The sequence below is a fragment of the Enhydra lutris genome, unplaced genomic scaffold (assembly GCF_002288905.1).
Source record: "Enhydra lutris kenyoni isolate GAN:26980312 unplaced genomic scaffold, ASM228890v2 scaffoldscaffold17, whole genome shotgun sequence".
NCBI lineage: Eukaryota > Metazoa > Chordata > Mammalia > Carnivora > Mustelidae > Enhydra > Enhydra lutris.
The window spans coordinates 11,446,155-11,730,867 of NW_019154101.1; the positions used below are offsets into that span (position 1 = coordinate 11,446,155).

Sequence of the window (284,713 nt, forward strand, 5' to 3'; positions counted from 1 at the left end):
AAATAAAAAGGCAATACCAAAGACAGAATCTAAGTGATGGCGGTTGGCGGTTCTGAGAGAGGGAGAAGCAGCCATACAGGAGCCAGGCAGATGTGCTAAGAGACCTAAAGCATCCCTTGAACTTGCAGGAAATCTTACCTTCCTGTGGTTGCAGAACCAGAGGCGGTATGTACTGTGCCTTCCTTAAATTGATATCTCCTTGACTGAAGAGAGTATTGTAGCTTTAATGTTCTTATTTATCGGTCCATAAATCTGGGAAATGATGATTGACTGTATGGAATGGCCAAAAAGTTCTATTCCCCAAGCTTTTCCCAGGTTCAGCCTCTCTTTCCATCCTTCTCTTACTTTTCTCTCAACAACAAAAAACAAAAACCAACAACAAACTATGTAAATGACTTTTGTAACTTTTCAGTGGTGGTGTTGGTCACAGTACTGTTCTAGACTCTGGGGAAATAGAAACTTCTTTTGGCCTGGACTGGGTAGACAAAATTGGATCCACCTCTAGAAAAGAATAAGATACCCATCCACTTATCTCCCAGAGTCATAATCCTAAAAATGCCTATTTTCACCCAGGTCTTGGGGGTGGTGGAAATGTACTGTTACTACTTTGAGAAGGAAAAGAAGGACCTGAGTACATTACTCTTGGTGTACTTGACCTCACGCAGGAATTGCTGGGGGAGGCTGCAAGGAAGCAGATCGGGATTCAGCATCTGGCCAAAGATTCTGAGTTTCTCTCCAGCCCCCAAGAGATGGTGGCTCCTGATCCAGACACCACACTTTGAGTAGTGAGATCCCAGAGGTGATGTTTGTCCAACAAGACATTGGGGGTGGGGAAGATTTTCCTAAGAGCATGGAGCGGTCAGCACCATAACCTGACCTTCAGCCTTGTCAACCAGTGGTGGCCTTGGAAGAGTGAAGAAATTCAAAGCACAGGATGAGCTTTAACTGCTTCTGACTTTGGCAGCTGATATTAAGCTTTTAGAAAATGCCCTTCTGCCTTTTAATTTTTTTTAAAAGATCTTATTTATTTATTTTAGAGTGAGAGAGAGACAGACAGCATGATGACCAGGGGAGGGGCAGAGGGAGAAGGAGCAGCAGACTGCCCACAGAGCAGGGAGCCTGACAAGGAAGGGGCTCAATCCCTGGACTCTGGGATCATGACCTGAGCTGAAGCCAGACATTTAACCAACTGAGCCACCTAGGTGCCCCCACCCTTCTGCCATTTATTCCCACCTTTGTACATGGGACATGAGACCGTGCTGCATGGCGCTGAGATCCTGTGTGGACACCAGGGTGGGTACGGTGGTGTAGGTCACAGACATCACAGAAAGTGCAGGGGAGAGGTCATCAGCAATTATGACATTGAAGGATAAGGGCTCTGGAACCAGACTGGGGTTCAGATCCCACTTGACAGCAGTGTGAAGGACAAATTTCCTAAGTTCTCTGTACCTTAGTTTCTTCAACTATAAAATGAGGATTATGGTCTTGACCTCACAGGGTTATTGTAAAGATTTAAATGAGCTAGAACAGGTCTCTAGAACAAGCACCAGCATTTAGAAAACAGCCCGTGGTACTACCGTGGCCCCTGAAGCCACCATACACCTCTCCTGCCTCTTTATCCCAACGTTGTCAGCAAACTGACCTTGTATAGCTTCTCCCTCCCACCGGGCTAGCCTCTGAGAGCAAAGCCCTTGTCTTGTTCCCCACCGGGATCCCCTTCAGCACCTTATGCAATTCTTTAAGTTATTGCTGAATGAATCATTTAAAACTGTTCTCTGTCAGGAAAAGATTAAGATCCATTTGCTGAAATAGCCTTACCCCATCTCTAAAGCCAGGCTTTAGCTGGTATGGCAGCAAAGCCTTTCCACTAAGCCCTCTGGAAGTCCTCAGCTTGATTTATTTTTGGATTTGTGTCTCCAGAATTTGTCAAAATAGCTTTCCCCACATAAGGGAAATGATTCCTACCCCCAGATCCTCGAGCCAATCTGAGCCATCCCTGTGGCCCCTTCTGGCACCACATTCTTGCAACGTGTGGAGGAGGAAACATTGAAAAGCACATCTGTTTGAGTGGCAGAGTCTACTTCTTTGGCTTCGTGGCCTCAGAGCCTCATTTCCTCTAGAGTAGGTTACTACTCTAGGTCAATACCAGAATAGGAATTTTCCAGGCACATTCTTTTACCTATAAGAGAGAAACAAAATGCAGGAGAAGAAAACTTGTTATGGTCTCACTCTAAGGTTGGCTTGGTCTGGTTTTAGAAATTGGATCCTCTCTTGTTCTTCCAAATGGGTAAGATTCATGATCCCTGACTACATCCCAAACCACAGATGCACGTTTGAGGCAAAGTTTGTGGACAGACACATGTGAGTTTTTGTGTGACCTCTGGTGGAGCACTTTACCTCTGGAACTTGATTTCCTTATTTGTCAAGTGAAGATTAGAACCAGGCCCCGTTAGCCCTCAATTTCCAAATCTAGGTCATTCTGAGAAGATTCCTTCAGTTGCCAAATTTCCGCTTATCGTGCTGTTCTCGAAGTCTGCCACTAGGGGCCACTGTGAATACAGTTTAGCCTTGCAGCTGCTTCAGGAGGAGAGGCCTACCATTGCGTCTCAGGACGTTACTAACCGGGGCCTGCCAACCCTGGATGGGGAAAACCAGCAACTAACTATTCAGACTGCAAGGGGCCCGAACTGAGATGTCAGCCTGGCAGTAAGTATGTCCTTTGGTACATGCCGACCAACACTCGTTCCTGTCTAGATGGCAGGATAGGTCGAGGCCTTGCGACTGCAGAGCCTGGTTCTGTAGCATGCCTCAGTATAAAGAGGCACTTTCCGTTTAGCTGCTTAATAGTCTGCTTTACAACTGTATTTATTCCTCCAGTAACTAATCTTGGAGCGCCGATTTGACACCCAGCAATAGAAAATATTTTTTACAGAATCAGAAAGTCAACAGAAGGAAGCTTACCATGAAAAGTTCTTGTTGTCCTTGTTCTGTGCTCCATGGAAACTTCTTGTTTGTATTTTTCTCTTAATCCCCCACCTCAGTCTCTAAGGTCAGCCTTCGTATGCCCATTTGCAGATGAGTAACCCAGAAACCGAAAGTAAGTAGCACAAAGCCTTGTACGGACTGAATGAATGAATACAATATCTGGTCCAGAGTGAATGAATGAATATAGTATCTGGTCCGGGGTTGCATGGCTAGTAAAAGGCCAGGGCTAGGACTTGAGCTTGGGAACTCCTGATCCCAAGTGCAGCCCTCTTATTTCCACTTTTAGCATATGGGGGAGGACAATGACATACACAAAAAGAATGATCTGGTGGTGGGGCAGGGCTTAGAACTTGAATCTCTTGCCTTGCAGGTGGCCTGTCCAATCTGACCATTGCATCCTAGGGTGTCCCCAGGTGGAGGTGGCTGGGGGAAGCTCTAGGCTTAGCATCTCAGAGCTCCCTCCCAGCAGCCTGAACCAGGCCTATGGAGGCACAGCAGGAGGGAAGCAGGGAGAGAATGACTCTAACCAGTGTGTTTATTGGATCATAACTGTATTAGCCTCACAACTCAGCAAATCTCCCAGAAATCACTTTCCTCTCCATGAGGATCTAGCCGCAGCTCCATTAAAAGCTGCTGGCCCACGTGTACCTGTGAGGAAGCTCTTGTAGAGCAGAAGCAGCGGGGAAGGAGGGAGAAGCAATATTTCTACTTCCTCATTACACTGACAGGGAAAATGGCTATTTCACATTCACTGTAGAGGAAAAACCCCCGAAGGAAAGGGAATCCGAGGTTCACGGTTGTCTTGTCGGCAACATTCGGCTCAGAGAAAATGTTCTCTTTGCGCCTCCCTTTTTGAAAGCACTTGTGATGCTGTTTAAGATAAAACAAGAGTCGGGAAGGAACTTGTGTTTGGGGAACATACCAGGTGCCAGATGCTTTCCACATATTATTCCATTGAAGCTCTCCAAAGGCCTGTGAACAAGGCATCATAATGCCCCATTCACAGAAGCATCCATTCCATGGGTGAAGGCCTCACTCAGTGGGCTGGGCCTCTGCAGGGCTGAGCTTCAAGCTGGGGGTCAGCTCTCTCCCTCCGCCCTACCCTAACCTCCCGTAGGTTCGGTTTCTACATTTGCCCCCTCCTCCTTCCCCTCAAAAAAAACATGGAAACTAGTTTTCAAACCAAGTCACTGCACACCCATGGCAGCTTCCTTCGCCCAGCCTCTGTCTGTAGACTGAGGACTAGCCCCCCACTCTGGTCTCAAAACTTCAATGATTTGATGACGGTATTTTTCTTCCCTGGTCGCTCTCAGCACATTCTCATCTAATTATTAGAGGGAATGGTAGTATGGGTATTATTTCCACGCAGAAAAGTAATGGGGGGGGGTCAAGGTCACAGCGTGAATGGAGAATCAGGCAGTCCGCCTCCAGCCCCTCAGACATGCATGCACGCAGCCTCCGAGGCCGAGGCCATCAGCAGCAGCTCTGGGAGCCTGACACCTGAGCCTCACCCTGGCTCCTGATAGAATTATCAGAGAACTGGGGAACACATACTTCCCGTAATCAGGGCAACTTTTCTTAGCCAGGGCTGGAGGGAAGCAAGATGTGAAGTGTGTCTGATGAGCTCCTCTTCCAGGGCAGGGCCCAGAGTTAATAAAACCCAGGCAAATCACAGCAGGCAGCTGGAGATGCAAGCAGACGAGCTCTAGGGGCAGGGCTGCAGGGACGTGAGCTGCCACACAAAGCCAGTCTTGTGGCATTTCGTGTACGTTTCAGTTTTCTTCAGCGGCCAAGCAGGCAAACACAGGCAGCTTGGCATGAAAATTAATTTAGGCCTTAAAAAAAAGTGTTTGATTCTCAGTGGCTCTTTAGGCCGCCCCACTCCAGGCGCAGCCAGGGGAGACACTAAGGAAGAGTGGTGACAGAATCTGAGGGATGGGGCAACCCCGCAGCCCTGAGCCCGTCAGCTTGAAGTAGGGAGGGGCAGAGAGTGCCGTGGCTGAGGCAGGCCCTCACAGCAACCGGGACAGGGGACAACGGTGGGGGAGGGAGGTTTCTGGGAGTAGAATCCATCAAGGCCACCCAGGTACAAATCCAGCTCTTCTGTCCCTCATCCGGGCATGAACATGCCACTCTGGAACGTGACAGGTGTGTTGGTTAGAGGTTGGGACTTCAGGGAGGGACAAAGTTTGCTTTTAAGTTCATGAAGAAATGTGAGGACTCACCCTCCATTTCCCAAGATGCTCAAACAAGAGGAAATGGGCTTAGATCAAGTGGAGAGAGGGTCCAGGAGGCTGGGGAGCAGACTGGCTGACTGGCAGTAATGTATTCAAATACAATTAAGTCCAGTGAAAACAAAGAGGGAGGCTGAGGCCCCGGAAAAGCCAGGCTGTGGAGGACCAAGACCCAGGGCTTGCAAGGCACACCCCTTGCTAGTGGGGAGAGGAGAAAAAAAAATCCACCTAAGAAAAGAGTTTTGGAAGTTCCGTGGAAGGAGAAACTCTGTCAGGTTGGGAGAATCCACTTTAACTTCTCAAAAGTGCTAGGACCTGAAAGATGGGGAGGATTTGGGCATGGCAGAGAGGAAGTGGCAGGAGGAAAGGCTAAGGGTAGCCTAGTGCAGCTGGTTCTGGTTTGGCATAAAAGCCCGATGGTGGGTATGGGGAGGAATCCCCTTGGCTTTTATTCTGGAAGGCCCAGAGATGGCACATCTGTGTTTACCGATCAACAGAAAGTCAAGGAGGCCCATCTCTTCCTGAAGGAGCCAAGGTGAGAGAAGATTCTCGAGACTGATTCTTTTTTTTTTTTTTTAAGATTTTATTTATTTATTTGACAGAGATCACAAGTGGGCAGAGAGGCAGGCACGGGGGGAGAGAGAGGAAGGGAAGCAGGCTCCCCGCTGAGCAGAGAGCCCGATGTGGGGCTCAATCCCAGGACCCTGGGACCATGACCTGAGCCGAAGGCAGAGGCTTTAACCCACTGAGCCACCCAGGCGCCCCCCAAGACTGATTCTAATCAGAGCTCCTGTTAGTTTTTCTTTCTAGTTACTGCCTTTTGGTAGGACAACCTTGGGCCAATCTCTTCTCTCGAGGACTCAGTTTCCAGACCTATAAAGTCTAAGTCGAGTTATCTTCAAAGGCAGCAGCATGGAGCTTTCTAATATCATCACTAACAATACTGAGCTAAATACTGGATTTAACTATTTGGGGAGGGTGACAGACTATGATGTCTATGCTGGACAAAGTGAGAAGTGAGTCAAGGCCCCAAACACAGATCAAGTGTAACTGGTGAGGGGCTAGGGGCCTGGGCCATGATGGCAGTGGCTGAAGCTCCTGGTCAAGCCCTGAACGAGGCCTGGAAGGATGCCACATGGCGTTGGTTAAAGACAGGGCTTTGGACCCACACAGTCCTGGGGCTGCATCCTGTTATCACTTGCCTGTGTGAACTTGGGCAAGTTAAGGTACTGAACTACTTCAGGCCTCAGTTTCCTTGTCTGTAAAATGGAGCAGATGATGCCCATTATTCTGCAGGTTTCTAGAACATTAATCCCAAGCGCGTGCTCCAATTCCACCGCACACCCTCTGAGGAGACGGGCTGTCCCTCATCGCTCTATCCCTGGTGATGAACTAGTGTGGCTAGTTTGCACCAGCTGCTTGGCACAGAGGAGTAATTGCCAAGAGAGACAACGGCATCTCGGAGTTAGGATTAAATGCGTGACATGTTTAATTCTCCCGGCTACGCCTATTCTATGGCGGGTTCTCCGTAAAAAACAAATACGTAAAAATCCCTTCCCAGCTCTGTAGTACCGGCCAAGGGGCCCAGAGATTCTTGGTCTGACAGTCGTCACACAGTTCAATGACCGAAGTCATTTTAGATGCTTAATATGTGTCTGCTGGACAGAAGAAGGCTAGAGGAGATGTGTGTGGTGGGGAAGACTGCCCCCCCGTTTGGGACTGGTAGGTGGAGGCCGAGGGTCCTCCTGAATGAGCCGATGTTTCAGAGGGAAGGGGTGGATTTTTTTCATTGAGTCATTTGACAAGCTGAGCACCTGCGACACTGTCACAGGCACTGTCTTAGGGGTGGGAATGCAACACTGAACAAGGCAAGGTCCTTGCCTGCATAAAATTTACATCCTAGTGGGACACAGACAAGGAAAATGGTATAAGGGACAGTAAAGTGGGTCGGGGGAGGAGAGTAATGAGGTGCTGTGTTGGGTGGTGTGGTCAGGAAAGGTTCCATACAGAGGGGGCATTTGGGCAGAGACCCAAGGGACTGGGCTGAGGGAACAGCAGGTTCAAAGGCCCTGAGATAGGAGATGCAGGGCCAATGAGAAGAAGGTCGGTGTGGCTGAGATGGGGTCGGTGAGGAGAAGAGAACAATGAGAGGAAGTCAAAGAGGTCACAGGGAGGGGAGGGGACTGAGCCCATAGGCAGTAAGTCCTCTTACCAAAGAGTGAGATGGGAACCAGGGAAGGATCTCTAGCAGAGCCGAGCCGTAACCTGACTTTGGTCTCAAGTGGATCCCATGCTGCTGGGAACATTCCAGTAGCTAGGCTGTGTGGGGTGGTAGGCTCTCCTGACTTGGAAAAGCCTGAGTGGCTGGAAGGAAGAAGAGAGCAGAAGAAGGGAGAGAGGAAGCTAGTGCTCACTGGGCCACCACAGATGCTAGGACAGGGAGAGGTAGAGGGGCAGATCCGAAGGCAAGAAAGGCTGCTGGGTGGACAGCAGAAGTGCCCTGGGGCTTCTCTCTGCCCTGATGACAGCTGGACCCAGCTAGCTGGTGCTATGATCTGGGGAGAAGCGGAAGGGAGAGACAGTGTGGGTTTCTGGTTGGGATGGTAGGCGCCTGGCTGGAAGACTGCCACCCTCAGGGAAGAATGGGGGCTGGAGGTATAGAGAGCTGTGGCTTCTTCCTCTGCCCCAACAGAGCATGGCTTCTCCCCACAACTTCTCAGGCAGGTCCTCGCTGTTCGTGGGTTCCTGACCTTGCTGTTTTTGGTGGCATTTCTTGTCAGGGGAAGAGTTCAGGTGACCTTGAGTCCATCATTCTCCCTCTCTAAGCTTCTTAGTTAAAGAAGGGGTTTAACTCGATGGTCTCCAACCAAGCCCCTTCTAGCATTTCTATTAATGGATGGAATCAGACACTACCATCTCTCCCACCTCCTTACTGCCATGGTGGTTTCAGGTTTCTGTCATGCCCTCTATCTTTCCTCTTCTCCCCAGGGCTGCCATGTACAGTAGTGGGGGGTATTCACTGCACAAGGACACACAGCCAAGGGAGTAAGTGGAGGCTCAAAGCCCGCCCACACTCTGCTCAATGAGCCATGTGCCCTGTTTAGCTCAGGGTTTCATTTACCCAGAGTAAAGAACACATCTTTCTAGTTTGCTCTAAGTTGCAGGATGGACAGCCCTCACTGCCCTGTCCCACGCAGAGCCCTTCTTCTGCTCTTCGGTGTCCCTTTCCGCCTACCATCACGAGTCTGACCCAGGGCAGATCTGAGGGCAGCATTCACACGAAGTGTCTTGAGAAGGGTGGGCAGCAGCTGGCTCCTCTCTGAGGCTCTCTGCCTCCTAAACCCCGTGGTGCTTTTCCTCTTCTTATCAATGCTGCGAGTTGCCTCTCAAAATTGCTCTGCCATCATTAACACCGCGGATTAGGTCAGACGAGAGCATGTTTGCAGTTTTGGATGGCAAAGGCAAAGCGCTGATGCTGATTATTCCAGATCTTCTGGGCATGGCCCATTCCGTGCTCATAGTTCTTAATCAGAGGGACGAGCACTGGTTATGTGGCCGGGGTGGGGGTGGAGGGGGTGGGCGGAGCAGGGCCATGGTCAGTTCTAATCTGGCTGCCGGGCCCAGACAACACGTCTGCAGCACTTGCTGGCCTGGCGGCCAGCTTGCCTGAGCATGACAGGTGACCTCAGCAACTTGGCATTAGCTGATGCCTCAAAGAAGAAATGACCCATCCGATGGCATGCCTCTGGCTGCTTTTGAACCATCAGCGATTCATCTGAGCAAGGAGTGTGAGCATTTGGCCTTGGGCCTGATCAGCAAGCTTTGCGTTCTGGGGTTCACTCTGTTGGCCCTGTAGCTGGGTGGGGAGGTCTTCCAGACACCAGCCGTTCTTCGGTGTCCCCTTCAGAAAAGCTCCTGCGCCTGGAGGAGGCCTTGCATCGTGGCCCCTCACCCCTGGCCTTGCGTTCTACCACCTCCCCCTTTACCCTGTCCTCCAGCCACACTGCCATAAAACAGCAATCGTCAGCCACTGAGCCAACGACTGACCAAAAAATTGGGGCATAAACACCCCTGATCTGTCACCCCTCTGGCGGACTAAGTTTGAGGCATGTTCTACCTAGTCTGCCAGAGCTCCTCAGTGGGGATGAGCCCTAGGCGCCCAGGGATCACCGGCTTGGTAAACCACCCATATTGCCTGCTTACCTGTAGTCTCACCTCTGTACTCTCCCCCCAGGTGTTTCCTTCTTTTCCCAAAAACACCACTCACACTTCAGTCTTTCTCTCAGGGTTTGCTTCTGGGGGAACCAAACATACTTCACCTTCCATGACCTACTCAAGATCACCTTTATTAGAGAGAGAGCGCTTGCTTACAGAGGGAAGGGGTGCAGAGTGAGAGGCAAAGAATCTTAAGCAGGCTCCCTGGCCAGGACGGAGTCTGACTCAGGGCTCAGTCTCACGACCCTGAGATCATGACCCAAGCTGAAATCAAGAGTCAGAGGCTGGGGTCCCTGGCTGGCTCAGTTATTAAGCATCTGCCTTTGGCTCAGATCATGATCTCAGGGTCCTAGGATCGAGCCCCGCATCATGCTCCCTGCTCGGCCGGAAGCCTGCTTCTCCCTCTTTTACTCCCCCTGCTTGTGTTCCCTCTCTCTCTGGGTGTCTCTCTGTGTCTCTGTCAAATAAATAAATAAAATCTTTAAAAAACAAAAAAAGAGTCAGATGCTTAACTGACTGAGCCCCCTGGGGAATCCCCAGACCACCTCTTTTTGCAGTTTCCCCTGACCGTCCCTTGTTCCCACTCCTGAGGCAGAACTGTTGGCCACTCTTTTCCATTCCCAGGGCCTTTATAACTCCTTCAACAACACCCCTCATGATGTATTGTGGCTTAAATGTCTGCAAGTCCTGGGACCCCTACTAGCCTGCAGACTCTTTAGGGACAAAGTCTTTCTTGCCTCTATATTCTTGGAGCCTAGGACACCCCCTGGCACAGAACAGGTACCCGAAACAATGTTTTGCCAAAACCCAGCAGTGGAAATGCAATGACTGAGAGGGAATGGAGAGAAACAGACAAGTAGAGAATCCTTTGAGAAAGAGCCCCTGGGGCTGCTCTCCCTGGTGCTGTCACATTGCAAGGTAACATGATAGAACTTCAGTCTCACTACTCACCTAATGGACAACCTTTAGTGGCTCCCTATGGTTGGGAGTAGGTCCCTGATTTCGTAGACGGTTTTTAAGACCATCAGCTGGCCCCATCCCAAGAGGCAGTCAAACTTGGGTTCCAACGACCAGGGTTCAAATTCTCACTCTACCAGTTCCCAGCTGGAGGTTCATGGGCAAGTTCCTTAGCCTCCCTGGCCACTAGCTTTCTTATTTATTAAATACAGATAGTAATGCCTCACACCTGTAATTATTTTTTGAGAATTTAAAGTCATATATGGTCATTGTGAGATATACTAAAACCACTGAACTGTATACTTTAAAATGGTGAATTGTATGGTATGGGAATAATATCTTAAAAAAACAAAATTAAGCATGGAATCTAGGAAGGGTAGGCTCTTTGAAAATTGAATGGTGGTTATCAAGAAGTTTCCCAAGTGGCCCTGGCAGTGGGCCAGGCACACAGTAGGTCTTCAGTAAGTACGGCTGGAATGAACAGATAACATATTCCACAAGTATGTCTGGAAAATCGTCTAGGAGAGGGTGTGGGTGGTGGGAGGGTGGAGGGCATAGAAATTCCAAGCCCAGAATTGCATCTCTCAGGAAAGGAGGCGGGAATTAATCTCTGGGGAGATAGGGCCACAGGCTCAAACCAAGAGTGGGGCCTTTGGACCCAGGGCTGCCCCTCTGCCCCCTTGGTGTCAGTCCCGGGTGGCAGAAGGAGTCCAGTTCTACCCAAGCGGTGGGTAAACGGGAAACACTTAACCTAGGCTAAGGAATATGCTTTTATATTCATCTTTGACTCTGGCTGTTTCTCATGTTCTAAGAATTGACTTCAGCCAGCGGCTGAAGGCATGGACCAGAGGGCGTGGCTTTTCCGGGTCCAGCCACAGGCTCTCGGCCGCAGGGCAGGGGGGGTTGGTAAAAGGTGCTCCATCTCAGCAAAGCTTGCAGGGGGACTGAGGAGGGGCTGCGGGGGATTTTCTGGAGACGAGTTTATGCGTGCAGCCCCCGGGGAGACGCCACGGCACCGCGACCCCCGACCCCCGGGTCTGGAAGGGCCTTGCTGAGGCAGGGTGGGGCCTGTCCCGCCTTGAGGCCATGAAGGACTTGGTTGGGAGTTGGGGGTACCTGAGAGGTGCCTCTACTGTCCCCTTGCTCCCAGGGGAGGGATCAGAGCCCGGCACACAGCAGGCGCCTACTCGGTGCTGGTTGGATAGGAGCCCAGGTTAATCCGGCCACCCTCTCAGTCTGGTGGAGGAAGCTTCTAGACCCCAGGGGCTGGCTCAGCTGTGTGGTCACGACTGGCCGGGGATGGGGAGGGAGCTGACGTGTGGCTTATGTGGCTGGCTCCGGGTGGCCAGGCTCCGCGGGAGCCAGAGGAGTATGGAGGAGCGCCCGTGCACAGACCCTGCCTAGGCCTAACGGCCCTCCCCGGGAAACCGAGGAGGCCCCTCGGGCCATTGGGGTGGTCCCCACACCCCTCCAGAAGAGATGTGATTCTTTTTATAGGCTGACACCTGCCACCCCCACGCTCGGTTGGGCGCACCCTCAGCAAAGAGCACCCCCAAACCTCTTGGGGGGTGATGTATCTTTTGCGCACATCGCTCCCACCTAGCCCCGCACTGACCCTTCTCAGACAGACACCCCCTGGTTCTCAAACCGCCCCTCTCTCTTCCGGTCGGAAACCCCTGAGGTGCCGGGGGTGGGCGCAGAGGGAGCCGCTCACCGCCCGGACCGTCTCTGGATGTCACCACCCCCCAGGCTCCCAGCATCTGGAGCCGTATCCCCACGCCCGCCACGCGCGCACACACGCGCACACACACGCACACACAGAGACTCACGCTCACACAGACACACTCACACCCGTGCGCAGACCCCGCCCGCGGCCCCGCCCCGGCCCCTGCGGGCGCCCCCTCCGGCTCTCGCGGACCCGGCACGCAGCCCGCCCCAGCTGGCGGGAGGCGGCGGCTTCGGGCAGATTTGATTTTCCCGCAGCCCGGGCGCCCCGAAGCCCGAGACCGAGCCCAAGCCGAGGAGGTGGCGCTCGCACCGGGTCCCCGGCCCCGCTGCCGCCCGCGCCGAGCTCCAGGGAGAGGCGGCGCAGCCTCGGCGCTCCGGGCTCCGCGCTGCCGGCGTCCGGCCACCCCCGCCCGCGCCGGATCCGGCCCCCCACGCCCCTCTTACCTCTTCCCTCTCCCTCACGCCTTCGGTCCCCACCCGAAGCTGCACGCCGCTCTCCCCATACCCTTCCCCACGACTCCGCGCGCGTCCCTCCCGGTGTCCTCTCCCCGCGCCCCTCCGCCTCTCTCCGCTGCGCCCCAGCTCCCTGGGCACCTGGCCCCTCTCTGCCGGCCCCCCAGCCTCCTCGTCGCGTCACCCGCACCCCCTCCTCTATCCGCGGCCCCCGCTCCCTCCGCCCCCCCTTCCCTCTCTCACTTCCCACGCCCCCTCTTCGCGCTCCTCTCTCCTCCCGTTGCCGCCCAGCACCGGCTCCGGAGTTGGGGGAGAGCCCAGGGTTTCAGTCGCTTTGGAGGAGGCGTGAATCGCGCAGGGATTGACTAATTGGGGGTGGGGGGCGCGGTGGGCGATGGAGCAGCCCGAGGACATGGCGTCGCTGAGCGAGTTCGACTCCTTGGCGGGCAGCATCCCGGCCACCAAGGTGGAGATCACCGTGTCCTGCAGGTGAGCCGCCCGCTGGCCGGGTCCCCCTGCCCCGCCCCTGGACCCGGAGCCCCGCGGCCCTCGCCGCGCCGACCCTCTACCCTCGCGCGCCCCCTTTCAGAGTGTCCTTGCCTCCAGGACCCCCCCTTGCCTGTCCAGCGGGAGCCCCTGCCCAGCCATGGGTGGTGACGGCGGAATGGGAAGGCAGGCTTGGGGTCGTATCGCAGAAAGTTTGGACTCCAGGCGGCTGCGGAGAGGAGAAATACAGACACAGGAACAAGGGTCCAGACGCCAGAGGAAGGAGAAGGTGGTAGTGAAAGGCTATCCCAGGCTATTTCTGATCAACTCCTCCCCAAATGGAGAAGTGAGTGATTTGCCCCATCCTTCCCAGGCATAACCAGCCTCTGCCTTTTGTGCTGTTCTCTCCTCTCTTCTCCCTGCTCGTTTGCCCCAACACCCTCCTCTCCTCCCCGCCCACCCAGTGTCCTAGACCCCAAGATTTAAAGCTTTTCTTCACCTCCAACAGCAAAACTGACTCGTGGAAAGGGATCAGATTGATTCATTCATACTGAGCTGTGGATAACTGATAATAACTTCAAGGGGCATCATTAAAAAACAACAACAACAATAACTTAGGTACAAAATCTTAAGCGAAAGGATTACAGCACTGAGTGTGGAATTTGAGAGTCCAGTAGGGGAGGGGAGGTGTGTTTTTGTGGGCTACCACCCCCAAATCCTCAGTTATGTTACAGACTTTGGGGGCATCTCCCCCTGTTTCTCCTATCTTAGGGGAAGGTTGCCCCAAGCAGTAAGTGGGTACTAGTGGAGAAGGGGGGTTTTTCTCTAGTTCAGTCATGGCCTTGGGCTGGCCTATGGTCACTACCTGGCTGGGACTGTGAGGCGTACTGTGGCCCAGGCATAGCCCCCTTGACATTCCCCTGGAGATGCCATTCCTCCCTCCTCAGGTGACCAACAGCATTTCCCTAGTCCTGGCTGTATGCTTGTTCCAAATCGCCCACCTCATTTTTGCCCAGGTCCCTCTCTGGTCAGACCCTCCACTCACCCTCACAGCCTCCCAACCCTCTTTTCCAAAGTTGTGGCACTGCTGTGTGTGTGTGTGTGTGTGTGTGTGTGTGTGTGTGTGTGTGTGTGTTGGGGGGGGGCGTAAACCGAGCCAGAGGTACTGGGCTGATGTCTGAGAAAGGGAGGGACTGAGGGGATTTGAGGGTGAGTGGGAGTGAGGGCTGGTGAGGTGGACCACAGCCCCCCGACCCCCACCCATGCTGGGCCCTTCCTGGGTCTTCTGTGATAGCTCCCGCATGTCTCCGCCGTGGTCCTGCACATCCCTATCAGAATTATCACCCGACACCATTTGCATCTTGCCATTGTGCTGCTGGGAGATTCCTGATGGCCCCTTAGCTCTCATCTCACCTCCTCAGCCATCAACAGTTGCCAGGGCCTGCCTTCCCTCCCCTGTGAAGCACACATCCGATGCTCCCTCCTAGCTTGTCAGGCTCCTGTCAGAGCTGTCCTCTGGATCCTTGTCACCACAGAGCTCTGAGCAGCTGATTCCCCATCCTGATTTCACCCCCCCCCTTCATCTCCACCAGTTCATGTCCCCCCCATCCTGAAAACCCTAGCCTCATGCCCCACACTTCCAGCCATCTTTCTCACCCATGAGACACCCAGCCCGAATCACATAGTCTTCTGTGTTCTCTGGGTCCTGAGTCCTCAGCCGGGGGTCAGGGGTGTTACTCACAGACCGAGTGCTCAGCCTCTGAAGGTGGTATAGACTTCATCCCTCCTCCCCCAAAACAACTGTACAAAATAAGCATTTGAGGCAGGGATCCCTACCCTGGCTCTGACCCACAAACCCTCCACTGTAGTGGAGAGGAGACAAGGCGGAGAGTGCATGGTGCAGTGGCTTCGGGGTCCGACACCTTGAAATGGATGCTGCTTTACCCTTTGCAACAAACTTTTAGTCTCCATCGCCCCCATTTGACAAGGGCACACAATGAACCTGCATTTGAGAAATCTTACTTGCTGAGGGAGCTCCCGTGCTTAGAAGAGTGGTTGGCATGTATTCTCAACAAATACTTTTGGAGGAATCAACTTCCAGGAATCGAGGGTCAAGAAGCACACAGCACACTGCTTTGCACTAGCTTGGCATGTGGTAGGTGCTCAGTAAGTGGTTACGATGATTCCTGTAAGGCAGTAGTGCTTGGTCCCTCCTGTTTGCTCTCTGAAAGTGGAGGTGTCCAAAGGACTCAAACCTTTTGCTCAAGAAGTACCTATGGATGCCTGCGAGTGCCTGGGGAAAGTGGTTTGGGATCAAGCCCGGGATCTCTTCCCTCTCAAGAGACGTGACCCATCAGCCTGAGGAGGGCCTGCCTGGGGGGTTCTCCTGAAAGCCACAGGGGTGGGAAGTGGGTTCTGGGAGGAAGAATGTGGAGGCAGGAGTCACCTGGAATAGAGGGGAGACAAGAAAACAGTTTGCATGAGCTTGAGTTTGTAAATCCATCTCTTTGCCTCAATAAGGCCCAACTACCTGGGTTCTAGAAGAGAGAGAGAATAAGAGAGAGAAAGAGAGAGAAGGAAAAGGGGGAGGGGGCGAAGCGGAGCATGGGGAGGAGAGAGGGCTGCGCAGAATGGCTTTCTTCAGCATATTCTACACTCCATGGTCATAAGTCTTCCTCCACTGTATCCCATGATCCTGACAGGGTCCCAGGAGAGGAGGCTAAGGGGTGCCCTGCCCTGGGCATCCAAGTGACACATGCAGGTTGGGCAGGAAATAGTAAGGCAGGGGCGCCTGGGTGGTTCAGTGGGTTAAAGCCGCTGCCTTTGGCTCAGGTCATGATCTCAGGGTCCTGGGATCGAGCCCCGAATCGGGCTCTTTGCTCAGTGGGGAGCCTGCTTCCCTTCCTCTCTCTCTGCCTGCCTCTCTGCCTGCTTGTGATCTCTGTCTGTCAAATAAATAAATAAAATCTTAAAAAAAAATAGTAAGGCAGGCAGAGGGGTTGGTGGGGTGACAACTCCAGGGGGCTCTAGAATGGGCAGCTGCGGTTGAGGAGGCCCAACATTTCAGGTAACTGGAAACTAGCATTTCTGGGAGCCGGTTACCATCCTGCTGTGCTCTGCTTCTTAGGAAGGTCCCTGCCACCCCCTGCAGCCCCAGGAGGCTATCTCTGCACTTGCCTCGGAGAAGACCCAACCCCCTGCCATGCCTAGCCTACAGCACTCCCAGCTGAGCCCAGCTGCCTGGTAGAGGGGCACGTCTGAGCCCCAGCACAGCCAAACCTCTGCTAAAAGCATGTGACACTGTGGGATGGGACATATTTGTGTCCCTGCTTTGGGTAGAGTATTTCTTGGGCTGAAGATCTATGTAGTCCACTCCCAAACAGTGGTTGTTAGCAACTTTGGTAGATTCAGGGTCAAATATTGTAAAGCTTCTGGTGGTTAGCTCAATGGTTAGGAACGTGGGCTGTGGGGTCTGTCTACCTGGGTTCAAATCCCAGCCCTGTCCTTGAGACATTGCATAAATGACTTCATCTGTGTTTCAGTTTCCTCATCTATAAGAGCTGCGCACTAATTCTTTTCTTTTTTTTAAGATTATTTATTTATTTAACAGAGAGAGAGAGAGAGAGAGAGAGAGAGAGATCACAAGCGGGCAGAAAGGCGGGGGTGGGGGGGGGGGGAAGCAGGCTCCCTGCCGAGCAGAGAGCCCGATGCGGGGCTCGATCCCAGGACCTGAGATCATGACCCGAGCAGAAGGCAGATGCGCACTAATTCTTATCACAGCTATGAGGGTGAAGTGGATTCATCCACCAGTGGTAATTTGCCTATTATTTGACACCTGAAAGTAAATTAAAAAAAAAAAAATCTGTCTTTCTAGCTGGGTCCCAAGGTTTGTGTGGGTCCTGGAGATCTGATCCATCGAGAGATTCTTATTTGCCCCTCCCCCCAGCTTTATTGAGATATATTTGACATATTGTGCACATTTAGATTTTCTGAGGGGTTTTTTGGGAATGAGTAGGATAGACGGTTTGTGGAACCACATACCAGCAGACATTGTAGAAAATGTGAGCCTCAAGCTTCTCCTCCCTCTGGCCCTCTGTTCCAGACCTCTCCTGACTCTTAGCCTCCCCGCCAGACCCAGTCAGAAGTCAAGCTATCCAGTGTCCCATTCCCCAAAGTCCTCACTGTTTTTCAGGTCTCTCTATGTAGGGATCTGGACCAGCAGAGTGTGGCTTAGAAAGAGTGATTTGCATTTTTTATGTAACAGGAAACCTTTGCACTTCCACGGGGTACTGCTGGAAGAAGGGGTGCATAGTTTCACATGGTGGGGCTCCTGAGACCCATCGGGAGGTCGAGGAGGGGAGGGTCCAGAGGTGGGCAGTTGCTGGGCCCTGCTGGGATCCCTCAAGCAGCTGCCCTGTCCCTGCCCGTGGGCGGGGCTGGTGGGCAGCTGTCATCTCTGCCCCCAAGATATTTTCAGCTGTCTGTTCAGGTTGGCGGTTTGCTGCCCTGGGGCCTGAGAGGCAGCCTAGCTCAGGAGCTGTGCCCTGGGCCTCTCAGAAGGGGGTGTGAATGGGCTCTGAAAGCTTTCTTCTGACAGGCTTGGGGAGGGTGGCTTTGGGGAAGAAAGAGCATGGGCACTGCGTGACAGCTGTCAAAGCCAGAGCTAGGAAAAAAAAGGCCCATCCAGCCACTGAATATTCCACGGCCCTCCTTAGTTGAACCGGGGGAATGGAAACAGTGGGCTTTATTGAGTGCTCACTACATGCTAGGCGCTTTACATCTGTATTAGGCTGAACCATATGCAGTTGCCTATATTCAGCTGTTTTTGACCTACTTGATTAGCAATTTGGTTCAAACTGAGATTATGATGTTAATTTCCAATTGCCACGTAATACATTACCACAAAGCTAGCAGCTTAAAGCAACAGCCGTTTATAATCTCACGGCTTCAGTAGGTCAGAAGCATATCTGGCCTTTCTGCTCAGGGTCCCCCTAGGCTGAAAGCAAGCTGTCTGCAGGGGCTGTGATCCCATTCTGAGGCTCAGGGTCCAAGCCAAGCTCATTTAGATGGTTGGCAGAATCCAATTCCTCACAGCTGTGAGATGGAAGTCCTGTTTTCTTGCTTGTGGTTGGATCGGGAAGGTTCTCAGCTCTTAGAGGCCGCCTTCAGGTTCTAGCCATGTGGGCCTCTCAAAACATGGCAGCTTCCTTCTTGAGCCATTAGGAGAGGCTCCCCAGTCTGCCATGACAGGATCCTTTCTAAGTAACAGTAATCACAGGAGTGAGTGTCCACCCTATTACCAGGTCCCACCCACACTCAAGGGGAGGGGATTATGCAGATTTGTATGGGGGTGGGAGGGTAGAACTCTTGGGCACCATCTTAGATTTCTGCTTTCCTGCAGTTACTATATCTTTTTAACCTGACCACAATCGACAATCAACAATCGCATAAGGTAGGGAGTGGTATTTTTCCTTTTTTGCTGATTAGGAAACCAGAGCTCAGAGAGGTTAAGGGACCTGCCCAAAGTTACAGTTAGCATATTTTGGAGAAAGGGCCCCAAATCCAGTTTCCTCAGACTTCAAAGTCTTGAGGGCTTCTTGAGGTTGGGGGTTGGGGTCTCCATGAGGGTCATGGTACGGGCCTGGGTACCAAGGATAGTAGTTGTCACCAAAGAGTTGGTGTTCTCTCTCCAGGGATGGGAGAGGACTTCCTTACTCAGTGATGGCCTCTGGCTCTGGGTGGCAAATCCAGAACTGGAGAAATCCCCAGGGAGCAGAGACCAGAGAGTCATGGGAGGGCAGCCAGCTTTCATATAGCTTACCATCCCTTCTCTCCCAGCTCACAATTCTCCCTGCTTAGACCCAAGGCCATTGGTAGAGATGACCTACCATTGGGAAGAGAGGGTGGGGTGGAGGTAAGGGGAATAAGACTGGAAAGCTTTGGAGCACAGAGGAGTCAGGTTCAGCTAGGAATGCTTTGGCTATAGATATCAGAAATAGTGGCTTGAACCCAAAATATATTTATTTTTCTCAGATCACAGTGAGTTTGGTGGTAGATTGTCTTGGTGAGTTTGTCAGCTCACTTTGCTGTCCAGGACCCAGCTAGCTATATTTCTACTCTGCCATCAGCCCAAATGGTGGACATCTTTCTTACAAAATGGCTGCCTCTGTTCCAGGCATCACAACCACATCCAAAGATAGGAAGCAAGGAGTGTGACTGGGTGGCTCAGTGGATTAAGTGTCTGCTTTTGGTTCAGGTCATGATCCTAGGGTCTTGGCATTGAGTCCTGCTTTGGGCTCCCTGCTCAGTGGGTGTGGGGAGTCTGCTTCTCCCTCTTTTGCCCCCTACACATGTTCTCTCTCTCTCTAGATAAATAAATAAATAAAATCTTTAAAAAACCCAAAAAACCAAGAATAACAACAAAGGTAGGAAGCAAGACAGAGGGCCAAAGCCCTCTCTTTGACAAGTTCTTTTTATCTGAAACATGCCCTCCCTCCCAAAATCTCTCACCACATTTGCCCTTCTATTTCAGTGGCTGAAGCCAGGTCTCATGTCCACCTAGACTAACATATTCGTTAGCAAGGGCTGCCATAACAAAACACCATAGAATGAGTCGATTAAACAACAGAAATTTATTTCCCACTGTTCTCAAGGACAGAAGGCTGAGACCAAGGTGTCAGCATAGTTAGGCTCTGAAGAGACTATCTTCCTGGCTTCAGATAGCCACCTTCTCACTGTGCTATTCCATGACAGAGAAAGAAAGCGCTAAGCTCTCTGGTGTCTTTCCTTGTAAGGGCACTAATCCCATCACGAGGGCCTCACCCTCCTGAGCTTAAATTATCCTAATCACCTTCCAAAGGCCACGTCTCCAAATACTGTGACATTGGGGATTAGAGTTTCAATATATAAATTTTAGGAGGTACACAATTCAGTGGATAGCATCGAGGGACAGGAACCTACCCTCTAGGACTTTGAGTGTTTTCACCAGACACTTGAACCGATGTAGATTCTGTTAGTGGGAAGAGAGTGAGGCATGCTTGCAGGGTGGACAGCCATGGCCTCTGCCACAGGAGAATTTCAAAGGGATCCACAGGCTACCTGAGCTCCCTGGGGGTATGAGGGGCCTAGAGTTTGGTGTCTCTAAGGACTGGCTCTTCAGATTTTTCTGTGGTCAGTTGACAGCCCATGTTAGGTGACCAGGGACTTATTTTCCAAACATAGCTTGGCTGGATCCCTGACTACCTCTCTTCCTGTTTCCTGGGCAAGAAAAAAACCACTAAAAACTTAGTGTGATAATTTGGCAAACATTCATGAACAAAGTATTGCAGGGTACCTCTGTTCTCTACTATTACTCACTTCTGATGACCTAGCACAGTGCCTAAAGGTCCCAGTAGGAGAGCTCTATGCCTTTGGACATTGAAGAATCCTGGGCAGGACACTGAAAGTCAATGCGATTCCTGGCTTATCCTCTCTAAAATCTTGGCCAGGTCATTATTTCTTCTGCCTCAGTCTCGATCTGTAAAATGGGGGGAAATATTGGTCCTGTCCACATTCTATAAGGTTGTTATGAAGACAGAAGAGATTATATTTGTCGAAGTTTTATATAAACTGGAGTGTGCTAAATAAAATTAATAATGACAATAGGTACCAATAACTGAACGCTACTGATACATTCATTCCTTCAGTAGTTAACACTGATCCTTATTTGCTATTGAGAGTCTTCACAGTTTGAAGTGCCGAGGATGTGGTGGTGAACAGGACACACAGACCACCTCAGAGAACTCACAATGGTGTGGTGGGGTAATATAACAAATACATACTTTTAAAAAAATTAAGTCAATAATGTCCGATGGGGACAGGTGCTCTGCAAGTAAGTTTGGGTTGATGGGGACACTTTAGACAGGACAAGCAGGTGACATTGAGCTGAGATCCAAAGGATGAGAAAGCCAGCTGGGGGAGGATCTGGAGGGAAGGAGATTCAGATAGGGAGAACTGCAAATGCAAAGGCCCTGTAGCAGAAAAGGCCTTGGTAATGCTCGCAAAACTGCAGGGAGGCTACTGTGGCTGGAGTAGTGTGAGACAGCGAAGGGAAGGAGAATGAGGTTCGAGAGGAAACGGGGGGCTGGGGGAGCGGTGCGGTGGGGGTGTATGGGTCACAGCCTTGTGACCCATGCTAAGGAGTCTGATGTCCTAACAGCATTTCGGGGTTTGGGTTGTTAAACAGGAGTAATGCAATCTGACTCATTTTCTTTCTTTCTTTTTTAAAGATTTATTTATTTATTTGATAGAGAGAGAGTGGTGGGGAAGGGGCAGAGGGAGAATGAGGGAGGGTCCCAAGCAGACTCCATGCTGGGCTCCATCCCAAGACCCCGAGATCATGACCTGAGCTGAAACCAAGAGTCGGATACTTAACCAACTGTGCCACTCAGGCGCCCTGATCTGATTCATTTTCTAAAAAACTTTCTCTGGTTGCTGTGAAGAGAATGGCTGTTGGCGGGTAGGCTAGGGTGGGGAGAGGCTGTTGAAGACTGTTGCTAGGCCGGAAGCCACCGCAGCACCCAAGGGAGAGACAATGGTGATGGTGGTGTGGGGGAGAGTGGACAGATTTGGAATGTGTTTTTGAAGGAAAAACCGTTAAGACTTGATGGATAGGACAGGAGGGGGCATAAGGGCGAGAGGAATCCGACAGACTTCCTGCATTTCTGTTTTAAGCTATTGCTTTCACAATGGCGGAAGGCAGGGACATGACCCCATGGACAGATGAGGAAACTGAGGTTCAGTAGCTTGTCAAGGGTCACAGCGCTACCATGTGGCCATGCGGGGGGACTTAGCGTGGATGCCTCTGAGGCCAGGGCTCATGCTCTCTTCCTTCGGCCACGTGGCATGGGAGGGATGATTGTTGCAGTAATTAATAATAATAATAATAATGCAAATAGCCTCAGGAAGGAGAGCTCTTGAAACCATGTGCAAATTGCTTTTTAGACCTTGGTGAGGTGGCTTGGCAGGGAGACAGAGCTTGCGGGTGAGGAGCAGGATCTGAAAGGGGAGATGGGCGAGTGCCAGGGGCTGGGCGCCAACATCCCTTTCCTCCCCAGCTCCCTCCTTTTCGTGGATGGCTTCTGCATGTCTGAGTGGAGAGCAGGGCAGGAGGGGATGGTCAGCCCTCCAGTTCCTCTCTGCAGCCGTTCCCTTTGGGAGCAGCCCTGATGAGGCGGGGCGCTGGACATGGGAGAGTAAGAATGTGAAGGGGCGCTGCTGGTCGGAATGGGAGTTTTGGGAGAGCCTGGGTTTGGAAATGCAGACACTTCCCATGGGCACCTCTAGATGGGTTTGGGCTTCAGAGTTCAATCTCCGCATGTCCCCCCACAAGTTGGATGGTACTGTGTGCATCTTTCAGCCCCAGCTTCCTGGCCTCTAGAATGAGGTGATGCCTACCTCCTGTCATCGATACATAGGGTAAATGGGGTGTCAAGGATTAAATACCCAACAAAAGACTTGGTGTAGACCGTATCTGTGATGAATGTCCCCTGCTCCCATGCTCTTTGCCTGCCTGTGGTGTCGGCAGGGCAGAGTGTTTGAGGTTGAACTGCTCTGTGGGCAGGGCTGTGTCTCCCCCCTCAGACTGGGGCTCCCTGAGGACAGGGCTGTGTCTTCCCCCTCAGAGTGGGGGTCCCTAAAGGCTGGGCTCTGTCTCCCGCCTCAGACTGCAGCTCCCTGAGGACACAGCCATATCTTCTCCAGTCTCTGACTGGAGAGTCCCAGCCTTTACTCCCTACTCTTGTAAGCCTCCCAGATGGGAGTGCGGGACTCTCAGGCTCCCTCCTTTAGCACCAACAAAGAAGTCTTATTATAACCTTTCCCTTTGCTGGGGCCCTGGAGACTTCTGACCTCAGCCCCCAGTGCATGGTTGTTTTCTTGCTGCCACTGAATTGAAAAATGATTCCTTGGGGGAAAGCAAGAAGGAAAGGGGCCCTAGGCTCCGTTTCCTGGCCTTGATTTAAGGAACAAAAGAAGCTAAGCTCCAGGCTGCTGTGCGGACAGCTGAAGGGTTTTATGCTCTTTTGGGGAAAAAATACATTTGCCTGTTGGAAAAAATTTCTCTTTGAGCTCTCCAAAGACAGAAAGTGGAGAAAAAGCACTTAGGTCTGATGTGTCTGTGCCCTGTGGTTGGGGCCCTGCTTCGGGCCAGAAGACCTGGTTTCCTTCCCCTCGGCTTCTTACTGGTGTGTGTCTGTGGGAAATTCACCCACTGTCTCTCGGCCCGGGAGTCCTCAGTGTGTTGGGGTGAGGGTCACGGAAGAACTTTCTGGTGCTGCGTGGGTGTACATTGTTGCAGTGGGGGAAACTGAGGTCCTCAAGACGGCTGCCATCAGAAGCATGATGTGTTTGGGTGTGTGTGGGATGAAGGTGGGTGTGTATGGTGGAGAAGTTAGTTGAAACCTGACTTCCAGGGCCTCATCCAGACCTGCAAAACTGGACCCTGGGCGTGGGGCCCAACCAAGAATCTGCCTTTTTACAAGGAGGGACAGGGGCGAGTCCCAGGAAGTGAGGCTCCTGAGGGGGGAATTCATCATCTCAAGGCCACGAGAATAGGCTCAGTGGGCCACGGGGCTTCAGGTGGGACAGGCACTGGGGTGAGGCACAGAGAGGGGCAAGTGTGAAGTAAGGGACCAGAGAGGAGTGTAGGATGCAGGGACTTAGGCAAAGGGGCAGAAGGGCCTCAAAGCTTATCAGGGGAGAGGACAGGAGACCAAGGAGGGGCCTGAGGCTGAGGTGAGCAGGGTTGCTGTTGGCCAGTGGGGTGATTCAGCACAGACTCGCAGTGGGGTGCTGGGGGCATATGCATTTGTGGGGGGAGCTTCTTTGGACAGGTGAGGGCAGAGGTGGCTTGTGTTGCCCATCCCTGTGTGTCCTTTCTCACCAAGGGAACCTGAGCACCCTCCATGAGGGAGACTGCCCTGCTCAGCACCAGGCCAGGGATGACCAGTCCTCTGAATAGCCCCACTTTGCGCAGATGCTCCAGAGCAGTCCTGATGAGAGGAACTGTGTTAGTCTGTGTTTTCCGACAGGGAAACTGAGGCACAAGGAACCCGAGTCATTTGGCCAGAGTCAGGATGTAAACCCAGGCACTTAGCCATCAGGCTGTATAGCTAACAGAAAGTATAGGGGCCATCCCTGAATGCGATCGGACACCACACAGGTGGAGAGACAAGAGACTCCCTCTGCCCTGTGGCCATTCCTTTGGTCTTCCTTCATCCATCCCATCGGCCAGCCCACTGGCCCCGCCCCCGCCCAGCTCTGAGTCAGGTGCAGGGCTGGCCCGCAGCAGAGGTCCCTAGCATGGAGGAGCACCCAGCCTCATTTTGCAGCCCAGGGTGTGCTGAGCAGGGACGTGGGGTCCTACCAGTCAGGGGGTTGTGCACTACAGGCCAAAGAGAACTCAGGCTAGGGGAGGAGAGATGGTTGTTGATCAGGGCCTGTTCAGGGCAGGCAGAATGGAGGAGGATAGATTGGAATGAGTCTGGAAGGATGATGAGGATCATCTCAGCAGGGCGGAGGGACTGGGGTCTTCGGCCTCCTCAGAGGCCGTGGCGAGCTAACCCAAGCCGCAGGACCCAGTGAGAGGCCTGAGGCCATGGGGCAGGGAGCCACTGAAGCTACGTGGCTCGTTCTATTTCTCATTCCAGATGTGTCCCTCTCGCCCGGCTGGGAGGGTGGGCAGAGCCAGGGAAATCCCCGCATGCTTCTTTTTGAAGCTAGGACCCCTTCTCTCCTTTTCCCTCTGTCTCTCTGTCAATCGTCTTCTGTTTCTCTGTCTCTCTCTCTCTCACACGTACACACACACAGAGTTTGAAATCCAGGGTCTCACTAGCCTGAACGTGACAAAACCTGAGTTCCAGAGCCAGACCCTGGAGAAGTCAGAGACTCTCTCTGAGTCTCATATTCCTCTTTTTTTTTTTTTTAATTTTATTTATTTATTCGACAGACAGAAATCACAAGTAGGCAGAGAGGCAGGCAGAGAGAGAGGGGGAGGCAGGCTCCCTGCCAAGCAGAGAGCCTGATGCGGGGCTTGATCCCAGGACCCTGAGATCATGACCCAAGCCGAAGGCAGAGGCTTAACCCACTGAGCCACCCAGGCGCCCCTCATATTCCTTTAAAAAAAAAATTATTTTATTTTATTTTTGTCAGAGAGAGCACAAGCAGGGGGAGGGGCAGGCAGAGGGAGAAGCAGGCCCCCAGCTGAGCGGGGAGCCTGATGTAGGACTCGATCGCAGGACCCTGGGATCATGACCCGAGCCGAAGGCAGCCGCTTAACTGACGGAGCCTCCCAGGTGTCCCAAGTCTCACATTCCTGATTTATAAAAGAATTGGAAAAAGTGACCTCGGAGGTCCCTTCCAGCTTGAGTGTTCTAAGCTTTTGAGCAATTATAGAATTTCATTATAGAATACAAAGATAAACCCCTGCACTCTCTTTAATAAATTCCCAGCCCCCCTTCTTTATTACTTCCAGCTCCTCACCCTGCCTCAGGTTTCACTAGAATAGAGGTTCCTCTTTGGGGTGAAGGCATTTTGTCCTTTACTGAAATCAAGACAGGCACTTCTGTCCCCTAACTTAGCATCCTGCAGGAGGAGGACGCGTCAGCCCTCTTCGGTGTGACTGAGCATGTGTGAAAGTGGTATCTTACCTGTCCCTGTGCCCCCATACCCACCCCTTCAGCCACCTTGCCTGTCATTTCATCTCTTGCTCCCTGCAGGGGCCTGGGAGTTTTATCAGATGGTTTCCAAAGTGACAGCTGGCTGGGAGCAAGTCTGGTGCAGGAGCGGTGGAGACCAGCAGAGGGGGTGTGTGTCTTGGGGTCACGGAGGGCTAGCTGGGGGTGGCTGCCTTTTGGGAAGAGACCCCTGAAAGAAGAAAGTGGAACAGAGGTTGGGGATCTCGGGATCCCCCCTCTCAGAGACACCGCTGGGAATCTTGGGGACTGAAGCTGGGGTGATTCGTAAACACAATCGGGGTCTCCCCAGCAGCAGGTGGCGATTGCATCTGTCTGTCCATCAGCTGGTCTTTGGCTCCCACCTCAGGATGGGGGGCAGGAATTGACTGTGGGGACAAACTGCCCTATAGGCTGTCACTCTTGATGGCTCTGGTGCGGGAGCCAGGATAAGGACTCCTTATAGATCTTTCTGGCTCTACCTCTGTTTGTTCCCTGCCATTCCCTGGGCCTTAGTCTCCCCCTTCTCTGGGGAGAAGATGAAACAGATGATCCAGAGCATTCCATCCAGCTCTGACAGTTGGAGTTTGGCAGTCAGGGAGACACACAGACTAGTGAGAATTGTTTCTTCTTTCTGAGAAAGGGGTTCAAATTCATGTGGAGTGGAGGGAGGAGGAAGAAGACCCTTGGGAACCTCTGGGCAGAGCTTACTCGTAGGACGGAGTCAGGAACTCGCACAGGTGGGAGGGCTCATAGGAAGTCCCCTTTAGGGCTGGAGTGGTGCATGAGTCAACAAGGGTCTTTGATGAGCAGGTCTCCCTCTGGGCCTCTGGAGCTCGGTCCTTCTGGAAGATTGCCGAACAAGCGAATGGAGGATGCCTGGCAGCTGCCCGGGGTCGGGGGTGGGGAGAGCAACAAGAAACTGGTTATTATTCCCCAGCTCCTGCCCCCGGGGGTGGATAAACTTCCTGGTATTTGCAGCTGGCTTGCTGGAAAGAGCCCTCTGGAGAGAAGCGGCATAGGAGGAAACCCTGGGTGTGTCCAGGAACTAGAAGGGCTGAGGAGATAGGATAGGGAGTCCACAATCTTTAGGACTGGCTCTATGGTACGATGAAGAAACAGACGTTCAGAGAAGTGGAGTCACTTCCCAGCCTGAAACTGAGTTTCCAGTGGGCTGTGTTGCTTCGTGACAGCAGCATGTCACTGTGGAATGGAAGACACCAGAGGTGCAGGACCTAGCCCTGCCTGATCCCTCTGTGCCTCCACTTCCACATCTGTAAGATGGGATGATGCCTGCCCCGTACTGACCTTGCAGGACTGTGTGAGAATTGGGAGATAGTACTTGCAGAATGCTTAGCTACGTGCTTGACCCGTCCCTGGGGTTCAAGAGCAGGGCCTGTGATTACATGGAAGCAGAGCAGGAGCAGCGGGCCCCCTCTTCAACACCTCTCAGTCCCTCAACGTATCCATCATCCTGCTGCCGTGCTTCCAAGTCTGATGATCAGGACCACGTGTTAGCTTCCGGCCTTGGCCTTGACCACGGAAGGACCCCGTTCCAATAAGTCTGCATCCTGTGGGAGGTTTCACTGGTTCATCTACCAACATAGGTGACAGATGCAATAAACTGGCTCTACCTAGAGCCCACAGGGAATTATGGGACACTAAGTGGCTAAGTTTTGTTTGCTTGTTTTACCTTTTTTTTTTTTTTTTTTTGAGAAGTAGAGATGTCTTATGGGGGGAGAATTTCTAGAACAGGTTAAGCCATTGGGCAGATGGAGATGTGGCTCAAGAGTAAGGTCCTGGGTACCTGTGGGGTACCCAGAGTGCATGGCATGGGTTGGGGGGTAGGAGTGGACAGCCACACTCCTCAGGAAGCAGGGCTGAGGGGCCTCCACAGCCCCCTCTGTGCCTGCTTTAATGAGCACCCAAGAGATGTGTGCCCAAGGAACCTTCTCTTCCTGTTTTGCCTGCGGCCAGGCCTGAGGCCGTCTCTGGGTCTCACCCCAGGCCTGACTCCCCTGAGACCTTTCTCTCCTCTGGCTGTGCTAACTCTTCCTCTCTCCCCCTCTTTTAGGAATCTCTTGGACAAAGACATGTTTTCCAAGTCCGACCCACGTAAGTCCTGCTCTGACACTAGTAACAGTAACAACAACAGCAATGACATGGTGACGGATGGTAGTGACACACTTGAGCCCTTCCTGAGCTTTAATGAGGCACTAGGCCCCTTTCTGGGCCCATCTAGGCTGTTTATTGTCTCACTGATACTGTCTGGAGAAGGAGAACTGGGGCTCTGACCCTTCCCAGGCCGCAGGAACCTGTGAAAATTCAGCCCAACCAGGGGGGTTGGTGGGGGTCAGGGTGCCTGGGGGCCAGAAGTTCTCAGTCCCAAAACGCAGTATATTTCAGAGCCCCAACTGACTGTGGTCTGAGGGGTTGACGAGCACTGATTTTCGAGTCCAGGGATCTAGCCCTGAGCAATGCCATTCAACTCTCTGACCTTTGACGGGTCGTTGGCCTCCTCAGAGCCTCAGTTTGCCCATCTGTGGAATGGGGCTGATGACAGTAATAGGCTTCATGAGGTTGCCTTGGGCTCTGAAAGGATGACTGATTCGGGTTTCAGATGCTCTCTCCCACCACGTCTCTGCAACTCAGTCCTCCACGTGCCCTCTATCATGTTCTGGCCTAGATGTGAATGACCCTCAACGCCCTCCACGAGGGTCCTTCGAGAGGAGGGTCCCCTTCTATATTCTAGGCCCCCTTCTCCAAGCTGACCCCCCCCCCCAACTCCAGACTCAACAGTGCTGCCCAGGCCAGAGTCTCCTGAAGTGCCCTTCCCCTCCAGAGATATCCCCATCTAGAGCACCCACCTTCCTCTTGGCCTGGGGTTTTAACCCTCTTTTTCTCCTCTCCCCACAGTATGTGTTATGTATACTCAAGGGATGGAGAACAAGCAGTGGCGGGAGGTAGGTGGTCCTTTCCCCATCCCAGACACATCGCCTGTCCCTCGTTGTCTGTTTGTCTGACTCTGGAGACATCCCACCTGATGTGTTTTGAAATGCAGCATTTAGGCCCTTGGGAAGGGTAGTAAGGCGGGAAGAACATGCAGTTTTATCCCTGCTATTGTAGGAAGAAGCATGGTGGAGGGGAAATTTCCTGCCCTCTGTAAGCCAGGCTGAGGGAGAGATATGCTCTTGCCTCAGGGAGCCCCAGTCTGAGGAGGGGGTTACACAGCTGTGCCCTCAGCAAACCCCAGTCTGAAGGGGGGACACAGCCCTGCCCTCAGGGAGCCCCAGTCTGAGTGGGAGACAAAGGGAGTCCAGACCCAACAAAAAAGACCTCCTCTGGTGGCCTAAGACTGGATATAGCAGCTGGTGCCCCGTCTCATCTACCCTGGCCTTCATTTGGTTTCCAACCAACGTGAGCATTCAGTTAGGAGATTGCCTTGCCTGGAAAGCTTCAGTGACTCCTCTCCGTTTTGAATCAAGTCCCAGCTCCTTAGCGGGGCTTCCAAGCTCTGCCAAGAGCCTAGGGAGTCCCTCCCAGATGACACGACCAGAATGAGAATAGCCAGTAAAGCTTCAGTAACCCAGGGGCGCCTGGGTGGCTCAGTGGGTTAAAGCCTCTGCCTTCGGCTCGGGTCATGATCTCAGGGTCCTGGGATCGAGCCCCGCATCAGGGAGCCTGATTCCTCCTCTCTCTGCCTGCCTCTCTGCCTACTTGTAATCTCTGTCAAATAAATAAATAAAATCTTAAAAAAAAAAAAGAATGTTTAAAAAAAAAAAAGCTTCAGTAACCCAGACTTTAGTAACCTCATCTTCCTTGTCGGTGGCTTGGCCAGAGCATCACCTATCCTTACCCCATCACCACCCCTTACCCCCAGGTGTGGCAGGAGCAAGTGGCCAAAGGAGGTGAATTTTATCCATAAAATGTATGGGAAATATTTCCACAGGGGCCGGGCTAAAGTTTACTTTTTTCGCCTTCTCCAAGACTCTGAGCCAATTAAAGCGGAAACCAGATTGCTGAGGAAACATTTAGCCTACTTAAGTGAACTAATTACTTTTGAGGCCTTTTGGCCAAGCTTCATAGAAAGCAGCAGCGTGTTAATGTCAGAGTGATTCATTCAGGAAAGTCTGGAAGGGCCTCTTCAGAAGACACTGCTCTGTTGGCCATTAATGACATTCAGTAATGTCATAATTGTCCCCATTCGGGTCAGGGTCCCTGACTGTCCCCGAGACGTCATCACCACCTGCACCATTGGGGCAGAGTGGACGAAAGGCAGGAGGCCTCGCTGCTGGCTCTAGCCCTTTCTGGAGGTGGAATCTGGAGCAAGTTGCCTACTCTCACTATACCTCAGTTTCCCCATATGTAATATGGGGATAACACTGCCCTGGTACTCCTGTGGCCAGGGCGAAACAAGGTGATGGATGGAAGGTGGCTGCTGTGTAGTCATTGCTCGGTAAATCGCATTGCTTGCATCATCCAGAACGTTTGGGGCCTCCCAGTCACTCCCTCAATGGGTTGATATTTGCAACAGTAAGCACTGATGTGTCCCAGGCAACATACCAGGTGCAGTGGGGAAAGAAGGAGGTAGTCAGAAGAACAGAGCTTCACCAAAAATGTGAGCTGGCCCTGGAGTTTGCCACCTGGAAGGGGAGAGTCACCTGTGTGAATAAATCCTAACAGAGGAAACAGGGAGCAGAGAAGTATCAGTGAGAGTAAGAGGGGGGTTCACGGGCGAGAACGTTCTGGCCAGCGTGCCATATTTAGCCAAAGCACTTTGATAGCTTGTTGGACTATCACAAATCACATGTGATGGAACGCAAGACAGGGAAGCTGGGGGTCCAGCAGCACAGCTGGTGGCAGAAGAGACAGCATGGAGGGGGGATCCAAAAGGAGCAGGTCAGTCCAGCGCCTGGGTAGCTGGGTGAAGTAATAAGGGGCTATTTATGAAGGAGAGCTCAGGGTTTAGGGAAGCCATGAGGGGTGACAAATCACCAGGCTGGCAACAGTAGAAAGCCATTACTACTCCAGGCCTGAGGAGGTCCATGGAGGCCGAGGTTTCTAGAATCCCAGGGGGACCTCCCAAGATGAGCCCGGGCAACCTCACTCTCTTTCCACCTTCTGCTGTCCTGCCGGTGCCTCCTCCTGGTATAAACCCCACTGGGAGCCCCAGCGGAGGGTATCCCTCCTGGGCACAGGGCAGGGTGGACAAGCCAGTGGATCCAGAGGGACAAAGAGGGACAGTCCAGAAGGAACAGTAAGCAGATGATCGAGGTGGGGCAACAGAGAGGAAGAGGCCACCGAGGGAGCTGGCGGCTGTCAGGCTGAGGACAACTGGGACCATGGGGTCAGAATGTCAGAGCAGGAGGGTCCCAGCCCCATGGACAGCCAATGTCACGCACAGCCTTCAGGGGTGACGGTGGCTGAGCTCAGGCTTCCAGCTCTTTCTGGAGAAGGGAAGATGCACTCAGACATATTGGGGCCCTGTTTCTTTGCCTGATTCTCTCTATGACCCACAGAGGACAGTATCAGGAATGGAAAATTTAAAGCAAAATCCGGAATCCATCTCTGGAACTACCCCTGGGGGGTAGCAGTCTTTTGCTCGTAAACAGGAACCTGCTCCCACCTGTTAGTTCATTGCAAAACGTCTGTTAGCAGAACCTTGGCCGAGAGGTAATCAGCCTGTGACCAGGAGGAGTCAAGTGGGGGCACAGCAGTTTCTGCAGGCAAGGTCCAGACCCCAGGGTTTGCACAGGTTGCGGGGGGATGAAAGCTCTTCTCTCAGCCCCTGGCTGCGGGGTTTCAGCTGATTTTAACTGTTTGGGTCATTTTAAATGCCTTCTGAGAGAGCTCCAGCTAACAGCACCTAAATCTGTCAATGCATTTTATGAAAATTGACTCAAGATGTAATTTTAGCCCAGGAAATTGAGCACTATTTGCATCAGGGTTGGCCAGGGCCTTCTGCATGTCCCAGGGAAGACAGGATGACCAGATAGGAAGGGTCCTAGAAACCTTCTCACAGGGAGGAGGGCTGTAATGGGGAGCGTCTCTCCGTTCCCCATTTGAAAAATGTGTGGGCAGGTGATCCCTGCCCCTGCCTGGCCAGACAGCTGTCCTGGTCGGGGGTGCCCCTTGGAAACGAGGAGATGGATATTACAGAATCTTAGGGTGTCCCGCTGCTGGACCCACACTGCTTGTGGGGATTGTCACCAGTGACCACGCCCACACATCCCTGCCAGAGCACTATTTTTTTTTTAAGTTTTTTAAAAAAATTATTTATTTATTTGACTGAGAGAGAGAGAGCTCACGAGTAGGCAGAGAGGCAGGCAGAGAGAGAGGGGGAAGCAGGCTCCCCGCTGAGCAGAGAGCCTGATGCAGGGCTCGATCCCAGGACCCTGAGATCATGACCTGAGCTGAAGGCAGAGGCTTAACCCGCTGAGCCGCCCAGGCACCCCCAGAGCACTATTTTTGAGCAACCTCAGTTCCTGGAACATTCAACACCCGCTGGGAAGGATGGTTCATCTCTAAATGTCAACAAGAATGTGTGGATACCTACTGTGTGCCACCATAGAATGCCAGGGATGCAAAGGGGGACCACATGCAACCAGAGGAACTCCCTCTGGGTTCAGGAAGGTACCAATTAGGGAACAGCAATAAGAATACTAATAGCAGAGGTGTCTGAGTTAAAGTGTCTAACTTCAGCTCAGGTCATGATCTCGGGGTCCTGGGGTTGATCACCGGGGTCAAGCTCTTGTTTGGCCCACACTCAGCAGGAAGACTGCTTCTCTCTTTTCCTCTGCCCCTCGCCCTGCTCATGTTCTCTCTCTCTCTCAAATAAATAAATAAAATCTTAAAAAAAAAAAAAAAAAAAAGGAATGCTAGTAGCAGACACTGCTTTAACAGTGATGTTCTGGGCACGGATTCTAAGTATTTACATGTAGTCACTAATTAAATGCATTAATTAGTGCATTAAATGCACTAATTAAATATCATGCAGAAGGTATTATTACTATTATTATTATTGGCCCCATTTCACAGAGGAGGAAATTGAAGCAGAGAGAATTTAAATGTGAAAGGAACTTCTGGAACATTGATGCTGTAGGATCTCTAATAGTTATATATAAAGGGCAAAATTTTACTAATCCCAAATTCGACCCTCCCTAGGTGCACAGAGCAAGCTGATTTTCTCTTCTGTGTGTTATTTTTCTCAATATCAGAGGACAGCTCACACAGCCCTGTTAGTCCACTTTTGGGCAGATTTATTTGTTTATTTATAAAGATTTTATTTATTTGAGAGAGAGCGGGGGTAATGGCAAATTGAGGGGGTATTGGCAAGGAGCAGGGTGGACAGAGGCAGAGGGAGAAACACGGTCCCTGCTAAGCAGGGAGTGTGATGCGGGGTCTCAATCCCAGGACCCTGAGATCGTGACCTGAGCTGGAAGTAGATGCTTCACCAACTGAGCCACCCAGGCACCCCAACTTTGGGGCAGATTTAGAAGGTGACCATTTCCATCAGTCCTTCCTCTATCACTCTCTCTTGTCCCTTTACCTGTCGGGTTACATGCCCTGGAACCCGGGTCCACACGTCAGTGTTCTCCCCAGAGCTGGACCCACTTCCTTGTCCAAACTGCTGTCCAGACAAGATTCCCCCAGCTCAGACTTCATGATTGGATTTTTGACCCTCGGTGTGAGATTTTGTGTTTATCTTCGTTACATAGTAGACTTGTCATTTGGTAGGTTCCGTCTATTGTTTGGCTGTGAAGATTGTGTTGAATTACGATCATGCATTCGGCATCTTGGTTCTGCCTCCTAGACCCCGGTTGGCTGTGGTTGCCATCCACGCGAATGATAAGGGATTGCGTGGGATGGAGTGTTGTGGTCCCCCACTGGAGCCCTTGTCCCAAATGGACCTCATTTCTCTAGTTGGTCTTGGAGGTATGCTGTTCAGCCACCGAGGAGCTACATGATCTGGTTATCATCTATCCTGCGTTTCTCGATCTGTTCTCTAAGCGCTTCCTTGATAACCGTCCTTTGCCTTCTCAGATGAGGGTCTGAACTTGACGTCTAGAACACAGCATTCCCATCCTAGCTCTGAGATTTACTATGGGACATGGGTGAGGTCTTTATCTTCTCTGAGTCTCAGCTTACTCATCTGTAAAATGGGACTCAGAGTCCTCCTTAGGAGACCAGCTAAAATAACGCTTCTGAAAATACCAGAAGTGCTAATGGCAATGTGCTATTACCCAGCTTGAGCACCCAAGTGCTCAGTCACAGTGGGAACAGCCGTATGTGGAGACCCTGTGGACTTTACCAAACCCGAGTCCCCTTCTCAGTCTGGGGCTCCAGGACCCAATTGGCTCTAAGGAGTGAGGGCTTCCAGGAAAAGGGAAACATCTCATCCTTGTGTGGGAGGGGTCATTCCTCAGGAGGGGCTCTTCCAGGAAATGCTGGACCGAGGGAGGCCTTTGTCACTGTGCTGTGTCCAAATAGCATGGCTGTGTGGCACGTTGGCACGGTGGGGGACCCCCACTTCCTGTCCCTCTAGTGCTTTTGTCCCAGGGTGTCTCTTCATAGTCTGCCCACAACACCCTGCGTCTCTGTGTGGTGGCCTGTCTGGCTCTTGCCCCCTTCCAAACCCCTGTCTTCCTCCCTGGCTCTGGCCTTGAATTTCACCCCCATGCTCACCCCCAGCAGCCAGCATTTTTTCTGCTTCTCCTGAACAGAAAAGGGCCTTTTCATGGTTCCAGTGGCTTTCAAAATCACAGCTCGGCCATTCAGCAGTTTCCCAAGCCTGGAAGACAAACATCAGCTTCTTAGCTTGGTGTCCAAACCTCTCCCACTTGGGCTACCCCAAAATTGGCTGTATGGAGGAACTGGCATGGAGTGAGCCCCTGCAGGTGCGCTCTTGGCTTGTCCCTAAGGCTGCAGCCTCTGTGAGGAGCTGCGATGGGTCCATGTCACAGCTGGGAAACTGAAGCCAGGAAGGTTGAAGTGGCTTGTCCACGGCCACGCTATGAATTGGCTCAGGATTGGGATTCACATCTGTGTGGAAGCCACCTAAGCCTGGATGGCTGTCCAGAGCTGCCAGCCCTTTTGGGGGTACCAGCTCTGCTTCCACACAACCTTGACCCTGGAGCCCACATAACCATGGAAGCCGGACTCAGGCTGACTTCTGCCGTGTGCACCCGCTGGCTAAGTTGAACCATATGGATTTGCAGTTTGAAAATTTGGGGAAAAAATTGGCAATTTCATGTCATCTGATGGTCAGGTTAGGCTCTCATCTAATATTAGCAAGTGGCCCCTAGTGACCTGCTTGTCCTTATCAGCAAAGTGAGGTCCCAGGGCCTGCTTGTTGCCTTAAGGCACACTGGAGGCCAGCCGATGAGAGCTGATGTTCCGGCACCAGGGAGGGTCAGGCAGCCTCCGCTGGCAGGAGAGCCCTGGGGTGTCAGAAGCCCAGGCCCACTCCCAAGGCATGAGGTCTCTGCAGGTTCTCACACCGTGTTTGTACAAGTGCTTACAGGCTTGTAAGGCACTTCGGCCATATGTGTGTCTCTCCATACCTTCCTGTTGACAGTGAAAAATGATTGGTAACCTCCTTCTGTGAAAAGGGTTCTCCAGTGCCAGGGAGATAATGTATTGGAGATGACATCTCCTAGTTTGGGCTTTCAAATGTGACAGACTCCCTAGGATGGATGAAACTCATTAATTTTTTTTTTTTACTTTATTTTATTTCTTTAAAAGATTTTTCACTTATTTATTAGAGAGGGAGAGAGAGAGCGCGCGAGCAGAGGGAGGCGTGGAGGGAGGGGCAGAGGATGAAGCAGACTCCAGTTGAGCAGGGACGGGCTCGTCCCTGCAGGACTCGATCCCAGGACCCTGGGATCATGACCTGAGTCAAAGGCAGACCCTTCACTGACTGAGTCACCCAGGCACCCCAAAATTAACTTTAAATAATATATTATATACAATAGAACAAAAGCCAAGCTGTTGGACTCCAGGCTTTTCCCACCTCACAGTGTGTCCCCTGCCTTCTTCCCTGGCTCTGTCCCTCCTCTTGCACCCAGACATTCAGAGTCTGGCCTGCTTCCACCCTCATGCTGTTCCTCTAGAGGAAATGCCTTTCTCCGACTCTGAGCCACCTTCGGCCCTCTCTGAGCACCCTCAGGCAACCCTATCCCAGCAGCCAAGACGGTGGCCCAATAACTCTGATGGTTTAAGGTACTCAAAGAATCAGCCAAGATGGTTGAAAAATCTGCCATGTTACAGCAGAATTCCTTTAGAATGTTCCTGGTGTGTGCCTAACATCACATCTCCCACTTGTTCCCGATCCTTAGAACGGCTTTTATCTCCAGACCTCAGAGAGGTGACGGAACTTGGCCCAGGTGACAAGGCTAGGAAACCAGGGTTCTCTCCCTATTGAATCACAGAGGAGGGGTGGTGTCGTGGGCAGTTCCTGGGTTTGGGTCAGGACCTTGGTCTTAGAACTGTGTGACCTTGAACTAGGCGCTTATCTTTTTGGATCCTCTGTTTCTCACCTGTAAAATGGGCAACTAGCAATACTTACTGGCTGGATTTTGTAAGTGTTAGAGAGAACATAGGATAAGGTGGAGGAAACAGGTAGGCAGTTGGTAAGAGGTAGCTATTGTTCATAGTACCCTTGATGGGCTGTGGGTGCGGGGCAACGTAGCACCTCCGTCCCAGGTAACCCCTTCTATATATAGATAGCAACAGGGAGTCAAAGAGGCAAAGTAACTTGAATAAGGGACTGTGATATCCTCCAGGGTACAAAGCTGTAGCAGCAAGGTCCCTGCCCTCAGAGAACTTATGGGGAGCTGGGGAGACCAGACACAGATATGGAAGGAACTAAAAGCCTTGTTTTCTTCATTCTGGTGAGAGTGTTGTAGCAGATCCTCTCAAAGGCCCCAAGTTCCAGAAGGTAGCTAGGCCAGGAGCCACCCAAGCAGTTTAGATGTGAATTCTCAGCTCTTCACAGTTGGGAGAGGGCCGGGAGGGCCTGAAGGGCTTCCAAGGGTAGGTGGCACCAGACTTGGGAATTGAAGGATAGTGGGGAGAAGAAAGAGCATTCTGGGAACGGGGCTTGCCATGAGCGAAGCCTGGTGGTGGAAACGTCCTGTGTGTCTGGGAGCTGGCGGTGACTCAGTCTGGCTATGGCCCGGGCTGTGTTGGAGGGAGGGGAGAGATGAGCTGATGAAGGGAAGGCCGCGCCCCATTGGGAACCCTCCTGGGAATACAAGGCCTTCGATTTAATCACAGTTTCCAAAGAGTCAGCAGTCAGTGAGCAAGCATTTATTGTACACCTACCATATGCCACCCACTGATTCAGACATATAGTGGAGAATAAGACAGGCAGAGTCCCTACTCTGGAGAGGCTTATTTAATCAGCAAAGAAGTTGGATAATTTCAGGTATTGTTTGATAAGTGCCATGACAAAGATAAAAAACAGCATAATGAGATAGAGAGTGACCAGGGTGGAGGGGACTGCTTTTGTTAGGGGGTCGAGGGAGTCACTTCTGAGGGACAGGTGACTCTAATTGAGTCCTGAGTGTTACCATGCCTGTGTCTGGGAGGGGGTATTCCAGGCAGGAGGTACAGCAGGTGCAAAGGCCCTGAGGTGGGAGCAAGCTCAGTGCACTCAAAGGACAAAAAGAAATTCTGTATAATTTGAGTGCTGTGAACAATGAAGACAGTGGGCAAATCCTCTAGGGTTTCATAGGCCATGTAGGAGTTCAAACACTGCTCTGAGTGTTGTGGGAAACTATCTGAGGGTTTTGAGCAGGGTAGGGATGCAGCCCCATTTATGTTTTGGAAAGACAACTCTGGCCACCATGTGCAGAGCAGATTGCAGGCAAAAGAACAGAAACAGGAAGACAAATTGCAGTCTTGTGGAGCTCCTGGTATAAGACAGCAGTGGGCAAGGGCAGTGGGGATCATTTGTTCAATGGTCAAGAGTTTAGATGTGAAATGAACTCACCCTCTGCCACCATACTCTGAGCCCAGTTTGGGATCCCTGATGACCAACCTAGGACCTGGCCCCAGCCACACCACACAGATCTCTATCAAAAGATTTCCCTGTCAAAAGGAACAAATGGATCATTATCACTGTTTTATAATGGATCATTATTACTGTTAAACTTCAAAGCAGGAGACAAGCCTCACTAGGAGGTGGGTGCCAAGGCAAGCATGGGACTGGCTTTCTGGATTCTCCCATTTTTGGAGAGAGGGGTCTGCCTCTTCAGGGAAAGGTCCCACTTGAGCCTGAGGACCCATGCAGCAGCCTCTCGTGGCCTTTGCTCTTGTCCTGCAGCTGGATTTCCAGGGCCCTCCCTTACAGTCAGCAGGAGCAGGCAGCCTGGGACCGAGGCCTGACTTTGGGGACCAGACGGGTCACAGGCACCTGCTCATAATCTTAGGGTTAGGGCTTTAGAATCTGCTTTGGCACAGCCAGGTGCTGTCACTGTGCCCCTTGAAATCTTGACTCTGTCACTTCCCTTAAACTCTCTGAGCTGTAGTTTCTTTTTCCTTCTGTGTAAATGGGATCCTGACGCCTACTCCCTGGGGTGTGGTGGGAACTTGAGGACAGAATCGCTCAGCACAGTGCCTGGCTGTGCTTGACACTTGGAAATATTATTATGCAATCCTGTCAAAGCTGGGAAGAGGCTGTACCCCCTGTCCTGCTTCTCCCTCCGTAGCAGGGATGACGTTTCCTAGCGCTGGTATGGTCTCTACATCAGCAGTACCCTATGACTCCCCTTAGCCCTCACCACACCCCAGATGAGTAAGCAGAGGCACAGAGGAGTCCCCGCTTGGCCCAGCGCCTCAGTTAGAGAGTGTGGAGCTGAAGTGTGCTATGGTCTTCTGAGTCCGCCCGTCTGGCCAGGCTGCTATCGGAGTGGACTTTTCTAGATCCGGGGTTGGGTGTGGTGTGTCAGGGCCGACTGTGAACTTGTGAGTGGCTCCTACCACCCCTCCCCCCAGCCAACCAGAGCAGTTCTGTGAGTTCTGTGTAATACATTCGACAGGAGCCCAAGATTTCATCTGAAGGAAGGAGTTTGCTTTTCTGGTAAACCCTGAGGATCTCGAGTAGGTTGTTTGGCAGCTGATAAGTCTCTTTTCTCTTCAGTGTGGACGTCCAGGTGCCCATCCTTTACACCTGTGGCGGAGCCGCTGAGAGCATGGGTTCCAAAGTTAAGGTGACTGGGTCTGAATCCGGGCCACCACCTCCTCGGCTGGGGCTCTTGGGCAAGTGCCTCAGCTCACAGCCTGCTGTGAGGAGTAAAGGAGCTAATTTTGGTAAAGCGCCTGGCAGGAAACAATGCGCAACAGTGACTCCATAGAAGGAGGCCCTAAGCGAGAAACCAGGGCTTCACCTGGGGGAAACAACCATTGGGGGTATCCCTTCAGACACCGTCATGCCATTCCGCAGGAGCGACAGACATTTTGGAGTGCCCTGGAGGACCAGTGCCTCTAGGGCAGGGCTCACTCGGGGCCTTCCCAGCACAGGTGCCGCTGGACCCTGGCTCAGCCGCCCAGGCAAGATCAGGGCACAGGCTGGTGGAGTGTTTTGCCAGCTACTTGGCAGCTAGGCTCATTGGTAAAAGGGCCATTCCCCAGGAGCTGGGACATTTTAACAGATTATCTGGAACAATGGCTAATTAGGAACTAAGCCTTTTGTCAGGAAGTCTTTCATTATAAGCTTGGCTGCGGCTGCTGATGTCTGGGGCCAGAGAGGGAAAATTCTCTGTCCAGGCCTGAGCAGGGAGAAGGCCTTTGGAGCCTCCGTTCTCCTTACTCACCTCTGCCCTTCCTCACCTGGAGGCCTTAACGCAACAGGAAGTGGTCTGGAAGGTACCAGGCCACAGAAGTCATGGTTCACTCTGCTTGGCTTTAGGCCAGCCCCTTCCTCTCTCTCTGGGCCTGCTTTTCCTCACTCTCCAAGGAGAGGGTGGCTACAGACTCCTGCGCCCGCCTCTCCGTGAGGGAACCTCAGAGAACTTTCCAGACCCCAGACCATGCAGGCCTGGCCTGGAACTAGGTCCTCTGTGCTCCTCCTTGAAACCTGGGTCCTCCTTCCTGGTGCCCAGACCTCAGGCCATTCTCCAACCTCAGGCATCCAGTTGGACCCCTATTCCCAGCACCCAGCTCGCTGCCTTTTCCAGTTTCTATTTGAGTCAGATAGCTTTCTGGCCTCTAATTTTAATCCCAGTGAACATGATTCATGAGGGGCCAGGGCTGGGCTCTCTAGCAGGGCTTTTAGAATCCCCAATTAAGGAGCCATCAATTATATATGAAAATTATAGGGGAGCTCCGGCTGGGGAAGGGTGGGCAGCTTTGAGGTGGAGAGCAGTCTGTCAGCGCTGGCCTCCTTCTGTCCCAGGAGGCATAGCCACTGGGGGCTTTGCAGCTGGGGGGAGGTCTCTGCAGCTTCATCCAGCTGTAATTTGTAAAAAGGCCAGAACTGCTTAAATCTGGGGCCATGAACGTCGTTCAGGTTGCAGAGCAACCCACTCATTACTGAGGTAGGGGACCTCGGTGAACACCATGGGAAGCCACGACTCCGTCACTCCTGGGAGCCCTGGTCCTCCATCCCCACCACTGGGTGCCTCTGGGAGGTCCTGCTGGCCTCCTGGAGCTCCGTTCTCTCCTCTATCAAATGGGGATGACAGTAATAACATCTCCATGGGGTCACTGGTAGGGGGGCTGAATGAGATCACGGGTGTGGAAGGTGTTTTGAAGATGAGGAGTCACTATAAGAAGAGGTAGGAGGAGGATTTAATGGAAGGAAGACCTGAGAGAAACCTGACAGAGGGGGTGACAGGCTTCTGGGAGAAACGGGGACCACTCTGGGTGGGAACTGACCTGACCTGGGCTCCCATCACGGCCCTTTTCCTAATTAGCCATGTGACATGTGTCAAAGCACGGTCCCCCCCACCCCTCTTTTCTGCCTCTCTCTTCTCATTGCTTGAGATGATTTGATTCCTTCCAGCTCCAGAATCTTCAGGTTCTAGGTCAACTTGTCAATCAGTAAATCTTTATGGAAATCATAGGAGGGGCCAGGAGTGCCTGTGTGGTCTGTAGGGATTGGAAATGTGGGTGGGGGTGAGCAAAGGAATAGGTCAGAGGCACTCACCTGTGCCCTGTGACCTAAAGCACCCCCCAACAGGAAGAGTCAGCAAAGTGGAAGAGAGAGTTAGCATTGAAGAAGCTCAGAGGTTTGGCTGCAGGTAAGAAAAGAACAAGAATAAAGATTGAATAGGACATAGTCCAAGCCTCATTCACAGTACTGACCTCCTACTGGTTAGTGACTACATCGACTCCTTACTGATTTGGAACCAGACCAGAGAGTCTGGGTTCCAATCCTGTTTCTCCCACCCACCAGCTATAGGACTTTGGGCAAGTCACTCCAGCTCTCTGAGCCTTATCTTAGTTAACTTATCTGTAAAATGGGGATAACAGCCCTGTTTCATAAAGCTGTTATGAAGATTGAATGAGGAAAAAATGTGGAAAACACTTAGCACCTGGCTGTCTTTAGGGCTACATGAGGATTATTCTCAGTATTGAAGATCAGTAGCAGACATTCTGGGTCACGCTCCATGCACGTTCCCTTCTGTCCTTGCCCTGGAGAGGGAATGATTTGCTCTGTCTTAGCAGTTGGGGAAATGCACCCTCTTAGCTATTCTAGGTAGCCTCCTGTAAATAATTAGCAACAGAACCCTGGCCAGTGGGGGGTCCTAAACCCATGCCTAGCTACCCCTCTACTCTACCCTGGCTCTGGGCCCCAGAGCCCTCCAGCTGTGGGCATTTGCAGGGAGTTACCGGAGGCTTGTGTGGAAGGAGGGGTCCAGACTTTACAAATCTAGAAGCAACAGAGAAAGCTTCTTTCTAGGCCGCTTTGCTTTGTGCCTCCTAGCCCAGTAGTTCGTGTGTCTGAGCAGGGACTGAGAGGGTCAAGGGCTCTCTTCCCCTCCCTACCCTCACTAAGCAGCTTCCTCGCCCAAGGGGTCTTTCTGCTTCACCTTTCCTGCCAGTGGCAAGGAGTGAATTTTCTTCTCCAGGCCTGGGTCTCTAAGCAAGCATTACACATTCTACTACCTTTTCTTTTCCCCCCTAACAAAGGCCTTGGGCTTTGCTGGACCCAAGCTTGTGGGAAGCCCATGGGCAGGGCAGAGCCTAGATCTTAACGGAGTAGCTGTTTGGTAAGAGCAAAGGGACAGCCCTGCATTTTCCTCTCAGCCTTGCCTGTGTGTGGAAGATGTCTGGAGAGAAACCACTCAGAGCTGGGGTCTTTTGAGCATGGAGGATGAGCAGAGTGTCAGCAGTTCCTGCCGGGAGTCTCTTAGAGATAAGGCTGAGTTCAGCGACCCAGGAAAGACACTCTTCCTGGGTGCCTGGGCCAGGGTTTGGGGTACAGGAAGGACCAGAGTGTAGAATCACTAATTTAGACTTCGTTTTAGGCCCCGGGCTGCCTTCTAAGTACGCTACATAAATCAGATCACGTAAGCCTTCAACAGCCCTGTAAGGTATGGATAAATTGTAGTTCCCATTTTACAAAAGAGCAAACTGAAATACAGTGGGGGAAAGGGATTTCTCCTGTCACATGGCCAATGAGTACTGCAAAACCAGATTTGAACCCAGGAAGCTGGGCCCCAGACTCTGTTCTCTGTGCTTCACTATTTACTGCTTTCTGGGGGAAAACCTAAGATGTGTCTTCAAAGCTAGAATCATAGGTTCTTAAAGGTTTCTGTAGGCATGCTTTCCCTTGGAGAAACTGAAGGAAACCAGAGCTCCTTCCCCCGGAAAATGCAGACACGTACAGACAGACATTTCATTTGATTTCGGGGAGCCACAGACCCACTTAGAGCTGATTAAAGGCGTCAAACCTTGACTCTAATCAGGTAGGTGGCCACTTTCTATAAAGCCAAGGATGCTGGTGTGGGGACCCCTGGTCCTGGAGAGCTCCCACGGGCACCCTTAGGGTGGGACAGCTGTGCTGAGACCCGGCGTCCCAGAAGGTGGTCGTGGGACAGCGGGTGTCTTGGCTGCACAAGCGGGGGTCATGCACTTTATTGGTGACAAGAGCATTCCACGGTGTTTCAGCAGAAGGAGGGGGGTGGGGACTGTTCTTGGTTTATGTTCACTTGAGTTGGCAATTGTATGTGTTAGGAACATGTTTGGTGAGAGAGAAAATAGATCAGTCAGGGCCCCAGCAGGAGAGCAAGTTTCCTCAGTTGGTTTAACTGAGGAGATTTGATGGGTTTCTTTCGAAGGTATGGGTCAGGTGGAGGGAATCTGCAGGAGGTCGCCCCCAACCCAGGGCCCAGCATCAGCAAGTAGCTGCTCTCACTCAGGGCTCGAAGGGGCAGTGAGAGGAGACAGTGCTCTTGTCTGTGAGTGAGAGGCGGACCATCGTTCTGGGAGAAGAAGCAGCACCTGCCAGAACCCAGGGGCCAAGGCTGGGCCAGAGTGGGAAGAAATACCCTACCTTCTCTCTCTACCCGTCTCCCATCTGCTGGTGCCTCCCGTTGGCCAAACCCAACCTGGAACCCGCAGGGCAAGGGAACCAGGATAATGAGGTTCAAAAGGGAAATCGGGTCCCCTGGAGTGTAGAGCAGGACAGAGAAGGAGCTGGGTGGGCTGGGGGCAGCCGTGGGAGACCCTATGGCACAGAGAATAAGCTTCCAGATCCATCCAGGCCTTACTGCCAGCCCTGTGCCTCACTGCAGCTCAAGAGGCCCATGTCTTGACAGAGGATCCCCCCAGTCCTGGCCTCCTAGTTGGATGTGGAATGGGGAGACCTTAGGGTCTCAGGCAGGGAGACCTGCCTGAACCAGGTTTTCCATCCCAGCCCGGCAGCAGCCCTTGTCCGGAGGGCGGTTTGGCAGGACCGCTGCCCAGCCGGCCCCATAGATCTCAACTTCTGTGTGTAGCAGAGCCCCGGGGAGCCATCTAATTTAGTCTTCAAAGAAGTTTCAAGTCTGCTTTCCCTTTGAGGGTCTCCCTGGAACTGATGATATGTAATTAATGCTGTTTAATTGATATTCTTGGGGCTTAGTCATAGAGGTTTTAGGAGCCCTCGGGAGCATCTTTTGTGATACGTTAGGAGCTTTTCCCACTGGGTTTTGTTGCCAGGAACAAGACATGGGCTTTGGAGAGGGTGAATGTCCTGATTTCCAGGTTTCGCACTCATCTGTACTTTCTCTTTTTTTCTCCCCTCCTGGGAGGCTGTTCCAGGCCTTGAGGTCAGGGAAGTCCCCCTCACCTTTATTTCTGATTGCTCAGCCCTTTCCCCAGTTTCACACCAAGCCCTCACTAGTCTGCACTTACCCCATAAGCAACAGTTCTTAAAGGCTGTCCGTATCAGAATCTCTTGGTAAAACAAAGATTTCAGGGTTTCTCTCCAATGTTGCTGATCAGAAAATCCCTGTGCCCACTGGTGTTGGGTGGCCTACGCCCCAGACCGTGAGCAGTACCATTCTCAGAGCCTGGAGTGTGGACGGAGGAGTTCAGAATGGACCAGAGGGAGGGACAGGCACTTCCAGGGTGCTGGAAGAGCGTTCAGCACTGGTTCAGCTCCGATTATTATGGGCGCAAATGGTTAATCCCCTCTCCCCTTTGCCCCCAAGCCCTATTTGCCACACATCATTCAGACTATATGCTTCCCACTGCTCCGTGCTAACACCTCATCTGTCCAAGTCCCTTCAGGCTTGGAAACTAATTCTATGTGGAATGAAATACAACCAAATTGATTTTTTTTAAAGACATCAGTTAGGTTGTTTCCTATTGTCATTAATAGGGGTATAAAACTGGAACTGACAGAGACCTATCGGCTTCTTGGATTTTCAGAATCCAAGCTTTTTGTCTTTTGTCTTTGTTCCCTTTGTGATTAGCCCAAGTAATGAAGGCTATAAAACATCTTTGGTAAGTCCCTCCTTGATTGTAGATTTCACCGTTGTTTGTGCCTGGCATATGTGAATTACCTTTGCCTGTTGGAAATTCATCACTGCCCAGCCTGGCTCAATGGCTCCCTCTCCTCTCTAGGAGATCTTGGGGGCCTTTGCAGTCCCACTCCAAGTCCTGTTTCCAGGGGAACTCCATTTTCTTCTCTGGCAGAGATCAATCTCTAGGGAATTCCCCTCTATTGAAGCTTCAAGTGCCATTTTAAAAGCGGCGCTGTCATCTTCCCTAATGGGTGTTTTCCTTGGAGTCTCTGCTGAGAGTCGGGTGGGAAAGAGGCAGCACAAATGCTTTCTCCTTCTGGGCTGGGGTGTATCTAAAATTCAGCCAGAGGGATTGTTTAACATATTTCAGGGAGCCATACACTGAAGAGGAGGTAGAGCCCTTTCTTAAAGGAGGATTTTCTCACACCTGGGTGTTTACCCAGAATACTCTGCAAGAAAGCCATTAGGAGAAATTTTCCTTTTGTCTGAAGACTAGAGGTATTAAGAATGAGAGCAGAAGAGGAAAATGCAGGAATTCTCTTGGAACAAGAGATGGATTATACATTGTAAGATTGTCACTGAATTTAGGGGCTATGCCAGGAACCCAGTCTTATTTGACTCAATATCTACCCCATTGCATGTACACAGTGGGGCTTTTATAAATACTTGTGAAGTAAATCTCATCTTTATTTGATTTTCATAGTGCTTGAGAACATTAGATGAAGTAAAAATATAATGCGCTTTGGATTACACATACCTGCATTTAGGTCCCCCCTCTGCCTAGCTGTGTGACCTTGGGCAAGTGACTTAACCTCTCTGATTCTGTTTCCTCACTTGGAAAATGGGTAGTTACTCACAGGGATGGGGTGGGGTGGGGGTGGCGATGTGAGAATCAAATGAGATAATGATCCACTTGATCTAGTGAGCATTCAGAAGGGGTTCAGTAAATGTTAGTGTTCTTCCTCCATCAGTGGTTCTCAACTCGAACTGTGCGTTAGAATCACCTGGGAAACTGAGAAAACAGTTGTTCAGGCCCCACCCAGGGAGACTGGGTTTCATTGGTCTGTGGCGGCATTTTGAGCCTAGGTATTTTTAAAAAGCTCCTGTTAAAGGATACATCTTCTCTAAAGGTAAAATGAACACATGGTAAAGATTTGTTTAACTTGTTAATTAAATGAAGGAACTAGTAAGATGTTACAGCTGGTTCAGATGACTCAACACACATTCTATCGACCCTTGAACAACACAAGTTTGACTGGCACAGGTCCACTGATACACAGATTTTTTTCAGTAAATAATTTTTTTTCATTTCAATAAATTTCTTCTTCTTTATGACTTTCTTAATAACATTCTTTTTTCTGGCTTACTTTATTATAAGAATACAGTATGTAATACATATAACATACAAAATATATATATATTTTTTCAAAATATTTCTTAATCAACTTCTTGTTGTCTGCAAGGCTTCTGGTCAACAGTAGGCTGGCTGTTAAGTTTTGGGGGAGTCGAAAGTTATAGCTGGATTTTCGACAGGGTGTGGAGGTCCACTCCCCTAACCCCTGCATTGTTGCAGGTCAGCTGTATACAGGCAATCAGGAATGCTGAAATTAATTTAAAAATAGATGCAAAATTGGTCAGTATCAACAGGACAATAATCAAATAATTGCATTCTACTGAGCCAAATGTATTTACATTTATACGGATAAGAATCATTTGCATTATGATGTGCTTTCTGCAATTTTCTGTTACAGAATAGCTCAATAATCATGAGGGGTGCAGATCTCGGTGAAGTCAGATGCCTGGACCAGTCTGTGAAATAGGACACCCAGTAATCTGTCTTTGTGTCAACATCTTTCACATTTCTCCCGGGAGGCTTCTGGTGTGTAGCTGGGGAAGACCCTGTTGTAGATGTTTGTCTATGGCTCTCTTGTGACACTGTGTTACGGTTATTGTTTATGAGTTGTCTCACCAATGACAGAGAAGTCCTTAAGTAAAGGATTCACGTTCTCTTTATATTCGTAGCTCAGCACCAGCTCTTTGTCTGGCCTATAGTAAGTGCTGAAAAACTGTTCGTTGAATCGGTAATTGAGTTGGATGATACCTCTAAGAAGTAAGCAGGACACGTAGTGTTCTCCCATCTTCTGATGAGGAAATGGAAGCTTTCTTCAATCAAGTCCCACAATTAGCTTGTGATAAGCTTGCGACTCAAACCCGCTCTTCCCTTTCCTCATTCAACCTTACTTCATTCAATGGTTTCTGAGTCCCCAGTGCATACCAGGCACTGAGAGTAGTGACCAGCCTTTGCCCTCTCGAGGGACCTCACGGGGAGCACCTGGGGCATGGAAGGCATGGGCCAGAATGCCTAGGTTGTGACTTGCCCTCAGCAATGATTAGTTGTGGAACCCTAGACAGATAACTTAGCTTTTCTGTGCTTTTGTTTTCCTATCTGTAAAATGGGGGAGCCTACCATAAAAGGACGAAATAAGGTAAATACGGTGCAAAATGTGTCACGTGGTTCCTCATACTTATAAGCACTGGTGACTATGAGAATGGGAGTCTGTTAAACAGTGGCTGGTCCTGGGCTGCAAAAATGAGGGGAACTTGGATCCTTGGCTGTTCGAGAAGCTCTAGTGGGGTGGGAAGAGCCTCAGTAGGTTGTTGTCAGGGGACATAGTAAGTGCAGCCATAGGGACACCTGGTGCATTATGGGAGCATAGGGGAGGGGTTGGGAGTTGTAGAGCAGGAGCTCCCGGGGGGCTGGGTCTTCAAGCATTAGCAGTGTTCTCACTTAGGGGGCCCTCTAGGAGGCTGCGGCAGGGGTTGAGTTCAGAAAATGGGGAGCCCTGGCCGAGGTCACAGGGGAGGAAGTGGGTATGGGGGAAAGGAGAGAGGCTCGGTTGGTGAAATTGACAGGGAGTAAAGGCAAGATGATGCCAGATGGAGTGCTCAGATGACCCCACACGTCCTTGGGTGGGAGGTTCTCTTTGCAGCTTTCTAACTTAAATCAGGGTACAAATGAGTGCTGGGCTAAGTCCCAGAGAAGAAGATCTTGCCTACCGCACAGGAGAGGGACCTGTGTACTGGCATTTTTCTGAGCTGCAGAGCCCCATTAAGGGGGACTAATACTCGGGATTAATTTTTTATTTTGGCAATTACCACCCACATTGAAAAAAACATGTTTATGTATTCAGAAATATTCACAACTTATTTAAAATATTTATCATGCACCTGTCTTATTCACTTTGTAGGGTTGGTATCATGCCTTCACTTCATGGAACACAGAGCACACTGCTTTTAAACTTGATCTTTTAGCCCTGTGTCCCCTTTTTTTAAACAAAATATCACCAGAAATGTCCAGTGTATTGAATAGATGTAAGGAAAAAAAAAAACAACAACAGATGTAAGAGAGAGCTGTTTTGATGGGCCTGATGGCCAGGAAACATGTCCCTACTGCCCTCCTCCGTAGTGCAGGGAGACCTCGAGGAGCTCAGAGCCCTGTGGACCACAGTCGAACCCGAGGGTTGTCAAAGGGAGGTCAAAGGGATATTTGGGAGTGAGGCCTATAATCGGTCTTTTATCAAACCCTCCAAGTGATTCTGGTGCCCAGACCTGGGAGTGACTTGCCTTAAGTCATTTGGGGAGTTTAAGGGGATTCAACTATTGAGCGCCTACTGTGTGTAAAATTCTAGAGTGTCTGCTGCAGGGGATGTGGAGAAAGTTAAGTTCATGTATTAGGTATCTGTTGCTGTGTAACAAATTAGCCCAGAGCTGAGCAACTTAAACAACAGGGTCATAAATCTGGGTGTGGCTTTGTGGGATCCTCTACCTCAGGGTCTTCTATAAAACTGCGGTCAAGGTGTTGGCCAGGGTCTCAGTTGTCTTGAGCTTCTGCTAGGGCAGCGTCCGCTTCCAAGTTCCCTTGGTAGTTTTGGAAAGATTCAGTTTCTTACAGGCAGGTTGGCTGACAGCCTGGCTTCTCACTGGGTGTTGGCCCAAGGCTGCCCTCAGTTCCTTGCCACACAGACCTCTCCATAGTGCAGCTGGCTTCCTCGAAGTGAGCAAGCAAAAGAGAGTGAGAGAGTGTCCCCAAGACAGAAGTCATGGTAGTTTATAACGTATTTTGGGCAGTGGCTTGTGCTCTATTCTATTCATTAGTAGTGAGTTGTGAAGTCCAGCCCACCTTCAAGGGGAAGGGAGTGCGCATGGGCGGGAGGTGGGGATCTTAAAAGCTCCTACAATCCCTTCTTCCTCCCTTTCATTTATAATGGTGACATCAAATAATTAGTCACCTAACTGTGGAATCAGAGAAGGATGGTGGTCGTAGGGGTGAGCCCAAGTTCAGCAGTGGTTCAGAGGGAAGTAAACCTCTCTGGGTGGAAGAATCAGGAAGGCTTTCTGGAGGAGGCAGCATTAACAGGATTTTGAAGAAATGGAGGACATGCCCCTGGCAGAAAAGGGAAAGCCGAAGTGAAGGGCCTGCTCAGGTATTCGGGTATCAAAACCTTGCAACTTGGGTGGAGCCTAGATGGAGGTCGGGAGAAGAAAGCCGAGGTTGGAGTTGGAGCCATATCGGGGATGGTTTCCGTTGTTAGATGGAAGAGCTCTTGCCCTGACTGGGGATAGGGGATGGGGGCCAGAAGGCAAGGCTTCCCATTCCTACTGGGGCCAAGGCTGAGGAACTTGGAGCCCCGTGCTCTCACCTGCCCCACAGCCTGGTCCTGAGGTCCACACCCTATTTTCTCTTGCAGTTCGGACGCACTGAAGTCATCGACAATACACTCAACCCTGACTTTGTGCGCAAATTCATTGTGGATTACTTCTTTGAGGAGAAGCAGAACCTCCGTTTTGATCTGTAAGTGGCAGCTGGTGCTGAGGATGGGTCTGTAGGGGCGGGGGGACCATAGATGGGTGGGAGGGGCTCTAGGACCTGAGATTGGTAGTAGTTTCTCTTACCAAGGAAGGGGATGGGTGCCGTGACATTAGAGGGATCTCAGGTTTGGTCTGGGACGAAAACAATTAGCTCAAGTTCAGACCCACCCTCATCAGGAGACGGAAAAGAGGTGGGAAGAGAGAACAGAGGCTCCCCACCATTTGTATCCCTTAAGTGTGGGAGGACCCTGAGCAAGCCACCTGACTCTGGGGATTAGATCTTGGGGGCTTCCCGGGAGCCTTTTTCTCCCCAGGTGATGGGAACTTCCCCATTGACCTCTCCCTCTGTTGGAGCTTATTCTGGGAGAGGGGTGCCCTCTGGTCTCCCCTCCTGCAGAGGTAACCTGACTTGATGGGGCCTCGGGCATGTGCATGTGTTCCACAAAGGTGCAGACCACCCTTCTGCTGAGGTTAAAGACGATGATGGGATTTCAGTCTGGTGAGCGGGTGTGGGGAGCCTTGTTTCGTTGTTTTTCCTAGGCATGAGGATGGTTAGAAAGGACTGTATCCCAGAGGACTGTGGACAGAGTGGGCCAAAAGGGGGTTGGGAGCTTGCAGGAGCAGAGGGAAAAAAAATGCAGTGGAAGGACATGACTTTGGAGGGACTGAGGGAGGACTTACAGCGCATCATAGAGAAGACACCATTTGGGGACATTTTGGAGAGAGAAAGTGCTAGAGCAGGGGTAGAGTAAAAAGGACTGCCCCTCAGTGGGAGGCTTTGGGGCCTGGATAGCCAGTGGGGTTGGGCAGGGGAGGGGGATGCTGGAAAAGGGGCTGCAGGAGCGGCTCCAGGTCAAGGGAGGGGCCCAGGTGCAGATGGAAGAGGGGAAAGTGTTCATGCCTCCCTCATTCTTGAGTGAGGAGGCCCCAGGTCAAGCCGGGCAGGCCTGGGCAGGGTGAAACCATCAGGAGGTTCAAAGGCAAGGTATTGAGCTCCAAGGGCACCTCGCCTTAGCTGGGAAGATGGGAGAATGGGCTTTGAAGGGCAAGGCGGCTCAGCCACCTGACAACCAGCCAGGGTTGCCAAGCAAGTTTATTTTAGTTTTTCAGTCTTTAATGAGGCATAACACATATATAGTGAAGTACACAAATCTTTAGAGTCTATCCCATGATGCATTTTGTATCTGTTTACCCTCATGTAACCATCAGCCAGATCAAGAGACAGAATATGGCCAGTACCCTGCAAGGCTCCCATGTGGGCCTCCCAGTCGTTACTCCCAGAAATATCCTACCTTCTCAGAGCCTGTGTTTGGGGATATGGGGGTCTTGACTCAGATCAGGGACCCCAGAAGTTCTGGACAGGATGCCCCAGCCGTCTTTACTATCTCTGTGTGTTCCCTGCAGTTATGACGTTGACTCGAAGAGCCCGGATTTATCCAAACATGTGAGTTCTGCCAGTGACTGCCCAGAGATTCAGAAACTCTCTTCAGTGCCAGAGTCTGGGTCAGCCTCGAGCTTCCCTGGGACACAGACCCATATGTCTGATGCTGCTTCTGGTTATCTCAGAGTCTGCCTACTTCTCGGCACGGGGTGATGGGGGAGGTGGGGTGGCTGTGGGTAGAGTGGGTGACACTGGCTTTTTTTTTTTTTTTTTTTTTGGTACCCTGGGCATGCAGGATTTCCTGGGCCAGGCCTTCTGCACCCTCGGAGAGATCGTGGGGTCCCCTGGGAGCCGCCTGGAGAAGCCCCTCACGTAAGTGTAGAGGGGAGTGGGGCCTGTTTGGGTTGCTTCCCTGGGGATGGGCCAAACTCCCGCCCACCCTTACTTAGCTCAGGGTAGGGGCGCAGCAAGCCGCCACTCATGCAGGGTGATTAGGAATAAGGAGACCCTGGAGACCTTGCAGGGCCGTTAACCCAGTGAACTTGGAGGGACCCAGGTTCAGTTATTAGAGCCCCATATTCCTGGGACGACGTGAGACACTATCTAGTCCACTCGTACTTCCCACCCTTGCCAATGTAAAGGGAAGAAATTGATGCCCAGAGAGGGAAAAGTGACTTGCTCAGGGGCACACAGCTAGGAAATAGGAGAGCTGGGATTTGAATTCAGGGGTTCTCCTCACATAGCATATCCCTCAGATTATTCACCTTTTACTGTAGGCCAGAGGTGGGTAGGGTGAGGTCCTCCTCATCTTACCCTGCCCTGAAAATCTGCATTATAGGGCTGTAAGTGCTTTTAGGGGAAAGCTATTCTTCTAGGAAGGCTCTGGGATGAGGAATCCCAAGGCTTCTTCTGGTGGAAGCTGCAGGCGGCTGTAGGGACCAACCAAGGCTGGCTGGGTAACGGGACTGCCCTCTCTTGTCCCTATTTCTCAGGAAGCCCTAGGGGCAGAACCCAGACAAAAGGAGCCTGCAGACTGGGACAGGTGTCCGGGCCACATGGCAGGATGGGCAGGAAGGGGAGAGCAGGCTGGGCTGGGTATCAACTCCCTGCTGGCTTCTGCTAAATTCGAACTGGGTGCTATCCCCTCGCTGTGACCAAGAAGCGCAGAATGCATTATGGTCAGGAATGGGGGTCTCTCTCCCAGCCCCTGGTCTCTGACTCCCACTAACTGTATGTTAACTTCAGGGCCCCTGGAGAGGCTTCTCTGTCCCTGAAAAGGTCTCCTTCTCTGGGTTCACAGAGAATAGTGATATATGCTATCATTTATTGAGAATAGGGAAAACACCCAGGTTTGGAGGGCTCTGATGTTTATAGAATTTGGGGTTCCCAGAGTGAGTGTGTGTGTCTGCCCATCTTGGCTCCCAGATGTGGGTCAAAAGACCGCTTGTCATTCCGGTCTGTTTCTTCCCTGCTGTCACCCAGCCCACCCATGGTGGACAGGCACACCTGCTAAGTGAATTGAGGAAGACCTCCACAGGAGACAGCTGTGGAGGCAAGCCTTGGGGGGGCCAGCAGGATCTTGGAGATGATGGATTGGTGAAGGAGGGGGATCTGTTTCCCATACTGAAAATGTCATGTGTCTGTCTCTCGTCTCCCTGCTAGACCCACACACAACACCTCCCTTTCCCTGGGTCATCTCTTCAGGACTAGACTGACATCAGCTTCTCTGATCTCTCGTGATTCTCTCAGCAGTCTCCCCATTTCACAGTCTAGAGGTAAAGCTGTGGTCCTCAAAGCGTACAGGCTTCAGCTGCCCCCCCCCTTAGTCTGTGGGGCTGCCTGAGAACTTACATTTCTAACACATTCTCTGGGGATGCTGACGGTGCTGGGCCCCAGATCACACTTTGAGGACCCCAAGGTAGAGTCACCCAGCACCTCACAGCAAGGTTTGGGAGGAACACCTCTCCTTCCTCTGGCCTGCAGCTCTTGGTCCTGTTTGATGCGGAACAGATACCTGTCTCCAAGAATTCTGATGCCAAGTGCTATGGCCTCTCAGGACTGGGGGCTTGACTCATGACATGCTCTCTCTGCCTCTCTCTCTACAGGATAGGAGCATTCAGCCTGAATTCCAGGACAGGCAAACCCATGCCAGCTGTGTCCAATGGGTAGGTCAGCAGACATCCTTGGCTCTGGAGTCCTCAGACATCCAGCCGGCTCTGCAGAGGGGGCCTCAGTGTCCAGGCCTGGGCCCTGTTCCCACCACTGTGCCTTCAGCCCCGGTCAGGCAGGGTGGGGATGGGGGGTTGGGGAGAGAGAGAGAGAGTGTGCACTGAGTGTGCACAAGTGCCACTCTGCAGCCGGCCCCTCCCACACCCGGCTGCAGCTCTAGCATCCCCAGCCGCAGTGGCTCATGGGACTTCTGGGAGCAGGGTGGGGAGCAGAGGTAGGGGCTGCTTCCAGTGGCCAGCAGGAGCTGGGCACTTGCCCTGCCTCTATCCCTGTCCTGGTTTTTTCCGCCTCCTACCTCTTGCCCTTTTCCCCTCCCTCAGTCCCTCCCTTCTGTTTAGCTTCTTACCCCACTTCCCCTCCATTGCTTCCACTGCTGGATGTCAGCCTCCTTTCAGAATAGATTCTGCTAAATCCTTACTTTCTGTATTTGCTCCCTGTCACTGGTGCGCCTGCCTTGCTTGCTCCCCTGGCCTCCGCCCCAACCATCTGTTTTTGGCGGGCTTCATGCAACTACATGCAACAAAGACACACCACTCCCCCGCCCTGGTACTCCTTCCCGCTCCCTCTCTCCTGGTTGGAGGGAGGATCCTCATCAGAGGGTGTGGGGTGGGGCAGGATAGGGAATATCTGCCCCCCTCCGGGTGGGGGGCCAGCCTGGAGGGGCTTCACACCATTGAGTATTTTGGCTGAGTAAGCAAAACTCCCCTCTCCTTGCTGAGAGCTCCTAGGAGCCAGGGTCCCAGCCGCTGGACTGGCTGCTGGGGCCGCTGGATATGGGAAAGGGGCCTCTGGGGGCCCTGGGTGCTCACAGCCCAGGAAGGGTGTGGATGCTTATTTCATGGAGAGTTATGGAAGCAGCAGTTGGAGATGGAGCAGGAGTCTGGGAGAGAAGCAGCGAGGGAGGGCCGGAAAGGCAATGGGGGAGCAAAAGGAAGGCCCTAGGCAGGTGGGAGCGGATTGGGTCTGGAGGGGAGGGAAGGGAAGATGGGAAATCAAAGAAGGGCCCAGGGCCCAGAGGCAGAGGGAGGAACAGATGGAGAAACACTGGCGGAGGAGGATGGTGTGAGGATTGTCTCTCTGGTCAAACAAATCATGTCTTTATACCCGGGAGGGCCAGACCAGAGCAGGGGCACTCTGCTCACCGGCCCTTGTCTAAGAGGACAAGCTGGCAGGCCTATGGCAGGGGACCCTACTCTACTCACATGATGTGGAGAGATCTGGGCTGTCTCAGCCTCAGGGACCAGCGCCCCTGCCTCCTGTACTTGAGAGCCTCTCCCTCCAGAAGCTGGCACTGGGGAGAGCTCCATCAGTGGTTCTCAAAGTGTGTTCTGCAGACAGCAGGCTGGGAGCCTCAAGGCTGGCCTGAGGTGTGGGGCTGGATTTTAGCAGCTTGGGGAGATTGTGAAGGAAAGGAGGCAGGGAGCGAAATGGTGCTCCTTGGGAGCCTTTTTTGGTGCCATGCGCTGCGTGTGCACATTCTTACTCATGGAGCCTACAAACATACTCATTCTCTGGGCAAGGAACCCGGAAGTTGGAGAGGTACCATCATGAGTCCAAAGTTAAACAGCTACTGGACAGCATGACATTTTTTCCCCTCCTTCCCAGTGGCCCCTGGCCACACCGGAGACCCACAACCCCGGGTTTGTCCCAAACACTGGAGTGGAATGGGCTGGTGCCTAGGAGAGGGGGCCCTCCTGACCCAGGGGGGAGGTGGTCCAGGTTCCCTGGGGGAAGCCCCAGCTTGGGAACTCTACCTCTTGGTGGGGATTCTCTGGGTGGGCCAACTTCATGTCATGGTTGCCCACCTCACTGAGGAGCTGCATGAATGGCCATGGGATCTCTCTTCCCGAGAGACCCCAGCCAAGATGTTCAAGGGGAGGTAGCCATGGGAGAGAGCCTGGACAAGCTACCACTGGGAGGATACCAGCCCTTCTGCTTAACTCCCTCTTGCTGCTTGCTCTCCCACCCATGATCAGTCAGAGTGGCTCAGAGCTGAAAGGTTCCAGGACTCTGGGGGTCAGCTGGGTGCAGGGTGGGGTGGCTGGCCCACGAGGTCTTTTGCCCACAGAAGTGGTCTTTGGATGGAAAGTTTGAGAACCACTGGTCTGGAAGCCTCCGGGTGAGTCTGGATGCTTTTCCGCTTCTAGGACTTTCATTGCAGGCACTATACTTCGTGGTGGGCTCTTGGGGGAGCAGGGGGCGGGGCAGTTCCAGGCCTGGGGGCCCTGGCCCAGGAAGCAAGTGCCCTAGGCTACACTGCCACAAGAATTTCAGGAGACTCTGTCTTCTCAGGGGCTCTGGGCAGATCTGCTGGTTGGGGAAGGGGGAGGCTGAGGAGGGCCCATTCAGGGAGTGTTCAGGCTTTGTCTGTCTTTGTCTGGCTCTCCATTCTTTCATCTTCTCCTCTCCCAGTGGGGTCCCAGGGAAGAAATGTGGCACCATCATCCTGTCCGCTGAGGAGCTGAGCAACTGTAGGGTGAGTGGCAGAGGGACTCAGGACCGGGTCTGGTGGGGGTGGGGGTGGAGCCGTGGCAGAGGGCAGGCTGCGCTCCCTGTGACCCCAGGGCCACATGTGTCCTTCGAGGGATCTGGGGAAGTCAGGGCTCCCCAGTTTTACCTGGCTGTCCAAGAATTCTGTAACATCTGAGCTAGAAGTTTGTCTCCTCCTTTTATAGCTGAGCCGACTGAGGCCCAGAAGGGATGGAACTCACCCACAATTAGTGGCAGAGCCAGCTGGGGCCCTGGTCCCTGGCCTTCTAGGCTGGGGCGCCTCCATTCCTCGTCATGGTCCTCTCTCCCTGAACCAAGACTGCTTTGGCTCCAGCCCTGGCAGCAGAGGGCTTTTTCAGTCGTGAGCCTGGGCGCTTGGCAGTTAGCTGTCATGTTTCGCTTTTAGCTCTGGAGTAGGGTGACACCCTGCTTGGGATTGAGGGAGTGAGGACGCGTGGTTGGGGTGTGCGTGTTGCGAAGCCAGAGGCTGCAATCCCACGCAGCCCCTGGTTTTGCTCCTTCTGTGGGACTGTGGAGAAGAGGGAGATGGGGACAGCGGAAGGGGCAGCTGAGCACACCCAGGAGGGGCTTGGGGGACCGGATGGCTAATAGTAACGATGAAACACAGTAACGATGATAGTTGTTATTTGTCAAGGGGTGGGTGTTTTGTGTAAGTTGTCACTATTCCCGACAACAATCCCAAGAGGTAGGTACTGTTGTTATTCCCATTGTATGAATAAGGAAATTGAGGCTCAGAGAAGCTAAACCATCTGTTCAAAGACAGTAAGTGGTAGAGTCACGATTCTAATCCGGGTCAACCCAATTCTAAAACGGAGGCTTATTCCCAGCCTTGCATGCCTCTCTGGTTGATTAGGAAACTCAGGTGGGAATGGGTGTGTCCTCGGGAGAGAAGGACGAGGTAGCCAGAGCCTGGGTAACCTGGGAACCCAAATTCATCTTGGGCTCAGGTAAGAGGGCCTAGGAGGGAGGAGGAGAAACAAGATTTTCTGACCTTCCAGGGAAGTTAGTACAACTATGGTTATTTGTTAACCGTAAATATTTGCCATATTAGAAAATAAAATCAATAAATTAAAAAATATATATTAACTCATTTAAAAATCACAACAGTTTAACCCATTATAGGATAACATAAATAACAACTTTTTTGAAAAATAACTGTATTTTCCAAAACAAAAGTCATTTAGTGAGAAGAGTGGCCTTGTTTTGGACTTTTTGTAAATCTCTTTAATGTCAGGCTGAACAGAAGAGGGCTGGAGTGTCATATATGTTTCTGTAGTCAATCTGTTGTGATATCAGTGTTAGGTAACTTCTAAAAAATTCCATGTCTTACTGATATTATTACAAAAATAGCTTTGGCCTCACAGACCACCCCTTGAGGGTCCCTGGTCCATACTTCGAGAACTGTTACTGTGGGTATATAAATTGTTAGCCAAGATTAATTGAGCAATTATGCTGAGTGGTTTATATGGTTGACTGATTTATCTGTATTATTATAATATGTGATATAAGACTGTAGGTCTTACTGTATGAGATATTATCATATCTGGTATATTACAGTTTTTATTTTTTGGAGAGGTTAAATGACCTGCCCAAGGTCACTTAGTCACTGGGTAGAAGAGATGTGAACCCATGCAGTCTGGTCCTAGAGTCAGGGTCTTTAACTGCCAGGTGGTGGGGTCCCCAACTCTGCTTTCGGGGGCTTCCGGTGGGAAAGTAAGATGCAGAATCGCAGTATAGTGATGACCACATCAGCTTATACCCAAGTGCTCATTCTTCTGGCTTCTCTGGCTGTTTATTTTGGTGGATCTGGGAACTTGATGGCAGAGCCACACCGGTCCTGATGCCTGGCCCCAGCCGAGGGCTTGGTGTGCGGGTAGACATTCACAGGGATCTCTCAGGAATCTGCAACTGAATGAATGACCAAATGGTTAGCACCAGCTGATGGTGGAAACTCTTACAAGGGTGTATGCTGACCATCTGGAAGTTACTGGGGTTGAGACAAGGAAGAGGAAACCCAGCTGACATATAGTAGAGCTATTTAAGCTCCCTGAGCCTCAGTTTCTCCACCTGTATGTTGGGGCTGATGGGGTGCCTGCCGTGAGGATTGAAAGGGTTCGTGGAGGAGGCTGGGCCTAACAGGTGTCTGCGGAAAGATGGAATCTGAATTCCTTGAAGCCTAACTTGGGTTTGCCCCCAACTTCTAGCTCAGCCCGTGACTTCCTCCCTAGTTTCTAATTAAATCAGGTAATAGAAGTGAAAGTGCTTTGGGAATTCTGAAGCTCCAGACCATGCTGGGTGCTGTCCTCGGTCTGGTTTTCTGGGATTGGCAAAACAGCCCGTGTTTAGTATTTATTAGGTGTCTCCCCCTTCCTCCTCCTTCCCCTCCCCCCACTTCATCCAGGGGTGGTAGCTGGTTTCCTCGTCTAAGCCGTTCCAAGGCAAGGAGGTGGGGGGTGGGCTCCCTTCCTTCCTCTTGAGATTGTCAGCTCCTTTTCTTTTGGGGTGCCTTTGGCTGCGTTCTGTCTTTCCCTAGAATACTTGCAAGGAAAAGAGACTAATTCCCAGCATCTGGCTGAATGAAAATAATTACATCTGAACCGCTTCGCTTCTGTGCTCCAGCCCGGCATTCAGTGGGAGGATCAAAGGAAGAGGGTGGAGTCTGAGGGGTGGGTTGTTCCCCCCCCATCCTTACCAGAGCAGGGCTTTCTGCTCAAGTGAATGCGTTCTGCCTAAGTAGACAAACCCTCTCTCCATCCGCAGGGACCGCGTGGGTGGTTGGGGACGAGCGAAGGACCGGAGTGGACTCCGGTGGGTCACCCGCACGCTTCGATAGGTTATAGAAAAAGCCTTGCTCATCGAGATTTTTTAATACCGAGAAAGTTGCAACAATCAGAATTTGATCCCAAATACTATTCAGTGATACTTGATGTGGATGATGATGAGCTTCAGCTCTTGAAGGGCCTCTGAGTCACCAAAGATTTAATTACGTTCCATACGGTCATTGTTCCCTGTCACGCTGACCGACACTTGCATAGTCCACACAGTTGACCTGAGCTCCTGGTGTTCGCAGTCTGTTTGATCCTCAACCATGGGGCGGGGAGGTGGGGAGAGGTGAGGGATCCCAGCCCACAGATATAGAGGGTATGTGTATCTCATTGAGATACACAGAGTATTGTATCTCATTCACTGGCACATCGAAGTGCCAGCCTCAGAGGTCTGAGCTGTGGCCTCCTAATTCTCAGGGAGTACTTCCCTCACCCACGGTGAAGCTGTAAGCTTTACAGTATATGGAATAGCCATGGGCTCTGTGATCTTTGTGGAGCCAGGAGCCTTCAGCAGGTGTGGTGAGTGGCTGGGCTTCTAGAGAGTTCCTGGCCAGATAGCGATCTTCAGGGCCTTCCAGTCAGGTCCCTGTACACACTGGCAAGAGAGCAGCTCGCCTCTCACAAGCCAGGGAAGTCAAAGCTTTTCACCAGTAACTGCCCCTAGCCACCCCCCTTCAGAGATCACCAGCCTGCTCATGTGTTCATTTATTTGTTTTGGCAAATAGGTCTTGGCTCAGTTCTTGCCCTCCCAGCCGGCCAGAGTTTCTAATTTTAGTGTGAGAGACAGAAATGCCAACCAGCAATCACAGTACAGCAGGGGTCCTTAACTTCATCAGACCCATTGCTTTTTTTTTTTTTTTTTAATAGCAAGTATTTTATAGCACTCTTTACTGTCCTGAAGGGAAATCCATGGATAATACCACATAATAGGGCCAAATACATACAGGTGAAGGAATAAGCCCTTGCAGCTGCCTAGAAGAATATGGGTCCAGGCAAAGAGAACAGCTTGTGCAAAGGCCCTGGGGCAAGGAGATAGTGATGAGTGACACTAGAGAGGGGAGAGAGTAGGTGGGAATGGGGTCCAGATAGTGCAGGAGCTTGTAGTGGGCCTGCTTAGCAGTTTTGAGTCTTGATAAAGTCAGGACTCTCGCTGTTCTCAGGACAGACATCAGGGAGAGCCCAGTGTCTCCATGGGGCCGAGGGAAGAGTCCTGGGAGGAAGGGAGAAAGATAAGGAGAAAGAGGCAGGTTAAAGCGGGGCAAACTGGTGAAGCTTTTCTGAGACTCAGAAGTATGCAGGTTGATATTTGGGAGAGATGTGTGTTGTGGCTAGCAGAGATGGAAGTGTCCTGTGTAATCCACAACCAGCAGCCACACACCACCCTTTACAAGTTAGTTTGTAATTTTTTTTTTTTTTTTTGGTCTTCGAAATCATCCCTCTGGTTTAAAAAAAAAAGAGAGAGAACAAAACAAAACATTTTTTCCTGATGCTAAAAAATAACATGGTCACAGTGGACATGATAGAAAATACAAAGAGAATCATTGTTGACATTTCAGTGTATTTGCTGCATTTCCTCCTTTCTTCTAGGCGTTTATGTATATAGCTTTTTTTCTTCTAATTAGTATAATATGGTATCCAGATTTATTTTCCCATGTCATTAGATATTCCTTGAAAACCTGTATTTAATAGCTATTCTTCCTCTATCATATGGATGGTCGTAATTTATTAAATCTGTTCTCTTAGAGGAAACAGTTTCATTTACACTGCTGTGAACATCCTCCTAGCCAAATTGTTCCATTTTTCTTTTGAACTTTAGCTGATGGATTTTGGTTGGTATCCCAGACACATAGGCTCCAAGCGTGGGAGGGAAAACGGTCAGTCTGGGGTTTTCAGCGTCTGAATGACCAAATCAACAGATGTACAGCTGATGAGGTTGTTTGAGAAGTCAGTCATGAAGACGGCAGAGAAAACCAAGCTTGACCAGCTTGACCCCCACGTGGTTATTATAGGCAATGCGTAGCTACAGGCCCGATCTCCTAGATCAACTCCTACACCTACCATCTGCATTCGAATCAGCTCTAGCCTACGGGGTCTTCGTGGATATCCCCAAATGCCTGCACCCCAAGCACCCCAAGCCCCGTGCTTCTGCAGTCTTATCCTGATAGGCTGGGGCTCTGGACCCTCCTGTGAATGTGGGAGTCCTCCCAGAGATTGCAGCTCACAGAATCACTCTTGGCTCTGGGTTGTGTTCCCTCCTGCTGGCGTGCTGAATTTCTTAGTTGGGGCTGACGATTCTTTTTCATTTTAATCGATATCTTTTTTTCTCGGCAAACTTTGAAAAGAAGCCAGTAAATGTCACCGTGTTTCAACCATCTATCGAAAAGTTCTTTTTAGGGTGTAGCGTGTGAGCAGGAGGGCAAGGTGGTTAAGAACTTAGGCTCTGGATCCAGACCAAATGCCATTGCTTACTAGCTATGTGACTCTGGGCAAGTTACTTGACTTCTTTGTGCCCCCGTTTCTTCATTTGTAAAATTGGCTTTTATTTGAATTGGGGATGTTTTATTTGTCACGGGTTTTTGCATTGATTTTGATTTTTCAAGATTCACATTAAAATCTTGATTTTGATGACTGAGCTTTTGGGGGCCTTTTAAATTTTTGTACCTCCCTTACTATTGTTCTGATCCTGGAGCATGTCAGCAAGGCCCAGCTTCCATCCCCCCACCCCCACCCCGGGGTGTTGCTACCCTCTCCTGGCCTTCAGCCCACCAGCTGACCTCTGGGCCTGAACCCTAACCTGCAGGGCCCCTCTCTGGGTCAGGGACAGCTAACAAGCTACAGTAGGCCTGGCCATCCGGAAATGAATGGCTGTTTGCTGTAATCTCCCCAGCAGCCTGATTAACATGCGGAAAGATGCAAATTGAGGCAATCCTGCTGTTTTAGAAGAACTTAATATGTTTTTTAAAACGACAGGGCGAAAAGGCAGAAATTGCAGGAAATTATATATTGCAGGAGTTGTTTATCTTCACAGTGGATTCCAGAGATGGTTCTGGTTTGGGAAGAGCATTTCACGTGCTTGGAGAGCCCCACCCTCCAGCTGAAGCTTCCAACAGTGGGACCTCTGACCTCAGCCTGGATTGGCTGCTTCCAAATCCCGGGAGCCCAGTCCATCTGTCGCCACTCCCCACACTCTTCCTGGGGTCCATTCACCAACCTGCCTTTAAGGGGAGCGGTCAAAGCATCGGTCAAAGCCTTGTTCATATGATATGACTATTGACATAACTCAGAGCCACCTTCAAAAGCGCAGTCCCTGGGGAGGGCGCTGGAGGATGGGCATTAAGGAGGCTGCATGGCGATGGACTGGGTGTTCTAAACAACTAAACTCTAAACTCTGCTGAACTCTACCTCTGAAATTGATAATACACTCTATGTTCATTAATTGAATTTAAATAAAATAAAACGAAAAAAAGCAGAGTCCCCATACGGCTACAGGGCCTTGTCTCAAGGACTCCCCATGGGGTACGTGCACCCAAGAGGGAAGAAGCCTGCCTTGGTCACACCCCAGAAGTCTCACAGGAAGGTCTGTTTTATCCCTGTGGGTACGGCAATGGCACAACAGTACGGATGATCACAAGGGCTTTGGGTGAATGCTTCCAGGTCTAGACCGTGTTAGGGAGGGCGGATCAGGCTGAGCTGCAGAATGAGCGGCCAGCAACACCTCACGGATTTGCCACCGGTGGGAATGAGGTGTGGCTCCCCAGAGGATTTTTCCAGTTAGCTGAATTTCAGAGCCAGGCTTTTTTTTTTTTTTTTCCTTCCCCTGTAATTTTAACTAGTTTGCACGGAGGAGGCCTTTTCTAAAATGGATTTCACACTTCTCTGACTCCTCAAACTGAGGCTACAGAACATAATTAAACTTATCAGGATGATGTGGGGTCATTGTGTGAAATCTCAATTATTAAGCTTTGGAGCCAGACCGTCTGGTTCTGATCCCAGCTTCTCCTCCGGATTGCTGTGTGGCTTCAGGCAAGGGTGTTAACCTCTCTGGGCCTCAGTTTCCCCATCTTTGAAATGGGACTAATAATAGTTACTGCCTCATGGGATTGGTGAGAGGACTAAAGGAGCCAATAGTCATGAAAGGATATGCTGGGCACAGAGCAGGCAGAGCCATATTCTACTGCCATTTTTGTAGGTAGACACCAGTGAATTGTTGCGGTTGCATAGGGTTCAGCCCAGGAGTAGATGAGCGGTCCACAAGCATCGACTCCCATTCTTTTTTTTTTTTTTTTTTAATAACATTTAGTATATTATTTGTTTCAGGGGTACAGGTCTGTGATTCATCAGTCTTACACACTTCACAGCACTCACCATAGCATATACCCTCCCCAGTGTCCATCCTCCAGCCACTCCATCCCTCCCACCCCCCTCCACTCCAGCAACCCTGTTTGTTTCCTGAAATTAAGAGTCTCTTATGGTTTGTCTACCTCTCTGGTTTCGTCTTGCTTCATTTTTCCTTCCTTTACCCTATGATTCTCTATCTTGTTTCTCAAATTTCTCATATCAGTGAGAGCATACGATAACTGTCTTTCTCTGATTGTCTTATTTTGTTCAGCATAAAACCCTTTAGTTCCATCCATGTCGTCGCAAATGGCAAAGACTTCATTTCTTTTGATGGCTGCATAGTATTCCATTGTATATATGTACCACATTTTCTTTATCTGTTCTGTTGATGGACACCTCAGCTCTTTCCACAGTTTAGCTATTGTGGACATTGCTGCTATGAACATTGGCATTGATTCCCATTCTGACAGCAGCTCCATGCTCCACACTGTGGACTGGTGTTTGACATCGGCCCTTTGCTTTACTCCCCCCAATGGAGTCACAGGGGGCATTCCTACTCCATTTTTCCAGAGGCGACCACCCAGGCTTAGGTGACATCGCTTGCCACAGGCTGCTCAGCGGATAGGTGGCAGAAGTGTGGCTCCAAGCAGATGGCCTGGGCTCCTGCGTACTGTTTTGTGTCAGGTGTGGTGTGGGGAACAGTGGACCTCCCAGGGGAGCACTGAGTGGTCCTGGGAGTGATGAGCTGTAACGTTCTGCATCAATTGTTCCTCCTTCCCTTCCTAACCTTTCAGGGCTTTGAGGGCTTCTCCTAGGAAGCACCAATAAGAGCTTTGGCCCCTGGACTTTATGGCATTGCTTTTGGCTGTTTCAATATATGTAATAATTTTCGAGTCAGTCACTGCAGGTTGCTGCATGTGGCTTGCCTGTGTTCATTCGGGTGACCTCCAGATGCGAAGGGTCACACCTGGAGTTCCAGACAAGGCATATGCTGGGGAAGCTGCAGAGGCTCTGGACTCTTGAGTGCCAGCCTTCTCCACTGCCACCCCCGTCCCCATATGCTCCCTGAGGCATCAACACCGAAGCCTAAATCGCCTGGCATTAAAAGACAGCATCGCCCCCCACCGTCCGGCAGGTTACTTTACAGATAGGAAACTGAGGCAGAGAGCCCAGAACTCAGGGCGCCTTGCTGGGCTGTGCCCCCTGCTGTCCTCAGCAGACTCTGAAGGTCAGTGTTTTCTGGTGCTACGGCCCCCTGCCCCCATGGGGAGGAGCCAGGGCCGGCTTTGTGAGCCCATGAGCTGTGCAGTCCCGTAGGACCTATGCTGCCTATGCTTGGTTTAAAGGCCTGCTGTCCCATTTTCCATTTGTCATGGGCCTCACCAATTCTATAGCCAGTGTTGGGAGCCCACCTGGTCCTAGGCCTCCTCCTTTTTCTAGGCCACAGAATAGAGCTCCTCAAGGAGGCATTTAAAATGCTCCCTCCCTCCAACACAGGATAGGATTGGAACTTTCTGCTGTGGAGATACAGTGACTGCAGGGGGCAGGTTTAGAAGGTTAGAGACCTTTCAGCAAGGCTGAGGGGGAAAGCCCTGCCTGGGTGACCCTCTGTGTGACCTTGGACACAGGACAGGATTTAAAACCCTCAGTTTCCTTATCTGTAAAATGGAGAGAGTAGCAGAGTTACTTCATATGGTTGTTATGCGGATTCAGTGAAATAATGTGCATAAAGAGAAGGCCTCATACAGTGACTTGCATGTAATAAGTGCTCAATAAAGAAGTCGGTCTCTTATTCCAGGTCTGACGTCCTAGATTTCTCTGGAGGCTTAAGATTCCCGGGGCTCCTAGGCCTTGCAAGCCCCCAGTCCAGCTCCTTCTTCCTCTCAGGTGGGCCATGAAGAGGGACATGAGGAAAGCCATCATTACCTGGGCCCCTCTGTGTGCCTCAGCACGGCCCCTCCTCAGCACCTCCCTTGAGGGGGCACTTGCGGCCCAGGTTAACCAGAGGCCAGCCCCTCCCTGTCCATACCCACTCCAGAGTCTGAAGAAACCAGAGCAGAAGGCCCCATGAACTGGACAGTGCTCTCTCTCTCAGGGAGCAGAGTGGGGTGCCAGAAGAGACATGACTTGGAAATCCGTTCATACATGTTGAATTGCCGGTCTACCAGTTGCCCACTGGTGATCTTGGCCAGAGTAGCTGCTTCCACCCCCTGGTTCCTCATTGATAAAAAAGCAACAAAGGATTACTTCAAGGGCTAAAGGTGATAAGGAGCTCAGTGACTTGGCCCTGCCTACGGTATCTAATAAATGTGTGTTGAATGAATGAATGAGAGAAGGGAGGGCTGCTTTGTGTTTGCTATTGTCAGGTGTCCTGAGGGAAGGTGTGTGACGGGGTGGGGCTGGGGCGGGGACAGAGTCCACCCCTGTCGAGGGTACAGGGAGGGGCAAGAGTACAAATAACCATGATAGCTTGCACGTACAAGGCCCCTGGTGTGCGCCATACCGTTTCTAGCACTATCGTCATACTGATTCATTTCAACCTCACACCAAGCCTATGAGGTAGGCTGCCAGTACCCAATTCTACAGATGAGAACACTGAGGCCAGAGAGGTGAACAACTTGCTCTAGGTCACACAGCTAGACAGGGACGGAGCTGGAGCAGGCAGCCTGGCCCCAGCAGCCATATTCTTTTTTTTCCTCCCAGCAATTATATCCTTAACCATTATACTATTATACCCACCCCCAAACCTTTGGCCGTGTCCTTCAAACTTGGAGGAAGTTACCTTTTCATCTCTGCCACCATTTGGGTCCTCACAGGGCTGTAGGACACTGATCTCATGAGACCGGCCCCCCAGTGAGAGGAAGGGGGTAGTGTGAGAGCTAGGTGACTTCCCGACAGTCCCTGGCTCTGAAGGGCAAGCTGGGCCCCAGGGACCTGATGACAAAGCTCTCAGCTCTGGCCACCTGGCAGCTGATTTGTCAGGATGCAGACCTTTCAGGATGAAGAGGCCACATGGGGATGGCTGGAGGAGGCTGTGGGGGCATTTCTGCCCAGGGCCCTGTCAGCCGTAGCAAACTGAGGGACGGGGGCCACGGAGGGGTCCAGCAGTCCTCTCCAGGGCCTGGGTAACTTCTTTGTGCTCTTGGGCTGAGTCAGGGCAGTCAGATACTCAGGGCTCTGCTTCTTGAACTTGGGGGAGTCACTCCCTTCTTTGAGCCTGAGGCCCCTTACCTTGGGAGAGTTGGGTGGGTTTCTCATGGGTTAGTTGGTGTGAAAGTGATGTCTCATTTTTTTTAAAAAGATGTATTTATTTGAGAGAAAGAGCACGTGAGCAAGGGGAGGAACAGAGGGAGAGGGAGAAGAAGAATCCCTCAGCAGACCCCCAGCCCCCAGCTCAGCGCAGAGGCTCCATCCCCTGACCCTGAGATCATGACCTGAGGTGAAACCAAGGGTCGGGTGCTTAACCAACTGCGCCACCCAGGAGCCCCAGTGATGTTTCATCTTGACCGTCTGCTGGGAGCCACCCGGTGTGTGAGGGGATGAGGCAGTGTGGACAGAGTGAGGGCTCTGAGGTTGGCAGACCCAGCTCAGAGGAGCCTTGGGTGAGCCGTTTCAGCTCTCTGAGCCATTGCGTGAAAAACGGACTGAGGCACATCAACACTGACGTGACTTCACTCTGCCAAGGGCTTTGCCTCTAGTCCTTGCAACAGCCCTTTGAGGTGGGTGATGTGATCAGCCTTGTGTTATAGAGGGGAAACTGAGGCACTGAGGGGTTGCCTCCCTTGTCTAAGGTCACACAGCTAGAAAGTTTAGAACCAGAATTCAAACTGGGGCAGCGGGTTCTAGAATCCCCCTGTTTCACCTCCGGCCTCTGCCCCCTACCCTGCACTGCTCCATTAGACCTGCCCAGTGGGGTTGTTTGAAGATGGAATGAGATCCCCCAAGTATTAGCCCAGGGCCCAGCCCTTCATTGGTGCAGGGCAAACAAAACATGCTGTCCTTTAACCAGCTTGGTGCTCAGAATCCTCCTGTTTTCCAGGGCCTTGGGGCTGTGTTTCCACGGGGATTGGGGCACCCTCCAGCCTTCTCCTGCCTCACACTCTTGTTCTGCCTCCTTCCCACCAGGATGTAGCCACAATGCAGTTCTGTGCCAACAAGCTGGACAAGAAAGATTTCTTTGGGAAGTCCGACCCCTTCTTGGTGTTCTACAGAAGCAATGAGGATGGAACGTGAGTTCCCTGACCACACTTCACCCCCTTTCCAGCATCAGGGATGGAGGGGTGCGGCGACCTGCCAGGCATGGGGGCTTGGACTTGCCTCTTCCCAGTGGTACCTGGGCCTCCTGCTGAGCATGGAAGTCAGGGGCTCCCGTGGTACCCTGACACATGACACATGATTGGGACCAGTGGGGGGTAAGGGCAGCCCCGAAGCCAGCGGTGCCATTCTGAGTGTCTCAGCCGCGGTTGTTGGAGGTGAGGGGAGTGGGCGAAAGCTGGGCTAGGGTGGGAAGGAAGGGTTCCTCCGATAGCCCCTTCCTCTTCCGCACAAGTCAGCGCATATCTCCAGCCCACCCCTCCTCCACCTGCAGGCCTCGGAACACCCCTACTACCCCACGCGCCCCCCACCCAACTACCACATGCCCGGCATGGCAAATCAGGACCCTGTTACCTGCCCAGCCCCACACCTTGCCAAAGGCTTCATTCAAAACTGCACGCGTCTTTAAATCCCCCATTTCCTCCTCTCCTCTCCCTAATCTGGAAGCCACCCACAATATGACGGAAACACACAGCGCGGCGGCAAATGTAGGTCAGCTGTGCACACGGATGCTCAGATTCCAGGTTGAGGGTCTGGGGACCTCTGTCCACCCCACCAGCTCACTGTGTGACCTGGGGCAAGTTATACCCCCTCTCTGGGCCTATTTTCTCATCAGGAAAATGAGCCAGTTGGATGAGGCAGTCTCCATGGTCTCTTGAAGCAGCATGGCTTTGGGAGGCTGTGGCCACTTTGAGCTGGGATGCTGCCGAACCGGGAAGCCATGGGGTCAGGGAGGTTAATTAGAAAGACACTGCTGGAGAAGGGGAACTTGGAAGCAGGTTAGGAAGGAGAGGGAGAAAATAGATCCATGGGGAAGGAGAAGGGAAGAACAACAGGCAAGAGAAAAGCAGAGCGCAAAGCAGGTGTGCCTGGAGCGGAGGGCAGAAAGGCCTCCGCCCAGTTCCCCTGGATTCTGGAACGGTGTGTGTGTGTGTGTGTGTGTGTGTGTGTGTGTGTGTGTGTGTGTGTTGGGGGGCAGGGAGGAGTAGGAGGAGGTGTGTTTCAGTTCAAGAGAAAACTGATTTTAAAACCTGAACGAACAAAACAAGGGAAATTAGGTGTGATCATTTGCATAACAAAAGGAGTCTTTGTCTCACCAAAGGACTCCCAGCAGGATTTCTTTAAATAATTCTTGTTGACTTTGACTTGACTTGAGGGAGGGAGGGAAAGGGCCCAGCAATGTTCCGGGCGCCCACGGAAATGTCCACACAGGTCCCCTCCAGAGAGGAAATGCCTGGTCAGGCTGGGTTTGTCTCGGAGGTGAAGACCAGCAGGGCCAGGAGAGAGGGATTGGGGTTTAGGAGCAGGGGAGGGGTGTGTTGCAAAGTGTTTGCCAGTGATTGTTCTAGCAGAGCCTGTGTAGGATGGGTGGGGAGGGGGCAGGGAAGAGGGAGAGACTCGTGACTGACACCGTGAACAGGTGGGAGGTGCTGCGCGCCCGCGAGCCTCGCTGGGGGGAATGCAGGGAGGAAGTGGGGAGGGGAGGGCGGGGCAAAAGGACAGTGAGCAGACCTCACAGGGCAGGACTGGGGTGGTCACTGAAGTCAGAGCCCCTCCCTGGCAGTGGAGCTGTGGGAAACCCAGAGTGTTAAAAATGGCAAAGGAGCTGGTCAAATGGGGGAGGCGATGGGAGTTTATTTGGGGGCGAGTTTCCCTTGAGGCATGGGCTGGATCTCTCCAAGGGCAGCTGGAGAAACCCACCCAGAGCCCCCCAGAGGGTGGGCCTGTCTGTGGGCACAGGTCAGAGGCTGACCTAGTGGAAGCAGGGTGGTTACCCAAGGTTTAAGGAGAGATCAGTAGAAGGTTCGGGTGACACTGCCAGTTAGGAAGAGGTCAGAAGGAAGGTCAGTGAGGGAACCCAGGGAGTGGAATGTCCTGGGGGGAAAGGGGAGGAAGCACCCATGGAGCTGCTGGTGCTGTACCTACTTTGTCTTCTTCAGTCCTGGTCACCCCTCCGGCTCCGCCAAGCTGCCTGCTGTGTACCTTTAGGCAAGTCTCTTAAACCAATGGAATTTTCTGGAATGATGGGAATGTTCTGTGTCTTGCCATCCAACACAGTCGCCATTAGCTACGGTAGCTGTTGAGTATGTGAAAAGAGTGACTGAGGAGCTTAATTTTTAATTAAATTAAACTTAATTTAAATTTAATTTAATTTAAAGGTAAATAGCCCCATGTGGCTAGTGGCTGCCATATTGGACAGTGCACCTCCCCAACTCAGTTTCTTGGTATGTACAGTGGGGATAATCCTACCACCTTCCTCACAGGGTTGCTGTGAGGACCAGGTGAGTTCATATGTGTCATTAGAACAGGGCGCGGCAGTATTAGCTACTGGATCCACCCCCCCAATCTTTTTACAATGAAGGGGAAGCTCAGAGAAAGTCTCTTGCTCAGGGAGGCACAGCTGGTAGCAGGGGCCCTGGGACTGGAGCTTCACCTGTTAGACCCCGCGGGTTCATGGTCTCCCACATCACGCCCTGAGTGGATATTGGGGTGAACTGAGTTGAGCCATGAGATGTCTGTAGGACCATTTCCATGCCAGGGCCTGGCTCCAGGTCAGCTGCAGCAGGGAGTCGAGGGGTCTGTGGATTTGGTGATGAGGGGCTTGGAGGACCTTAAAAAAAGCAGCTTCAGATCAGAAGCCCGGAGGGAGGCAATCAGGCTAATAGTGCAGAAGACCTGGTCAGGATACTGGTTGGCAAGGGAAAAGAGACGAAGAAGTCGGTGGCTCCAAAGAGATGGAAGGGCTGGGAGGGTCCACAGAAGGTGGGTGTGACTGTTCCAGGTAGGAGGTCTCTGGAGCCCAGCCCCAGGCTTCTGCGCAGGCGACCTTCCCTCCCTTCACAGCCCAGGGGCAGCTCCTGATTCTACCTCCTGCGCCCCCCTCCCCAACCCTTTTGTCTTCCTGCCTTACCTGCCTGCCCCAGCTTGGGCAGCCATGGCCCCCTCCTGTCCCCGTCCTCATTCCCATCCTAGTCACCAGCTCCAGGGTGTGTGGGGAGGTCTCCCACATGTATCTCCACACTCCAGTGGGCGGGCGAGAAGGAGCAGAGAAGAGAAACGCTGAGCCGCGGTGACAGGAATGACATTTTGACTTGAAAATTGCCAGAGAAGAAATGGCAGAGGCTGTGTGGGCACGGGCAGGGCCCAGGCACTTTCCTGGGTGACCTTTCTAGGCTGGTAGGTGGCTGGGGTGGGGGTGGGGAGGCTGGGAAATCACAGGGGGACAGCTTGTGCCCCTGGCCCCGATCTGGCTCCTGGCTGCCCCTCTGTGTTGGCAGGGCAGGCTGCCAGGATGCGGCCAGCAGGCACGCACGGGGAGTGGGCAGGGACGCTGGACTGGAGCCCAGCGGGGTAAGCCAGTCCGACACTTTCAGTTTGCAAAGCAGGCTCGTGGATTCAGACTGGGAGAGCTGCAAGTGTCTAAGAGATTGTCTAAGCCAGGGGCCTCACTTTCATGGCCTTTAATGCCAGGGCAAGCTGTGGAAACTCTCCTGCGAGACATACATCTATTCATTAGTTGGTTCCAAAAAAATATTTAGCGAACGCTTACTCAGTGTCAGGCACTGGTCTGGGCACCAGAGATAAACCAGTGATCCAGGAAGACCAAACAAACCCTTGCCTTCACAGAGCTTGCGTTTCACCGACAAACCGTACAAATAAATAAGGAGAAACATAGACTGTGTCAAATGTCAAATGATAACAGGTAAAATGGAAAAAAAGCATGGAAGGGGACAAAGGGGATGTCAGAGACAGGGGACCGGGGGTTAAATAAATTTTATATCAAGGCGGGTGCTTTTATCAAATGGGTGACACTTGAGTAAAGACCGAAAGGAAGTAAGTGAGCCATGAACATGGGAATCTGGGGAGATAATGCTCCAGGCAGGGGAACAGCAAATATATGAAAGTCATGCACCAAGTTCACCCCGATTTTAGGGGTTCACAAACCCTTAAATCCCATCCACAGATCCTTCCGCGGATCTCAGATGAGGAACATCTGACAGCAGCCAACTCCCTGAGTTTATAGGGGAGGGGTCAGCTTACTCAAGGTCACACAGAGAGGAGGCTAGGGGGGCAGAACGCATTATCTCCTGACACTCCCCACCTGCCCCTGGGAATCTCTCTCAACTGTCACCAAGAAATGGCCACCTGTCTGGGCGGCTCAGTTGGTGAAGTATCTGCCTTCAGGTCACAATCCCAAGGTCCTGGATGGAGCCCTGCTTTGGGCTCCCTGCTCACTGGGGAGCCTGATTCTCCCTCTCCCTCTGCTCCTCCCCCTGCTTGTGCACGCTTGCTCGCTCTGTCTCAAATAAAAAAATAAAATCTTTAGGGGAAAAAAACGGCTGCAGGTAGTGTCTGGATGCTGCTAGTGACAGGGAGCTCATCGCCTCCTGAAGCTCTGGCTTCCACTGTGAGGCAACCGCAGAGGTTAATCGGTTGGCCCCTCTGTTGACCTGGATTCTGCCTCCCTCGGTTGGAGCCTGACACCTTCCGTCTCTTCTTCACCAGGTTCACCATCTGCCACAAGACCGAGGTCATGAAGAACACCTTAAACCCAGTTTGGCAAACCTTCTCCATTCCTGTGAGAGCACTCTGCAACGGGGACTACGACCGGTGAGATGAGACACTGTCCCTCACAGGTGTAGGGGGTAGGGGGTAAGGTGTAGGGTAGAGGTGCTGGCTGTCTGGGCAGTGGGGGCAGAGCCCCCCAGAGCTGTGCTGTTCCTGCCCCTTGCCTCCTTGGGCAGTGTCTGCCTCCATTCCCCACCCCGCCCCACCGCCGTCCCCCTGGTCTGGCAGCCCACTGCTGGTGGGGGACCTGCCCAGCCTGGGGGGATGGGAAGCCAGGAGCTTCTGCAGCCTGTCTGTGATTTCCAGTGGAGGGGCGGGTGGGGGCAGGATGGGGGCTCTCGATGCAGGCAGAGGTGGCCATGCCAGCCCCAACTCCTAGTAGATGGACTCTGGGGAGTCAGGATCCCAAGATAAATGGGGTATGAGGGGCAGAGTACGGAGAACTCGTGAAACTTTCTTGATGTGCGGCAGCCCATCCTAATCGCATGTCTGTTGGCTCTCACCGTCATTGTTTGAGTGTAGGTTCTTGGGTGTAGGTACCGGGGACCTGGTTTCTAACTCTGGCTCTGGGAATAGAAAGCGCTGTCAACCTGGGCAAGCTTCGACCTGCCTGAGCCTCAGTTTCCTTATCTGTAGAATGAGTTTTAAGCATCCACCTACCTTCAAGGGCTGTTTAGAAGCTCCCATGAACTTCAACCTACGCAAGAAAGCCCTGGTTTGCATAAAATACCAAATCCCGCATTTTGTCCACAAACATTTATTGACTTACCACCGTGTGCTGGGCACCGCGCTAGATGCTGGGAACTCAGCAGGAGACCAAACACGCCGTCTTCACCCTTCGCCCAACCTTGTGGAGTTTACATCCTTGTGGGGGAGGCAGACATGAATCCGATCACCACACAAAGAAACAGATAATTGCATGTTGTGCTGAGTGCCGGGGAGTCGGGGGCAGTAGGATGGCATTGGTCTGTGTGAAGTTTCGAGAACCTGGCCTGTTTTCCCGTTGATCGCTGTTGCTGGTGGATGAGCTGCCAGATGGGATGGGACATGGGCCCTCTGCAGGCCATCCGGACAGGAGCACTGGGGTATCACAATGGACCCTGCAGGGGATCCTGGCTGATGCCGTTGGCAAGGGCTCCCTGGGACTCTGCTCACAGTGTCTCCTGACTGGGTACATGTTGCGGGGAGGAGTGGGAAGGACAGTGCGGATGGCCTTCAGACATCCCTGTCTCCCTCCAGGAAACCCTCAGGTGGCCCTGTTAGGTTGCTGATCCAGGAGATGAGGTGACTCCTTCTCCTGCCTCTTAGCTGGGACAGATCCGCCAGTCTGTTCCACAGGCGGTCGCTGAGTACCTACGATGTGTGCTCAATGCTTCGCCTGCAGCTGTGTGGCTTTCAAGGGAATATAGCCACGTTTCCATCTCTAGGGAGCCTCGAGGCTGACCACAGGGAGCTCAGATGTGCACACATCTGCATTTTAGATAGGTAGATAATTGTGCAAAATGAGACTGGAGACAAAAATAGACATTCCAGCCAAATGAAGCCCGGTTACATGTCTGGCCAGTCCTGGGGCTTCCGGGGGCTGTGGAGTGGAAGGACGGTCTGGTTGGAGCAGGAGGGTGAGAAGGAGACTTGGGGAAGGCTGGGAGGTACGGTGGGGGGGTGGTTCTGGTTGCTGGAAGAATGGTTGGGATAGCAGAGGTGACAGGGAAGGAGGGGCAATTGGAGGTTGGGGGATGGGAGAGCGTAGCAGTTTAAGTCTCACAGGGTGGGAGGAATTGGCATCTCTGGCCTCACTACCCAGAGGCTGTTGGGGGCCCAGCCGACCCCTGACAATCCTGCACCCTGAGAACCTAGCCTTGTCAGGGACAGTGAGGAAGGCAGTTGGGCTCAGACAGCGGGGCTCTCCGTTCAGCCACCAGTGGAAGTGAAGTTACGGGAACACCTCCAGAGCCCGCCCCCATCCCTCCTCTTGCAGGCTGAGCCCCAGACTGGTTTCCCTCCAGCATGACCAGGCAGCCCAGGACCCTCTCCACAGCCGGGAACAGACTGACCGTGACGTGACTGACAGTGGTGTTAATGGAGGGGGCCAGGCCTGTCACGCGGCCCCTCTGCCACTGAGCTCTAGGGTGACCTATGTACCCAACAGCCACTTGGGAGGTGCAAGTGTCTGGAAGGCCCTCACAGGGTAGGAGAGGGAGGGGTTTGTGCAGGAAAACAAAGCCATTTCCTTCTCCCCCCAAGGTACCTCTTAAAGCTCACAAAAATACATTCAGTTTAATCTAGCAGCCGTGTCTTCCAAGCCAGCCAGGCAACGGACATGCTGCTGGGTGCTGTGGGCATAGTGGACATCAGATCTGAGCCTCCCCGTTAGGTTACTCCCAGGCCAGAGTGGGAGACAGGTCATAGTAATATGGTAGTAGTAGTAGTAGTAGTAGTAGTAGTAGTAGTAGTAGTAGTAGTAATAGTAGTAGTAGTAGTAAATGCTCTTGTAGCACTTCTGTGGTCATTTATGTATGTAAGCTAATTTCATTCTTCCAACAATTTCCTCTGAAAAAGGTGCTAATACTATCCACATTTTACAGGTAAAGAAACTGAGGCCCAAAGACGTTAACAGCTCACCTAGGATCTTACTGCCCATCAGTGGTAGAACCAGGATTTGGAGCCAGGCAGGCTGCCTAGAGAATTTGTATTCGTGTCCCTTGTGCTCTGGGGCTAAATGGCTAAGACGGGTGTGAGTGGGGCACATTTGGTGGAGGGCTTGACCAGGGACTTGGGGCAGGTCTGCTTGGAGCCTGGAGGTGAAGACTTGAAGGCCTGGCCATCTGCCTACATCTGGGAGTAAAAGGGATTTAGAGGACATTTGTGTTTGGAGCTGAGGTTGAGAGGGAGAAATGGAAGAGTGACAGGGACCCTGAGGGGGCAGCTGTGTGACAGGCACGGTGGTGCTCTGCCATGCAGAGAGGAGAACAGAGAGCTGGCAGAGGTGAGATGTCCCAGGTCCTGCACAAGTAGGGAGCAGGAGAGAGACACGGAGATGGTCAGAGAGCTAGGAGGGTACTGGGAGAGGGCAGCTGGAGGCAGAGCCCTGGGCTCAGGGAAGAATCCAAATAGAAGTATCAACTCCTCCCATGAAGGAGAGAGCTGGGAGGGCGAGAAACAGGGATCTGTGAGGCAGGAGAGTTTACTTGGAATGAGGGGGTGGAAACCCTTAAGATGACTGAGTCTTTCAGAGTTGGGTCAAATTGTGCCCTAATTGGTTTAAATACATTATCCTATTTTGTGAATTTAAGTTTCACAGCAACCCTAGAAGCTGGGTTCTAAGGACATGCCCATTTCACAGATGGGGAAACAGAGAACTAGAGCTTATGTATCTTGCCCAAGGAAGGAGAAGGTATATTTCCCTTCTCCAGAAACTGCCTTCTCTAGAGGCAGAGGTCCACCCCATCTTTGCTGTCTCCAGTTCAAATCCAAGCGAGCCAGCTGGGCAGAGCTGGGGACAGCGGGGCTGGCGTCAAGATCAGAGGTGGTCCAGCCCTCCCGTGGGGTGAAATGGGTGATGACAAGAAGCCCTTCCCCAACCTTTCCTGAAACCCCTCTGCTCTGGCCTTTGGCATTCTGCAACTTGAGGATCTATTCCCCCTTGAGCCAGCCAGATTCTCCCGCTCAGGCTGCTGTCCCTCACTCACACCTTAATGTTGAATGTGTGGATGTGAAGAGGGTAAGTTTACTGGGCCGTTCCCTGGAGAGGGGAGACGATTCCCCAGGACTGGGGGCTCTCACATCCCAGAAGCTACACACTTCTGTGGGCCTGCTGGAGAAGGGAAATACATCGCCCTTGAACCCTACTGCATGCTGAGTCCTGGGAGGGGGCCCAGCCACTGCATATGACCAGCTGACACACGTAGAAGCTGAAGGCAGAGGAGGGAAAGCCTCTGCAGTGTGGCTGTGCTTACACAGAGCTCCATCTTTCAGCATTGCTGCCTGTCCCCCTGAACCCCAACACCCGTCTTCTTCCCCGAAGCCTCTAAGACTGATGGGCTGACTCAGTCAGTTTAGGGCCAACCCCTGGAGACCTGTTAGCCTAGTACCTCTTCCTGCCCTGGAGAAGCTCATTAGGAGAGAGACACAGCTCTGCTCCAAGGAGACTGTAGATAGAGCTGTCGGTGTGCAGGTGTTCAGAGAGAGAAGCCTGCAGTCTTTGCTGGCCTCCCTTGGCCCCGCTGGCCTGCTAAGGCTCACACAGACCCAGCTCTGTCCCCGCAGCCCCAGGCATCCAGAGACCCACAGGACACTGGCTCCTGGCCCCAGGCCTGGCTTCACAGCTTGATTTGGGGAAAGCCTCCCCCCCGCCCCCCCACCCATGCGCCAGGCTTCCCTTCATGATTTTGTGGAAGGAGGGAATTGTCACTGCATGGTAACTGCACAGAGTTGTGAGATCTCAGACGACAGATATTTAATAATATTTATATTACCTACTATATGCCAGGCACCGTTCTAGAAGCTGAAGTTTACAGCAGGGAACGAAACAACCCACATTTCCTGGTCTCAAGGAGCTGACGTTTTCATGGTGAATAGCAATTGCTTGGGAGACAGGGACTTGGATGAAAGGCTGGAGTGTTTTAGATGGAGCAGAACATGTGTCCAGTCCTGGTGTGAATGACATGTGAATGATGTAGTTGACTTCTCAGAACGCCAAAGTGGGTGTGATGATCCCATTTTACAGAGGGGTAAACAGAGTCCCTGGGGCCTTTGAGATGGCTGGGCTGAGTTTGCACAGGAATCTCACCCCCGGAAGTCTCAACCTCAGCGGCAAGTTAAAATTCCCCAGGGAGTTTTTAATACGCCCCCTGCCCAGGCTGTACCCCAGACCAACTGATTCTGAACTGCTGGCGTCAGGATTGCTAATACGTGCCCGGGATCCAGTGTGCAAATGATGAGGGGAGCCCAGCGCTCTCCTCTAGAGAAGGTTGGTGGCTCTGGCCAGGCATTCCAATCAGCCAGGAGACGTTCCAAAACTACCCAAGCCTGATTACCATCCAGACCAACTGAATCAAGCCCTTGTGCCCTGGGATTAAAAACAAGAAACAAACAAAACCCAAAAACCTCCTTAGTGATTTTTGGGGGTATCCAAGGCTGTGGCTGTAACTGGGGTCCTCCTGTAGTTTCTGAGCCTGTGGCTGTCACTGATCCAGTCGCCTGAGTGGCTGGTGTTGGTGGTCTCAGGAGAGACACTCCTTGCTGGGGTCCCCGAAAGTCCCCTACAGAGCCGTATGGGTCTGGGAAGGACTGGGTGACTTTGGCATTGTGGGTCAGGGTCCTGGCTCCGGCCCTGGCCAGCTCTGTGACCCTGGGCACATCCCTTAGGGCTTGGCTTCCCCAGCTGAAAATGAGTGCGCGCAGCAGAGCCGTGGGGGGGGTGTGTGTGTGTGTGGAAACTTTAAACTAGATCCCAGGCTCTGCCCAGAGATGCCAGGAACCGGACCTGGGGCTGTGTATGTCTGACAGGCTCGGTGGTGATCAGCTACATGGCCAGGCTTGGATACCTTGTCATTCCAGGCCTTGTCATTCCAGGAACTGGAAGTTGCAGAGCCCAGGTACCCAGGCGGGAGCGTCCCTGATTTAAGTAAATTTCCTATGAAAAGCAATCCAAGTGTGGCCAAATGCCAGAGTGGAGAGGAGGAGGCATTTTTACGGAGACCCACCTGTGCGCCCCGTGGGCTCTGCCAACTCCACTAGTATCCTTCCTTGAAAAGGATGGTCTGTGGCTCAGAGAAGTTCAGTGACCTCTCCAGGTCCCGCAGCATCTGCACTCCAGCCTCTTTCCTCTCTTTCCAATCACCAGCCCCTCCCCGCCACTTCAAGGACCTAGATTTTTTTCTAGATTTTTTACCCCACGATTCACTCCAGAGAGAGACACAGTATTTTGTTTTTCCTAAGAATTTAAGAGGATTCCTTGAAATGACGGACTTCCATGCCTGCCCCATTTACCTAGATGGTCACAAAAATCCGGGGTGGTGCACGACCTCCCAGACGTTCCTCCATGGGGGGACAGTTGGTGCCCTGCGGCGGGCAGATTCGAACCCCCCCCCCTCCGGCCCCGGGAAGGCTCATCTACGGGGAGACAGCGCCTCCTGCTGGGGGCCGCGCCACCCCGAGGCCGATTTCTCGAAGACCCACAAAGACGGGCTGCGGCCCCGGGCGAGATGATCTATAACTAGAAGACAGGCCCAGGCAGCTGTCTCTGCGAGCCCCAATTCGGACCGAGGCTGGAGACCCCGGCTCCCCACGCCTCTGGTTCCACCCCCGCCACCACCACCCCGATCCTGAGCCTGCAGGGAGACCCTGGCAGCTGCCCCTTCCCTGGGCCTCCCTGGAGGACTACCGGCACCAAGGGTTAACCCGCGGTCTTCCACCTCCCTCCTCCCACCTCTGGTCTGCTAGCCTGTTGCCATGGAAACGGGCTAAAAATAAAATGGGCTCCCAAAGCCCAGCCCCCTGCACAGGAGTCAAAACAAACTAATTAAAGCAGCCAGGCTAAAATATGAAGATAATTACACCCTCACTCAGGAGCCAGTCGTGGCAATGGAAAAGCTCAGCAGGCCATTCCTGACCTCGGGAGGTCCTGGGCCCCTCCCTGCCGGTCTGTGCTGGTTCCCCATTGCTCAGACTCCTCGGACTGGGGTCCCACCAGCTCCTAGTCTTGTTACCCCTCCCCAGGAGAGCGCAGTCGCTCTGGCCTGAGATCCCAGGGTCTCACCACTGTCCCCCCCACCCTTGATAAATCCGCACTATGGCTTCTTCCTGGGACCTGTGTCCCATCTGGGGTGGCCAAGGAGAAGGTGGGGTGAACTGAAGTCTGAGACTGTTTTTCCACATCCTTCCTGAAACTCAGGCAAGTCCCTAGGCAGCTTTGAGGATGCCTCTGTCCCTAAGACCTTTACTAAAGGGCCTGAAGATAGTTCCTTTGTCTCTGGGGCTGTTGTGTGTCCTTTGAGGGCCCTAGAGCCTGGTGGCTGTCTCAGCGCACCTTTCTGGCCCAGGAGCATGGGAGGGGCCTTGTCTTCCCGGCCACGCAGGTGTGGGGTCAAGCCCACCCCACCACGGGCCCTTTGCCTTGCAGGACCATCAAGGTGGAGGTGTACGACTGGGATCGGGATGGCAGGTAAGCAAGCAGGAGGACAGAAGGTGAGCGGGGATGAGAGCAGCCCCAAGGGGTGGTTGGGCCCTCCCCTCAAAGGGGGAGAGCGATGCCAATGGCAGCTCTGGGGGTGAGGGAGCCTGGTTTTCCAGGGTCGTCGGGGTCCATTGCCCCAGTGGATTGTCCCTGCCCCGCTTCTGTGAGGCACCAGAGGATCTCGGTCCTGCATGACATGGTTCCAGAGGCACGGGAGGCCTCTTTTCCTCAGATAGCCACCTAGCAGACAGCCAGTGCCTAAAACCTCACCACATTTGGGAGAATTAGGATTTTCTGAAATGTGCCTCTTCGAATGTACAGATTCAGGTGACCCCGAGCATTCATGTTCTCCGTGAGGCTAAGTGCTGTGGGTGACCGAGATGGGGAAGACAAGCTCAGTCCTCAGAGAGACTCCTCCGAGTCTAATTGTATGTGTGTGTGGGGGGGCTGGTGCATCAAAGGAACTGTTTGTAGGGAGCTGGCCCTGAGGGGGTGGGCTATGGGGAAGGGTAAGCTTTGATGCACACGAAGGGTCCCTGGAGCCATGAGGCTGTCCCTGAGTTGGGTCAAGCCGGGCCAGGAGGAGGACACTTCCATTTGGGTTGTGGGAGGCCCCAGTACCCTCCCTGTCTGCAACTGGAAGGGCCCCCATGGAGCAGTGTCACTGGGAATTCATAGATGAGGACAAGAATGGGCCTCTCTTGGCTCTACTCCAGAAACCTCACAGGCTTCCACTTGTCTGTGGGACCACACCCAATATGTCCTCTGGACTTTTGGGACTCCCTCCATTCTGTGGCATTACGAGGGGTGTTGTAAGGGGACTTTTACCCCGTAATCTCCATCCATACCCCTCAAGTCTGTGATGCCAATAGGGGGTACTGTAAAGGTCTATGCAAACAGAACTCAAGGTAGATCCTGGACGGTCCAGGTGGCTCACCTTCCCCTGAGGCCTTCTGGGACAGGATTCCAGTGCCACTGAACCTCTGTTAACTCGCTCTGTCCCCCGTCCTCTCCTCTTTACCAGTTCCATGTTTCCTCTTACCCCAGAGCTCCCCATACTTCTCCTTCACTGGGAAAAACTGGGGATAGCCACCAGCTCTCATAGCATCCTGCCATCAAGGAGCTTGTAGTCTGAGTCCCGAGAGTTATAAATACATAGTCAAAATCCAGAGTGGCCTCCAGGCAGAGGCAGGCTCCAGGGACACCTCCCAGGCCTCACTCTCCAGCTGCTCTGGAGGTCCCCCCCAGGCTGCCTCTTTCGGGGGTGGTGACCCCGAAAGGCAGCCAGATGTGGGAGAGATGGTGAGCGGGGTTCTTCTGCGGACAGGTGTTGCTGCTCTTAACAGGAACACACACTTGAGGGGGCAGAGTCCCAGAAAGTGTGGCCACCACAGAAAATCTCCAGCTACCTCGATGGACATGACGCAAATGGTCTTTTCAAAGACTGTTACTGGAAAAATGGCAAATACACAGAAAAAGAGGAGTCTAATGAAGGAATTTAAGCCTATCATCTGAATTTAACAAGTGTTACATGTTGCCACATTTGCTCTATGTTTTGCTGCTGTAGTTTAAATTACAGACATCAAGGCATTTCTACCTCTAAATATCTCATTGAGAACATCTAAAAAATAAGGACATTTTCCTACAGAACCATGAATGCCATTATCACACCTGACACGTTGAACAATAATTCTTGAATGCCGTCTAATATTCATTTCATATTTAAATTTCTCCTGTCCTCCCTGAAAGACCCGGCCCTGCCGGTTTTGTTCAAACAAGACTCCGAGTAGAAATGGGCCCCCTTCCCTGGGGCCCTGCTCTTGGCTAGGTGACTGCTGGCTTTCCCGCTCCACAGGGAACACGGGGCTCTTCCCAGGGGCCCAGCCTGTGTGCTGGCGTGCACCCCTGGAGTGGAGGCCCCGGGCAGAATCGGGAGCCAGGGGCAGGGGTGTGAGAGGCAGGGAGATGGGCAGAGGCAGTACCCAGTGTGGGCCACTGTCTCACAGAGACCTTCTCTTGCAGCCATGACTTCATTGGGGAGTTCACCACCAGCTACCGGGAGCTGGCCCGCGGACAGAGCCAGTTCAACATCTACGAGGTGAGGTGGACACCGGAAGTCCGGGATTTGCTCTGATTATACCCAAGTTCCAGCCACCGAGGACTACTGCGGGCCATGTGCTGGGCTGGGGTTTTCTCTTGTTCTCCTGGGATGTGGCTCTTATTGTCTGAGTCTCAGAGAAGCAAGAGAATTTGCCCAAAGACACGTGGGTCAGTAAGTGGCAGAATCAAGAGGCAAACAATGTCGGCTTGCCTGGCTCCCCGAATCATTGAGTTACAGTGTCCCCACAAAGCGTTCTTCCAACAAGATGGGGGAGGAGGGGTTCCAGTGGGACAGAAGGTGGGGGTTGGGGAGACCCAAGGTCCTGAGTTCAAGGTGGCTCTCTGCCTTCAATCAGAACAATTTCAGGGCTTGCTGAATATCTTACTGTTTCTGGAAGGGAAGAAACAGAGGAACAGGACGTAGGTAGCCTCCATCTGGATCTGGACAACCTGGACAAGCCTCTCCCCACCCTGCCAGTTTTTCTGGAGATAATAGTGCTTGCCCTCCAAGGACAGTTTCTGCCGCTGAGTCTTCGCCTGTGTGTGCTCACCATCCCGGGATGCCCTCCCAGCTTCCAAATTTAGCTTGAGTTCCAGCTCCTCCGGTGGCCTTCCCAGCACTCTGGTCTCGTGCTTTCTTCCCCATGTGAGCCTCATGGACAGTACAGTCTGTGCTAGACCCACTTAACCGCAGATACTTTTTCTTCTTCTTCTTTTTTTTTTTTTTTTAAAGATTTTATTTATTTATTTGAGATAGAGAGCAAGAGAGAGCACGAGCAAGGGGAGGGGCAGAGGGAGAGGGAGAAGCAGACTCCCCACTGAGTAGGGAGCCCAGGATCATGACCTGAGCCGAAGGCAGACGCTTCACTGACTGAGCCACCCAGGGGCCCCAACCACAGATATTTCAAACCCTAAAAACTGCCTGGGTTCATACCCTGCTGCTACCATGGACTGGGTCTGTGACCTGGGTTATGTTTCTGCACCGCTCCGTGCCAGGCCCACTCAGAGTGAAAGGAGTCACTAGGACAGTGTCTGGCCCCTAGTGAGCATGACGTCACTGCTGTCTTCCAGCATCTTCTATGGAGGGCAAGGAGAGTGACATCTCACAACAGCCCTAGAGATGGGCTCTCTCCCCACAGGAGCAGCCACTCAGCTAGTGACATTGAGGAGTCAGTTTTGACTCCCATCGCAGAGTCTGCACCACTCCATACTCTCCCTCCTTCACCCCAGGTCTCTGTTCTGAGTGGGTGGGTCTCGAGTTCCGCTGGACGGGAGCTCCCTGAGGGCAGACTGGGGGGACAGCCCTTCCTGGGGCCTCCCTTCACAAGGGTTTTGCAGTGCCTGTGTGCACCCAGTAGGTGCTGATGGTCCGAGCATGTCCTGAATTCAGTTGAACGAGGCCATTGTAATGATGGATGGAGCGTGGGTGCATTTCTTTGAAAGGGCTCCTATCCTCACAGTTAATTGCTTTGTTTTCTGCATCAGAAAAGGGAAGGGCTGTCTTTGTTCCCGCACCTAGGCAGTGTGTGTGTGTGGGGGGGAAGCAGGCTCCAGCCTTCTCTGGCTGCCTTTAAGATTTTTAGGGAAGGGATTCTCTCTCAGGGTTTGGCTTTTAAGAGTGCTTGACAGGCTCAGAAGAGGCTGTGATCTCTCAAGCTAAAAGCGGGAAAGGTTGGATTGACTCCTCTTCTTCACTGGAAAACGCCATTGGGTAGAAAAGGAATGAAACTCTGGCAGTCCAGGGGGTGGGAGGGGAGGCAGGCCTTGCCCTGTGGGTAGTGTCACTGGTAGGCCTTACTAGAGTCCAGACTGCCTGAGGAGAGAACAGGCTTCTGCTGGGAAAAACCCTCATCTTGGGCCCTGGTGTCGTCACCCTGGGTGTCTGACTCGTATGTCCGACCCGCCACTGCTCGGACTCAGCCTTCCCAGACTGAAGGCACAGGCTGAAGCCTCCCCACAGCTATCCCCTCTCCCTGGCCAGCTGGCTCCTTCTCCTGGGCTGCTATCATGGCAGCCATGGCGCCTGGGAGTCATCCTTGACACCTCCTGTCCATCCCCCCACACCCACTCCACTGAATCCCACTCCTCCTTCCGTCCACGGACTCTGACATTTGTTCCCTTCACTCTCATCCACCCCCACCGCCATCATGTCACCTGTATGGAGGTGGAGGGGGCTTTGCAACAGCCCCCTAATGGCCTTCCCCCCCCTCCTTCCGTCCTCCACTCAGAACTCCAAGGCCTCCTCCAAAATGGTAAACTGATCACATGGCTTCCCTGCTTAACCTTTGGCTAGGCAGCCTACCCACTGCCTGGCTGGGATTCACACAGAGGGGCGGAGAGGAGGTTCAGAATGATGCCCCCACCCCAGCTGAGATCCTGCAGGGCCCTTTACCTACAAGGTGGAGTCCGAGCTCCTCCCCATGGGCACCATGCACCACCAGCAGCCTACAGTCTGTGGCAACCAGTGGGTGTGTATGAGCAGACCCACACCTCCCACCCCTAGCATGCCCCTGGGGTCTTGCCCTGGCCCCTTCCTTCTGCTCACCACCACTGGTAGCCCCATTATGTTCTCCGAGGCTCTCTGAACCTCCCTCTGGCTCAGTTCTGTGCTTCATTCCATGGTTCTCTCCTGGGGCTCCCTTTGCTCTTTTTCATTTGGTTGGGCCTTTGGATCCTTGGGGACTCCCTTTGGGTATGATTCCTCCTCCAAGAAGCCTTCTCCGCCCGCACACTCGCTCTACCCACAAAGTCTGGCGTAAATACCTCTCCTCCCTGCTCCCTCCCATGCCTCTCCCATGCCCCTGGCTATTATTACCTGTTTATCCTACTTCTCACCCCCTTAAAGACCATGAGGTCCATAAGGGTGGGGGGTGTTTTCTCACTTACTATTGTATTCCCGAAGCCGGCACAGGTCCTGGCCCCTGGGAGCAGCTCTGTGGCTTGCTTGCACTGGAGGGCCTACCCCAGACCTACCTGGAGGCCTTAGGACCCCTGGGGGTGTGAGAAGAGGGAAAGGAGAAGGCTGAGCTTTCCAGCCTGGGAGTTGGGAAGTTCCTGGCCTGGCCCCCAGGGGGCGACAGTGCCCTACGTGGAACTTCAGGGTGTGGCCCCGAGAGGCTAGTTGGTGGGGGTGGGGATGTGAGCTGGGAGTGCTGGAAACCTCAGAATAAACAGGGCGTTTCTTCAGTGCCCACTTCACATGAGGATCTGAGAACAAAACATGGCTTTAATATTAAAACAGTTATAATTAGAGAGTGGAAATGTGGAATACAGGCTAATTTAAAGTTAACACAGAAGACTTCAAAGAAATGTGCTTGTGGCCAGGTCTTTGGGCGACACCCAGACCCCCAGGAGGCCATGTTTATTCTCCTCAGCTGGGAGGGCTACTTGGGAATACAAGTTTGAGATGTATTCAGTTCTCAAAGTTCCACATCCTCATGGGACAGATTGGGACACTGAGGCACTGTGCGGCATTGAACTTTTCACAAAGCTGTCTGTGAACACCACATCATCAGGGTGGCCTTCATGTCTGTGGGGGCTCTGAGATTGTTCTGGGCTTCTCTCCCCGGGTGCACGATTTCCACCTGCAGAACTTGACAGCTCTCCTCACCTGAACTTCCCACCTGAGCCCCCAAATCCAGCTCTTCCTTCTGTCTATGTGGTTACCCCTGACCCCTTTCCCTCCAGCCCCCGCAGCCATGCCCTGGGCCCGAGGTCTGTGGTCACTTCTTGACAGTGCTGTTTTGACATAGCTCAGTACCTGTTCCAACAACCCCCAGGCCCTCATTACCTCTTACCTGGACTCGTGGAGGCGGCAGGAGTGGTAGTAGTAAAAATTGATAGCTGCTGACACTTAAATAGTGTTCACTACATTCCAGACCATGTCCTAAACGCTTTACTTGTATTGACCTATTGAATACCCAAACCTTTCTATAAGGTAGGTACTTTCTATTCCTATTTTATAGATGAGGAAACTGAGGCACAGGGAGGTCAGGTAACTTGCCTAGGGTCACACAGCCATTAGGTGGCAGAACCGGGCAGGTAGACATGCCCCTGATGTCTCTCCTTCTCCCCTCATACTCATCTCTGCCAGGTCCCGGCATCCTAGAGCCTGCTGTGATCACGGCCCCCTCCTAGCTTAGAGGTCATCAGAGTTCCCTGCTGGCTGCTGAGTGTTGTTCAGACATTAACTTGGCACTCTAGGCTCTCTTCCAGCCAGCCCAGTTTGCTTTTCCACCTTGCGGTTCTGCTGTCCTGTTCTGCAACTGTCTCCTCTCCTCCAAACTATCTCCTCGGACTGGAATGCCCTCCCTCCAGCTCCCCATGCCCAAACCCTTCCTGCCGTCAGCACCTGCCATCAGTGCCACCTGTCCTGGGAAGCCTTCGCGGATGCTCAGCGGCCGGGAATGGTCCTTCCTTCCTCCAACTCCTTTCACGTTTCTGGCTCCCTGTTTTTGGTGCCTCTTGCCCTCTGTCTCCTGAGGACATATCTTTCTCCAGCTGGAGTGAAGATTCTAGAAGAGAAGAATTGGTGTCCCCCACTCCCACCCATAAGTATTTGTCAAGGAATGTGTTCGTATTTGTTGTCAAGGTGGCACCCAGGTAGGCAGCACTGACCTTAGGGCAGGAACCTGGTTTCTAATTTTGTCACTACGCAGAGCCCTGTGTAACCTTGGGGAAAAGGCTTCTGTCCCTGGGTCTTAGTTTCCTGATCTCCAGGAATGGATATTAACACTCATTCAGACAGAAGAGGCCTCTGCTGATGACAAAGCCGGCCACCCCCTGCAGAAGAACAGGGGATGGGGGGCAGGGGCCATGAGTTCACCAGAAGCCTAGAGAGGACAGAGAGGGTGTGAAAATCAACCTTGCTTCCTTTGATGGGAGATGAGGACAAGGTTGGGCCTGAATGTCCCCCGTGGAAACAAAAGACCCGGTGAGGCTTCTGGCCCATGTGAAAGGCCCTGGAAGGCTTACGGGGAAGAGGTCTCACTTCTCAGCCTCCACACTGAGGCTTCGAGTCCACATCTTGGACTCGAAGATTCTTTGTGTGTGTGGGGGGGGGGTTACTGCCCAGAGCATGGCATGGTGTTCAGCAGCGTCCCTGGCTTCTGTCTTCTCCCTGAGTCGTGACAGCCAAAGTGTCTCCAAACATGGCCAAATATGTGGGAGTGGTGGGGGGGAAGTTGAGATCCCTGCGTTAAGCACACCTACAAGCGATTTTTCAGCATGTACTAAATAAGTGCTTAGGTCTGGTTTGGAATGAAAGGTTTCACATGAGGAACAGTTAAGGAAGTTCTAACTGCTGTGTTGGGTGGGTGGGGGGGAGTGGTGAGGGGAGCCCCCTAGGCCTGAGGGCAGCCCTAGGGCTGGATCTCCAAGGAGGAGCAGGGAGGATGGGAACTGGTGAGGGGGGGAGGCATTCGGGGTGAGGGGAGCTGCCTGAGCCAACACACAAGGGCAGGCACAGACAGGGCCCCTTTGTGACATCGAGCCTCCTTTGGCAGCATTGGGTGGAGGGCGTGTTGGGGGAGCAGTGGGGAGGAAGGTTAAATAAATATTATTCCTGGTGTGTTTGGTTGTGGAACACTGGATCTAATCAGGAATGCATAAATCTAAATGCCAGTTCTCTCACAAAACCTCCCCGAAGCTTCCTCCCCCAGAACCCCCAGTCTTACACACCCCATTCTGCTTACTAAGGCTGGAGCCATACCCAGGGGTCGTTAGAAGCTCTGGGAGCCCACCCCTGACTGCTTGGAAATGCTCCTGACCTAGTACCTGTTTTCTCCTGCAGGTGGTAAACCCGAAAAAGAAAATGAAGAAGAAGAAATACGTGAATTCTGGCACGGTGAGTAGCCACGCCCCTCTCTGTAGCCGGGTGTGGACATCCTGAGTCCGGAGCTAGGTCTGCCCTGTCAGGAGTTGTGCGTGTCTGTGTGGGCTCGTGTGGGGTGTGGAAGCCCGACCTGGAGAGTTGAGGGTGGGAAGGGTGGGGCAGTTGGAGCCACAGCCCCGGGGTGGGGGTGGGCAGCCAGTGTAGATGGTAGATGGGCCACACCACAGGCACTGTGATACAGAATGAGAAATCCCAGAGAGGAATTCCCATGGGGACTTCCTGCAGAAAGGGAGAGGAAAAGGAGTCGTGTGCATTGGGCCCTTACTCTGTCTGGGAAATTCCCCACCGAGGTGCTTTTCACAGGTTGTTTCCTTGAGAGGCAGACATTATCATCCCCTTGTCATAAAAGAGGAAACCAAGGCTGCCAGCAGGGAAGTGACTCAGCTAAGGTCACAGAGCCAGAGATGCACAACCAAGGTCCTAGAGCGGAGACGGCAGTCAGTGCCTGTTTGCCATGACGATCCTAGGATTACACGAGCCACGCGGCATCTGGGGGGCTGCTCTTCAGGACATCCATGCATTTATCCAACAAACATTTCTTGAATGCTGCCATGTTCTAGGCATGAGGGTTATAGCTGGGAACAAGACAGACTCACATCTTTGCCTTTCTGGTACTTACATTTTAGTGGGGGAGACAGAAAACAAATACATATGCATACGTATACCTGTATTTTTCAGGTGGTTATAAGTGCTGTGGGAAAAAGTATAAGAAGGTAAAGGGTTGGGGTCTCTGGGTGGCTCAGTCAGTTAAACGTACGTCTTCGGCTCAGATCATAATCCCAGAGTCCTGGAATCAAGCCCTGTGTCGGGCTCCCTGCTCAGCGGGAGACCTGCTTCTCCCTCTCCCACCCTACCTGCTTGTGTTCCCTCTCTCGCTGTCTCTCTCTCTCTTTCTGTCAAATAAAGAAATAAAATCTTAAAAAAAAAAAAAAGAAGAAGGTAAAGGGTTGGGGAACGCCAGAGACAAAACTATTTTATATTAAGTAGTCAAGGAAAAGCTTTTCTCTGAGAAGGTGACATTTGAGCAGAGATTCAAAGGTGAAGGAGCAAGTATTGGGGCTACCGGGGAAAGAGAATTCTAGCTGTGGGGATCAGCATGTGCTGCAAAGGCCCTGAGGTGGAGGCCACGGTGCCTGTCTCAGACAAGCCAGCATCTTTCCCCTGCAACTATATTCAGAGCTGTACCCCTTCTGTCCCTCCTTACTGTAGCGGTCCAAAGCCCCAGCAGCTAATGGACCACAGTTAGTCATTGGATTTAAGCAAACTGCAACTCCAGACCTGGATGAGGCCCTAGTCAGGGAGCTCTGCGGCTTCCTCTGAGGTACCTTATTGTCTCCATCTGTAAAATGGGTTCATAACTCATCCCTACCCTGCTTACTGCACTGGCTGGCTATGACAGAGGGCTGGAAGTTCTCTGCTCACTCCAAGGAGACGAATTGTAATGGCTGGCAGACCCCGAAACTTTCCCACATATTCCCGTGCCCCTAGGGGAGGCAGCACTTTCCCCAGCTGAGAAATTCTGGATGTACAGCTCAAAAAAAAGAAGAAAAGCTTGAAAACCACTGATCTTCTTCAGTCTTCTTGAAGATAAGGAAACTGAGGCCCAGAGAGGGGACACGATTTGTCTCAGGCCAGTCTTCAACATAAAAAGTTAGTCAGTGTCCCTGATTTTTTTTTTTTTTTTTAAGATTTATTTATTTGAGAGAGAGAGAGAGAGCTCACATGAGCGGGAGGGGCAGGAGAGAGAATCTCAAGCAGACTCCCTGCTGAGCACATGACCTGAGATCATGACCTGAGCTGAAATCAAGAGTCAGATACTCAACTGACTGAGCGACCCAGGTGCCCCGGTCCAGGATGCTTATTAAAATGCATATGCCGAGTCTAGTTCCCTAGGGTTCCATTTTAGGAGGCCTAGGCTGGGGCCCAGGAAGCTGTGTTTAGTGCTTCTCATACCTTCCTTACTATGTGCAGAATCTTCTGGGGATCTTGTTAAAATGCCAAGAATCTGCATGTCCGCATTTCTTTCTTTCTTTCTTTAAAAAGATTTTATTTATTTATTTATTTATTTATTTATTTGAGAAAGAGCACAAGCAGAGGGGGAAGCAGACTCCCCACTGAGCAAGGAGCCCAATGTGGGGGCTCCATCAAAGGACCCCAGGATTATGACCTGAGCCAAAGGCAGGCACTCAACTGACTGAGCCACCCAGGCACCCCTGCATGTCCACATTTTTAACCCCCATCAGGATGCTGGTGCTGCTGGTGGGGGTCCAGGGACCACACTCTGAGCAGCAGGATCCTGGCTCAATCCATATGGTCTGGCAAGTTAGGGAATTACTTCATCCCAGGGCCTTGGGGTTCAACCCCAGCTGCAGGTTAGACTCATGCGAGGAGCTTAAAAAAGATCCAAGGCCAGAACCCTACCCCCAAAACTGATGTAACTGGTTTGGGTTCCCCACCCAGGCTGCAGGAGGTTTTCAAAGCTCCCCAGGGAGTCTGGTGGTCATTGGTCAGGGTAGAGGCCACAGCCATAATCTCCTCCTAGCAAAAGGAGGCTTTGTCCATCCAGGCGCCTAACACCCTAACCATGGCAGGTAGGGTCTCCAGGGCCCAGCACAGCACCCACAAACCCTCCCGTTATTTGGGCTGATGTCAAGCAGAGGCCCTCTCTGGCCTACCCAGAGAGTTTGTAAAGATAGCAGAGCCTGCAGCAGTAGGGAGTTCCCCAAATTCTAGGGTAGAACTCTCGGACACAGGTAAAGGTCTCCTGCCCCAGCCTTGCCCCATTTAATTGATTTTGGCAGCCGGGCTTTCACTTACTTGTCTTCACAATCCTAAATTATTATTGTAGTGAGCCGCCAGGCAGCTGCCTGTCTAGGCACAGTCAATGCCAAAGCCGTCAGGGGGCAGGGGTGAAAGGCGTCTGCTCTGGGGCAGGGGCCCCAGGTCGATTACCTCCCGGGAAAGAAAAGGCTGCTTATGAGGATCTTGGGTCCGAGAAGGTAGAGATCAAGAGACACCAAACAGGTGAGTTGGGACAAGTGAGACTGAAGATACAAGGACAGACCAAAGGGGCATGTTTTTCGGATGGATGGTTCGTGGGACAGGGAGCTCCTCAACATTGGCAGGTTGGTAGTGCCGTGTTGGGAAGACCCCCTCGCCTTCCACACTCCATGCCGGTGTCCACTTGGGGGAAACTCGTGCTCTTGGCTTGAGCCTCCATGCTTCGGGGACAGAGGGCGGGCCCTGTGGGGGTGCAGGTGGGGTCAAGGTCAAGAGGGCAGGCTCTGGAGTCAGACCTGAGTTCGCTTCTCACTCGGCCAGGTCCTGGCAGTGTCCTCGGGCACACTGCCTCCCTCTTTGAACCTCAGTTTCTTTGGCTAGAAAATGGGATAACCGTTGTGCTTCACAGGGTTGTGGGTACTGTATGCACTGGAGTGTGCAAAGCCGGTGGTGCTGCGTGCTCCTCACATGCAGCAAACCATCTCCCCGCTCTGAGCTCCCCACTGACCAAGCTTGCTCTTGTTTTCAAGGTCACGCTGCTTTCCTTTGCTGTGGAGTCTGAGTGCACATTTCTTGACTACATCAAAGGAGGGTGAGAAGAGATCCGGCCTGGTTTCTTTGGCTTCGGGGAGAGGGAAGGGGGCCCCACATATAAGCATGAGCAGCTCTGGCCTCTTTGAAGCTCTGGACATAGCCTGTGAGCCCTGAGCCAACTCTAGCATCTGGCTTCAGACAACTTGCCCAGAGCCCTGGATGCTTCTGGATCCTGAGTGGCTACAGAGGGTGCTCCTGAGCCATGGAGGCCAGCCTGGGTCCCATCTGTCCCCTTGCAGGGATGGGACCCCGAGGTGGTAGGGACTCCATGACAAAGAGAACGAAGGGCTTAGGGAGGCAGAGCTCTGGATGAGGAAATAGGAGGCCCAGGCTCTAGGAGCTTCTTAGCCATGAATTTGCTAGATTAGATTACTTGGAGCAGGTCACTTTCCTTCCCTGAGCATCAGTTTCCTCCTCTATACATGCAGAGATTGGAGTGAATTCTAATGGCCGTTCCTTCTCTGAGCTTCTGATGCCTGGTTTGGTGGGGGTGGGGGGCACTGATTAACCTGCCCAGTGACAGCAGGGACCACCTATAGGGGGCAAGAGGCGCTGGGGGATGAGCCATCAGAGGGTCCCACAGCCAACAGGTGGTCAAACATGAGCTTAAGGAGCAGAAAGAACCAGAAGGGCTGGCATCCAGGCCAAGGCAGGCAGGAGAGCCCGCAGGCTGTAGCCCACAGCTCATGGAAAGAGAGCCTGACTCCGAACTGAGGTTAGTGTGCTCTGTGCCAGAACAGGGGCCAGGTCAGGGTGTGGGGAGCCGAAAGCCCACAGGTGCAGGCAGGTGAGTGACTACACCTGTCTGGAAAGAAGACAGGCAGGACAGGTGCCAAAGGCTCATCCCAGCCAAGCGGGCACTTGGCTGCCGCCTTTTCCAGGGCAGAGGGAAAAGTCGGGCCCTGGGAAGCCACACGTACTCTCCCATGACACCACACCCTGCTGCCTCGAAACTGGTTTCCAGGTTGCAAACTCTCTTTCTACCCGCTGAATACACACCTCTTCACAGTCACCCGGGGGCCCCCACTGCCCCTACCTGCCCTTCCTTTGAGCCCACTCCAGACCCTGCCTGGGCTCCCTTCCCCCATCAAAACCGCCCCGTTCCCTCCCCCATGAAGCAGCCTGCACTTACATTCTAGAACACCTGCTAATTTTCAAACAGTGCACATCCTATTTATCCTTCTTCTTTGCAAGGCGCCCCTCATGTACAGAACCCAGTGGGCAGGGCGAGGATGATTATGTCCATTTTACATAACTTGCTGGTGGCCACACGCCCAGCCAGCGGCAGGCCTCCTCCTGGCCTCACGTGCGGTATTGCTTCCACAGTCGTGAGTCATCCCGGCCCTGCCTGTCTCACAGCAGCCAGGTGGGCCGAGATGCCGGCAGACACAGCGGGGTGGAAGGACTGGGTGCTGGGATGTCTCATAGAGAAGGAGCCCTCGGAGGCCAGCCTTCCCCGAGAAGCCGACGCCGCAAGGCCGGGGAAGGTTTGGCGCTGGCGCCAACCCCAGGCCTCGCTCTCACCTCTTCGTCCTCACCAGAGACCTGAGCCGGAGAGCAGGCTCCAGGGATCGAGAGCTCGCTCAACCTGCGTGTCCAGGCAGGCAGCTAGCTGATGGAGGCATTTGTCTCGGGCTCCTCTTCTCCCTGGCCTCCCTCCCCTGCCCGCCTGTCCCGGGAGAGTGGGAATGGCCACCTGGGCCCCAGCTGTGTTCTGCCCTGCTCTGCCCTAAAGCAGTGGGGCGTGGAGAGCCTGCAGGGAGGCTTTCTAGCCCCTTCCTTCCCCAAGTCATTTTGGAACCCAGAGCAGGGGAAGACCAGTTAAGGGGTAAGACTTACCTCTTCCTTCACCCTGATTTGGAAGAGCCCGGCCAGTGTTGTCCTCAGTTGTGGTCCCATGGGCCAGAACCGCCCTCCCGATGGTGGCCCTGGGAGCAGAGCTCTTTCCCTGTAGCAAAGACAAGAATCTCTTTACTTCCCAGCGAGAGATGACAACGAACAGTAGATGAATAGGACAGGTCAACTGCTATAACAAATAATCCCGTGACCTCAAGGCTTAATACAAACAAAGGCTTATTTTTTAATCCATGGGGTGGCAGGGGTGGGTGGGAAGATGTACCGCACCATCAGTCAGGGACCCAGGCTCATGCCATCTTATTTCTCCGTCTCACTCAGAGGTTGGAGTCCCCTGGACGCCCTGCCCTCAGGCAGCAGACAATGGGAGAGGGCGTGGGCCAGACCGCTCTGGCCAGCAGACCCAGCCCTGGGTCTCCTGCTCACCGTGTCCTTCTCCCTTCCTGGGGGACAATGGTTCCACGAGCAGGAGCTCATGCATAGTCGGGTGGAGAGAGGGCTGTGGCTGATCTTACATCGGGCCAACTCGGAACCACCGGAACAGAGCGTCCCCACCTGTGATCCCAGAACCGCTCCTCAGAATCCATCCGTGGAGGAGGGTAGGGATTGTCTGTTGAAGCAGCAGACTCTGGGGCACCGTCTCAGGCCGACTGAACTGGCATCGTTGGGAGTGCGGCCCTGGGCTCTTCTTTCTAAACCAGCTCCCTGGTCACCGACCAGCTCTGTGGTTACTGGACAATGAGGCCCATAAGACGAGACTTTATCCAGGGGCTCCTGTCTTGTCAGCTTCGTTCTGTCAGTATCTAGCGTGGACCCGAGAGCAGCAGACCCTCAGAAAGCTTCAACCCTGAACCTGAATCCTCAAAACCAAGATTACACTCAAAAGTAGAGAGAAGGTATAACAAACCCCCAGGCACCCTTCACCCAGGTTCAACAGTTAACCGACTCCTGGCCAGTCTCCTCCCACGCGTGCTCCCTTTCATTCAGTTATTTTGAAGCAAATGAAGCAAATCACAGTCATCAGATTTTATCCCCCCAATACTTAGGAATATAGCTCTAAAATATAAGGACGTTCTCTTTGTAAAATACAACCGCAATACTATAATTACTATAATTACACCTAAACATCAAATAGTTCCTTAATACCAAATATCTAGGCAGTGTTCCAATTTCCCCAGTTTTCTTATAAAGTTGTTCAATTAGCTTATTTGAATCAGAAATCCGGGCAAGATCCATATATTGCGACTGGTCGATTTGTCCCTTAATTCTCTTTTCATCTGTTGATTCCTCTAAGCACGCGAGGGCTTGCTAAAACAGAGTCCTGCTCCCCACCAAGGGATTCAGATTCACAAGGTCTGAGGCGGGGAGGGGGCTCCCTCAGACTGGTTTTTACTGGCTGCTTCCCCCAGCTGTCATAGAACATGTTCCTCTGTCCCTTGTATTTCCTGTACACAACTGGGAGAGAGCTCTGGAAGCTCAGTTGGATTCAGGTTCAAGTTTTTGGCGAGACAGCAGTATGGGTGGCATTTTGTTCTTCCCTCAGAGATGCATGATATCTCTTTGGCTCTCTTTTTTTGCCAAATAAGCGTTAACCCTGCATCTGACACTGAATTTGAGTGGGAAACACAGTGAGAACTTCACGGGACTCAGGTGGGCCCAGGGGCAGGGTTTTGGGAGGAAATAATTAATTGTCACCATGTGCCCACACAGAACACAGTCCGTTCAGAGAGCTTCAGACACTGCCTTCCTCTTAGGTTCACAACAGTCCTTTGTGGGGAGGCTGTGGCTGGCATGACTATCCCCGTTTTCCAGAACTGGAAGAAGATGAGCGACTTCACCAAGGCCACGTGTCCAGCAAGCTGTGGGGCTGGGGTGGAGGCCGGATTTTTCCCTGTCCAGGTGACTCCCCTGCTGCTCTTCCTCTTCCAGGACCCAGATCAACTTCACGGTGGCCATCGACTTCACGGCTTCCAATGGTGAGTGGGGGGATGGGCAGAGGAGCTGGCGCGGGGCTGGGGGCTGGAGTGGGGAGGGCTTCTCAGAGCTGTGGTAGTTGGTCCTAGCTGGGACCAGCTCTCCCATATTCTCTGGCCTCATCTTCACTGAAAAGGAGGTCCTTAGGGCTTGGGGAGCCAAAGGGATTACCAAGATGGTGAAGGTGTCCCCAGCCTGGACTGTGGTCACTAACAAATCTGGGCTCTGGGCCCATGAGGAGCGCTAGAGAAAAGATGTTTCCTCATGGGATCAAATCTCACATCCTCCCACACAGCCTAGTCCCCAGGCTGGAGGGGAGCTCTTTGGTCATCAGTGAGGGCAGGAATCCCAGTTCCCAGCTTTGTTGGGGCCGCCCCAGCTCCCTTCCCACTGGGGACCTTCTCCAGGGTGGGGCTCTGCCCAATTCACCACGAGTGACCAGTGCCCAATTTCACACCATTGGAAACGTCACCACCTCCCTTGGAGTCTGGACCCTCGTTGGTGGTACTCCGTGCTCACTCTCATGCCTGTCAGAGCAGCCCTGGTTTGGAACTCGTGGGATGGGCCCCAGAGTCCTAGGGTGGTAGGATTCAGGGCTGGGAGGGGCATTGCAAGAATCCCACCTGCTCTGTCCTCACAACACTCCCATGAGGTGGGACTGTCACCCCCGCTGCACACACGAGGACCTGACACTGAGAGGTAAGGACCCACGGGAAGAGCGTGCAGCTGGTCGCAGGGAGAGACAGGATCTGTTGGTTGGCAGTCTGTGACGTAATGCCTGGATGAATCAATAAGTAAAATGTGGGCCGTTCTCAGTGGGGACGAGGGCTATGGGGGCGACGTAAGCCAGCAAGAGGGATAAGGGAGTATTGGGGGAGGCTATGATTTTCAGGACGCACACTGGGAAGGGGACCACACTGGGAAGGGGACCCTTGAGTAGCCGAAGCAAGCTACACGTACTATGCGGAAAAGTGTCCTAGGGCAGAGGGACATGCCACTGCGGAGGCCCTGAGGTAGGGATGGCAAGGGGCTGGGCCTGAGGGAGGGGAGGGGCTGGCAGGAGGCATGGAGGGAGGTCACTGGAGGCCTGACCCCGAGGAGCCTGTGGGCTCCCCCGTAAGGACTGTGGGTCTGGTTCTGGGCGAAATGGGAGCCTTCAGAGCTGAGGAGAGGCATGGCCTCATTCCTTGGGCCGACTCCAGGCAAAGGACGGAAGCTGAGAGATGGTCTGGGCAGCCGCCCTCCCACAGGCAAGGGGATGGGGCTGTCACAGAGCACAGGAGAAGCAGGTGAGCGGGTGCATGTATTTTGAAGGGTTAGCAACCAGGATTTACTGAAGGATTGAAGGTGTGGCAAGAGAGAAAGAAAAGAGTCAAGGATAAAGAAAATCATGGGTGCCCCTGGAGACCCGCCTCTGCATTCTGAGCCCACGGTGCTTGGAGTGTCAGGAGCAGCGAATGTTTCACGTCCTGTGTCGCAGGGAACCCGTCGCAGTCCACGTCCCTGCACTACATGAGCCCCTACCAGCTGAACGCCTACGCGCTGGCACTGACTGCAGTCGGGGAGATCATCCAGCACTACGACAGTGACAAGATGTTCCCTGCCCTTGGCTTTGGGGCCAAGCTGCCACCCGACGGAAGGGTGTCCCATGAGTTCCCGCTGGTAGGAGGTCCTGGGAGGTCAGACCGAGGGCTGACCAGGCTCGGGGCTTGGCGACAAGCCTGGGGTGGAGGGCACTGCTCATCGTCCCTGCCCCAGGACAGTCAGTGCCCCCTTTGGAGGCAGGGTGGGTAGGTTGCCTGCTGGGGGGTGGGTGAGCTCATAGCAGGGCCCCCAGAAGCCCACTCCCCACCTTGCTCACCAGCACCTCCCCTCTGTGTCTGATGCCACCCACTGTGGGCTCTGGCCTCCTTTCCCTGACAAGACCCAGGAGAGTGGAGTGGAGATGTGCTTGAACTACCCCTCCCCCTCAAGGCCCCCAAAATAAGGGTAAAGGGGTGTGCACTGGGATAAGGCAACTGCGGGTGGTCCCAGGAGCTCCCTGAGTTGGTGCTGAGATGGGGGCCACCTCCTCTCCCTCCCTCCCACGAGCTGGGAGCACTCCGTCATGCCAGGCACGGTGTTGGACACCAGATACAAGACAGATCAGCTGCTGGTCCTTCCAGAGCTGCTCAGACCTGGCAGTCACTGGAGGATGGGGTGGTTTGCCCAAGGTTTCCTCAGAGGAGCAGCCAGGGCTCTCAGCGGGGCCTGTCTGAGCAGGAGCAGAGAGTGGGGCAAGGAGCGGGTTTGGGCTCTGCTCCCCCAGAGTGTGCGCTGCCTGCGGATCTCCCTCCCTTGCCCACTACCTCCCACCAGGGAAGAGTCATGGAGATCCCAGGACAGTTGGCCTTCCCCACCCTGGCTGTGCACAGGCCCGGCTACCCTCCCTCCTCCTCCTCCCTTCTTCCTGGGCTCAGCCTCCCTCTCCTCGGCGCCCCCAGAATGGCAACCAGGAGAACCCTTCCTGCTGCGGCATCGACGGCATCCTGGAGGCCTACCACCACAGCCTGCGCACTGTGCAGCTCTACGGCCCCACCAACTTCGCCCCAGTGGTGACCCACGTGGCCAGGTGAGTGCCACAGTCCCCAGATGCCCATTCCGGAAGCTCAAGCGGCGTCCGTCCACACCTGTCCTCTCCGGAACGTGGGAGGGGCGTCTCTTCCATTCACTCACCTTTCAGGGAGCCCTGACCCTAAAGAGACTCTCCTCCCGCCAAAGAATTATCCCCCCCCACCCCCTGCAAAGTGTTATGGGGGCGGGGAGGGGTGCAGAGCGGGCCAGACAGACTGCAGCCCCCGCTCCCCCATGCCCCCCAGGACTGCGGCCGCAGTGCAGGACGGCTCCCAGTACTCGGTGCTGCTCATCATCACGGACGGGGTCATCTCGGACATGGCACAGACCAAGGAGGCTATTGTCAATGTGAGCTGGGGGTGGGGGGCATGCCTTCCCACTTCTTTAGAGAAACCCCTGGGAGGAGGCTTCCCAGGCAGTGAGATTTGGGGAGTGGAAGGATCCTGTGGATGAGCTCTGTATCTAACACCCACCCTCCACATGGGCCATTCCCTCCCGATGCCTGTGGCTCCCTTGTTAATCTGTCTCTTGGACCCCTGCCCCAGACTCCAGCCTATCCCTGCCAGGAGGAAGTGGGAGCCCAGAGTGGGGGAGGCCCAGGAACATGACTCCCCCTACTGGGTGGGCTCCCAGTATAAGGGGCTGCAGCCCCAGCTCCCACTTCTGGATGCCCACATAAAAGATGTCCCACTTGATGGAGATGCAGGGACAGGAGAGGGGATGGGGGGTATCTCACAGAAGCAGACCTGGGACCCATTTCCCCCTCTTGACCCTCTCTTCCTCTCCGGTGCCCCACGGCTATTTCCCTTGGTTTGTGTCCTGGCCCTTTCGTATGTTTCTCTGTGTGTCTCCATCCTTCTCTCTTCCATTTCTCCGTCCTTCTGTCTTTCTTCCATGGACCCACCCCATTCTGTCCCTCCTCCTGATCTCCCAGGCTGCCAAACTCCCCATGTCCATCATTATCATCGGAGTGGGCCAGGCAGAGTTCGATGGTAAGTCCCCACCCCCTGATGTTTCCCCAGAGGCATCAGGCCCTTGAGAATGACCCTTCCCCAAAGAGTGAGAGCTCCTGGGTGGGTGTGACTGTCTGGGTGAGCAGGCAGGGTGTGAGGGTGTGTTTGTTTGTACAGGGAAGGGTGTGTCAGGGTGTACACCCATACCCATATCCCAAGGCTGTGGGGAGGCGGTCCAGTCCATCCTCCCTCCTCCAACCCTGGGAACGGAGGGTGGGGGAGCGGGAGCACTGGGTTAGAAGTTAGAGACGCACCATGTTGGGCTCCTCCTGTCTCCTCATCTCTAATGAGGGGGTCTGGTCTGACCATCTCTGTCCTGGATTGGCCCGGGATTGGAGGACAAGCCCACTGTCCTGCCAGGCCCGGGTGCCCACCATTAATTCAGTGTACCACCAATGCCTGTTTTCACACAGCCATGGTGGAGCTGGATGGCGATGATGTGCGGATCTCCTCACGGGGGAAGCTGGCAGAGCGGGACATTGTCCAGGTGAAGCCCAAATCCTGCCTGTCCCAAGGAAAATGCCCAAGCCCTTCTAGCCAGGCCAACCTCCTACCCCCTTTTAGAAAATTCTCTGGAAAGGGGCCTTGGAGGGATCCCCAGAGTGGTTTGGTCACCAAAGAAGGGAACAGGAATCGTCTTTGGGTCACACTTGTCCCCTGGCAGGACCCCTCCCTACCATGTCTGAGACTTGCCCCCAGTGTTTTTGCCCTGACAGGAATGGTCTGCCAATGCCTCCCTGAACTGCCAGGCCTCCATGGTTTCCTGCAGATCGTTTAGGCCCAATGCTTGCGCTTTCCATTGTCTTCTGTGGGGCTGCCTTCCCAGTGAGATGGCAAACCCCTTGGAGGCGGAGGAGGCGTCTTTAGTGTTGCCGAAGCCCTCTCTGGGAATGCGCATTGCCTGGTTCTTTGTATCTGTGTCTTACCCTCTCATGTAGGATGGCACACGTAGTGAGCAGACAGGTCTTTGTCCTCCAGGCATCCCTGCCCAGTCAAGCCTCAGAACGCACCTTAGTAAGCACTCCTGTCTGTGAACCTCCTAGGAGATTGGAAGTAAAGACTGACGTTCCCCAGACCCCCTGGGGTCCTTCCAAGGTTGGAGACCAGAGTCAGGAGGCTAGACCCCAGAACAGGGGCAGTTCTGGGAATAAGCCGGGGGAGGGGGGCACCCATGTAAGGAAAGGCCTGGAGGCAGACATGAGCTGAGGCACTCAAGGGTGGGTCACCCTCTGGGAGGAAGCCAGAGGAGCGTGACTGTAGGTGTCCACCCAGAGATGGAGGAGAAGTAGAGCAAAGGAGACAGAGAGGTTGGGGGAGATGGGAAGGCCCATTTCCCAGAAGCCAGGGTCTTCATCCAGCATTTTCTGATCACTGGCTGAGTCCCTGTGCTTGGTGCCAAGACTTCGGAGCTAAAGGGCTCCTGTTTAGGGGTACATCTTGGCATGGAATACGTGCCCCGTGATACCTCATTGAGCCAATGAGAGAAGAGCCCCTCAGGGTTCACCAGCAGAGGGTTGGCTGATGGAGAGGGCAGAGGTGGGGGAGGCATGGTCCTGGGCCAGGAGACTGGGGAGGGGGGAGGGGCTGGGGTCCAGCCAGAGACCTGGCCTGACTGTGCCTTTCCTCTGGCCAGTTCGTGCCCTTTAGGGACTACGTGGACCGCACCGGCAACCATGTGCTAAGCATGGCACGCCTGGCCCGTGATGTGCTGGCCGAGATCCCTGACCAGCTGGTGTCCTACATGAAGGCCCAAGGCATCCGCCCACGCCCCCCACCTGCAGCCCCGGAGTCCTCGCCTCCCCGGTCCCCAGCCCACACTCCCCCTGCCTCCCCCCTGCACACACACATCTGAGCGCTCTTCCCGAAGGTCTCTGGCCTGTGGTGGGTGGCTCCCTGGGGGGAGGGGGGCAGTGGAAGCACAGCTGGGGTCCCCAGACCCCCTTGCAATATGCCAGGCCTAGCCTTTGTAACTGTGTGTGCCTGGGAGGCCAGCGGGGGACGGGGCCCTGAAGACTCCGCTCTCATTTCCCAGCCTCGTGGCCCAAACCCGGGGAATTGGAGGGTACGTGTGGTGGGGGTGAGGTTCTGGGCCTCTGCCCTTCTCTGTCCCCCCAATACCTGGTTCTAGACCAGACAGGAAGGGGTTAAAGGTCAGGAGGATTGGGGTCCCCCTCAGTCCACCTGGGCAAGACCATCTGTTCCTCTGTGGCCCTGAAGCCTGAGCTGGGCCTCTCCCCTCTGGGGCGCTAGGATACCCCGCCCTCCTGTGCCGTATACTCCTACACTTGGCCCCTGATCTCTCACTCCCCAGTATCTACCCCATCCCTATTTCCAGTGAACCCTGTGAGGCTGATGGGTCTGCAGGGATGCCTGAACATGTGACCCCCTCCCAGGGACACTTGCATGCCATGGGAGCCCAGGAGACCCATGAAGGGGAGACTGTGATGGGAGGGCCATAGGCCACATAATGGGCTAGGAATGGAGGCTTTTTAGATACAGAGTCCTTTCCGGTGCCTCTCGGGCCCAGAAGGATGCTGGCTTTAGATCCATAGGCCTGTCCCTGGTGTGGGCCCACAGGCACCTCTACAGTTGACTCCTGGTTCTAGGCACCCTCTCCTCCTGCCAAGGCTGCCCAGGCCCCTTGAAGCCCAGTCCTCTGCTGCTCCCCTGGAGGCCTTGGAAGGAGCCATCCAGCCCCAGCACTCCCACATCGCCACTCTTTCCCACAGGGATAGGAGACAGGAGTCCTGGATTTGAGCCTGTGGGAACCCAAGCAAGGCCCTTCCGCCTTCTGGGACTCAGAAGTAGGGCAAGAGGGTTGACCAGATGGTTCCAGGTTTATCTTCAGCTCCGGTGTCCTGAGAGTCCATTCATGCCATGCCCAGCTTCCCCATCCCACGCCTCAGCAGTATGACCCCCTTACTCCAGGCCGTCTTGGCCCTTAGGGTCACTCTCTTCCCTCCTGTCACCTCAAATCCACTTTAGTCCTTCAGCCTTGGGCTGTGGGGTCTGAGCCCAAGCCCCTGCCTCTGCTGTGGGAAGGCAGGAAGGGTGATCTCACCCCTGGGCCCCCCGAGCTGCCCAGCCTTTACCCACACAGGGAGCAAGTCATGCATGCCAGCCCCTCCCACAGCATGGGGCCCCTCAGCCCACGACTCGTCCCATGCCTCGTCCCAACCTGTCCACTGCCCAACACCACTTCCCTTCCCATCATGCATGATGGTGGTGTTTCTATGCTGTCTGGTCCTGTGCCCGTCTCTGAGACAGTCTCTGTGTGGAATTTGCCTTAAACTGAAGTAAATTGGGTTCTTTTAGTAAAGTTCCTTGCTTTCCTTTCTCCTGTGAAAAACAGCAAGTGTGTTGCTGTTTGACAGAATCCAAGCTCTCCTCTCTCTATCTCTCTTCTATTCTTTTGTTCGATTAAGGATTTCCTGAGCAACTACAATGTGCCAGGGCCTGGGCTGGGTGCTCAGGGTACAGCAGTGAACAAAGCACTTGCCCTGTCTCCGCACAGAGCTCACAACAGACACACAAATAAGATGGGAAAACCCAGGAAGCACATAAACAAATAGGTACATAACCTAATTTCAGGTGGTGGTAAGAGTTACAAAGACAAATAATGGAGAAGAAGGGAGAGTGGTGTTTTAGGTGTGGTGGTCAGGGCGGACCCCTCTGAGGAGGTGAAGGTGGAGATGAGCCCTAAGGAAACGAGAGAAGGAGGCATGCTGGTATCCAAGGCAGGAGGGCTCCAAGTAGAAGGAACAGCAAGTGCAAAGGCCCTGAGGGAAGAGGATACTTCGCGTGAAGGGCAATAGGGATGCTTATATGGTTGGAGCTGTGTGAAGAGGGGCAGGGGCCAGGGATAGTTCAGGAGATGAGATGAGGGAGGTGAAGAATCCAGAACGCGTAGGCCCTTGTAGGCCATGGTAAGGGCTTCAGGATTACTGTGAGTGAAACAGAGCCAGCTAGGAGGTGAGAGAGGTGAGTAACACGATCAGATTATTCTCTAGAAAACAAATGGGTCACTTTACTGCATTTGATCGCTGACTCATCCCTCAACAAGCATTTACTGAGCACCGGTGCCAGGCCCGGCTCAGGTTTGGAGACACTGATTCACACATAGCTGCACCCTCCAAGGGTGACCTCTGCTTTGGAGCAGTGAGCAGAGAAATCCTACCACCCTGGGCTACCCATGCTAAGCCCATGGGAGGGGTCAGCGTCTTGGGCACCAAAGGGGTGCTCCTGACCCAGCCTGGACGACCCACAGGCCAGGTGCCAGGAGCGCTTGTGTGTGATGGGACCACTTCTCTTTTCTGGTGGGATTAGCGTGTGGACAGACTGTGGGCCTACAGATGTGCCCACATCAAGTGTGCGAGGTGCACAGCCAGGATGCACTTGAGGAGGATGGTAATCTCTCTCCTCCTGTTTCCTCTTCATATATAAATCACTGTGGCCTTCAGAGCCCAGGATCGTGGGGAAAGGGGACTTCCTCCTCTGGGCAAGCTCACGGTCAGATTAGCCCTCCAGCCAGCCATTTCCAATCTGCACTTCACAAGAAATCTGAGACTAATTATACCAAAGTTTGGGACTTATTTACTTCTTATGATTTTATAGTAAATTAGAGCTGATTCATGGCTGTCCCTATAATTAGCTACCCCACTGACTTGCATTCCAATATGCTTTGAGTAAGAACCGGGTGGGGTCATAGCTCGGGAGGGAAGTTCCCAGAACCAGTGACCCATTTTGCCTCACCTCGGGTGCCTATGAGAAAGCGTCAAGAGGAGATGCCCACCGGGCAGGGGAATCAAGTCTCAGAGCCACTGCCCCAGGGAGCTAAGGTCATCTGTACTGTGCTTGACACTGTAGCTTCCCTCCTGGGTTATTTCTCAAGGTGTGTTCCACAGAACGCTGGTTCTCTCACATGGATTTTGGGGACCTGCCTACTCCGAGTCCCTCTCAGAGAATCCCAGTGGTCTTTGAGGTATTCAAAGCTCTGATAAGTCCTGCAGCAAAGAGACCCGTTTAAGTTGGTTTAACCCAGTGTTTCTAAAGCTTTTTGACCACGGAGACAGATTGTGTGTGTGTGTGTGTGTGTGTGTGTGTGTGTGTTTAGCTGTAACACTGTTACCAAGCAGAACATGTCTTGGGACTTTAAGTAGAGACAATTCCCCTGGTTACCAAACTAACACAGATGCCGAGACCTGCTTCCAGGAGGCCAGAGGGAGGGCCTGGAGTTTGGGAACTTCTCAGAGGAGATGGGGTAGGAGAGGTGGAGACCTTCAGTTGCTTTGGGAAGAAGGAAGGTGTGTGCCACACTGGGAAGAGAAATCACAGAGAAGAAAGGAGGCATTCAGAAATTCATGGCTTCAAGGTTGACCTTGTATTCGCTTGTTGGGCCGAGAGGTGTGTGTGACCCAGCTGGCGGAGGGCAGGCAAAGACGGGAGAGGTCCCTAACAGGCTCCCCTGGCCTTGGGGCCCCTACCCTGGCAGCAGCTGTCCCCTCCCCTCACCCCATTTTTTTCCCAGGCCTTCAGGATTAAGGACCCCAGGCTGTTATTCTCTGGGTCATTCCTATACCCACATCTCTGCCTTTGGAATCCCTTTACTGACCTCTTGTCCCCTCACCTCAAATGCCCCTGAATTAATAAAAATAAAATGATAATGGTAATAGTAATGATGAAACTCATACGTGCTTACGAAACACCAGGCCTTCTAAGCACATTATATGTTATGTTTGTCTTTATAACAATGCTATGAAGAAGGGAATGATCACTACCCCAGATGAGAGAAAAGAATCAGAGAGAGGTGAAGGGACTTGTTCAAGATCATACAACTAGAAAGTGGTAGAGTCTATAGGGATATGAGTCCCAAGGTGGGAAGGGAGCATCAATCCAGTCACCATTTCGGTTGCTGTGTCTCCTTGGCTGGGCCACCCGCCCTCTCTGGATCTCAGTCTCCCCATTGGTAAAATGGAGGGGATAGGCTCTAGTGTCCCTAAGCATCTTCCCACCCTTCTTGACTCTCAGCCCTCTCTCCCATCAGCCTATCTTCTCAGACCGGCACTCCCCTCCACCCCGCCCCCCCGGACTCCATAGGCCTCCTGGGGCCCTGTCCTGGACCGGCTGGATGCTCTCCAGCACCATACTGGCCCCGCCCACACCCTCAGGGTGCCTGGCGGCTGTGGGCCTGCAGAAGACATCCCTGAGCCCTGCCTGGAAGGGGCGGGAGAGGTAGAAGCAAAGGATGGGGCTCACGGCACAATTGGAGTAGGCCAGGATAGTGCAGAGGCTGGATGCCACAAAAGCTGCTGGCGTGACAGGCAGGCCACCCACAGCTGCCACATAGCCCAGCACAGAGCAGGGCCCCCACATCAGCACAAAGACCCCCAGCACCACCAGGATGAACGCTGTGTTCTCCCTGTGCTCCTGGATGCTCTCCCCACTGGGGCCACGAGGCTGTGTCCACATGAGCCAGCCCACGTGGCCGAAAGAGCAGCCCAGCCCCCCCACACAAGGCAGGAAGGCCAGGGCTCCCAGCAGGGTGAAGTAACAGGAGGTCCCGGCAGGGCTCAGGAGCAGGAGGCAGGCCCGGGTCCCCGCTGGCCCCTCCTTCACCACCACTCTCTGGAACAGCCAGTTGGGCAACGAGGCGGTGACGCCCAGGACCCACATGGCCCCACAGAGCAGCAGGCGGGTGCCCCGGCCAGCGGAGAGGGCCACCTCAGGCCGGGCCACGGCCACGTGGCGCAGAAAAGCCGTGGCCACCATGCTATAGAAGGTACAGAACATGGTAGCATTGTGGGTGGCCTGGCTGGCAGTGCAGATGACAGGGCCCAGCCACCAGTCGCGCCGCAGGAAGCTCAGCAGTAGCACGGGCACCACGCAGGCCACAAAGAGCAGGTCGGACAGTGTGACGTTCACCATGAGGCTGTTGGTCAGGGCGCGGAGTGGCCGGGAGGTGCCTAAGTCCCGGCCTGCCACGAGCAGCATCAGCCCATTGGCCGGCAGTCCCACCAGCAGGATGAGGCCACACAGCCCAGCGAAGAGGAGTCGGAGCCATCGCTCGGGTGTGGCTGTGAGTCCGGTGGCCGTGAACGTGGCGTTGGGCTCCATTCCCCTGCCCCGGACACACAAGGACAGTGTCGAAAACCAGCCTGAGGGCCACCTTCGTCTTTCCCTGTAGAGCGTCTTCCCCTTTCACAGCCCCCTACGTCCAGTGGGGGCCCTTGCCCGGGATTAGTCCCTTGAGACCTCATGACAGCCCGACCCGACGGGCTTCGTCAGGGCTCCAGGTTCAAATCCTGACTCTGATACTTTGTAGCTCTGTGACTTTGGGAAAAGTTATCCAGTTTCCCTACCTCAGTTTCCTCAACCGTGAAGAAGGAAGGAAATCAAGGAAAACAGATGTCAACAGTGACTGCTACAAAAGCGTGAGGTTCAGGTAATTTTCATTTTCCTCTTTGTAATTATTTCTACAGTTTCTGCAGGGGGTACAAATTGAATTTGGGGTGTGTGTATCCATGCATGTGGGCACGCACATACACATATTTTTTTAGATTTTATTTATTTATTTAGAGAGTTGGGGGAGGGGCAGAGGCAGAGAAGCCGACTCCCTGCTGAGCACAGAGTCCCACACGGGCTCAGTCTCAACGTGGAGATCATGAACTGAGCCGAAATCCAGAGTCAGACGCTCAACTGACTGAGCCGCCCATGTGCCCCTATATGTATGTGTGTGTATGTGCATATATATATATATATATTTTTTTTAAACAAAACCTTGCCTGCCAATGAAATAGGCAGATATTAGAGGTTCAAGCAAGAAGTAGATATGCAGGGGCTTTGAGACGGCATGCAGCCCCTCCCAGGGGTTCCCAAGCTTGTCTGCACAGTGGGATTACCTGGGGAGTTTCAAAAATCCTGATCCACAGGTCCCATCCCAGGGATGGGATTTAGCTGGTCTGGGCTTTGGCATTTTTGAAAGATCTCAGAGGACTGTCCAGGGCAGACCAGCTTGGGACGGACTACACTCTGTGGTTGTGCTGTGCTGGTTACCTTGCAGGGTTGGGGGAAGTGATCACCCTACCTTCCTCCTCACCCCCACTTCATCCTACATGCTGAGGACCTGGGGAGACCCCGATTGAGAGGAGTCAGGCTGGGAAATGGGATCTAGACATTCCAGAGTCAGCCGAGGGACCAGCGTCGCCGCCTGCCACCCCACAGATCGGGACCAGAGTCCCTAGCTTTCTTGGGATGAGACTTGCCTATTGACTCAATAATTAAATATTTCCGAGTATTTACCCTGAGCCAGCAACAAGCACAACAGCCCTGTGGAGTCCTGATTCTAGTCTCCATCCCCTTTTCTCTTAAGCTAAAGAAGGGGAGTCTGGAGAGACCCCTGTCTAGCTGGCTTGGAGCCTAGGCTGGGGGGTCCACAGATGCCCTCCTGCAGAGCCCCACCTGGAGGAGACTTGCTTGGTCTCTGGGGTCCCAGGGCAGCAACTTGGCTGAGGGCAGCTGAGAAGAGACAGGAGAAGGCTAGGGCAAATTCTGCCACTGCTACCTCTCAGGGTCTCCTGCACCTTCCAGGGGCTGTGGGGGACGGAGGAACCAAGGGACCAGCCCCAAACCTTAACTGCCCTGGATAAATGCTATAATCATGTCCTTCTCTCAGCATGTGCAACTCTTCTTTGTTTTTTGTTTTGTTTTGTTTTGTTTTTCTTCCACCTAGCCCAGGCCTGCCTGCCGATGACATGATAGAGGGAAGTGGAGGGAAAGAAAGGATCCGGGACCTGGTCCCTGCACCACCTAAGCACCCATACCGTCCTGTAAGAAGCCCCCTAACTTGGTGGTGAAGCTTGTGGCGGCTGGAGCCTGGGTTCAAAGCCCCGCCACACCACTTGCTAGCTGTGTTGACTGTGGACAAGCGACTTATCCTCTGTGCCTCCTTTTCCTCATCTGTAAAATGGGAATAAACAAGTCCCATCTCACAGGGTTGATGCGAGGATTAAATCGTACACGTTAGGTGCTCGGAGTATTGCCTGACGTGAAGTAAGTGCTTTGTAAATGAGGGCTGTTCTGCTCCTGCCCATCCTTGGCTCCAAAAGCTCTCTTGCCTAACACCTCTGTCCAGGCTCCATTCTGTCCACCTTGCCCTCCCCTTCTCCCTCCACATCTTGAGCCCCATCAGCCCAGTCCCACCCTCCTTTTCTCAATCAGCCTCAAGCTAAGGTGTGACCAGAGACCCCTTGGCAGACATGCCCTGAGAACTCACCACTTGTCTGGAAGTTCACTGTAAAGTCCACCTTGAGTCCCTCCTGCTCCTCTCCTCACGGGCCTCGCGCTCCTCAGAGGTTCCTGGGCCCTGCTTGCTGACTCCGGGAAAGGCTGGGCCCCTCCACACCTCTGCTCTGCACAGAAACTGGATCTTGCCAGAGAAAGCCAAGAGATGGTTCTGGGCAAGTGTTTGGTCCCTTCTCGCACCCCACTTCTAAGGAAACTGAGCTGGCTGCCCACAGCTGGGGCACAGCTGAGATGGGGAGAGGGCAGGCCTGAGGGCCACTTCTGTACCAGGTCCCCCTGAAGGCCAGGGGCTCTATCCTCTCTCCTGGTTCCCCCAGGAATCACACCCTGCTTACCTGCCTCATTAACTCGCTGGCCTACAGGACAGAGATGTTGGTGCCTGCCAGGTCCCCAGACCCCAGAGACAGCTATTAGCAACGGCAGAACCTGCCCTCCTCCCTCACCAGTGGCCTGGCTTCACTCACTCCAGCCTACCTCTCCCTGTCTGTCTGTCTTTCTTAGAACCTATGACAGCCTAGAAACTGCTCAGAGCAGGGGGAAGCTCGTGGGCTGACGGAGAGGATCCAGGAAGGGAGAAGATATTGGGGGTAAGAAAGAATTGGTGAGGGAAGCCAGTAAGAGAACTCGCTAGATCAGGAAATCATCCTGCATGTTGACTAGAGACTGAATGGGGTCCATTAGGGCATCTGATCCAACCTCTGGTCGCTTCTGATGTCTGAACCTTTTCTACCTTGCCTCTTGCCAAAGTGTCCCCCGACTTCCCCTTGTATGCCTCTAATGACAAAGAGCTCACTGCTGCAGAGGCATTCCTTTTGGAACTGTGCAGAAGGGATGGGGCGCAGAGTGGAGACTGATTAAGCCAGGGGAAGCCTCTGTCTTCACCTCCTGCCCTTTCTCTCTCGTGCAGTCTCTCGCTCTGTACCACTTTCTCTTGAACTCTCTCTGCTTGTCTCTGTGAAACTGGGGTGTCCTTTGATTCCCCAGTGCTGAATGATTGATTACAAAGTAATCAGCACAAGCTCAGCCTTCTGCACGCACCAGACTGCAGGCCCTGGTGATCGTCATTGCGGTTAACAGTAAGATGACAGGGACAACAGTGGCAGCAAATGTACATGACAGAAGATAGTCCAACTCTGAGGGACCATCACCCTAAGGCTCTCAAAGCAGGCTCCTTAAGGGCACTGAGGACCCCATCCCAGCTTATCAAGGGCAGCCACCTTCCAGGAGACGAATGGTAGGCAGTTCTGGGAACTTCAACAAAAGCTCTGAAGAGGAGCCCCAAAGTGATCTGAACCTAGTTTCCCTGATTCTCCCCCGGCCACCCCAGCCACCCTCCTGGCTGCGCCTCGGGGCAGAGGGCTGCACAGGCGACATTGTGGCATTGGAGCAGGGGGTGGGATCCCCAAATATGACCCCTTAGAGGCAGATCTTAGGGAAAGGGAGTGGGGCCGGGGCTCGGAGAGACAGGGGAAATGGGGCCTATAGGGGGCCATCAGAACACTGTTCTTCCCCAGGAATCGGATTCTGCTCGCAAGAACTTTGATGCTTGCAAACAGGTGGTGAGTGAGACAAGGTTCACAAGTTTCAGCAGGCACGGAAGAGTGGGACCACTTTAATAAAGTGTTTTGTACTTAACAGGTTGTAGCAATTAGTAATCAGCTCCAAAGCAAGCTCCTCGAGAAGATTCTTTCCCTCCCCTTGACGTTATTTTTATTTTGCATTCTATAAGGAATACCTAGGCACTGCAGAAGATCTAGAAATACAAATACATATCAGAAGGGTAATGACACCCCCACACATTCACCCTATAATTTCCCCCCACAGAGATGTGTGGCCAATGATATGGTGTGTTTGCCTTAATTCATTTTTCTCAACTTTTCCATTCTTTCGAGAGTTTTAAGCACTACTGCCATGACCCAGCACCCCCTCAAATCCTTCTTCAGAGCGCAGAGGGCAGAGTTAGTGCAGCCCCTGCCCTGGGATCCAAGTCTTGACCTGAGGGGGGATTCCCTGAACTTCCAAGATGGCCATCTCTGTCACTGCTGCATCCAGGCAAGGTGGGACAGGAGCTGGGGAGCAGGAAACGCCGGGGGTGGCCATCTCCCCCACCCCTGGCTGGGCCGGAGGGTCAGAAGCAGCAGCCAGCTCTCTTCTTTGGCCTTCTGGGGGTCACCTCCACAAGGGAGTCCTTCAGGCGGTCTTCCTGCATCTTGAGTGACCTGTATGGCGACACCACACATCAATCCTCTGTCTCACCTTGAGGGGCAGCAGGGAGGGGCCCGTGGGTGCAGCAGGGGGACTGGGGGATTGTTCCCCCCAGCTTCCTCTCTTCCCACTTGCCCTGCTCCAGTGCTGCATCCCACACGGCACCCGAAAAACAGGGCCACAGAGACTTTGGCCTGTCACTTTCCTAGCCTTCTTTCCAGCCTCCTGTGTGCTGGCCACTGTGCAAGGGACTCTGAATAGGACAATAAGGCCAGCATGTCCTTGCCTTGAGAGGTGAGGTGACAGAGAGAGAAGGGGCCTTCAGAACCCAGGAATGAGGAAGCACACACAGGGGCGTGTCATCGAAGTTTCTCGAAGGATTTAGGGAGGAAGGAGACAGTGTCAGAGCTGAGACCAAGCAGTGGATAAGGGTTCGCTAGCAGAAAAGGGGGGTGCATTCCTGGCAGAGGGCAAAGGCTCAGTGAGAAAGAGACAGAGCTTGGAGGCTGGGGAAATAAAAGACGCTCATTCATTCATTCATGATAGATTTACTGAGTGTGGGCCACTGCACAGAATCACAAAGCCTAAAGACTGGCCAGAAAGAAGCCTTGAGGCTATAGGGGCTCAGGGTCCTGGGGGCTTGGAAGCTGCATTCAGGAACTTGGGCTTTTGTCCTAAAGCAAAGGGAAACTATCCAGCAGTTGTCCATTAGAGGCTATCCTGTGATCGGGTGAGCGGTTTCCCAGACTCACCCTCGCTGCTTTGTCAGAGAAGGGGCTTCCAGATCATCTGATCTAGGGTCCCTTCCACCTTACTCATTTCCATCTTTTATTGGACTCCCAGTATGTGCCAGGCCCTGAGTGTGGAGGGAGAGGGCTGGACAAAACAGACCCGGCCCGGCCCTCCTAGAACCACAGTCCCCGGCAGGCGGCAGACAGCAACCAGAAACCAGACAGCTGCATGTATAATTACAATTTGTCCAAAGGGACTTTGAAGGACACAAACAGGGGACAGGGATCCAGAAAAGTGGTGGGACGGAGAGTGGTCAGGGAGGGCCCCTCCGAGGGGCTGAAGCTGAGTGAGTGAGTGTGCATGTGCACAAACGACTGGACCTCCAACCATGAGGGCCATTTCCAGGCATTTGGTTTTATTCTAAATCTGGTGGAAACTGGGACGCCTGGCTGGCTCAGTCAGAAGGGCTGCAACTGGCGATCTCGGGGTCATGAGTGCGAGCCCTGCGTTGGGTGTGGAGACCACTTAAGTGAATAAATAAAAATAAAAACTTCTTAAAAAAATTAATAAATCTAGTGGAAGTTACGAGAAGGTGGAGAGCAGGAAGGGGACCCTTTCTGTCCCGCCGCACTGCGCAGATGAGAAAGCGGGGTGAAGCTTTCAGGAGGTGATACTGTCCTTGGGACTGTAGAGCTCCACTCAGACTCTCCCCAGTGCTCTCTCTCCTTCCCCAGAGGGTGAGCCCTGTGGCTTCACGATGCTTCCTCAGAGCGGGCCTTCCCTTCTCACAGGAGGGCTCTGGAGGCTGCCTGGGGGACTCTGGGTGGGGAGCAGTGGGGTGGCACTCACCGGGCCAGGTTCACCATGGGCTCCAGGATGTTGTGACCCAAGGTGGCGCTACACTCACCAAAGGAGACCCCCAGCTCCTGCAGACAGACAGACGTGTGGGAGCCCACTGACTGTCCCAGCGGCAGCCCCCCACCACCCCCCAGCCATCAGACGGAGCCCCACCCAATGCGCCCATCCGCGAACCGCCCGGGAAGCCAGCCCCACCCCGGCGCCCCTCCCCAACCGGCCTGGCTGGCCACCTGTCAAACATGCCACCCCAGAGACTTTCCACAGCCCCCTCTCAGAGTGACCATGGAAAGCCTGTGTCCCGACTTGGAAAAATGTCCCTGGGGACATTTTAAACTATTAGTTTTGAGGTTTTTGTTTTTTTTTTAATTTCGAAAATACTTAACTGGGGAGGGGGACGTAATATTGGAACATAGAGCATTCAGTAAGTGTTAAGAGCAAAATATAAACCCCTCCTGTTAGCGTTTGATGTGTATTTCCATTCTGTTTCACAGAACCCATTTCCTGGGGGGTGAGTGGGCTCCAGGTCATCGTGCTGTTGGGTTAAAGTCCAGGAACCTGGGGCTCAGGCAGTCCCCGGTCGAACATCAGCGACCTCGCGGGGTTCAACCCCACCTAAACCTGGACTTGAAGCTGCTCTTCTGACTTCACGTTTCATTGTAAGCATTTCCTCCACGCCCTCAGATATTTTTCCAGGACAGGATTCTTGATGGCAAATGCCAGCCTCTCACATGAACCTCCACAGCGTAACCACCAACTACTGCCAAATGTTTGTTATAAATAATACTGTAAAGAACATCCTTCTGGAAACATGCTTGATTTTACATTATATGCAGGTATCCATTATGCTGTTCTCTTAGGGATTATTACTTCTGATTCTTTCCTTAGGATAAATTGCTAGAGGAGGAATTACTGTGTCAAAGAGATGAGCCACTACATTTAAGGGGGGAAAAAAATCCCACCAACCAAGGAGCCACGATGATGAGAAAGGAGAGGAGAAGGGGCAAGATACACAGTATGGAAATGCCAAGAGGGGTTGTGGCAGAGGGGTGAGGTAAGGGCTGGGTTCTTTTTCCTTCCTTATTATTCTCCAGAGTTTCTGGAATGTGGTCAACTTCTATTCATAAATAAATAGTATCCACTGTCTGCCCCAGTGGATGGTGCAGCCGTACTGGTGGGGCTTTTGATGCAATCTTGTCAGGGAAGAATTTGGGTCCCAAGATAGAATAAATTAAAAGGAATGTGATGTTAATTAGAGACCGGAGAGAAAATGAAGATTTGATTGGGAATTTTAAGTGAAGCTTTTAAAACCTTTTTTTTTACTCTGAAGATATTTTTATATAGGTCAGAATGTTGTGTGGGGATCTGCTAATTCAATGTGAGGTCAATGTCATGCTCACCAGGACAGCCTCATGTTTGGGTCTGAGATCAGGGAGAGTGGGAGGCGGAGGTGGCCAGGCTGCTGTCCACTCTGACCTGGCCTTTGGCAGGGAGGGGCAGGAATGGAGAGTGGATCCTTCTCAGTTGCCCAGGCGAGGGAAACCTGTTCACTACTCTCCAGGGAGGGGTCCGCCCAGTCCAGGCTGGGTGGGGGGCTGATGTCCAGGTGCTCACCTGGGCCAGTTGCTGTCCGGCCTCGATCGGCACCTGCCGCTCCTCCTCACAATCCATCTTGTTTCCCAGGAGAAGGATGACCACCCCATCAGGCCCTGATTCCTGCGTATAGAACACACGCCCTCAGCCACACATGTTGAGGGCCTGCTCTGCTGTGCCAGGCCCTGCCCTCCAGGAAGCTGACAGGGTACACACCCCCTCCGCCACCTTTCCGTGTCACACTCACTCCACACCCTTTCCCCACCCATGACTTTTTCCCTTCAAGCTACAGTAAGGCTGCCCCTCCTTTCTGCCTGCAAACATGTCACCCATTTTCCAAGGCCAGCCTCAAAGGTACCTTCCCCAGGAAGCCTTCCAGGATTGTTCCTGCCCATGTTCCCCTCTTCTTGCCTGTGCTGAACAGCCCAGCACTTGATTACACAGGCTGGTTTGGCTTGTTTCCTAATTGTTTCATGGCAATGACAGTGACTATTAAGACTAGCTTCTGTTTACTGAGTGCTTACTGTATACCCAGTGTTGTTCTCAAGACAATTTTGTCAGTTAATCCTAACAACTGTAGGAGAGAAGTTGGAAAATTGAAGTTCAGAGAAGTTAAGTCGCTTGTCCAAGATGATAGAGCTAGGGCGGGGGGAGCTGGGATTCAAACCTACGTCCTGTCAGACCCAAAGCCCATGCTCCTTCAGTAGCTTCTGCTTTTACTCTCTTCAACTAGACCAGAAACTTCCAGAGAGAAGACAACATGCCTTTCTTCATACCCCTCTGCTGTGCTAGTACATACTGCAGAATTTCAGTATATGTTATTGAATATTCAGTATATATATCAATTAAGTACATGAGTGAAAGAACTAGAGATGTGGAGACAGAGGAATTGTCACCTAGAGTTGTACTAGACATACATTATCCCCAGGTGTTAAGAAGACGTCACCAAGCTGCTGTATACAGGAAAGAAATGTTCAGAGGATAGAGGAAGTAGTTTGTTTTGGAGGCTGTACTTTGCGGTTGTGGTTTCTTCCTATGACTATGCTGCCAGATCATCCTGCCGCACATGCCCTCAGTGGGTCACATCACCCACATGTCTGTCATGTCATTTGTAATCCTGGGAAAAAAGGGGGCGAGGGCAAGGGTACAAGTTCCTTCTTGACTCCACAAACCAGGGCCAACCCCAACAGCCGTCTGCAGGTAGCCAAGATGGCCGCTTACCTGGAGACATTCCAGCCAGTAGCGCACGTGGGCAAAGCTCTCCTGGGAGGTGATGTCGTACATGAGGACCACTCCATCTGCCTTGCGGAGCAGCTGCCGAGTCATGCTGTGGTACCTGCCCAGACAGTCTGCCTGAGGCTGTGCCTGTGGGCGGATCCCTAGCCCTGGTCTCTCTGGGGCCTCAGCTACTTCATCTGCAAAGTGGGAGGCTTAACCTTTCCTGCCTCTAATTGCTACCCACATAGAGTGTGCAGACGTTTTGCTTCTCGCAGTATGATTGTTGAATAGGTAACTGTTCTCATGGCTTGAATTTCAAAAGGTACCCAAGAGTACCCAGTGAAAATTCTGGTGTCCCTCCCCCCCCACCCCCTGCCATCCCCACCACTCAGTCCCCCCTCCCCAGAGGCAGCCCAGTGATACCAGTTTGCAGAGGAAATTTATGAATATACATAAATGTATGTATGCGTCCGTGCACACCATATACATACACACATCCACACACAGACCCTTTCCTCCCATTAAACACAAATACAGTGTAAAACACTCACTGTATCATTAATATTCAGTAATCTGTACTTTGCCTTTTCCAGTTAATAAAACGTCTTGGAGGCGCCCTTGGGTGGCTCAGTTGGTTAAGTGGCTGCCTTCGGCTCAGGTCATGATACTGGAGTCCTGGGATTGAACCCCATGTGGGGCTCTGTGCTCAGCAGGGAGCCTGCTTCTCCCTCTCCCTCTGCCCCTCCCCACTCATGCTCTCTCTCTCCGTTTCTCTCTCTCAAATAAATAAGTAAAACCTTTCAAAAAAACACCAAAACAAAATGCCTTGGAGGGGTTTCCCTGTTGGTACATAGAGAAAGTCCACAGTCTTTCTTTGTGACTTCCTAATATTCTACGGATTGTGCAACTAGACCCTGGCTCGGCGGGTCTTCCCGGCCTCCTGTTTAGACCGTTCCTGGTGCTTCACAACATAAAACCACACTACTGTGGCGATGTTGCTCTTACAGTCATGGATGAGTTTATCAGAATGAATTTTTGGAAGTGGAACTGCTGGGTCAAAGAAAAGGTGCCTTGTAAATTTTGACCAACTGCCTAGCTAGAAAGGGGTGGGCCAGCGTTTTGGAAGGATAGGAGATCAGGCAGTTGTCCCCTGAGGGCCACGTGGGGATGCTAGGCCAAGGGGCCTCTGGCTCTCCTGCCCCCTTGGTCAGCCCGCTGGAGCTCGACTCCTTGCTGCCTCCCCGAACTCCTCAGTCCTTAGTGGGTGGATGCCTTTTGGGCCCTTGGTTGTCTCTTGCCTATGCTGGAGTCTTCAAGATCAGGGCTGCCCTCCATCCCTCTGCGCCTCAGGCTCAGCCTGGGGGCCCAGCACTGGGGATGGTACCCGTTACCTCTCCTGGCCAGCTGTGTCCCAGAGCTGCAGCACGAAGCATTTGTTGTCCACCAGCAGAGTTTTGACCCGAAAATCCACTCCTAGGACACACAGAGGAGCATCAGGCCTGCTTCTAAGTTCTCAACCAGGACTTCCAGCCCAAACCTGCCCCAGGATGTACCCGTCCCCAACACCAGCCCTTCTGGCTGCTGGGCTTCCTTCCCCTTGGCTCTCCAAATCCCATCCATACTCAAGAGCCCATATCTTCCAAGAGGCCTATCCTGACCCCTAGCCTGTGGGGTTCACGGTCCCTGCAGCACTCCCACCCCCTCACGGTCAGTGCCAATTCGAGGCACCTTGCATTTTTTTGACCTCTGTGAACATAGCTGTCTTCCCAACTGCACAGCAACGGTTATTCCTCAGGTCACTCTGGACAACCAGTGTCATTATTTTATTTTTATAAATGTCACTATTTTATTTTTATAATACTCCCTGTTTCATTCCTGATTATGGCCTGGGTCTTCCCCTTGCAACCAGACAGCAGGGTAGAAACAGGCAGCCTGGGAGGGTGGGGAGAGCACTGGCTTCAGGGATGACCGATGGCGCTGGGAGCTGTCTACCCACTGCTGCTGTACCAGCTGTGTGACCATAGGCAGGTTGCTTTACCTCTCTGAGCCTCCCCTCCTCATTCTCAAAGTGACAATATAAAAAAGACCAGGGTCATGAGTTCAAGCCCCACATTGGGGTAGAGCTTATTTTCAAATAAATAAAATAAATTTAAGAACTATCTATAAGAAAAAAAAAAGAATAAAATAAAAAGAGCCACATTGCAGGGGAGGACTGAATGACCCATGTTTGAGGTTTGGCTTGGGGTGGGGGGTGCTCTGGAGGCGATCCTTTTATCATTATTCTCTTCTCCCTGAGCCACAGCCCTTCAAGGTTCACAGTCCCCCACCCCACCATGGTCATGATTCCAGACCCTTCCTGTCCCTGGAAATAGGAAGGTAATAGTGAAATCCCAGGAGGGTTTAGAAGCTTTGGGGGTGCACCTTCCTGACAACCCCCAAAGAATTTAGGCAGAATAGGGAGTGATGGAGAAGGACTTCTTCCCCATCCCCACTCCGTTTCCTATGGGAGCCCTGAGGCAGCATAGCCCATGGCAGGCCCCAGAGCAGCTTGGGGGAATGGGGTGCCTCCTCATACCAGCCCTGAGCTGGGTAGAGACCTTTCTACCTGCTGCGGCCCCTGGCAGTGGTTGAAACCTTGCCCCACCCCCCATGCCCTCCACAGGAAGTGGCAGCGTGGGCACCTGACTTGGCAAAATGGTGAAGCAGAAGTTTGCCTGTAGCATCCGTTTCCCTTTATTGCCCTCTTTCCTGGATGTCTGAGGAAGCCCAGGGTCTGTAGGAACCAGAGATTATCTGACCCAGCCCCCCTGCCCCATAATATCCAGCCTCGGCTTAACTCCCTACCATGTAGTGTATGAAGGACTCTAACAAGTACACCTCGCCTTTCCTAACTCTGCCATTACTCCCACTGCCATTACCGTCCCACCTCCCTGCCCACCCCCTCCCCAATCCAGCCATGTGGCCCCTGTGCTGTCCCCAAAACATGTTAGAACTTAACCACGCAAATCGCTAAAAATATAACAGTCATCTCCTCCCCAAGGAATCTGCTAGTGTACATGAGCTGCCCTTGGGAGACAGTCATGCTGAAATCAACACAGGCTAACTCTTCTGGGGTGAGGCATGTGCCCTGAAAGCAGAAAACCATGGGTCTGAACTTTGCACCCCAGTGAGGGCAGGACCCTTAACCAGGTCCTCAATGATCTGTTTCCTTCATCTGTAAAATGGGGATATGGAAAAGCCTGGCCAAAAATGCACCTTCACCTGTAACTCAGTTGTTTCTGGCTCTGGTCCTCCACCCAGCCCCATTCTCGAATGCCAGCAGGCTGGAGTTCTTATCTTCCGAGAGAGGGGGTGGGAATGGAGGCGGTGAGGCCAATCATGGAAATGTTCTCCACTGGGGAAGCCAGAATCCACCCCATTAATAATGAAGCTGAATGGATGATAGCCACCAGGAGGCGCCAAACCGCAGCTGGCACCAGGACAGACGTGGCTCACCACCATCCTCAAACACCGACCCCGGAGCCCATCCTAGAGACGACGCCCAGCTGGTCAGCAGATGGAGCAGGCTTGTCCCGTCTTTTTACAATTACACAACCTGTGTTTTTCTTGATTGAATTTTGTGGAAACTTCTTATCACATAATAATGGGGGCAGGTCAGTTATCTAAGGAGGGCTTTTGAAAGGAAGGAGGCTTGAAGATGCTTTGGTGCTCTGTAGGTGGTCAGTAACCAGGACCTTCAGTGATGCATAATGGTGGCCTTGCAGAGCCTGTGACCCTGCCCAACAGCAGACTAGGCCTGCTATGGGTTCTCGTTCCCCAGCACACTGAATTTTTAACTGGTTCCCCAGGTGAGGATTCTTAGAGAAAGATCGGAGAACCTATCTTGGAGTCTCTCTTGCATGAAGACAGTCATTTACCCACGGGTCTGGCCCTGGTCTCCAGTTGGCATGCACCCTGAGGACACAAACACACAGATCCCCCCCCCACCTGTGCCTAAGCGAGCCCCTCTTCATTCCTGAGCTTGCATTTCTGCGGGTCTACACATTGCCAAGTGGTCACAGATCCCAACGTTTTTAGGGAGAGGAGTTTTTGTGTTTGGTGACATCTCACTGGCACAGGCCACTGAATTAGACATGATCAAATATTTACTTATAATAACAGCAATAAAAATAATATTTATTGAGCCGGTGCCACATGCCAGATACTATTCTAAAAGCTTGATATGTAGTAACTGACTCATCCTTACAACTATTCTAGGAAGCCAGTGCTCTTGTCCCTCTCATGCAGGTGAGGGTTTGGGAGCTCAGAGGGGTTAATAATCAGCCCAAGTTCATCCTGCTAGTCAGTGGCAGAGATGGGATTTGAACTCAGGTGTCTGAGTTCCTAACTCACCATACTCTAGAAATACATTCTGTGTAAGTTACTCAGCCTGCCCGAGGCAACTTCCTGCCCCAGCTTGGTGGACAGGGCTGGGGAGCGGAGAGGGCTGAGGGGAATTGTGGACAAAGGCAAGTAGGACCGTGGACCCTGCGGTGGCCTGCCCACAGGCCACGTGGGTGGGGACTTGCTTGTTTTCACCAGCAACCGGCTCTGGCACCTAAATTGCAGGGTGCTTTGTTGATGGGGCACATTATAAGCTAATCAGATCAATGCAGCAAGCAAATTACCTATAATTAGAGATAATTAGTAAAATAGTAAGATTATGCCCATATAACATAAAGTCTAATGCAGGGCCTATGGCCAGGACAGAATCTGCAGCTTCCCTGGGGGGGAGATGGCTCTCTGTGGCCCCCGTCCGGCTCCTTGGCACCAGGGCCCTGGGTCTCCCCTCCCTCCACAACCTCCCTTCCCAGGTGGGCTCTTACCCACGGTGGCGGTCAGCCCGGTGGCGAAAGAGTTCTGGTGCAACAGGTGCAGGAAGGATGTTTTGCCCACGTTTGAGTCTCCCAGGAAGATGACATGGAAGAGGTAATCAGGGTCGGCAGGAGGCTCACTGCCAATGGCAGACCCTGGGGGCGAGGTCGGCACAGCCTCCCTGGAGTCAGTTCCTGGGTCTGGAGGCCTGTTCTCCGCTGTCGGCTGCGTGGGCCGAAGGGAGCCTTGTTCTTCTGCACGAGTAATTGCAGGTGAGGTCACAGGTTGGGTTTCCAGCTCAGCCATGGTTGGGGGGCTCTGCGTGTGCTCCTGGGGTCCTGCTCCACCCCCAGGCTGAGCCTCTTCCTGGGGAGTGTCCCGGGGAGGTGGCTGTGTTCTACGAGCTTCTGCTTCAGCCTCAGCCCATGATATGTCATACGCGAGAGGAGTGGGCCCATGATCTCGCTCGGAGAGTTCTGGATGCCCAGCTTTCAGACCATGGGCCTCACTTGATTCCTCTGGACGGAGGTCTCGCCCTCCTTGGCCCACTTGTTTCCTTTCTTCCACCTTGGGCTCTTCTTCTAGATGCTTGTGGGAAAGGGCAGGCAGCCCATCTGGACCAGGGGCCTGGCCATGAGCTTCTCTTGGAGCTCCCTCCTGCACGCCAGGGCCCAGCTGGGCCCACTCTGGTCCCTCTGCAGGAGGCTGACCTCCAGGCTCCAGATTCTGGGAGGGCTCAGTCACCCCTGGCATGAGGGCTCTGGCCCCTGGTGACCCCAGTCCTGGCTCAGATCCAGGGCCATGCGGGTCCTGACAGAGGGCCTCGCTCTGCCTGGGCGACTTGTCTGGGACAGGCTCAGACCCAGGGGTCTTGTCGTCTGGGGGGGGAGGCCTGGAGCTGTTCTCTGGACCCAGCTGGGGCCTGGGGATGGGGGGAGGTCACCTGGGGAGGGGGTGCATCCTCCAAAGGAACAAGCACTTTGAGGGCAGCTGTCACCAGGCTCCCTGACTCTCTAGTTGGGGCCCCTGGGAAGCTCCAGTGGGAGGGGGCCTCGGGGCCAGGCCCTGACTCCTCCTTAGGTTCCAGGCTCTGAGGCTGGACAGGTTGCCCTGGGCTGCTCTCCTGCCCATCCAGGCCCACTCCTTTGCCTTCCTCGGCCCTGGGGGGCATCCCAGTGGGGCTCCTCGGAGCACTGTCCTGATCTGAAGGTGCCTCCTGACCAAGCAGCAAAGCGTGTGGCTCTGAGATGGAGATCTGCCTGACTACTCGGGGTGTCTTGGGGCCTGAGGGCGTCCTCGGGGTTGGAGGCGGGCTCCAGGAGAGCTGCAAGGCTCTGTGTGAGGAGGTGTTGAAGTCTTTGAGGAGCTGGTCCCAGTTATCCTCCTCCCCAAACAGTCTGGGCAGGGGAGCCTCTTCAGAGGAGACTGCCTGGACATCTGGAGCCTTCTCGTCTCCTGTTCTGGGGACACTAGGAAGGGTTTAGGAAGTGAAGGTCAAGGGAATTTCTCCCCATCAATAACACCCCACAGCTGACCCCATCCCCCAGTCTCTGCTCAGGCAGTCCTTCTCACCCCGCATGCACCCTCATTCCTCCCCCTTCCTCCAATCCTGCCATCTTTCAGGACCTATATGAAACCTCACCTCCTCCAGGAAGCCTTCCCTGACCATTCTGGTTCATTTCACTCCTTTGAGCTGTAACAGGTAGAGTGAGGGCCTTCCTGGGATCCATTGCTACACTAGCCCCTGCACATGTGCATGTGCGCATATGTGTGCGTGTGTGTGTGTGTGTGTGTGTGTGTGTGTGTGTGTGTGTTTGAATCCCAAATGTGTGACCTTGGGCACATGATGACCTTTCCCCCCTCTCTGTGCCTTAGTTTCCTTGTCTGAGAAGTGGCCCTGAGCACGTCAGCCTGGCAGGATTGTAGTGAGGTTTAAGGAGGGAAACTCTAGGTGTGTTCTGGGTCCAGACCAGAGCCTCAGAGAACTCAAAGCCTCCCTCCTCCCTTTCAGGAAGCCCCGGTCCCCACCTTAGTCCAGGGGTGGCAGCTCCTTGTCTTGGTTCCTCCTCCACCTGCCAGCACGCGTGGCCCCTGGTGGCACTCAAATGGCCCCTGGTCACCTGCAGCTGTCCCTGCACCTCCTCCAGCCGTCCAACAAGGTCTCGCTCAGCCTCCCGCAGCTGCTGGTTCTCTGAGCTGGCCTCCTGGTGGGTGCTGCTGAGGCGGTTCAGCTGGGCCTCCAGCTGAGGGAGGGGGGAGTGTGATGGGGAGGGAAGCCCAGATGTTCTCCAGGGCAACCAGCCCCCACCCCGCCCCGAAGGCCACCGTGGGGGGTCAACTCCAGGCTCCTGGAGACCCAGCTTCAACAAAGCATTGTGGTGGGAGGGTTACCCCTTGTGGCCTAATTAGCTCTGTTAGCTCCCATCCGAGAGAAATATTTGAATGGAAGGTACTGAGTCAGACACACAGATGTCCAGCCCCACAAGGGCCCCACAGGTAGATGGGATCACACCCTCCTCTGCTCAGGGCTCTGCAAAGAGGGCTCATCTCGGAACCCCATCTGGTTCACAGGCACAGGACTCAGAGACAGAGCATGGCTTGAACACTCAGAAGGGAAGGTAAAGCCTCACAGTGGCATCCAGTGCCCTGTTCAGTCCTTCACACCCCAGGAGGTGTCTCTGCCCTCCTCTCCCACTCCTCTCCCCTCTCTCCGTCTTCTCCAGCCCACGAGTCTCCTCGTTGCTCCTGGAACTTTCATGGCACACACCTACCTCAGGGCCTTTGCACTCACTGTCCTCTATGCCTAGACTGCCCTTCCCCAGGTATCACATAGCCCACCCCTCATCTCCTTCAGGCCTTTACTTCAATGTCAGCAACTCAGTGAGGCCTTCTTGGACTCCCCTGTCAAAACCCTCTACCCCTTACCCTGCTTCCCTTCACTCTCCTTAGCATCTTCACTCGCCAGCATGTTCTAGATTTTACTCGCTTGCTTTGTTTATCATCCATCTTCCTGACTAAGCCTATAACTCTGTGGGCCGGGGTTTGTGTCATGTTCCTCAGGACCTAGAAGAGTACCAGGCACTAGTAGGCACGCTATTCATAATCACTGGGCGAAGGAATGAATAACTTCAGGAGAGAGACTTCATGTCTGCAGGGACAGAACAAAATGGCCCCATGTAGAAAGCCCAGTCTCCTCCCTTGGCTGGTGGGACCAGCCTCCATTTCTGAGGAGGAGCTGTGGCATCTGGAAATCAGCCCGTGATGGGAAGCTGTGACTTGGTGACAGAGCCTGGCAAGGCAATGGTGGAAAAGTCTCCAGGCACCTTGTCCAATGCTGAAGGAAAGCCGATTGCCTTGGTTCCATCAGATGGTGATTTTACTAAGGTCAGTGGTCTGGGAGTTGAGAAAGGAAGAGATGGTGGGGCAGGGTCTCAGACCCAAAGACTTAGCCACAATGCCAACTGGCAGTGACTATGGGCTACAAGATCTGGGGTTTCGGGGCAATAGGGAGCTTGGACGAATTCAGAGACAGTACAAATTGTGATGCATAAAGCACCTACTGTGTGCCAGGCGCCATGCTAGGCCCTAAAACAGGGTATCTCTAGTCGTCCCAGCAACCTTCTAGGGCAAGGGTTCTGATATCCAATTCTCTGATGAGGAAACCAAGGCTCAGAGACCTTAAAAACCTGCCCCAGGTCACTCAGTTGATATTGGAGACAAGAGTTGACTACCACCTTCACCCTAAGCCTCTCCAATCCTGGGACCTCACGTTGGCCCAGTGCCTTTCTGTTTCCAAGTGCTTTCCCCTTTATTAGTTCATTTGACACAACTAGCCTAGGAGAGACTGTAGATGTAGCTCATCCCATTTTACAGATAGAGAAACTAAGGCCAAGACGAGCCAAGTTATTGCCTCAGATCTGCATGGCTCTTAATTGGAACAGCAGGGATTTGAACCTGGACCTTTCCAGTGGCCCCTCTGCACTACCTTGCCTCATCTCAGAGAAGGGGGCTACTCTCCTATGGGAGTTCAACGACCCCCCTCAGAATTCTCAGAAGATGGGTGTCAGACTGTGACTCCTCAGAGACTGGGCTCCCAGGCGAGCGCTGTCACTCACCTCCCTCTGGCCTGCCGTCAGCCGTTGAAATTCACGCTCCTTGGCCTCCAAGACCTCCTGCATCTGAGAGCTGAAGGCCAGGCCCCGGGAGTCGCTCTGGGGAGCAGAGAGGTTTCAGCCCCTGTGCTGCTGCCTCTGAGTCCCAGCAGAGCCAAGCCAGCCCTCCCCACACTCCACCTCCACCCAGGCCTGGGGTCTGGGGTCCGGGATGTCCTGGCAAGGCCGGATCTCAGGACCACTTCCCTGGTGCAGGCTGAGATGTGGCAACACAGTGGAGGCCTAGAGAGTGAAACCTGGCCCAGCTGGTCGGGGTGGGGGGGGGGAGACAACCCACTCCCAGCAGCCTCCTGCTGCCCCACACTGGCCAGTGTCCAGCCCCACTACTCAGCCAGCAGAGGAGCCCAGGGCTGGGGTCGGGTCGGGCTGCTGGTGGGGGGTCACCTCAGCCTGCAGCTGCTGCTGCTCCCGGCGGATCTGCTGTTCCATCTCCTCATAGAGCTGCTGGACCTCTCGATGGTGGTCAGAGTCCCGCCTGGAAGGGGTGGGGGTGGGGGGGCCGGGTGGCCGGTGAGCACCTGGGGACCCTGCTGCTGGCAGGGGTGATCTGGGCCTGGGTTTGGGTTCCATCCCGCTGCTCACCTCACTCTGCCAATGGTCACCCTGTCACCCTGGGAACGGTTATCCCAATAGCAGCCCCTGACTCCTACCCCCTTGACCCTGTCACCTGAGAACGGTTATCCGAATAACAGTCCCTGACTTGTACCCCCTTGACATTGGTCACCAGGATCCCACCATGCTGACTCCTGTAACCATCACCAAGACATTTGTTCCCCTGTCACATGGTCCCCTTTGCCCCATCACTCTGTCCCTACTTCCCGCTGTCTCCATCCTCCACCCCCTAAAACAGATCCTCCCACCTGGGGCAGTGCTCTGTCCATGCCCACCCCAGGGTCACCAGGTGTAATCTACATGAGCAGTGCCCCCTGGCGTGGGTGCCTTGTGTGGAGGACTTGCCATTCCCACTGCCACTCAAGGCCCGGCTCTGTCCTCCTCCACAGGTCTCCTAAGCCATCCCTCCTTCCAGCCCAGCCCTGCCAACCAGCTCCCCAGGTCTGCCTCGGATTCCTGGGCTCCAGGCTTCTGGAGCTGAGGGAATTCCATTCATGCTCAGCTAAAAGGTAAGCAGCACATACTCCATGCCAGACATCAGGTGCCCCGGCTCCCGGCCCAGCCCCACTCACTTTTTTAGGGTCAGCTCCAGAAACTCCTTATCAGCCCGTGCCTCCTGCAGGCGGCCACTCATCCTGGCCAGAAAGCCCTCCAGGTTGCCTGCCAGCTGGGGCTCCTCCTGCCGCAGCTTCCTCCACAGCTGCCAGAGCTCCTTCTGCCTGGGGAAGGGGGACAGCCAGACCCGAGGTATGAGGTGGGCCCCGGAAGTGGGGTAGAGAGACATTCTCCACTTTCATGGCAACACTTTGAGAGACATGGGCACCTGGGCCACAAAAATCTGTTTATACTCTACAAGATGCAGCTTGAGTTGCCACCTCCTCCAGGAACCTTTTCCAGATGTACCCTCTCCCTTTTTGAACCCCCACAGCACTTTGTTGCTCCGTGATGTGGTGATGAATTATGCCAGGGGGAGGGGTAAGGATTGGGAGCCTGACAGCCCAGGACTGCCATTGGCCTTCTCTCTTCTCCCACTCTGCAGCTGTGTGATTTCTGGCAACTCCCGTGCCCTCTCTGGGCTTCTTTGTACAGTGGGGAGGCGGTCACCTGCCAGGTGAGCTAAGTTCGCTTGAGAATGAGCCACGCCCAGTGAAGGTCCCAGCCTGGGATCTGGCACAAGGCTGACTTTCAATTACTGTTGCTTTCGCCTGGATTTAATTAAGTCATGAAGACAGGTGCCAGAGGGCTGAGCCAGGGCTAAGCTGCCAAGTGGGTAAGTGACTCCCCACCACACCTGCCCCTCCAGCCTGTCCCCTCAGTCCCAGCAGGCGTGCCCTACAACAAACACCTGGCCCCACCCTCTGAGAGCTTGTCCCCGCAGAGCCTGTAGGTACACAGGCAAGGGTGAGTCCCTTGCTGGCTCTAAGAGACCCAGGGGGGTCTGGGGGGTATGGGAGGAGAGGCAGAGTTCCCTCTTCTCTGGGCATGAGTGAACCCCATGAGCCCAGAGCCTGAGACAGCTTGGAGGAAATGCCTTCCCCTCCTCCAAACCTGCCCAGCCCAGGGCATTGCTCTACCTGAATCACTCCGTCCTTTTTGGTTAAGAAAGGTACCCTAGGGCAGTCGTGTTTTTAAGAATATGAGTACCTTTGGGAGGCTGATACCCCAACCCGCTAATTCTGGGGAGCAATCACATAGGGCAGGACGGATGGGGGCGGGGAGAGAGCGAGTAAGGGCAGGAGGGCCTCCTGGAGAGCATACACTCTCCACACAGGTTCCAATGAATCCCATAATTGTCCCTACGATCGCACTGCAGCTGGAAGACAGATGTCAAAGGTTAGGCCACTTGCCCACAGTCACACAGCTAACACGTGGCCAAACCGGGATATGCTCCCAGCTTTATTCGGTGGCCTCCCACCTGGGCATGGGTCCAGTCGAGTCCTCCACCCCACTGCCCGCGCATGGCCCTCCCCTGTCCTCCCACCCCCACACCCCTCCACACGCAGTGCTGGCCTTACTCCGGAAGTAAGTGGCCTGCCCCCAGCTGCTGGATGAAGGCAAAGAATGCCTCCTTCTCCTCCGGGTCAGCCTCCTCCAGCCCTGGGAAGCTGGCGGCTGCGGATTCTCTCTTGGAGGACAGTGGCCTCTTTCTGTGGAGCCTGTGGGTGCTCAGGCTGGAGCCAAAGATGTTCTCTGTGGGACAGAGGGGACAAAAGGCAGCAGAGTGGGGTTGACTTGGCCCCCTGATCTCCCATCTTGCCCAGCTCTGGCCCTTGGGGAAATAATTCTGTATTGGTCACATAGATAAAGGACCATGTTCATACATTCATCCTATTGTCCCTGGGAATCTACTCAAGGTAGATATTCTGCCTATTTTATGAGCTGTGAGTGCAGATTCCTGGCCTCCCTCTCCGTTGTCCCCCAAACTTTTGGAGACTCGGCAGACCCGAGAACTCTGGATGGCTCGGCAGTTTGAGCCTGAGCTGTACTTTGCAGGGTCTTGGCAAGGACATCGCACCTTCCCCGAATCGAGAAGATCAGTGGAAATATTGTGCCCTGCTGACCTTGGTCTTTTTAGGTCCTTTGGGGCCTGTGTTGAGAAGCAGGTGTTGGAGTAGCCCTGCCCAAAGTGGGGCATAGGGCCTGGGAAGCCCCTAACCACTATATATCACCCTTTGCTTCTTCCCGGGGCCTGGAATTCCCTTCACCAAAGCCAGAATGTGACCTTTCTCAGGCAGAAACAAGGCATGTGGGCTTGCTTAAGCTCTTGCTCAAGGGAGAAACTTTTGTTGGGGAGAAGAAAAGTGAGGCATCAGAAAGTAAGCCTGGAGGCCTCCTTGGAGAAGGGGGATGCTAATAGGACCCCCTCTGCCCCACCCCCCAGCCAATGAACTGCTCTTGCTCATTGGAAAGGAAGTAAGTGGGTCTCCTGGGCTAGAGTCTTAAGGCCCAGCCTGGTCTTAAACCAACTGCCTGCCCACGCAGGCTTAGATTCTCATCACCAGTATAAACCATACCACCATCCATGCCCTGAACGGCTCTTGGGGGTGTTGTGGAGGTCCCCTGTTGCATTTCCTGTCAGCCCAGCCTCCCCAAGCCAGGCATGCTGCATGTGATGTCTGGCTGGGCAGCAAGTTCCCAGAGGCCCTCCCAGGACAGACATACTGAGCCCAGAGCTGAATTCTTCCAGGGAGAGGCGTCCCTTCTGCTCCACATCCACCCAGTCAAAGATCATTTCCAGCTCCTCCTCACTCCCCAGGAAGCTGAACTTGGCCACCTGCAAGGAAGAAGTAAATTGGCACTATTCCCACTGGGGAAGACCCTGGGGGTCATCTTCCAAAAAAGAGAGGGGTTCAGACACTCCTACCTCCCCTCTCCCCAGTTTTGGAGTCCCAGCCCCAAGCTGACCCAGGACCTACACTGGAGGCTCCGGAACCCTACCCAAGATGGCCCTCTCAGCAGGGTCCCGAACTCCCTCCATGCCTTTCCCCTTCCTCCATCCAACACCCAAACTTACCTGTTCTGAGTCTCATCCCTTTAGGATCCTAATAAAGGACAGTAGCTAATCCTCCCCAGAATGTGTTTATCGGTATCCCCCCAAAATTATCTAAAATTTGAAAATAAGTCCAAAAGGTGGACAGCACATTCTTTCAGCATTCCACAGGGACAAAGGCCATCCACGCATCTCCTGGATCATAGGAATGTACTTCATTTCATCCCCTGGGACACACTGGAAGTCCCAGACTAAATGAAGTCACCTATTAACTTGTAGATTTTGTCCAGGAGAGATGTAAATAATTTTTGTCTACTGGAACAGATAACCTCATAGATTTATGGCCTGTTGTACATTAACAAGCTTTGAAAACTCTAACTCAGCAATCTCGTTCTAAACACTTCTTTGATATCCAGTTGTGTATTTTTTTAATGCTCTTTCAACCATTCACGGCATCTCTCATTAATTAATGAGCTAAATAAAATCTTTGAGTGGGATTTATTTTATTTTTGCCCAAGGGTCATGATTTTATCTCCTTTTTTTTTTTTAAAGATTTTATTTATTTATTTGACAGACAGAGATCACAAGTAGGCAGAGAGGCAGGCAGAGAGAGAGGGGAAGCAGGCTCTCTGCTGAGCAGAGAGCCCAATGTGGGGTTCGATCCCACAACCCTGGGATCATGACCTGAGCCAAAGGCAGAGGCTTTAACCCACTGAGCCACCCAGGCACCCCTGATTTTATCTTCTTGAAAATTATACTTTAAGAGTTTTGGTGGGGCGCCTGGGTGGCTCAGTCGATGAAGCATCAGCCTTCTGCTCAGGTCATGATCCTGGGGTCCTGGGATCGAGCCCTGCCTTGGGGTCCCTGCTGAGCAGGGAGTTTGCTTCTTCCTCTCCCTCTGACCCTCTCCCCTGCTCCTGCTCTCACTGGTGCTCTCTCCTTCTGTCAAGTAAATAAATAAAATCTTTTAAAAAAAGAGTTTTTGGGGTGCCTGTGTGGCTCAATCGGTTAAGCGGCTGCCTTCAGCTCAGGTCATGATCCCAGGATCCTGGGATCGAGCCCCACGTCAGGCTCCCTGCTCAGCAAAAAGCCTGCTTCTCCCTCTCCCTCTGCCTTCCTCTCTGCCTACTTGTGCTCTCTCTCTCTCTATCTCTCTGTCAAATATATAAACAAAATCTTTTAAAAAAAAAAAAGAGTTTTGGAGGTTCCATAGAGATGCCCCACTAAACTCAGCCATCAGAACCAAATAACATGGATGCTGAAGAAGGGCCCCTCATGGGCTTCAGGAAACCCAAGCCCTTCCTCCCTTGGCTCTTGGGGAGAATCCCATGTGTGACAGAACTTCGGGTTTGCTGTTTCTTTTGTTGTTGTTGTCTGCCTTTTTTTCCTTGCTGATACTGTGTTTTCATTTTTGGTGACAGTAATGGTAGGGGATTCAACTTTATGGACTGGCCATTGGTGGTCCTTGTGGGATGCATGATAGAGACCTAATGTCTTTTGGTTGGGAAGCAACAGAAACTCTGATTTGCTGATCTTTGCTGTTGTTTAAATGGTTGTGCAAGGCAAAGCAGAGACTCATGACTCAAGGAGATATTTGCATACCCAAGTTCATAGCGGCACTATTCACAGTAGCCAAATGATGGAAGCAACCCGAATGTCCACTGAAGGATGAATGGAAAGACAAAATGTGGTCTTCACATACAGTGGAATATTTTGTTCAGCCTTAAAAAGGAAGGAAATTCTGACGCCTGTTACAGCATGAATGAGCATTAAGGACATCATGCTAAGTAGACATCATGCTAAGTAAAGAAGCTGGTCACAAAAAGACAAATATATTTTCCCACTTAGATGAGGGACTAGAGTGGTCAAATTCATAGAGACAGAAAGGAGAACGGGGGTTTCTGGAGGATGGGGAGAAAGGAGAATGGGAGTTAGTGTTTAATTGGGACAGAGATGGGGAAGATGAAGAAGATCTGGAAATGGTGGTGGTGATGCTTGCACAATATTGTAAAATATACCTAATGCCTCTGAACTCTACACATAAAAATGTTTAAGATGGCAAATTTTGTGTTATGTATGTTTTATGACAATTTTTTAAAAGATTTTATTTATTTATTTATTTATTTATTTGAGACAGGAATGGGGAAGAGCACAAGCTGGGGGTAGGGGCAGAAGTAGAGGGGTAAGCAAACTCCCTGCTGAGCAGGGAGCCTGATGCAGGGTTCGATCCTGGGACCCTGGGATCATGACCACAGTCGAAGGCAGATGCTTAAGCGACTGAGCCATCCAGGTGCCCCTTTTATGACAATCTTTTAAAAACTTGTGCAAGGGATATGTGTGACTGTAAAATGTTGAGTTATGTCTGTTTGTGAGCTTGACTAAGTCTACTAAAATGCTTGAATGACACAGACAGTGCTCACTTGTATCCCAGCTCTTTCTGTGAAATAGAGGTTGGTTACTTTGTTTGAAAGTTACAATCACTACAGATGTTTGACACTATACTAGGACCAACAGGGACAGAGAGATACAGCAAGGAAAATGGGATACATTTTTACTTTCCAAAGAATAAGGAGGTGGTTTTGTCATAAGTGTCTGATTGTTCTAGAACATGAAAAGGGATGAAAATGCAAATCTGAATTGGATAGATACCGTTGTGGAGGGTTTGCTTAGTTGAAAGGGAATCTTAGTTGCCTTGATTTATAAGACCTAAATCTGAAAATAAGCTGTGAAACATGTTAACACTTTACCAAGTGCCAAATTTGGCTCAGCTTCGATGGTTTTAAATAATTTTTTAAAATTGTGAAAGTTTTACTGCCACGTGTTATTTTAATGCAAAATTAGATTTCAGCTCTATCTCTATTAAAATGATAAATTGATCATAGAGCTCTTAGCAAGAGTTAAAAATAAGCTACTGTTTATCTTCTGTAAATTGCCTGCCCAAATAAATGATTCCCTATGTCAACAGAGTAAATTTCTCTACTTTATTCTGGCTTGATCATGTTTTCAAGTAAAAAAAAAAAGAAAATAAAAAATTGAAGTCACCTCTCTTATAAAAAAGCTAAATATTCTTGTAATCACGTTACCTTCTCCAATGTTTATCTCAAAATATTTTATTTTATTGTTGTTTTGATTCAACAGGTAGCCAAGTACTATTTCTCAGATTCCTATGATCCTATCTTTTTTTTTCTTTTTTCTTTTTTTTTAAATTTCTTTTCAGCATAACAGTATTCATTGTTTTTGCACCACACCCAGTGCTCCATGCAATCCGTGCCCTCCATAATACCCACCACCTGGTTCCCCCAACCTCCCACCCCCCGCCCCTTCAAACCCCTCAGGTTGTTTTTCAGAGTCCATAGTCTCTCATGGTTCACCTCACCTTCCAATTTCCCTCAACTCCCTTCTCATCTCCATCTCCCCTTGTCCTCCATGCTATTTGTTATGCTCCACAAATAAATAAAGCCATATGATAATTGACTCTCTCTGCTTGACTTATTTCACTCAGCATAATCTCTTCCAGTCCCGTCCATGTTGCTACAAAAGTTGGGTATTCATCCTTTCTGATGGAGGCATAATACTCCATAGTGTATATGGACCACATCTTCCTTATCCATTGGTCCGTTGAAGGGCATCTTGGTTCTTTCCACAGTTTGGCGACCGTGGCCATTGCTGCTATAAACATTGGGGTACAGATGGCCCTTCTTTTCACTACATCTGTATCTTTGGGGTAAATACCCAGTAGTACAATTGCAGGGTCATAGGGAAGCTCTGTTTTTAATTTCTTGAGGAATCTTCACACTGTTTTCCAAAGTGGCTGCACCAACTTGCATTCCCACCAAAGTGTAAGAGGGTTCCCCTTTCTCCACTTCCTCTCCAACACATGTTGTTTCCTGTCTTGCTAATTTTGGCCATTCTAACTGGTGTGAGGTGGTATCTCAATGTGGTTTTAATTTGAATCTCCCTGATGGCTAGTGATGATGAACATGTTTTCATGTGTCTGATAGCCATTTGTGTGTCTTCTTTGGAGAAGTGTCTGTTCAAGTCTTCTGCCCATTTTTTAATATGATTGTCTGTTTTGTGTGTGTTGAGTAGGAGGAGTCCTATGATCCTATCTTAATCCAGTGGCCAAAATGTTCTCTGATAGCTCTTCTGATTTTGCCTTCCCAATATAAGATCCTAAATCTAGAAAAAAAATTTAGGATATCCTCTGTATCTATTAAATACTTCACCATTTATAAGAGCAGGATGGGCAATAAATAACAAGTGTTGGTGGTGAGGATGTGAAGAAAAGGGAACACTCGTGCTCTGTTGGTGGGAATGTAAATTGGTGCAGTCACTCTGGAAAACAGTATGGTGGTTGCTCGAAAAATTAAAAATAGAACTACCCTTGGGAATCCAGCAATCCCACTCCTAAATATGTACCTGAAGATAACAAAAACGCTAATAAGAAAAGATATCTGTACTGCCATGTTCACTGCAGCATTATTTACAATAATAGCTAATGTACAGAAAGAACCTAAATGTTCATAGAAGGATGAATGGATAAAGATATGGCATATATACAGAATGGAACCTTACTCAGCCTATAAAAGAATGAAATCTTACCATTTGCAACAACATGGATGGACCTTGAGGGCACTGTGCTAAGTGAATTATACTAGACAGAAAAAGATAAATACTGAATGAACTCACTTATATGTGGAATCTAAAACCAACTAACCAACCAACAAATAAACCGAAGAACAGACCTCATGAATACAGAGAACACATTGGGCAATCCCTGAGGCGGATGGGGGGGGTGTCAAAAAAAGTACAATTTCCAGTTATAAAATGAATATGTCATGGGAATGTAATGTATAGCATGGTGACAATGGTTAATAATACTGAATTGCATCTTTGAAAGTAGAAGAGTAAATCTTGAAAGCTCTCATCACAAGAAAAGAAATTTTGTAACTGTATGGTGAAGGCTGTTAACTAGACTTATTGTGGTGATCGTTTTGCAGCAGGGACAGATATCAAATCATGACACTGTATACCTAAAACTAATATAATATTACATCAATTATGCCTCAATAAAAAATATGTGAAAAAATAATTTTCAAAAATTATAAGGAAATTCAAATCCCCGATGCTGAAATATTTCTAATGTTCTTTTGGGTAATATAGATAACTTACAACGTATTTTAAAAGCTCATTAAGTTTGATTAATACGATAAAAGGATTAAATACCGTGTTATGTTTAACACCCGCTCCTAAAAGATAATGAGTTGATTATTATCGCTAAAGATAAATCTTGCTGTATTTGTTGCATGTAGATGAAAATAAAAACTGAGGGTTTAACCTATAACAAAATCTAATGTTATATATGGCTTGGGTTAGGAGGGTGGAGGTTAAATTTATATATATATTCACACACACACACACACACACACACACAAATATATATAAAGTATATATATATATATAAAGTGTATATATATATATATATATATATATATAAAGTATATATATGTACTTTTTTAAAAGATTTTATTTATTTATTTGACAGATAGAGATCACAAGTAGGCAGAGAGGCAGACAGAGAGAGAGAGAGGAGGAAGCAGGCTCCCCGATGAGCAGAGAGCCCAATGCGGGGCTGGATCCCAGGACCCTGAGATCATGATCTGAGCCGAACGCAGAGGCTTTAACACACTGAGCCACCCAGGCGCCCCTATATATGTACTTTTAAATATATATACTTAAAAACTAAATATAATTATAAACTTTAATAAAATAAAATAAATTTAATAAATAAAAATAAAATTTTTTAAAATTTAACCTCATATATATTTTTACATATGTATATTTATATACATATGATACATATGGTTTGGGTTGAAAAAAAAAACATCATGGGAAGAACCGTCAAATCAGCAGAGATGTTCAGGCTTTCCTAGGCTAAGTTTCCATAGATAAAATGCGATTCATATAAATATTTCAGAAACTGCTTGCTTTATGGGAAGGCCTGGAGTTTGCTCAGTGTGTTTGCTGATCCATGATATGTGCTTATCTTCAGGGGAAACATTAATCAAACCCTACGAAATAGTTTTGTGCTGTATCCCAACAGAGAACTTCACTCTCTTCCACTCTGATATTATTAGTGATGTAATAAATAACCACAGCTTTTCAGTCTCATTAGCAAAAATGTTTCCTACCCTGGAAGGACTGATGAACATTTAGGTTCTTTCTGTGCATTAGCTATTATTGTAAAAAATGCTGCAGTGAACATGGCAGTACAGATTATCTTTTCTTATTAGCGTTTTTGTTATCTTCGGGTAAATATTTAGGAGTGGGATTGCTGGATTCCCGAGGGTAGAACTATTTTTAATTTTTTGAGCAACCACCATACTGTTTTCCAGAGTGACTGTACCAATTTACATTCCCATCAACAGAGCACGAGTGTTCCCTTTTCTCCACATCCTCACCACCAACACTAGTTATTTCTCCTTTCCTACATTGGCCTGAAGTCTCAGTTGAGAGCTGCAGGCCACCAGGGATAGACCCAACACCTTGCAGAAAAGGACTGGACCCAGTTCTGTGAGCTACTGATGCTTCCCTTGGATACAAGGATTCTGAGCTGATGTTAGCGGACCTTCAGCCAAGCTGGCAGACTGACAATTTCCAGGACTCTTGAGTCCAGAAACGGCCAGCTCATTCAATATCCAGCAGAACAGGAATAAATGACATAGAACTGAATGAATGGTTCAAGGAAATGGAGTTGTGGTTATTTGTTGGGGATATAACTGGTACTATTTTTTATCGTTCTACCTTTATGGATCGAAGAGGAAGTTTTTTCTCTGTCTTCTTGAGCCATCTCTAACCTTCAGTTTGGTAGTTGACTGCTTTTGTAAACCGAAGTTAAACATTGTAAATGTTATCTGAATCTCACTGACCCACTCTTGATTCAGAAACTGACACTTCCTGGGCCTCCTGACTTTCCATGGCGATAGAATTATTGTTTCAATAAGAATCTGTCCTTTTTTTTTTGCTGGGATATAGTTGGATGAATCAATTGTGTAACTAGAGTGTCACATTGAAGAATGATTCTCATTTAATCAGATGTGACAAGTCTGCTGTAAGGAACAGCCATGGAGCCAATGTCTGCAAAACCCTCCCAGCAGGGTTGATGGTTTTAAATAAGTTTTTATTTATCCCAGCAGCCTGGCCCAGAAGGTTGGCGAATAAGTATAAAATTGACAAGGAAGGCTGCTTCCAGGCAGGAAGAGGACCTTAGAAAAATTGGGACTCTCAAGAAGAAAGGAAACCCTTTGCATTTATAGGGGCTATAGGTGAAAGTTGAAGAGAGTCTTGGGTTTAGTTTCCTGTCCTGCGGATAGAAATAGGGTGGCCAGCTGGACCCAGTCTGCCCCAGATGTTCCCAGTTTTAACACTGAAAGTTCCACATCCCAGGCATCTATTCAGCCCTAGGCAAGCCCTAGTGAACAGACATTCACTCTAGGTAGAAGAGCAAATACCAGGGGTTTTTAAGCTAAGATTCTGTATGAAAAGTTAGGGACAAAGCTAAAATGACTTCATACTTTCAAAGTCTAGATTTGTAGAGCAAGCTCAAGGATGCTGAGCTGATGGAAATAGGGGGAATGAGAATAGGCTTTTTTATATCAGGAGATCATTTATCATCACAGAAAATTATCTGAATAATTGGAAACTGGGAAACTGGGCCAAAAGGTGGAGAGCATGTCCTTTCAAGCATTGTCTAGACTAGAGGAATGCACTCAGTCCATCTCATTGTTTATCTTTAATTAAAAGTCCCAGACTTGCTGAAGTTACTTGTTAACTTGCAGATTTTTGCCTGGGAGAGATGAAAATTTTTGTGTAGGACAACAGATAACCCTAAAGATTTACGACCTGTTGGACATCAGCCATGTTAAAAATTGAACTCAGCAATCTTATCCTAACAGTCTCTTGTCAAATTGCCTTTAAATATTGTAGCCTAGCTTCTCACATGCTAGTTTTTTGGGCCAGTTGTAACATCTTATTGGTTCCTTCATTATTTAGTAATAAAAATTAATTAGATAAAACCTTTGGTAAGTGTTGATTTTATACTTACTTGATTTTATATTTACTTTTTTTACCCTTTTGAAAATTATATATAAGGATGCCTGCAGGGTTCAGTTGGCTAAGTGTCTGCCTTCAGCTCAGGTCATGATCTCAAGGTCCTGGGATCCAGTCCCCACATCGGGCTCCTCACTCAGCAGGCAATTTGCTTCTGCCTCAGCCTGCTGCTCCCTCTGCTCAAGGGAGTTGGTGAAGGCCCATCTGAGAAAGTCATTCTTATTTATTTATTTATTTATTTATTTATTTTTAAATAATCTCTATGCCCAACATAGGACATGAACTCATGACCCCTGAAATAAAGAGGCACATGCTCCACTGTCAGGCACCCCTGAAAATTCTATTTCAACAACATCCATTGGTTCCTTGTTGTGGCCCTGAGGACAGACCACAGGAAAACTCAGTTCTGATGGGGGCAGGACAAAGTCTGGAGCATGGAGCAGTATCCAGAGGAGACGGTAGGCCCAGGAAGACTCCAGCAACCCACATAGACCCTTTTGCAGAGAATGAGGAAAAACCAAAGAAAAATTGGTCAATGTTGGTCTGTGCCAGAGCCTAAGACTCCTTATAGGGACCAACCATGGCTGGTCTTGTCATTGATGTTTCTAGTCATTGACATGGTTTGATTTCCAGGACTCTGCTCCCCAGGATAAACTTCCCTGCTCCATAGGCCTAGAATTGTATCACTTGCAAGTTCCTTCTTTGGCTTGAAGTCCTTTCCTTTGTTAAAATGCAAATGTTTCGGGGCGCCTGGGTGGCTCAGTGGGTTAAAGCCTCTGCCTTCGGCTCAGGTCATGATCCCAGGGTCCTGGGATCAAGCCCCATGTGGGGCTCTCTGCTCAGCAGGGAGCCTGCTTCCCTTCCTCTCTCTCTCTGCCTGCCTCTCTGCCTACTTGTGATCTCTGTCAAATAAATAAAATCTTTAAAAAAAAATGCAAATGTTTCTGAAAGAGCAGAACACATACTGCCTTATCAGCCATTTACATACTAGTATAAACAAATTCCTCAACTTATCTGAGGGCAAATTTTATGACATTTATTGATTTGTCTCAGAAAACATCTGTGCTTGTCATTTAACACAAAGAATATTCCTTTGTAGAGGAGCATAAACACCTAGTATGCAAACTATGCTTTTTGCCTACTGATCTTTATATATTTTTTTAAGATTTTATTTATTTATTTGTCAGAGAGAGAGAGAGGGAGAGAGAGCAAGCACAGGCAGACAGAATGGCAGGCAGAGGCAGAGGGAGAAGCAGGCTCCCTGATGAGCAAGGAGCCCGATGTGGGACTAGATCCCAGGACGCTGGGATCATGACCTGAGCCGAAGGCAGCCGCTTAACCAACTGAGCCACCCAGGCGTCCCTGATCTTTATATTTTTTAAAATTAATTAATTAATGGGTGTTATTGTTTTTTTCAGAGAGGGAGAGAGAATGAGGCGGAGCAGAGAGAAAGAGGGAGAGAGAATTTTAAGCAGACTCCATGCTCAGCACAGAGCCCAATATGGGGTTTGATCTCACAACCCTGAGGTCATGACCTGAGCTGAAACCAAGAGTCAGGTGCTTAACCAACTGAGCCACCCTGGTGCCCCTAATTAATTAAATTTTAATTGAATTATCATTGACACACAGTATTACATTAGTTCCAGGTGTACAACATAGTAATCTGACAAGTCTGTATGTTACAGTGTGCTCACAAGGGTAGCTCCCACCATACAACACTGCTACACTACCCTTGACTATATTCTTTGTACTGTACCTTTCATCCCCATGACTTACTCATTCCACGACTAAAAGTCTGTGTCCCCCACTTCACCTATTTTGCCTGTCCTTCCACTCACCTTCCTCAGGCAACCACTTGTTCTCTGCATTTATGGGTCTGTTTCTGCCTTTGGTTTGTTCATTTGTTTTTTGATTCTGCATCTGAGTGAAATCATATAGCATTGGCTTTCTCTGTCTGACTCATTTCACATAGCATAATACCCTCTAGGTCCATCCATGTTGTCACAAAATAGAAGATCTCATTCTTTTTTGTGGCTGAGGAATATTTCATTGTGTATATATGCCACATCTTCCTTATTCATTTATGTACCAATGGACACTATGTTGCTTCCATTATCTTGGCTATTGTAAATAACACAGCAAGGAACATAGGGCTGCATATATCTTTTTGAATTACTGTTTTTGTTTCCTTTGGGTACATCCCCAGTATGGTATTTCCATTTCAGATTTTCTGAGGAACCTCTATACTTTTGCCACAGTGGCTGTACCAGTCTGCATTCCCAAGGACAGTGCATGGGAGTTCCTCTTTGAGAGCAAATTTTGGATGGGAGAAAGGGGGAAGAGCAGGCCTCCCCTGCTTTATGGGATAGGAAGTCTCAGGAGGCCACCAAAAAGGGATTTAGGGGAAGAGCTGGGGACTCCGACTCACCGCCAGGTCCTCACGGGTGACGAAGCCCCTCTCCTTGGCCCCGCAGTCCTGGAAGAAATGCTGCAGCTCAGTGGCTGCCAGGGAGGATGAGGACTCTGGTTCTGGGGCCACAGGGGCATCCTGGCCGTCAGCTGGTTCTCGCAACTGCCGCCGGCGGCTGGAGCCTAGCCTGCGGCCCTTCCGGGGCACTCTCTGTCCACTCTCCATGCTCTTTGGGCCTGGGGACAGAGGAATAGTGAGGGGTTGTGGGGTGCTGCACACAGTCACTCTGCTGAAAACCCTCCCAGGTCTCCTGGAGAAAACACACCATGGCTGATGAGCTGCTTGGACCCCAGCTGGCCTCTCGGACCTCGTGACACTCTCCCACCTTCTGGCCTCCAGCATGAAGCCTTTGTCCTTTCTGTTCCTTCTGCCCAGAATGCTTTTCCTTCAAGCTATCCACGTGCCCTCATCTCTTTTAGATCTTTGCTCATCAAAAGTCTTCCTTGGCCGTTATATGAAAGAGCCCTGTGCAGGATCGGTTCTGTTTCGAGATGAGGATGGGGACACAGGGTTGTCCAGGGTCTCACTGTCTGAGCTGTCTCTCTTGCCACTCCTCCAGCTCATTCCCTCACATCTCATCTTGGAGGATCCCTCCACCACTGCCTCCCCACCCGCCCCCCACCACCCTCTCACCTGACCTCCAGTCCTCTTTTTCTCAACACCATCTGACTGCTCCTTGGACACACGCAGGAGGGAATCAGTGGGTCTTACGGCCTTGCCCCTGCTTTACCCTGCTCCCTCCCCCACCCTCGAAGTCCATCAAGCCTGCTGAACCACTTCCATTCCTGGAATATCAGATCCTCTCTTACTTTGCTCCCTTTGCCCCAACTTCCCTGACTCTCTTATCCCCCCACCCAGCTGATGCCTCTTCCTCCCTCACCTAAGAGGCCACCTCTTCCAAGAAGCCTTTCCTGCAGCCACCCCCATGCTTCAAGCAGGGTTCAGTACCCCCTAGACTGTGGCCCCATGATGCTCTGGGCTCCCCCTAAGGATGTCACTGTGTGGCTTGGTCTCCATTGCTCCCCACTCCTTAGCACACAGTAGGCGCTCACGTAAGCGTTGTCCAGTTCACAAATTGGGGTCCTCCCAACTCTCATGGAAAGTCTTAGGTTGGTCTATTGATAAGGATTCTGATGGATAAAGATTTGTCTAGGTGAGACCCCCAAGGACAGAACAAAGGGAGGCTGGAGGCTGGAAGAGGTACGCTCTGGGCCTGCCCTGGGTATGGGAAGGGGAATAAGCGGGGAAGGGGGGCACCTACAACAGTGGGTGGTGGGAGGGGCCTGATGTGCCCACGGGCAGGCAGCTTCCAGCATGGCCCGGCGGGGAGCCAAGCCCTAAGGAAGGCAGGTAGGATTTAAAAGCAGTGAACAACTTGCACAAAGGAACATGTGCGGCATGAGACAGCAGGAACAAGAAGACCCCTCCCGGTTTTCTCTGCTGAGGTGAAAGGTCACAGACAGGCTGACTGGGAGGGATGATGGGCTTCTCCCTGGGCTCTGGCACCACTGGTCCAGCCTCCCCTGGGGCACAGGGTGCACAGGATTTGACTAAAGCAATCCCTCAGCCTGTGGAGACCCCCCCCCCACAAGCTTTAAAGTGAAGTTGAGTCTCTCTCTCTTTCTCTCCACCAGTCTTTCTCTCTGGTTCTTCCTGGGTGTTTGATCGCTCCATCTGTTTCTCTCCAACTTGCTGTCTCTTTCTTTCTCTTGGAGCCTTCCAAGTCTGTTTCAGATGCAGGGTTTTTTTGTTTTAAGTATTCATTTATTTGTTTATTTGAGAGAGAGACTGCACCCAGGGCAGAGGAAGGGCAGAGGAAGAGGGAGAAGCAGGCTTCCCACCAAGCAGGGAGCCCAATGCGGGACTTGATCCCAGGACCCCAGAACCATGACCTGAGCCGAAGGTAAATGCTTAACCAACTGAGCCACCCAGCACCCCCAGATGCAGTTTTAAGATCACAGATGAAAACTGAGGAGCCAGATCTGAGGGGCTTTGCAAAAGCCAACTGTGCACCATTTTTCCTAGCTCAGCCGCCATGGGAGTATTTGCACCATGTAAGCCAGCAAACGCTACAAATCAGGGCTTTCTCCCCCCACAAAGAACAGTTAGCAGTACAGCATACCTCCACCAAAAAGACGTCCTTCTGCCCAAACCGTTCCCATGATCTAATGTGCGCTTGAGTGACAAGCATTTACTGAGTACCAGCTGAATGCCGGCACGAGTGAGCCATCCTGCTATGAGACACTGGTTCCAGTAGATAAATTGGGAAGATGTGTGCCTTCTCCCTGTCAGTCCATCCCACCATCTTGATTCATGGATGTGGGAAAGGAGGCCCAAGAGAGGAAGGGATTTTCAGTCCCAGTGCTCTGTGTCAGACAGACCTCTGCCTCTCCGAGGTCTGCCTCTGGCGAGCTGTTGAACTTGGGCAAGTCACTTAACCTTCCCGCCTCTTGGCTTCCTTATGGGAACATTAGCCTGATATCTACCCCACAGAGTTGCCGTGAGGATGGGACCGGATCACTGAAGTTGAAACAGCACCTCCCATTCCCGGCATGGCCGACCTCCCTTTCCCGCTTTGCTTTTTCTTAGCATGAGTCATGTTCTCAGAGAGTGTGTTATTCGTCTAGCTTGTAAATTTTCCACCACACAGGGTCTGCTGGGTAAAGTTGGCATTCACAATGGTGGTCATCCCATGGCGGGGGTGGGGGAGTGGGGCACGTGACATTCCACTGGAGCCTCAGCAAAGCTGAGCTGAGTACTGTGCAGATAAAGTTTCCTCCCACTTGACCTGTGAGGAAACCGAGGGAGGGAGGCTCAGTAGCAGAACTGGCGTAGGCTCTCCTAAGACCACTTCCTGGAGAGGGACCTCCTTGGTGGCCAAAGGCCCCTGTGTGGAATGCGGGACAGAGCATGCGTGGGACGGGGCTTCTGGAGCAGGGCGGATTGAGCCAGCTTTGCTTGTTGGTGTAAGACTTGGAAACTCGGGGCACCTGGGTGGCTTAGTCAGTGAAGAACCTGCCTTCGATTCAGGTCATGAGCCCAGAGTCCCTGGATCAAGCTCAGCAGGGAGTCTGATTCTCCTTCTCCCTCTGCCCCTCTCCCTGCTTGGGCTTTCAGTCTCTCTCTCTCTCTCTCTCTCTCTGTCAGATAAATAAAATCTTTTAAAAAAAGAAAAAGGCTTGGAAACTCAAGTTGCACATGTACTTCCGTTGGAGATAACATACAAGAGGCAGCAAGATAAGATTCTCAGTACAGAAGCTTCTAGACCTGAAGCCCTGGGGGAAGAGTTCATAATGATATACGTGCCATATAACTGAGTCTGCCAGGCTCCCACAAGTAAAGGGAATTAGAATCCTAAAGTACATTCCCTGTGGCCATATCCCAGGATATGGGATGTTCTTGACATGTCTTTCAGGGAGTTCCTGGTCGGGCTGCACCTCCACAGCCCATTTCTAACAGTCTGCTGGCGTTTCATAAGAAAGCAGCACCTTCTGGGGCATCTGGGTGGCTCATTCAGTTGAGCATCCAACTCTTGGTTTCAGCTTAGGTCATGATCTCCAGGTCGTGAGATCGACCCCCATGTCAGGCTCTGTGCTCAGCAGGGAATCTTGACATTATCTCTCTCTCTGCCTCTCCCCTCTCTGTTCCTCCCCTGCTTCTCTCTCTCTCTCCAAGAAAGGAAGGAGGGAAGGAGGGAAGGAAAGAAAGGAGGAAGGAAGAGAAGGAGGACCTTCTGGACACCTCACTGGCTCCTCCCGCCCTTCCACAGCCTCGGCGATCAGTCCTTCTTTCCCTGGAGGGCCACTCAGAGGCACCCCCTGCCTGTTAGGAGGCCTGGAGTGGAAAGGCAGCAGGTACCCTACCACCAACACTGCCTCAAAGTGCAAACACCATCAGTCAGGGATAGCAAACTCTCCCTTCACAGCCTTATAGCATACCCTAAAAATAGTCTGCACCTTTTCATGGCCAAGCATGACTAACCAGAGATAGTGGGGACAACTTCAGTCCCTCCTACATGTGTGTACATGGGTGCACACACATACACACACACACACACACCTCCTCAGCCAGCTCCCACCACCGACCACCCCTTCACGGGTCTGACAGGACAATTCCTCACAGGTCGTTCACATGTACGAAGGTCCCTGCCCGCTCAGAGTCGCTCAGAGCAACACCCCTCGGAGCCAGCCCACAAGGGCACCCCTCCATCCTCCGCCACATTCCCCTCTCTGGATCAAGGTGGCCTCACACCCTTGAAGTTAAAAGCCCCTGTGACCAGGAACACACATCCCACCCTAAGTCTACCCACCTCTCCCCGCATTCCTTGCCCAAGAAAGCATACGAATTTGGGAGCCAAACTTGAGAGCAAATAGATCCTACTCCCAGGCAACTGTGGGAATCCCAGCTCCCTGCTGTGGGACTGGGTTAGGGGAGCAGGCATGACAGGCTTGGAGTCAGGGAGTGGAAAGCCCATAAGAAAAATGGGGTAGGGGACAATTGTGCTGGGCTTTCCCCCAATTCCTTCATTGTCTCACCAAAGGGGCAAGGAACTGGGTCTGCTCCTCACTCCACTTACTTTACTAACTGCAAGTAATCGTGATGGTCACTGAACCCAGGTTGTCCAAGCTGGTGGGTCTGAGAGACCACCTACTGCCTTGCTCTAGCCTAGTTACCCTCTCTCCTCCCCTAACTCAGTAGAGAACCCACAGCTCTGAGAAGCCAGGTGACTTGCCCAAGGTCACAGGGCCATTTAAGGTAGGCAATCTATCCCAGTCCCCTGCCCAAGTGCCCTTGTTAGACCAAACTCTTGAGGAAAGTGGGCTCAGACCTTTTCAGCCTTGTCATTGGAGCCAGATGGGGACCCAGACAACTCCTCCTCCCATCCTCAACCCCTCCAAAGAAAAGAAGCATTGCAACTCCAGGGGGCTCCCACCTTCAAAGACTCCCAGTCGTGCACACAGTCCTGGCCTCCTGGACCTGGTGATGGGGCAACCACTGCCCCCAAGAACCCACGAGCTCTGGGACTGTTAACAGTCTTGTCTCTTGCTTAATGGCTCTTTCCGTTCCCCAGCGAGCCAATCTCCTGTGTTATCTATGGAACTTCCTGTAGAAGTGAGCACGGGGTGTCCTTTCATAATCCTGCCTGGTACTCCCCAGGCCTCTCACCCTAGGGTCTTAGAACTGGAGACTGCTGGAAATGAGAGGGAGGCCCTTCTCTAAGGAGAGGCTCTGAAGGGCAAGATGGGCTGGTCAAAGTCACTCAGCTCTCAGTGGCAAAGCCAGAACTTGGACCCGAGTCTCTGGTTGCCAGCGTGATGCAATGCCTTATCCCAGCCAAAGTGTCAATAGGCACCGTTATGTCTAAAGCTGGGTATACAGACTGTCTTGGGGTAACCTTACACCATGCCTTCCCTCAGGTCCGCACCCTCAGGTGGCGAGGAAAACCAGGGGAAGCTTACATCGAAATCATCTTATAGAACATAGTCTAACTTAATACCAAAATATGCTGGAAAGCTACAACCATCCGAAGAGAGTGGGACCCTTGCATGAATATACAGGGAAGGATCAATGGCACAGAAGTGACAAGAATAGACTCAAGCACATATGGGAACTTAACATGTGTTAACAGTGGCATTTCAAATCAGCGGATAAAAGATAGTTTATTCAATAAACCATCTGAAGAATTGCAAAAAGCAAAGCTGGAGCTCTAACTCTTAAAATAATTCCAGCTGGGGCTACTTAGACGGCTCCCTTGGTCTCAGGGTTGTGAATTTGAGCCCCTCGTCATGCATAGAGATTACTTAAAAATAAGTAAGATCTTGGGTGCCCGGGTGGTTCAGTGTCCAGCTCTTGATTTTGGCTCAGGTCATGATCTCAGGGAGTGAGTTCCAGCCTTGTGCTGGGCTTCGTACTGAGCGGGACCCTGCTTGGGATTCGCTCTTCCTCTCCCTCTGCTCCCCACCCCATTTGTGTGGACACGTTCTGTCATAGATAGATAGATAGATAGATAGATAGATAGATAAATACATAAATAAAATTTTTAGGAAATAGACTTTAAAACTAGATAAGGAGGGGCATCTGATTGGCTCAGTCTGGTGAGCATCTCCCTCTGGCTCGGGTCTTAATCCCAGGGTCCTAGGATCGAGCCCCAGGTAGGGCTCCCTGCTCAGCAGGGAGCCTGCTTCTCCCTCTCCCTCTCCCTCTGCCCTTCCTTCCATTTGTGCTCTTTGGCTCTGTATATCTCTCTGTCAAGTAAATAAATAAAATTTGGAAAAAAAAAATCTGAGCTCTTTAAAAAAATAAATAAATAAGTAAAATTATCTTGGAGCAGTTAAGACCTTCTAGCCTTATCATAAAGTATTAGAAGCCATAAAAGAAATGATTGACACATTTGACTATACAGAAGTTTTTGAGTAAAAAATAAAATACTGAAGGAGCGCCTGGGTGGTGCATTTGGTTAAGCGTCCAGCTCTTGGTTTCAGCTCAGGTGGTGATCTCATGGTCATGGGATGGAGCCTCGAGTCTGGCTCTGTGCTCAGTGAGGAGTCTGCTTGAGATTCTCTCCTCTGCCCCTCCCACTCGTGCTCTCTTTCTCTCTCTCTCTCAAATAAATAAATAAATCTTTAAAAATAATAGAAATAAAAAATAAATAAATGAATGGCAAAAAAAGAAGAGTCACCATTGACAAGTCAAAAGGCAAACAAACAGTGAAAAAAATTCACATGTTCCAGAAAACAAGCTCATTTCTTCCACAGATCATGAGTTCCTCTAGATCAATGAAAAAGCAACAGTTCATTAGAGAAATCACCACCATATAAGTAAGCAATTCATGAAAAATAGTATCAATCGCTTTTCAACATGTGAAAAGTATCTTCACTTATAATAAAAGAAACAAAAATAAAACTGCAGTGTGATATTTTAAGTTTCCAACTGTCAAAGCAAAAAATTATTGATAGCATGCTGTGTTGTAAAGGATGTAGGAAAACATTTTCACATGTTGTGGGTAAGAACATAAACTGGTGCAGCTTTCCTGAAAAGCAACGTGGTGATATCTGTCCACATCGAAAAGGAGAGAACTTTTTACTCAGCAATTTCACTTTTAGTCATTTGTCCTGCAGGTGATGCCCCAAATGACAACATGACAGGATTTCATGACTACATTGTCTATAGCGTCAAAGGACTGGAAAAAACCTGAATTTCCATCAATGGGGATCTGGTTAGAGAAGCTCAAATATGTCCGTATGGGACCTACCATGAGGCTGTGAAGAAAAGGAGGAGAAACATACAGGTGGACCAGTGTGAAGACCTTAAAAATACATTGTTGAATAGAAAAAGCAAGATGCAGGGGCTCCTGGCTGGCTCAACCTGACGATTAAGCGTCAGACTCTCAGTTTCAGCTTACATAATGATTCCTGGGTCATAGAATCAGGTCTCATCACGCTCCATGATTGGTGGGGAGTCTGCCTGAGATTCTTTCCCTCTGCCCCTCCCCCATTCATTCTCTCTTTTTCTCTCTCAAATAAATAAATAAAATCTTAAAAAAAAAAAAAAGGCCAGGTACAGGGGCACCTGGCTGGCTCATTCAGTGGACTGTGGGACTCTTGATCTCAGGGTTGTAAGTTCGAGCCCCACATTGGGTATAGAGATTACGTAAAAAAACAAACAAACAAACAAAAAACAAGGGGTAGAACAGTGAGTCTGGTATGCTTTGCATGAAGAAAAAAAAGTGTGTGGATGAAGTTTATGCTCTACAAATACATGTGCTTTCCTATATGGCTGTAAACACACCAAATATTTCTGACAGAATATATAAGAAAATGGTAGCAGCTGGGCCAGAAAGAAGTGGGATGGAGAAGGAGGGAAGTTTATGTTCCACTGTTTATTTTGTACCATCTTTATACATTATCTGCTCAAAAGTAAATTTAAGAATAATGTGTATGTATTCAGAGAATGAGGTGGGAAATGTGGCAAAACGTTCACATGTAATGACTATTGGTGAAGGGTATAATATGGGAATTATTTTACTATATTTGCAACTTTCCTGTGTATCTGAAGTTATTTCAAAACAAAAATTTTGAAATTTAATAAATTTAATTTCTAGAGTAATATATATTCTCCCAACAAACCATCCTTTTTACCCCATTTTCATGGCTTGAGGAAATTGATACTCAAGAGAGTTTCTATAGCTTTCTTGAACTAAAGAAGGCATTGATTTTTTTGTTCAAAAATATTTATTGAGCACCTAATATGTGCCAGACACTGTGCTAGGCACTGAGGATACAAAACTGAGGGGAAAAAACACACCATATGTCATATGATGGCTGGTAGCAATAAGTGAATGGAAAAAGTAAAGCAAAGTGAATACATAAAGTGGTGGGAAACATACTTTAGATGGGGTGGCTGAGAGAGGGAAGCCTGTCTGAGGAGGTGATATTGGAAGAGAAAATATGAAGAAGAAGATCTAGAAGAAGAGTGTTCAGAGAAAGGGGACAGGGAGTGCAAAGGCCCTGAGGTAGGAGCATGCTTTGTGTCCCTGAGGAACAGTAAGGAGACCTGTGTAGCTGGAGCAGGTAATGGATGGAAGAGGGAAAAGTAGAGAAGATGAGGCCAGAAGTAACAGAGCAAGACCTATAAGCCACGTGAAGACCTGGGTTCTTATTGTGAGGTAGAAGCCATTTGGAGGGTGACATGATCCTTCATTGTGGATAACAGACTGTACTAGGCAAGGGCTGAAGCAGGGAGACCACTGAGGAGGCTGGTAAGATAATTCACACAAGAAGAGATGGTTTGGACCAGGAGCGCAGTGGTGGAGGTGACGGCGAGAGGACTCTGGATATATTTTGGAAGTAGGGCCAACAATGTCTGCTGCCGGATAGGGCAACCACAACAAATCTAAGATCTTGGGCTCTCACCATTTCCCTGGGAAGCAGAATGAGGTTGGATTTTTAAGACCCAGCCTCCAGGACCTCAAAGCATCCTCAGTTCATTTGCCCCCCATCCCCACGACTCACCTCCTCACCATGGACATAAAGGGGGCACGGAGGAGGCAGGGGTGATCCCAGCCCTCCTTGCTGGAGCCCGAGTGGTCAGAGCTCAGCCTGGCCACCCTCCATGGCAGCCCCAGGAGAGAATCTGCCCAGGAGCCAGCTGGCCGGAGCCTGTAGCCAAGTGCCGAGGAGAATGTTAGATCCAGGCCTTTTTGGAAACGGTGGAGCTAATTTTAAAATACAGTGTCTCTGCACTTAAAAACCCTGAGCTCAGAAACTATATTTTTCAAAACCTGAATGAATGAACCAGGATCCAAGACTGGGAGACTATTTTATGAATGGGAACGTTTTGCACTCACTGTTTTTCAATTCCCAAAAGATGCTTGAATTCATTTCACAGGTCAGTAAGCCCTGAAGCAAAATGCTATCTGCTGAGGTGTGGAGTTGGGACCTGGGGCTCCCCTGCCTCCAGCTGCGGGCTCCCAACTAGCTCGAGAAGCTAGAGCTGCTAGAGCTAGCAGCTGGCCGTTCTGAGCAGGGAACTGGGGCCAGGGAGCTTGGTGCAAATTTGTGTTTATAAAACACACTTCACATATGATTGAGAAAACCTGAGTTACTTCCGAGATGGAGGAGGGGGCCCCCGGGGAGACAGGTGCCCACAAGCCTCCGCGGAACTGTCACCATGGTAGTGGCCCTGGGTGAGGCACTTCCCCTTTCTGGTTTACGGACCTGGGTCATCAGCGTGAATATTCTGGCTCCCCGCCACTTCCTAGAGGTGTGGCCTCTGGTGAGCAACTTTAGGGCTTATTGCCTCAGTTTCTCACCTGTGAAACAAGGGCAATAGCAGTGCCCACCTTGTAGGCTTGTGGTCAGGATTAAACACTGGAAACCGCATGAAGCATTGGGAAACCGTGTTAGGTGGGTGATCCCCAGTGATAGCTGTTGTTATTTTTATGGCTGTTAAAAGAAGGAGACTGAGTTAGAGAAGCTCCGGCTTGTCCAGCCTCCCAATTAGCAGATGACTCCGTCCATGTGCCAGACTGATTGTCAAGCCACGAGGGGCAGCGACCTGGGTCCTGGGAGCCGGTAGGGCTGGGGTGGGCTTTTAGAGATGAATGCCTGGGGCAGGCAGGAAATTCAAGCCACAGGGAATCATTCATTCATTTAACAAATATTTAACGGCCACCTGCTCTTCGTCAGGCGGTTTTTAGGTGCTAGGATCCAGCAGCAAATAAAACAGACATGGTCCTCCCCTTGTGGAGCTCACATTTCTGTGGGCTGGTGGGAGAGGGGGAAGCCTCAGTGATTTTTGCCAACAGGCTCCTCTAAGCATGAAGTCAGTTGAAGGGAAGTTCCAGAAGCTGCTGCTGATGCGCCACCCGTGTCCCCTAGACCCACATCTGTGTTCACCTGAAGCTTTGGTTCTCGGCAGTGATACAGATGCTGATGTCCTTCCAGTTTGCTCCGGCATCAGGGGGACCTGCGCCATCTGGGAGGGAACACCCAAACTTGCCCTTGGGGAAGCCCTTGGGCAATGCTGGATGGCAAGTCTGCAGTGAAGTACCCCACAGCTACCTAGACAAGGATCCCAGAGGGACAGTTCTCCAGTACGTTCCACACGGTTCCTCCGATCTCCCTGGTGGGTCTAGTCCCAGCTCTACACAGCAGAACCTGTTCACCAGCACCTTTGTGGCTTTTCCCTTCCCTTTCTCACATTATTTTCTCTCCTCCTTGTGCTTCCAGGAAACTCCTCCGCACTCAAGTCCCTGTCTCAGGTTCCTTTTGAGGGTGAAAAAAAAAAAAATCTAAGATGATTGGTACCGGAAATGACAGAAACAGGATGGGCTTCTGAAGATGGATCTCTTGCCAGTGAGATAACAAGGGGCACAGGACTGCGGGTGGGGAGCGGGGTGGTGACCACCCTCGTAGTCCCGGGCCGCACGAAGACCGACATCAGCTGTGTGAGGTGGATTGGGATGGGGAACAGGTGGGATTCCAGGGCAACACTGACTTACTTATGTGGAGGGTCTAACACTGGAAAGATGGGGCAGGGAGGGGGTTTGGTGGTCACAACCAGAAGCGTGCACTTGGCTGGTTTTGATTAACTGCCCCAGAGGTCTTGAAGAAAGAGAATGATCCGCTCAACTTAGAGCACTTTGTGGGAGATGGGAGAACTCTCTAAGAGCATTCTGTTTTGTTTTGTTTTGTTTTAAGATTTTATTTATTTATTTGAGAGGGAGAGTGAGCAAGAGAGAGCAGGCACGAGCCGGGGCAGAGGGGGGGGATGCGGGGGGTACAGAGGGAGAAATAGACTCCCTGCTGAATAGGGAGCCTGACGTGGGACTTGATCCCGGGACTCGATCCTGGGACTCTGGGATCATGACCTGAGCAGAAGGCAGATGTTCAACTGACTGAGCCACCCAGGTGCCCCCCATCAGAGCATTCTAAATGGCCCTCATCTCTGTGACCCACGGGCTGGTTGTGTTGATAATCAGCCCAGGATTTCATCATAAAGTGGAGGAGCTATAGGGAGACTCAATGCATGGCCCCAGTCAGCAGGAAGAGTAGGGGAGGGGGGTGCCCTGAGACCTGGAATAGAGATATGTGGACGGATGCCCTCAGGAAACTGTACCCCGTATCCCCCCGAGCCCTCCAGGCCTGCGAAAGCACCCCTCCCTTGCTAGAGGACAAGGCTCTCCCCGTTTGCAGCCCACACAAAGGACTCACTGGGGGCCAGTGCCATACAAGGTGATGCCTGTCTTCCCCCAGATCCATCCCACCTCCCCTCTGGCTTCTAGACCAGAGGCAGCAAATGTTTTCATCAAGGACATGATAGCAGATATTTTAGGTCTGTGAGCCATGTGGTCTCTGTGCAACTACTCAGCTCAGCTTTTGCACACCTTAAAACAATAGGGCAAAAGCAGCCACGGGCAACAGGGTTAGCAAATGGGCATGTCTGCTTTCCCGTAAAACTTCATACAAAACAGGCAGCCGGTTCACAGAGCTGTGCTTTGCTCCCCCTTCTCTAGATGAATAATTAGAGTCAGGTCTCAGCACTGCGAACCAGGAAAGTACAGGCTCAATCACTGGAGGAAATCACTTACCAAAAAAAAAAAAGGCTACAGTCTGGCTAATAAGTAAGTACGGGTAGGGCCAGGGAAACACACATGGGCGATCTCAAGACTATGGGCCGGGGCGATCTCAAGGCTACGGGGAATACAGGCTGGGTAAAGAGAGCTTGGATGGAGGCCAATCTCTCTTAATTCAAGATTGAACATCCTGGCAAGGCCTCCTGGAGCTGGTCCTAACCCAGGGGGCAGTTGGCTAGTGCTTAAAGCTTGACAGAGCGATGGCCTGCTGTTGGACAGGGGGCGATGCTGAAACGCCTTGGAAGAGAGCAGGGAGGGGTTAGAAAGCGCCAAGATAGAATGGACTTATTGTGTGCGAGGACCCACCAGCTCACTGTCATCCCCACGAGGGCCCAGAAGACCCTCTCTTCTCAAAGCAATAAAGGACGCATCTCGGTGCTGGCTTGGAGATGCTGTCATGGAATGCCGGGGCCACCGTCAACGGACACACTAAGATTCGGGAGGAATAGAGGCTGCATGGAACCACTTAATCATCAGAGGCAAGGTAGATGCAAGGCCTAATGGGTAACCAGAGCCCTGTGGCGGGGAGGGGGGGGGGCATTCCCAGGGGTAAGAGAGGGGAGTATTTAATGGAACATTGCTTGACTGAACCACCTGATGGGGGGGAGGGGCAGTGAGCAGAAGCTGATACCAGCTGCCATGACAGAAAATCAGAATCTCTCACCCAGCTGCCAAGTATGAGCCCGTTCTCATACCCAGACTCACTGATCGAAGAAAAAGACCTATAAGATCACTGTAAGTATACTAAAATATTTCCTCAATTCTTCCCTTCAACGTGCCCTCTGGCTATTTACCAGAATAGCTGCACAGTGTGGAAAAGCTCTCTTGAGGTCTATTCGGTACAGAGTCTGAGCTTAGACCAGTACCGGGTGACCCAAAATACCGTCCTAGCCTCCTTTTGGAGGAGGGGGACATGCGAGGCTGGGTGATAACGGAGTCCCAGCCAGGTGCATCTCAGAGTCTTGGGGGGGGGGGCTGGTGGACTGACTCTGTGCTCCTCTCCCAGCCCCTGAGTGCAAATTGGGGCAGATATATTTAGCAGTTGGCAGAACCCTCAAGATTGGTTCTTTTATCTGTGGAATAAGAGTCATTATGGAAAGAAGGATGGAGTGGAAGTCTCTAAAATTATCCTAGGAGTCAAGACGGTACATTAGAAGCAATACCACAGAGCAAGCAGAAGTGCAGAGATGAGCATTACTCTCAAAGCCCTAGAGTATGCCAGGAGGTCCCCATCAGACCCCCACTCAGTCCTCCCTATGCTGCAAGTGAAGCGCGGCAATCCACAGCTACCCACATGGTAGCCCTAATTGCAGATATTGTATCAGATATGGTATCTTTGCTAGAATAGTTTACATGGCCTCTGACTGGAAGAAGCTCATAATATGGCCAGTGCATTCTTTCCAATCTATTTCAGTAAAGGGGATAAAAAAAAAAAAGGGTCATGTTCACATTTCCTACAAAAATTCAGAGACCTGCCAGATAATGTTTTCAGTGGTCAGATGAACTGGAACATGTTGGGACATTCCCTCTAGAGGAAAGGACGAGTCATTGTACTGTGGACATGTTCCCCCTAAAAAGAGGCATAGCACTTGTGAGCCAGTTTGGGCTTTGAAAGCTCTCTATTACCACTCCGGCCAAGTGGCTGGATGACATGGGAGCTGCCATGTTTGAGTGGAGTCCAGAACAGAAGAGGGCTCCGTGCCAAGTCCCTGCGATAGGACAAGCCCTCGGGACATATGAGCCAGTGTATCCCCTGGTACTAGAAATATCCATGGGAGATGAGTAGACAGTGTGAAGTCTTTGAGACGCCCCAGTGGGAGAGCCCTAACTCAGACCACTGGGGTTCTGGAACAAAGCCATGCACCCAAAAGCAGAGAATTATCCAACATTTGAAAAGTAGTTCTTGGCCAAATTGCAGAATCAGAAGCAAATAAATGATTATCATTTTAAGCCACTAAAGTCTTGGAGTGGCTAGTTATGAATAAATAATCAGAACATGCATGTAAACTACTTTGTTCTCTTTTTATTTTTTCAAAACTCTATTATTTATTTATTTTAAGATTTTTATTCCTTTATTTGACAGAGACAGTGAGAGAGGTAATACAAGCAGGGAGAGTGGGAGAAGGAGAAGCAGACTTCCTACCAAGCAAGGAGCCCTATGCAGGGCTTGATCCCAGGACCCTGAGATCATGACCTAAGCCAAAGGCAGATGCTTAACTACTGAGCCACCCAGGCACCCCTCAAAATTTTATCTAAATTCTAGATAGTGTGATACTGGTTCCAGGAGTAGAATTTAGTGATTCATCAATTACGTAGCATACCCAATTCTCATCACATGTGCTCTCTTTAACGCCCATCATCCATTAGCCCATCCCCCCTACCCTCCCTCCACAACCTGAAGTTTATTCTCTTTTTTTTAAGATTTATTTATTTATTTGAGAGAGAGAGAGAGAGAGAGAGAGCACTCATGGGTTGGGAGGAGGAGCAGAGGGAGAGGGAGAGATTCTCCAGCAGACTCCCTACTGAGTGCAGAGCCTGACGCTGGGCTTGATCTCACAATCCTGAGATCATGACCTGAATCAAAATCTGGAGTCAGACACTTAACTGACTGAGCCACCCTGGTTCACCTTAGTTTGTTCTCTTAAATAGACTCTTATGGTTTGTCACCCTCTCTGTTTTCATTGTATTTTTCCTTCCCTTCCCCTAAGTTCATGTTTTTCTTCTTAAATTCCCCATTTAAGTGAGTGAGATTATATGGTATTTGTCTTTCTCTGACTGACTTATTTCGCTTAGCATAATACCTTCTAGTTCCATCCACATTGTTGCAAATGGCAAGATTTCATTCTTTCTTATGACTGAATAATATTCCATTCTATATAAATATCTATACCACATCTTCTTTATCCATTCATCTGTTGATAAACATTTGGACTCCTTCCACGATTTGGCTATGGTTGATAATGTTGCTATAAACATTGTGGTTCATGTGCCCCCTTGAATCACTATTTTTGTATGTTTTGGATAAATACCTAGTAATGCCATTGCTGGGTTATAGGGTAGCTCTATTTTTAACTTTTTGAGGAACCGCCATACTGTTTTCCAGCATGGCTGCCCCAGTTGAATTCCCGCCAACAGTCACTAAGAGGATTCCCCTTTCTCTGCATTCTTGCCAACACCTATTGTTTCTTGTGTTAATTTTAGCCATTCTGATGGGTGTGAGGTGACATCTCATCCTGGTTTTGATTTGTATTTCCCTGATGATGAGTGATGTTGAGCATCTCTTCATGTGTCTGTTGGCCATCTGGATGTCTTCCTTGAAAAAATATTTTTCATGTCTTCTGCCCCTTCCTTGATTGGATTATTTGTTCTTTGCGTGTTGAGTTTGATAAGTTCTTTATAGATCTTGGATACCAGCTCTTTTCAGATACATCATTTGCAAATATCTTCTCCCATTCTATAGGCTGCCTTTTAGTTTTTCTGATTGTTTCCTTTGCTGTGCAGAAGCTTTTTATCTTGATGAGGTCTCAGTAGTTCATTTTTGCTTTTGTTTCCCTCGCCTCCAGAGACACGGCTAGTAAGAAGTTGCTGCGGCCAAAGTCACAGAGGTTGTTGCCTGCTTTCTCTAGGATCTTGATGGATTTCCATCTCACATCTGACCTTTATCCATTTTGAGTTTATTTTATTTGGTTTGAGGAAGTAGCCCAGTTTCATTCTTTTGCTTGTAGCTGTCCTGTTGTCCCAGAACCATTTGTTGAAGAGACTGTGTTTTTTTCCCATTGGATATTCTTTCCTGCTTCATTGAAGATTAGAGTTGTGGGTCACTTTGTTCTTTTAAATGTTGTGTAGTACTTCACTACAGAAAGCTACCGCAATCTATACATCTATTTTTTTTTAAGATTTTCTTTATTTACTTGACACAGAGAGAGAGAGAGAGAGCACAAGCAGGGAGAGCGGCAGGCAGAGGGAGAGGGAGAAGAAGGCTGTCTGCGCTAAGCAGGGAGTCCAATGAGGAGTTCAATCCCAGGACCCCAGGAACATGACCTGAGCTGGAGGCAGATGCTTCACCGACTGAGCCACCCAGGCCCCCCTACATATCTATTCTTTTTTTTTTTTAAAGATTTTATTTATTTATTTGTCAGAGAGAGAGAGGGAGAGCGAGCGAGCACAGGCAGACAGAATGGCAGGCAGAGGCAGAGGGAGAAGCAGGCTCCCTGACGAGCAAGGAGCCCGATGTGGGACTCGATCCCAGGACGCTGGGATCATGACCTGAGCCGAAGGCAGCTGCTTAACCAACTGAGCCACCCAGGCGTCCCATATCTATTCTTGTATGGACATTTGGGTTGTTCCCAGTTTGGGTCTGTCAAGAATAACGCTGCTAGGAACATGTCGTCTGGTAGAAATAGGTACTGATTTCTCTTGAGAACAAACTTAGGAATGGAATTCCTGTGTCACACAGCAGACATGAGGGAAGCCATCTTTTTTTTTTTTTTTATGATTTATTTATTTATTTATTTGACAGAGAGAAAGACACACAGTGAGAGAGGGAACACAAGCAGGGGAAGCGGGAGAGGAAGAAGCAGGCTCCCCACTGAGCAGGGAGCCCAGATGCAGGGCTTGATCCCAGGACCTGGGGATCACAACCTGAGCCAAAGGCAGATGCCCAACCAACTGAGCCACCCAGGTGCCCAGGGGAGCCATCTTTAGAAGGTATTGTCAAGCAGTTTTCTAAAGTAGGTGAGCTAGGTCATACTTCCGTCTATAAGATTTAAGAGTTCCGGTTGTTCCCTATCCTTGCCCACACTTGGCAATGTCAGTCTTTTTCGTTTTAGTCATTCTGGTAGGTGCACAGCGCTATCTTATTGTGGTTTTAATGTGTGTTTCCCCCAGTGAGTAATGATTTGCATTTCCCTGGTGACTAACAGTATGTTCTTTACTTAAAAAGGCCCAACAATAAACCCAAATATTGGCCGGGATGATCTTTGCCAAGGTGTGGATGTTTACTGTTTTTGTTTTGCTGTGTCTTTTGCCTTGTGGTCTTTCTGTTTGTTAAGCTGTCTGCCTTTTTTTAACTTGAAATGCTCGATTGTTAGAACTGTAGCAATGACCCAAAAAACTTCTACCTACTCGGTTTTACAAATGATGAGGTATAATGATCACAGTACAAGTCAAGTCACTAAGAAATATTTATTTAGCACCTGCTGTATACCCAGCACTGTGGGAGAGGCTGTGAGGGACACAGAGCAGTACAGGACTTGTTCCTGCCCTTCAGAGGCTTACAGTCTAGATGGAGACAGGAGAACCAGGACACATGAGGGGCTAGGAGGAAACAGTCCAGGCCAGGATGTTTGGGAGCTTAAGGTGTTTGGGGTCAGATTAAGTGCTTTGGGGCCTCCAGGGGCTCCTGGCTCCGTGCCAGGAAAGACAACAGCTCACAGCTCCCAGGCCCATCTGAGCCCACTCAGCAAGCCCTATCCACAGCCTCTACCCCCACCGTCTTAAAACCTCTGACTCCTTGTTCAGCTGCTATTCAAAGTGCAATGAAATGGGGGAAGGGAGGGGGGCAGTGGGAAAAGTCCTTAGGTGAGTTCCAGGGGCTGGTGTCACCCTTGCCTTCCTAGAAAATTCTGCTCCCCCCAACAACATGCCCCTGACCGAGAGATCCCCACTCAAGAAGGCCTGTCTGACCACCCCACACCTCTGCCCCAGAAGGCAAGAGGAGGAGATGATCGCCACTTGAGCTGCCTGAGGTAGAACTAGGGACCCCCTACTTCTAGCATACCCCTTCTCTTCCCAGTCCACTGAGCTGGGGGGATAGGCACCCCAGAGCTGCCACCCAGGGCTGAGAAGGTACTAGAGGGAAAGGGTATGGGGGGGGGGGGCAAAGAGGGACCTGAAAGCCCAGCTGGAAAAGAGAGGCATCTGGGGCTTCTAGAAAAGTGCAGGGGAGGCCAAATGTTGAGACTGGCTCCCCTGTGGTGGCAGAGGGGGTAAGGGGAGGTGGGGTGGTTTGCTACAGGACCCTACCTTCTCCCAGGCCTTCACAGGACAGAGTGGGGCATCAAAGGCGAGGAGAGTGCCACGTCCCCAGCCATGTTCCAGGCTGTGCCCACTTCAAGGTCACCCTGTCCTACCTTAGAGAAGGTGAGGGGACTTCAAAGTTTTGATGATGCTCCCATCCTGTGGAGCCCCCTTCAAAGTGCTATTTACTTCTCAAATTATAAAGAATTTTATAAGGTTTGGGAATACAGGAAAGGGGTGGGATTTTATAACACCTATGAGGCGGTGAGCAGAGGCAGTGGGCTCCTCCAGAGAGCACCACCCAGCAGGGGAGGGTCAGGCCAGCCCCACCTGACCTCTGGGAGCACGGAAATGGGGAGGAAGACATCTTCATTCCCCATAAGATGAAGACATCTTAAATACCTAGCACTCTAATAAGCCTATCGTTCTGTTGTCTAATGGTTTTTTAAATAATTCTAAAGGCCAAAGGCTGGGGAGGCGTTGGGGGATGGTGGTGGTAAGCAGGATATATACAAGGGGAGGAGTTTAAATTAAAACACAAATAATAATTAAGACGCACAAACTGAAGGGCTAAAGGCAAAAGGTGTAGAAGGGGAGGGGAGGGGGGGTTAGGGGGGGGGCGGGAATGGAACTCTCATATCTAGGAGCTTGAGGCTTCCAGTGAGCGGATTAGGGCTTCCTCTTGGAGAAGATCAGCCGACGTTTAGAGTGATAGAAATCTGGAAAGAGAAAACAGTAGTCAGCCAACCAGGAGGCAGAGGGCCCAGCTGAGCTATCCACCTAAAGCACACACAGAGGGGGCAGGGACCCCTCCCTAGGGCCAAAGGAACACATTGCCAAGTGCAAGGGAGGACTCTGGAAACTTCCACTCTGCCTCCCAGGAGAGCATTACAGAGAGCCTCCCACCACCCTTCACAGAAGTGGCCAACAATAACCAGACCTCCATGCATGGACCTGCACCACTAAAGCAGCCAGCAGCCCTATATAGTTAAATGAAATGAAATAAAATAAAATGAGAAATTCAGTTTCTCAGTCACACCAGCCACATGTTAAATTCTCAGTGGCTATTTGTGCCCGCTGGCACTGGACATTTGCATCATCGCAGAATTCCATTAAACAGCACTGCTCCAGAAATGCTGTTAGATAATCCATGGCAAGTCTTCTGTGCAGTGACTCAGCCACATAAATGTGAGCTAGTATTATTATGGTCCGTGTTCTTAGTTCTGATCCAGCTGCAAGTTTCCATGGGATTCTTTCTTTTTTTAAGAAGGCTCCACGCCCAGCATGGAGCCCAACACAGGGCTTAAACTCATGACACGGAGATCAAGACCTGAGCCGAGACCAAGAGTCAGATGCTTTACCAGCTGAGCCACCCAGGTGCCATGGGATTCTTGACTTCTCCTCTCCGAGCCTGTTTCCTCATGTATAATATGAAGCTGACATTGGTGAGTGCTCTAAGGACCGAATGAAATGCTCTAATGGCTTTGGTCTGGGCCCTGCCATAAGAAGTGCCTCAAAGGTCAGCATTGCTCATTCATTTTTTTTTTTTTAATCAAGCACCTACTATATGCCAGACGCTGTCCTAGGTGCTGGAGATTCAGCAACAAACAAGAGAGATGCAGATCTCTTTCTCATGGAGATAATACGCTCATGAGGGAGATGGACAACACCCAGATAAGGCAGTAGCTGTTGAGAGTAAAAGCAGACAAAGGAACAAGATGCCAAAGAGAAAAAAACTAGGCTGGGAAGGCAGATGGCAAGTGTGTGTGTGATGGGGAAGGTGAGTTAGGTTTGGATAGAGTAGCCAGGAGACTGCTCTCATTAGTTTTCTCTACACTGTAAATTTGCTGTGGGACCTTAGGCAAACGACTCCACCACTCCACCACTCAGAGCCTTATTTCCTCTCCTATAAAAGAGTGGCAAGAATGCCATATGGTATAGGCCTGCTATGAGGATTAAATGAAACCAACCTTAGAAACCACCTTAGGGGCACCGGGGTGGCTCAGTCAGTCACACGTCTGCCTTTGGCTCAGGTCATGATCCCAGGGTCCTGGGATTGAGCCCCGTGTTGGGCTCACTGCTCAGTGGGGAGTCTGTTTCTCCCTCTCCCTGTGCCCCTCCCCCTGCTCATGCTTTCTCTCTCTCTCTCTCTCTCTCTCTCTCTCTCTCTCTCTCTCTGGTAAATAAATAAATAAATCTAAAGAAAGAAAGAACAAATGAAAGAAAGACTATTTTATAAAGGAACTGACATATATTAAACGTTCCCAATAAATGTTAGCTAGCTGGTCTTTGGCTGCAGACCTGCTGTGTGACCTCAGGCAAGTTGCCTCCCCTCTCTGGGCCTGTTTCCCTTTTGGCCCAGTGAGCGAGCTGGACCAGACAGGCCAGCCCCCTGCACCATGAACTCTGAGAGGCCCCCTCAGTGTCCTTCCCTGCACCCATCCTCACCTGTCAAGCTGGTCTGCCGCCGTTTCCGGCCCTGAGAGGTGCCAGGCGCCCCTGGGGATCCCTCTGGCCGCTCAGGGGAATGAGGCATGAGGGTGCAGGAGAGCGACAGGTCCAGATGGTCCTCCTGAGCGGTCCCCTGCAGCAGGCCAGACGAAGGGCTGGGCCGCTTGCCCCCTCCCAGGTCATCCCGGCCCCCCCGGGACCCCGTAGGCAGGTAGAGCTTGGGCAGGCCCAGGCCCCACACACGCTCCCAGGCAAAGTCGCCCTCCAGTGGCGTCTCAGTGATGAAGTCGAAGTTCCATCGCTCCCGGGCCTCCTGCACGCAGCCGGCCATCAGCGCGTCACAGTCTCGCCGCAGCTGCTCACTGTCCACGGGGCCGAAGAGCCGGCGGCAAGCTGTGCTGCCCCGAGGGATCTGCCGGTCCTCCCTGGATGGCTCCTCCATGTCACCTGTGGCTGAGACACAAGGCCCCGGTCACTCGGGAGGTCACGCCCTATCTTACCAGGTCGTGCTCTGCTATGCGAGCTCGCAGGACACCTTCCTACGAGAACATGAGGTCTCTCTGGCTCCTTCCAGTTGATTTGCCACCATCTCCTTCCCAGAGGCCACCCCCAGCCCCCAGTCAACAGCTACTGGGTGGGGACAGAACTCAGCCATCCTAGCACCGCAAGGTCACTGGGGGAGTGGGCAGCTGAAGGACAAGTTATGTCAACAAAGACAAGTTTATTGCAATAGCAGGGATCAGAGTCCTGTTTACTACCAGGTATTATCAGCTAAAATCAATTTGTTTCCCCCTGAGGTGTCCCTCATGGGCGTGAATGCCCCAAGTACGTGTGAATTGCCAGAGTCCAGCAGCTTCCCAACCCCAGCACTGGGCAAAAGGTCAGGTCCCAAGGGAAATGACAGGCTGACAGCTCCTCTGGGCTCCTGAATCCCTCCACCCAGATGTCCATGTGGCATAACTGTTCTGAAATTCAAAAGTACCCTGGTCTTTGGGATAAAAACAAAAACAAAAACAAAAAAAACAAAGCAAAACAAAAAAAGCACCTAGTGGTCCTAGCTCTGCTGCTTTCTACGTAAACTTTAAAGAATCCCTTAAAATTTTTTAAAAATTAAAAAAATTAAAAGTTACTTAATGTATCTGGGCCCCAGGTTTCTCATCTATAAAAAGGGACTGTAGAAGCACACTCAAGCAATCGGTCAGGGAGTCCCTTCAGGCAAGGCAATAGAACAGAGGTGAGAGGTTGTATTTTGTGGTTAAGAGCCAGGGCTCTGGATCAGGATGGCCTCGGTTGGAATCTAGGCTCTGCTGGGTAACCCTGGACAAGTAGCTTGACTTCTCTGGGCTCTATTTGCCTCATCTGTAAAATGGAGACAGTAACTGCATGTCTCAGAGGACAGACGTGAGGATTAACTTCAGTTACTGTAGGTATCATGCTTAGAGAAGCACCTGGATGTGGAAGGGCTTGGAAAACAGAAGTGTTACTATTTCTTTCTGTGTTCAGTTCTTCCTGAGCCTTCTCTACGTCGCTCCCCCCTGGCCACCAGCTCCTTCAGACACCAGCTGACAGGTGCTATGTGCTGAGGGCCTTTCCCAAGGATGTCCTCAGGCAGGAGGCCTGGGGGTGAGGAGGGGCTGGGCAGGGCTAGGTGAGGATTTCTCCCAGGCTGAGCCACATCCTGCCAGGCACACTGGGTGATCTGTAGTCTAGACAGCCTGGAAGCCCCTGCCCCACGTTTGCTATGTCCCAGGAACCCGTTTTGCAGGCAAAGAAAATTAGAGGTGGCCGGTCTACCGGGTTCCTCCCTTCCCACTTCAGAAGAGGGAAAAGCGAGGGTGAGTGTGCTCATGACGAGGCGCCGGCCCCCACCTGCCCTGCTCTGGCCTGACGCCAGGGCTGAGCGGCTGGGCAACCTTGGCAGGGACTGGGTCTTCCTGAGGACAAGTCCTGCTTTGCAGGCTCGGAGGGTGAAAGCTCTGCTGAGTGATCTCCTGGGTCAGGAAGCCTGGGACCCTTGCCACAGTTACCCCTCCCTACCCCACCTCTCACAGCTTATGGGAGAGGCGGAGGCACTAGGTGACCTCAGAGCAAGTTTAAAGGGCAAGAATTTGGAGAGATATGAAGCTTGCCCCTAAATCAGAAAAACAGAAAGGCCAAGGGCCACTGCCCCATGGAGGGGTTACACAGTGCAGTGGGCAGAGCCTTCAAATAACCTTCACCCACTCTCTTCAGGGCAAGGGTCAGGATTTATTTATATATTTTTATGTGCCAGGGCCTGTTCTAATAAGTTTACCAATATTAATTTTCCTAAAGGAGTGGATATATTTGAGAAGGGGTAGATTTGCTCCTTTTTTTTTTTTTTTTTTTTTTACAAAAGTAACTAAGCCTCAGAGAAGTTAAGTAACTTGCCCAAGGTCACACAGCTCACAAGCAGCAGCACAATCAGGATTTGAACCCAGCCGTGCTCTGGTTTTCATCTCCACTCCCTCTCTAGTTTTGTGCTCCTAGCCCAGGAAGGGGTTTTTGTGATTCAGCCCAGCAGGATCACGTAGGGAGCTTTTTAAAAATACAGATTGATAGGCTCCTCTCTCCCCAAATTAACTTAACTCATATGAAAAGGGATTTAAGCAGGTGTTTGGCAGTTTCCCAGATGGGCACTCTTAGTGTGCCATTCAAGGGAGATACACAGGATGGCCCAAACGGACATTCTGGGTCTCAGTGCCTCATTGGCTCTAGGAGGAGGAGTCTGCCTAGGATTTTTTCAGGAAGCTGGATGTTCCCTGGCTTCTAGGAGCTGAAGATTGGACCCGAATCCAGGCAGGATCCTCCCTCCTACCATCCCTGCCCTTATGGCTCTCATAGGCTTCCCATCAAAATCTGATCTCACTCCCATTATCGTAACTCCCAGTACAGGAAAAACTCTGAAACACAAACCCTTGTTTTACAGGTAACTGAGAATAGCTTCCTTTGTTAGCCTTCGTGCCTCAGACTTCAACCAATTTTAATTCCGAAGTAAACAGTAAGAACTCGGTACACATTGCTGAACCAATGGGTACTCTTTTCAAGGGGCGTTCGCAGATGCAGCTCAGCCCAGGAGAAGCGAGGCGGGAAGGAAAGGCGGGCGAAGCGGCAATCCGCGGGAAGGCGTGCTTGCTATTCGCGCCAGGGCCGGAAGGGGGCGCTGGTCGCCAGGAAATCATGCACAGGGTCGGAGGTGCGTGGGCAGAGACTTGGACAGCAGCAGGGAGTTGTGATGAGTCAGTTTCCTGCAAAGTGCTCCCCGCCCGCCAAAACTTCGCTTCCACTCAGGCTGCAGCGTCACCCTCGGGTAGGGAAGGGCGAAGGGGGGGGGTGCCGGGGGCCGCAAACACGTCACGCTGAGCTAGCCAGGCTTCCGAAAGCCCCGCCACTGTTGGGAAACCGCGCGCTCCTCTGTGACAGAAACACACACACACACACACACACTCCGCACGCACAGCCGCGCAGAGGTTTGGTCCCTCCACCTTATCTCCACGCCCAAAGCACGGGATGAGTCAGATCCCTGGAAATTAAAAATAGACGAAAGCAAGGAAAACAAAACCGCTCCAAAGTCTTACTCGAAACGCGACGTGGAGAGAGGGAAGGGGGGGGGTAGCTGTCTGGGCACCCTAAAGTGCCAAACCAAATTCCCAGATTCTTTTTCGCACAAAGAGGGCGCCAGTGTCCCCTGAGGGCCCCCGACAGGGCGGATGCACTGTGGCCCGCTCTGGGCGGCGGCGCCCAAAGAACAACTCGTCCTCCTGCTCTGCTAAGACCTGTCGTCCTCGGAGAGGGCAGTTTGATGGGGGACACCGGGGGCTACCGGATGCGGCTGTCAGAGTCCCTGAGCAGCGTCGCGCCCCCCGAAGTCCCACCCTCCAATGTGACCTCTCAGCGTCTTCTCTCCCCGGGCGTGGGCTGCGCGCCCCGCTGCCCCGCAGTGCAGGGCTCGGCTCCCGCGGCGGAGTACGGCGTCCCGACCCAAGGGCAGGCTGGGCGGGGGCTCTGCGGGCGTGATGGAAGAGAAGTGTGTCACACTCCTGCTCTTCTCAAACTGACTCCTGGCGCAAGCCCACCCCGCGCAGGGCCACAACTCTGGGACCTCGAGGGCGCTCTCTGAGGCGGGGACCGGACACCAGTACTGGCCCTCCTGATGTCCCGGCTTCCCTGAGAACACTGGCTGCCAGCCAAACAGTCACTGTGCTGACGAGAGGACAGGGACCGCGGAGGGCCGCGAAGCCGATTTCTGGGGGGCCATTGTCCCCCAGCCGGGGCGGAGCTCTGACCTCACCCAGCCAGTTTCCCGGGGTCTCCTTGTCACCGTGAGTCACCTCCTCGATTGCCCTTAAAGGACGTGTCCCAACACGTTCCCAAGGACCAGGGACACAGCCCGCGCTGACCTCAGCGCCCAGCCGGTGGCGGACACGGAGGCGTCGGGGACCCAGACCTCAGGGGTCTGGGCGGAGACGGCGCCGATTGGATCCTAGAGCCGCCCGGGAGCGGATCGCGAGTGAACCTGCTCTGCGCGGCGTTCCCCGCCCCTCCCGGGGCTCGGCGCTCAGAGGCTTCATCCGCTCGCCGCCACAGGGAGCCGCGCGGGGGTCCGGGGCGCGCGGGTCCACGCCTCCCCTCGCCGCTGTTCGGTTTCAGCGGAGCCCTGTCTCTCGCCGGCCGGGGTCTCCGACACAGCCCGACCTCTGTCACAAGCGCCCAGTACAGCGACACCCGTGGGAGCAAAACCCAGACCCACGCACAGACCCACGCACGGCGTTCACCTGTGAAGACCACACACACACACACACACACACACACACACACACACGCGCGGACGCGCTCCGCTCCGAGCCACCAGCCCAGCGTTCGCTCTTGCCTGCCACGATTCCCTCACCTCCTCGGAGGGTCTCGGTGGCTCCGTGAATCAGCGCCTGGCTCCCGCTCTCCAAGCCACGGTCTCGGGCAGCAGCTCACACCTCGGCTGGCACCGCCCGGCGCTGCCCTTATATAGGATTGACGTCCGAGGGCTCCGCCCACCGAGGGCCGGGGACCGCCCCTTCTGCAGCCGCGGGTCACCAGGCGCAGCCCGCCAGAGCTCTGAAACCTCTGAGCTCAGATGCCAACGTCGCGTGCTGCAGACGGGCGCTTCCCTCCTCCCCCGAGCCCGCGCCTGGGCCTCTGTGCTTGACACATGTCACCCCCAACGGAGCCCCAAATCCGGGTTGTTTGAATTGGGCTGTGAGTTGGCACTCCCCACGAAGGGATGGCATTCTTAGGACGCGAGCCCTTTCTCTGGCCCTGAAAACACGAGGTATGACATTAATAGATAAAACTCCATAAATAATAACAAGGATGTACCTCGCTTTGCAATTCCCGGAAAAGCCCACTCTACCACCGATATTCCCACGGATCCCTCACTGGACACCCCCTCCCTAAGCACCACCTGAAGAACCCAGACACCCAGCAAAGCATCTTGGAGACCAGAACAGGATTCGATCCCCTTTATTTCACAGTGAGGAAATCAAGGTCCTCAGAACTAAAGGGATGCGAAGCTGTTGCTTGTCAAAAGTCTCAAGGAAGGAGGGATTTGGGAATCCTTCTCAAAAAAGGGCCAACCAGGTTTCTAGGGGAAATCAGGAAATGGGGTAAATCATACCTTGAACTAACCTCCCTATGCCCTCCTCCTCAAGGCCCACATCCACCTCCTCCTCACCTAAACAGCAGAGATCTCTATGATTGCAAGAGATTGTTTTAAAGATTTTACTTATTTATTTGAGAGAGAGTGAGAGAGAGAAGCAAGAGCAGGGGCAGGGGAAAAGGGAGAGAGAGAAGGGGAGAGGGGAAGGAAGGGGAGAAGAAGAAGCAGGCTCCCCGCTGATTCAGGGAGTCCAATTTGGGGCTCAATCCCAGGACCCCTGGATCATAACCTGAGTTAAAGGCAGATGGTTAACCCACGGAGCCACCCAGATGCCCCTGATTGCAACAGATTTGTTGGCTAGGAAGGGGAGAGGATTTGGTAAGCAAATTATCTCCTGGATTTTCTCCCAAACAATTCACTTACACTCCTGGGGAAACTGAGGCTCAGAGAAGTTCAGTGACCTGACTCAGGTCACACAGTAAATAAATAGCTCTGACTGGAGCATAGGCCTATTGCCTCCCCCAGCTCTCTGCTTGTTGCCCTCTCTATTAAAAGTGGATCTAGAAAGGGAAGCCCCAGTACCCCTCATTTTCAGGCAGTGTACAGAGGTGACACTGATGAAAGATAATTCTGGAAACGTCCACTTGTGCTTCTTGCTGGTGGGTCAGAAGCAAGTGAGGTGACCATTTCCTCCCACCCACTTTCCACCACTAGCCCTTCTTGCACCCCATTTTTGTTTCCTCCTTTCACCTAAAACATTTGTAGTTTTTGCTTTTAAAAAATGGCAGAGAACAGGGGTGGGTGCCTGGCTGGCTCAGTCAGGAGAACGTATGACTCTTGCTCTCAAGGTCTGAGTTCAAGGGCCATGTTGGGCATAGAGCTTACTTTATTTATTTTTTTTTAAGATTTTATTTCTTCATTTGCCAGAGAGAGAGAGAGAGAGCAAGGGAGCACAAGCAGGGGGAAGCAGCAGGCAAAAGGAGAAGCAGATTCCCTGCTGAGCGAGGAGCCCGATGTTGGACTTTATACCAGGACCCTTGGATCATGACCTGAGCTGAAGGCAGACCCTTAATGGACTGAGCCACTCAGGCATCCCATACAGCTTACTTTAAACAAACAAACAAACAAAAAAATAGAACACTAAAATAAATTTTTAAATCTTTTGAAAGCACCTGGTGGCTCAGTGGGTTAAGCCTCTGCCTTAGGCTCAGGTCATGATCTCAGGGTCCTCTGATCAAGCCCCACACTGGGCTCTCTGTTCAGCAGGGAGCCTGTTTCTCCTTCTCTCTCTGCCTGCCTCTCTGCTTACTTGTGATCCCTCTCTCTCTCTGTCAAATAAATAAAATCTTTTTTTTTTTTTTTAAATTACAGAGAACAGAATGTTACTTTGAACAGAAATCCCTCCAAAAAATAGAACCCAGGCTTGGAGCAGCTACAATTACTGACATCTAGGACTGTTCAGTGTCTGGAAATCTCTGCCCAGACATGCCCCATCTTCTTCCTCTAACGCAGCTGACCTCAGGGAGGACAGGTCTTCTCTGCTGCTGGCATAGGAGCCCCAGTAGGGGTGGGAAGGCACAGCACCAGACTCCCTTGCCTGCCTGTTATTGGACTCAGACCAGGACTATACCTGGACATCAGGAGGGCCTCACAAAGGCCAAGACCCCAGGACCAATCGCTTCCCCGCCCCCATCCCCAAAACACACACATACCCAAAAGCTGGGTTGTCAAATGTCCAGCAGAAGACAAGCATATCCTCCAACTGCCTTGAATCCCCTTGGTTTTCAAGCACTTCAAATAGACTTGATATTGTCTGTCTGTTTACTTTGGGGGAAAAATTTTTTTTAATGAAGGTTTGTATTGAATTATTTAAAGTTTTGTGGCACTGAACTTCACAATGAAATAATTCTTTTTGTTGTTGCTGTTGGGAAGTGAATTTTGTGGTTTTTTTTTTTTTTTTATAACTTCTAGCTCACCACCACCACCACAACAGAACTCAACAAATATTTATTAAGTACCTACTAAGTATCTAATACTGTTCAGTACTTTTTTAAAAAGTTTCCAACCATACACTTGAGTGTATAGCCAGGTATGTCCTTAAAGGAGGACTTCTGCCATGAAGAGGGCAAGAGAGCAAGTTGTTAGAAGTCACACACAAGATCTAATGCAAAAATTGCCTGTGTGCACACACACACACACACACACACACACACACACACACACACACACTCCAGATCCCAGGCCAGGCTAGTCCCAAGGGATCTGCTGCAAACCTCATATTTCTGTTCAGAGAAATTCAGACCAAAGTCTCCTTGGGGTCTCTGGGGGTCTCCTGTGTCCTACCATTGCCCCTTTGTCCCAAAGCTGGCAGCCGGAAAGACAGAACAGCCACCACCCCCTTCCAGGCCAGTGCTCAACATGTTGGGACATGTTCCTGAGGGCTGGAGGCTAGTCGGGGCTATTGCCTGCTGCCCGGGCATGCTCCCCAGGAAGGTGTCGGCTTAAGGATGGAGGGAGGCTCCGCCTGGAGAGCAAGAGGTTTCAGGTCAGCCCCTCCACCAGGAGGGAGGTAATAACAGAAGGGAAAGCTGGAAAGCCCAAGTCTAAAGAAGGAAGATGTAAGGGTGGCTACAGGAGCTGCCCAGGAAGGGAGAGGAAGTACTAGGAACAATGTCGCCATTTCTCAGAACATGTCCGGGGAGTCCCGAATAGGGGTACTAGGCTTTCAGAGGAATTCACCTCCACACAGGCTCCTAAGAAGTGAGACCCTAGAAAAAAGACAGAACAGAAATATTTATTGCACTACTGAGGAGAAGTCCTGCTTCTTCTTCCTTTTTTTTTTTTTTTTTTAAGGAAGAATGAGTTTGAGAGCCCCAACCCTGACTTGCTGGGGGCTTTGCCCAGCCAGTCAACCAGTACAAAAGATCAGGACTATTAAACAGTGAGACAGAGAAACCTGTGACAGAATATGGGTCACACAAACACTTCCAGTCTGTCTAACCTGACAATTTCACCTTCCCTAAGTCTGAAATTTCTCCATTAGAAATTCATTCCTTTGGCATGATTCCTTCTTTTCTTTATTAAATAAGCTCATATAGGCATAGTGCCTAGCATATAGAAATCACTCTGTGATGATTAGCTATTATTACCGATTGCTATACAAGCACCCTCAGGAAAGCATCCCTTGAAATTGAGTAATCATTTACACTTTAGTGAGTATCTTAGGCAGGTTTCCTAGAAAACACTCTGAAGTGGAGATATGCTTGAAGGAGGTTTCTTGGGGAGTGCATCCCCACTCAACACCTGTGGGGATGTAAAAGAAACAGGATCCGACAGAGAGATGAGTTGGGCTGTGATGGAGATCAGAGGCCCTAGAGAGGCTCCAGCTGATCCCACAGGGAGCTCTGGATTTGGGATATCCTTCAGAGTTCCCTGAATTGAAGCAAGGGGGCTGGGCCTTTATTCTCCTGCTTTGACCAATCATTTGGATGTGGCTGCCCCTGAATTAGGGGATGGGATGAGCTTGGGTGAGAGAGCTCCCTTATCTGAGGCTGATTCCTATAAGCATTAGCAACAACCAGCAGGGAGAATGAGTGCCTGGGTCCTGCAGAGGGTTCTGGGTGGCACAGGAAGTGCTGTGAACACAGACCACCTGAGGAATGAAGGGCTCACTATGCCTCGCATATATTGTTCCCTGTTCCTAGAATGAGTATTCCTCACCAACCTATGCCACCTCCACTCCTTTCTCTACGTGCTGAACTCCTATTGATCCTGCATGACCCAAGCTGCAAGACCCAACCTACATGACCCCTCAGAGGGAGGCCTTCTCAGGGCTCCCTCTGGCTCCCGGAGCTCCTGGTGAGCAATCCATTCCACTGGGCCTTGCTGGCTTGCTTGGTTTGTGTGCCAACTGTATTCCCTGAGCCAGGAATCTGGAGGGGTTGAGCCCATATTTTATTCATCTTTGTACCTTTGAGGCCTAGCAGCCTCAGCCAGAGTTCACTGAATATTTACGAAAGTGCCATTTTTAGCCTGTACTCTGAGATTAGGCTTCAATGTCACTGCTTCTGAATCCTTTCTTTTTATTTATTCATGTATTCACTCATTCATTCATATATATATATATATATATATATATAAAATTTATATTTATATAAATTATATTTATATAAATATATATATATTTAACACACACACACACACACACACACACACACACACACACACACAATTAACACTCATTGCTCACCCCAAGAACTAGAACATTACAAGAACTAGAACATCACTGACACCTTCCTGTGAGTCCCTCCCTGTCCTGTAGTAAACACTACCTTGAATTCTATGTTGAACTTTCCTTTGTTTTCCATAGTTTTATCACATGTGGCCAAGACAGTCATGCCGGTCCACTGTTCTATGTGCTCCCAGCTCATCCTTGCATGTTAGACAGGGTTATGTGACTTGTTCTGGTCAATGAAATGTGAGTTTCAGTGACTTTTGTCTCTTCAGGGCTGAGGCCAAGTGAAACTCTCCAGGCTTTCTGGCCTCCATGGCTGTGGCAAAGGTGAGGTTTCATGTCCCAGATGATGCCATGTCAACATGGTGGGGCCTCCAGCAGCCTGGGTTCCTCAGAGATCATGTGGAACAGAGTGCCCTTCCGACTCATGTGGGGAATGTATGTGAGAAGGAAATACCCCCTTTATTGCATAGCCACTGAAATGTGGAGGTTGTTACTGCACGATAACCTACCTACAATCTCTCCATGGGGGTGGGGGGCACCTGGGTGGCTCAGTCATTGAGCGTCCGACTTCAGCTCAGGTCATCATCTTGGGGTCCTGGGATCGAGCCCTGTGTGGGGCTCCCTGTTCACTGAGGAGTCTGCTTCTCCCTCTCCCTCTGTGCCTGCCCCTGCTTATGCTCTCTCTCTGTCTCTCTCTCTCTAATAAATAATAAAATCTTTTTAAAAAAAGGGTTTATCCATGTGGCTCTGGGCAGTTGCAGTTCATAGAAGTCTGTGGCACACAGCAAAGTACACCTCTGGGTATTTACACTCTTTTGTAGCTGCTTCCCCTTAAATCTGTCTGTTTCATGCTCTTTTGGCCAACAGAATGGGACAGAAATATCCTGTACCCCTTCCAGGCCTAAGCCTGAAAGAGATCTAGCAACTTCTGCTTTTGCGTTCTTGAAGCCTTGAGATAAATGTGGGACATTTGAGGACTCTAAGACCACCATGCTGTGAGAAGTAATGTGGAGAGGCACGTGCAAGATCCCTGAGCCCCTCCCCCACCCCTACCCCCGCCACACACACTCTCCCCGAATAGCCCCAGCTGATCTCCTGGCTGACGGCCAGGCTTGATGGACCCACCTTATGAGTGGGACCATCCTGAAACTTGATCGTTCAGGTGAACCTCCCCAGTCAAAGGCGTGTGGGGTAGAGACAAGCCATTCCCAATGCGCTGTTGCCTAAATTATAGACTTGTGAGAAAGTAAAGATTGTGGTTGTCACTATGCTGTAGCATGGTTTGTTGTGTCGTAATATTTAATTAAAATGGGGTTTGATCATTTTCACCATTCTTTAACATCCAGTGGTCCCCATTGCTTCTCATGGGGCACTTGGGTTACTTCCAACGTTATGTTATCAAGCACTCGGCTGCTCTGACTTTTTTTTTTTTTTTTAAGCATGGAGCCCAACGCAGGGCTTGAACTCACGACCCTGAGATCAAGATCTGAGCTGAGATCAAGAGTTGGAGGCTTAACAGACAGAGCCACCCAGGCGCCCCTGCTATGACTATCCTTAACCATTTCTCTGGGAGTACCTGTGGAAGCGTTTGTCTTGGATATACACCTAGGAGTAGAATTGCCCGCCATCTTCTTGTCAGGGGAAGTGATTAAGAAATGCCACCCCCAATGTCTGGGCCTCTTTCAGGATTATTGGAACAAATCTAAGACACGGAACAAATGTTGGGGATTATCATTGCTTGCATTTTTGTGGAGGAACAAACAAGCATCCAAATTAATGAAGCACTAATGGTAGAATTTCAGATACTGGACACCTGAGAGTAGGCATATGATGGCAAGGGGAACTGCCCACTGACACGGAGTTCGGTCCTCTGAGCTGGCCTTCAATGCCCCCAAGCCACCCGTCTCCCAGGCCTCTTAGCTTAGAATCACCTTCTGGATGATTTCCCAAGGAGTCGGAATTGTGCGACCTTCCGTTGTTTTCTTCCCTAATGAGTTATCTTTAAGCACCTTCCAAGGAATATCCCCTGCATAAATCAGAGTCCTAAGGGTCTTGGGTTTGGCTCTTTGGATGGCACAGCAGTGTGGAGTCTTAGAAAGTGATTTCAGATTCTTACCTCACTCCCCACCATCCCCCCTTCCCTTGCTCCTCATTCCTTGACTCATATTACAGATGGGGTAAATGGAGGCCCCAGGAGGTGCTGGCTGGGGTTGAGGGGGAGACCCAAGGCTCTGGCTGCGGCCCCACCCTCCCATCAGCTGCTTGTCCTTGTCTATGCTTCCCTGGGATGTGTCTGAGTGTCAACCATGGTCATAATGTCACCAGAGCCATTGCAGAATGCCAACAGCTGCAACCCCTAGGCCCCAAATCCTGGTGGCCCCAATCTCGGAGCTAAGGAGGAGACCACGTCTTCCTTTCCCCACACTTGGTGGTTTCTAACAACCCTGCCCTTGCTGGAAGGAAAAATTGTCCATGTCTCCTCCTGAGTACACGAAAGCAGCTCAGGGCTGGGCTTAGGAAGAAAATGGGGGTGTGTATGAGGATGTCACTAGCCATGGTAACAGATAAACTCTCAAACTGATTTTTTAAAAGATTTTCTTTATTTGTTTTGAGAGAGAGAGTGAGTGAAAGTGCAAGAGTGAGGGGGAGGGGCAGTTGGAGAGGGAGACGCTGAGCAGGGATCCCAAAGACAGAGTTGGATCCTAGGACCCCGGGATCATGACCTGAGCCGAAGGTAGATGCTTAACAGACTGGGCCACCCAGGTGCCCCTCAAATTGATTTTCAAGACAACCCAAAGACATTTATTTTTCCCACACACATGAATACAACTAAGGTGTTCTGGTTGGCAAGTAGCCGAGCTCCATGAGGTGATTTGGGGATTCGGGCTCTTTCTGGCCCTTGGCTCTACCATCCTCTAGGACATCAAGATCTCTGCTTCCAGCTGGAGGAAGGAGGAAGAAGGCCTATGCATTTCTTCACATCTGGCTCTGAAGTGACATGCAACATTTCCCACCCATATTTCATAGGTGAGAATTTGTCATGCATCCCTGCCTAGATGCAAGAGTCTATGCTGTCGCTGGATAGGGGCTCAGATTGGTGGTGACCTGCAGGCTGTCTCTGCCATAGCAGGGGACAGAGGCACATCAGAGCCCTTCGCTCTGTCTCCCATCTTCCTATAAGAGGATGTTTTCCTGCCGAGTTTCTGGATCTCACCACAAGAGGAACAGTGCCACCTCTGAGCTGCATTAACTTGGACTTCAATATCTTCATCTGTAAAATGGGTGCTTTCATATCCGTGATCTTCCAACCTCCCTGAGAGTATGAAAAAACATGAGGTAGGCCTGACATACCTCTGTTCCCAAAGGAGGAAACCAGGACACAAAGAGACAGTGTGACTTGTCTAAAGCCGCACAGCAGGACCCAGTTTCCCCTCTCTGGTACACAGGTTTGTTTTGTTTTGTTTTGTTTTTACTAGTTAACATCAAAGTCTGCTGAGAACACTGAAATGCAGGAAAAACCCTTACTCAGCAAATCCATCTGAAAACTGCCTGAGGGCCTAGGAGGATTACTAAGAGAGGGACTTTTATTGCCTGAAATGAGGATATAGAGACCCTGACAGGTTTTTGCCCAGGGTTTGTGGGACCCCGCCTGGACCTGACCTGGTAGGGGATGGGGGGAGCTTGCTGTGGGAAGACTTGAAGAAGAACCCACTCCTCCTTTATCACTCTGTAGAGGCCAGACCCCCCATTAGAACTTGTTCCTTTCAGCTCAGTGTGCCTCAACCTACAGACTGGGAGGAAAGGGAACCCCCTTCTGAAAAATGTTCAGATCCCACAAGCACACGGGCTTTCTCTGGAAGAAGACACAATAAACAAGGACTGTGTCACCCACATCCAGGGGCTGTGTGGACCGTGTCCCCTGGAGGTGTGCTGTGTATCGCCTGCTTGCCCTCCTCCCACCCCCCCGCCCCGGGCAGGGGGTTCTAGGAAGCAAGGTAGGTTTATTCCTCATAATATATTTTTGTAATAGTCAATATTACGATGAAAAAATATATTCCAATGTCTGGTCCTATCTGAACCTCTGGAATTAAAATTGGGCGAGGGGCAGCCAGTGACACAAGTTCACAGGTGTTCTGAAAAATCTCCCCGGTGGCTGAATCATCCGCATTCTCCACCCTCACAGCTTTGGGAACCCGGATGAAGTTCAGCCAGTCTCCTCGGCTCTAGAAGCTCTGGTCAGACCTTTCCACCCGGGTGAGCATGAGACAAGTAAGGGTGGGGGGCAGGAGGGGTGCGCAAGGCTGGGTGGAACAGAAGGCTGGCTTTCCCTTTCGGGGCCCTCAGCACCCCCACCCCGGCAGCCCTGACCCGCGCCCCCACCCCAATGTGGCTCTCTCCCTTCCCCACCCCCGCTCTCCACCTCCCACTCCCACCCCCCACCCCCGCCCGCCCCGGCTCCACTCTACCCCGTCCCCCGCCCCCCTCCGCCATTCCCTTCCCGCTCCCGCCGCAGAGCGTCGCGTCAGCATCTCCGGAGGCCCAGCTCAGGCTCGGCCTTGCCCGGGCTAGCCTTTTGTTACATCATCTCCTTGGCCTTGCTGGTGCTAGGGGAGCGAGCCGCCCACTCACCGCTGGATACAACCGGCTAATTATATCACCCAGAGACCCGGGGCGGCAGCGTGTGGGCATTTTTTCAGCTGACCCAGCCTGTTTCTACTTGCTCTGCACGATTGTTCTTGATTTTTCAAAATAATAATAACCACTACTAACCAGGAAAAAAATCGCCCGGGGCTGCGGAGCCGGCTCCTGAAGCCAGAGCCCTGGGCCACCTGCTGCTCCGGGAGGGAGAGACGCACTCAGCGTTCCTAGTTTACCAAACTAAGAGCAAGTGTCTGGACTCCCAAACCGGGGCTCCGTGGTCGAAGTGGCTCTGAGGACAGGATACGCTGGAATCAGCAGAATCAGAAAGACAAATATTGTTCTGACGGCGCCCACCACGGTAGCACCGAGATTTCAGTTTTTCCAAATCTTTCAGATTCTATTTGTAGTTTAGTCAAACGTGCAGAGAGTTCTGCTTTTCCATAATTTCCTGTATTTATTTTTGTTAGGAGACGATGCCTTCACATGGTTCATAGTCAAAAGATGCGAAATAATATGCGGGGGAAAATGTTGCAGCCTATCTCCGCCCTGCACCCACCCATTTCCTTCCCAGGCGCTGGTGCTGGTTCCCGTGTCTCCTGCCAGAGATAGACCATCAACGTCCAGGTCCAGTCCTTCATCCCAAACCCTTGGGGACAGATCGGTTTCCGAATCCAGAGCTTTTCTGATTTCAGACAGATAAGGACAAACATCTACCTGTACTCAGTTACGCCCCCTTCCCCCACCCTCTCTACAGGTTCTGTATAGGATGACTCATAATCCTGGTTTGAGCACTGAAAGTTCCAGCTCTGCTCAAGGAACCCTGTCAGTCCCAGGAAAACAGGACGATAACAGAATAAAGAACAACCACAAATGTCTTCACATCCTTTTAGGTCCGGTTTTACTACCACGCAAATTTGCCACAGACCAAAGAAAAGACTTGGTTTTCAGAGATTTTGGATTTGGGGATTGTGGAAGAGGGACTATGGACTTGTAAGCAAGTATGCATAGATTCCTATCACCCATCCAAATAGAAACCCAGTGCAGGGCACCTTGCTTTTTTTCTCCCGCTCAGTGTATCTTACATCAGTCCGGAGAAGGACCCCCATTCCCTTGACCATTGCACGGTACTACATCATGTGGTTGGACATATTGGCTGTCTCCACAGTCTTTTGTCATTGCAAACATACGTAGTCTTTTATTTTAGAGGAATATTTTCCATTATTTTTAAAGATTTTATTTATTTGTCAGAGAGAGAGCGCGCGCTCAATCTCAAGGAAGGGGAGAGGCAGGCCAAGGGAGAAGCAGGCTCCCTGCTGAGCAAGGAGCCCGATGTGGTTCTCTGTACTGGATCCCAGGACCCTGAGATCATGATCTGAGCCTAAGATGCTTAACCGACTGAGCCACTCAGGCATCTGACACACGTAGTTTTAGATTTGGCTAACTACATGGTGCATAGCTGAGGAAGAACTAACTTCACTTCTTTTTTTTTTTTTTAATTATAGATATTTATTTATTTATTTGAGAGAGAATGAGCGGTGGTGAGAGGTGGAGAGAGAGAGAGAAGCAGACTCCCTGCTAGAAGGAAGGAAGGAAGGAAGGAGGGAAGGAAGGAAGGGGTATTAAGAATGATTTTGTCCCGAGCAAGGAAACAACATATCTTCAGACCTATTGTACTATTGTTCTCTAGAGAAACAGAACCAAATTTTAGAGACGTATGAAATATATAGGCAGGTATCCCTCCCTTTTCAAAAGTCTGTCCTACCGCACTTTGTTTTTATGAAAGACCTACATTTGTACCTGTTTTTGCTAGCCAAGAGAAATCTGAAGAGGACTATCGCTTTTATGAACAAGAGGCTAAAAGTGAAAACAGCGCTCTGTGTTTGTTCTGCAACCTGTGGTCACAGAGGCCTCGCGAGGAAGCAGCGAGAATGGCGCCACCAAGCTCCTCCCCTGGGAACTACACTCAGCTGCTCAGCATCAAGCTGTCCTAGCTTTGAACTGTGAACGTTTGTGCCTTATCTCAATTTATTTTGTGCATCCACTAGCAAGATGTGTCCTAACATCATAGAAAAGCTAAGAGAGGTTTATCAGGGGGTCTGGGAACCCTAAAAAATGTTTCTATATAAGTTCGTGGAAGTTGCTTCTTTGCTTTATGCCATTTCAGTTTATAAAAGTTTGAATAAAAACTCTCTACTTTCTCGATATATATACAGAGACAGGCAGACACAGAGAGGTTGATTGTAAGGTATTGGGGTTTTATGCTTTTGGGGAACTGTCGAGTCCACAACGTAGGGCAGGCTGGCAATTTCAGCAAGAGTCCATTTACAGTCTCCAGTTGGAAGGCCCTCCAGAGGCTGAATTCCTTTCTTGGAGTGGGGGTGGGAGCCTCGATCTTTTCTCTTAGGTCTTCAGCTGACTGGAGGAGTCCCCCTCCCCCGCCACACTAAAGAGGATAATCATCTTTACTCAAAGTCTATTGATTTAAATGTTAATCACATCTAAAGATTTTATTTATTCTAAGAGAGAGAGTGTGTACAAGCAGAGGGAGGGGCGGGGTGGGGGGAGAAAGAGAATCTCGAGCAGACTCCTCACTGAGCACAGAGCCCACCATGGGACTTGATCTCACCATCTGAGATCATGACATGAGCTGAAATCAAGAGTCAAACGGTTCACCCATGGAACGATCCAGGTGCCCCAAATGGTAATCACGTTTAAAAGATACCTTCTCAGCAACTTCTAGACTGCTGTTTGACCAAACAGGTGGCTACTGAGTTGATACAAAATTAAACATCGTTCCTATTTATTACCCCAACTCTTCAGCTTTGAGTGTTTGTCCAGGACACGATGTGAAAGTCCCCACCTTCCCAGAGTTAACAGTCACAGAGGAGATAAAGCTGGGGGACAAAAAACGATCACAAAGACTGCGAAGCATTCAGTATGGAATCAGTTGCAAGGTTGTGAGCATGGCCTGACAAAGTCCCCTCAAACACAGTCCAGAAAGCCAGAGATACACTGGAAATTCATGCCTAATACTCAGACAAGCAAGCTTCCTCTCCTGTTGCTTTTGCTCATTTTTAAATTACAACATAAATCTTTAATAAAGTGGCCCAGCTGAGCAGTATTAATGAAGCCTACATATAAGGAGAACACGAGCTCTCTATAAAGAACGCAGGTATGATAGGAATCCTCTCTCCCTGACCTGTGACTATTCATCAATTTCAGCTTCTGGAAGTCTCCAGACTTAACACATTTTCCCAGCTAGACCTGTGGTCAAATTCCTAAGCTGCCAGCCACTCTGGGATTTCAGAGGCTTTTTGTTCCACAGAGATTCGAAAAGCCTTCCAGCTTCACTTGTCTGCCAGGGGCTTTGCTCCAAGAACAAAGCCATTTTCTGCTGGTTTTCCTTGGGAACAAAACAGACCCAGAGTGTATGCATGCATGCATCCATCCATTCATTCATTCATGACATTACCACAGGTAGAGGCTCTGTCTGCAGGAAGAAATAGAAAGTAGTATGCACCAGTCACAAAGGAAAACAGCTTCCCATGGACAAAAATCCCACCCAGATAGTTCTCAGTGACCAGGCCCAGTTAAAGAAAGGCACTGGATTTTATCAGAAGTCTGAATTAGGAGCCCCCTTCCTAAAATGAAGGGAGGATCCAGGTGGGGCTGAAATTTATGTAATGATGGAAAGAAAAAGAACACACAATTATAAATATAACATTGTCAGGCCCTTCCCATGCAAATAAGTCCTGAAAGCCTCCCTTCATCAGCTTCATCATAAATCTACAGTGTTTATAGCTAAATAAATCTCAGGGAGGTAGTGGTGTATGTGCAAGGACTGGCACCATGGGAGGCAGGGTACAGTTTTAAAACTTAAAGGACCAGGGTGCTTGTGGTGCTCAGTCGGTGAAGCATCTGCCTTCAGCTCAGGTCATGACCTCAGGCAGGGTCCTGGGATCAAAACCCCCCCCAATCCACTGGGCTACTTGCTCAGCAGGGAGTCTGCTTCTCTCTGCCTCTACACCCCCACCAAAATAAATAAGTAAATAAAAATCATTAATAAGAAAAAATAATAAAACAATAAAACTTAAAGGCCAGAATAACGGGCTGCAGGAGAATACAAGAGAGGCCAGAGAGAGTGGATGGGGCTATCCATCCTCAGTGCTCAGCTCAGCTCATCTCATGTACCCTGGACTGCCCCACAACTGGCTCTACCTGCAGCGCTCTGGTTGGTGGTGCCCCCATCCCCGCCTCCCCAGTGGTAATAACAACAATAATAGTATTATAGCAGCTGACACTTATTAAGCATTTCCTATGTGCCAGGCACGGTTCTAAGCACTTTATCCATAGCTACTCAGGGAGTTTTCTTAACAACTCTATGAACCATCACTTTCATCCCCACTTTAAAGACTAGGAAACTGAGGTAGAAACAGAGATGAAATCATTTGCCCAAACCAGACAGAGACAGAACACGGATTTGAACACAGACAGGCTGGCTCCAGAGGCAAAGCTCTTATCCACTAATAGCAATTTAACAGCTCACAGTTACGTGGCGATTAGCTACTGCCAGCTGCTCTTCTAAGGGTTCACGTGGATCAGTTCAACTAATTTTTACAGGTATTATTATTACTCCATTTTACAGATGAGGCAACCAACGCACAGAAAGGTCAAGGCACTCGCCCCAAGTCACACAGCTAGGAAGCTACAGAAGAGGGACTTGAACCCAGGCAGTCTGGTTCCAGAGGCCACATTTTTTGTGCACAGAACTGAATCCCTGTGCTATGACTGTACTTAAGGGTAATCTGAGAACAGCGGTCATGGCTTAGATTTCTCTGCATTATGTGGGGTGCCAGCACTGCAGAATTTAATAAGCACTCTGTAAGGGTTCAGTGAGTCTTCCTTCATCTGAAATAACTCTTTCTGATAGGGACAACAGTCATATTCCAAGTTCATTGTAGAAAATCTGGAAAATACAGAAAGGGTCTAAGAGGAAATGCTAAGTCATCCTCCCTAGAGCAAGGATAACCACGGTGAACTTTTTGATATCTTTCCAGCCAGTGTTACAAAATAGGAACCCCATTCTACCTCCTGTTTTGAAACCTCCTTTTTTCTCACTATCAATATATCACAAACATTTTCCCATGACCTTACATTTTCTTCTGCAACTTCCATTGAGGAATAACCTATGATTGTTCAAGTGTCCTGATCGGGGTGCTGCCAGCAATGAGCCAGAGTGACCCCCACAAATAGCTCTCTCCCATCAACCTCCCCATCCCCCACATTTGCCCACCATATACATTCGACCTTCTTTTACCACCACCACCCCCCTCCGGAAAGCTCATGGCATTCGCTCTGACTCTTGGACCCAGGGTCTCCTCCACTCCTCCCAAGGGTGTGTCCCCATCTTCTCCATCCTGTCCCCATACCCGTAGGATCCTGTTTTCCCCTCTCCAAGTCACTCTGCACTTTTCTCACACTTCCCTCACCCAGGATCAAACTTCTCCATCCTGTGCCCCATTCCCACAGGATTGCTAGAAACAATCCAGTCCCATCGGCAAGCTGGTGTTAGGCAATGTCTGTTGCAATGCACAGAGTGACAGGAAAGACAACAGCAGCTAGGCGGTCCTGGAAGCTGCAGTGGGGGAGTCTGTCTCGGGGACACAGGGGGCATTTGGAGCAGGAGCCTTCCAAGCACAATGACTTTACCTAAACGAGATCTCTCATGGTGTGATTTCAAGCTACCAGACAGGGCCTGTGGGAGCTATTTTGGCGCTGGGAGCTCTTTTGATGTACCTTAAACCCCAACAGGGAGGCGGAGGCCTAATCCACCCTAAGGGTGGGGCGGCCTGGGCGCCTTGCCCCATTAGGACGGAATGAAAGGCTTTTGAAGGCGGTGGCTCAAGACAGGTGGCTTCTTGATTGTAGCCACAGTGTCTCAGCCAGGATGGGGGAAGGAGGGGGGCTGTGTAGACAGCTGGCAGGAGGGGGAAGCCTGGGTGGGGTGATCTGGGAGATGGGGCTGCTTCCAGACTTGCTCTGCCTGACCTATGCTTTGTGACCTCAGGCAGCTGCCCGTGCTACTCCAGCATCACTGTCATAATAGCACCTACGCTACCTACCTCACAGGTTTTGTAAGATGAGATAACTTCAGTAAAAGTGTTTGGCCAAGGGTAAAACCCCAAAGTCAGGTGTGGTTAGATTCTCCCTCCTTCTCTCCTTCCTTTCCTTTCCTCCCTCCCTTCCCTTTCCTTCTTTCCTTCCTTCTCTCCTCCTCTCTCTCTCTCTTTCTTTCTTTTCTGAAGGTGCAGAGAGCTAGGCATTTCCCCCCAGCTGCATTTCCCTTTACAGACAAGTCAGAGGATGGAACTTAGCGCTCAGAGAGCCACACCTGAGTCCCCTTAGCTCTGTGCTTCTGCAGCCCCCATCTCTCTGCTCCTAGAGAGTGTGTGTGATTATTCATATTAGGTGGGTGCACTGTGGATTTACCGGTACATTTGGGTCTTGTGTGTCCTGTGCATGTTGCTAAGTGTGTGAAGCTGTGCTATGGTGTATGTGTTTGTAAGATGCGTGGGTTATGTTTAGGACTTGTGTAATGTGTTGTATTTAGCGTGGTGTGGGTAGTATGCATGTCGTTTGTGTGTAATCATGTGTTTTTTTTTTTAAATCAGAGGTTTAAGCATATATTTTGTCTGGTGTAGTGTGCAATGTACACATGTCATCTATGTGAGGAGGGAACGTGTGTTGTTGTGTGTGATGGGAGTGACTCGTGTAATCTCTGCAAAATACATGGTGTTTGGGGCGCCTGGGTGGCTCAGTGGGTTAAAGCCTCTGCCTTCAGCTCTGGTCATGATCCCAGGGTTCTGGGATCGAGCCCCGCATGGGGCTCTCTGCTCCGTGGGGCGCCTGCTTCCCCCTCTCTCTCTGTTTGCCTCTTTGCCTACTTGTGATCTCTGTCTGTCAAGTAAATAAATTAAAAACAAAACAAAACAAAACATGGTGTTTGCAGCGTGTGCTTGTGTAACTGGTGTGCTAATGTATGTGTTGCATGTGCTGTGTCGTGTGAATTATGTCGTCTTCCGCGAGCTGAGCAAATACTGCGATCGGCGTCGGGGATTGACAAGTGCCACCAGTATGCACATGCCCCGTGCTGCGGTGTGCGCATGCCCCGAGTGCCATGATGCGGTACCTTCGTTCAGCGTGGGGGAGAGCTGTGTCAATACGTGGGCCGAAAGCAGAGCCCGCTGTCGTGGGAAGAGGTGTGTGCTATTGTTATCTGTGCCCAGAGGACGTGCTGCCCCTGGGGGCTGCGCGGTAGGAATGGGGGGCGGGGCCGGGGTCCCGCGGACCTGACGCCCCCCAGAGGACTTCACGCTTCTGTGGCCGCGTCGGAGCCCATCTGCCGGGCCTTCTGGGAAGCGAGGCCACGCCCATCGCAGGGGCTGCTGGGAAGCGGCGAAGGCGGGCGCTCTGGAAATGCACTGGGTCCCTGGCCCTGGTGGTCTGACCTGCTGGGGGCTGAGCGCTGTAGCATCCCCGGGGTGACTACATTGTCCTATTTAAGGACGGCTCGTGGTCGAGCTCCCTGCCCGCTACCTGAATTTCCTTGGTTAGTCCTCACGCCAACCACCGAGGGGAGTTCTCCCCACCTCACGGGGAAAGTGACCTGAAACTCTGGCAGGTGAAGGACCCGGCCCGCGCTCGGGTCCCTCACGCCCCAACTCGAGGCACGTGAAGCGAGAAAAACGCCATAGGGAAGTGGAACTCTCTGCAGAGCGTAAACCTGATTTCCCCCCAAACCTGCCGCAAGGAACTGGCCAAAATCTCTCCTGATACTTTTCTGAATTTCTAGCCCATGATGGAAAGGGCGTCTAGGTTAAGTACCATAAAAACAAAGTGGGAAGAATGAAGATGTTGGAAAGGCTTGTGAGGTAAAATAGGATACTTCCCAGAGTGTCTATAGTTCAATAATAAAGAAGCTGATTATCCAAAATTATGTTTAATACCCATTGTGGAGTGAAGAATTAACATCTTTCTTTGAACGCCACATGGTCATAGTTCACATTTACTTTTGATGGGTCCTATCTCCTCCTCCATTTTCTCCTCCTCCTCTTTCCTTCCATCGTTCCTCATTCCTTGCTCTTCTGCCATATTTTCCTGTGTATTCGCTCTACATTAAGTTGAATCATGAAATATCCCCTCACGTAGATCAAAACTAGTTAAATATTGGCAATTTCTTACATTCAACATAATACATTTTGGAAAGTTCTTTTCTGTTTTACAGCACGAATTATTTATGTTTGATTAGAGTTGCAGAAATCCTGAGATTCTCACAGATTAGAGCAGCTTGAATTTATGTATTAGGGCTAGAGGGGTGGCTTATGATGGACTGGGGCCAACTAGTCCTGGCTCCCCAGGTGATTGTTAAATATTCAAGAATTTTGCAAGCCAATTCCCTTGGTAGCTTGAAATTGACTATGTAGGGTGTATTTACACTGTAGAAATTGCCTTCCCTCCCCACCCTTCTGGGATCCAGTTTACCAACACACTGGCTCGTCTTGGGCCAAGTGAAGTCACAGTGAAATCAGCTTCCCCAGGACCTGATAGATCTTCAGATAGAAATCAAGACTGTGGGAAGAGTGGAATGTATGCTGGGGAGGAAATGAACAAGCTCAGTGGTTGTGGGAGAAAACATTGAAAAATTGGGGATGAGATATCCACAGTTCATATTTATAGTTCACTTTAGTTAATATTTATCAAGCATTTACCATGTGCCAAGCACTGTTTGAAGCACTTTTTCGTTTGATCTCCACAATGACTTTATGAAGTGGATATCATTAATTTCCCTATTTTACAAATGGAGAAGATGAGGCTTGGAGAGGCTAAGCAACTTGGCCAAGGTTATACAGATAGCAGTAGAGTTTGGCTTTAACCCTAGGCTGTTTAACACCAGGACATATGCTCTTAACTACTATGTTACGCTGCCTGTATTCTAGCTGGTAAGTTATGCTGCAGTAAAACCTCCCAAATCTCATTGTCTTTTAATAATAAAGTTTTATTCTTGCTCATGTTACATGTTGGCTATGTGTCAGCTGTGGTTCTTCCCATGTCTTGTTCTGGGACCCAGGCTGAAGGAGCAACCCCTATGTTGGCCTTTCCCCAGAGAAAAGAGCAATTCTAGTAGTAACATGTGATAATTCTTAAGATTCAAGTAACATGTAGCATACATTATTTCTCATCACATTCCATTGGCCAGAGCATATCATATGGCCAAGCCTGACTCAATGGAGACTGAAAAATAGATTACCCTCCCCCCGGGCATTGCAAGTCACATGGCAGGCATTCTTGGCAGTGAATAATTGCGAGCTATTTTAGGTTAGGTTCCCCAGAAGTAGACTCTGAGTCAAGGATTTGTGGGTAAGTGATTTACTATGGAGTGTTCCTAGGAGAATCCAGAAAAGGAGTAGGTGAACAAAACAGAGAATGAGACAAAGCTAAGTAAGGGTATAATATCAGGCAAAGTCCTGGGCTGAGCCTCACTCTGCAGGGGATTCTGGAGTATAAATCATGCCTCAGAGTCTGTCCCAACTCAAGGCAGGGAGCAAGGCTTGCCTGTTTCCACAGGTGTCAGTCGTTGGCTAAGGGCTGGTCCCAGGGGACATAAGCAATGGTGCAGTTTTGGCTTTCCAAACCTGGGTGAAGCAGCCCAGGAGCAGTCCCTTAAAAAGAATCACAGATGGGCACCTGGGTGGCTCAGTGGGTTAAGCCTCTGCCTTCAGTTCCAGTCATGATCTCAGAGTCCTGGGATCGAGCCCTGCATCAGGCTCTTTGCTCAGCAGGGAGCCTGCTTCCACCTCTCTCTCTCTGCCTGCCTCTCTGCCTACTTGTGATTTCTCTCTCAAATAAATAAAATCTTTTTAAAAAAGTCTCAGGTGTGTGGCTCTTAGAAACAAGGTCACAAAGAAATCAAGAGAAGGACCAGAATCTGAAAAGAGATCTGAGCACCAGTAAGGTCCACTAAAGAAACATTAATGCCGTTGGCCACACTGCCTCTGCCTTACACTGTCTTATTTCTACATCAGAGGCATGGCATTGTTTCTTCTGTGGTGAATGGCATGCCTTTGATGCCAGGCAGAGAGAGGGTCCACCGTTTGCTCCACTTGGAACAATAGGCATTGGGTAGTCATTACTGCTCTTTCATAAGCCAGTATAGTATTTGATGACCACAGGTGTCCAACACTGAAATCTTTGCAGAGTGAAGAAAGATGTGTGTAAGACTGCAAAGCTATTCTGGCAGTAATCACTCAGGGTTAGCACAGCCTCCATAAGTTAAGAGCGCAGTGTCCAAATAAGATTGCGCTACTCAGACCCCAACTGCCAGTTCAAGGGGTCCCCAGACCATCCTCACTTCTCACCAACTGGCTACAAATTCAGAGGTCCCCATGACCCCTTCAGGATACTTAATTTGCTACGATGATTTATAGAACTCAAGAAGGGGCTATACTTAATCATGGTTTTGTTATAAAGGATGCAGATCAGAACCAGTCAAATGGAGAGACTCATAGGTGAGGTCTGGAAGGGTCCCGAACAGAGACTTTTCATGCCCCCTTCCCTATGGAATCAGGACATGCCACTTTCCCAGCACATCAGCAGGGCTGCCCACAATCTTTGTTGGAGTTTCATTATATACACGTGACTGATTGAGCTAACTCTCCAGCCCCCTCCCTTCCCGAGAGGAAGTTGGACTAATATCATATGGCTAAAATACCCAACCCTTCAATCACGTGGTTAGTCTTTCTGGTGTGAACAGCCCCCATTCAGCATCACTCATTAACATAAACTCAGATGTGATCTAAGGGCCCCACCATGATTAACAAAGATACTCCACCAGAAAAATTGGGAAGTGTTTATAAGCTCCTTTCCAGGAACCCAGGACAAAGACCAAATTTTTTATTATATAACATGTGTCATCAGATTAGAGAATCCTATTAACCCTGAGCAGAGTTTTTTTTTTTAAATATTTTTAAAAAGATTTTATTTATTTATTTGACAGAGAGAGAGAGAGAGCTCACAAGTAGGCAGAGAGAGAGGGGGAAGCAGGCTCCCTGCTGAGCAGAGAGCCTGATGTGGACCTCGATCCCAGGACCCTGAGATCATGACCTGAACCAAAGGCAGAGGCTTAACCCACTGAGCCACCCAGGCGCCCCGAGTTTTTTTTTTTTTTTTAAGTTTATTTTTTTTTTAGTAATCTCTACACACAACTGGGGGCTTGAACTCATGACTCTGAGATCAAGCATTGCATGCTCTTCCAATTGAAGCAGCCAGGTGCCCCAAGAAGAATTTTTTTTTTTTTTAATTTCACAGGTGGACATATATATAAGAGCAAATACAGTACACCGAAGGGAAAAAAAAATCTTAAATGTAGCCAGGGAAATAAGACAGATAACTTACGAAGGACCCAAAATAGATTTTCAGCAGACTTCTCTTCAACAGCAATGGAGACTGGAAGATAATGGAATGATATCTCCAAGAGAATTCTAAGGTAAGTTGCTTAATAAAAGGTAGAACATAAAATAATTGTAGGATACTGTAGTAATATTTATATATCATCATGAGGGAAAGTTAATGTGTTACTGAAGTTATCAACTATTTAAAAACCAAACTGGGCACCTGGGTGGCACAGTCAAGTTGAGCATCTGACTCTTGATTTCAGCTCAGGTCATGATCTCATGGGTTGTAAGTTCAAGCCCCATCTGGCTCCATGGTCAGTGGGGAGTCTGCGATTCTCTCCCTCTGCCCCTTTCCCTACTCACATATGTGACCCCCCCTTTCAAAATAAATAAATAAATCTTTAAAAATTAAAACCAAAACAGGGGTGCCTAGCTGGCTCCATTCGTAGAGCATGTGACTCCTGATCTCAGGGCTGTGAGTTCAAGCCCCACATTGGGCATAGAGATTACTTAAAATCTTTAAAAAATTTTTGAAAATGAAAATAAAAATAAAAACATTATTTTAATGATTTCTGATGGAACTCATTCCAAAGTATATCATCATACCCTTCACTTTTCTTTTTTTTAAGATTTTATTTATTTATTTTATTATTTTATTTATTTATTTGACAGAGAGAGAACACAAGCAGGGGGAGCTGCAGAGGGAGAGAGAAAAGCAGGCTCCCCATTGAGCAAGGAGCTCAATACTGGGACTCGATCCCAGGCTCCTGGGATCATGACCAGAGCTACAAGCAGCTGCTCAGCCGACTTAGCCACCCATCCCTCCATTCTTCACTTCTTAACAGAAGGTTCAGATTCAACATTAACACTACTCCCTAGTCAACACTAATGTGTTAATGTAGACTCCTTAGTCTTAGACTCCTAGGAGTTACTGAGGTCTGCTAGGCTATTTGCATCTGCATTAAGTGGTCTCACACTGAAGTGCCTGGGTAGCTCAGGTCATGATCTCGGAGTCCTGGGATCAAGTTCCACATGGGGCTCCCTGCTGAGCAAGGAGTCTGGTTCTCCCTCTTCTTCTGCCTGTTCCCACCGCCACCCCCCGTTTGTGCTCTCTCTCTCAAATAAAATAAAATCTTAAAAAAAATAATAATCATCCCACACTGTTATGCTCTATGCTTCTGTTTTTTAATAATTCTGTCTCACTGAAACAGTTTTGTTGAGCCTTTTGATCTGTTGCTTCATTTAATATGCATTTGTTTGATTATGGGTTGAGGGCTTTCTCTATCTTACTAAGTCTATAGCTCACTTATATAATCTGGCAGACTATTCCATAAGTGGACACTACAACATATCCCATCCAACAAGCTCTCCTTACAATGTAATGTTGACCTTGTTTTTTTTTTTTTAATTAAAGATTTTATTTATTTATTTGACAGAGAGAGAGAGAACAGCAGAAGGAGAGGAAGAATCAGACCTCCCCTGCTGAGCAGGGAGCCCAATGTGGGACTCAATCCCAGGACTCTGGGGTCATGACCCTAGTTGAAGGCAGACGCTTAACCGACTGGCCATCCAGGTGTCTCTGATGTTGACCTTCCACCTGTCGTGTATGCTCTCTCCCCTTGAATCTGAGTGGGTCCATGATGCTATGTGACTTACAAGGTCGTAAAAGATGATACAGCTTCCACTCAGCCCTCTAGGAATGCTTCTTCTTGGAACCTAATCGCCGTGCCACAAGGAAGGGGCAAACCCACATGGAGAGGCCATGTATGGGTGGTGGCAGACATCTGAGCCCCATGCAACAGTCTGCACCAATCTCCAACCCATCTGAGTGAGCCGGTGAGCTTTCCAGTGGTTCTGGTCCCAGACTGTGAGCCAGCCCAGCTGATGCCAGGTGGAACAGAAACAAGTTGGTCTTGTTTATGGGTTTAGGAGCCAAATGAATAATTGTTTTACGCATCTCGTTTGGGATGGTATTCACAGCAGTAGATAACGGGAAAACCGTGTCACTACTTTTCAGACCCTGCTTAAAAGCTGTTCCAGGTGTTGGCTGGAGCGATCTTTGGGAGCCCTAACCCAAAGGTGTCCTTTGCCAACTGTCAGGAAGTTCAGACATTGTAAGTTACTTCCTCCTGCTGCAGACCAAGCTTCTTTGGTTTCAAGAAAGAAGAAACCCACTCAGTTTGTCTCAGGATAAAGGGGTTTTAATGAAAGGAAATTGCAGGCTCATGGGAGTCCAAGACTAGGAACCGCTGCCTATCACGGCCTCGTGGAAACTGCAGCTGCCCTACACAGGCATTTCGTTTTCCCACCACTCTGCACACTTACTCTTTTCTAATGCCGTAGGCTTGCTTTCCTTACTCATCCATTCAGAAGCGGCTCTTTACCTCTTCCTACTTCCTAGGCCCTGGCTGTATCACAACCTTTGTAACTCAAGTGCCGTTAGTGTTCAGAGGTCGTTCCTGGAATTCCCAGTTCCCGATTCTCGAAATGGAGTGGATTGGAACAGCTCCTCTTTACTAAGCAAGGCCCCACAAAGCAGAAGCTAATGACAGCTGAACTGACCTTGGCAGGTGTGTGCCTTGGAGCCATCAGCTAGGACGCTGGGGGGCGGGTTTCCAGGGAAGAAGTCCCCCAGAAGGGGTGTGGCTGGGGCATGCAGGAAAGGACGTCTCTAGAACACCCCCTCATCGAGGCTGTTAACTCCTCCTAGCCAGAAACAGAAGGCTGACACTGGGCTTAAGCGAGAGCTCCAGAGCAGCACAGAATCAGGAACTTCGAGCCCAGATATCCCCGGGTTGCCAAAGCTCTCCCACTCCCACGATGACCTCGGAGTGATGGGGTGGCGGTCTTCGAGTCGCTGATAGCATCCACCTGCTTCCTTTCCACCAGCCTCTGCAACACCACCTCCACCAGCCTGCCCTGCCTCTCCGATGTGTCATTTGTTGACACAGGCAGTTTTGGGTTTCTAAAGCCAACTTTGGATTCTCGCCTGCATTTGCCCTTGTGATACCGGTCTTTTACACAGTAATGCCCACAGCGCTCCACTCTGCTCTCTGCAGCCTACGGAAGGAGGCCGACAGGGGAATCTTAGGAAGTTACTGCTGGGTGTGGGGGGGTCCACCAGGAAGACAACACTTTTGTCCTGTGGTTGATGGCTGCCCAGTGTTATGCACAGGAGCTTTAATGATGGGAATTCCTTCAATATATCATATTGACGAAAAGCAATAACAGGTTTTTGTTTTTTTTTTTTCCTGTAGATAAACCATGTATGTAGGCATATGGAAACCCTTCTTGTGATTTCTTCACCTATTTTTGTCACTGAAACCATTTTTTGTTCGTTGGTTTTTGAATGAAGAAAAATAAACAGGGACTCCTGGGTGGCTCAGTCATTAAGGGTCTGCCTTCAGCTCGGGTACTGGGATTGAGCCCTGCATCAGGCTCCCTGCGTGGCTCTCTGCTCAGCAGGGAGCCTGCTTCCACCTCTCTCTCTCTGCCTGCCTCTCTGCCTACTTGTGATCTCTGTCTGTCAAATAAATAAATAAAATCTTAAAAAAAAAAAAAAAAAAGGAACTGCCAGGAGAGGATCAGGAACGAGGGAGGAGGAAGAGGAGCCATGTCTAGGAGCAAATAATGGGACCTGCCAGCTTCGGTAAAGCCTGCAGGTGGCATTTCCCCTTGAAGGCTCTGTGGTCTCCTACATACAGAGTCTCTGGGATCCTGCACACTTTGCTCAAATTCCAGGTCAGCTCATCTGAAACCTGTGAGACTTCAGACAAATTACCCTCCTCCTCTGTAACCCTTGATTTCATCATCTGTAAAATGGGGATAATAGTACCAGCCTTGCAGGGCGAAGGTGGGAATTAAATGAAAGAACTCTGTTAAGTATTTAACACAGGGTCTGGCTCATTGCAACTGCTCACTAAACGTGTTCTTCCTTTCTTCCTCCGCCTTGTAGCTGGAGTTCCCCCCACCTTGCAGGTTGTGAAATGGGTGTGAGATGAGCTGGGACAAAGATTCTGTGACCAGAGGTCAAAAGGCTTCTCACTCCATTACTCACCCCCTCTAAGGAGTTTCCTGCTTCAGGGCTTTGCACCTTGCAACAGCGAAAGCTACCGTCACTCTTTTTCTGACTCCTAAAAATCTGCAAAACAATGAGACTGCAAACGGTCTGGAGTCCTAACCAAATCCCATGCATAGTAGAATCAGTGAATAGAAATCTACCGTGCAGGGTGCCTGGGTGGCTCCTTCGCTGGGCATCTGCCTTCTGTTCAGTTCATGATCCTGGGGTGCTCGGATCAGCCCCGCATTGGGCTCCCTGCTCAGTGGAAAGCCTTCTTCTCCCTCTCCCACTCCTCCTGCTTGTGTTCCCTCTCTCACTGTGTCTCTCTCTGTCAAATAATAAATAAAATCTTAAAAAAAGAAAAAAAAAGAAACCTATGGTGCCACAACATTGAAGCAAGGCTTTTGGGTGTGCCCCTCCCGTTTTAAGAACTCAGTGAAATTATGAAACCACAGGGCAGGTCTCAGTCCCCAGAAGACTCGCTGTCCTTGGGCAGTCTGGCCACAGCTCTGGTCAGCAGCAGATACTGAATGCCCAACATCACACGCCAGATGCCAGCCCTGAGTGGCAGGGAGGACCCCTGGGGTCTACTCCCAGCCCTGCCACCTACCAGCTGTGTGTCCTGGGACAAGTCACTCCCTCTCCAAGCCCGGGTGTCCACACCTATAAAATACAGAGGCTGGAGGAAGTGATTAAGGCCTTCCAAGAGGCCTCAAACTCAAGTAAGTGAGGGATATCTTAGTCATTAAAAGAACCCTTACAACGACTGGGACATCAGTTCAAATCCCGTTGCTTCCACTGCATGACCCCGGGCCAAGTTGTTTAACCTCTCCAGGCCTCAGTTTCCTGATCTGTAAACCGAGGAGAGTCCTAGTGTAAGGTTGCTGTGAAGATAAAAAAGGTAATCCACGAGTGCCTGTAACACAATGCTTTGTCCATAGTAAGTTCTCAATGTTAGCTATTGTTATGGTTCGTGAATGAGAATTGAAAAAAAAACTAGTTTTGAAAGCACATCATGTTGACCTCTGGGGCTCTCCAGGTCAGAATCCACGGGTTTTTGGAATGGCAAGAGGAGCTGATAGCAATTTATACAACAAAGTCATCACTTTCCTTCAACTAACAAGCTCCCTTTTTCAATGGGGCTGGGGGTTCCTCTCAAGACGATAATCTTGAAAGCCGGGTTTGGGAGAAGAAAATGATTTGGTAAATGTTTCAGCCTGGAGGACTCGATCATGAGGCTTACTATAAGCCAGGCTAGACAGAACTCAGTGTAAGGCCCAGAGCAGTAGTTCCCTAACTTCCTTGGGAGAGAAGGAAACTTGCATTCCTGGGTGCCTAGCCCCCTCCAGTTGACTTGATTGGACTCTCCAGGCTAGGAGCCTCAGAATGGGCATTTCATTTTTACTTATTTTTTAAATGCTATTTATTTATTTATTCATTTATTTATCTATCCATTCATTCATTCATTATTTTGAGAGAGAGAGAGAGAGAGAGAGAGAGAGAGAGCATGAGCAGGGAGAGGGGCAGAGGGAGAGGGAGAAGCAGACTCCCGGCTGAGCAGAGAGCCTGAAGCAGGACTCAATCCCAGGACCCTGAGATCATGACCCGAGCTGAAGGCAGATGCTTAACTGACTGAGCCTCCCAGGTGTCCAGAATGGGCATTTTAAACCAGTGCCCAAGTCACTGCTTCTTGTCAGGGAAGCTTAGAAACCCCTGGAAGGGAATGTGTGTCTGCGCCTTGTGCCCTGGTGCATTGAGGGGAGGAGAAGGAAAGGGGCAGGGGAAGCAGCAAGTTTCCTGAGTGCAGACTGACCCTTCCCCAAGGTGGCACAGGGGCGAGGGGGTGGAGGGGCGGGCAGGAGGGCTGCTGTTAATGAGGTGACTGAATATTTACCTGCTAGGGGCAGTTTAAATGGGAAAAGACCAAGATGTTGAAGTGGCAAGCTGCCCCCACCCTTGCTGACTCCCTCTCCCTGAGGTGGGGCTCCTGAGGCAGATTAAATCAGTGACAGAAAAAAAAGGAAAGAAGGGAAGGAAGGAAGGAAGAAAGACAGACATCTGAGTGTCTGCACATCTTCTTTGAACTCCTGAGGGTCCTGTCAGGGAATTTTTGTTCTTGTTACAACTCGCAACTTTTGACATTATCAAAATATCCCATCATTGTCATCAAGAAGTCCTCGTTAGTCAGTCTCTCAGGCTTTAAAGCCTATGGGTCTGGGGTCACTGGGGTACTAAGCTGGGTTTGGGCCCCTTTATGTTGCAGAAGCTGCCCTTAGCCCCTCAGGGCAGGAACCAAACTGCACTCCTCCAGTCAGGCTGGGAAACAGTTTGGGGTGCAGGAGGTCGGGGATGGAATCTTCCTCAAGGGCTTGCACAGCCACCAAATGAAGGGGGTGAGCCCACGCAGAAGGATTTTGAAGTTTCCAGATCATTGTGTTTCCCTGGCCTTGGCATTCTGGATTTCCCCTCTGGTTACACTGCTCCTGGACTGAAGGGTGTGTGTCCCTGGGGCTCTGCACAACTTGAGGGGGATTTCCTTGTTTTTCTTCTTGTTTTTTCTAGTCATTTCTCACTCTGCCCTGGGTCAGATGCAAAACTCTGAAATTCTGGACATCAAATCTGTTTGATTACTAATTATGGAAATAGTAACTACAATAAATTCAGATTTGAATCACCACTGATACCGTTTTTAAGTTTTAAGAAACTGTGGTAACCCTGGGGCTAATAATACATTATATATTTATTAAAAAACAAGAAAATTATAAAAAAAAAGAAACTGTGGTAAAATAAATGTAATGTAAAATTTACCATCTGGTGAAGCTCTCAGAGTGAACAATCTGGTGGCATTTAGTACATTCATGGTGTTGTACAGCCATCACTTCTGCCTAGTTCCTGAACATTTTCAGCAGCTCAAAAGGAAACCCCATCCCCATTAAGCAGGCACTTTCCACTTCTCCCTCCCCCAGCCACTGGCAACCACTAATCTTTCTTTCTCCGTATATTTGCCTGTTGTGGGTATTTCCCGTAAATGGGATTATATAACATGTGGCCTTTAGTGTCTGGCTTCTTTCGCTGAGCATCGTGTGTGTTGGGTTTTTTTGAAGATTTATTTATTTGAGAGAATGCTCCAATGGCACGAGTTGAGGGAGGTGAAGGAGAGACTCTTCAAGCAGACTCCCTGCTGAGCACAGACCACCCCCCCACCCCCCACCCCACCAGCACACCTAGACCATGACCTGAGCAGAAACCAAGAGTCAGACACTCCATTGACTGAGCCACCCAGGCACCCAGAGCATTACATTTTTGGAGTTCATCCATGTTTTCAGGTACTTCGTTCCTTTCTAAGATTGAATAGTATTCCCTTGTATTGGTAAGCCCCATTTTGGGTCCGTTCATCAGCGGACATCCTTCATACTTTTAAAAGAAGGTGCTTTTATGTACATCATGTCACCTGACCCTCACAAGAACTCCGGGAGGTAGTCAGGGCGAAGACTGTTCATTATTATTATGATTCTCCCCATTTTGCAGATAGGGAAACTGAGGCTTATAAAGGTGGAATTACTTGCCCAAGATCCCATAGCTGGTTAATGGCAGAGCCAGAATCAGAACCCAGGTCTTTCAAGTTTGGAGGACCACAATCTTTGCTAGGCAGTTTGCTTTATAATCACTAGCCGCGTCCTTCCACCAAGAGTCTGAGGGGACAGGTGCTTACTATGGCAAGGCAGTTTAGGACCAGGGAGGGTCCAACCCCCAGAGACAGGCCTAATTTTTTCCACTGTCAAAGTCTGTCACTGCCTACAAGGCCTGATCTTGCCAGGCCTCTGCTCAGACGAGGTCCTTCTTAAGGACCCCTGTTCTATCTCTGCCTGAAACATTGTGGATGCCGTTGGAGTCTAGAGCCCAGGCAGGGCAGGGACTGGGTGTTGGAATCCTATACTCTCAGCACCAAGTCTAACAGTCAGGGTTCCCTAAATGTTTGCCAACTACAATGTGTGAAGGGACCTGAGGTGCTCTGATTTTTGCCCTCTCTCTCCCCAGCAGCATGTCTTCGGTAGCCATCTCCTGCCATCCAGAGCAACCCCTTGGAATGAATAACATACCATTAGGGAGCTCCAGCTCAACACAAATCAGCAGGACTTTGGGGAGGGGAATCCCACTCTACAGCAGTGAGGGTTCCATTCCTGCTAAAATAACAACAAAACCACATAATGAAAGGTTTAGAAAACTGAACAAAACAACAAAAATGACTCATAATCTTTACTACCCTAACACAACTGTTATTTTGAAGAACTCCCTTCCACAAAGTCCCTTCCTCCCTCCTTTCCTCCCTCCCTCCCTCCCTTCCTTCACTCCTTCTGTCTGTCCTGAAAATAATACAAAATAACATGTTTTAAAAATTACCTAGTATATCATGGCAACCACAGTGAACATTTTGCATATTTCCTTCCAGTCTTTTTCAACCTTGTTTTCCTGATTGAGATTATACTATACATTTCTCTTACTATATATATTTTTTCTTTGGTCATAATTTTTTTCTAATAATAAAAGCAATGTGTGTTTACAATAGAAATTTGTGGGGAAAATTACAAAAAAGGAAGAAAATAAAAATTACCCAGACTGTTCCTTCCACAGATAGAAATTTTAACATGCATTTATTTTACACATTTATAATCCTACTGAATACAGGGTTTTGTTTCATTGTTGTTGGTTTTTGTTTTTTTTTTAGCTTTTTCCCACCTATCCTATAAACATTTTTCCAACTATGAGTTGCCTCATAGTCTTCAAAATTAATTTTATTTTATTTTAATTTTTAACAGGTCACATATTACCTAGTATGATATTCAAGATTCAAAGCCTGGGGCATCTGGGTGGCTCAGTCTGTTGATTGATCAACTCCTGGTTTCGGCTCAGGTCATGATCTCAGGATCGTGAGATTGAGCCCCACATGGGGCTCTCAGCACAGAGCCTGCTTGAAATTCTCTCCCTCTCCCTCCCCCTCTGCCCCTCCCCATACTAGTACGCATGTCTTTTTTCTCTCTCTCTCTCTCTCTTTCTCTCTAAAATAAGTAAATAAAGGGACACCTGGGTGGCTCAGTTGGTCAAGAGTCTGCCTTCAGCTCCAGTCATGATCCCAGAGCCCTGGCATGGAGCCCCCTCTGCTCAGCAGGGAGTCTGCTTCTCCCTCTCCCTCTGCGGCTCCCCCTACCCATATGCTCACTCTCTCTCTCAAATACATAAAAATGAAATCTTAAAAAAAAAAAAAATCAAAGGGTAGTCAGTGGAAAGGTCTCTTCCCACCTTGTTCCCCACTTGCCAATTTTCCCTCCCATGGTGCTCACTGTTGCCTATTTCCTGTGACTCCTCCCTGAGGACCCTTCTGCGTATATCAAAACAAATATGTGTATATTTAAATGCATGCCTTCCCCATCACTCCAGCTTTTACACTAAACGAACGACTACACTCTTTCTCAACTTCCTTTTCAGTGCAACAGGATGTCTCAGAGGTCTTCCTATTTATATTCAAAGAGAACTTTTTCAGAGCGCCTGGCCAGCTCAGTCTGTACAGTGCACTACGACTAGAGCCCGTGACTCTTGATCTCAGGGCTCTGAGTTCGAGCCCCACATTAGGTGCGGAGCTTACTTAAAAATAAAATAGGGGCGCCTGGGTGGCTCAGTTAGGTGGGCAACTGCCTTCAGCTCAGGTCACGATCCTGGAGTTTCAGGATCGAGTCCCGCATTGGGCTCCCAGCTCAGCAGGGGGGTCTGCTTCTCCCTCTGCCTGCTGCTCCCCCTGCTTGTGCGCTCTCTCCCTCTCTCATTCTCTGTCTCAAATAAAAAAAATAAAAGATCTTTTAAAAAAATTTAAAAAATAAGGAGAGCTTCCTTATCCTTTTTTTTCCCCACCCTGCATAGGATTCTGCTCCATGTGGGCATAGCATAATGTATACCAGGGCCCCAGAGACAAACAATTAAGTTGTTGCTGATCTGTTGCAAACAATACTACAGAGATGGACACTGTACATGTATCCTTTCCCATGTGTGAGCATCCATCTGTCCAATAAACTCAGAGCAGCAGAACTGCTGGGTCCAAAAGTGAATGCATTTATAATTTTGAGAGCTGTGGCCCAAGTGTACCCTGTAGGCAGCAGCAACATATGATTTAACCCAGTGTCTAGCCTTAATTACTTTCCCTATCCTCTGTCATCCCTAAATAACAGAGTGAGGACCAACTTCAGGCAGGAACCAATCTCCCTTCAGGGCGCTCGGATGTAATGTGCAGCACACTGAGGGCCCGCTATATGGTGGGCACTTGCTGGGCGCTGAGCTGCAACGATGTGTGAGACAGGGTGCTGGTCTGGGAAGGAGTGGAGGCTGGGGGCGGGGTTTGGGGGAGGCGGGGCAAGGAGGAAGGGATATGTAAGAAGAGCCCCTGGCCCTACCCGGTGGACCCTAAATTCCCACCGAGGGGGAGCTGGGTCTGGTTCTGCTCTCCTTATCCCAGAGCTCCCCAGATCACAGGATAAGTAGGCCGTGCTCAGTACACATTGAGTGGACAAGCGTTTAAGTCATTGAATGTCTGGTGTGGAGGAAGTGGGGAGAGGCATGGGAACCACGGGTAGTGGTCGGAGCAGGTTTCACAGAGGAGGAAGAACATTTGAGGGCCACTTTTTTGAGAATTAATTTCACCAAGTGAAAGTCCAAGCCAGAGGGGCTGAAGAGGTGTCGGTCTCTCCCGACTCACAAAGGACAGCTGGGCAGGTGTCTGGAGGAGGGGAAGTGGTGGGTGACAGCAGCGATCTGGGGGCAGATCTGAGTGGGTGTGGTTTGGGGGTCCCTCTGATCAGCCCTGGGCAACGGACATCTCCAAAATAAGGCAGAGGGTCCCGGCACTGAGACAGAGGAGGAGAAGGGAGAACGACTGGTGAGGACCGCCAGAGAGAAGTTCCCCATTTCCCCCACTCTGGCGAGGAATGCAGCTGCGCGGGGAATTACCACTCTCTCCGCCCCGCCCCAGACTTGAGTACACCCTGTGCCGTCCAGAGTCCACACCCTGCTGCTGTGGGCTGCACAGAAGATGCCTGCCCCAGGTCCCACCAAAGATTCCAAACCCCGGAGGCTGGTCTGACAGCTCAGAAGCCCCGGCTCTCTCCGCAGGTACACAAGTGTCCATTCCTCTGTTCAGAGAGGAAACCAGCCTGGAAACTGGTTTCAGCTCCTCTGGTTCATTTCCTAGAATTGTAGAAAGAACAGTTCAAGATCTGACTCTTACAGAAAATCAAGCAGTAGCCCATCTCTGATTAGCCTGCCTGTTTTACAGATGAGAAAACTGAGGTCTGCAGATGTGAGGTGGACCGCCCCCTCCCTCCGGGTTGTGCAGAGAACGCGAGGCAGATCTTTAGCTCCGGACCCTGGGTCCAGTACTGTCTGCTCTGCCCCAGCGGATGCAGGCCAGGATGGTCACCTAGATTTGGCTCTGGGGCCAGAGAAGGGAGACCAGTGCCAGAGCTGGAGGCCAGGTCAGCGCTGGGGTAGGGTTGGGGTCAGCCACCCATACTTGTCCCAGCTGCTGGGCTACAAATCCTCCAGGAATTCCAGATATTCCACTCATGTCCAAGTTCTCTGCTTGGAAGTGGGTTTGCCAACATGGCTTTCAGAGAGGTGCTGGTGCAGAGGAGAGATGTGTGCAGCGTAGAGAAAGGGCCTGGCCCTTGGGTTCATGGGACCGCCAGGGTCTGGGGGGCTTCTGTCCCAGCCCTGCACCCCTGAGAGCCCAGGATGGCCTCTTGCAGTGACTCAGGACTTGCAGGCAATGTTTCTGGGAACGCAGCCAGATGGGGAGGGCCAGACCCCTATGTTTCCTAGGGTGGGAGGCTACTCCTCCTGGCCTCTGGGGACATTGACTCACCTTTGGAAACTGCTTTGAGAGTTTACCAGAATTTGGCTTTATCTGCATAAAATCCTTAAGAGAATCTTCCCTGGAGATTTAGCCTCTGAAATAACTTTCTGGATACCCCCAGAGGGCCTGGCCTACCCCCAGCCAGGGATTCCCGAGGAGTGAGGGGCACTTGCATTCCCTTCTCCTGAGATAGTAGAAAAAGAAACAATTTGCCTACTCAGAGCAGACAGACCTGAAGGGAATGAGAAAACAAAACTGCCTCTTACCTCAATGGGTGTGTACTTTCATGTTCTTCGGTTCCTGGTAATCTTCATAACACACTTGTAAGTAGGTTTTTATAAGATCGGGAAACTGAGGCCAGGGCAGTCACTTCCCTTGTTCCAGAACACAGAGAGGAAAGAACCCAAGAGAGCCCAAGGCCAGGGTTCTGTGGCTATTGGCCAGGACAAAGTGACTCTGCCCATTCAGGCCCTCCCTCAGCTGAGGACCCAGGCCCTAACTCCACCCCACCTCAAGGTGCCCCTGGACATTATACTGGCTTTTCAACCATCAACTTGCTCAGAGAAAAAACTGAAGAACACTGGTAGGTCAGGGTTTTTTCAGATTTTATTGATTGTAACTCACAGCAAGAAATGCATTTACCACCACAACGGAACCCAAAGGACACAGGCACCCAGGCGTAATTCCCAGCACTTAGAATAATTTGTAGTGACTTCATTTGTCTATTTACAAATGTGCAAAACCAAACACAAGTTTCATGAAATAGTGCTTTCCCTCACTACCTGAGCTGCACTCATTCTCTGCTGTCTAGCATCATTATTTTTGGAAAAGTGCTCAAGGGATTCACTTTGATTTCCTGACCTAAAGTTTGAATAGCATCTTGGTGGTTCCCTCGCCCTTGCTGGTAGGTGGGCAAGGTGGGCAGTGGGGACAGAGGTACGCACACTCTATGCTTGGCATTGAGCTTGCCCTCTGAAGATACATCTGCCTGGATCACAAGTCCATTTGTTTATAAGCAGAGGAACAAGACTTCCCACACAGAAAACACGGCTGCCTCAAGTTAATGGCAGAAAGAATCAGTGCCTCTTAAAGACTGTTCTATAGCAGCCACAACGAAACGCCAGACTATGGTTTAAACAGACTTACTTTTGGGGCGCCTGGGTGGCGCAGGTGGTCAAGTGTATGTATAATTCTTCATTCCGGCTCAGGTCCTGACCACAGTGTCATGAGATCGAGCCCCACGTCGGGCTCTGTGCTCCCTGTGGAGTCTGCTTAAGGCTGTCTCTCCTTGGCTTTTGCCCCACTCTCTTTCAAATAGATACATTAAAAAAAACAAACAAAATGATTTTTACATAATTTATATTATATTATATATTATATTAAATTTGTCTTGTATATTACATATAATAGAATACCTATAAAATATAAATATAAATTATATCTATAACTTATTTCCCAAATAAAGAAATAAAACAAATAAGCAAGCTGGCTTTCTCACAGTTCTGGAGGCTGGAAGGCCAAGATCAAGGTTGCCAGAAGGCTTGATCTCTCCGGAGGCCTCTCCTTGGCTCGCAGACAGACAGTGGCTGTCCTGCTGCCCCTCCACGTGGTTGACCCTCCATGTATTCCTGCCCCTCCACCCCCCACGCGTCTCTCTGTGCATCCAATCTTCTCTGTTCTTGAGGATACCGGTTATATTGGATTAAGGCCCACCTTAATGGACTCATTTTAACTTAATTACCTCTTTAAGAACCCTCTTCCCAAATATAATCACATGCTAAGCTACTAGGGGTTAGGACTTCAAATGTATGAGGTGGGGGGAGGGGGCGGGCAACTCCGGCCACTAGGACTGACTCTGTGTTAGACACATTCGCTCATGCAGTTTCACTCCAGCCTGGGCTCTGTGGGCCTCCTTCCTGGTTGAAAGATGGGGAGCTGGGCATGCCTGGGTGGCTCAATCGGTTAAGCCTCTGCCTTCAGCTCAGGTCATGATCCTAGGGTCCTGGAATCAAGCCCCTCATTGGGCTCCCTGATCAGTGGGGAGTCTGCTTCTCCTTCTCCCTCTGCCCCACCCCCTGCTTGTGCTCTCTCTCTCTGTCAAATAAATAAATAAAATCTTAAATATATACATTGAATTTATACATATTTAATTATATGTGTGTATCTATATATATACATATATATACATATAATTTATTAACTTGTGAGTTTGTGTCCTGCATTTTCAACAGAGGTGTTCCTTTGGTGAGGTTCAAGAACAGTTTTACTCTTCTTATGTATAAGGTACAGATACACATTCAATGCATAAACAAACATACAGCACGTCTGTGACATTAGATTTTTTATGGGGAGATTGATAGAAATTAGGGGGAAAATGTCTGAAAAGGCTGTTTAATAGGCAATAATGAGCAAAAGGTTGAGAAACACCAGTCTATGTAATTTAATCTTCGGTGAAGCTGGCTGTGCTTCACCATCAGCTCACAGAATTCCTGAATATTTAACAATGGACTCTCTTGAAAGACTATGCTAGCCTACTCCACCACACTGTGCTTGACTCGAGGCAGGTGGGAAAGAGAAAGAACCCCCCTCTGCCACCCAAGCATCATGGCAGGCTGGGAGGAAAGATGGTGTCAGGTGTTCTCTGGAGGCCCACAAATCAACGGGGGGCTGCCCCTCTGTCAGCGACTAAGTCTCTGCCCCAGTCCCTGGGTCCTGGCCCCTGTCAAGCCCTCGGGGTGGTTCCCCTGTCCTCCAACAGCCCCAAGGCCTCGTCTGGGTGGCAGATGGACCCCCGCAACCCAACAAGGCACAACAGGGATCTGTGCGCACGCCCTCACCCTTGCCCTGAAGGGAGGCTCAGAGAACTCAGATCATCTTTGTTCAGTGCCTCTGGTCCAGTGGTTCTGCTGAAAGGCCTACCTCGGGCTGGCAAGGGGAGTCAGGAAGGGAGGGGCTCGCGTTCCCACTGGGAACCAGAGGGGCCCATTCAATGATGTGCCTTCTCACCAGATATTCCCAGCGATGAGGATGACACAGCCTTCAATTAGTCTCGATGAGGCTGGGCCCCTGGAAACTTGGACGGCTTTGGGCAACTTTCAGTGCTGTCTGGGGTGAGGGAGGAGGGCTGTTGGGGCCCTCAGATCCCAGCAGATGCCAGCATGCGCCCTCCCCACCTTGGGCTGACAGCCGCTCTGTCTGATGAAAGGAGGGGGAGGAGGAACACTGACGTGCTTGCTCTAATTGCTTCAGGGCACCCAGTCTAGAGTCAGCCAAAGGCACTTTGTTTTCTGTAAACAGGGCAGAGAGAGGGAGCTGAGGACAGGAAGTGGTGCCTCTCTCTCCTCTAGTCTGTCTGTCCCCCCCCTTTCTGACCCATAAGGAGGCTAAGATCTTGCCCGCTCGTCCCCAAGCCTCTGGATCCTGCATGAAAACTTTGCATGGCTTCCCAGAATCTCACTCTCCAAAGGCCCAACTGCCTCCCGAAAGGGTTAGGCTGAGAAGTGGCCCCAAACCCCAGCTTTCCTCGCTAGCCTTGCCTTTCCCTTTTCCTGCCTGTAAAATGGGCTTAATCATTGCCTCCCCACCCAGTCAAGGAATGGGAGTTAATTGGTGTGAGCCGAGTGCTCCAAGACTCCCAGTGGAGGCTCTGGGGACTGTGGGAGGGGGCCTTCACGGCCCATGTGGCCCCCAGTGGCCTGATGCTTCTTTTTACAAAGGTCATTTACACAGTGCCTCCATTCACTCATTCTTCAAAGACTCAGCAGAGTCTTGCCCCACTCCCTATCCAACAGGACTGTCTCTCTTGGTCCCTTGACCATCTTCCAGCTTTGGAGCTTTCTCAGGCCTCCCTCCAGAGGCCTCTGAGGCCAGCCTGTTACCTGAAGCTGAGGGAAGCTCATACCCACATTACTAGGGGGCGCCCAGCCTCCAGCATGATCCAGGATGGATTGGCCATAGGGCTCCCAACTGGAGTGGTGGGGGTTCCAACAGGTGGGCTTCATGCCTGGGAGCGCTGGTCAGAGTTCAGGGGCAGGACTGACAGTCCTCGTACTCATATGCCCTCCCATCTCAGAGCCTTTTCACATGCTATTCCCTCTGCCTGGAATTCTCTTCTTTCTGTTCTTCATCTGATTAACTCCCACTCATTTTTTCTGTTCCAGCCCAACCATCACATTCTCCAGGAAGCATCCTTCTTCTTCTACTTCTACTTCTTCTTCTTCTTTTTAAAGATTTTATTTATCTATTCGCCAGAGAGAGAGATAGAGAGAGAGAGTGCGAGCAGAGCAGAGGGAGAGGGAAAAGCAGACTCCCCACTGAGCAGGGAGCCGGACACGGGACTCAATCCCAGGACCCTGGGATCATGACCTGAGCAGAAGGCAGATGTGTGGGGTAGGGGAGGAGGGCTGTTTGGGCCCCAGGCTGAGCCACCCAAGTGCCCCAGGGAGTAGCTTTCTCATTTCCACATTTATAACAAACCTCTGTGATTGCTGCTTTCACAGCCAAGGGAATTATGTATTGGAGCTAACTTTTTTGGGTGTGATGATTAGATTAATATCTGTGTGTCCACTAGAAGCTTCCCAAGAGCAGGTAGAATGTCTGTTTTTGCTCACCATTGCACACCAGTCTAAAGACTTATTTGACTGAATGGATGACATGAGTTACCAGTTCTGGGAGGCCCGCCCCCACATGGCTTTCTCTAGCTGTGGGGCGGTCAGCTGTTCCCAGGTCCAGCTCTCTAGGACTTGAGGTGATGAGGTAACTTGCTGAAGAACGTGGGCAGTGGAGTCACACTGGCTCTGCCACTTGCTAGCTCATTAATCACCTTCTGTCAGTTACCAAATGGCTCTGTGCCTCAGTGTCCCCATCTGTAAAATGAGTGTAATCGTAAATGAGTGACTGCGTGAGAGATCCTTAGAGCAGGGTAAGGCAGGTAAGCACTCAGTGAATGTGGGTGCTATTACTGTATTTCCGTTTCTCAGATACCCAGTCCCCAGAGCCGGGGGCCATACTAGGTGTTCAGTAAAGGTTCATTGATTGAACCAGCCACCTTTGGGATTGGTTCTGGAAAGAAGTAAACTGAGAGATAAGAGTGAAGCTGAGGAGAGGAGGGAGGGTCCACGAGGACAGAGAGAAGTCAGGCAACCAGAAACCCAGCTGCTCCCCACCTCCCTGGACCCGAGCAAAGCTTTTTCCATCTGACGGCCAGCAGTTCATTCCAAGAGGAGCAATTAATTCCAGTTTGGTTTTTGCCCTAATACTTTTAGGACCAGGCTCATGGTTTCCCCTCAGGAACACCAGCACCACCAGCGGGCATCCCCTCCCCAAATGTCTTCCAGCTCTGCAAACGGTCCTCAGAGTGTCTGAGCTTGAAAAATTGCAAGCTTGTCTTTGTCTTGTTCCTCCAGCCCTAAGGAAACCCTACTTACTGCTTCCTGTGCTTGGGACCCCAGGACCCTCCAGCATTCTCTCTCTGTCTTTTCTATCCTTCAGTACCTAATCCACAATTCTTCATATTGGATTCTCTCTGGGAGAATGACTGGTGTGTTCTCTGTCTCCTGGTTGGACCCTGAGTGATAAACTCATGCATCCTTGAACCTGAGGCTCAGAGTGGGACAGACCCCGCCTTGCACCTTGCTTTGGCTCTAAGGGGAAACAGCTGTTTTTGGGAATCCTGGGGACCCAAGAGGAATATCTAATCAGTCCTGGAAAAACTGGGCCAACAGTTAAACCACAGAAAAAAAAGAGCTGCAGCTCCACACAGAACTGCCTGCTTGGGCAAAAGCCAAGACAAACAGTTGTGGCCCCACCAGGGCTGCGGGCTTCCTGGGCTGGCATGGAGTCATCTCAAGAAGGAGGGGCCGGGCCCCCAGAGTCTCTCCTTCCTGGATTCCTCCAAGTCTTCCCTCATGCCCTCCAGGATCTTCTGAAACAAGATGCCCTCTCATTCCACTCTAGAACCTTCTGGTAAAATGTGGAACTTTCTGGGGCTCACCTTCCTGGTGCAGTGCGTGTCAAAGGCAGACAGGTCAGCTTGTGGAGCTTCTAAGAATGCTGATGCTGGAGCCCCACCCCAGAGATGCCAGTCCTGCACAGCACTGGTATTTATTAATTAAAGCTCCCCAGTGATTCAACTGTGCAGCCAGGATTGAAATGCACTGAGTTAAAAGAACGTATTAGGATGGCAGTTCTCAAATGGGAGAGTGCATCAGAATTACCTGGAGGCCTCGTTAAACCAGAGGCTTCCCAGCCTCCCACCCAGAGCTCAGTAGGTCGGAGGCAGGGCCTGAGAATGTGCATTTCTTATAAGATCCTGGTCTGGGGACCACACTCTGAGAAGCCCTGGCTCTGGAGCTGGACAGCTCAGGTTCAAATCCCAGCTCTGCTGTTAACTATCCACCTGAGACGGTTCAATGAAGCCTGGAAGACCACTTCCGTAAGACAAAGAGCCTCACGGCGCCTGTCTGTAAGAAAGGTGAATGGACATCGTCATTGCCATCACTACGATGGCATGACAATTCGTCGACAAGGCTACAGAGGTCTGGAGCTATAGCGTGTTCCTTGGAACCATCATTTTAATCAGAGCCTCAGCTTCCCCATCTGTGAAATGGGGATAATGATTCCCCGGCACAGCCCATTTTAAGGTTCTGGAAGGATCAAAGGAGTTCCCTGATGTGAACGTGTTTGGGTTACTATAAAGCCTGGTAGGAAAGTTTTATTAGAAAGGGGGTCGGGAAGGCACAGCCCTCAACTGGAGCTCAGCGAGGACATCTGAAGCGTGTTCACGTGCTGGGGAGGAAAGGATTCTCGTGCCTCTTTCCAGTGGCCTGTCTGCCTGCCACCCTCAGGCATTTGGCACGCCTGGGTTGGGGAGTGGCTGGTTGGCTCTTCAGACATCTAAGGGGGAGAGATAGGCGGCTGGGGCACAGCCTTCCCCCCCCAACCCCCCAGCCCCACCAGCAGTTCTGTTAAGAAAAGGAATGTGCTAGAAGAGCTGTGCATCAAAGATTCCCTCCCCAGGCCCTCTGCCACATGGTGGCCACCCAGGTGCCCTTCCTCCTTGATCCTTCCCTCTCCTTCCTGTCTGCCCACCCGCGCACCTCCGCCCGCTGGCTCCGGGGCGGGGAGCTGGGCAAGAGCTGCCCCTCCAGGAAAGCTGAGGGGGAGGCAGGAAATGGACTATTCTGCTGGGTCAGGAACTCATTTACTTGGCTCCATCCCTTTTCAGTTCAACTCACAGACAGCTGCAGCGGATCTGTTAGCATAAGGCTGACCGGCTTGTTAATGCTTTCTGAGGCGCCTGGGCGGCTGAATCAGCAAAGCCACCAACTCTTGATTCCCACTCAGGTCATGATCTTGGGGTTGTGAGATCGAGCCCCATGTGGGGCTCCCTGATGTGCGCAGAGCCTGCTTAAGGTTTTCTCTCTCTCCCTCTGCCCCTCCCCTGGCCTCTCTCTCTTTCTCTCCCCATCTATTTAAAAAAAAAAAATTAATCCTTTCTGAATTAAAAAAAAAAAAAAAAAGCCTGAAAATGTGCACCCTCTGACCCAGGGTTCTGGCTGAGGAACCCATCCCAAGGAAATGATCACCCACAAAATGATCAGCCTGATTTGAGTCTTGGCTCCAACAGTGAGTGACCCAGGGCAAGCTAATATCTCCATCCCTAAACTAGGACTTAATAATTGGATCCCATCACCCAGGATTGAGGAAAAAATGAGACAATGCCTCACATGCAGTAAGGGCTCAAAAATGTTAGCTTCTTGGACCCTTCTTGGTTAGGGTCCCCCTAGATGCAGACCCTAAAACAAGGATTTGGAAGGGGAGCCCAGGAGGCTAGTGGGGTCATGGGGACGTGAGACAGGGAAGGAAAGAAACCCACATGGGGTGCAGAACGAGCTGTGTGCTGGAGGAAAATGCCTGGACGTAGGGTCAGGAAGATGAGAGGAACCCGGGTATTTCTTCCTTTAAGTCTGCTTTTTTAAATGCTCGGGTTTGTCTGCCTCCACCGTTCATTTACAGGAGAGGAAAATAAAGCTTTCTCTGATTTTTTTTAAAGATTTTATTTATTTATTTGACAGAGATCACAAGTAGGCAGAGAGGCAGGCAGAGAGAGGAAGGGGGGGAAGCAGGCTCCCTGCTGAGCAGAGAGCTCGATGTGGGGCTCCATTCCAGGACCCTGGGATCATGACCTGAGCTGAAGGCAGAGGCTTTAACCCACTGAGCCACCCAGGCACCCCGCTTTCTCTGATTTAAGCCCTTATTTTGCTTCTCTGTTACACGCAGCTGAGTTTCATCTTTACCTGAAGACAGACGCCAGAGGCTGTCCCATCAGGAAATTGTCCAATGATCCCACAGAGACCCAGTGGCCCAGGCAGGTGCTGTGAGGCCGACATCACACCAGGGAAATGATCTCACCAAGGGACCCTATTCACCCCACCTGCCTTCTTGGAGCCTAATTATGCAGTGAAAAAAAAAAAGTCCTCCTAGGTAGGGGTTCACCCCTTTTATCTGGCACTGCCACAGACATGTGCTCCCCTCTCCCAACCTCTCCTGTGCTCTTCTTCACCACTGATGTGTTCTGTGCTCCCCTCTCCTTGGTTTCTCCTCTGTCAGGCGGCAGCTAGAACATCTGCCCAGCGGATTGGTGTTACTGGGTTAATGTGTCACCCTCCCAAGGCGCCCATGTGCGTTTTCAATGGGGGCCAGAAGAAGCCGAGGCCGTGTGCCCAGGCTGAATGACGCGAAAATCATCCTAAGACCCAGAGGCTGCCCTGCTGCTGGTCTCACTTCCCTGTTCCCCTCCTGTTTCCTCCTTTGTCCCATCCCCTCCCTTGGCACAGCTGGCCCTGGCCACAGCTCCTGCCTCAGCAAACGCCAGGTCCCCACCCTCCACCGCCATTTGGCCTGACCTGCCATACTGAAAGCGAAAGGAGGGGTTGGAACAGAAAGGAAAATAATAAAACCACTGAAAGAGCAGAAACAGCTGGCAGAAAATTGGAAAAATTCCCGGCCGGGAATCCCCAGCCCTCAAGGGCCCTGTTGCTCTGAGGACGGTCTTAAATGGCAACCCTAAAATTCGTTCTTGACATCGTTGGCCAGTGCAAGGGGGTAACCTCAGCCCTGTCCCCTTCACCTCAGAGTGGGTACATGTGCGATGCTGGCCCTGTGTTTTGGGGGTCCAAGCAAAGTGCAAGTGGGAGGGAGAAGGAAGGGAGAAGGAAGGGAGAAGGGGTACACTGAGAGGGCAGAGACCCTGGTGGGAAGGTTGACCTGAGGGTCCAAGCCCTTCTGGGATTTCAGGGGTGGGCCTTTCCCTGGGGCAGAAGACAATGAGGGGCCAAGAGGGTGCCCTTGTGTGGGGAGCGTGTGGAGCGTGTGGAGCGGCGCTGCAAAGGCAGTGGCTGGGCCGCTCTTACTGTGGACCTGAGCTGGAAGAGGCTAAAACGGGCAGTCGGGCAGTCGGCTTGTGCTTCTGGGGCAGTCGTGGGCAGGGGCAGTCGGAGAGAAAAGAGTAGGGGATCCTCCCGCCCTCCCCCCCATCGGTGTCCCAGTGTGCACAGGACCAGTAGTCTGCCCACTCCTAAGGGGCTGGGGCTCTGCCTTCTGACAAAGAACTGGGAAGAGTCCTGCAGGGCAGGGCTGGGAGAGGAGCAGGGGTGGGGGAGTGGGAGTGGGTCTGTGGCTCACCTGAAGGCGAAGCTTGGGGGTTGCCTAATGGAATTTGCGGAGAAGGGGGAGTCTGGATACTGCAAATCATCCTGTCTTCTGACGGAGCCCTGGAGGCCCTTCGAGCTCCTTGCTGTGTGCTCAGGGCTCAAACCTACCAGAAAGGCCCTCTCACCCCTCATGAATTGCAATTGATACTAATAAAAACAATCCACGGTAAACTGTCAGTCCACTGATGGGGAGTGATCTGCCAAGTTCATTAATTCCAGGCAAGGTAAGGCCTGAGAAATGTTCCAGGTCCTACCTACTGATTCCTCTTCATGTCTCTCCCCTCTTCAGTGTGGCCAGGGGGCTGCACTACCCCGCTGGGCCCCCAGGTCCCTCCTGTCCACCAGTCGACTCCAGACATATCCCTAGATTAGTCTTCTGGAAAGCACTGGATCCCCACACCCCTGCCCGGCCTCTGCTCCCCTCCAGATTAGTCCACATTACCCGGCAACCTGACCTCTCACCCCTTCTTACTGAGGCTACTGGAGTAGGGAAGTGTCATAGTCAGAGCACTGGCTCTAGGTTTGGATTCTGCTCCGTGGCTCAGTGCCTAACCTTCCTCACCGGTGAACTGGAGACAAGACCCAGGCCTCCTTTATGTGGGTGTTTGGAGGATTAAATGAGTAAATAAATATTTATGATTTATATGTTATTAAACTAGAATTCCAAAGAGGAGGGACTTTCATTCACTCTCTTCATCCTGGTGATTTGAACAGTGTGTAGCACACAGAAGACACTCAGTGGATGTATGGTGGGTTTATTTCCTGCTGGTCCCCCCGGGTGGCTCAGTCAGTTAAGCGTCTGGCTCTTGGTTTGGGCTCACGTCATGATCTCGGGTTCCTAGGAGGGATCCCCCATGTCTGCACTCAGTGGGGAGGCTGCTCAAGGATTCTCTCCTCCTTTCTCCCCCTTCCCTCTTCTCTTAACTAAATAAACTTTTGTTGTTGTAAACTCTGTTCCAACCAAACTCTTCATTATGCATCCTTCCCTACCTCCACGCCTTTGCTCATGCTGGTCCTACCTCTGGAAGGGCCTTATCCCATCCAGCGTAATTCCTCCTACTATAAATTTCCAGCTCCTTCCTCCTCTCCCCTCAGAGGCGTTCCCTGGGTTCAGAACCTGCACAAAACAAGCCCTCACTAAAGGCTCAGTGGTTTGTGGCTGGTTTTTTTTTTTTTTTTTTTTTTTTTTAATGTTTTGGCTCCAAAACAGAGTTTCCTCACCGACTTGGCACTCAGCACTCACTGCCTCCTGGGGTGGCCCCTAAGACACGGAGCACCCCAGTGACTATACCTGTCCGTATCTTGTAGTTTTGACATTCAGAGAGGGCTTCCCAGGTGAAGTCACCTGAATAACTAGACATAACCAGACATGGGGTCTCCAAAGCATGGTTTCTGGGCTTCCTAATCGGTGAGTTGAGAGACATGGCATCTGTTTGCCCAAGAAATATGAGCCAGGCGACTCCACACCAACAGGCTGCTTTCCGCCCTGGACGGGACAACAGCTGCCTGGAGCTTGGCTGTTTATGCACTAAAAAAAGAAATTCCATGGTGACCAGTTGACTCAGGCCAGCTCTCAAAGTGAAGCAGCGGTAGTTTCAAAGTAATCCCTGATGACACCAACTGCTCCCCACCCAGTCCTTAATACAGAGAAAAGAAAAAACAAGGGCAAACTTGAGGAGGAAGCGTGAGTCAGTACTCGAAGCCGCCTAGAGGGGGCAGTGTCAGAGCTGACGTTGGATCTAGAAGGTGTTGGCCTGGCAGGCCCCTCCAGGCAGGCTTGTACCCCTGAAAATGACTCCTCTCCAGAGACAGGGCACCTGCGGCTTTCTAACAAGGCCCATTCCACTACTAGAAAGGTCCTCTCTGGAAGGTTGGAGATGGGCAGAGGAGACTGACCTTATGAGTGGCAGGTAAGGACCGGGTCTGTACAAGGGCCTTCTGGAACAGCACGATTTCATGTTTTCTCCACAGCGAACAGACACACACACTCATCACATTCTAGACCTTCTAAGAGCATTACATACATGGCTCTCTCTTTTTTAAGATTTTATTTTTATTCATTTGAGAATGAGTGAGCACCAGCAGGGGGAGGGGCAGAGGGCATGGGAGAAGCAGGTTCTTCACTGAGCAGGGAGTCCCAACATGAGCTTGATCCCAGGACCGTGAGATCATAACCTGAGCTGAAGGCCATCACTTAACTGACTGAGTCACCCAGGTGCCCCATATATGGCTCACTTGAAAACAGCTGGGCTGCTTGGAACCTGGTTCTGCTGGGCCCGGAGTCCATTTTTTTTTTTTTTTTTTAAGATTTTATTTATTTATTTGACAGCGATCACAAGTAGGCAGAGAGGCAGGCAGAGAGAGGAGGAAGCAGACTCCTTGCAGAGCAGAGAGGCCGATGCGGGGCTCGATCCCAGGACCCTGGGACCATGACCTGAGCCGAGGGCAGAGGCTTTAACCCACTGAGCCACCCAGGCGCCCCGCCCGGAGTCCATTCTTAAGTCTCGGCCTAAATGTAGCTTCATGTCGGCCCTTCCTGTCCCACTGGAGAGCCACCTCCTCCCCTCCAGTGCCAACGTCCTGCTTCAGGCCTCCCAGTTGCTACTATCTGCGTGAACTTTGGGCTCTGCCCTTCTTGACCCAGGAGAAGGGCCTGCTGATAAAGAGGACATCGCCCAGGTTTTATGGTTTCCTCCCCGCCTCGCTGGCGACACCTGAGGTTGCCTCTTCCCCCTTCCCCCACCCCCACACTCCCACATACGGGGTCACCAGTCACACCCTCACACACACAATTACACATATACACACCCACATTCACATATAGACACACAGCCACTCATACATTCACACACACACACACACACACACACACACACAAAATCACCCACCTCTGTGGTGGTGAATGGGTGAGGACTGAGGCCTAGAGGTTTACTTTCTAGAAAATCATGACTGCTTCTCCTTGCTGCCCCTCCCCAGCCACTGGGCTTACAGGCTTCTGCCTCATTCTACAGGTAATAATGAGCCACTCTCTCGCTGGACCGCAGGGAACCCTTCTTTGGCCCACGGGCAAATCTGGGCGTCCTCAGCCTGGTGTTGGGAACCCGCTTTCTTCTCCCATGCTGCCACCTGGTGGCCTAAGTCCAGAACTGCAGCCTCCGTGCAGGGGGCAGAGGGGGCAACGGAGGAAAATGGGAGGGGTGGACCACTTCCCAGAGAAGTGCCAGCAGCCAGGTGGGCTGTTAAGGGAGATCTACCTCCAACTGTTCCCTATCTACAGATGGATAAGCTGAGTGGTGAAGACGCCCTCTCCCTTCACCCGATCCTCACAGGCACACTGTTGGCATGGGAGGGGGATGCCACTTGGGCCAGCACCTAGCAGGACCCCTGTGGCAACTAAGCCTACAATCATCATACAATCGTGGGGTTATTGGCTTATATCCACGTCTTCCTGACACCCTTAGAACCTTCCTGATAGTGGGTTTGCGTTTGGCTAAACCTTGGTGAGGAAGGCGTGACAGCAGGTGACTGTGTGACCTCTAACACTAATCCAGATGCTGCTCCCTCACTCCTTCCCTAGGGTTTGGGAGACTCTGCCTTTGGCCTTGCACCTGGAGATTGAGCTCAGAGGTAGGTGTGACTGACTTTCCCCTGATCTCACTTGTCCTGCCCAGGAACACTCTTCCGGGACTTGGCCTTTGTGTGGCAGCCCAGGATGTGTCCCCACCTTTCCTCCTTGAGCCCAGAGCCAACGTGTTTCAGGCAAAGTGATTTCATTCAGCCTCTTAATTTTACTCAGTTTTATTTTTGGCCCTTTGGTGCAATGGGATGAGTTAATTCTATCCCCTAGGGGATGGCTCGCAGTCATCATTGGTCCTGGCTAGTCCCCTCTTGTTCTACATGTTCCCCTTTAACCTGTGGGTCCCTCTCCTTCCCCTGCCCCACAGGCAGCCATTCTGATATAATTTTTTTATCCTTATGTGTTCTAGAATGCAGGATTTCGGAGGTATTACCACTGAGCATTGCATAGTGCTGTATTCTTTCATTATCATTTGAGACACACTTTATTTCCTGTGTCTGGGGACGGGGTCAATGGATACAACATGTGGGCAAGTGGCGGTGCCTTAAGAGTTCACCGAGACTCTGCATTAATGATAATGGAAGTGAATGCACTTTCTCACTGGGTTGTGTTTCCTAGAACAGAACATCAGGACTGTAAGCCATGGCACCCTGATTAGGCATGACAGCCTGGAGGCCTGGGTCCTCCGCTGGGCTCCACCAGAAGCACCAAGAGCTCTAGCAGTTCTTTTACCCTCTGACCTCTGGGGTCCTCATTCAACAAACAGTTAGCCTAGGACCCTTCTAAGGTCCCATGTATCTTCAATAGTCTTTAAAAGCTGTTGTCCTGGGGTGCACGGGTGGCTCAGTCGGTTAAGCATCTGCCTTCAGCTCAGGTCATGATCCCAGAGTCCTGGGATGGAGCCTCACATCAGGCTCCCTGCTCAGTGGGGAGTCTGCTTCTCTCCCTCTTCCTTCTCCCCCACCCCCCGCTACTTGTGCTCTCTCTCAAATAAATACAAATTTTAAAAATAAAAAAGATAAAGCCATTGTCCAGGATTCACCAGCCCGAGAATGTATTTATCTAAGATCCCCACCAAACAGCTACTCCGAAACCAGACTGTCCAGGTCCCAATTCCAGCTATGCAACATCAAGCAAATTAGTTTTCGTTCCTGAACTGGAAAGACGAATAGCACTTCCTCTCTGAAAGCTGTTCTGAAGATTGAGTTAATACAGGTGAACAGCACCTGGCACCTACCAAGCGTTCAGCAAGGTTACTGGTCTTTTTAAACCCTGTAATAACCCTATGAAGTAGGATAATTAGCTCCATTTTACAGATGACAAGACTCAGGTTCAAGGAGCAAAGTAATTTGCCCAGGCTTGTGTAACAGTATTGCCAGGAGCCGAATGCAGGTCTCCAGCCTGAGTGCTGTGCCCTTCCCACCCCAGGCAGCCATAGCCCCTCAGTCCTCAGTATGCAAGCAGGTGTTGGGCACAACTTGCTTGCCGCTGATCTGAGTGATATGAGGTGACCCAGGGGCTGCTGTGGAGCCAACCCCCGGCCCTGGTGATCTGGAGCTTTCATCGGCATCCTTCCCACACACTGTGACCCTTTCTGAGAAAGAACCTGCTTCCCTCTGGGGCTTCTGTGGGTATTCATGTTCTCCAAGTGGCCTCTGAGCCACCATGAAGCCCAACATCAGGCCTGTTAGCAGCTTCTCCTCTCGGCTGACATGTGCTGGAAGAGCGCAGGTCTGAGGAAGTCAGGCCCTGGGTTCTAGTCCTGGCTGTGCCATTTCCTCTGGGCTACGTTGTACCCCTTTCTCTGAGCTCTGCTTCCACATCTGTGCCAAAGAACTCTTAACAAAGTTGCCAAGGACCAAGTAACAAAGAACCAAGTTTTAAGAGACTCTTCCAATCTTGACCAAATACTAACCGTTAGTTGCCTTATCCCCTTAGAACAAAAATGCCTTATAGACTGATGTGGCCTCGGCTGAATTGTCACCCACCGTATGCATTTGACATCTTTCCTTCCCCCTCAGGGAAGATGACTGCCTCCCCCTGCCATCTTTACAAAGAAACAACCTTCTTTTTTGGGGAGGGGGGAGTTGCCAAATCCTAGAATGTCAGTGTTGGAAAGGACCTCGTGGGCCTTCTGGTCCCGGTGTGGCAAACTTGTCTCTGTCGAGGGCCTCCTCAGCCCGAAGCAGTGGATGAGGCCGGAGTCAGAGCGCAGATGGAAGAACACTGTGGTTCTTCTGCTCCCAGGTTTGGCACGGAGGGGGCGCAGGCCACCTCGTGAGGTACATGCCACCTCAAGCGCTACTGCCCCCTCTTACAGATGGGCAAACTGAGTCAATGAAGGTCTCTTGTGCTTCACCTCTCAGGGCTCCCAGATCTGACTGTCTTGTTGGCACGGGAGATAGGTTTGCGCATCATTTGGACCAGCATAGGGCAGGGCCTATATCACACATGGTAACTTACAATCATCACACAGTTGGGGTTCCTGGGCTGATGTCTCTATCTTTTCGGCATTCTTTAGAATTACAATAGTAGACCTCCAGGAAACAATCTGCCCACAGTCCACTTGACCTCCACTTCAACGCACAATTTTAACCATTGAAACAATGCATATTTGTTACCTCAGCCATTAAAACAGTGCATGATTGTTTTTCTCTTAGCAAACAATGGAAATACTTGCTGGGAACCCCAAGACAGCCAGCTAGAAGAAAAGGCCAGGGGGGAAAAAAAGCAAACACAGGGTATAGAGCACCCTTAAAAGTGAGGGGAAAGTTCAGGATAGCACTTATGTGTTGGCAGGCCTAAGGACAGTGCAAAATGTGGGAAAGCAAAACGGAGAGGCCCCAAAATCCCACCTAACTGGGTTGTTTTTCACAACCCACCCATTCCTGGGACTCTAGGACTTAGGAGTCTGTCTTCAGTGGGGAATGTTAAGTGCCTCAAGTGGTCATGAGGGAAACGTGTTCCGGGCACAGGCCCCCAGCACACGTGACAGTGCAAGGACAGGTGTCTGAGACCCACATCTGAGGCCCGTCCTGGGCCTGACAGAAGTGCTGGGCCTGGACTCAGAAGCTGTGAATTTCAGAAATCAGCTTAGCCTTCTTACTATCTTTGTGACTTCCCGGAAGGCACTTCCTCTTTCTGGAATTCAGTTTCCTCATTTGCAGAGTGGAGCCGTGGTATCACCTCTCTGATCCCCTCTAAACACAAATGAAGAAACTTCCCACTCCAGGCACACAAATAAAGAAAACAGCATTAAACAAAACAAAACAAAACAAAACTGCTTATGCAAACCAAAAGCTTTGGGGTCGCCTTTGTGTCTTTTTGTTGATATGTGTTCTCTAATTTTTCCACCACAGTCATGGTTGAATTAAATGTAATTAAATTAAAGGGGACGGAAGGGAGCCGAAGTGAAGGAAAATGCTAAGCTTGGCAACTTTCGGGGCCGCCTCTGAACCGGGCACGCTTGCTGATGCTTTACACGGACGTGGTTACCTCAGGTTTCTGTCTCAAAACGCCAGGGATGGAAGCAGTGGAGCTCCCCCTTCTCAACTGCAAAGACCCAGCTCCCAAAGCCGTCAAAGGCTTTGCCACCAGCTCTTGATTTCAGCTCAGGTCAGGATCTCAGGGTCCTGGGATGAGCCCTGCAGCACGCTCTGCACTCAGCAGTGAGTCTGCTTGAGCTTCTGTTTCTCCCTCCTTCCCTCCCCTCCATTCTCCCTCTCAAAAAAAAAAAAAAAAAAATTAAAAGAATGAAAAGATACATGCCCTAATAATGGTTTAATATGAACGTTTCTCTGAAAAAAAGAGCAAGTTAAATCTCTAAATGTTCTGTCATTTATAAGCAGACTGCTTTTTCCAAAAAGCAAATACTGATAAATGGTGTTTTTGAAATCCCTGGTGTAGGCAGCTCACCTGTTCTCCCCGTGCACACGAGCCACCACCTGCCATTACAACGCGTCTGCGCCCTAGTGACCCGGTGCCCCACGACGCTGCCCCACCCCGATACTGAAACCGAGGCTGATGGGGCCAGGCTCTGAGCTGCCCAGAGGAGTGGGGCCGATAAGGCTCTCTGCGGCTGGGAAAACCCTCCTTAAAGAGCTGGCACCATTCTCACGCTCACAGGGGTCTGCCTGTTGCTCAAGAGTTCCCATCAGGGCACCCAGCTGGCTCAGTTGGAAGAGAGGGGGGCGACTCTTGAGTCGGCAACTCATGGGTTTGAGCCCCATGGTGGGTTTAGGGATTACTAAAAATAAATAAATACTTAAAAAAAGAAAGAGTTCCAAAATCAAAAGGAAAAAAAAAAAAAAAAGAAAGAGCTCCAATCTGGCCACAGCAAGGGAAGTGATACAAAGAGAGCAGAGATCAGGGGACAGCCTTGGGGCTGGCAGGGGCACAAACCACGGCTGAATCAGACCCTCATGGACTCCTGGAGCCGCATACTGTTTGCTCTCCGTCTGAGCCTTTATCTGCCAGGGAGATGGGCCAGCGGCCAGGGCCCTCCCGAGTAAGGGGTGGGACAGCCAGGCTGCAGCATGCCGCCAGACCAGATGTCACCACCGGCCTCTTGGAGCAGCCCTGGGCCAGGAGTCAGGGGGCTGAGCGCCCAGAGATGGCTCCGGCTGAGCAACGTGGTCTGAGCGACTCGCTCCCCCTAACCCTTCACGTGGGGCTCTGCTTCTGCAAAGATGTGGGCAGCATAAGCAATTCTCATCTGTGCTGCAGGAATCTCACAAGCATTTCATTGTCATATGTCCAATGATTTTCACGTGTTTTTTTTAAACATAAAACCTATTCAACGATATGCATATTAACAGGCTGAAGTTAACCTGTGTTTTTAGGTTGTTTTAGGGTAGATCTAACTGTCCTGTCACTTCTAGAATTGCAACATGGTGTTAGAATGTAAATGTAACCATTTGCATTTACTTTTATGACCAAAATACAGGAAAAATTGGGTTCGAAGGTCAATCTAAGGCTGCATTTACCAAAACAACATTCATTTTTCCTGTCTTTCTGAGCTAGTATCATCTACTAGAACTTAGCACTTTTTATAGCAATACCATTTAAATTGTTTTATGTATAAGATTTCATTCCCAAGATAGGTTTGGCTAGTTTTCAGCTCTGAAAATCACGATCCCTGATAACCCCCAAACTCTCCACTAGCTCTGACTTTCCACTAACCTCCCATTCTAAACCCTGAACCCATTCATAGGGTCTTAAACTTGTCAGTCGACACAGAACCTTGAAACTTCCTGCTTTTGCTTTTATGCATAAGGCTTTTGTATCCAAATCCCATGCTTCAGCACTTAGCTCCAGTACAACCTTGTCTACACAAAACACCTCATATGGGTCTTGGACCTAATCCCGTTTCTTCACCTGCAAAATGACAGCAGAACAGAAATGAAGACAGAGGTTTTAAGGGAGCTGGTGGTAAGTAGATCTAAAACACTTAGCAAAATGCTGACACAGGAGTTCAAGGAATGCTAACTATTCTCTTTATTACTGTCAATATTGTTATTGTCACCGTGGAAGAGGCTTTGGAGTCAATGGAGACGCAATCTAAGCAGTAAATGTGTAACCGGAGGCAAAAAATTCGGCCCAGTATTCACAACGGGGTAGTAATGCCTCCTAGTGGTTGTTTGGGGGAACTGACGTGTTTTTAAGGCTGTCACACCAGCCATGGAGCACAACAGGCGAATGGCGACATACTAGATGTCTGACACACAAAGGATTACCCGTGCCCATGGTACTGAGCCAACTGCAGGTATCAAGTATAAAAAGTGCTGCATAAGGCCATTATGGAGAGTATAATTAAATGGAATAAAGACATTGGCTAGAAATAACTTCAGACTGCTCAATTTTTCTTCACCAGTTAATTCTCCTTCTATCAAAGGATATGTACTATTTAATACTTAAACGCAGTATTTCAGTGCCAGGAACTGTTTTGATCAAGCACATTAATAATTCACTTAAAACCTCATAACCCCATGGGGTAGGCCCTCATCATTTACTCCACTCCCCCAGCTCCATGTTGTAATAGGGAAGTTATTTTCAATATTAGTGTTCAGGCCCAGCACATCTGTACGAGCATGGTACTTCCTCATTTCTCCAGTGCAGCAGTCTGTTGTCTAGGCACGTTATCCTTACTTCAATTAAGCTGATTTCTCCCTCTCTTATATTCAAGTAAGTCTGATCGATCATTACTTCCTGGCTCTAGTTTTTATCCAGGTTTATGTACAAATACCTTCACTCTTAATTTTCCCATAGGGCAAGTATGGAATGGCTTCAAGCAGGTTCAAGCATCTCACTTGTTACGGCTTCTAGCAGTCTAACCTGACACTTTCATACAGAAACATATACTTTTTATAAACTGCTTTGCTTTTATTTTTAATGGGGGGGGCACTCTTGCCTGCCTGGCAACAAAAGGGGTCAATTTCACTTAAAAGCCATTCCTTGAGTACTTACTACATAGGTGTGTGAACCTAGCACGTAACAGCTATTGCTAACTTAACAATGTGTCATGACATGTTGAGTGACCTACATGTCACATCATTACATTCACAAGACAGAAACTTTCTACTGCTATCTGTGTTACGGATGAGAAAATGAAACCTTAAGAGATAATGTAGCTAAAGTCATGAGCTAGAAGGAAGGCGGGCAGGATTCAGACTCTGGCTACTGGCTTCAAAGCCTGAAGGCCTTAACATTATGTTGCTCCCTGAAACTAAAAACAGATTAGCTCTTGGAAGAGGTCCTCATCTCAGCTCTGCCAAGGGATCCTTGTGTGACTTCAGGCAAATCCACCTTCTCACCTCTAAACATAGAAGTGGGGCTACGATTCTAAGACCCCTTCCCGTGAACCTACACCTGGCCATGCAATCAGTTATGCTGTTCTAACTCAAGCATTACTAGAGTGCAACTCAGGATAACTTGCCCAGCCTTCTCTGTACTTCAATTTCAACAATGCGGGATGATCACATCCGTCCTATAACTAATACCCTTCTTAATCATTTTCCTTCCTGTCAACTTGCTATCCAACCCAAAAAGTTGGCCCTGGTTCAGGAACCAGTCTTGGATGATGCACGTGGTAAGTACTTAAAAACCCTTCCTTTCATCCATACTTTAATAATTAATCAAAATCATCTGAAGAAAGGAATGGAGCATTCGTCCAGGTCAACAGACTGCAGCTGCTGGGGGACAATTAAATAGCTTTAATCAACAAGTCCACTGTCAAAATCTAAGTGATCACTCAAATGTGCCTGCTTTGTTTCCCCAGCAACTAAGAAATGTTGCACAACAGACACCTAACTTGAGCCACCTGGTTTTGAAACCAGAGAAGGTGCTCTCGTGAATCTGCAACAGCCTTTACCAAGCCACAGAATTCTGTGGTATTCCTTGTAAGACTCCATTAAAAAAGGGAAGGGGGGAGAAATCATGCATTTTTCTCTATTAAGTTTATAAAAAGCTGCCAAAATTTACTGGTCCTGATATAAAATGCCACTCACCGATGTTGCTCTCACATTCCTGAGTTAAAACTATGGAGATGTCAAGACCAGGAGAATGGAGTAGGCGCCATGACTAGCCAGTTTAAGGCATGCTCACACGGCTAATCATGAACACAGACACAGAGCGCCAACCTATGCACAGCAGCACAGCAGCACAGCTCCGTCTTCTGCTGACAACAACGACTGGCTTTTGCCAAGAAATGTCTTACATCTGTTTGTGGTACCTGCCCAGAGGATGGCAGGTACTTAGTATATAGACCTCAGATGGGCACGTGCCAGATGTGTTAAGAAGGAAAAAGCTGGACATGTGGTTAGCATTTCTAGCTGTATAAATACTTGCTTACCACATAGCTTTCTAGAAGAAAATTTCAAGTTACCTCTAAAAAAGACTAGACATTATTTTCCAATGTATGTATGATTTACACCCTTTACCATGAGTATGTTTTTATTTTTTTCAAAAAAGATTTTGAGTGTATGTGTATATGCACGCAAGCTAGTGAGCACAGTAGTGGGGGGTGGACAGGGGGAAGGCAGAGTGAGAGGGACAAGCTGACTTTCCCACTGCGGGGGGGCGGAGCCTCAGTGGGGGAGCCCGATGCACAGCTGGATCCCAGGACCCTGAGATCATGACCTGAGCTCAAGGCAGTTGCTTAACAAACTGAGCTGCCCAGGAGCCCCATGAGTATGTCTTATTAGAGGCCCCAGATGGCTCAGTCAGTACAGCACACAGCTTGTGAATCTTGAACTCAGGATTGAGTTCGAGCCCCACACTGGGCATGCAACCTATTTAAAAAATAAAACATTTTTATAAAAATAAAGAGGCCCCAAATCCTGATAATCACTTCATGACAATGAAATGCTATCTTACGAGTGGGCTTAGAAAGCTGCAGAGTAATGGAACAGAAAACAAGGCCCGGCATGGGTTATGAATACACTACTTGTTTAGTCAGATGAGTAATGTGTGAGGAACTTCTTTCTGCCCTAACAGTGTTTATTCACCTCTCAAGTGGTTAAACATCACGTAAGAAAAAGGCCCTGCACGATGGTTGGCAGAGTGGTACTCAAAGACAAAACTTCCCTTTCCTGACCACTTCAACTGTCTTCACTGAAGCTTCCGGCACTCTGAAAGGCCATCTCCTTTGAAACTTTGGTTCCTAGCGCTCTCCAAATAATCGGCATTCACCTACTCCATACTACTTACAAAGAAGGCAGCTTCTACTCCCAACCTCATTCCTGGGAGCCACTTTAAGGTCAGATGGACAGATATATTGCCCACTGAGGTCCAAGCAGAGCTGCCAAGTCTGGTCAATTTTGTATCCCCATCAAACCTAACAGCACATGAGCCAGCCACTAGTGCTGATACTCCCAACTTCTTGGCATCCTGCAAGGACTCATGTCGAACAAGTTATCCCTCACCTGTTTTATTTGGTAGTAGGACTTAAGGGAAGTAAAAAATCGTGACTGGAACCACTTCCAATTCAGTTGTAGAATCCTATTTTTACCTCCAAACCCTTTAATGCAGCTACACACTCAATTGCTCATTCTCTGAACTGCTTTGTAATTAAGTTACTCATTTCTTCACCTCAATTTTTTTTTTTTCCTAAGATTTGACAGAAAGAGAAACAGCCCAAAGCAGGAGTGCCAGGTAGAGAAGCTTGCTCCTGAGCAGGGAGCCCAATGCAGGGTTAGATCCCAGGACCCTGAGATCATAAACTGAGCCAAAGGCAGATGCCATCCAGGTGCCTCAGGCCTGAGATTCTTTATAAGCTTTTAGTCGCCTTAATACAGGGACTTTTCGAAGGACCCTCAACTGAAGATTTGCCACCTCATTCTAAGAACCTTCCTCTTAGGGGATGTAAAGCTCTACAACCAACACCTCTTATCCCTGGTGGTCTAGTGTTTAGGATTCGGCGCTCTCCTTCCCAACACCTCTTCAATTATCCTAGCCTATAATGGGTGAAACATGAAGTAGCATAGTTTAGGCCTCAATTCCTGAACTTGAACTCAGGTCAAACAATTGTTTCTAGATAACCAGGCTTGTTGGTGGTGTACCTCCCTGTACCCCATTCCACTAAGTCCCTGTGCCATGGACTACCACGTGAGATAGGTTTAACAACTTAATGACAAGGGTGAATGGGTGGGTCTGTTGGTTGAGCATCTGCCTTCAACTCATGTCATGATCTCAGGGTCCTGGGATCAAGCCCCTCATCGGGCTCCCTGCCACTCCGCCTACTTGTGCTCTGTATCCCTGTCAAATAAATAATATTTAAAAATTAAAAATAAAATTTTAAATTACAAAATTCCAATTTGTATTTATTTGTAAGGACTCTCATTTAAACAACATGGATTTTATCTAAACTATAAAGAAATTCTGGGGCAGAGAGCCAGCTGGAATGGGTTAAGGATTACCAGCTGCTTTAAGCTTAAAAAGGAACTTAGGGGTGTCTGGATGGCTCAGTCAGTTAAGGATCTGCCCTAATTCAGGCCCTACATGGGGCTACCTGCTCAGAAAAGAACCTTCTTTGCCCCTCCCTCCTGCTCTCTCAAAAATTTGTGCCTGGGTGGCTTGGTCGGTTGGGCATCTGCCATCAGCTCAGGTCATGATCTCAGGGTCCTTAAATGGGGCTCCCTACTCAGTGAATAGCCTGCTTCTACCTCTGCCCTTCCTCTTGCTCAGGCTCCCTTCTCTCATGCTTGCTCTCAAAATCTTTGGGGGGGGAAAAATTTAAAAAAAAAAATTTAAGAAATCATTTTCAGGGAGGAACTTTTAGCTATCCTTAGTTTTTTATACTGGTAATTTACACTTCCTTTCCCAAATGAACAATACTAATAGTTAACACCCCAAAAAAGGGTAGCATTAAGCAACTTTCCCCCTTGGCTTGATTTGCAGATTTGGAGGTCAGTAAAAACCACCCCTAAAGGATGCTTACTTTCCCATATGAAACCTTAATGAGGTACACACTGAAATAAAGGTCCTATTTACAAGTAAATGGGACTTGAAAAGCAGGGTAAAATCTGGGGCACCCGGCTGGATCCGTGGGTACAGCAGGTCACTTGACTCTGAGTCATGTTGGTTGTAGAGATTAAATAAAAATAAAAGTCACCTAATTTTTCTGGAAAGCTCAACTTTGCTCTGGAAATTGTTAAATATTCTCCATATAAGGACCTCTCCAAATGACAAGAAGTAACAATGTTTCCAGAAAGTTTCACTTCCTCAAGACCAAGTACAGACCTGTACTACACAGTGTTTTATATATAGGTCACAGAGAATGGAAGAAAAACTAATTGAGCTAATTATTATACATGTGTATCATGTTAGTCTTGGAAACGTTTCAGCTGTTGTCATATGTTCTGTAACAAGAAAGAACTGGAATACTAAAGGAGTCTAAATACTGTTATCCTAAATTTCTGCAATCTATCTAATAAAGGGAAAGAAGAAAATCGAGCAGTTATCGTAGGTTTAGAGATAAATTTTCATGATTTTTTTCTCAGAATCTTACAAGTCTGCTATACAGCTGAATTCTTTTGCCATACTCCAAAGAAATCTTAAAGAGCATTTGTGTAGGTATAGAAAATTGAATTCAACACTATCAAACTGTTTTGATAAAAATATACTCCAACCCAGTTTTTCTTCAGCTACTTTAATTATAAAAATCTATCATGTTCTCAAAAAAAAAAAAAAAGAAAAAAAAAAAGAAAAAAGCAGAAGGCAACAGTCTAGTACAAAAATAAACAACTGGAAGACATTACCACCAACTAGATCTGACAACTAAAAATCATGTTCAGGACTCTGAAAATAAAAACAAATTAAAACAAAGCACTAAACCAGTAATCTTACTTAATTAGGGATGTTTATCACCTAGAACTCTTTCAAATAACCACAGTGCTTGATTACTCTTTAAAAAAAAAAAATGCTAACAGGCCTGGAATCAAGGCTGTATTTTGGAAAAACTTTTATCAACAGCATTCCTGGTAAAGCACCATACTAACATCAACCATATTAACACTCTAAGAAAAAGCAACCAGGACTTCCCATTCGATATGGGAGAGTCTAACTAAGAAGGGGAAATGACATTTATGGATCATAACTAGGTAAAGAACTGTGAAAGTATGTTAACAGTAGATAAAAGGTATCTACATCTGATAAATTTAAAATTTCCCTGGCTAATTTATCTTCACCTTTCTGCTTAAGACATGAAGGTCAGAAGTAACCCACAATTAGGTGAGAACCAGATAATTATTCTGGAAAAGTATAAAAACCAACTATAAATGCTTATTTCCTTAAATCACCACCCAGTATTAATAGTGACCTCAGTGAACACCTGTAGTCCTTACACTAGAGGTCAATTTTTGTCACTCATCTTTCATTATTGTACTTAAAAGGATGCAGGGACAAAACTGGCTAGTGAAAATCTACAATTTTAGAAATTACAGTAACCAAAACTTTTAATAGCCAGAAGCTGAATGTGCAGGGATTTTAACAGCTTCTACCACCTTCCCTACTTCTTTTTTTTTTTTTAAACAAGCCATAAAAACTGTGCTGGGGGCTTCTGGTTAAAGTGATTGCAAATTTGGCCTGTTATGTCGGGATCACTCTGAGATCAACTTATAAAGCCACACTGTACCCATAACCTACTATCCTTTTTACAAAAACCCAACTCACAAGTCTGCAAGTTGTATACTGCCAAAAACATGCATATGAATGTCCATTTATAAGAGCAGTTTGATTATTGATACACCGTATTCCTTCCATAGCCTCTTAGCTATCTTTCCTTGTTCTGAACCCGGACAATTTTAGGCTTTGAAAAAAATGCAGAAAGACAAGAGGCCCAAAAAACCAGAGCTCCCAATACATCAATAGTCTTTTAAAGGTCTTCTCTAAAGTGGCTCTCATACGCAATCTGACAATTCTACCTTATGATACCAAGGACTCTCCCCTTTTGTTGGGATTTGCATGAAAGGTTAAAAAGGACCATTGCAAACAATTTTTTAGGACCTACATCTTAGAAAATCTTTATAGACTCAATGCAATGACTCATCTTTCATATTAAAGTCAGTACAGCAATAATCCCAAACTACCTTTAAGTAGCACATTTAAGGAAACTAAGCCACAAGACTGTTGCATTGTGATTTAATCTAATTCACAAAAATTTGAAATTACAACTCCTCTGGATTTCTAAGAGGAAGGTTATGCATGCCTCCAATTCAATTCTGCACTGTTACATTTGAACCATATAGAGAATTTTACATCATGATGGATCAATTTAGAATTCCCATGCAACACCTCAAATTATATAAAATGGAAGCAATTTTTAAAGCTTTGCAAAGGTCTCATGCTAATGATAAAACCCCTTTTTAATGGGTCACTTTGGGTTATAATGTACCATGTTTGCTATACTTTAAAAATGTTGGTCACAGAGTATCATGGTCTTTGAATTAGCTCCTATTCCTAAAAAATGGTTAAGTATGAACAATCACGTAGGTGACAACCAAAAGTTCCCTTCAGCCTCAATTGTGTTTCTTGTAAGATTTGTGTAACCAACTGATTCCCATGGGACAAGAACTATGGTAATAGTGGGTTCGACTGTTACACAATTATGCTAATATTTTATTAATTCAAAAGCACTTTACAAGAAAATATAAGTATGGCTTCCAATAGGAATGTTATACCTGGACTTGATACCAAGCTCACAGATTTTAGTTTTGCAAGGAAAAACAGGCTTTCAGGTTAAACAACAATTTGTAACCAAAACTTTAATCCCAAGGATTTCTCACAAACATATTACAAATGACAGCATGAAAAAAAAAAAAAAAATCTTGCACAGTAACTCAAAGTTCAGCTCTACAATGTACCCTTAAACTGGCAGAACACTCGTATCTTTAAGTTTCAAATTACCAAATAGAGAATGTTACAAGAGCTGTGTGTTCATATACAGCAATCACATAAGGAACTTATGACCTAAAACAAAGGTAAACTAACTTTCTCGAAAACTTCTAATTCTATACCAACTGGACACCCTGCCCAGTACGAAGACTAGTTGGATTCTTTTTTTTTTTTTTTTTTAAACCTCTAATCTAGTTTAACAGTGCAGCTTAATTTTTACCTGCTGGCTTGTGTTCATACCAGCTTTTAAAGACTGCTTATTTAACTACAGCTGCATACTATTATCCCAGCTATGGAAAGACTTCATTCAATTTTTGCCAGTTTTGTTCTCGTAATATTAAATGTCAAGGTTTAGCTGGGCAGGAGTTAAGAGGTTTATTATCAGTCTATGTAAGACGAAACTTCAAAGCAAATTCAATTTTGCTTAAGGGAACATTGTAAAGTAACAATTCTTGGTATTACATGCCTCGTATGATCCATTCAAATCATAGAGAATTACATCTTTATGTGTCACTGTTCCAAGAAACAAACAAATGTGAACAGCTAAAACATCTTAAAAATGCACCAAGCTTATGAAGTCTCAAACAAAACTTGAATTTTCTGTACATACTCCTGTCAAATGAAGTTATTTCCTGTACACCACTCCTCTTGCAAACTGGTCTTCTATTTCCTTTCATTTGATCTAGATCGGCTAAAAAAACAAGAACAAAAGTTACATGCATTTCTCAGTAACACAACTACATCAAAGGCTTTTATGGAAAAATAGTTAAAAATAATCAAAATGGCTTAAGATGACCAATTCCTGTTTTAACTATGTTATTTATAAACAGTCTAAATCATTAAAGATCTTACCTACGAGACCTAGAAAAGGATCGGGACGGCTTGTGATTTCTCTCCCGAGACAGTGATCTCTCTCTCCTCCTATCTCTAGAAAGGGACCTAAAACCAGAGGAAGAAAATCAGGACCATTCAGAATTACAACAAGTATCTGTAAAAAGTCTTCACAAATGAGAAGTTGGTTCATTCCTGCAACACTAGCTCTATAGACCACTTGATTAGTTACTAAAGCCAGTCTTTTTACCTTTAGCCATATCATTTATAGAACAGTTTAAGAACAGAATGCTGTCATTTCTGAGAACGTAACCAAAAAAGGTAGTTATTTACCTGCTCCGGCTGCGGGAGAAGCTTCTCCGTCTTGGAGATCTAAAAGCAGAAACAGGAAAATTAGGCTAATTGTCAATTAGTATTTATGGCGTGAGGCATTTCCCAACTTTTCAATCTCACTGTTGGGCCCAGTGATTGTGCCGAAGAACTGGCACCCATCGTCCAAAAAAATAAATAAATGAAACTAAAAAAAATAAAAAATAGGAAAAAAAAACAGAAAAGAAAAAAAGGCACAGAAGGATTAAGGAACCAAAAGCTCAAGTGAAAAGCAGGTATTCCAACCATGGATTCACTTTAACAAAGAATGCTTCACAGCAGATCTGTCCAATGCAAAACTTCATGTCAAACTAACTCTCCACTACCCAAACACCACACCAAAATATAGTCCCACAAGTAGTTCCAAAAACAGTACCATAAACCAGTATTTGGAACCCATGCAAACCTATAAGTCCATGACAAGACTTAGGTACCAGGTGGATAGTGTAATTTTGTGAAAACGCGCTAGGTGTAAAATACTGATGCCATTAAGTGCTACATTAGAACTGCATTTGTGATCGTCACATTTAAGAGTGTGTTTAGGCTTATAAAAAATTACCTTAAGCTTGGCCCACTTCACCCCCAAAATTTAAATTTTGAAAACTGTTAGTAAAACCATTTAAAGGTGATAGGATTCAACAAATTTTTGCTAGAAAGGAAAGCTAAATCTGTTAGAGTTATTAAAATTTTTAGTTTGGCATCTCACACATGCAAATAAGTTTCACTTGAAGGTCTAGTTACATTATGAGTTCCCTATCACCCTTAAAAGTTTTATTCAAGCAATATATATGTACGTTACCATTCAATTATGCACAGCCAGCCTTTGATCCAGAAAAAAGAATTACTTTAAGCCGCTTACTCCTTATTTTAACCAGCAGTAAACTGTATAAGCAGGAAAAACTTACTAGTTTTGGGTTTCAACAAGCTAGAAATGGTGAGGTGAGGCTGCCGGACTGACGGCCAGGAAGAATTTGCTGAAAAGGTTTTGCCAGATGTTGCGTTGGATTTAGTTGGTTGGCGAAGGGGGTGTTGTGGATTTTTCCTGCTTTTTTGTTAGCCGAAGGCTGCTGCTGTAGTTGTTGTGAAGACATTTGGTAAATAAACAGCTGAGCTGATTGGCCAGGAATGTGTGGGCGGTCGAGGTGGCTGCTGCCGATTTGGTTAAGGTTGGAGAGAAGGCTGAGAGAAAACAGCATGCTCGGGAACCAAAGGGCGGTGCAACCTGACGACTGGCCATGCCTGGGTCATGTGAAACGACACCAGCCAAGCTGAATGGGGCGCGCTGGTCACATGACGCTGAAAGGGCTAGTTGACTGGCTAATGCAGACTCAGAGGGTGGTGAGAAGAGACATGATGGTGACTCTGTAACGGGGTTCATTTTTATTAATAGATGGACCAAAAAGCACAAAAAAAAAATGAAAAACAAGCCATCAGTACAACCATCTATTTAGCTAACAAATACTCTTTATTATGATGGGCAACAGTGTGTTGTTTTGTTTTTCAAAATAGCAAAAGGGGCAAGATTTTGAACTCCTATCTCCTAGAAGGACTTCACTCACCTGTAAGAGGTAAATTCAGTCCTATAGAAACTATTTTGGAGGTTTGAGGAGATGTGGAGTTAGCATCCAGACAATACTGCCTGGTCCAAGAATGATGCCATTTTCAATTATAAAAAAACTGAAATCTCTCCTATTTGGGTTTGAAGAATAGATGACTGGGATTACTTTTTTAGCCCCCTTTTTCGGTCAGTGACTTAAGTTAGTTTCAGAATGATTTCTACTTTACCAGTTGTAACATTACAACAGCTGCCTGGTTGATAAATACTACAACCGTGCTAATAGTAGAAAACACATTTTTGTGAAGAGCTAGAGTTGAATGTAATGTTTGTCATTATGGAGTCAAGAAATGGAAAAAGGCCTAAATTGAAGTATAAGGGAAGACTTGGAAAGATGCAACTAGAAGATGAACTAGAAGATAGATCCAAGATAGAAGTTACTGACTACCAACATGAACAGTGACCTAAAGACAAAAGCCAACACTCAGCACAACTCACATACCCCAAACTACACCCAGCCAATGTTTCATAAAAACCTCCGATTCTTCAAAGTTTAAAACCCACCAACAAACTTAAGAGAAATACCTGCTCCTATTAGCTACTCCATTATACCAATACCTCTAAACACGCTCTCAAGTACCTGCGGCGAGGTGGAGGACTTCTTCTCCGATAATCATCTCGAGGGCGACGACCCCAAGACGGAGGTGGGCCACGATTTCGACTTCTCTTTTCACCATTCGAGAGTTCCACTCTTACTCGGCAGCCACATAATGTTCTAAGGGAAGAAACATTATTACATTTAAAAGAGTTGAACCGACTTTCTAAGAGATGTGTATTAAAGCAAAAAGCAAGCACTCCTATTTTAGCTTCTCGCAAAGTACACACCTCAATGTCTACAGAATCCTTAATACCAAAGCAAGTTTTTCTCATAAAGAAAACAAACTTTCTTACATTTTAGTGCTTTGTTCAACTCCATGGAAATGGGGGAGTTTTGTTTATTTGTTAACATTTCAAGTGTGAAACCCATGGATTCATCCTCAAAGAACTAGTTCATCTGTACATCCTGCTGGGACTTTGAGATCCTGAGATCCCAACACCTGTTTATTGATCTTACTGTATGTGCTGGTCTTTCTCCTCCCTCCACAACTCATCTCCGTGCAAAGCAGTGAACTGAAGCATTTTGGCCATTTCACATAGCCATCACCCCTCAGTAACTGACACTTAGGAAACTGCCGCTGAGAAAAGTAATCCCCCACCTCTTTGTTGTTCCACATCTGTTTAGATAAACCATTATTTATTTGGACAATGATCAGGAAGAGGTGGGGACCTGGAAAAATCTGTTTCTATAATCTGCTTGTATAAATGACCTTTTATTCAGCTTTGCAGTCAATACTCAGACCCCTTAACTTTTGGATCTTAAGTATTAACCATTTCCCCTGGTTTCATGAGATCCAACAGTTCTCAAAGACCAGGAAGGAGAAGGGCAGCACCCATTTCCTCTAAGACTTAGGTGTTACTTATCAGCCAGTAAGAGGACACCATAAACACAAAAGGAAATAGCTACATACTTCACCCTTCCTAAATATCTAGAACACATAAATGATGGTATAATAAGCCCCATGTAATCATCGTCCAACAATTGTCAGTCTATGGCCATTCTTATTTGAAAAGAGTATCTGATTTCCAATGGTTTCAGAAACAACTCAAAGGTGACACCACAGGTGACACTTTGAGATGTAGATTAAAATGTTTTAATCACATTCTGGATGCAAAAATCCACCCACCAAGAACTGACCCACTAAACTTATTCTCTTCACTGGCCACCTGAATAAAAGGAACCTTCTTGTGTATCTCCAGTAAAACTGTTCAGTCCTTTTTCATTGTAGCAAAGACTTATAGAAGTCTCTAATAACATTAACTTCAGATAGCCAAGAAGCCTTCTAAAAGCCACACGTCCTAGAAAATTTAAGTATTAATGTTTATCATCAGTATAAATTAGTCATTAAATTACCTCCCATCTAGTTCTCGGACAGCATCGGCTGCATCTCGGGGATCTTCAAATTCAACAAAAGCAAAGCCGGGAGGGTTTCTAGCAACCCACACACTTCGGAGTGGTCCGTAATAGCCAAAGGCTCGTTCCAATTCAGTCTTGTTACCATTGTTTCCAAGATTACCTACATAAACCTTACAGTCCAATGGACAGGAATCACGATGCATTTCTGTAACAAAAAGAATACCCCAGACATTAATCATTTATTTAATAATTGACACAGTTAACAACAGATCCTTAAAAAAGAATGCTGAAATACTAAAAACCAAACAACTACTACCCTCGAAACACCTATTTCTCTCTAATCTGTACTGACAAACACCAGGAAGCCAGCACAAATTATATTAAGAAAAAAAGGTCTCACTGAAAAATCCAGGGAGGAAAACAAACACCGAAGGGGCATTTACTACAATCTCGGCACTGAATTAGGGACTTTTACAATTAATCTCAAAAATAAAGCTCTTAGAAAAAGTAGGATAACTTGCTTAAGCAAATCCTGGAGACACAAAAACCAAATGAAACAATGCTTAAAACACGACAGTAGTTAAGGCTGAGCCCCTTGAAAAATGGTACTAATGTGCCCTCCTAAACAAAAACTTAACCAGCATCACTCCTCAAGCAGCTTAGTGTTAGGTTTTTAAAAATAAATGTACATCACGGTGCTGTGAAGTGTGTAAACCTGGCGATTCACAGACCTGTACCCCTGGGGCCTATAATACATTATATGTTTATTAAAAATTAAAAAAAAAATGTCCATCACAGCAGCACTATTCTCAACAGCCAAAATCAAAAGATAAACGGATAATCAAAATGTGTTATCCACACAATGGACTATTATTCAGAATGAAGTACTGATAAATGCTTCCAACATGAATACAAACATGCTATTTACAGATGCCAGACACAAGAGTACACATGCTAAGATTCTACATATATGAGATATCCAACAAGTAAACCCAGAGACAGATTACTGGTTACCAGCAGCTGGGGAAGAGGGCAGGGGACATAGGGAACAGCTGCTTAATAAGGTACAGGACTCCTCAGGGGATAACAAAAATGGTTTGGAACTAGGCAGGATGGACGCACAGCACTAGGAATGTACAGATTTGCACTTATAGATCTTCAAAAAAAAATCACCTCGACAACGAATCAAAATCAACCTGTAGACCGGTTTCAACTACAGAAGAGTAGCCAACCCAATAACCCAGCTTAAGGGTTTCTCATAAACAGTACGCTCTTCTCACTCTTGGGCTTAACCAATTAAAAAAACTAGTCCAGACACATCCTATTTGCATGACCCCACCCTGTATCCTGGAGTTCTGAAGCCAAATCATTGCTGGAGATTGGGGACTGGTTTTTTAAGAACTTAGCCGTAAACCGTTTCAGAGTTAACTATCAACGGGAAACTGCTACGAGAACAAGGCTACTCAGGCAAGATCCTCCGGTTTAAAAAAAAAAAAAAAAAAAAAAAGTGACAAGGTACAGAAAATCACATTAAAATTAGATAAAAATACAGGTGAGTACAGAAACCCCGTAATATGGATCAAAAGGTCCAATCTCGATTGGTGACTTGAGAAAAAATATTTCAGATTAGCTCCCAAAGAAAACGTGGGGGGGGGGGAGGAAAAAGGCGCCATAAATTGAAAGGCCGCAGCACGGAATACAATTCGGCAAGCGGCTCCCCCACTTCGCCTTAACTTTCGGGTAATCCCACTTCTCAATTTACCCCTCGCCCCCGGAGAAGTTTATAAACACCTCCACTTCGAGACCCAGGTACATTCTCTGATGGGCCAAAAGCCCCCGCCACCGCCCCATGCCGAACGTCACAAAATGGCGGCGGCGTCTCTTTGTCTCAACCTGGCGCCGCCATTGGGCCTGGTCCTTCCACGGTCCTGTTAGGTGCCATTTGCCACTAGATTCCTTTAGTTGCCGGTCACTTACCGAGATCTTGGATTAGAAAGCTGACGCTCAAATCAACACACCCTCGGATGGGTCTTCCCGCTTCCCGCTCCCCACCCCTCCCGGCTCCAGCAGATGCTCTCGCTGACCCGGCGTCCACGAAATGGCGGACCATCGCCTTCTCCTCGCCCCTATTTATACGCCACGCTGAAGTCACATGATTGGACGGGCTCGTCCAATGAGAGGCGAAGGAGGCCGTGACGTTACGGCCAGAAACGCAACGAGAATCGCGGTTGCTGGGAGCGCGCTCTGGCTGTGGCGCTGGGACCGAGGGAGAACTAAACCGCCTAGCTCCAGTCGCGTCGGCCCTGGGGCATCCTCGGGTGTTTACGCGTGGACGTTCTCCAAGTTACCCTCAAGCCCCCTTCCCTCTTCTCCGGATAGGCTGGGTTTTCATAACACTACTGTCGTCGCTCCCAAACACCGATTGAGCCGTTTCCTCCAAATAAGATTTAGATAGTAGATGAATTCGTTAATTACTTCATCCTCGAGAACGGTTAGACTGGGATTAAGACCCTCGCGTTTACAAACGTGCTTTAGAGTTTCTCCCAAGGTCACTGAACTGTGTATGACCAAGCTGCCAGCAGAGCTGTACACCAAGCTGTACCCGCCCACGTCCCACACTATGGAATAGCCCGATCCTGGAAAGCCGGCCGGATTCTGGCTGGTTTCCCGCCTCTCACCCAAACCGAAGCTTTTGGCAGAGAGAGGTGGCGTCATTAGCCGGGACTCAAAATGTTTAATAGAAACTCAAAAGCCAATGAGACCTGTCAGGCCATCTGGACGCTCACCTTTAGCAAATAACAGCAAAAGGAACTTCCTGAAGAAGAAATAGTTTCAACACTGGGCCCCCAGACGAATGCCAGGAAGGGCACCTCCGGCCTTTCTCCTCCGTTGACTTGAGGGTGGGGCTCGGGTCCTTAGACCACTCACATCTTCCTCTGTTTTCCACTTCCCTCTAGAGAAAGAGAGCCACAAGAATAGTTAACTACTGGGAGAGAAATACCTCAATCGTGCTCCGAAAATGGTTAAGCTCTCCCTCTCTGGAACAGTGAGTTACGTTGGGAAGTTTGTCTGGTGTCCTGAAACCTACTCTCCTATCCCCTTTCAGTGCTGCCCGACTTATTGCTAAAATTTAAATCTCCCCAGAAAAAGAAAAATAACAGTACCTTGTATTTTCAGTCACAAGGTGAAGGATATGCCATTATTTACTTACTGCTCCCAGATACTTTCTTTTGAAACCTTATCTTCTATTGTGGCTCTAAAATATTTATGCGTCGTGGGGGAAAAAAATACAGAAATTTAATGGCTCTGAGCCTTAGTTTTCTCACTGTAAAATAGGAATTTCATACTGCAGGGAAAGAGAGGGAATGGGAACTACAGTTCTTGAACCAGGACTTGTGCTGGCCTAACCTGGGGTGTTTCCCAGGTGAGGGGGGATTTTAGCAAACCCTTTCTCTTTCTCTTTCTCTTCTTACTTTTCTTTTCTTCTCTGTATGTTTTTCTCTTCTGGCTCACTTATATTGCCTCCTCTGTGTAAGCTTTTCTCTTCTTTTAAATTTTATTTTCTTCTGCCAAAGCAAAAGCTTTAAAGGCAGACATTCCTGGATCTGAGCTACCCAAGTCCCCCTACTTACTACTAAAGTATCTTGAGAAGAACCCCTTAACCTGTCTCAGAATTATTTTTTTCTATAAAATGGGATAATATCAGCCTTGCAGGGTTGTTATGTGTTGTCTCTTCCTACAGGAACTTCAGCTTTTGTCTATTGTGGTCACTCCTGCGTCCCTGGGCCTAGAAACAAATCTGGCACAGAGCACATAAATGTATTTTAGATAGATACATACATACATACTTAAGATTTTATTTATTATTTGACAGAGAGAGCACAAGCAGGGAAAGCAGCAAGCAGAAGAAGAGGGAGAAGCAGACTCCCCACTGAGCAGGGAGCCTGATTTGGGGCTCAATGCCAGGACCCTGGGATCATGACCTGAGCCTAAGGCAGCTGCTTAACCAACTGAGCCACCCAGGCGCCCCTAAACATATTTCTTTAACCATTTAATGACCTAAAGAAAGTATGTATGTAGATCCGTTGACAAACTCTATTCAAAAAATGCTCTTTTCAAAGAGTATCCTATTCCTTCCTACCATCTTTCCTGGTTTTTTTTTGGGTTAATGTATGTAATGCTCGTCCAGCATGCATCTTTCAATGGAGCAGTCTTAATCCCTCCAGCTGTATTCCAGAATACATTTTGAACCTCCTACAGCCAACCACACACACTTTCTTCTGATAATAGCATAAAAAGTGAATTATCCATTTAAATTATAGACTATTTTAATGTTACTTTAAATTTATTCAACCACCAACCACTCTTAAACCACATGAATCTTCAAAGGGCCATATCAGTATTTCTTGGTGGGGACAGGGAATAGGGATCATATATTGTAGTAAACATTTCTTGATTTCTTCTGGGGAACTACCTTTCTCATCGTAGACCATGGTATTGATTCAGGGGCGGTTGGGTTAATTAAATCATTCCGGTGCTTAGCACTCCTTCCCCACCCCAATTAGTTCAGAAATGGATGAGCAATCCAATCAGACCAGTCAGCTGCTAATTTGCTAATTCTAGCCCTACTGCTAGGTCAACTAGAGGTGTGCTCATTTCCTCTGACTAGTGGCTCCTGAGCCTGGGCAGCCATCTTGTTTCCATGAGGAAAGAGGCAGCCTGCAGTGGATCCAATCTGAAGGAAGGGAGAGAGCTGAGGGATGGAGAACAGAGTCCTAGAACTCTTGTTTAAGAAGCCTGAACCCAGTTCCACTTCTGGAATTCCCTAATGTACCTTCCCTAACACCTCACCCAATTTGCCTAAGCCGGTTGAGTTGTTTTTATTTTCCTGACACTAGCAAACAGAAAGATTCGAAATACTTCACAGACCTTTCCTCTGAAACCAATAAACATTATATGTTAATTAATCCAATTAAAAGAGTTAAAAAAAAAGATTCTGAATACAGAAATTACTTTGGCACACACTTGTCAGTACCTCAAGTTGAGAATCATGGCACTGAGTTTTTTTCTGATTCGCAAATTCATCCCTTACCAATTCCCTAAGCACTTTTTTCCTTTTTAAGGAAAAAAATGACTGATGGCCAGGCATAAATATCTATGTATAAGAATTAATACTTAAAAAAAAAAAAAAAGAATTAATACTTTAGGGGCACCTGGGTGGCTCAGTGGGTTAAGCCTCTGCCTTCGGCTCAGGTCATGATCCCAGGGTCCTGGGATGGAGCCCCCGCATCGGGCTCTCTGCTCAGCGGGGAGCCTGCTTCCCCCTCTCTCTCGATGCCTGCCTCTCTGCCTACTTGTGTTCTCTGTCTTTCAAATTAATAAATAAAAAAAATCTTTAAAAAAAAAAAGAATTAATACTTTAGGGGCGCCTGGATGGCTCAGTGGGTTACACCTCTGCCTTCAGCTCTGGTCATGATCCCAGAGTCCTGGGATCCAGCTCTGCATTGGGCTTTCTGCTCAGCAGGGGACCTGCTTTCCCCCCCACTCTCTGCCTCTGCTTTGCCTACTTGTGATCTCTCTCTCTGTCAAATAAATAAATTAAATCTTTAAAAAAAAAAAAAGAATTAATACTTTAGAGGCACCTGGGTGTCTCAGTCGGTTAAGTGTCTGCCTCCAGCTCGGGTCATTGGGATTAAGCCCTCATCGGGCTCCTTGCTTAGCAGGGAGCCTGCTTCTCCCTCTCCTCTCCACTCATGCTCTCTCTCACTATTGCTATCTCTGTCTCTCTCTTTCAAATAAATAAAATCTTTTAAAAAAATTAATACTTTAAGTATTGTGATTGACTTCAAGTATAGAAAAAAATCTCATAAGAGCATGGGCCATGACAATAGTTCATTAACTACTTGGTTCAGTGACTGTACTGGCAGGAAGCAGATGGCACATTCAACAAAGAGTTAACTGAAGAGGTAATCATTTACAGGGCTAAGGAAACCCGCTTGGGAAGAGTTTGCTCCCTGTGGCAGTTCTTAGACCCCATGAAGCAAGAAATGGAGTAGGATTACCAAAAGCAGCCAAATGCTATGGCTATGAATAGCCACTCTGGCCTTATGTAGAGGAACTGCAGCAGCCCAGTTTGGGGGGGGGGGGTTGTGAGTAGGGGTGTTTGGAAGTGGAATAACTGGACTTAACCTCTCTTCCCATATCCCCTCTTTTAATGGTGACTCCCACTGCCCAAAAGCCATCAGGAAACCTGAGGGCAAGAGAGCTGAGTGATGCAAGCTTAGAGGTCAGCCTCACAGGCACAGAGCAGGTCAGAGAAGACCAGAAAACTGATTCAGCACTGTGTTGTCCAATACAGCAGCCACTGGACACACATAGCTATTTGAGTCCCAATTTACATGTGATGTAAATATAAAATACATGCACTTAGTGTATAAAGAAAGAATGTAAAATATCTCATTTTTATATTAATGGTATATTAAAATGATAATTTTTTGATGTATTGGGTTAAATAAATGATATTATTAAAATTAACTTCATCTCTCTCTTCATACTTTTTAATTGTGCCTACCAGCACATTTAAATTACATGTTTAGAGGAGCCTGGGTGACTCAGTTGATTGGGTGGCTCAGTGAATTGGGCTTCTGCCTTCCGGTCAGGTCGTGATCTGATAGATAGGTTGTGATCAGGGTAGATCCTGCATCAGGCTCTCCACTCAGCAGAGAGTCTGCTTCTCCTTCCCCCTCTGTTCCTCCCCATTGCTTGTGTGCACTCTCTCTCTCTCAAATAAATAAATAAATAACATTTTTTTAAAAAAAGATTTTATTTATTTATTTGACAGACAGAAAGAGATCACAAGTAGTCAGAGAGGCAGGCAGAGGGAGAAAGGGAAGCAGGTTCCCCACTGAGCAGAGAGCCCGATGCGGGGCTTGATCCCAGGACCCTGAGATCATGACCTGAGCCAAAGGCAGGTGCTTAACCCACTGAGCCACCCAGGTGCCTCTAAATAAAATCTTTTTTAAAAATTTAAAAAAATAATAAAATTACATGTTTGGCTCACATTATATTTCTGTTGGATGGTGTTGATCTCAAGGGACAAACAAAAAAAACCACACACAATTATGATTAATAAACATTTAAAAACTCATTCTATTCCTGGACAATTACTTGAAAATAGTGTTTCTGAAAATTATACCATTTTAAGCTTTTTTTAACCTAATTGCTTTGATAGCTAACTTTTCTATGCTTTTTTAAAAATATGATTCTTTGAAACAGTTTTGGGGATCATATTACATATTTAATAATCATTCATTCATTCAAAAAGCATTTATTAGTTACCTTCTATTTTCCAAATGCCAAGATGGATTTGGAGGAAAAAATAATAAGCCCAAACAGAGCCTCAGGCATCTGACATCATGGGTCTAAATTCTAATATAGGGGGAATTAGAGGAAGAATGACACAAGCAGTTGTGAAATTATTTATGTGCAAAATGGTCCGGAGAGGGAAATGGTGCCTTAAGACTATATCATAGGAAGGCCCCGCTGGGTGGCTGAGTTGGTTAAGGGCCCAACTCTTGACTTCAGCTCAGGTCATGATCTTAGGATTGTGAGACTGAGGCCCGAGTCAGGCTCTGTGGTCAGCATGGAATCTGCTTGAGATTCTCTCTCTCCCCTCTACTTCTCCTCTTGCTTCCTTTCTGTCTCTCTCAAATAAATAAATAAATAAAATATCTTCAAAAAAAAAAAAAAAAGAAGAAGAAGAACACATCATAGGAGGAAAAAAAAAAGAGTGTATCATAGGAAAGATTGGCCCAAGAAGGCTTTCCAAAGGAAGTTATGATTGAGCAAAAGCAAGAGGGCAAAATTTGTGAGAGGAGTAAGAGAATGTTTTGGAAAAGGGTACAGAATGTGTAAAGTTCCTGTAGTAAGTTAGAGGAGTTAAAAAAAAAAATCCAATGTGGCTGCAACACAAAGGAATAATTTGAAATTTTATTAATATGTAAAATATTCATTTATACATGTATCAACAAGTACTTACCAAGTGCCTACTAAGTGCTTTCAAAGAAGAAAGGTGAATCAGTGACAAATATTATGCAGCCATAAAAAGGGATGAGTTTGTGCCATTTTTGACAACATGGATGGAACTGGAGGGCATTATGCTAAGTGAAATAAGTCAGACTGAGAAAGTCAAATAGCATATGATTTCACTCATATGTGGAATTAAAAACAAACCCAAATGAATAAACAAACAAAAAGCAAAATCAGACCTGTAAGTACAAAGAATGTATTTGGTGGTTGCCAGAGGGAGGTGGGTAAGGAGATGGGCAATGGAGGAAGGGAAGTGGGAGATACAGGTTTCCAATTATGGAATGAATAAATCATGGGAATAAAAAACAGTGTAAGGAATATATTCAATGATATTGTAATAACATATGGTAGCAGATGGTAGCTACATTTAGGGTGAAAATAGCATAATGTATAAGCTTATCCAATCACTAAGTTCTATACCTGAAACTAATGTAACATTGTGTCAACTATATGGTGCCAATTGGTTAAATGTCTGCCTTTGGCTCAGGTTGTGATCCCGGGGATCAAGACCTCCATTGGGCTCCCTGTTCAGTGGGGAGTCTGCTTCTCCCTCTACCCCTCCCCCATGCTCATGATCTCTCTCTCTCTCTCTCAAATAAATAAATCTTAAAAAATGTTTTTGAGGGACGCCTCGGTGGCTCAGTGGGTTAAAGCCTCTGCCTTCAGCTCAGGTCATGATCCCAGGTTCCTGGGATCGAGCCCCGCATCAGGCTCTCTGCTCAGCGGGGAGCCTGCTTCCTCCTCTCTGCCTGCCTCTCTGCCTACTTGTGATCTCTGTCTAATAAATAAATAAAATCTTTAAAAAAAATGTTTTTGAAAAGATCGATCAGTCACATTCATTCAGTCAATCAAATTAATTGAGTATTTACATTTCTCTGAGATAGGCTGAGAGCTGTTGTTATAATGCTATGTTAGATGTATGTGCACCAAAAAAAAAAAAAAAAAAAAAAGAAAAGGTATGTACTCACTAGACTTTCTCCTCCTCCACATGGAATGTTCCAGGTGACAACTGGACTTTTTCTTTTCTTTTTTTTAAAAAATATTTTATTTATTTATTCAACAGAGATCACAAGTAGGCAGAGAGGTAGGCAGGGAGAGAGAGGGGGAAGCAGGCTCCCCGATGAGCAGAGAGCCCGATGCGGGGGGGCTCGATCCCAGGACACTGGGACCATGACCTGAGCTGAAGGCAGAGGCTTAACCCGCCTAGCCACCCAGGCGCCCCTGGACTTTTTATTTTCAAAGCGGGGCAGGGTTCTTGTACCTGGAAAGGAATAATGGTTGATTCTGGGGTTGGTTTTTTTGTTTGTTTGTTTGTTTAAGATTTTATTTATTTGTGTGCAAGAGACAGAGAACAGGAGCACGAGGAGGGGCAGAGGGAAAGGGAGAGGCAGATTCCCCACTGAGCAGGGAGCCAGACAATGGGGCTCTATCCCAGGACTCCCAGTCATGATCTGTGCCAAAGGCAAATGCCCAACTGACTGAGCTACCCAGGTACCGCTAATTCTGGTGTTTTGATTAATATTAAATTAATCAGTCTCAAATTCTTGAATCCATTTCTTTCTGTACCGTTAAGCTAAACTTCCAATCATTGTTATTTTATTTTCTAAAAACTAATGTTTCATAATAAAATAAATATTTCCCACTGTCCTTAGATAAATCTTTAATAGAATCAGAAATTTGGGATGCCTGCCTGGCTTAGTCAGTTGAGCATGCAACTTTTGATCTCAGGTTGTGAGTTCAAGCCCCATGTTGAGTGTAGAGATTACTTAAAAAAAAAAAAAAAGGTAATAGAATAAAAAATTAATCAGAATTACCCTAACCAAACCTAATACACTTGACTGATTTAATTCCTTTAAATATATCCAGCAACATTTGTACATTTAACACTCTGAATTTTCTGAAATATTGCAAAGGTCTATCACAGCAGACTGAGAATTCTAACAAGCAAGATCTCTGGTGTTCATGGATTGGAAGGCTTAATATTGTTAAGATGGCAATCCCACCCAAAGCAATCTACAGATTCAAAGTAATCCCTACCAAAATTCTAAAGGTTTTTTGCAGAAATGAACAAATCAATCCTCAAATTCATATGATTTCAGAAGAGGCCCCAGTAAACAAAAATAATATTAAAAAATAAGAGCAAATTTGGTGGGGCACCTGGGTGGCTCAGTCGTTAAGCGTCTGCCTTCGGCTCGGGTCATGATCCCAGGATTCTGGGATCGAGCCCTGCATCAGGCTCCCGGCTTGGTGGGAAGCCTGCTTCTCCCTCTCTCACTCCCCCTGCTTGTGTTCCCTCTCTCGCTGTGTCTCTCTGTCAAATAAATAAATACAATATTAAAAAAAAAAATAAGAGCAAATTTGGGGTACTAACACTTCCTAACTCCAGAACCTACTATAGTACTAAGCTATAGTACTCAATAGACTGTAGTATTAGCACAAAAATAGACATATAGACCAATGGAATAGAATTAAGAGTCTGGAAATAAACCCATACATCTGTGGGCAACTGATTTTTGAACAAGGGCCAAACCTATTCAATGAGGAAAGAATAGTCTCTTCAACCAAAGATGTTGTGACAACTGAATATCCACAAGCAAAAAAAAGTTGAAATCCTACCTCATACCATATAAAAGAGAATTAACTGCAAATTCACCAATGACCTGAGTATTAGATTCCAAACTGTAAACTCTTATATGAAAACATGAGGGTAAATCTTCATAATCTAGAATTTGGCAATGGATTCCTAGATATGACACCAAAAGTACTAGCAACAAAAGAAAAAACAGTGAAATTGAACTTCATCAAAATTAAAAATGTTTGCATGTTAAAAGGCATTATTTAAAAAGTTTGCAGGCAGCTGCTCTGTAATAAAGACTTTGCCTGGTCAGTATCTTCTCAGTCTCCTGACATTGAGTTTCTAAAAGCCTAGGAATTTCCTGAGCAACCAGCCCTACTGCTGGGCAGAGGGGGGTGGGGATGGGGCCTGATGATGAAATCAATCATGTAGCCAGTGGTTTAATCAGTTAAACCTATATAATCAAACTCCCATTAAAAACTCTAGGCTGAGGGTGTCTGGGTGGATCAGTGGGTGAAGCCTCTGCCTCTGGCTCAGGTCATGATCTCAGGGTGCTGGGATCGAGCCCCACATCGTGCTCTCTGCTCAGCAGGGAGCCTGCTTCCCCCTATCTCTCTCTGCCTGCCTCTCTGTCTACTTGTGATCTCTCTCTCTTTGTCAAATAAATAAATAAATAATCTTTAAAAACAAACAAACAAACAAACAAACAAAAACAAACTCTAAGCTGAAGCTCAATGGAACTTTCCGGTTGGTAAATATATTGATTTGCATGGAGAGTGATGTACTCTGATTCTACGAGGAGAGAGCCCAGCTCTGTGTTGGGGATGCTCCCCTCTCAGTACTTCCCTTATGCATCTCCCTATTTGGTTCTTCCTGACCTATATCCTTTCTTTCTTTCTTTCTTTCTTTCTTTTTTTTTTTTTTTTTTTTTGTAAGGATTCTCCATACCCCATATGGGGATTGAACTCAGGACCCTGAGATCAAGAGTCACATGCTCTACCGACTGAGCCAGCCAGGCACCCCATGACCTACATTCTTTATAATAAAAATGGAACTGCATAAAAATGGTTTCTCACATTCTATGAGTCACTCTTGTGAATTATCCAACCTAGGGGGTCATGGAAACCCCTACATTTGTAGCCACATGTCCAAGAGTGCAGGTTGCCTAGAGACCTCCAGATGCTGAAGCTGGTGTCTGAAGTGGAAGTTGTCTTGTCAGGAACGGTACCCTTAAACCTCTAGTTTCTGACACTAACTCTGGGTGTCTAATATCAAGCTGAATTGCAACAAGTGGAGCTGAAACGGAATAAGAACCTGCAGAGCAGAAGAAAATATTTTTCAGGGGCACCTGGACGCCTCAGTCGGTGAAGCATCTGCTTTGGGCTCAGGGTCCTGGGATCGAGCCCTGTGTTGGGCTCGCTGCTTGCAGGGAACCTGCTTCTGCCTCTCCTCCCTGCTCATGCTCTCTCTCGTTCTCTCCCTCAAGCAAATACATAATATCTTTAAAAGAAAATATTTTGCAAATCACATATTCGATAAAAAAAGAAGTCATATATCTGGTAAGAGTCTAATCCTTGGAACTAGTATAGAGCATTCTTACAAATCAACAACAAAAAGATAACTCAATTAAACAAATGCCCAATAGCACCTGAAAAGATGCTCAACCTCATTAATTATTAGGAAAATGCAAACCAAAATCACAGTGAGATATAACGTCACACCCATTTGGCTGACTATAATAATCTTTGAAAGGAAAATGACAAATTCTGGGGAGGGTGTGGAGAAATCAGAACCTCATACACAGCTGGTGGGAATGTAAAATAGTACAGCCGCTATGGAAAAGTTTTGCCATTCTTCACAAAATGGAACATAGAATGGCCGTGTGACATAGTAGTCCCCCTTCTAGGTATAGACCCAAAAGAATTGAAGACTGTTCCTCAAACAAGTTCAGGCACATACATACAGCCGCTGGATTCACAATTGCCAACAGGCAGGAACAGCCCAATGTCCATCAATGAATAAACAAATCATGGTATATATATACCATGAAATATGATTCAGCTACAAGAAGGGATAAAGTACTGGTATATGAGCCTTGAAAACATGCTGAGTGAAAGAAGCCCGGCACAAAGGTCACATACTATATGATTCCATGGATAGGAAATATTCAGAATGAGTAAATTCACAGTTAGAATGCAGACTGGGAATTGTCAAAGATGAGTGGAGAGCAGATTTTTTTAAAGATTTTATTTATTTGAGGAGAGTGAGAGAGAGAGAGAGAGAGAGTGGGGTGTGTGGGCACAAGTGAGGGAGGGGCAGAGGGGAGGGAGAAACAGACTCCCCTGCCAAGCAGGGAGCCTGGCCTGGGACCCTATTCCAGGACCCTGGGATCATGACCTGAGCTGAAGGCAGATGCTTAACCGACTGAGCCACCCAGGGGCCCCGGGGAACAGATTCTTAATGGGTGCTAGGTTTCCTTTGGGGATGATGAAAATATTTTTGGAGTCTTTTAAACCTCTAAGAGAACTCTTATAAATGTAATATAATAGGCTGAATATTTGTGCCCCCCCACCCCACCAAATTCATATGTTGAAATGCTAATCCTTGTGATTGTATTTAGAGGCAGGCCTTTAGGAGGTAATTAGGTCATGAGCTTGGAGTCCTCATGAACGGCATCTGAGCCCTTATAAGAAGAAGCTAGAGGACTCTCTAGCCCTCTTTTGACTATGTGAAGACACAGAGAAGCGGGCACATATAGAGACATATAGACACATAGCGAATCTGAACAGGGGACTCACCAGAACCAGACCAGGCTGGCTGGCACTCTGATCCTGGACTTCCAGCCTCCAGAACTGTGTGAAATAAATTTATGTTGTTTATAAGCCTCCTAGCCTACAGTACTTCATTAGCGCAGCCCAAGCTAGGACATTTAGTAAGTCAAATCTATACAAAATAAAAAAATTAAAAAATCAAATAAATCCATAGATATGATACATCAAGGTGTTGACTCTGGACCAGCATGTGGGATCTGAACGCTAAGTATTTGACGACATTAAGGAATTACAATTAATCTTTAAAGAATTTTAACAATACCATGCTTATGATTTTTAAAGTGTCTGCCTTTTAAAGATATGTGCTGAGATACACATGAAATGATATGAGGTTCTAGATTTGCTTCAAAATAATATGGGGATGGAGGAAGTGGATGGGGGCACAGATCAAGCAAGCTGAGAAGGGTTAGCTGAAGCTGGGCAACAGATATGGGGTTCATTATACTCTCCTGTCTACTTTTATTATATGTTTGAAATTTTCCATAATAAAAAAAAAAGGAGAGAAGCAGAAAGAGGAGAGTGGAAAGAAAAAGGGAGAAGAAATAATTATCCTGCTGCTGATGTCATAATACTGTAGCGTTTTATAGATTATGGCACATTTAAGGGCACCAGGGTGGCTCAGTCGGTTAAGCATCTGCTTTCAGCTCGGGGCATGATCTCAGGGTCCTGGGAGGGAGCCCCAAGTTGGGCTCCCAGCTCATCAGGGAGTCTGCTTGTCCCTCTACCCCTCCCCCAACCCGTGCACACGCAGACGCAATTCCTCTCTTTCCAAAAAAATATAAATAATTAAATGAATCTTTAAAAAGAAGAATCTCTGGATTACAGCACATTTACATGCAGTCATTCAGAGATGATAGATGAGCTCCCAGCTTCTTGGTAAACCTCTTCCCTGCCAACCACAAGCCTGCCTGCCTTGGGACCGAGGCCAGACTGACACATAGAAAACAATAAGTGTTCATCAGAAGCGAGTATGAAAGCTCTCATTCGCAGTCCTGCCCACACTTGCCCAGAGGCTCTGCAGAGATCAGTTCCTCTCAAACTTGGCCTGAGAACAAAGACAGACTATAACATAGGAAACCCTCACAACAGCACCTCTTTTGCTCTTGGTCTCTTTCCAGCCTCTCCAAGCCACACAGGCACTAATCTTTCACCTTGGTTTTCTCTGGGATTTACCTGATTTATAAAATGTTAATTGTACACTTGAAACAAGTGGAAAATGGGATACAGAAGGGTTAAGTAAATTGCCTGAGGTCACACAGCTTGGAAGGGATGGAGATGGGATTCAAACCTCAGGTCTGGCTTTGGAGCCTGAAGATCATCCCAGGAGCGCAATGTAGCAATGTTCAGAAATTGTGGCCATTTGGAAAGGCTGTCTTTGACATATCTGGGTGTGTGTGTTTGTTTTTCAGCTCCAAGGAACAACATGTTACATGAACACATGTCCTTCCTTGCTGTGCCAGCCCCCTCTGGCAGCTGGGTTACTGAGTCTCCCTTGCTGACTTCAGCTCCACCCTCTAACCCCACCCTCTCCGGGTAAACGTCAATGCATGCCTGCCTCTGTGTATTGCCTTATTTGGTTCTCAGGCCCACAAAGAGGTCTGGAAAAGGATCCAGGCCTGAGTAAAGGAATTGCTTCTGCAGCTAGGGGATGAGAAATCTTTATTTCACGGATCCTGACTGGTACTGTGGAAGTCATACATGTAGGGAAATGAGTTTGCTCAAAAGAAACTATAAGAAGCAACTGAAGAGGGCCAACAGAGGTATCAAGATGTCACAAGTTCTAGTGTGTGCTTAATTCTGTGCTTGGAAAGAGATTTATTTTTCAGCTCCCCCTACGGCTGTCTTTCTTTTTTCCCTTCTTTTCTGAGTTGCTAGGGCCTACACACCCCAATCTCTAGTTTATAGCCAAGGAAACTCACAAGTCTAGAAAGTGCAAAAAATTTTAGGTAGCTGGTACTATAACTGCTGTCATAATTTAGCAATGCCTGCCTGTAGCACTTAAACAGCCTTGTAAACTGGGCTTAAAGAGTTTCTATCTCCTCTTTCCCCTACTCATTTTTTTTTTTTAAGATTTAATTTTTGGGGCATCTGGGTGGCTCAGTGGGTGAAGTCTCTGCCTTCAGCTCAGGTCATGATCTCAGGGTCCTGGGATCGAGCCCCACATCGAGCCCCACATCAGGCTCTCTGCTCAGCAGGGAGCCTACTTCCTCCTCTCTCTCTCTCTCTGCCTGTCTCTGCCTACTTCTGATCTCTCTTTCTTTCCATCAAATAAATAAATAAATAACCACTTACTCAAGGTCCCAGAGCTCAGAATTACCAGTGCCAGGTTTGACCCCTGAGTCAGGATACCAGCCACAGGCCCACTCTGCTTCTGAGCCCTCCGGGTATCTGATTCCTTACTCCACCTAACCCATCACAGATGATTCCCTTCCTCCAACATCTCTGTCTCCTCCCTCTCAGTTTTTTTTTTTTTTAATAATTTTTTTTAAAGGTTTTATTTATTTCTTTGACAGAGACAGATCACAAGTAGGCAGCGAGAGGAGGAAGCAGGCTCCCTGCCAAGCAGAGAGCCTGATGTGGGACTCGACCCCAGCCCCCTGAGATCAGGGCCTGAGCTAAAGGCAGAGGCTTTAGCCCATTGAGCCACCCAGGCACCCCTCCTCCCTCTCAGTTTTATAAGTTCCCAACTATCTGGCTCCTCCTTCTCAGTGCCCACTAATGCAGGGAGCCCTCATGGTTTCCTCTCCGTCTCTGTGGGGTGCTCCAATCGGATGGGGGGCCACCAAATGTGGGGTGTCCAAACTGGGAGGGGGCTGGCAGCAGCGGCGTATGCAATGAAAGAATTCACCCAAGGCAGAACAAAAGAGATAGAAGTTCATTGACTACTCCGCAAGGGAACAGCAGGCAGGACGGCAAAGGAGAGACTGTCTATGACAAGCTGCTGGTGATGGGGTAGAGTAACAGGGCAGATTGAGAGAGTATGGGGACAAATGGAATTTTCCCTTTTTTGGTAATTTTAGGAGCTGTGCCTGGTTGTAACTGATCCTTTAGGGCCTATGGGAGATTTGAGGTGGGTCACCAAATGAGTCTATTTGCATTCAGATGGGGGGGGCAGGTACTGTGGGCTCTTTTGCCTTATTCAGGTTTTCAGTGCTCAAATTTGTTGGCTAAAAGTGGCATCTACTGTCTCCTTCTGGCTCCCTGTATATCTCTCTCCAGGAGGGAGCTTGTCGAGTTTCGGGACCTAAGTTCTTTGCTTTATCTTTGGTGGGGTGCTTATTCCCTTCATGCTTAAAACATACATCCAAGGGCACCTGGCTGACCCAGCTGATGGAACATGTGACTCTAGATCTCGGGGTCTTGGGTGTGAGCCCTACATTGACCATAGAGTTTACTTAAAATAAAATAAAATTTTAAAAACCCCATATATCCAAATATTACACATGCCCTTATGTCCCCAGCATTCTTCAGACCCCAATTCACTCTTTCCATTCTATGCCCCACAGTTGAGTCTCACTGCTTCTAGGCTACTCCCCCCACCACCCGCTTTTTTAAGATGTTATTTATTTGAGAGAGAGAGTGCACAAATGGGGCAGGGAGGGGCACAAGGAGAGAGAGAAGCAGATTCCCTGGGGCTCCATCCCAGGACCCTGAGATCATGACCTGAACCTCCCAGGCACTCCAACTTCCAGGCTACTCTTGACTGACAGGGAGCCTCATGGCCTTCATACCTGGCTCTACCTACCTTCTAGTCATCTTGTCTTTCCTTTTCAGAAACAAGCTGCATACCTCTGTATTTGGCCCCTTTGCCTGGAATGCCCTAGCTAGGGTTTTTCAAACTTTTGATCCCAACAGTAAAAAATATGTGTGACAACACAACCCAGTACCCACAAGTACATGACCCAAGAGTGGGCACATCTCCACAATGGTTGACAATACTAGGGTCATGTTCAAGTTAGAATACAGGTGCCAAGTCACACCAGTTAGAATTCCAATCCAGTTTGTGTCCACACCCAGGGGAGTTATTCAAAATATTTAACCCTAGTTGAGCCTAGATCCCAGCTGATCAAAACAGTCATGAGTGGGTGGCAAGAGAAGAGACTAGGGTTCAAGATGGGTTAGGTCCTGGGATAGGGAATGGGGTTCTCAGAGTAGCAGCTTTTTACCAACAAACAGAAGTATTTGGATTTTTTTTTTTTTTAAGAGAGAGAGAGAGAGAGAGAGAGAGCATGCAAACGAAGAGAGAGCGGGGTGGGAGGAGCAGGGGGAGAGGGAGAGAGAATTTTTTTTTTTAAGATTTTTATTTATTTGGGCGCCTGGGTGGCTCAGTGGGTTAAACCTCTGCCTTCGGCTCAGGTCATGATCTCAGGGTCCTGGAATCGAGTCCCGCATCGGGCTCTCTGCTTAGTGGGGAGCCTGCTTCCCTCTCTCTCTCTGCCTGCCTCTCTGCCTACTTGTGATCTCTCTCTGTGTGTCAAATAAAATCTTTAAAAAAAAAAAGATTTTTATTTATTTATTCGGCAGAGAGAGATCACAAGTAGGCAGAGAGGCAGATGGGGGGGTGGTGGGAGGAGGCCCCCTGCTGTGCAGAGAGCCGGACGCGGGACTCAATTCCAGTACCCTGAGATCACGACCTGAGCCAAAGGTAGAAGCTTTACCCACTGAGCCACCCGGGAGAGAGAGAATCTTTTTTTTTTTTTTTAAAGATTTTATTTATTTATCCAACAAACAGAGATCACAAGTAGGCAGAGAGGCAGGCAGAGAGAGAGAGGGAAGCAGGCTCCCTGCTGAGCAGAGAGCCCGATGTGGGGCTCGATCCCAGGACCCTGGAACCATGACCCGAGCCGAAGGCAGAGGCTTTAACCCACTGAGCCACCCAGACGCCCCGAGAGAGAATCTTAATCAGGCCCCATGCTCAGTATGGAACCCAACTCAGGGACTCGATCCCACAACCCTGAGATCATGACCTGAGCCAAAATCAAGTCTCGGACATTTAACCAACTGAGCCACCCAGGCGCTCCAGTATTTGAGTATTTTAACAACTATTACCTCTGTTCCAGAGACTTCCAACTGAAAATCAGTTCTGCCTACCCCTTAACTTCATGTCTAAACCTGCTTTCAGATTCCTGGCTTTTCTGCTTCTCACTACTTATGCCTCATCCTTGCTTGGAAAACAGCCCAGGAGGTCACGCCTAATTAATTCTAATTTCTGAGAGAAAAGCAGTCTGCTCAGACAGAAGTCAATGAAGGGGCTTTAATGGAAAAGGAATTTATTCCAGGCCTGTTGGGCCACAGTGTTCAGATTCTGTGACACACCGGCAGGTGCTGGGAAGCGCGATATAATATCCTGGGAGACACTTGGTAATGACCCTGCTGCCAATGAGGGAGTTAATGGCGGGGAGAAAAAATGCTTCTCAGTAGACTCTGACCACGTTGCTAGGAAGCAGGCACCCAGGAAGAGCATATTGTGACAAGTCTTCGAAGTACCTTAACAACCGAGACCTTTAAGTCTAGAAGCAAACTCATATCAGAATTCTTGATTGTTGGCTAAGACTGGGACCTTCAGCAACTTTTCAGTCTCGAACTCTTTTGAGTCTCGCTATCATATCTCTTGTTTTACAAATTAGGAAAAGAAGAATGACTGACCTGAATCAAAAAAGGCATGTGAGGGATGCCTGGGTGGCTCAGTTGGTTAAGCAGCTGCCTTCGGCTCAGGTCATGATCCCAGTGTCCTGGGATCAAGTCCCACATCGGGCTCCTAGCTTGGCAGGAAGCCTGCTTCTCCCTCTGCCTCTGCCTGCCGCTCTGTCTGCCTGTGCTCGCTCTCACTGTCTCTCTCTCTGACAAATAAATAAATAAAATCTTAAAAAAAAAAAAGGCATGTGAGAATTAAAACAACTCTTTGTTTTGAAAATGGGCAACTAAAGGGAGAGCTTAAAGATTTAAGCTCTGTTCTAATGCAAACTATGTTTAGGGTAACTATGTAACCTCAGTTGATCAGAGAAAGCTCCATTTTACTAAGAAAACCAGCTTATCAGCGTAGAAGTAATGTTAGTAATATCAAACCAGTGGGGTCTGGGTGGCTCAGTCAGTTGGGCGTCTGCCTTCGGGTCAGGTCATGATCCCAGGGTCCTGGGATCGAGACCCTCATTGGGTTCCCTGCTAAGCAGGGAGTCTGCTTCTCCCACTCTCTCTGCCCCTCCCCCCTGCTCATGTGCATGTGCCCTCTCTCTCTCTCAAATAAATAAGAAAGAAGGAAAGAAAGAACAAACAAACGAACCAGTAGTGCCTGGGTGGCTCCGTCAGTTACGCGCCTGCCTTCCGCTTAGGTCATGATACCAGAGTCCTTCCTGGACCCAGCCCCCTGTTGTGCTCCCTGGGATCCCTGCTTCTCTGGCTCCTCTGAGAGTCTGCTCTTCTCTCTTCACCACCTGCTCCCTCCAACTCATTCTCTCTCAAATAAATAAAATCTTTAAAAAATAAAATAAAATCAGCATTTTGCAAGCTCTAATAAAGTTAATGCAAGCAAGGATTGTCAACTAGTATTAAAACTAAGAACGCCGACCATACTAAATGTTAGCAAGGATTTGGAGGCATTGGAATTCTCATGCAATGGGGGGAGGGGATAGGGAATGTAAAATGTACAAACACTTTGGAAAACAGTTTGGCAATTTTTTAAAAAGTTAAACAAATATCCATCATATGACTCAGCCATTCCACGCCTAGGTATTTAACCTATGAGAAGTAGAAGTGTTATGTCCCCACAAAGACTTATACATGAATGTTTGCAGAGGATTTCTTTGTAAAAGCCCCAAAAAACTCTTTGAAGAGATTAAGGGTATGACTCATAGATCCTCTTAGCCGTCTTAATAAAAGAAAAAAGTAGAATTATCTAGAAAAGATAAGTGGAAAAATCTCTTGTCTACTGGAATGAATCCCCACACCATTCACAGGAGACCCACAAGGCTCTTGAGAAGTTTATACTCAGTGGAGCAGCTTGGACTGAAAGGGATGAAGAAGATAAAATGAAAGGCTGCCGGACCCCCAAAATTCGACAGACAGGAAGGAGACTGATAAAACTATTCAGCTTTGAGCACTTAATCCTTTCATGAAAAGGGGAGGACAACTCAGGATGAAGACTTAAACCCAGAAAACAGAGGTAAGGATCACAGAGGATTATTCCCAAGGCCTTGAAACCTAATGGGAGTTTACCTGACTGAATTTTGGAATTTCTTGGGACAAGTGATTCCTTTTTTTCCTTCTAAAATAGGAATGTTTATAACTGCTGTCATGTGCCAGTCCCACCATTGTGTTTTGGGAGCAGAAAACTTTTCAGTTTTACAGGTCCACAGATGGAGAAGAATTTTACTCTAGGATGGTCTATATCCAGAGTCTCACCCATACCTAATTTAAGTGATTTCAATGATGAGATTTTAGACTTTGAGTTCATGCTCTCATGGGTTGCGATTTTGGAGATCTTGGAAGGGGGTAAATATATTTGGCATATGAGATGGACATAAATCTTTGGGGATCACAGAGCAGATCATGGTAGGCAGAATAATGGTCTCCCAAAGATGTCTGCTTCCTAATCCCTAGAACCTATGAATGTGTATATTACATGGCAAAATGGAATTAAGAGATGGAATTAAGTTTACCAATCAGATGACCTTAACACAAGGAAATTATCCTGGATTATCTGGGTGGGCCATATATAATCAAAAAGTTCCTTAAAAGTGGAAGAGAGGGGCGCCTGGGTGGCTCAGTCAATTAAGGGTCGGCCTTCTCGGGTACTGAGCAGCTGGGCTCTCTGCTTAGCCGGAAGCCTGATTCTCCCTCCCTCTCTGCTGCCGCTCCTCCTGTTTGTGCTCTCTCTCTCTCTCTCTGTCAAATAAATAAATAAAATCTTAAAAAAAAAAAAAATGGGGACACCTGGGTGGCTCAGTTGGTTAAGCGGCTGCCTTTGGCTCAGGTCATGATCCTGGAGTCCTGGGATCAAGTCCCACATCAGGTTCCTTGCTGGGCAGGGAGCCTGCTTCTCCCTCTGCCTCTGCCTGCCACTCTGTCTGCCTGTGTTCACTCTCTCTTTCTCTCTGACAAATAAATAAATAAAATCTTTTAAAAATATATAAATGGTTGGTAGAGAACTGAATGTATAAATAGTGTCAATTAATACCATGTTGGTTCATTTTTAGTCTCAGATTGGAGGTCAGTAGATGTAATCATATTGTGGGAGAATCAGAGTGTCATTCCCTGAGACTGGAGAATTTTAGCATCAGTAATGGGTCTTGATATCAGGGATCTTCCAATGATGTGGTATGAATACACAGCACTACTTAAACTGTAGCTTAGCCAAAATGTTTAAATTGAATCTCTCACACCTTTAGATATAAATTTCTTTTTTAAAAAGATTTTATTTATTTGACAGAGAGAGAGAGCACAAGAAGGCAGAGAGGCAGGCAGAGAGAGAGGAGGAAGCAGGCTCCCTGCTGAGCAGAGAGACTGATGCAGGGCTCGATACCAGGACCCTGAGATCATGACCTGAGCCAAAGACAGAGGCTTAACCCACTGAGCCACCCAGGAACCCCTCTTTTCTTTTTTTAAGGTAAGCTCTATGGCCACAGTGGGGCTTAAATTCAATGACCCTGAGATCAAGAATCACATGCTCTATCGACTGAGCCAACCAGGTGCCCCTAGGCACAACTTTTAATTTACAGTAAACTCAAGGTGCAAGATAAACAGTGGCACAAGAAAGTAAACAGAGAAATCAGAAAGTGGAATGTTTTGCAGGACACTTGGCCTGTTCTCTCTGAAAGTCAATGTTGGGATGAAAGGAGAAGAAACTGCTAAGGGTTTTGAACACTATTGCACCCATACTGGTTTCCACGAATTTGCCGAGGAGTGCCTGAGTGTCCCAGTTGGTCAAGCATCTGCTTGCAGCTCAGGTCATAATCCCAGGGTCCTAAGATCAAGCCCTACATCAGGGCTCCCTGCTCAGTGGGGAGTCTGCTTCTTTCTCTGCCTCTGCTCCCCACCACTACTCGTGCTCTCATTCTCTCTCTCTTTCAAAAAAAAAAAAAAAAGTTTGCTGAGAAGGACATTTTGGCAAAGTTTGAATATAATTTGGATATTAGATAAAATGAAAGTTTACAAGAGTGAAGAGGAAGAGACTGGTGACTGAAGAAAAGGTTACAGAATAATATGAAGGAGATAGTTTTATTGAATTAAAAACTGTGAGTATAGAAGAAGATACGGATTGAAATTCACTAAAATATTAACAGTGGTAATCTCTGATAATGGGATGATGCTATTCTCTTGTTTTTGCCTACTTGGATTTTCTACCCTTCTACCCTGCACATGCAGAATTTTATACTGACAAAACATTGTTTTTAAAGGAATATTAGACTTATATGAGACAACAGGTAATACAGATAAAGAATTAGGGCTACGTTAAATGCACCTATGGCTACTTCTCTGCGTCTACCACTATGATAATAACTAACATGTCCTGAGTGTTCGCAAGGTACTCCATATACTTCTAATTGCTTTGCTTGTATTCATTGAGGGGTTTTCAAAGTTTTTGGATGGTGACTCACAAAAACATTTTACAGAGCAATGTAGCACACTCCTACATATATATTTTCAGACTATATACTATGGAAACAAAAGCTTTCAGTAAACAATTACCGGGATTCCTGGGTGGCTCAGTTGGTTGGGTGTTTTCCTTCAGCTCAGGTCAGGATCCCAGGGTCCTGGAATCGAGTCCCATGTTGGGCTCCCTGATCAGTGGGGAGCCTGCTTCTCCCTCTCCTTTTGCCTGCTGCTCACCCAGCTTGTGCTCTCTCTCACGTGCTCTCTGTCAAATAAATAAAATCTTAAAAAAAGTAAAACAAATAAAACATTTATAAATGGTCTTAAAAAAAAAATTACCTTCCCTGTGTGTAATGAATGCGTTCTGGTATCTTAAAATGTATTCTGATTTTACTTCATTAAAAAAATGCTAATTCACTTATGAGATTGATTTTGTGATCCACTAATGGGTCTTGACTCGCAGTTTGAAAAACACTTTTAAGTCATTTACTACACGTAGACATGCATAAATTCCCATGTGGAAGGAACTGTTTTTGTACCTATTTTTCAGAAGAGGAAATTCTGACTCAGAGAGGCTGAGTAACTTGCCTAAGCACACACAGCCAAGGATGAAGTGGGAGAACCAGAGTTTTAACCCAGGGAGTCAGCCCCAAAGCCTGTCCTTTGAAACACTGTCTCCCATGCCTCTCATCCCACCAGACACATGGTGAGAAATGAGTATCTGCTAATACATGTCCATGATTCTCCAAACAAGTGATTCATTTAGCATTTGAACAGTGTGCTCTGTTAAGGGTATTGGCGTATTCAAGACGATGCAGAGTAAGGGAGCCTCTTTTCTGACTTTTGAATTTCAAGATGAATAAGAGTTCCATGTGAAGAGCATAGACTTCAAAGTCAGATAATTCTGGGTTTGGACACTGGCTCCACAGCAGGGACAGAACCAGATTTGGTGGGGACTGACGTTTATACCATATTGAAAGCTCCCTTTAAGGAGAAGAATAAAGCTTATGGGTACAGAATTAGATGCAGGGTCTGGAAAGAGGCCCATGGAAGAGAGGATATCTTCAGTTTCCTTAGTTTCATTACCTTCCTAGTTCATTTGCCTCTGATGGCCCCTCACTGGCCCTTTCTTTTGTGTTCAGATCTCTGAAATAGGGTTAAAGATGCTTGCTTCTTAGGGATGCCAGGGGATCCGTTGAAGGGCTTAGCACAGTGTTTATTAAGTATGCAATAAGTGTGATTGTTCACAATAATACGATAGTGACGGGGTGCCTGAGTGGCTCAATTGGTTAAGCGTTTGCCTTCTGCTCAGGTCATGTTCCCAGGGTGCTGGGATGGAGCTCTGCCTCGGGCTCCCTGCTCCGCGGAAGCCAGTTTCTCCCTCTCCTACTCCACCTGCTTGTGTTCCCTCTCTTGCTGTCAAAAAAATGAATAAAATCTTAAAAATACATATATAATAATGATGATGATGAGAAAAACAGAATACTTCAACTATAAGCCTATTCCTAACCAGGGTTTTGAAATTAAAAACATGATGTAGAGAAAATTAGTTTGTCAGTTCGTTTAAGCCTCAGCTCTGCAATTTTACTCTCCCTGGAGTCCAATTATTCTGTTTTCTTCAAAGAGAAGTCTAAGTAAGAATAAGAAAACAGAGCCTCTAAAAACAAAGGCAGATAGAATATCATGGGAGAAAGTCATCTGCAGGGGCCCCCAAAGGCCAGATTTCCACTGTGGGGATGTCAACAAGAAGAAAAGATATTTAACCATTTTAAGTCTTTCTCCATCAGTGGAAGAGAGGCAGCTTTCAGGGTGCATCTTGCTGTCGAGAGAGAAGGCAACTGGATAGACCCCCACTATGGCCTGTGTCAGGTTTTAGCCCCCTGTAAGCAGACACTTGGTGTTTATTTTTCGGCTGTGTCCTGAAGGATTATCACAAAGCAAGAGGCTTCTAGAGTTGGCTTCCTGCCCCACGGAGAACCAGCAGAATTTGAAGGAAAGCATGTCACATTGCCTTCAACTTACATCTTCCATTCTCCTTCCAGGGACTGAGATTCTAAAAGCAAACAAACAAACAAAACAAAACAAAACAAAACACAGAGTGTTTTGTTTTTTTTTTTAAGATGTTATCTATTTATTTGAGAGAGAGATCACAAGTTGGCAGAGAGGCAGGCAGAGAGAGAGGGGGAAGCAGGGGCTCTGCTGGGCAGAGAGCTTGATTTGGGGCTTGATCCCAGGACCCAGAGATCATGACCTGAGCCAAAGGAAGAGGCTTAACCCACTGAGCCACCCAGGTGCCCCCAAAAGAGCTGTGTTAATACAGAGTTACATGAAAATATAATGGAACTCTTTCTCAAACGTGTGGCATCTCTTGGTTATCTGTGGGTTTTTTGTTTGGGGTGATCCTACTGTTTCATTTAGGTAATACATGGTAAATGGGGATATGTGGGAAGAGAAAGGTCAAGGGATGGTAGGAGGTAATTAGATTAATTAGATAATTAAGGGGAGGTATGTGGGTGATTATTAACCTTCTTGCTAGCTACATTTAGGCACAAGTACACGTTTTAGTTTCCTTAATATTTACAAATGACTCATACCCTCTGAAATTCAACAGTCACAAAATCTTCACATTTTCCTCTGGAAATTGCTCTGTGTAATGTTGAAGATGAAACGGCCCTTCTTTTTCTACTCTCTGGCAAAATGCTTTTTTTATTCTGCTGTATCTGTTTATTGGTTAGAGACACCAGGCAGTTCTGGATTTATCTATTATCTCCAAACCGGTATTTCTCTGGAGTCTCAATATCCACAGTACTGTGTTGGGAGGCTCCTTTAGAATATCAACTGACGGCATTGGTCCCCAGGATTTTCTTTTCTCCATGGCCTTTTTGCCCATTTGGTGAACCAAATCTTTGTTGTCTCGATTTAGGGCAGGGTGGACCTATCTGAAAGAAGAGTCTTTTCTTGCGGCTCTGGAGCCAGGACCATGTGGGTAACAGGAAAGCCTCATGAAAAGAGAGCCGTCGAGGTTTGGAAGAGTCTTCTTGACCTCTAGGTGAGATCAGGGTCCCCTGACTGAGGAGATGGTGAGTGGAGAACTCAGAAGCTTGTATATTCCAGGCCTCATGCTGTGTTCCCCACAACTGGACCAGGACTTCTGGGGTGGGGGGTAGGGACAGTGATGAGGGGAATGACCCGGTAACAGTTTTGGTGGCTTCAGTGGTTGTTGTGAGGTGAAATTTCATACAAAGATGCTGTGTGGCCTCCATCGGGCCACTCTCGGGGACGGTTGCTTTAATTGTTTCTAATGATCACTTTGGACAAAGTCTGGAAGAACAGAGGAAAAGCAATTTCATTGTGTGAGGAGGGCGTTCCGATCCTTTTAAACTAGTATTCATGAGGACTGTGAGCTCTTGGTACATTTCGGCTGGATAGTACCCGGGGTGATTTGCAGGAGTAGAAAGGGCTCCTCCCCTGTATCTCGACACCACAGCAGTCCCTGGATATTAGATACAACTCTGGGGAAAAGCTGGGGGTATAGAATGACCCTAACATATCTTACTGTAATCTGTGATCATTGCTACTCAGGCAAAACACAGGAAATCGTGCAGACAGTTCTCGGGGGAAAGGGGAGGGTGCCTTGAGCTGAGACCTGAGGAGTGAGTTAGAGATAACGAGGTGTCTGGGATGGTAGAAAGCAAATTTAGTCCCTGGGCTAGCCAGGGACTATTGACCTGGTGAGCCACCTAGAACCATTTGTGAAATGTTGTCAAAAGGGAAAGAGCAATGGAACAAGGAGAAGGGACTGGTCAGTGGTGGTGAACCCTGCAGAGAGGTCAGGCAATGTGAAGACCAATGAATTTAAAGAATACAGAAGACGCTGGTGTTGACTTTGTCGGGGCTAGTCTCCGCAGACCGGGAAGGGGGTGGGGAAGGTGGTACACAGGGAATAAAATTGCAGGAGGCTGAGACGTGGGAGGTGTAGAACTAAAGATGGTAAACAGAGACAGCTTTTTCTTGAAATTTGGTTGCAAAAGGAATGGTAAAGGGCAGTAGGTGGGAGTCAGATACAGGGTCAAATCAAGAGGCTCTTAGGGCGGGGAGCCTTCGAGTATGCATAAACAGAGATAGGAAGCAGCAAGAAGAGTGGGTAGGAGAGCAAGGATAGAGGAGGGGGACACTCGGTAGCAAAGGACCCCTGAGGAACTAGAAGTGACCCAAACCAAAGACCCAATAGGAAATTGGTCTAAGTAGGAGAAGAAAAGGCTGAGGGTTCAGGTATCTGTAAATTTGGTGGCAGAAGGTAAGGGAGCTGCCTAAGAGTCTCTGTGTAGTGGGAATCGATAGGATCTGCTCACTGGGATGGGTTGCAGGGTGGGAAGGTTGGTAAAATCAAAGAATTAAAGAAGGTGGAAAAGATGTGAAACAGCTGGTAGAGTGGGTACGAATTCTAGATGCATACAAAACCCCTTCTATTTCAGTACTTTGATTTCTATTTTGAGGTCTCATTCCTCTAGGTGGCAGATGCTTCATCTGAGTCAGTTCAAGAAGGGCTGACAGAGAGAAGTCGGATTAAATGGGTCTGGAGCTTAGAGAAAGCATATAGGCTGAAAACATCAATTTGGGGTTCCTCAGAACAGGGTTTGCCCAAGAGTCATTGACATGGATCAGGGAGAGAAAAGAGGAAAAAGAGCCAAACCTGGAAAAACTTCAACATCTGAAGGCTCAGTAGAAGGAAGAAGAATCAGCAGAGGAGATTGTAGAGGTAGGAAGCAAAGCGGAAGAATGTCCTATCACAGAACTAAGGGAAGTGAATATTTTAAGTGGAATAAGAGGTCAGCTAGGATTAGGATTATAAAATATCTGTGGGTGTCATGTCTTCTTTCTTTGGGTTAGCGCACAAAAAAAAAAAAAAGTGAGAAGATATATAGTTATCATAAGGCCACTCTTTATCGAATTTCCAGTGCCTGATTATATTATCCAACCAAGTAATCAATCATATTCACCAGAACACACTGTGCGCCAAAATGTGCTAAGAACAGTGTTTCCTTGTATGCTCATTGGGGATCCTCAACCATTCTCATGGTCACACATTAAAAAAACAATATTTTGGGCACCTGAGTGGCTTACTTGGTTAAGCGTCTGTCTTTGGCTTCAGCTTGGATCATGGTCTCCGGGTCCTGGGATTGTTCCCCTCGCCCCCTAGGTTAGGCTCTGGGCTCACAGGGGAGTCAGCTTCTCTTTCTCCCTCTTCCCCCTCCATGGTCTCTTCTTCTCTCTCAAATAAATAAAATCTTTAAAACATTTTTTTGTTTATTTAGAGAGTGCAGGAGGAGGGGCAGAGGGAGAGCAGGAGAGAATCCCAAGCAGACTCCATGCCGAACATAGAGCCTGACACAGGGCTCAATTCCATGACCCCAAGATCACAACCTGAGCTGAAACCAGGAGTCAGATGCTTAACTGACTGAGCCACCTAGGCACCCCTAAATAAATAAAAACCTTAACAAGAAAAACAATAGTATTTGTACATCTCCTGTGGTGAATGTGTGATGAAGCTCCCAAGACTGCCTGGGTCCATTTGGCTACACTGAGGGCTGGAAGGGGGCTATTATTATCATCCTCTGCTTCTGATCAAGGTTTTTCTTATTCTTATAGAGAGTATGATGGTATAGGAGCTTTATTGTTGTGAGGGCAGAGCTGGGAACCACCCAGAGTAAGAGCTGTCAGTGGTCATTAGGGGGGTTAGTCAGAGCTTTGGAGAATGAGGGAGGTTTCAAAAGCTAGGTGCTTAAAAAAAAAAAAAGCTACATTAGATTGTTCAGCTTTCAGTAATGAGGAAGGGGTAGCAAGAGATAGTGGGGAAGAGAGAGGGAGAGAGGGAAATAAGTTTATTCTAAAAATTAGGAACAGGAAAAATCTTATTTATTTATTTTTAAGATTTTATTTATTTGAGAGAGAGAGAGACAGCACGCAGGAGCAGGGGCAGACAGAGAAGCAGATTCCCTGTGGAGCAGGTAGCCTACTGCAGGGCTTGATCCCAGGACGCTGGGATCATGACCTGAGTGGAAGGCAAACGCTTAATGGACTGAGCCACCCAGGTGCCTCCGGAAAGTCTTATTCTAAAAATTAGGAAGATTAAGCTTTGAGGGTCTTGAAGCCTCTGAGTTTCAACTTTAGGAGTTAGAAACTTGTGAGTTTCTGTTTGGTCCAAGTTGGTCCGTAGGCTTTAATGTCTGCTTTGAATGTGCTTCCTGCACAAAGGGAGTACCCTGAGAGAATTCTGTTCCTACAATACAGTGCAGCTGCAAATAGGACTTCAGGGATGAAATCAGATTGTCAGTGGAATAACAGAATTCACTATTGCAAAGAACCCCTTTTAGATGAATTCATTTTGGCATATTGGCCATTGGAACAGGGTTATTAGAATATTTTAAGGGTTATTAGAATAACCCTTAAAAATGAGGCAGTTTTATTTGTCCTAATATGAAATGATTTCCAAGATGTTTTCTTTCAATGAAAAAGTACAAGGTACAAAACAGTGTGTTCAGAATGCTATTTTCAAAAAAAGGGTATATAGGGATAGGTTTGCTTACACAAAAACTATAGAAAGATACATAAGAAATGGACAACAGAGGTGACCCATGGGGAGGAGAGCTTGGTGACCAGGGATGAAGGTGGGGGATTTTCATTGTGCACTCCTTCATATTTTGTACCGAGTGTAAGTATTATTTATTTAATGAATAAAAATATATAAATACATAAAAGATGCCTTTGGTGAATTATTTTGCAAAGGTTCATTTGTAATGCAAACAGCCACTCCCTCATTTGCTTTGGAAATGTTGACATTTGTGTCCTGGATTTTCTTAAAGCATGAAACACCAGAGTCTATAAACCACACCCCCCTGGGGCGCCTGGGTGGCTCAGCGGGTTAAAGCCTCTGCCTTCGGCTCAGGTCATGATCCCAGAGATCTGGGCTCTCTGCTCAGCAGGGAGCCTGCTTCCCTTCCTCTCTCTGCCTGCCTCTCTGCCTGCCTGTGATCTCTGTCTGTCAAATAAATAAATAAAATCTTTAAAAACAAAAACAAAAACAAAAAAAACCACACCCCAAGTGTTCTAAATTTGAGGTCAACTGACAAAACCAGCCATGCAAGTGTGACTTTCCAAAAGGCCAGATATTGTCAAGAGGGGCAGAATGAGTAGCAAGGGAGCTTAACGCACGGCCAGCATGTGAGAATGTCAGAGGGTGGGTGGAGAGAGTTGGCACAATATCCTTTTTTCTTTTTTTTTTTTAAGATTTATTTATTTATTTGACAGAGATCACAAGTAGGCAGACAGGCAGGCAGAGAGAGAGGAGGAAGCAGGCTCCCTGCTGAGCAGACAGCCTAATGCACCCCTATCCTTTCTTTATAAATGAGGAAACTAAGGCCTGAATAAGAAGAAACTTGCCTGAATAAAAGATCATGCCCTTTATGTAAATAAGGGAGAAAAATGACTCTCTATCCTTATGTGCATAAAGAACTCTAGAAGGAGGGGCACCTGGCTGGCTAAATAAAAGGACCATGTGACTCTTGATGTCACGGTTGCCCCACGTTGGGTGTAGAGATTACTAAAAATAAATAAATACATAAATGAACAAACTTCAAAAGAAAAAAAAAACTCTAGGGGCGAGAGTGTGGCTCAGCTGTTGAGTATCTGACTCTTGATTTCAGCTCAGGTCTTGATCTCAGGGCGGTGAATTTGAGTCCCATGTTAGGCTCCACATTTCAAAACTTTATAAGCAGTAGGGGTGCCTGGGTGGCTCAGTCAGTTAGGCATCTGTCTTTGGCTCAGGTCATGATCCCGGGGTCCTGTGATTGAGCTCTGCCTCGAGCTCCCTGCTGAGTTGAAAGTCTGCTTCTCCCTCTCCCTTTTCCCCTCCTCCTGCTTGTGCTCTTTCTTTCTCTGTCTGTCAAATAAATAAATAAAGTCTTTCTTTTTTAAAGATTTCATTTATTTATTTGACAGACAGAGATCACAAGTAGGCAGAGAAGTAGGCAGAGAGAGAGGGGGAAGCAGGCTCCCCGCTGAGCAGAGAGCCCGGATCTCTGGGATCATGACCTGAGCCGAAGGCAGAGGCTTTAACCCACTGAGCCACCCAGACGCCCCAATAAATAAAGTCTTTTAAAAAAATAAAACTTTATGAGGAGAGATGGGCCATGACATCGACATGACTTAAAATTCAGTTTTCAAGGAAGACGTCATGAAACTACGCCCTCAGAGATAAATGAAGAATCCAGTGTTGAATCCACAGGTCAAATCCTGCTGTTTCAAATGCCAATGACTATGACTGTCTGAATTATTTTATCACATTGAGATTTGTCAGAGATTGATCGTATGGGCCAGCATCTGGGTTAGATCTCATTTTTGGTAATAGGCAGATTTGTCAGAATTATGCAATGACAGCCCATTGCTAGTCTGTGGATTCAGTCATATGGAGAGGCACCAGAGAGCAGGAGAAAGATCAGGGGACAAGGAAGTCAGGAAACCTGGCTCTAGCTGAACTTTGCAATTTAATGTATCCATATATTGGGCAACTTAATTCTTGTCCGTAGGCTGTTTCACATCGGTAAAATGGAGGATTAGTTGAAGTGATCTCTAGGTTCTCTTTTAGGCTGGTTGTTGGATTCTAAAACAGTTGTTAGCAATTTAGAACTAAAGGGGAATTTTATGAGCTCATATTTCAAAGCCAGGAGGTGGAAAGAGGCTGTTGGGTCTCCTCTTGCCCCTTTGATTAGAAGCTACATAAGAACTAGCATATGATCTTGGCCCCTCTCTCCTATAACCACACACACACACACACACACACACACACACACACACACACACACACACACACACACACACACACACCCCCCCCCCCCCCGGTGGTAACCATGTACTTCTGTGTTCCTCGGAGCACTAGTTCAGGGAAATGTTAACTAGTGCTCTGTGAAACATTTCAAATACATCTATGGAATCTTGAATAATAAATATTCCTGATGGAGAGTAACTATGCTATTAAAGGTTCTGAGAAGGCCTGCCATAAAGAAACTCACATAATTATACTTAACCCAGCATGTTTCAAACTTATGGATGTAGAATGTTTTGCTGTGTCCTATTAGGGAACAAATGGGATTCACACGCTTCCATTTTTAGGGAATGTATGACATCAGCTGTCAGTTGGCAGGGCAGTTCTGGGGCCTCTACTAATATGGGAAGATTTAGTCTCCTAAGGGAGACTGTCAGTCTTGCTCTCGAAGCTCTCCACCCCACCAATTAAAAGAAAACCTTTCAACAGTAGAAACCTCAGGATCTCCCTTGTTTTACAGGAAGGTTCCCATCTAAGCACAATGAGGTCAGTGACATCTTATCCCTTTCACTGCTGGTTTTGATTTATTTTTGCTTTGGGGATTGCTTCTCGGTCTTTTGGCTAAGAGCAAGTGTATTTTTTTCCTTTGGGGAACTTGTTTTCATCCCTCTCTTTGTTCGGCAATTATTGTTCTCTTTCTTTCCTTCCTCCATAAAGCTTGTATAATTTCTTCCCTCCTAATATTTTCACTACCAAATGGGGAGGTGGGAACAGTTTATGTGTCATTTGGTTACTGAACCTGCCATGCTTCGCATCCTTCATTTGTTTTTGAGATTTTCCACCCTCGACTCCCAAAGAAACATTGACTCACGACACACATGACACACAGGCGTGCACAATCATCTGGAAAAAAATGAATTCAAAATCTATGTTTCTGAAGACTTCTCAATTATTTGGCCCCATCATTAAGCAGTTTGAAGAAAATAAATATCTCTAAGCAGGCGAAGTCATACGATCAAAGCTATTATTGTACTAGGCATTTGCATACTTGTAAGACTGCACCCAAGAAACAAAATGGAAAACTACGTTTGCATTTAGTGCTTTCCTTACTTTGAGGTTTTCAGGTTTGAGGCCTAAGCATTGGGATAAAAAAGATCAGACAGCTGTGGCAGGCCCAGTCAATTACACAAATGCTTCCTGAAGGACTGCAGCTACAAATAAATTCTTTTTCTCCTGGTCATATATGGTTATTGACAGTTACCACAGAGTATATGCTGTGTGAGCTCAGGACTGTCCCTTCTGCTCTCCTAGGACCATGGGAAAGAAATGGGGATGAGAAGGCAGCTGTATGGGGCTAGAGGAGGTACCCACTCACTCTCCCAATATTTCAATATTACAGTTGATATTTAAAAGGGAGATGCTATGAAATTGAGTGGGAGGGGAACACTAATGAGAAAACAAAACCATGGTAAGAGAGAGATCACTTAGGGGGATGGTTAATTTCGTGGGTTATCTTGGCTAGGCTGTGGTGTTCAAATTGGTCAAATGCAGCTTGAATATTTAAATGTTGCTGTGAAAGTATATCTTAGATACAAGTAACATTTATAATCCTCTAACTTAAAATTAAGCAGATTACCTTCTATAAGGTATGTGAGTCTCATCCAGTCCATTGAAGGCCTTATAGGCAAAGGCTGTGATGTTCAAAGGCAGAAGCAATTCTGCCTTGAGATGAGAACATAGAAATCATGCCTGAGTTTCCAACCTGCTGGGCTACCTTGTGGATTTCAGACTCAACGCTGCAACATCTACTCTTGCCTGAGTTCCTGCCTGTCAGCCTACCCTACTGATTTAGGACTTGCCAGTGCCCACAATCATGTGAGCCAGTTCCTTAAAACAAATCTCTCTCATTCTATCCTACTTCTTCTGTTACTCTCGAGAATGTTGACTGACACAGAGAGCTCCAGGAAGGATGACCCTAGAGAAAAAACTGGAGCTGATAGGCTGAGAGTCTGAACATAATCTGAGAAAAGATTTCCAGTTTTGATAGAGAGCTTGCAGATAAATCAGTGATGGATATTATATTTTATTATTATTTTTTTTTATTTTTTGAGAGAGAGAGAATGAGCACAAGGCAGGAGGGGTAAGGGACAGAGGGAGAGAGAGGATCTTAAGCAGGCTCCACACCCAGAGTGGAGCCCAAGGCAGGGCTTGATCTTATGATCCTGAGAATCATGACCTGAAGCAAAATCAAGAGTCAGACGCTTAAGCAATTGAGCCACCCAGGCAGCCCAGTGAGAGATATTTTAAAATAAAACTGTGTAAGGGGGGAAAAAACCCTCCCCAAACTGAAACAATTGTTAACCTCAGGGAAAACAAAAAGTGGTGCAAAAAGGCAGAGTAGGGGCGCCAGGGTGGCTCAGTGGGTTAAGCCTCTGCCTTTGGCTCAGGTCATGATCCTGGGATAGTTCATGGTCCTGGGATCGAGCCGCGAATCGGGCTCTCTGCTCAGCAGGGAGCCTGCTCCCTGCAAACCACCCCCACACCTGCCTCTCTGCCTACTTGTGATCTCTCTCTGTCAAATAAATAAATTTTAAAAAATCCTTAAAAAAAAGCAGAGTGATTATTCTGCCTTGTTAGGATCAGTTGCAAACACCGAATATTGATTTAAGGAGAACAGTAGTGGTGGAAGTTGTGTTGAGTTCAATCCTCACCCTCACTGAGGAAATTAAAAAATATCTAAGCCTGAAAATTTCAGAAACAGCAATGCTACTTAGAAGTGAGGAGGTAAATAGAAGAACAACTATATGTCAAAAACAGCTGCTTTTTTCTTTTTAAGATCTATTTATTTGAGAGAGAGAGGGAGGGAGTGAGGGGAGAGGAGAGGGAGAGAGAGAGAATCTCAAGCAGACTCTGTACAGAGCTCAGAGCCTGACGTGAGATTATGACCTGAGCCTAAATCAAGAGCTGGATGATCAACCGACTGAGCCACCCAGGTGCCTGAAAGCAGCTGCTTCTGCTGATTTAATCTGATAGGAGTAGATGGGGCAAGGAGCTGCTGTTTATCATTGTAAGTCTTGTAGACCTCTTTTCTTTTTTCCCCCAAGTCTACATGTGCCTTACTTTGATAAAAATAAATTAAAAGTTATATGGGAAATTTTGAAAGTAGAAAAAAGTCAAAAGGAGAAAATAACAATCATTCATCATTGTTCCATTCAGAGAAAGCAACAATGTACATTTTAGAGGAACAGGATTATTAAATGAATTTAAAATGAAATTGTCAGAGCTTGAGGTTTTCAAAATATCGTAATAAAGATGTAAGGGAACAAATAAGAACAGTATAGTGTGTGCAATATCATAGGTATAATTACATACAGTATAATCATACACTGTATGATCCCCATTTGTTTATATGTGTATCAGAAAGTACTCTAGAGGGACTTGGTAGTGACAAGGGCAGGCAAACAAGGTGCCTTGTGTGCACGATATAAGGAGACGCTCACCCTCAGGGTCATGCAATGCATTTGCTTCAGCTGAACTTGAGAGCCTCCTTCAGTGTTGAGGCTAGGTGCCTCACTTGCTTTACCTCGGTCTGGCCCTGGTAGGGACCTAGGGCCACTGGATCATAGGCACTTTCCCCTTCTTATTTTTCTCTTGGATATATGTTCAAGTTCCTTCCTATCCCAGATGTGGCATATGGACCACCAGCATTAGCATCACCTGGGAGCTTGTTTGAAATGCAGAATCTCAGGGGCACCTGGGTGGCTCAGTTGGTTAAGCGACTGCCTTCGGCTCAGGTCATGATCCTGGAGTCCCGGCATCAAGTCCGACCTCGGGCTCCCTGCTTTGTGGGGAGTCTGCTTCTCCCTCTGACCTCTCCCCTCTCATGCTCGCTCTCTCTCTCTCACAAATTAAATAAATAAATCTTGATAAAAGAAAAAAAGAAATGCAGAATCTCAGCTCTGCCCAGACCTTCTAAATCAGAATCTGTATTTTATTCGAATCCTAGGGCACTTGTGTGCATGTTAAAGTTGGAGGAACACTGGGCTAGCAGGCACCAAGAACAGTTCCTATCTTCTTATGGAAGGAATATTCGGAGGCCACTGATGTCATTGCCCTCACGGGGTGAGACACATGCTGTCAGCGTGTAAGATGCCCGTTCTCTGGAGGATTGTGGTCTTTGACAGGAGGATGAGCTTGCAGTGAAGCAATCACAGGTCAGCCTGATGGACAAGAAACAGGTAATTTCCTTGGAACAAAGAACAATTTGGGGGCAACTTCTATTTTTTTCTTAAAGATATATTTATTTATTTATTTTAGACACACACACACACACACAGAGAGTCGGCTTGCTCTCGCTCAGGGTGGGGAGGGGCAAAGGGGAAAGGAGAGAGAGAAAATCTTAAGCAGACTCCCTGCTTTATGGAGCCTGAGGCAGGGCTCATCTCCTGATCCTCAGATCCTGACTTGAGATCCTGACATGAACTGAAATCAAGAGTTGCTCAACCAACTGAGCCACCCAGGCACCCCTGCGGCAATGTTTAAAGAGAAGGAGAAGGTTAGTGGGTCTGAAACTGGGGGAAAGAGCAAGCATGACAAAAGAGTTAATATTTGCAGCACCTGGCTGGCTCAGTTGGCAGAGCATGCAAATCTGTTTTTTTCTTATTTGAGAGAGAGAGAGAGCGTGAGAGGGGAGAAGGTCAGAGGAAGAAGCAGACTCCCCCTGGATCCAGGAACCTGATGCAGGACTCGATCCTGGGACTCCAGGATCATGACCTGAGCTGAAAGCATCACTTAACCAACTGAGCCACTCAGGCATCCAGCATGCAACTTTTGATCTTGGTGTTGTAAGTTTGAACCCCCGCTTTGAGCATAGAACTTGGGTTAAAAAAAAGTGTGGGGCTCCTGGGTGGCTCAGTTGGTTAGGTGTCTGCCTTCTGCTTGGGTCATGATCTCAGGGTCCTGGGATGGAGCCCTGTGTCTAGGTCCTGCTCAGTGGGGAGTCTGCTTCTCCCTCTCCCGCTCTCCCTGCTTGTGCTCTCACTCTCTGTCTCCCTCTCTCTCAAATAAATAAATGAATAAATAATCTTAGGAAAAAAAGTACTAATATTCTGACCAAATAACTCAAGTCCCATGGGGATGAAGGATAACTTAGTATACTCTAAGGTTGTTGGTTTTCCAACAGTTTTTAAAAGATTTTCTGTTATAAAATGGAGACTCTTGGGGGGGGTGCCTTGTTGTCTCAGTTGGTGGGGCGTGCGACTCAAGATCTGGGGGTTGTAAGTTCGAGCCCCCCACTTTAGGTGTAGTGATTACTTAAAAATAAAATATTAAAACAAAACCAAACCCCAAAATGGAGGTCTCTTGCTGCAGCAACAGAAGTGGGTACACGAGGCACAGGGCTTGAAGGGGGACTCCATGGATGGCTCTAAGAAAATGGCAGACAAGCTGGCTATGGGGAAAATCCCCAGCTTCCATAAGGCCGAGCAGAAGAAAACAGAGACCAGAATACCCTGTCAACCCAAGAGACCACTGAGCAGGAGAAGTGGCATGAAATTTCCTAAGAACTTGGAGGATTCCCCAGCCCCGTCATCTTTGAGTCACTCCAGTCATGACATGGACAAAGAGCCACTTGCAAGATGGACTCAAGTGAGTGACAAGCTGCACTGTGAACCTGGGCACTCTGTGCTGATGCTACTGGCCTGTGGTTCTCTCAGGAGACCCCTAATTGGACTGCCAAATTCTCCAGTTTGCCCTGGGATAGTACAGCAAGTTATTTGTATGATTAATGAAAAGAACACATACTTTGTGGCAAAAAAGGACACATACACACAAAAAAGCCCCACCAAGCTGAGAATCTTGATTAGGTGAATTATATTATAGTTATAACTATATGAGGACAGAGATAATACAGAATAGAAAATATGAAGGGATTGACTCTGTTTCGTGTTACCATTAACCAGAAGTCAATTGATAAGGGTCCTGGATGGCTCAGTTGGAGGAGCATGTGATTTTTGATCTTGGGGTCTTGAGTTCAAGCCCCACGTTGGGTATAGAGATTACTAAAGAAAACAAACTTAAAAAAAAAATCCTGCAATATGCCATTCTCCATTTAGATTAGAGAGTTAGATTAAAAGAGAACAGCAAAGTAATATATACTCCATGGCAAACATTGTTGGCGGGGTCACCCAATAACCATTTTCACTCCCTTTCTTTTTTGCTTGCCTCCATTACAGAATATTTAAAAAGCTGAGTATTTGCTCTCCCCAGAAGGGTGGCCATGTGTCACAGTTCTGGTTTGAGACCTCTATGAAGGTTTCTAGAAGCTATATGGAGCAGCTACACTCTGACCAGAATGGATTCAGAGTGATCTTTCCAGGGTCTGGAGTAGGGTGAGGAGAGCAAGACACTTCCCTTGGAGTGTCTATATAAGGATGTCTACATACTACATAAGATTTATGAGGGTGGCAAAAGACTCAGTAAACAAAATAATATTTTAATGCAGTGTTTAAAAAATAAAAATTAATGCAAAAGATGCATGATGAACAAAAGATCAGCATTTATAATAATGACAGGATCCAACAACACCAGTAGCAGAGGGAAGCAAATAAAGCCCAGTCCCATGGGTGTAGGGTCAGATCACGCTCACTTCTTCCAACTCACAGTCTGAGGTGTGTATAAGTGACTGGTGCCCATTTAGGAAGTGCCTACTTCCTGGCCACAAGGGAGTCTACCAGAGAAGAGCAGCATATTCTGGCTGAGCTATTTTGAGGAAAACCTTAGTGTTTATTAGAATTAGGGTACAGATAAATTAATATAGAACAATAGAGAATAGAGGATGAGATCTTGCGAAACTGGGAAGTCTCCAAGGAAAAGGTAAGGTTTCAGCTGGGGAAAGGGGAAAGCAGAAAGAACATTGGATTTGCAACCAGAAAATGGGACTCCCCTCTTTGCTGTTTGCTTTACTAGCTGTGACAATTCAGGCAAGTCACTTTGCTTCACTTTGCACATAACGTTATTTGCACATAACGTACTTTGCACATAACGTTAGTTACGTTATGTGTAAAAACTCATCCTGCGTGACCTGCCAAAGACTTGTAAGGATGAACTAGATTAACTAAGTGAATGGGCTTTCTAAACTGAAAAGCACTATGCAAACATCTTGCACTGTTATTAAGTCATTAAGGACAGGTAGGACTTTAACAAAAGGCATTGGGGGAGAAGGGCCTTTGGGCAGAGAGAATGAAGGCTGAAGCGGTTTTTGTATGAGGTGAGACAAAGGGAAACTGAGCTTTGAAGTCTAGGAAGATGAAAGCAGTCAAGGAATGCCTATGTTTTTAAGACCATTAAAGAAACAAACCCCAGGACCCCAAGCTTGAAGGGTAAAACCAAGCTCTATAGTCTTACAGTTACTCAAGAGAGAGGCACCAAACTAGCACAAAACACCCTAATAAATGACTTGTACATTTTGCTTCTTACATGGTCTTTTTGAAGGCAGGCAGTCACCATATATTACTCATCTTTGTTTACAGGAGTCTGACACTTTCTGGTCAAGAGCACTGTGCTCCATTCTCAAGGAAAGAATGAGCGTCCAAAGGCTTGGGACCTCTTTACTCCAGGGTGGTACAGACTAAGGGGTTGCATAGCTTTGAAAAGCAGCTTCTTCTGTGCACACTGGGATGCCCTCCTGATGGCCTAATATTAGGAGAGCTCTCCAGATCCCAAGTAAGGTGTGTTAGTCCTTAAACTGAGGAAGAGTAAGATGGGACCAAGGGCTCCAGCCGACTTATTGCTACAATAATAAAAAATCAGGGAGGACGACGATATAAGTGATAAAATTTCATAGAGCTGTAGATGAGTGAGAGCACGCCAACTCACACAGAGGCACAAATGAGTGCATGGCAAACTGGTTAAATCTGGGTAAGGTCTGTAATCTAGTCAGTCGTATTGGTCTGGTTAGTTGTATTGTGCCAATGTCAATTTCCTGGTTTTGCTAATGTAGTGTGGTTATGTAAGACGGTGAGGGAAGCTCGGTGGGTGATGGGTACAGGGGACTTCCTTGTATCAACTTCGCAGCTTTCTGTGAGTCTATAATTATTTCCAAATAAAGCAAACACAAAGAAACCAGATAACAATGGGCACCCTCCCTGAGCCCAGCCTAGCCGCACCAAGACCGCTCCACATGCCCCGCTTCTGCCCTCCTCATGGCCTCTCCTGTTCAGGTAAGGCGGGGAGAGTGGGTGCGGCCCGGCCGCGCACGCGCAGTCCTAAAATCCCCGCCGCGTCGCTGGGCAGTCACGCTTGCGCAGTCTTGGCCCCTGGCTGCCGCGCCAGCCCCTCTACGCGGCGGGGGACTCGGCTACCTTGGCCCCTTCGCGCTGCCGTCTTTTCCGGCAGTTGGTGCGCTTCCTGTTGTACTTACCCGCACCCGCCCCTCCTACCCCTACCTCAGAGACTCTAACGCGTCCCCACCTCTCCTCTAGTCTGCGGGCTGCTGCCACTGGGGCTTCGCCTGTCCGCCGGTCGAGAGAGGTCGCTGGCCGGGCGGGCGTCTGCGGCTGTCCGCCGCCGCCAGCTCTTCCACCCACGGGGCTCTGGTGAGTGTCTTGCTGCCGCTGTCTTCAGTCCATCCCAGGCTCTCCCCCTCATCTCCGCCCGACTCTTTTTGGGGTTCTCCCTTCCCGCCGGCTTCCTCTTACCAGCCCTGTCCTGACGGTCCCGCGGCGGCTCTCCTCAGACTACTGACAGCCTCCCCTCTTCTCCCGGTTTGCAGAGGCTTCCGTGTCGGTCCTCGCCACATTTCTCCCAGTCTCAGGCTCCCCACCCCATTCTTTCTTTTTGTGCTGTTGGGGCGGGGAGCCAGGCTCTCTTCTCTTTCCCATGTTGCCAGCTTTGTCTTCTCGCCGCGTCCGCTCAAGTCCCCTCTGGGATCTCAGTCATTACCAATTTCCACCTCTTTTCTTTTTTCTGGGGTCTGAGAACCTGAGAGCTGTTGTGTGAGGCAGAGATGTGCAAAGCTCGTTTTGGGGTGTGGTTCCTTTGAGTCTGCCCCCTTCCCCATGGTTAGTCTTAGGGTACTGGGCTTCAAATAATCTTAAAATTACAGGAAAATCGAGTGACGATTTTTTTTTTCCCAAGAAGAGAGTGGAAAAGGAAAGTCGATAAGGACTTAGAGGAAAGTCTGTGTCAGAAAGTGTGTAGAAGCAGCTAGTGGAGAGATCACATCTCCCAGTTTGCATTTTGAATTGACTAAAAGGCACAAAGAGAAACTTGTTTTTGAAATGTACAGAGGAAGGTTGAAGTGAGGTAAACCTTGTGCTTCCTCTCCCTTTCAATTCACCTTGGCTCTAAATTAGACTTAGCCAGGCAGTAGATGTCATTTCCCTGAACATAAAACAAACACCACGATTACAGGCTCCACTCATAACAGGACCAGAGCTCTGTTCTCCAACTTTGTATGGAAAACAACTTCACCTCCCAGCTCTATCCCCACAATACATACATATATTCTTAGCTCCTAGTAATCCTTAGCTCTCAGTAAATCTTTCATAAGGTGCTTACTAAGTGCATAGCATTGTGCATGAGATGGGAGAAGGATATTAAAAGTAGTCTAAGACAGGTGCTTGTTTTCCTTTGGCTTACAGTTCAGGAGGAGAAATTAAGATACGTGATTCTTAAGGACTCATATCTGTGTTCACTTGCCCAAATGGAAGATACTGGATTGTCAGTCACAAAGAAATAAAGAATTGGTGAGGGAAGGGGTATTCATAGAGATAACAGTACCGTTGTAAAGTCAGTCAACCAAGGATAACCATCTAGGTTGAATAAAAAATTGTTTTCATTTGATCTACTTTTTTGTTTTAAGATTTTATTTATTTATTTGACAGATAGAGATCACAAGTAGGCAGAGAGGCAGGCAGAGAGAGAGGAGGAAGCAGGCTCCCTGATGAGCAGAGAGCCCGACACGGGGCTCTATCTAAGGACCCTGGAATTATGGCTCGAGCCGAAGGCAGAGGCTTTAACCTACTGAGCCACCCAGGTGCCCCATCATTTGATCTACCTTTTTTTTTTTTTTTAAGATTTTATTTTTTTATTTGACAGAGAGATCACAAGTAGACAGAGAGGCAGGCAGAGAGAGAGAGGGAAGCAAGCTCCCTGCTGAGCAGAGAGCCCGATGCGGGACTCGATCCCAGGACCCTGAGATCATGACCTGAGCCACCCAGGCGCCCCTTGATCTACTTTTATATAAGTTTGCAGTACCTACCCCTAATTTTTGAAGACCACATTCTTTTCTTAAATTTTTAACTTTTAAGAATTTCTTACCTACCTATTCCCTAATTCTGCAGAGGTGGAGAATGAAACAAACAGGGAAGGGACCTCTGATGGCCTGTGGGTCAGGGCATGAAGGCTTGAATTCTCAAAAGTGTGAGGGAAAGCCCTCTTATAAAAAGTACTTGGTTGACCCAGTAAAGCTATAAATTACTCTAGGGCAATAGTAATTGTATCTTTTGATGAAAGGTTATTAGAATAGGATAATCCTTTTATGAGTGGAGGAAGGGAAGGAGAGAAGGTTTTGAAGAAAGGTCAAAGGGAAGGATAGTGTAACCTTTGCCATTACATTAGAGACTGTATGTGAAGGTTGAAAATCATTCTGCTAGGAAATCTGTTCGTCTGTTATATGAGCAACTTTGAGTACACTTAATCTCCTGTTGATCTTTTTAAAAGCTTAGAAAGCCATGCCAGTGAGTTAAATGAGTAAAAAGTTTCTCCACCTCATATTTATGTACTTAACCAACCTAAATGTAATTTTGTTCTTTAGTTTTGTTGACAACTAAAAAATCATTAACTTGCTCAACTTACTGTTATTAACCACCTATGATATGAAAGGCACTGGTTGTCTTAGGTTTAAATACTTCATTTGTATTTTTATGTTGAATAATGTCAGTTGTTAAAATGTAACCACATAATATGTATATATAAAAAGGTCTCTAGAAATGTTCAGACAAGGGAGGAGTACAGATCACTCCCTTGCTTCAGACTTGTTTTTAAATCTGGTTTGAAAATTTCACCAGACTTAGAGTGCATGTGGTTTTCATTGTGGGTGGAGGGGGTACAGGCTGACAAATAAGGAACCACACCCAAGCTTCATAAAACAGAGGTCTTTAAACAATTCTGATAGCCTAAAAATATTTGGGTTTGTTTTGGTATTGGCAGAAACTTCCCCATAAAAAATAACATTGTAACAAATAATATAGTAAGGTAGAGCTGAGTTCACTTTCTTGAATTTGTTATTACTGATAATTTTGGCATTTCATGAATAAAAATACTTGAAGTAGAGCCTTTATTTTGAATCTCTTTGCTCTGAAAGGATTATTTTACATGATTTTCCCCTGAGTATCTTTTAATAAAATTGCTTAATGTTGTTTGTCTTAGTAATAATAAGTGTTTGCACATTCCTTAATAGCCTTAATCTATGAGACAATTTAAAAAGCTGCTAAATATTAATGGGAGAACCTTAAGGAAACTTTCATAAAGCGTACTATTTTTTAAAATGGCTCTTGGCCCCTCCTGACTTTTTCTCAGCTTTGTATTGGGACAAAAGGACAGACTTAAAGGCAGGTCATGTTGGAGGAAGGCATGATAAAGATAAAATATTGAACATTATTGCCAATGCTGGAGCAAGTCCAGATTGGTGAATGGTCTGGCCAAGTGTGACAGTATGGGCTGGCAAAAATATCTGGGCGAAAATGAGATTTAAATTCGGGAAAAAAATGTTCTAAGCTATTTAGACCTTGTTGATATCAGTTTCTCATATGTAAAACAAGGAAGTTAGGGTTTTTTTTTTTTTTTTTAAAGATTTTATTTATTTGACAGAGAGAGAGAGATCACAAGCAGAGAGAGAGAGAGAGAGAGGAGGAAGCAGGCTCCCCACCCAGCAGAGAGCCCGATGTGGGACTCGATCCCAGAACCCCGAGATCAGGACCCGAGCTGAAGGCAGAGGCCCAACCCACTGAGCCACCCAGGCAGCCCCAAGGGTTTTTTGTTTTTAAGATACCTTCCATCACTAAAATTATGATTCAGGGGGCACCTGGGTGGCTCCGTGGGTTGAGCCTCTGCCTTCAGCTTGGGTCGTGATCTCAGGGTCCTGGGATCGAGTTCTGCATTGGGCTCTCTGCTCTGCAGGGAGCCTGCTTCTCCCTCTCTCTCACTGCCTGCCTTTCTGCCTTGTGTTCTCTGTCAAATAAATAAATAAAAAAATTTTAAAAAGATTTTATTTATTTATTTGATAGAGATCACAAGTTTGTAGGTTCGAGCCCCACATTGGGAAAAGAGATTACTTAAAAATAGTCTTTAAAAATTATTGGTAATTTAAAAGTAATAGTACATGCTCATTGAAGAAAATACATAAAATGTGGAAAAGCCCAAACAAGAGTAAGATGATCTATTGCATTCTTATTGCCGGAGTTATGCCATTAGTAACCTTTTGATACATATTTCAAATAATTCTGTGCACCTCTAGTAAACACATAAATAAAACTGAGATCATGGTATACTGTTTTGTAACCTGTTTCCACTTGGATTGGAAACATTTCCCCTGATGTTCAACATTTGAACATATTTTAATTGTTCATTATTTAACTATAGGACTTTTCATTCCTATTGTTGGATATTCAAGTTCAAAGTGCTACTTTGACCCCCCTGTGTATGAATCCTTATGGGTCTTTGATTTCTCCAATGTAGATTCTTGGATGACAAAGAATTAAACTGTCTGTATTATATATTCTTAATTTGCGCTTATGGTATTGTGATCTTGTTCTCTTCCTTTTTAAAATTACAGCATAAAGTGGCACCTGGGTAGCTCAGTCGTTAAGTGCCTGTCTTCGGCTCAGGTCATGATCCCAGGGTGCAGGGATTGAGCCCCGCATTAGGCTTCCTGCTTGGCAGGAAGCCTGCTTCTCCCTCTCCCACTCCCCCTGCTTGTGTTCCCTCTCTTGCTGTCTCTCTTTGTTGAATAAATAAATAAATAAATAAATACAATTATATGTTTTAAAGATATATTCATGTTACTTTTAGATACAAATAGATTTGCTTCTCACCGCTGCATATTATTTCTTTATGTGCACCCACAGCATTTTCTTTATTTTCTTACTGAATTAGCTTCAGCTTACTATAACACAAATGATGGCATAATAAACATCCCCTGTAATGCACGAATTTGTACATTTCTTAAGAGCCTGTGAGACAATTTCTTTAGGCCTTATACCTAGAGGTGGTATTTCTGGGTCATAGGACATTACTATATACTTATTTTCACCAAGTATTCTGTCTGTCTGGCTTTTGTTGTATATTATATGTTTGTCCTCCAGAAAACTTGTACTAATTTACTTTCCTACCAGTAAGTTAGGAGAGTGCATAATTGGTGGATTCTAACTCCAACACTAATACCTCTTTCTTTGTTTCTAGCGGCCATGGCAATGACAGGCTCAACACCTTGCTCCTCCATGAGTAATCACACAAAGGAAAGGGTGACCATGACCAAAGTGACACTGGAGAATTTTTATAGCAACCTTATCGCTCAACATGAAGAACGAGAAATGAGGTAAAGAGCTGTGTTTGAGATAATTGTGTCATGGTTTTGGCATTTGTGTCTAGTATCATAAGACACATTCATAATATCGTTGAAAGGAGGTAAGAATAGCAGCAGCCATGTAATAGCCTATCCTATTACAAAGGAAGGACAGTGTCATTGATTCCAAAGCCCTTGCTATTCACACACTTCTTTCTATTACTAGTCAATAGCACAGGGGTCCCTGGCCGGCTCAGTTGGTAGAGCATGCAACTCTTGATCTTGGGGTTGTGAGTTTGAGCCCTACATTGGGTGCAGAGGTTACTTAAAATTAATTCTTAGGGAAAAAAACCCCACAGAATTCCACAGTAGTATAAAAAAATTAATTGGGCCACATCCTTGGATTCATTGTTAAGGCAGAATGATGTAACGGAAAGAGCAGCCCTTACGGAATCAGACCTGGGTTTAGAATCCTGCCTTTATCATTTAGTAGCTGTCTGAGTCTGGAATAAGTTTCTTAGTCTTTTTTTTTTTTTTTTTAAAGACTTTTTATTTATTTATTTGACAGAGAGGGAGAGAGATCACAAGTAGGCAGAGAGGCAGGCAGAGAGAGAGGGAGGGGGAAGCAGGCTCCATGCTGAGCAGAGAGTCCAATGCGGGGCTGGATCCCAGAACCCTGAGATTATGACCTGAGCCGAAGGCAGAGGCTTAACCCACCGAGCCCCCCCAGGCGCCCCCCAGTTTCTTAGTCTTTTTGTGTATCAGTTTCCTATCTGGAAAATGGGGATAATACTTTCCTTGCAAGATTGGCTCTGGGGATTATACATAATGAATGTGAGTCACCACCATAGTGTTTCTCACAGAGTAATCACTTAATCACTTGGCACCTGTTGTTATTAATCCAGTGTACACTATTCGTGTAGTAATTTGTAATTGAAATTTTATTCCCAATATTTTATTATGAAAATATTCAAAAGTGCAGAAAAATTGGATTAATATGCTGAATACCCTTATATACATCATCTAGATTGTGTAATTGTCATTCATTATTGTATTATGTATTCATCTATCCATCTCTCTATCCATTCATTAAACCATCTTAATTTTTTGCTATGCTTCAAAGTATGTTGGTGGGGCACCTGAGTGGCTCAGTTGTTAAGCCTCTGCCTTTGGCTCAGGTCATGATTGCAGGGTTCTGGGATCGAGCCCCTCATTGGGCTCCCAGTTCAGTGGGAAGCCTGCTTCTCCCTCTCCTGCTCCTCTTGCTTGTATTCCCTCTCTCCCATCTCTCTCTGTCAAATAAATAAATAAAATCTTAAAACACACACACACATACAAAATATGTTGGAGGTGTCAGTATGTTTTACTTCTGTATATGTCTGCGCTCACTCGCTCTCTATATATATCTGTATCTCTCTCTCTCTCATATATATATATATTTTTTTTTAAGAGTGTGAATTTTGCATATGGTGAAATGCATAATCTTCCTCTGGTTGTGTTTTTTCCTTTTATTTTTGGTAAAAGTTTTATTTATTTATTTGAGAGAGAGCAAGAAAGAGCACAGAAGGAGAGGGAGAAGCAGACTGCTGCTGAGCAGGGAGCCTGATGCAGGGCTTGATCCTAGGACCCTGAGATCATGACCTGAGCAAAGGCAGAGGCTTAACAACTGAGCCACCTAGGCGCCCCTCTTTTTTTTTTTTTTTTAATTTATTTATTTGACAGAGAGAAATCACAGGTGGGCAGAGAGGCAGGCAGAGAGAGTGGGAGGAAAGCAGGCTCCCCGGTGAGCAGAGAGCCCAATGCGGGGCTTGATCCCAGGACCCTGGGATCATGACCTGAGCTGAAGGCAGAGGCTTTAACCCACTGAGCCACCCAGGTGCCCCATCTTTTTTTTTTTTTTTTTTTAAGTAATTTCTACACATAGTGTGGGGTTCCATCTGAAATGCACAATCTGAAGGGTACTAGTCAATGAGTTTTGACAAATGTATATACCTGTAGAACTTAAACTCCTATCAAGACTTAGACCATTACCATCATTCCAGAAAGTTCTTTGATTTCTGGAGACATTCCTCCAAACTCAGGCAACCACTGTTGGAATTTTGTTTCTATCATGGATTAGTCTTGCCTGTTCCATATAAATGAAGCATGTAAACAGATCATATAGTAAGTGCTCACTTGAGTAAGGCATCTTTCACTCAGCCTGATGTTTTCAAGGTTCATCCATGTTGCTATTGTATCAATACTTTGTTCTTTTATTCTGTTTTCTAACTATACCTCTGTTTTTACATTCTTCTGTTGATAAACATCTGGGCTTTTTTGAGTTTTGAGCTGTTTTGAATGAGCTTCTATGAACATTTATGTACAGATCTTTTTGTGAGCATTTGATTTCAATTCTTGGGTAAATATTTAGGAGTGGAATTACTGGACCATAAGTGTACATAAGTGTATGTTTAGTTTTATGAGAAACTGCTAGACCTTTTTCCAGAATATCAGCCTTGTGTGATACTTTCAATTGCTTTACATTTTTGCTAACGAAATGTCTGTGTCCCCCTCCCCTTTTTTTTTAAGATTTTATTTATTTGAGAGAGAGAGTGAGAGAGCATGCATGAGAGAGAGAGAGAGAGAGAGAGAGCAAGCAGGCACGTGCTGAGGGGAAGAGAGGAGGGGGAGGGGAAAGAATCTTGAGAAGACTGTGCTGAGCTTGGATCCCAACACAGGGCTCAATCTCACAACTCTGAGGTCATGACCTGAGCCTAAGTCAAGAGTAGAAGGCTTAACCTACGAGTCATCCAGGTGCCCCTCCTGTTCATTATCTTTACAGTGTCTTCAGATGAGCAGAAATTTTAAATTCAGTTTTTATTTTATTTATTTATTTTTTAAAAAGATTTTATTTATTTAACAGAGAGAGTGAGAGAGAGAGATCACAAGTAGGCAGAGAGGCAGGCAGAGAGAGAGAGGGGAGGAAGCAGGCTCCCTGTGGAGCAGAGAGCCCGATGCGGGGCTCGATCCCAGGATCCTGAGATCATGACCTGAGCTGAAGACAGAGGCTTTAACCCACTGAGCCACCCAGGTGCCCCTAAATTCAGTTTTTAAATTAGAAATCTAATTTGGCAATTTTTTTTTATAGTAAAACTTTTCTGCCCCCAAGTCATAAAGATATTCTTCTGTATCTTCTTCGAGAAGTTTTATAATTTAGTTTTTACATTTAGTTCTATGATCCATCTTGAATTAATAAGTGTGTGAGATGGGGGTTGAGCTTTATTTATTTTTTTTGTTATGAATATCTGGTTGTTTTAGCACCCTTTGTTGCAGAGATTTCCTTTCCCCATTAGATTCTTTGGCACTTTTGTCAGAAATCAAATATCATGTAATGTGTGTGTATTTCTGGGTTTTCTTTTTTCTTCCTTTCTTTCTTTTTTTAAAGTTTTTTTTAGGTAATCTCTACATCCATTGTGGGGCTTGAACCTACTACCCCTAGATCAAGAGTCACATGCTCTATTGACTGAACCAACTAGGTGCCCCGATTTCTGGGTTTTCTATTCTCTTTCACTGATCTTTTTGTCCATATGCCAGTATCACACTTCATTACTATAGTATCGTGGTAAGTTTTGAAGTCATCTAGTTAGTGTAAGTCTTAAATTTAATTGTTTTGGGTTTTTTTCCCCCCAAGATTATTTTGGGTATTCTAGGTTCTTTGTATTTTTATATAAATTTTAGAATCAGCTTGTCAATTTCTAGAGGAAAGCTTGATGGGATTATGATTATAATTGAATCTATAGACCAGTTTGGGGGAGAACTGACATCTTAACAGTATTGAATCTTTGATGCATGGACATGCGATATTTTTCCATTCTCTTAAGTCTTTAATTTTTCTCATCAGTGTTTTGTAGTGTTTAGTGTAGGGGTCTTACATGTTATTTTTTTCTTCTGTTGCTAGTATTTTGGGGGTTTTTTTGATGCTGCTTTAAGTGGACATTTAAAAATCTTTTTCCAATTATTTGTTTCTAGTATATGGAAATAGTACTGAATTTTGTATACTGACCTTAAATCCTATAACTTGCTAATTTATTTATTCTACTAACTTTTTTGGTAGATTCCTTAGGATACTCTGTGTAAACAATCATGTCATATTCAAATAGAGAGTTTTACTTCTTCTTTTCCAATCTATACACCTTTTCTTTTTCTTTCTTTCTTTCTTTTCTTTTTTTTTTTTATTAACATATAATGTATTATTAGCCCCAGGGGCACAGGTCTGTGAATTGTCAGCCTTACACACTTCAAAGCACTCACCATAGCACATACCCTCCCCAGTGTCCATAACATAACACCCCGCCCCCGGCAACCCTCAGTTTGTTTTGTGAGATTAAGAGACACCTTTTCTTTCTTTTTCTTGCCTTATTGAATTGGCTAGGATATCAGGTACAATGTTGAATCTAAGTGGTTGAGACTAGAGAGCTTCGTTTTCTTCCTGATTGAAGGGTGAAAGCACTCAGTATTTCATTGTTTGTTGTGATGTTACCTGTAGGTTTTTCAAGGATGCCCTTTGTAAGTTGAGGAAGTTTTCTTATGTTCCTAGTTGGCTGAGAGTTTTTAACTAGAGTGGATGTTGAATTTTGTCAAATAATTTTTCTGCATCCCCTTTTCTGCATCACTGTTTATTCTATTAATATGATGAATTACAGGGGTGCCTGGGTGGCGCAGTCGTTGGGTGTCTGCCTTCAGCTCAGGTCATGATCCCAGCATCATGGGATCGAGCCCTGCATTGGGTTCTCTGCTCCGTGGGAAGCCTGCTTCTCCCTCTCCCGCTTCCCCTGCTTGTATTCCCTCTCTCACAGTCTCTCTCTCTCTGACAAATAAATAAATAAAGCCTTTAAAAAAATATGATGAATTACATGGACTGTGTTTTTGCATGTTAAACTAACCTTGCATTCCTGGGTTAAAACTGTCTTGATCATAATGTATTATTCTTTTTTATGTTGCTAGATTTGATATGCTAATATTTTGAATAAGGGTTTTTGCAGGCACATTCTTCAAGAGGATGTAACTCATGATTAGATTTTAAATATGCTGTATGCAGTATAGCAAAATATTGTATAGCTAGCTGCTGCTTATTGAAATAGACAAGTGCCTGTAAGTGCCCTATGTTAGGATGATGGGGAATTCAAAAATAAATTTGCACAGTATATCTGTAGGCATGCTAGTGGAGATAGATAGCTCTTTTTTTTTTTAATTTCTTTTCAACGTAACAGAATTCATTGTTTTTGCGCCACACCCAGTGCTCCATGCAATGCGTGCCCTCCATAATACCCACCACCTGGCTCCCCCAACCTCCCACCCCCACGCCCCTTCAAAACCCTCAGGTTTTTTTTCAGAGTCCATATCTCTCATTCGTCTCCCCCTCCAATTTCCCTCAACTTCCTTCTCCTCTCCATCTCCCCCATGTCCTCTGTGTTATTTGTTATGCTCTGCAAATAAGTGAAACCATATGATAATTGACTCTCTCTGCTTGACTTATTTCACTCAGTGTAATCTCTTCCAGTCCCATCCATGTTGATAGAAAAGTTGGGTATTCATCCTTTCTGATGGAGGCATAATACTCCATAGTGTATATGGACCACATCTTCCTTATCCATTCGTCCGTTGAAGGGCATCTTGGTTCTTTCCACAGTTTGGCGACCATGGCCATTGCTGCTATAAACATTGGGGTACAGGTGGCCCTTCTTTTCACTACTAGATAGCTCTTTTTAATACAACCACTCTATTGAAATCAGAGTTTCTGGTGTTGTAGTTACAAAACAAATACTCTGAGTTCTGATTAAGTTACTTGTTTTATTTATTTAAAGATTTATTTTTATTTTAGAGAGCACACACACATGAGCAGAGAGAGAGGGCCAGAGAGAGGGGGCAAGAATCAGACTCTATTTAGCATGGAGTCGGATGTAGAGCTTTATCTCAAGAACCTGATATAATGACCTGAATCGAGACCAAGGGCCAGGTGCTGAACCAACTGAGTCAACCAGGCACCCCGATTTATCTATTTATTTAAAAAAGCTTTTATTTATTTATTTGAGAGAGAAAGAACGAACATGCATGTGAGCTGTAGGGAGGAGAGATAATCTGAAGCCAACTCTGCGCTGAGCGCAGAGCCTGATGTGGGCTCAGTCCCATGACTGTGAGATCATAACCTGAGCCGAAACCCAGAGTTGGATGCTCAACCAACTGAACCTTGTTTTATTTAATAATAGTTGGTTTTTAATCCTACTGGCTGTGCCTTATGGTTCATTATTAATATATTATCACATTCTCTAGGAACAATATGACATATGGTTTTATTTATGTTATTAATAAGTGTTATATCATGGTGGCACCTGGGTGGCTCAGTCCTTAATTGTCTGCCTTTGGCTCAGGTCATGATTCCAGGGTCTTGGGATCGAGCCTGGCTTGGGCTCCCAGCTCAGCGGGAAGCCTGCTTCTGCCTCTCCCACTCCCCCTGCTTGTGTGCCCTCTCTCTGTGTCAAATAAATAAATAAAATCTGAAAAAAAAAGAAAAAAAAAGAAAAAGAATTGTTAGATGGGGCACCTGGGTGGCTCAGCTGATTGTGTCTGACCCTTGATTTTAGCTCAGGTCTTGATCTTAGGGTTCTGAGTTCAAGCCCCGCATTGCCTACTAAAAAAAAAAAAAAAAAGAAAAGAAAGAAAGAAAGAAAAAAAGAAAGAAAGAAAGAAAGAAAAAGGAAAAAACCCAAGCCTGTAAGAAATGGATTTTCAGGCTTTTTCATGTTATGGGTGGAAATGTCATAGAACCTTGATAAACAAGCAGAGTCTAAATAATATGAGACAATCAATGATAAAGAAACATTTTATTATGAGTATATCACTAATATGTGATGAGTGGTTTGAAATAAGTATTGGGCTAGTAAATTTTGAGATTAGGTTGTATAAATTTTCAATATATATGCCTTGTCTGGATGCCTTTAAAATCTCTAATATTTCTTCCACACATATGCACCTTTTGCATTGTTCCATTTATAGTAGAACACTAGGTTATATTTGAAACAAAGTACTTAATGACAGGGGAGATGAAGCCAAAGCCTAGAGGTAGAAGAAAGAAGAAAAATCATTTAGGAATGGTTTCCTGTGTAGAAGTAGAATATGAGAACATTCAGTGAGTTTAGAAACATTATAGCAAGTTTTACTGATCTATTTATAAACAATTAAACCCCCTAAGTCCGGTGTCTGTTTGATGGTCTCCTAGTAATGCTACTGGTAGACTATAAACTGAACCCACTCAGGAGTGCAAGTTCATCTTCTTTATTTATTTATTTATTTATTTATTTTTTAATTTTATTTTTTATAAACATATAATATATTTTTATCCCCAGGGGTACAGGTCTGTGAATCGTCAGGTTTACACACTTCACAGCACTCACCATAGCACATACCCTCCCCAATGTCCATAATCCCACCCTCCCTCTCCCAACCCTCCTCCCCCCATCAACCCTCATCATCTTCTTTATTTAATCTTTGTTTTGCCTCTGATGGTAAGGTTATCTAGTTATAGCAATTCTTCTCTTCTCTCTCTTATGTGATCCTAGGTATCCAGTAAATATTGATGTTTGCCGAATTATTCATACAAAAAATAATTTATAGCAGTCTGAAATCAAAACTGAGGAAGCTGACATTTTTTTCTTATAAAATATTCTGTGTTGTTTCTGTTCTTCATGAATACTATTTTGGTGGATTAATTAAAGCCACAAAAATCCAATTTAATAGGAAGTAATGGTATGCTTCCCTCCTTTCCAGCCCCCAAATCAAATAAAAACTTTCCAACATTTTACCCACTGAGAACCAGCACTGTCTGCTACTCCTTTTAGGTTTTTTTTTTTTTTTTTTTTTTTTTTTTTTAAAGATTTTATTTCTTTGAGAGACAGCATGAGAGGGGAGAAGGTCAGAGAGAGAAGCAGACTCCCTGTAGAGCTGGGAGCCGGATGTGGGACTCCATCCCTGGACTTCATGATCATGACCTGAGCCGAAGGCAGTTTCTTAACAAACTGAGCCTTCCAGGCGCCCTCCTTTTAGGTATTTTTACCCAGGTTTTCTTGTGTCTGTGTTTGGTCTGATCTGATACTGAGTTGCAATATGTGATGATTATTAGTGAGCAAGTGTCAGTTTTATTTAAGTCCCAGAGATGACTTTTGACCTTTGAATGTTATTCACTGACTAGATACATCAGTCAAACCAAAGTAATTTGTTGAGATTTTTTCTTTTTAAGAGAGCAGTGGGGAGGGGCAGAGGAAGAAGGACAAGCAGATTCAGCTCCAAGCGGGGAACTGACCCCAGCATGATCTCATGACCTTGAGACCAAAACTAAGAGTCAGACACTTAATCTACTGCACTACCCAGGAACCCCAATTTGTTGAGATTTTTAAAAAATCTGTGTTAGATTCATTTTTAGGGTATTTCTTGAGAATTTTCTCAGTTTTGATCATGAAAATGACGGTGATTATTTCTGTACTATTTTTCCTCATTTTTAATTTTTCATCAACAGAAATGAGAAATATTGTCTGTTCAGCTCTTGTAGAATTCACTGGCCCTTTTCTCCTATCCCTGCAGCCTCTGAACCAAGCTGTGCTGTGAGGTGAATTTAATATTAGCAAAGGGGGCTAATTACACATAGTCATGAATGTGTCTGCACATTACTACACGCTGTGATCCCTCCCCCCACCCGCCGTTTGGTGACATACATTTTATAAAGTTGCTGTGTACAAAGCACTGTTCTTCATGGAGAAGGAGGATTCAGATATGAACCTTGCCTTCCAAAAATCTTACTGTCTTCTGTGAGAAGTGAGCTCACACGCAAATAAATAGAGCTCATGGAAAGTAATGGGGTGAGGTTGGGTGTGGCCTCTAAGTGTGAAAGTGGCCAGTCTCTCTCCCAGAATTCTTCTCTGGAACATTGGAGTTGTGTGGAAGAATGGCTTTGTCAAAGTATCTTTGATCAGAGACCAACCAGTGGAGGGGCCTGCTCTTCTTTTTCATTATGAACACTTCTAAACACACACACAGAAAGACTAATAAAGTGAGCTCCCATAGTCAGCCCTCAGATTCAGTAATTATCAAGATTTTGTTAAATTTGTTCCATTTTATTTTTTCTTGCTGTTGTGTTTTAAAGCAAATTTCAAACATCTGTCATTTCAATCCTATGTACTTAAGTGTACATCTCTAAAAATATGGCCATTTCCTTGTATAATTACAATGCCACCATGAATCTAACAAAGTTAACAGTAATTTCTTGGTGTCATCTCACAGAGGTTGTCACTTGTAAGCCTCATTTCAGGCTATCCTTGCCATTTTGGGTGTCTTTAAGGTCTTCATTGGCTTGGACCCAATAAATCATTACTGTGGATAATTCTGCATGATAGGCTTTTTCTGGATACTTTTTCTAGTGGAAGAATCTGAGTGTGTTCAAGGAGTTGATTCTGATAACTTTACTCTCAGGTAGGTTCAGAAAGCAATTTAATAATTTACACTTGCAGTCGGGCTACTTCTTAGTTTGAATTGAGATTTAAAATATAGTCAGAAGCAGCCATCTCTAGAACACACATTGTATGATAGCACATTGGACTTCTAGCTCAATCTGGTGTGATCATTCAAAAGAATACAGTCAGAAAGCATGATGATGTTTGATATTCGAGGCATAAAAAGAGCTAACCATGGTTGAGTTATTGATGTTATCTTTGATTCTTTTTACTCTTCTCTACTTCAACTAATTAGCATATATTCCTGAAAATACCAACAGTAAGTACAGCCTTATCCCTCCAATACACTTGCAAACAAAGATGCATATCGCAAAATATTCTGGAAACCCAGAGAAGTAGCCAGGCTGGAAGCCACGTAAGTGCTCCCCCCATCCCCCCAACAGGGTCAGAGTAGATCTTTTCACTTCCTGAGAGCTTAGACACAACTTGATATATATCATCTGATACTGTAGACTTGTAATATGATTTTTAACATGCTATTAATTTTAACTAATTGCTGTTATTGCAATAATTATTTATTGACCCAAATAAAACCCATTATCTTCTTGTGGTCCTTTCTCTGTGTTTCCCTATCTTGTTTAGTGGCATCATTATCCTCCCACACAAGAAAGTCTAAGATTTTTCCTTTGACGCCTCCTGCCAGTTAGTCATCTTTGTAGTCCCTCTGTTCACTGCATTCTAGGTTTCCAGCCCTTGTTCCAGATCTGGACTCCATATCTGAATCATTATGAGAGCTTTTAGTTCGCTTCAGTCTTTGTCAGTTACTTTCCCTGCCAGTCTATCAGTCCTTACTGCTGGCTGTCATTTTAAGATAGAAACCTCTTTGCATCACTCCTTTACACACAAGCCCTTGGAGCTCTTAGTTATTTCCAGACTAAGAGGCCTTTCAGTGTGACATTTGAAGTGCTGCATGCCTCCCCGCATTAGACTACAAGGTATTGCTTCGTGTACTCCCTACTTTCTTTCCTTTTTTTTTTTTTTTTTAAAGATTTATTTTTTTTTTTTAGAAAGAGAGGGAGAGAGACAGTGCACAGTGGGGAGAGGCAGAGGGAAAGGGAGAGCAAGTCTTAAGCAGACTGTGTGCCTAGTGCAGAGCCTGACTCGGGGTTGATCCCATGACCCTGAGATCACAACACCAGCCAAATATCCAGAGTCGGGTCCTCAACTGACTGCAGCACTCAGGCGCCCTATATTCCTACTGTCATTCTTCCCTGTCCTGCCCACACCGCCTGTTACCTGAAATGCTGATAAGGCATAGAGACCCCAGCCAACGTGCCTTCACTTACTATGCTGAATAAATGCAGGTCGTATAGAATTAGTTCTAAGGAAGTTTTTCTTGTTTCTTTTAGTTCTGTCAAATCAATATGAGACTGTAGATGAGAAATACTCTTGGATACAGTTTCTAAGGTTTAATACTCCAGGGATTTAGAGTCTTAAGTTTTTGTTTTTGTTTTTTTAATTTTTTGTATTGGACAGAGATCACAAGTAGGCAGAGAGGCGGCTGGGGCAGGGTAGTTGGGGTAAGCAGGCTCCCCGCCGAGCAGAGAGCCTGATGAGGGGCTTGATCCCAGGACCCTGGGATCACAACCCGAGCCAAAGGCAGAGGCTTTAACCCACTGAGCCACCCAGGCACCCCAGAGTCTTTTAAGTTTTAATAGTGGTGATAGTCACCTGTTTTGATCATTCCTGCCTCTCCCCTTGAATCTCTAAATTCTGCCTTTACTGTTGTTTATTGCTCTTTGCTTATGGCAGGGAGGAGGAGGAAGATATAAAAATAAAGGAAGTGGAGTTCAGTCAGGGAGAGAGAGAGACACCCTGATAGAAGAGGTTATCAAACACCAGCTGTTTGTGGTTTGTTTAAGGGGGAAATACTTGAAAAAAGAGAGAGAACTTTTCATTTTGAAATAGGATTCTTTGTTGCATTAACATACGGTCTTTTTCAAAATGCAGAACTAACAAAGGGTGGGAATCTTTTCACTTATGTTAGTAGCTGTAATTTTTTTTTAAAGATTTATTTATTTTTGAGAGAGCACATGTGTGCACAAGTGGTGGGGATGGGGAGAGGGGCAGATGGAGGGGGAGAAAGAATCCTCAAGTAGACTCCACGCTGAGCGCAGAGCCGGACGTG

The 284,713-nt window shown here is 48.8% G+C and overlaps 6 protein-coding genes across 9 annotated transcripts in view; 2 read left to right on the forward strand and 4 right to left on the reverse strand.

The window, feature by feature from the left end:
* The first annotated feature begins 12,966 nt into the window (after window positions 1-12,966).
* LOC111147674 (copine 5) lies at window positions 12,967-99,833 on the forward strand. 2 transcript variants are annotated; one of them, XM_022503884.1, is made up of 22 exons: window positions 12,967-13,061; window positions 27,843-27,883; window positions 28,685-28,731; window positions 49,476-49,579; window positions 51,001-51,040; window positions 51,273-51,349; window positions 53,083-53,142; window positions 55,275-55,325; window positions 55,619-55,682; window positions 67,006-67,109; window positions 71,701-71,805; window positions 78,887-78,928; window positions 80,963-81,038; window positions 86,832-86,885; window positions 90,464-90,525; window positions 94,311-94,357; window positions 95,836-96,017; window positions 96,839-96,966; window positions 97,214-97,316; window positions 97,903-97,960; window positions 98,395-98,468; window positions 99,615-99,833. In XM_022503884.1, the coding sequence occupies exons 1-22, from the start codon at window positions 12,967-12,969 to the stop codon at window positions 99,831-99,833; spliced, it is 1,833 nt and encodes a 610-aa protein (XP_022359592.1). The 2 variants fall into 2 exon arrangements, with proteins under 2 accessions (XP_022359592.1, XP_022359593.1); XM_022503885.1 differs by lacking the exon at window positions 55,275-55,325.
* Window positions 99,834-104,020: 4,187 nt separating this feature from the next.
* LOC111147735 (galanin receptor type 3-like) lies at window positions 104,021-105,094 on the reverse strand. The gene has a single exon (XM_022503956.1). The coding sequence runs from the start codon at window positions 105,092-105,094 to the stop codon at window positions 104,021-104,023; it is 1,074 nt and encodes a 357-aa protein (XP_022359664.1).
* A 4,315-nt stretch (window positions 105,095-109,409) lies between these two features.
* Window positions 109,410-137,756, reverse strand: LOC111147463 (RAB44, member RAS oncogene family). The gene is given in 14 exon segments (XM_022503493.1): window positions 109,410-109,500; window positions 111,068-111,144; window positions 112,688-112,789; window positions 113,888-114,002; window positions 115,276-115,357; window positions 118,750-119,623; window positions 119,625-120,207; window positions 120,767-120,981; window positions 122,854-122,949; window positions 123,295-123,385; window positions 124,095-124,241; window positions 125,538-125,712; window positions 126,685-126,796; window positions 137,550-137,756. Coding segments are annotated over 14 exon segments (2,967 nt in total).
* Window positions 137,757-154,907: 17,151 nt separating this feature from the next.
* On the reverse strand, window positions 154,908-163,172 carry LOC111147618 (cyclin dependent kinase inhibitor 1A). Of its 2 annotated transcripts, none has more exons than XM_022503786.1 (3): window positions 163,103-163,172; window positions 158,194-158,649; window positions 154,908-156,464 (listed from the first exon to the last, which is right to left on the reverse strand). In XM_022503786.1, the coding sequence occupies exons 2-3, from the start codon at window positions 158,636-158,638 to the stop codon at window positions 156,415-156,417; spliced, it is 495 nt and encodes a 164-aa protein (XP_022359494.1). In that variant the 5' UTR covers window positions 158,639-158,649; window positions 163,103-163,172; the 3' UTR covers window positions 154,908-156,414. The 2 variants fall into 2 exon arrangements, with proteins under 2 accessions (XP_022359494.1, XP_022359495.1); XM_022503787.1 differs by having other exon boundaries at window positions 158,194-158,643; window positions 163,103-163,162.
* A 59,553-nt stretch (window positions 163,173-222,725) lies between these two features.
* Window positions 222,726-229,676, reverse strand: LOC111147622 (serine and arginine rich splicing factor 3). Its single transcript, XM_022503799.1, has 6 exons — window positions 229,557-229,676; window positions 227,577-227,784; window positions 226,206-226,340; window positions 223,975-224,013; window positions 223,663-223,749; window positions 222,726-223,501 (listed from the first exon to the last, which is right to left on the reverse strand). Exons 2-6 carry the CDS (start codon window positions 227,780-227,782, stop codon window positions 223,474-223,476), a joined length of 495 nt encoding a protein of 164 aa, XP_022359507.1. The 5' UTR covers window positions 227,783-227,784; window positions 229,557-229,676; the 3' UTR covers window positions 222,726-223,473.
* Window positions 229,677-267,947: 38,271 nt separating this feature from the next.
* Window positions 267,948-284,713, forward strand: part of LOC111147550 (serine/threonine kinase 38) — a 41,236-nt gene continuing 24,470 nt past the window's right edge. Inside the window, exons 1-2 of one of the 2 annotated variants that reach the window (XM_022503642.1) lie at window positions 267,948-268,076; window positions 272,944-273,079. In XM_022503642.1, coding sequence (XP_022359350.1) covers window positions 272,949-273,079 — 131 coding nt within the window. In that variant the 5' untranslated portion in view covers window positions 267,948-268,076; window positions 272,944-272,948. The remainder of the gene's footprint in view (window positions 268,077-272,943; window positions 273,080-284,713) is intronic. The other variant, XM_022503643.1, reaches the window with a different exon arrangement.

Excerpts from the sequence above, each read along its gene's own strand:
- LOC111147674 (XM_022503884.1), top strand. The coding sequence starts at position 12,967 with ATGGAGCAGCCCGAGGACATGGCGTCGCTGAGCGAGTTCGACTCCTTG. Across the intron at positions 71,806-78,886 it reads TGCAACGGGGACTACGACCG|GACCATCAAGGTGGAGGTGT; the intron begins GTGAGATGAGAC and ends TTTGCCTTGCAG. Across the intron at positions 86,886-90,463 it reads AATACGTGAATTCTGGCACG|GTCACGCTGCTTTCCTTTGC; the intron begins GTGAGTAGCCAC and ends CTTGTTTTCAAG.
- LOC111147735 (XM_022503956.1), bottom strand. The coding sequence starts at position 105,094 with ATGGAGCCCAACGCCACGTTCACGGCCACCGGACTCACAGCCACACCC.
- LOC111147618 (XM_022503786.1), bottom strand. The coding sequence starts at position 158,638 with ATGGAGGAGCCATCCAGGGAGGACCGGCAGATCCCTCGGGGCAGCACA. Across the intron at positions 156,465-158,193 it reads GCGGCAGACCAGCTTGACAG|ATTTCTATCACTCTAAACGT; the intron begins GTGAGGATGGGT and ends TTCTCTTTCCAG.
- LOC111147622 (XM_022503799.1), bottom strand. The coding sequence starts at position 227,782 with ATGCATCGTGATTCCTGTCCATTGGACTGTAAGGTTTATGTAGGTAAT. Across the intron at positions 226,341-227,576 it reads GTCCGAGAACTAGATGGGAG|AACATTATGTGGCTGCCGAG; the intron begins GTAATTTAATGA and ends TTCTTCCCTTAG. Across the intron at positions 223,750-223,974 it reads TTCTCCCGCAGCCGGAGCAG|GTCCCTTTCTAGAGATAGGA; the intron begins GTAAATAACTAC and ends CTCTGGTTTTAG.